At 38.1% G+C, this 223,636-nt stretch overlaps 29 protein-coding genes, 2 long non-coding RNA genes and 3 other non-coding genes across 48 annotated transcripts in view; 19 read left to right on the top strand and 15 right to left on the bottom strand.

Moving 5' to 3' along the window:
- Positions 1 to 37,793: 37,793 nt before the first annotated feature.
- LOC121787261 lies at positions 37,794 to 45,138 on the top strand. 2 transcript variants are annotated; one of them, XM_042185945.1, is made up of 20 exons: positions 37,794 to 38,068; positions 38,352 to 39,688; positions 39,795 to 39,860; positions 39,937 to 40,138; positions 40,490 to 40,565; positions 40,707 to 40,829; positions 40,908 to 40,970; positions 41,077 to 41,158; positions 41,236 to 41,295; positions 41,404 to 41,456; positions 41,536 to 41,702; positions 41,807 to 41,975; positions 42,428 to 42,485; positions 42,605 to 42,661; positions 42,742 to 42,987; positions 43,444 to 43,505; positions 43,603 to 43,659; positions 43,761 to 43,854; positions 44,324 to 44,464; positions 44,625 to 45,138. In XM_042185945.1, exons 2-20 carry the CDS (start codon positions 38,381 to 38,383, stop codon positions 44,700 to 44,702), a joined length of 3,162 nt encoding a protein of 1,053 aa, XP_042041879.1. In that variant the 5' UTR covers positions 37,794 to 38,068; positions 38,352 to 38,380; the 3' UTR covers positions 44,703 to 45,138. The 2 variants fall into 2 exon arrangements, with proteins under 2 accessions (XP_042041879.1, XP_042041878.1); XM_042185944.1 differs by having other exon boundaries at positions 39,792 to 39,860.
- A 201-nt stretch (positions 45,139 to 45,339) lies between these two features.
- Positions 45,340 to 47,807, bottom strand: LOC121787622. Its single transcript, XM_042186410.1, has 3 exons — positions 47,254 to 47,807; positions 46,408 to 46,659; positions 45,340 to 45,964 (listed from the first exon to the last, which is right to left on the bottom strand). The coding sequence occupies exons 2-3, from the start codon at positions 46,645 to 46,647 to the stop codon at positions 45,551 to 45,553; spliced, it is 654 nt and encodes a 217-aa protein (XP_042042344.1). The 5' UTR covers positions 46,648 to 46,659; positions 47,254 to 47,807; the 3' UTR covers positions 45,340 to 45,550.
- Positions 47,808 to 52,291: 4,484 nt separating this feature from the next.
- LOC121787637 (histone H2A) lies at positions 52,292 to 53,578 on the top strand. The gene is made up of 2 exons (XM_042186437.1): positions 52,292 to 52,578; positions 53,148 to 53,578. The coding sequence occupies exons 1-2, from the start codon at positions 52,369 to 52,371 to the stop codon at positions 53,388 to 53,390; spliced, it is 453 nt and encodes a 150-aa protein (XP_042042371.1). The 5' UTR covers positions 52,292 to 52,368; the 3' UTR covers positions 53,391 to 53,578.
- A 1,203-nt stretch (positions 53,579 to 54,781) lies between these two features.
- Positions 54,782 to 58,811, bottom strand: LOC121787651 (soluble inorganic pyrophosphatase 4-like). Its single transcript, XM_042186454.1, has 10 exons — positions 58,630 to 58,811; positions 58,466 to 58,514; positions 57,316 to 57,444; positions 57,203 to 57,231; positions 56,429 to 56,494; positions 56,252 to 56,359; positions 55,725 to 55,790; positions 55,529 to 55,649; positions 55,323 to 55,404; positions 54,782 to 55,072 (listed from the first exon to the last, which is right to left on the bottom strand). The coding sequence occupies exons 3-10, from the start codon at positions 57,440 to 57,442 to the stop codon at positions 55,030 to 55,032; spliced, it is 642 nt and encodes a 213-aa protein (XP_042042388.1). The 5' UTR covers positions 57,443 to 57,444; positions 58,466 to 58,514; positions 58,630 to 58,811; the 3' UTR covers positions 54,782 to 55,029.
- Positions 58,812 to 60,461: 1,650 nt separating this feature from the next.
- Positions 60,462 to 62,598, top strand: LOC121787389 (trihelix transcription factor ASIL1-like). Its single transcript, XM_042186099.1, has one exon. It carries the CDS (start codon positions 61,372 to 61,374, stop codon positions 62,479 to 62,481), a length of 1,110 nt encoding a protein of 369 aa, XP_042042033.1. The 5' UTR covers positions 60,462 to 61,371; the 3' UTR covers positions 62,482 to 62,598.
- A 13-nt stretch (positions 62,599 to 62,611) lies between these two features.
- LOC121787390 (diaminopimelate epimerase, chloroplastic-like) lies at positions 62,612 to 67,012 on the bottom strand. Of its 2 annotated transcripts, XR_006047483.1 has the most exons (10): positions 66,658 to 67,012; positions 66,109 to 66,276; positions 65,481 to 65,551; positions 65,339 to 65,396; positions 64,938 to 65,117; positions 64,762 to 64,846; positions 64,195 to 64,254; positions 64,034 to 64,107; positions 63,779 to 63,953; positions 62,612 to 62,784 (listed from the first exon to the last, which is right to left on the bottom strand). XR_006047483.1 is itself a non-coding variant. In XM_042186100.1 (9 exons), exons 1-9 carry the CDS (start codon positions 66,940 to 66,942, stop codon positions 63,837 to 63,839), a joined length of 1,098 nt encoding a protein of 365 aa, XP_042042034.1. In that variant the 5' UTR covers positions 66,943 to 67,012; the 3' UTR covers positions 63,576 to 63,836. The 2 variants fall into 2 exon arrangements, 1 of the variants encoding a protein (XP_042042034.1); XM_042186100.1 differs by lacking the exon at positions 62,612 to 62,784 and having other exon boundaries at positions 63,576 to 63,953.
- Positions 67,013 to 67,342: 330 nt separating this feature from the next.
- On the bottom strand, positions 67,343 to 72,930 carry LOC121787915 (60S ribosomal protein L23a-1-like). The gene is made up of 5 exons (XM_042186759.1): positions 72,706 to 72,930; positions 72,484 to 72,589; positions 69,217 to 69,345; positions 68,205 to 68,568; positions 67,343 to 67,577 (listed from the first exon to the last, which is right to left on the bottom strand). Exons 1-5 carry the CDS (start codon positions 72,742 to 72,744, stop codon positions 67,493 to 67,495), a joined length of 723 nt encoding a protein of 240 aa, XP_042042693.1. The 5' UTR covers positions 72,745 to 72,930; the 3' UTR covers positions 67,343 to 67,492.
- A 4,541-nt stretch (positions 72,931 to 77,471) lies between these two features.
- LOC121786963 lies at positions 77,472 to 79,008 on the top strand. Its single transcript, XM_042185555.1, has 4 exons — positions 77,472 to 77,505; positions 77,581 to 77,668; positions 77,755 to 78,201; positions 78,298 to 79,008. Exons 1-4 carry the CDS (start codon positions 77,474 to 77,476, stop codon positions 79,006 to 79,008), a joined length of 1,278 nt encoding a protein of 425 aa, XP_042041489.1. The 5' UTR covers positions 77,472 to 77,473.
- Positions 79,009 to 79,663: 655 nt separating this feature from the next.
- Positions 79,664 to 80,344, bottom strand: LOC121786962. The gene has a single exon (XM_042185554.1). It carries the CDS (start codon positions 80,342 to 80,344, stop codon positions 79,664 to 79,666), a length of 681 nt encoding a protein of 226 aa, XP_042041488.1.
- Positions 80,345 to 80,996: 652 nt separating this feature from the next.
- Positions 80,997 to 81,363, top strand: LOC121787247. Its single transcript, XR_006047304.1, has 3 exons — positions 80,997 to 81,031; positions 81,115 to 81,230; positions 81,325 to 81,363. It is a non-coding gene; the product is annotated as an uncharacterized LOC121787247 (long non-coding RNA).
- Positions 81,364 to 93,185: 11,822 nt separating this feature from the next.
- Positions 93,186 to 101,496, top strand: LOC121786961. The gene is made up of 6 exons (XM_042185553.1): positions 93,186 to 93,205; positions 93,311 to 93,393; positions 94,040 to 94,116; positions 94,222 to 96,171; positions 100,223 to 100,391; positions 100,751 to 101,496. The coding sequence occupies exons 1-6, from the start codon at positions 93,186 to 93,188 to the stop codon at positions 101,326 to 101,328; spliced, it is 2,877 nt and encodes a 958-aa protein (XP_042041487.1). The 3' UTR covers positions 101,329 to 101,496.
- An 865-nt stretch (positions 101,497 to 102,361) lies between these two features.
- Positions 102,362 to 105,447, bottom strand: LOC121787081 (UDP-glucuronic acid decarboxylase 1-like). The gene is made up of 7 exons (XM_042185699.1): positions 104,704 to 105,447; positions 104,128 to 104,275; positions 103,976 to 104,055; positions 103,597 to 103,680; positions 103,318 to 103,392; positions 102,742 to 102,834; positions 102,362 to 102,644 (listed from the first exon to the last, which is right to left on the bottom strand). Exons 1-7 carry the CDS (start codon positions 105,292 to 105,294, stop codon positions 102,435 to 102,437), a joined length of 1,281 nt encoding a protein of 426 aa, XP_042041633.1. The 5' UTR covers positions 105,295 to 105,447; the 3' UTR covers positions 102,362 to 102,434.
- Positions 105,448 to 106,440: 993 nt separating this feature from the next.
- Positions 106,441 to 106,514, bottom strand: TRNAR-UCG. Its single transcript has one exon. It is a non-coding gene; the product is annotated as a tRNA-Arg (tRNA).
- A 3,925-nt stretch (positions 106,515 to 110,439) lies between these two features.
- TRNAI-AAU lies at positions 110,440 to 110,513 on the bottom strand. Its single transcript has one exon. It is a non-coding gene; the product is annotated as a tRNA-Ile (tRNA).
- A 3,362-nt stretch (positions 110,514 to 113,875) lies between these two features.
- LOC121786037 (exocyst complex component EXO70H1-like) lies at positions 113,876 to 116,203 on the top strand. Its single transcript, XM_042184550.1, has one exon. It carries the CDS (start codon positions 114,107 to 114,109, stop codon positions 116,003 to 116,005), a length of 1,899 nt encoding a protein of 632 aa, XP_042040484.1. The 5' UTR covers positions 113,876 to 114,106; the 3' UTR covers positions 116,006 to 116,203.
- Positions 116,204 to 119,552: 3,349 nt separating this feature from the next.
- LOC121786234 (ankyrin repeat-containing protein ITN1-like) lies at positions 119,553 to 122,348 on the top strand. Its single transcript, XM_042184825.1, has 4 exons — positions 119,553 to 119,667; positions 119,800 to 120,294; positions 120,701 to 121,110; positions 121,273 to 122,348. The coding sequence occupies exons 1-4, from the start codon at positions 119,625 to 119,627 to the stop codon at positions 122,095 to 122,097; spliced, it is 1,773 nt and encodes a 590-aa protein (XP_042040759.1). The 5' UTR covers positions 119,553 to 119,624; the 3' UTR covers positions 122,098 to 122,348.
- Positions 122,349 to 122,549: 201 nt separating this feature from the next.
- On the bottom strand, positions 122,550 to 127,256 carry LOC121787437 (phosphatidate phosphatase PAH1-like). Of its 2 annotated transcripts, XM_042186155.1 has the most exons (10): positions 127,069 to 127,256; positions 125,237 to 126,791; positions 124,469 to 125,135; positions 124,196 to 124,280; positions 124,026 to 124,112; positions 123,671 to 123,743; positions 123,329 to 123,372; positions 123,112 to 123,240; positions 122,931 to 123,029; positions 122,550 to 122,846 (listed from the first exon to the last, which is right to left on the bottom strand). In XM_042186155.1, exons 2-10 carry the CDS (start codon positions 126,666 to 126,668, stop codon positions 122,787 to 122,789), a joined length of 2,676 nt encoding a protein of 891 aa, XP_042042089.1. In that variant the 5' UTR covers positions 126,669 to 126,791; positions 127,069 to 127,256; the 3' UTR covers positions 122,550 to 122,786. The 2 variants fall into 2 exon arrangements, 1 of the variants encoding a protein (XP_042042089.1); XR_006047496.1 differs by lacking the exon at positions 123,671 to 123,743 and having other exon boundaries at positions 122,804 to 122,846.
- A 3,517-nt stretch (positions 127,257 to 130,773) lies between these two features.
- LOC121788100 (50S ribosomal protein L15-like) lies at positions 130,774 to 133,255 on the bottom strand. The gene is made up of 4 exons (XM_042186975.1): positions 132,744 to 133,255; positions 131,423 to 131,506; positions 131,249 to 131,338; positions 130,774 to 131,165 (listed from the first exon to the last, which is right to left on the bottom strand). The coding sequence occupies exons 1-4, from the start codon at positions 133,137 to 133,139 to the stop codon at positions 130,905 to 130,907; spliced, it is 831 nt and encodes a 276-aa protein (XP_042042909.1). The 5' UTR covers positions 133,140 to 133,255; the 3' UTR covers positions 130,774 to 130,904.
- Positions 133,256 to 134,290: 1,035 nt separating this feature from the next.
- LOC121787974 lies at positions 134,291 to 136,854 on the bottom strand. Of its 4 annotated transcripts, none has more exons than XM_042186827.1 (5): positions 136,571 to 136,854; positions 135,849 to 136,024; positions 135,226 to 135,424; positions 134,837 to 134,886; positions 134,291 to 134,752 (listed from the first exon to the last, which is right to left on the bottom strand). In XM_042186827.1, exons 1-5 carry the CDS (start codon positions 136,647 to 136,649, stop codon positions 134,651 to 134,653), a joined length of 606 nt encoding a protein of 201 aa, XP_042042761.1. In that variant the 5' UTR covers positions 136,650 to 136,854; the 3' UTR covers positions 134,291 to 134,650. The 4 variants fall into 4 exon arrangements, with proteins under 4 accessions (XP_042042761.1, XP_042042762.1, XP_042042764.1 ...); XM_042186830.1 differs by having other exon boundaries at positions 134,614 to 134,764; XM_042186828.1 differs by lacking the exon at positions 134,837 to 134,886 and having other exon boundaries at positions 134,291 to 134,764.
- A 915-nt stretch (positions 136,855 to 137,769) lies between these two features.
- Positions 137,770 to 139,968, top strand: LOC121785927. Its single transcript, XM_042184411.1, has 6 exons — positions 137,770 to 138,025; positions 138,470 to 138,605; positions 139,068 to 139,152; positions 139,237 to 139,284; positions 139,387 to 139,487; positions 139,593 to 139,968. Exons 1-6 carry the CDS (start codon positions 137,866 to 137,868, stop codon positions 139,723 to 139,725), a joined length of 663 nt encoding a protein of 220 aa, XP_042040345.1. The 5' UTR covers positions 137,770 to 137,865; the 3' UTR covers positions 139,726 to 139,968.
- Positions 139,969 to 141,306: 1,338 nt separating this feature from the next.
- LOC121786960 (kinesin-like protein KIN-5D) lies at positions 141,307 to 146,604 on the top strand. Its single transcript, XM_042185552.1, has 21 exons — positions 141,307 to 141,687; positions 141,782 to 141,911; positions 142,425 to 142,583; positions 142,675 to 143,139; positions 143,218 to 143,315; positions 143,393 to 143,549; positions 143,624 to 143,693; positions 143,770 to 143,837; positions 143,908 to 143,988; positions 144,076 to 144,187; positions 144,256 to 144,342; positions 144,407 to 144,582; positions 144,682 to 144,819; positions 144,902 to 145,009; positions 145,076 to 145,234; positions 145,310 to 145,393; positions 145,460 to 145,665; positions 145,742 to 145,843; positions 145,913 to 146,022; positions 146,090 to 146,241; positions 146,336 to 146,604. Exons 1-21 carry the CDS (start codon positions 141,530 to 141,532, stop codon positions 146,447 to 146,449), a joined length of 2,934 nt encoding a protein of 977 aa, XP_042041486.1. The 5' UTR covers positions 141,307 to 141,529; the 3' UTR covers positions 146,450 to 146,604.
- Positions 146,605 to 147,436: 832 nt separating this feature from the next.
- Positions 147,437 to 154,591, top strand: LOC121785898 (TBC1 domain family member 8B-like). Its single transcript, XM_042184372.1, has 17 exons — positions 147,437 to 147,700; positions 147,839 to 147,908; positions 148,107 to 148,898; positions 148,994 to 149,161; positions 149,427 to 149,540; positions 150,154 to 150,212; positions 150,396 to 150,462; positions 150,538 to 150,589; positions 150,678 to 150,770; positions 150,864 to 150,947; positions 151,017 to 151,441; positions 151,587 to 151,648; positions 151,998 to 152,067; positions 152,228 to 152,308; positions 152,413 to 152,493; positions 152,845 to 153,166; positions 153,243 to 154,591. The coding sequence occupies exons 1-16, from the start codon at positions 147,654 to 147,656 to the stop codon at positions 152,968 to 152,970; spliced, it is 2,391 nt and encodes a 796-aa protein (XP_042040306.1). The 5' UTR covers positions 147,437 to 147,653; the 3' UTR covers positions 152,971 to 153,166; positions 153,243 to 154,591.
- A 1,172-nt stretch (positions 154,592 to 155,763) lies between these two features.
- On the top strand, positions 155,764 to 157,866 carry LOC121786959. Its single transcript, XM_042185550.1, has 2 exons — positions 155,764 to 157,111; positions 157,235 to 157,866. The coding sequence occupies exons 1-2, from the start codon at positions 155,764 to 155,766 to the stop codon at positions 157,864 to 157,866; spliced, it is 1,980 nt and encodes a 659-aa protein (XP_042041484.1).
- On the bottom strand, positions 156,151 to 156,257 carry LOC121788126. The gene has a single exon (XR_006047578.1). It is a non-coding gene; the product is annotated as a small nucleolar RNA R71 (small nucleolar RNA).
- A 6,980-nt stretch (positions 157,867 to 164,846) lies between the features above and the next one.
- On the bottom strand, positions 164,847 to 168,156 carry LOC121785792 (adenylate kinase-like). The gene is made up of 4 exons (XM_042184233.1): positions 167,727 to 168,156; positions 166,481 to 166,621; positions 165,922 to 166,194; positions 164,847 to 165,224 (listed from the first exon to the last, which is right to left on the bottom strand). The coding sequence occupies exons 1-4, from the start codon at positions 168,000 to 168,002 to the stop codon at positions 165,081 to 165,083; spliced, it is 834 nt and encodes a 277-aa protein (XP_042040167.1). The 5' UTR covers positions 168,003 to 168,156; the 3' UTR covers positions 164,847 to 165,080.
- An 841-nt stretch (positions 168,157 to 168,997) lies between these two features.
- LOC121786405 lies at positions 168,998 to 178,290 on the top strand. 2 transcript variants are annotated; one of them, XR_006047153.1, is made up of 7 exons: positions 168,998 to 169,172; positions 169,495 to 169,636; positions 169,732 to 169,778; positions 170,043 to 170,123; positions 170,358 to 170,394; positions 177,897 to 177,957; positions 178,114 to 178,290. It is a non-coding gene; the product is annotated as an uncharacterized LOC121786405 (long non-coding RNA). The 2 variants fall into 2 exon arrangements; XR_006047152.1 differs by lacking the exons at positions 177,897 to 177,957; positions 178,114 to 178,290 and having other exon boundaries at positions 169,000 to 169,172; positions 170,358 to 170,633.
- A 1,357-nt stretch (positions 178,291 to 179,647) lies between these two features.
- Positions 179,648 to 181,249, top strand: LOC121785837 (DNA topoisomerase 6 subunit A-like). The gene has a single exon (XM_042184299.1). It carries the CDS (start codon positions 179,746 to 179,748, stop codon positions 181,009 to 181,011), a length of 1,266 nt encoding a protein of 421 aa, XP_042040233.1. The 5' UTR covers positions 179,648 to 179,745; the 3' UTR covers positions 181,012 to 181,249.
- A 1,919-nt stretch (positions 181,250 to 183,168) lies between these two features.
- Positions 183,169 to 187,481, top strand: LOC121786307 (zinc finger CCCH domain-containing protein 11-like). Its single transcript, XM_042184915.1, has 8 exons — positions 183,169 to 183,530; positions 183,649 to 183,733; positions 183,930 to 184,070; positions 184,155 to 184,252; positions 185,432 to 185,620; positions 185,721 to 185,851; positions 185,941 to 186,040; positions 187,021 to 187,481. The coding sequence occupies exons 1-8, from the start codon at positions 183,360 to 183,362 to the stop codon at positions 187,213 to 187,215; spliced, it is 1,110 nt and encodes a 369-aa protein (XP_042040849.1). The 5' UTR covers positions 183,169 to 183,359; the 3' UTR covers positions 187,216 to 187,481.
- A 1,352-nt stretch (positions 187,482 to 188,833) lies between these two features.
- On the top strand, positions 188,834 to 191,376 carry LOC121786306 (60S ribosomal protein L4-like). The gene is made up of 2 exons (XM_042184914.1): positions 188,834 to 190,004; positions 191,111 to 191,376. Exons 1-2 carry the CDS (start codon positions 188,901 to 188,903, stop codon positions 191,222 to 191,224), a joined length of 1,218 nt encoding a protein of 405 aa, XP_042040848.1. The 5' UTR covers positions 188,834 to 188,900; the 3' UTR covers positions 191,225 to 191,376.
- Positions 191,377 to 199,106: 7,730 nt separating this feature from the next.
- Positions 199,107 to 202,098, top strand: LOC121786347 (APETALA2-like protein 3). Of its 2 annotated transcripts, none has more exons than XM_042184962.1 (10): positions 199,107 to 199,831; positions 200,157 to 200,182; positions 200,263 to 200,293; positions 200,389 to 200,476; positions 200,558 to 200,703; positions 200,822 to 200,866; positions 200,949 to 201,052; positions 201,141 to 201,277; positions 201,388 to 201,498; positions 201,650 to 202,098. In XM_042184962.1, the coding sequence occupies exons 1-10, from the start codon at positions 199,359 to 199,361 to the stop codon at positions 201,842 to 201,844; spliced, it is 1,356 nt and encodes a 451-aa protein (XP_042040896.1). In that variant the 5' UTR covers positions 199,107 to 199,358; the 3' UTR covers positions 201,845 to 202,098. The 2 variants fall into 2 exon arrangements, with proteins under 2 accessions (XP_042040896.1, XP_042040895.1); XM_042184961.1 differs by having other exon boundaries at positions 201,138 to 201,277.
- A 3,274-nt stretch (positions 202,099 to 205,372) lies between these two features.
- On the top strand, positions 205,373 to 205,984 carry LOC121786958. Its single transcript, XM_042185549.1, has one exon. The coding sequence runs from the start codon at positions 205,373 to 205,375 to the stop codon at positions 205,982 to 205,984; it is 612 nt and encodes a 203-aa protein (XP_042041483.1).
- Positions 205,985 to 213,485: 7,501 nt separating this feature from the next.
- LOC121787011 lies at positions 213,486 to 218,971 on the top strand. The gene is made up of 8 exons (XM_042185613.1): positions 213,486 to 213,706; positions 214,124 to 214,285; positions 214,375 to 214,644; positions 214,814 to 214,851; positions 214,935 to 215,060; positions 215,601 to 215,751; positions 215,832 to 216,499; positions 216,728 to 218,971. Exons 1-8 carry the CDS (start codon positions 213,631 to 213,633, stop codon positions 218,630 to 218,632), a joined length of 3,396 nt encoding a protein of 1,131 aa, XP_042041547.1. The 5' UTR covers positions 213,486 to 213,630; the 3' UTR covers positions 218,633 to 218,971.
- Positions 218,972 to 219,183: 212 nt separating this feature from the next.
- Positions 219,184 to 220,891, bottom strand: LOC121785832 (40S ribosomal protein S23). The gene is made up of 4 exons (XM_042184289.1): positions 220,815 to 220,891; positions 219,811 to 219,966; positions 219,581 to 219,707; positions 219,184 to 219,493 (listed from the first exon to the last, which is right to left on the bottom strand). The coding sequence occupies exons 1-4, from the start codon at positions 220,817 to 220,819 to the stop codon at positions 219,353 to 219,355; spliced, it is 429 nt and encodes a 142-aa protein (XP_042040223.1). The 5' UTR covers positions 220,820 to 220,891; the 3' UTR covers positions 219,184 to 219,352.
- Positions 220,892 to 223,630: 2,739 nt separating this feature from the next.
- LOC121785840 (interactor of constitutive active ROPs 2, chloroplastic-like) overlaps positions 223,631 to 223,636 on the bottom strand; it is a 3,338-nt gene continuing 3,332 nt past the window's right edge. For all 7 annotated transcript variants that reach the window (XM_042184304.1, XM_042184306.1, XM_042184302.1 and 4 more), the window contains one exon: positions 223,631 to 223,636. This exon is cut by the window's right edge and continues 1,476 nt beyond it. The gene's annotated coding sequence lies outside the window, so the exon portion shown is untranslated.

The raw sequence follows: 223,636 nt of genomic DNA, 5'->3' as shown, positions 1-223,636 counted from the left end.
TCGTGATCGGGAGGGAGCCCACGAAAGGCTCGTTGCCGACTACTTTGCCGACCAGCCGCGGTTTCCGGCAGATTACTTCAGGCGCCGTTTTCGCATGTCAAAGCGCTTGTTCATGCGAATTGTCAACACATTGTCCGCACGTGTTGAATACTTTCAAACAAGTGTAGATGCAGCCGGCCGGCAAAGTATCACGGCGTTGCAGAAGTGTACGTGTGCCATCCGACAACTCGCTACTGGGCAAACGGCCGACATGTTCGACGAGTATTTGCATATCGGTGAGTCCACTGGAATCCTATGTTTAAAGAATTTTTGCGAGGGCGTTCGTTCTGCTTTTGGGGATGAATTCCTTCGAGCACCCACCACTGATGATTGCCAACGGTTGCTTCGTCTTCACGAATCAGTCCATGGCTTTCCCGGAATGCTTGGCAGCATTGACTGCATGCATTGGAGGTGGAAGAATTGTCCGACTGCTTGGAGGGGGCAACACTTGAGCGGTCACAAAGGCGGCGGCCCAACGCTTATCCTTGAGGCGGTCGCCGACTACCGCCTATGGATTTGGCATGCATATTTCGGCGTTGCTGGATCCAACAACGACTTGAATGTGCTATATTCGTCACCACTCTTCAATGATGTGATGAATGGTGTAGCACCGGCGATCGACTTCACCATCAACGGAAATATATACCGCATGGGTTACTATCTCGCCGATGGTATCTACCCAAGGTGGTCGACGTTCGTGAAGACGCTCCACAACCCGCACGACCCGAGACGGGTTCTTTTTGCGCAGCGTCAAGAGTCAGCGCGGAAAGATGTCGAAAGAGCCTTCGGGGTCCTTCAAGCTCGATTCAACATTGTGAAGGCCCCGGCTCGGCTGTGGTACGTGAATAATATCGCCGACATCATGTTCACGTGTATTATATTACACAACATGATTATAGCCGACGAAGGGCCGAGGGCGGCTAGCTTCTACGACGAGGACGAAGCCGGAAGCTCAACAGCGAGGTCTCCCCTACGCCGAGGCGAGCATACGACGGTTGGCGAGAGGATCGAGACAAGACACACAATGCGCGATACTCGAATCCACAATCAACTACAAGAAGACCTAATCAACCACATGTGGGCGAAATTCGGCAACGAGTAGTGTCATTTTTAATTTTTAGGATTTTAATTATGTAATTTTTAATTTTTAGGATTTTAATTATGTAATTTTTAATTTTTAGGATTTTAATTATGCAATGTTTAATTTTATTTGTCATTTGTAATATTTATTGTGGGTTTTAAATGAATTTTAATATTATGGAAATGTTTTTGTGTAATTGAATTTTATATTAATTGTGCTCGTCCTTGCGGAAGAGCACAGTTGTGGGTGTTGTGCTCTTGCCAGAGAGCAGGCATGAATAGTACCGCCCGGGCCCACAACCGTGCCGCTGGCAAGAGCACGGTTGTGGATGCTCTAAAGTTGAAGATGATTTGACAAAATGAAAACTGACGTGCAATAAAACGACCTTGTTTCAATCAAAATGATGTTTTGTTCACCTAAAATGAAAAAAATGACAGGGTTTGTTTTTATTTTTCATTTGAGCTATTAATTAGTCAAAACGACATTGTTTTTGTTGGATGAGGTGGTTTTATTGCCATGTCATTTTCTATTTTGTCAAATTAACTTTGATTTTTGGGGTATATTGATTTTGTGAAAAAATAAGAAAAATAAAAAATTATGTATAGGAATTCAAATATCAAAAATTACGGAACAAACCAAAATCAACTCACTTTGTTTTCTTTGAGTTGGTTTTACACTGAAAATATCAATGCTATAGTTGTAGAGAAAAAAGTTTGATATATTAAAATATCTTTGTCCAAAAACATATTAATTGCCCGTATTATTTACCCAATTTTATACTACTATAATTTTTGTTGTCTATTGATGGCTTTTTGTTTATTTCTCTTTGTAAAATAAAATAATCACATAACTAATAATAACCCTTGGAACACGAAAAAAAATTAAATATATATACTCCATATCTTTATAAAATAATAGTAACATTTCTAATAATAGGCCTTGGATTATCATGGGATCGAAAAATATCTTCACTGACTAGTTAATATTATTCCTCTATTCATTGTCACATATTCTGATTAACATGTTATGAATATAATTTCATGTCGTCATATAATAGTATTAATACAATTAATTCGAATTAAACTTAAATTAATCAATATTTATCCCGACTTAAATATAGTCATAAAGTGGTGATAGTCGTCTACCCCACCAATCATCTTGATGAGCATATAGATTAAATAATACAGTATTCATGAGTAACATAATATTTGTTGTATAGTCTGTATACACTGAACTAACAATAAATTCAAATCGATCAATTTTTTTTAATCTCTACTTAAATACAGTCACAAATTTGTACACCGAACATATGGTGTTTATTTGGTAGGAACTAAGTGTAAATAATAGTACTACTATAACACAATGTGAAAATATATAATTTTTGTAGTTTATATGCATTGTACTATCATCAAATTCGCATTGATCTCTAGTTATTCCAACTTAAACACGGTTACAAAGTTGTCGATCCCTCCAACCATGACGAACATTTGACTTTTATTTGGTGGGAGTTATGTGTATATGACATAATACAACATAAAATATTTATTATTTCATACTCTATACGCATTGAACTCTCATTAAATTCGTACTGATCAATAGTTATCCCGACTTAAACACAGTCACAAAGTCGTCGACCCACCAACCATGAGTCATGACGCACATATGGTTTTAATTTGGTGGGAGCGAGGTGTATATAATACTACTATACAACATAAAAATTTATTTGTAGTCTATATTGATCAAACCGCATTAAACTTGAATCAATCAATATTTATCCCGACTCAAACATAGCCACAAAGTCGTCCATCACACCAACCATGACGAACTCATGCGTGAGAGGTACGCATAAATAATACTCCCTCCGGCCGCAAAATATTGTCTTTATTTTTAACTCGGAGTGAGTTTTAAGAAATGTAAAGAAAAGTAAGTGGAAAAAGTTGATAGAATGTGGAATATATTATTTTTATAATATAATGTAAGTGTAATGAGTTAGTATAAAATGAGCTTTTATTTATTAAATTTGGAAAAAAAAAGCAAAGTGGACAACATTTCACGAACGGATTGAAATGGCAAAAGTGAATAACATTTCACGGATGGAGGAAGTAAGTAAAATACAAATTAAAAACATTATTTTGCACTCTATATGCATTGAACTCGCATTAAACTATATCGACCAATATTTATTTCGACTTAAACATAGTCACAAAGTCGTCCACCCCACCAAACATGACGAATGTATGGTATTTAGTTGATATTTGTGACAGACACATAAATAATACTCGTACTATAAAACAACATAAAATATTTATTTTTGCAGTCTATACACAATGTACTCGCATTAAACGCAAATCTATCAATATTTATTTAGACTTAACAAGTTTTCTTTTTCTTTTTTAATTATTTTGAGAAACTAATATGGAAATTATTAAATCATTTATTTTTGCAATATGCAATGTACTCACGTTAAACTCGAATTGAACAATATTTATTTCGACTTAAGCACAATCACAAAATCATCCACCCGACCATTCATGACGAACGTAAGGTTTTTTTGACGGGAGTGATGCGTAAATAATATAATACTGTAACATAAAGTATTTTTTTATAGTCTATATGCATTGAACTCACATTAAATTCAAATTCAAATTGATCAATTTATCCTGACTTGAACATAGTCACGCCTACTCACAAGATCGTCCATCATACCAGCCATAGGTTCAGACAGAGTAATTTTTATTTAGCGATAGTTACTACTTGTAATACAATATTCAAAGACTTAAAAATTTTATATTTATTAAAAAATATTTTAATAGTTCTTCATTTATTTGAAGTATTGATGGGCGTTAAAACACTTTAATTGACCGACAAATAACGAGAAAAAAAGCAACCACATGAAAATTGTTGAATGTCGTTTCTTCATATCTTGTGTCGGTGTATTTTTTTCTTACAAATATTTGACACGAAATAGACTTTCATTACCTAATTTTTGATATGTTAAAGCAAACAACTACCTTTAGATTTTTTTTGCAACCAATTTTTTCTCAAGAAATCACCACCTCCACAGTCAAAGTCTTACACCAGTCCCCATCACCAATATCTTCATTTTCTTTTTCTTTTTTATTTATTTTGTGAAACTAATATAGAAATTACTCCAATTCGTCTAAGTCGGATTCCTTTTTTAGTTGCCCCAATACTGAGTCATTTCCTATTTAGATAAAAAAACACAAACTTTTCTTCTCTCTTACCTTATTATCTTTTCATCTTTCCACATTTTTCCTTTTGTACTTTATTCTCCATTCATTTAAATCAATTTTAACACAATTTCTTAAATTCCATGCGGAAAAGAAATGTCTTTAATACCGAGGGACGGAGTGAGTAATAATTGTTCATCCAATTGCACTATGCGACAAACAAGTTTTCATGAACAAACGTGAATTTTTTGCTTTTCTCGGCATTTTCTTTTCGAACTTTGTTTATGAAGAAAAATAATCGATTGAATTTCTCATTTTTGAAGTTTGATCATCGTTTGGAAGGAGAAAGCACGTACTAGATCAGAAGAAAACAAAAATCGTTGATTAATCTGCTTAAATTAAAGCTGAAATTAAGATCAAATCAGCTGAGATTCCCATCGTAGATCCAATTGTGAGATAACGCTGCGATTCTATCAGAAATTCAGAAACCGATTGGGGAATAAAACGAAAACGATTAATCAACAAAGGAACAAATCTACACTAGCAGCATTTCAGAAACTGAATCACGATAACTCTGCGCTATTACTGACATTAATCTGAAGCTCACATTTATCACTATCATCGAAGATCTAATTTCAAAACAGCAGAGAATCGGAGCAAAAACAGAGACGAAGAAGAACGGAAAAACTCTTAGAAGAAGAACTAACAACTAATTTATTTCATACTCGCGGGGAGTGAGATCGACGGATCATCCTCGGCTGGAGCGATCGGAGGCCTGCATTTCCTCCGCCGGCTTTGGAGGCGGATGCGGCGGCAGGTGAACTCCTCCACCGCCGCTCTTCTCAGGCGGCGGATGCGGAGGCTGAGCGGCTGGAGGCGGAGGAGCGATCTCGTCGGGGAGAGGAGCGGTGAGGTTGTCAGGAATGACGAAAACGCCCTGCGACGGCCGGCGCTGGTGGCGGTTTGCTCTCTGCGACATCTCTTTTTGTAGAAGGGCAAAATGTGGAGAGCAAAAAAGGAAGAAGAAGAGATTGATGCTTTGGAAGTTTGGGAAATGTGGTGGAGAGATGTGGTGAAGGTTGGGTTAATTTATAGGGGAGAGGTGAAGTCAAAGATTATGCATTCACATTGGGATTATGTTGCATTAATTTACTCATTTTTTGCTAATCCATATGAAAAAATTGGGATTTTGGGGATTAAGGTGATTAGGTGTTGTTAGGCTTTGAGTTAGTTGGATTTCAATTTTGATAGTTATTGGAAACTTTTATGTATCTTCTGTCATTGTTCTTTATCTTCTCATTTCTCTCTCCTATCATGTGTTTAACAAAAAAAAATAATTTTAAAGATCTCATTTAGGGATAATTTTTTTATAATCTCAAAAGTATCTTTTATAAAAATTTTATATAGTTCGAAATTTATAATGTCAGATGATAGAAATATATATACATATAGTACAAACTTATTAAAACAAAACTAATGTTTCGTATACAATACTACGTTGTTGTTCATTTGAAAACAAATACATACGTGTGTAAAATTATAAAAATAAAAGTAAATCACTTAAATGATTAAGTTCATATGTTCCCAAATGTTTATAAAATGAAGAACTGAATTTATTATTTTAAGCGTAAAATTAAACATAAAATATTGTTCCAATGGAAAAATATAACTTAACTTTTTAGCATAAAATAAAATTATTAATTAAAAGAGAATATGAGAAGATAAGACAGAAGTGCATTTTTGTTTTAAGCATAAAATTAAATATAAATTATTGTTCCAATGGATAAACATAAATTAATTTTTTAGCATAAAATAATATTATTAATTACGAGAAACTATGAGAAGATAAGATAAAGAGAGAGATATAAGAAAAAATAGATGAAAATAAATAAATAGTCAAATTTGCTCTTGAGTCTAAGAGCATCCCCATCTCCACTCTCTTGGGCGGACGGCGTTCGTGCCAGCGGCGCGACACAGCCCCGTCCGCTGTTGTGCTCGCGCCAACGGCATGGCCCTGCTCGATAATAAGAGCATGTTCGTGCCGCTAAGCAAGGCGACGTGGCATCGTGCGATTGGCCAACGACAATGTCGTTGTAATTTCTTTTTTTTAAAAAAAATTGAAAATAATACCAAAAAAACGGATTCCCAAAAAATATAGCCGTTTATTACCGCTTTTTTGAATTTTTTTTGAATTTTTTTAAAAAATTTTAAACCCAAAATCATCTATAAATACACACATTCATCATCCATTTTCTCATACAACACATTCATCATCCATCTTCCTCTCTTACTCAAACCCTCTCTAAAAATTCAAAAATGGATTTTACCGATATCATGGCGGAAGCGGAGCACGAAGAACAAGAATACTATGAATAATATCATGCCGCCTATGAAGCCTATGTCGCCGCCGCCACCCCGCCTCTCCTCCTCAACCAACTAGATCAAAACGCCGCTACATTCCTTGTGACCGGGAGGGAGCACATGAAAGGCTCGTTGCTGACTATTTTTCCGACACGCCGCGGTTTCCGAAAGATTACTTCCTGCGCCGTTTTCGCATGTCAAAACGGTTGTTTATGCGTATTGTCAACACATTGTCCGTCCGTGTTGAATACTTTCAATCACGTAGATACGCAACTGGTCGGCAAAGTCTCTCGGCGTTGTAGAAGTGTACTTGTGCCCTCCGACAACTTGCTACTGGGCAAACGGCTGACCTCTTCGACGAGTATTTGCATGTGGGTGAGTCAACTGGAATCCTATGCCTAAAAATTTTTTACGACGGCATTCGTTCTGCTTTCGGTGAGGAATTCCTTCGGGCTCCCACAACCGAAGATTGTCAACGGTTGCTTCATCTTCACGAAACAGTCCACAGTTTTTCCGGTATGCTTGGCAACATTAACTGCATGCATTGGAAGTGGAAGAATTGCCTGAATGCTTGGAGGGGGCAACACTTAAGCGGCCACAAAGGCGGCTGCCCAACGCTTATCCTTGAAGCGGTCGCCGAATACCGCCTATGGATTTGGCATGCATATTTCGGTGTTGTCGAATCCAACAACGACTTGAATGTGCTCTATTTTTCACCACTCTTCACTGATGTTTTGAATGGTGTGGCACCGATGGTCGACTTTACAGTCAACGGAAATCCATACCACATGGGTTACTATCTCGCCGATGGTATCTACCCATGGTGGTCGACTTTCGTGAAGACGCTCAGCAATCCGCAAGACCCGAGATGGGTTCTTTTTGCGAAGCGTCAAGAGTCTGCTCGGAAAGACGTCGAAAGAGCTTTTGGGGTCCTTCAAGGCCAATTCAACATTGTGAAGGCTCCGTCTCGGTTGTGGTACTCTAAGAATATTACTGACATCATGTACACGTGTATTACCTTGCGCAACATGATTACAGCTGACGAAGGATCGAGGGCGGCTAACTTTTACGACGAGGATGAAGCCGGAAGCTCAACCGCAAGGTCTCCCCTACGCCCAGGTGTGCATACGACGGTGCGAGAGAGGATCGAAACAAGACACACAATGCGCGATATCAAAGCCCACATTGAGCTACAAGAAGACCTAATCAAACATATTTGGGCGAAATTCGGCGACGAGTAGTGGATTTTTTTAATTTTATGAATTTAATTATGTAATTTTTAATTTTTAGGATTTGAATTATTTAATTTTAAATTTTTTAGTAATTTGTAATAGTGTTCCGGGTATTTTTAATGCATTCTAATGTTGTGGAAATGTTTTTATTTAAATTGAATAATAGAATGGTGGGACCCTTGAGCATGTTCTTGCGGAAGAGCATGGATGTGAGTGTTGTGCTATTGGGGAAGATCATGGAGTAAAAAATGAATAAAAGTGGGTCCAAGCCCACTTCCATGCCCCGGGGATGCTCTAAAAGAAGAGAAAATAGAAAGAAATGGTCTAAAAGAAGTACTTTGAATTTATTAAAATTCTAATTTAAAGACCTCTGGAGCAATTCATTTTCTTTAAGTATCACAACTATGCATCATACATTCACTAACTACATTTAAAATTCAAACGTAATTGATATTTTTAGAATTATATTTTAACCTTTGATTCTCGTTCTTAAAATTTACTCCATATCGACCCTGTTGTGGGTAATTTGGAAGTCACATTTTAAAATTTTATATAGAAAAAGATACTTAATTGCTTGTAAATAATGAAATTGCAAGCATTCGATTGAGAACTTCCACGTTGGATAAATAATTGAAAGAACTCTAGAAGGGGCCATATGGCATTTGGAAATTTAATTAAACTTAGAAAAGCTTTTTTTTAGGAAATTGAAAATAGGTACTAGTATATTATTACCCCCCTCACTTATGTTTATGTTTGCTCTTCTTTTTGGATCGTTATATACTATGGTAAACTTTTATTCTTTAATACTAGTATCATTCAAGGCCTATAACAGTCGAACCACAAATATATAAGATAGTATGTACTATATTCTAGTCCCCATCAACTTTTTTGGCCAGGCCCTAAATAATCACAATAGTTGGACCAAAAATTTGAAATGACCTATATTGTGTATAATTTCACCGCTCTTTTAAATTCACTATGTATTACTAATGTACCATTTTTAAAAATTTACATAAATGTAACAAACTATCAAAAATTTAAAAATTACATAACTAGAACTAAATATTAGTACATACTTATAATTTAATACATACCATAAAATTGTAAAAATCAGAAACAAATATAGAAAATTAAAATTCAATAACGACTGATATAATATGGCGCAACAAGATTTGCCTTTGTTATACGGTCCTGATGTCTCGATAGTGCACACAAGTGGCTTATACTTGGTCTGCAGTCACCTTGCTGGCTCACTCTCCTGAAACGGTCATCTCTTAATCGCGTATCATATTCAGTCTATTTTAATGATGTCGTCGTGAGTGTTCTCACATAGCTTATCCCTCACAATCACTTGCATCATTTTCAACTCTTTTATATAATCGTGTTCAAATTTTTTGAGCCAAAAATATGTGCACGAGTAGAGTACTGTATTTGTTTGTGTGGTTAACAAAAAATATTATATGGATATAAAATGCATTATTTATATTATGTCAGTTTTCCTAAAACTTTGGGAACACTTGCTGCCACGCACACTTTGAGGACAGTCAATGGCTAAGATAATCATTTTTATTTACAAGTAGCAAAATATCTTTATCTTTTTTATTTATTTTACTCTTGAGGTTGTGGATAAGACTACTAGTGGCTAATTTCACGTTTTAATTGAAGATCCATGGTTTCACAATTAATTTACTTTGTTGATTTAAATTGTTTCCAATAATTCGTTTGCATTTGTTTATTCTAAAATGTATTTCCATGGATATCGTTAACTTCTTATTGTTGTATTAATTAGCATTTAAATACAGTAAAAAAGATAAAAACTTCATTGCCCGCGCCTTTTTAAACACCCAAGTTCGAGATCACTAAAATGTAAAATTACACTTTACTTACATTATTCGTGGATTTCACCTCTTGTTTTAAGAAAATTAATATTTAATATGATTCACAATTATGCATGTACTATATATTAATTTAAAATCTCATCTCATGTTATTTATAATTATGTAAATTAATTTATACCGAGTATATAATACTACTTAATTGTGAACAATAAAAATAAAAATACATAATTCAGTTAAACAATATAAAGTAAGTATTTAATAAAAAATGAATAAATCCATGACCAAAAAAAGAAAAAATAATGAAAAAATAACCGAGGGTATTGAAACTCATACCCCGATGCCTTTGAGAGAAATTTTGCTTACAAGGGTCGCCCCCAATGCTTGATTTTTTGTCATGTCCCGTTGAGATGTGAAAAATAAATTGTGTTGTCAGTGGAGGATCCAGTGGAGCATGAGGGGGCGACCACCCCTCCCCGACGATTTGCTACCATGGATCCAAATGTGATTTTTCCATTGTCGCCTCCTCTGATAGCTTCCGATATCGTTCCTGCTCCTCCATTAGCTTCCGATAAATTTTATTCCGCCCATTTCATTTTAGGATCCTGGATCTGCCACTGCAGTTGCTAATACTCTTATACCACAAATCTATATAGCGCATTTGTTATCTCTTAAGAGACAAATAGTGCATTTCTCGAGTAGTACTATTACATATTTTATAAATAAAACATGATATACTAATTTGTCACATGATTATATATTTTGTAAAAGCCTTATAAGATAAAACTACCACAGGGAATTAAGGTGTTTGCATAAATTAGGTAGAGAATAGTAAAAGCCTAACATATTCATAATTCTAGTGGTAATATAAAACCAATTTCTACACGTTTGCTAATATATTCAAACACTCGCACCAAACTAAATTAACTAATCAATACTAATGAAAATCTAAACAAGACGATATATATTTTTAGGCACACTCGCTTGAGCGAACTCTACGTGCGTACAGCCCGTGGCCCCCACTCGACTGTTGTGGGTGGAGGATGCGGGGCGCGTAGTCAAGGGAGAAGGAGTCGAGGAATATTTTGACAGAGAGAGGATTATTGCGATGCGCGCACAAAAGTTTTCGTCTTTCTTCCATATTAACCTACTAATTGAATATATATGAGCGATGTTCATAAATGTAAATCCAAACTCCTATTAATTGGCATACCTTAGTAGTATAATTTTTACTATACGATGATTCTTGATCTATGGACCGTCATTAATTTTAAGTTAAAAATAACAATACTCTAAATTAATATCTTATAAATTAATAAAAATATCATCAATGTAGAGTCCGACCTATCGAAACAATACAACATTATCCACAGGTGCATTGATATAAATAGTGATGGGTTAGGTAAGGTAGATTTCCCAACATGTACCATGAATTTGTCGTTCAATTAATGTTCATACATGCCTCTCTAATAAATTAAATATATGATTTTTTTGTAAATTAGAAAAAGCTATTTAATGCGTGATTGAATCTAAAAATATATCTAAAAATTGGAGAATCGAGTGTCAATATTCTATCCAAATATGTTCATATTATTTTAAAAATATGTAGGGAGTTGACTTCTCATAATTAATATATATGGTATGATAGAGTAAAATGTCCCACAAGATACATAATAATTTATGAGAGATAAATTTTGAGATAGTGAGTGATAAGAGGGGCAGCATTTTTGAAGCATGCATGTAAATTAAAAAAATAAGATAGACATGTGATATGGTTGTAAATTGTCTAATTCTCAACTATGAATTATTGTAATCATGCATTAAATAATGCACTAACTCACATGCACTTGATGGATGTAGGCAAATTACTTATATGGATTTGTATCAGTTTTTATGGAGTATATAATTTGAATTTGACTCTGATTTAATTTCGAGTGCAATGTACTTCAATTTAGTTGACTTTTGATAGAATTTGATGTTAGTATTTTTATATTAATTTTAAAAAGAATAATGTACTAGTATGTTGGAGACTGATTAATTCTATACTTTTAAGTTTTAACCAACCTTTTAAAGAACAAACAATTGAGTCCTCATGGGCCATATTTGTCTGGTCCGATTTGACTAAATATATTCATACGTGTATGGTTTATTTTTAAGTTGTTTGTTTTATTATAAAGAAAAATGAAATTTTATGTAAAGATCCTCGAATAATAACGATGTGACACGAAAATAAATAGACAAATAATTAACCCGTTTAATATTATTGCCCTAAAATAATTCCTTCATATTGTATCGTATATATTTGATGTCTGCCTTTTGTAGCTCAACCGTATAGTATTATTTATTTACATGGCAAGATATTAGGAATTGCTACTTTGCATGGGCTTTTTATTTTATACCTATATCATATACTCCTATTGATTTACTCGTATACATATTTATATAATTATATTACTTAGTTGATAATATGGAATATGAATTCTAACTACCACTGGATTCAAAATTTAAATTCACATGCATACATTTGATAAACGTTACGTTATTCTGTACCCTGTATTTTATCCTATTAATAATTGTAAGAGTTCGCTCGAAAAGGCAAATTTATAATTAATGAATATTAAATGTGACCCTTCTAAGAGTAATATTATTGGACAAGTATCAAAACAATCATGTACATGTACCTAGCTAGACCCTATAATTGTATTTATAATAACATAACTTTACTTAATTATTCCTTCTTCTGTAGTAACAAAATAAAGACTCCAGTTTATTTACACAAACCTAAGGTGCAGCTTTAAAAATAATATGTATGTATAAACTACTAAGTATGTGCAAGATCTTTAGAAAATAACAGTATACACTAGACCTAAACAAGATTAGGAAAAAACAGAATAAATTCATTATTGATATATTGTTCTTATCCATATAGAAAGAAAAAAATTTTAAAAATACAAAGAATAATAAATTCACTATTGATTTGTTGATCTTATCCATATATAAGTAGTAGTAACAATTGTCTATTTTCTGTTTCAGATCAAACTTTGATAATTGAAAATTGAATAGGCCATTTTGGTCCAATACAATGGCCCAATAACCTAATTCTAACCAACTAGTACTACTAATATTCTTCTTTATTATCTTAGGGAACCTTTGCTAAAATAATTATTTATAAATGAAATTATTACTTGCATTATTAAAATTATCGTTATCATACTAGTATTTGACTGAACCAACCGCATTATTAGAAAATTAAAATATAGTACACAGTTTGCAATCAAACGTATAACAATATTTATGTTCTACTTAGTATGTGTAGACAAACAAATGATATGCTACGTATCTATATAAGCACTATCTGTGAATACTATGCTCATTTATGATATAAGTAGCGTTGTTTGTTTTGTTTTATATATTTACTTTAGTTCTATTACATTAAAAATATTATTAATATTTTTGTTTTATAGTTTTAATAAAAATTGAAGTTTGATTTGTCATTTTATTCTTATATTTGAAGTTATTAAAAAAAACAAATCAAACTTCGATTTTTATGAAATTAGAAAATAAAAATTTTCAATGATATTATTTAATGTATTAAATATAAATTAAATGATAAAATAAAATAAACAACGCTAATTGTGCCATAAATGAGTGTGGTGCTCACGGATGGTGATTACATAAGGTACGTAGCATATCATTTTTTCTATATATACATATAGGGGTGCACTATGGTGACAACATAATTAAAATGACTAAATAGGTAAGCAATCTGTGATATATAGGCAAGCAATTCGGCATATGGTTTCAGGCAATATGCGATACGAAATCATCACACTATGGTGACACCATAGTTAAAATGACTAGCCTAGGCAAGCAATCTGTGATATACAAGCAAACAACTCGGCATATTGTTCCAAGCAATTTGTGATACAATATCAAAGATAACCAAGCAATCTGAGATACCTAGGCAAGCAAACCTGCCACGTGACAAGCTAAGGTTGAATCTGCTCCTAAATCTAAGGACCTTATTGGTAGTAGGTTGTCATTTTAATTTGGGTTGACATTGTGTTGCTATTTTCTGTTGATGTTATTTTGTCATCTATTGACATTTTGTAACGGTCCATATCATAGTTCGGAGTTTGTACAATGTTTAGAGTTTGCATTTAATTACATTCTTTTATATATATATATATATATATATATATATATATGGTTTGGTTTATTGGTATTATATGATAAGATTCGGGGTTTGGAGATCAAAGTTGTAATTTAGCTTAATAACACTGGTAGGGTCTTGTGACAAACGAAATAGAAAAAATTCATTTGAAAAGACTACTATATGATATCACGGTTGTTCTTTTAGTCATGCCACCATTTTGAGTTGCTTGTTGATCATGGTTGGTTCCTTTATCTGAACACCATTTCATGGACCACTATGCCGAGTTTCATCTGCCACCACTTTGAATCAGCTAGCCCTGAGATGACTCGCATGGCCATGTTGGTTCTTTAGCACGGCACCACTTTGAGTTGCTCGTTGGTCATGGTGGGTTTCTTTAGTTCCTTTGTCCCATACTTTGAGTAGCTGCTAGATGCCTTGCAGTGCCATGTTGGTCACGACGGCCATTCATAGGCCACGACTAGTCGCGACAACCACTTTAAGTTGTTCTTTGGCCACAATTAGTTCCTTTGTTTGGTCATTCCCAAAATATTTTGGGCTAACATTTGAGTCTGCTCTTAAACACTTCGTTGGTCATGGCTATACTAGCCTAGTCACAATTGGTTCATTTAGGCTGATTATTGATGGGATACGAACTAAACAACTAAATAATAATTGCGAGCCCAATAGCAGTGACGGCCCATCAGCCCAAAACCCAAGAAAGAGTATCAGTTCGGCACAACCAAAGAGTTCGGTCACAGCCTATAGCTCGGTAAAAGCCGACCAATCGAGCTCAACTCTCAGATCGGCACAACCAAAGAGTTCGGTCACAGCCCATAGCTCGGTAAAAGCCGACCAATCGAGCTCAACTCTCAGATCGGCAAAAGCTGATCGGCAAAGTTCAGCAGTTCGGTCTCAGCAGTTCGGTCTCAGTATTCGACCGAACAAGGAGATGGTGGACCCATGCAGGATCTCCACGACCTCCACTACACCCACGATCTATTTAGTGGTATTAAGCAGTTATCAACCCCACTACCAGGGCTGCAAACCACGATCTTAGTTCGAATGTATAAATAGAACTTAGATCAGATAGACCAGGGTTAAGCTCTCTAGATCCTGAATCTTATAGCAAATCAGTATTGTAATCTGTAAGCGAGACCAAGCAATACAAATTTGCCCTCTTTTCTTCCCGTGGACGTAGATTTACCTCAGTAAATCGAACCACGTAATTTTCCGTGTTGTGATCATTTATTACTTGCATTTATTCCCATCAAAAATTCGCCACCTCATCACTGGCGCCGTCTGTGGGAAACAGAGAACCAAAACTGTGATAAAAGCGAGTTTTTGATCCTCTTCCACCAAAAAATGCATACCAGATCACATAATACCCATACTTCCGTCCGTGATGAACGTGAGGAAGCTAGTCCAGCCCGTAGGCCCGGAAAACAGCCTCGGGAGAAATCTGCCTCCAGTTCTCACGGTGAAAGAACAAACCACTCCAAAAGTCATCGCACCGAGCCTCCCCAGCAGCTCGCTTTGAATGAGGCTGTCAAGTCGTTCTTGGCTGAGAAGCAGGATGAGTTCTTAACATTCCTGCAAAAGAGCCAGAAGCCGGAGAAGAAAACGGCGGATTCTCCCTCCCCCTCCAGACATGAAAGTCACTACCGCAGTAGTGTCGTATCTTCCAGGAGAAAGAATCCTCACCACCGACATGTTCCTTCTCCTCCTCGGTACCGAAATCACAGGAGAACTCCATCTCCACCATACCGAAGAGATGTCGGATTCGCCATGTATGGAGCGCTGAAGACTCCATTTTCAGATGATATCACCCGAACTCCATTGCCACAGAATTACCGAACTCCGTCAATGACTTATGACGGGTTAGTGGATCCTCATGATTTCCTGGGACGCTATCAGTATAATATGGCGAACCAAGGTCTCAATGAGGTTCACATGTGTAAGCTGTTTCCCGAGCTGCTTATCGGGAACGCAAGAAGGTGGTTTGACAGCCTCCCTCAAGGGAGCATTAGATCTTACAGAGATCTAATGGATGCTTTTCACAGGAGATTCTTCCAGAAAGCGGAAGCCCGAATCACTTCGGCTCAGCTGCTTTCTATACGTCAAGGTCGCGATGAAAAAATTAGCGACTTCATGACGAGATTCCACAAGGAATGCCTACAAGTAGATGATCTCAATGATCTACTTGTCATTTCGGCATTCCAAAATGGAATTCTGCCCGGAGCTCTCTACAGAAAGCTCGTTGAGTGCAGTCCGCAAACAGCTCAAGAGATGTGGGACATTGCGGACCAGTTTTCTCGTGCCGATGAGGCAGACCGTCGAAAACGGTCTTTAGACAGCTCATCCAGAGGAGACAAAAAGAAGCCCGATCATAGCGATCAGGGGCTTCCTCGCCGGACTCCTTTTGAAAGAATTCAAAGGGCACCGGTACAAGGCAGATTGGGACCACGTCTCGATCTTGAGAAACCGCCCGCTCAGTTCGTACCATTGAACAAGTCGAGAGCGGAAATTTTCGAACTGCATTCTGATATGTTCGAAAAACCAAAGCGGATGACGAAATCAGCCACGCGCCGAAGTCATGATACGTACTGCTCCTACCATCAAGACCACGGTCACGATACCGAGGAGTGCCGAAATTTGGCAGCAGGTATTGATGTTCTTGTGAAAGCAGGGACGTTAAAAAAATACCAAAGCAAGCTGCCGAAGAAGAATAAGAAACAGAGAGGTGCGAACTGCGCTCCTCAGGATCCTAAAAGGCAACAGGATCCCGAAGACGATGACGAGCCGCAATATGACGGAGTAATCCAGACTAGGCATGCACAAGGGTCACGAACCGCCGGTTCCGGTTCATGAACCGGCGGTTCACGGTTCAGGAAATGCTTGAACCTGAACCGGCCCGCCTACCTCCCGGCGATTCCGGTTCTGGTTCAAAAAACCGCCGGTTCACCAGGCGGTTCAAAACCGCCGGTTTTTTACCTGAACCGCCGGTTCATGAACCGGAACCGGCGGTTCAACCGAAATTTAAAAAAAAATTATTTATAAAAATTGATTTTTATATTTAAAATCAATTTTTACAAACAAATGAATACAAGAAATTCGTAATAGCCCATATATATTTGATGGGCTTGCGAATTTAAGAAACCATTCTTGGTTGTTTCTCTTTTATAGAAACATCCTTGAAAGTTTTATGTTCCACTTTCGATGTGGGACGAAATCATTCTTGGTTGTTTCTCTTTTATAGAGACATCCTTGAATGTTTTATGTTCCACTTTTGATGTGGGACAAACTCATTCTTGGTTGTTTCTATTTTATAGAGACATCCTTGAATGTTTTATGTTCCACTTTCGATGTGGGACAAACTCATTCTTGGTTGTTTCTATTTTATAGAGACATCCTTGAATGTTTTATGTTCCACTTTCGATGTGGGACAAACTAATTCTTGGTTGTTTCTCTTTTATAGAGACATCCTTGAATGTTTTATGTTCCACTTTCGATGTGGGACAAAATCATTCTTGGTTGTTTCTCTTTTATAGAGACATCCTTGAATGTTTTATGTTCCACATTCGATGTGGGACAAAATCATTCTTGGATGTTTCTCTTTTGTTATTATTACATAATAGTTTATGTAATAATAACAAATATTCTTACATAAACTATTATTCATTAGTTATTTATCATTAATGATTTGCTTATGTTTATAAATTTATGTATATGTTAACTAATAAATAATATTATACACATTGAAAGAATAATTATTATACAAATTGTATAAACCTAACAATAATAATTATACAAATAAATATTTTCTATATACAAATCATATTTCTCAATAATTCTTTATTTTTATCAATCAAGAATATATTTGAATAATAATTTTGTTTATATATATCATACAAAACATGAAGAAAAGTAGAAGACAAAAGAAAGTTTTGTATCCCACATTGGAAAAAGATGAATGAATGCTCTAAACATGTAGTTATAAAAGAAAGTACTTCAACATATTTTGTCCCACATCGAAAGTGGAACATAAAACATTCAAGTATGTCTCTATAAAATAGAAACAATCAAGAATGAGTTTGTCCCTCATCGAAAGTGGAACATAAAACATTCAAGGATGTCTCTATAAAATAGAAACAACCAAGAATGAGTTTGTCCCACGTCGAAAGTGGAACATAAAACATTCAAGGATGTCTCTATAAAATAGAAACAACCAAGAATGAGTTTGTCCCACATTGAAAGTGGAACATAAAACATTCAAGGATGTCTCTATAAAAGAGAAACAACCAAGAATGATTTTGTCCCACATCGAAAGTCGAAAATAAAACATTCAAGGATGTTTCTATAAAAGAGAAACATCCAAGAATGGTTTCATAAATTCGCAAGCCAATCAAATATATATGGGCTATTACGAATTTCTTGTATTCATTTGTTTGTTAAAATTGATTTTAAATATAAAAATCAATTTTTATAAATATTTTTTTTTTAATTTGGTTGAACCGGCGGTTCAAACCGCCGAACCGCCGGTTTTGAACCGCCGGTTCACGGTTCACAATTTGCCAACCCTGAACCGGCCCGTGTTAACCGGCGACCCTCCGGACGGTTCAAACCGCCGGTTCCAGTTCCGGTTCCGGTTCATGAACCGGCGGGCCTGAACCGGCGGTTAACCGCCGGGCCGGTTCGGTTTGTGCATGTCTAATCCAGACTATTGACGCTCTCCTAGCCGGGAAGACTAAGTCGTCTCTAAAAGCAGAACGCAGAGGCGTCAATCGAGAGGAGCCTATGCATAAAAGGCTGAAGAAGGAGGAAGTAATCACGTTTTCAGATGCAGATCCCGTCCCGACCATTTCTCCTCATCAAGACGCGATTGTCATTCAAGCCGGAGTGGCAAACAAACTGATCCACAGAGTGTTTGTGGATACAGGAGCGTCGGTTAGCATTCTTTTTAAAGAATGTTTTGATAAACTGGAAGTGGATCCAGCTCGGCTCAGTCCGGCCTTACTTCCTCTGAAAAGTTTCGCCCAGGAAGACACCCGCCCTGAAGGTACTATCAGCCTTCCGATTACGGTGGGAAGAGCGCCTACTAGCTCCAGTACGATGATCGAGTTTTTTGTGGTAAAAGCTCGGTCCCCGTATAACATCATCCTGGGAAGAGACTGGCTCAACACAGTTCGGGCCATTTGCTCTACTTATCACCTCACAATCAAGATCCCCACTAAAGGAGGGATTGCAGTCATCCGAGGTGATCAAAAGAGAGCAAAAGAATGTTTGCAGATTGCGCTTAAAAGTGCCGAGCAATCAGATCGGCACCATCAAGCATAGCAATCACAGCAGCCGGAGTCAGAGGCAGGCGAAATGACCGAAGTCACACCGGAGCCGAACTCGATGACAGTTCAGTTATACGAAGATGATTGATAGGAGGGAAAAGATGAGACTATGACTCTGTGTGTGTGTGTCAGCTGGCCAGGAGGGTACCTAGATCTAGCTGTGTCGTTGGGTTTGTGTCTATCTTCCCTATCAACAAAAAATACCTCAACCCACTTCTACTGGCTAGTATAGTGGAGTAAGGGTCGAATCCCACAGAGATGGATGTAGGCGAGATACACTTGCGATGACATTCTGGGAGCGGTTGGTTAGCTACCACGCTTTTTGGGGTTGAGTTTTACCTAGTCGGAAAATGAAATGGAACCTATACCCCTCCTGACCAGTAGGTCAGGGTGGGCTCTAAATGCTGCGTGCTAAGAGAAATTAAAGTGCGTGTACGAGTGTGTATGTGAGAAGCTACTAGACAAAACTTACTAAAAATGACTAGACAAAAGGTAAACAGAATCAAAGGACATGCTGGCAGACTGCCTCCTGGGTGTGCAGAAAAGCTGAAAAAGTGCAAGTACAAAAGCAAAAAGCAACAAAAGCAACACAAGTGGTCCCACTCTTTGATTGTGACATTATCTTCTTCACCAAGCTAAACAACAAGATCTAAAAAACTCCATTGATGAATGATCAAGCTTGAAAATTCGAAAATGCAATATTTAACCTGAAATCGAGAACGAAAGCTAAGAAAACTGAGATCTACGCAAACTGGTCAGCGGGACAAGGTGACAGAAGCAAGCAGAAACGATTCTCATGCATTTTTGAGGACCTTAACCCGATTAAAACCTGTAAACACTCTAAGAAAACCTTGATCTAACTAAGCAAAGCAGATTCAAGCACTTAAACAACAAAAATCAACGTAAAACTACCAGATCTAGTTACTAGGCAGAAAGAAATAATAAGCAAGCTGAAACATAAAATAAAACCACAATAAACTTCATTGCATTCAAGATTATCACCCAAAAGATGTTTCAACTAAGTAGCTACTGGAATCCAAGTCAAAGGCAGGCAAAAACAAGTTCTTAAACTAAGAAATCTTAAAAACAAAGCAAGTAAAAGATTGTTTGGCTCATCGGAAACTGAAACTGGAGGAATCTCTGGAACTACGGCGGCTGGAATGAATCAGGCATGATGCTCCTCGCCGGCAGGTGGCCGGAATCTTCAAGTCAGGATGCTGGATTTAGATGGAACTAAGAGCTAGTGGAGCTATTCTCCTCAAAAGTGATGATAAGTCCTAAGTAAAGTGGTGTGTCTATTCCTCTTTTCTTTATGTTCAGCTCCTATTTATAGGGTGGCTTGCCCTAATTTCTAGGGCTTTCTCTTCATGTGGAATGACAATTTTGCCCTTCTTTAGATAGGTGATTATTCCAAGCAAGTCCTTCCTTCTCGTGTCCAGTTCTGTAGCATCCATCCTGACCAGTTTGCGTATTTTCTGCTCATACTGACCAGTTTGCACACTCTTCGCAGCTTTTTCACTCGAATTCCTTCTGAACCTTCCCTCCTGATTTAGTACTTCAACCTGCACACTTTAACAACTATTTTGCAGATATTATCCAATAAAGCACCTTATACTGACCAGTAACCAAGGCCTAGAATGCGACTTATCAAACTGCTCACACTTACCACATGCTTGTCCTCAAGCGTGAAGAACAAACATAAAGAAATAAGTCGAATTCTAGCCTGGTTACACCCCTGACCGACCTAAGACTCTAAAACTTGGACGCAAAGAAAAACACATAAACGACGGACAACACACATAAACAGACTCACAAGCACTTAAACACATTGAACGGGCTATATTTTCAACCATCCCTCCCCTTGGGATTAGGTGCAATCCGGCCTTAGACAGCCTTGAACTTCTGCCGCCCCCCTTTTCCTTCCCAGTCAGTATATCTGCTCGTCAAGATCACCCAAACTCTCGGCCAAACACCAGATTCGCTCAGTCGCTCATTCCTCACTAGGGATATTAGGACTGTTTTCTCTCAAAATGCTGAACCACAGAAGCTTCGGACTCAGATCTCACGTGTGGCTCCTGAAGGGCTTTAAGGTTTGTAACGGGGCTATTGGTTTGTAGTGTATGGGGTAGATGTTCCTAAGGCTCTAAGGTTCAAAAACTACTACTTTATTTCGATGTGGGGGAACTGTGTGCATTTGAGCTCTTGGCTGTTGCTTCTCTTTGGCTGGACGTTTTCTGATATTGGACTCCAACTGGTCAGTAGCTTCTTTGTGGCTTCGCCACCCTTATTCCTTCTTCTTTCTTTTTGTGGTCAAGTGTTTTTGACCATTTTCTTCAACATTTCTTTATGTGGCTTCGCCACCCTTATTCCTTCTTATATTTTTTGGACCTGGAATTTCTCCTGATCGATTTTCTCCTTCCTTCTCGATTTCTTTTTCTAGTTGTTTTTTTCTTGTATGTCCTCCTGGCCAGTCGCCTTCTTGCCTTATGTCTCGCACACACAGTCCCAGTGGCTTGTGGGTTATATATCTAGGTATAGATTTGGCTAGAAAGAGGGGTTCTAAAGGATGGTTTTTTTTTTTTTTTTAAGATGGGGGGTTTCCTACTGCCTTCAGGACTTGCTACACGCAGTCACCTTACCCTAGGCATCATGTGGCAGGCACTCTTTTCTTTTCTAAATTGGTGGAAAGTGGTTCCACTTAGGCTTATAACTCACAATTTAAGAGGGCTTTTGTATCTGGCTCTAAGGATGAGTTTTTCTCTCATACTTGCGTCATCTATACTGACTAGGAGATACTAAGGGGGATGGTTTCCATTGTCCAGCATGTCTTATCTCCCTCAATTCCCTTCACCGTCAGTTCGAAGCAGTTGAGTTTTAAGCCCGTGTTTTAACACATGTCCAAAAAAAACCAAAACTTAACCTAAACTGACTTACTAGGGACTGACTCGACACATGACAACACATATATACAATTATATTGGCCATTCTCTCCTCCTTCCACTTCATCCTTGTTTGCCTTCATGCAAGTTTAGTGAAGTGGAAAACAAGATGACCAGTATCCAACACATAGAAGCACAAAAGACCGGAAAACACATAACACATGGAAAACATATTATGTATGAAACTTCTCACACTTAGACTATGCAATAGGCTAAGTGGGAGAAGAATAACGAACATAGAGAACACATAAACAATGTGGAAAAAGAACTAATATGCAAAACATACTATGTCAACAAAAACTTCTCACACTTAGACTATGCAATAGGCTAAGTGGGAGAAGGTATAGGACTCACATAAAAAAAACACAAAACAAAGACAACTTCTAAACATCCTAAACACATATAATGTTGTAAACCCTCGTCTTCTCACACTTAGACTATGGAATAGACTAAGTGTTATGAATGAGGGTATACGCATGCTAAAACATGTACAAAAAAAATAACACAACTAGAAAAAAAAAAAAAAAAAAAACTCAAGTTTACTGAAAATAAAAAGAAAGCTAACTGGTCAGTTGGTAGGGTCGGTCATCTTCTCCTTTGGATCCTCTCTGGTTAGGAGCCTTGTGCAGTTTCCTTCTCGGGTTCCTTTGTTGGTACACATCAGGGTGTCACTCTTTTTCTTATGATTCTTGAAAGTCCCCTTGATTTTCCTCTTTTCCATGGGCCGCAGATGATGGTTGCTGGGGACCTTGCTCCCGATCAGTTTGGGCACTTGTCCCAGCTTCTTGATCGTAATGGCCGATAGGACCACCCTGGGCTTCTTGGTCTCCTTCTTTTGCTTTGCTGCCCCATTGTCTTTCCTCTTTCTTTCTTGGTTGCATTTTCCTTCTTTATCTTGATTTTCCTGTAAGTCAGTTTCTGGTACTGGTGTCTCTTTCTGGGTAGCAGGGATGGCAAGTGGATTGTCGATGTTGGCCTCCTGTACTGGCTGGGCGAAAGTAGCAGTCGGGTTCTCCCCAGGTTTTGTAGGAGAACCCCCTTCCTGGATAGTAAGGGTCGATGACGGATGTCCAGCAACAGCAGGGGTCTCTGACTTGGTTGTATTATGTTTTGGATCCTCCCCAGGTTTTGTAGGAGGTCCACTATCTTCCTGGTCAGTATCAGTGTCCTTTCTCTTCTTTTTGTTGCAAGGAGTCTTGTCCTCCTCACTTGAGATCTCTACAAGATCATGAACCTTGCTGGGCCCCTTCTTTTTCCCAATCCTACGCCCGATGATTCGCCTCGATGCGCGCTTCATCCCTTGTTTTCTCTCTGCATTCTTCTCGGCCAGTAGGTGAGCCCAAGTGGCTCTAGCGAATCTTGACTTCCGACAAATAGTCTCTTCAATATCCTCTTCATCAGGTTCTTTGGTGGCTTCCCTTGAACTCTCTTCCAGACCCTGGTTGATTTGAGGTTCAGCAACTGGTTCAGTTTTATCAGGACCACTCCTCTTGATCAGTATGTCCTCCATATCCTTCGTCTTGCTTGATTCCCCAAATGACTCATTCCCTTCAAGCTCCTTGTATGATGTTCTTGACCACAATGTCACCTTGCTAACATTAGGCTTGTCATGTATGTGCACCATAACTGGGAGCCTTTCCGCATTCCCACAAATCTCGTTCATCGAACTGGCCAGGTAGGACAGTTGCTTATTCAACATGTCCATATTTTCTTTATGCTCTTTCTGGGCGTTTTGCATGCCTTGCACCACTTCATTATTTGACTGAAATTCACTCCTCATGGTTTGTTGGTAAGCAAGCATCTCTCCCATCATCTCTTCCATAGATCTTTCTGACTTGTTTTGGTGTGGGAAATGGTTAGGGTTTTGCTGATGGTGGGGATTATACTGGGTGTTAGGGTATGGGTGGTAGGAATAGTTTGGCTGATTTTGATGAGAGGGGTACTGGCCGAATTGGTTAGAGTTGTGGGATTGACTGTGATTGGGATTCAGGTGGTGTTGGTAGGGATATTGCTGGTGATGGGAGTTATACTGGCCGTTGGGATACGACTGGTAGTATGGATGGTTTTGGTTGTAGGGGTAGTTTGGCTGATTTCGGTATGAAGGGTACTGACTGAACTGGTTGGGGTAGTGATGCTGGTTAGGGTTAGAGTTTTGGTTTTGTGGGTTTTGGTTTTGGGGTTGTTGGTTCCTTCCTGACCAGTTAAACTGGTGGTCAGGGTTTGCTAGGCCACGGTTTGGGTTTTGGTTCGGATGGGAGTTATATTGGTTCTGACCTTGACCTTGGTTTTGATTCTGGTTCCCATCTCCCCAACGAAAGTTCGGGTGATCCCTCCATGGTGCATCCCGTTGCCTACCCTGGATCCAATTCCCACTTGAATTAAAGTAGCCGGCAGCATTGACCTGCTCCATACTGGCCAAGTCGTTTGGCTGATCATAGGTCAACCCTTGATTCCCTTGCTTTGCACCCTTGTAGCTCCCAGTTGAGGAAGGTGGTGGAGTGTTTTTCTCAATTGCACTCAGAAGTGTCTTCTTCAACTCCTCCATCTTCAAATCCATCTTCTGTTCAAGCTTCTGCTCCTGATCAGTAAACGAGGCACTTGCAACCCTTTCTCGGCTGTATCCATCCCTTGAATTGTCGTACTCCTTCTTTGCACTCAGTAGCTTCCCTAGGACCCTCTTCGCTTCGCTGACCCGTAGTTGCGTGAAGCTTCCTCCGGACGATGAGTTTACAAGATCCTTGGTTGCCTTGTTCATCCCCTCATAGAAGGTATGGTGTATCTCAATATCCGTCATGCGATGGTTCGGACATGCATCCAACAGACCCATGTATCTTGACCAGTACTGAGTAAGGGTCTCATCATAACTTTGTGTAACTCCTAGAATTTTTTCTCTTAGTGCGCTTGTCCTGGCCGCTGGGAAGAACTGATCCAAGAACATCATCTTGAAGTCAGACCAGGTTCTGATACAATTTGGTGGCAGCCTCTTGAACCAAGTATTCGCCTCCCCTTTAAGGGCAAGGGGAAGGGCCTTCAGTCTGTAATCATTTTCGTTCGACCCCGCTGGCCGCTTTTGAGCCTTGCAGATTTTGCAAAATTCATGCAAGAACTCGTATGGGTTGTCACAACTCCTCCCTAAGAACATAGGCAGGACGGCCATAATACGAGGCTTCACGTAGACTGCTTCTTGTCCTAGGGTCATGACGATTGCTTGCGGTGGTTCACCATCCAAGTGGGCGTACAATGAGCTTATCTCGGGATCATCTTCCTGGTCGTCAGCCATGTTGGCTTTCTCATCTTCAGCTGCGGATATTGATTCCGGTTCACTCTTGATGGCTGTGCCGCGATCCTCCTCATCGCTCGCATCCAAGTCAACAGGCAAGGCAGTGGTTAATTCTGAATGAGTGGTGACTGGATTCACCCCTTCTTTCTTTGGCCAGTTGGACTCAGTTTCATTTAACTGCGGAACACAAAAAATAAAGAAAAGTTTATCTACAATATTTACACCAAAATTCTTAACAAAACTCCTCATAAACTAATAAACAAAAGAAAAGAAAAAATAATTAACTATATGTACACCAAAGTGTCATGCAACAAATGTATGCAAAAACGCCATCCATCCCCGGCAACGGCGCCATTTGATAGGAGGGAAAAGATGAGACTATGACTCTGTGTGTGTGTGTCAGCTGGCCAGGAGGGTACCTAGATCTAGCTGTGTCGTTGGGTCTGTGTCTATCTTCCCTATCAACAAAAAATACCTCAACCCACTTCTACTGGCTAGTATAGTGGAGTAAGGGTCGAATCCCACAGAGATGGATGTAGGCGAGATACACTTGCGATGACATTCTGGGAGCGGTTGGTTAGCTACCACGCTTTTTGGGGTTGAGTTTTACCTAGTCGGAAAATGAAATGGAACCTATACCCCTCCTGACCAGTAGGTCAGGGTGGGCTCTAAATGCTGCGTGCTAAGAGAAATTAAAGTGCGTGTACGAGTGTGTATGTGAGAAGCTACTAGACAAAACTTACTAAAAATGACTAGACAAAAGGTAAACAGAATCAAAGGACATGCTGGCAGACTGCCTCCTGGGTGTGCAGAAAAGCTGAAAAAGTGCAAGTACAAAAGCAAAAAGCAACAAAAGCAACACAAGTGGTCCCACTCTTTGATTGTGACATTATCTTCTTCACCAAGCTAAACAACAAGATCTAAAAAACTCCATTGATGAATGATCAAGCTTGAAAATTCGAAAATGCAATATTTAACCTGAAATCGAGAACGAAAGCTAAGAAAACTGAGATCTACGCAAACTGGTCAGCGGGACAAGGTGACAGAAGCAAGCAGAAACGATTCTCATGCATTTTTGAGGACCTTAACCCGATTAAAACCTGTAAACACTCTAAGAAAACCTTGATCTAACTAAGCAAAGCAGATTCAAGCACTTAAACAACAAAAATCAACGTAAAACTACCAGATCTAGTTACTAGGCAGAAAGAAATAATAAGCAAGCTGAAACATAAAATAAAACCACAATAAACTTCATTGCATTCAAGATTATCACCCAAAAGATGTTTCAACTAAGTAGCTACTGGAATCCAAGTCAAAGGCAGGCAAAAACAAGTTCTTAAACTAAGAAATCTTAAAAACAAAGCAAGTAAAAGATTGTTTGGCTCATCGGAAACTGAAACTGGAGGAATCTCTGGAACTACGGCGGCTGGAATGAATCAGGCATGATGCTCCTCGCCGGCAGGTGGCCGGAATCTTCAAGTCAGGATGCTGGATTTAGATGGAACTAAGAGCTAGTGGAGCTATTCTCCTCAAAAGTGATGATAAGTCCTAAGTAAAGTGGTGTGTCTATTCCTCTTTTCTTTATGTTCAGCTCCTATTTATAGGGTGGCTTGCCCTAATTTCTAGGGCTTTCTCTTCATGTGGAATGACAATTTTGCCCTTCTTTAGATAGGTGATTATTCCAAGCAAGTCCTTCCTTCTCGTGTCCAGTTCTGTAGCATCCATCCTGACCAGTTTGCGTATTTTCTGCTCATACTGACCAGTTTGCACACTCTTCGCAGCTTTTTCACTCGAATTCCTTCTGAACCTTCCCTCCTGATTTAGTACTTCAACCTGCACACTTTAACAACTATTTTGCAGATATTATCCAATAAAGCACCTTATACTGACCAGTAACCAAGGCCTAGAATGCGACTTATCAATGATCCATCCAGAACGGTCAAGATCGGTTTCGCGGGAACACCTCTGCTCCGGGAAAAGACCATCCAGCTCCTCAAAGAGTACAAAGATGTCTTTGCGTGGTCTCCGTTGGACATGACCGGAGTGTCTTCCGAGGTAATTACACATCGGTTAAATATTGATCCTTCAGTCCGGCCTATAAAACAGAAGCAAAGACTCTTTGCGGCAGAAAGAAATCAAGTCATCCATGACGAAGTCCGCCAATTACTGAAAGCGGATGTATTATTCGAAGTAAAATATCCTTCTTGGGTGGCCAATCCTGTGATGATCAAGAAAAAAGAAGGAGGATGGCGGATGTGCATAGATTTTACCGATCTAAATAAGCACTGTCCTAAAGATTGCTACCCCCTTCCGAACATAGATAAAAAAGTAGAAGCTTTGATAGGCTTCGAAATTTTCTGTTTTCTTGATTTGTATAAAGGATACCACCAAGTTTTAATGGATGAGAATGATGCTTCAAAAACGGCTTTCATTACTGACTTCGGCATTTTTGCTTATAAAAAGATGCCATTCGGTTTAAAGAATGCCGGAGCCACATATCAAAGGATGGTAGACAAGCTATTTCGGCACCTGATCGGAAAAGAGGTTGAAGTCTATGTTGACGACATAGTTGTTAAAAGTAGAAGCACTTCGGATTACGAAGACAATCTCAAATCAACTCTCGACGTGCTCAAAAAAGCCAACCTCAAACTCAATCCCCAAAAATGTACCTTTTTGGTAGATTCGGGAAAGTTTCTGGGTTGTTGGGTTTCAAAGGACGGACTCAAGGCAAATCCCCTAAAGGTTCAAGTTGTTCAGAACATGGCAATGCCGAAGTCCATACATGATGTGCAAAGGCTAACTGGATGTCTAGCCGCACTGAATAGATTCCTTTCCCAAGCAGCCGAAAAGCAACTGCCGTTCTTCAATGTTTTGAAGAAGGCACCAAAGTTTGAGTGGGGAGCCGAACAGAAAAAGGCTTTTGACGAACTCAAAAGTTATTTAGCCGAACTCCCTATTCTCTCTGCTCCAACAGATGCCGAAGTGATATTCTTATATTTAGCGGCATCAGATCAAACCATTAGCGCGGTACTTGTACGAGAAGAAGGCCTAAAGCAGCGTCCTATCTACTTTACAAGACGAGCATTAAGAGGTCCCGAAACAAGGTATCAACCTCTGGAAAAAATTGCTCTGGCATTAGTAAATGCAGCAAGGAGACTGCGGCCATATTTCTATGCTCACAAGGTATGCGTCTTAACCGATCTTCCACTTCGGCAAGTTTTGACTAAGCCTGAAGCATCAGGCAGAATTGCCAAGTGGGCCATAGAGTTGGGAGAACATGCAATAGAATATCTACCTCGGAAAGCCATCAAGGGACAAGCCTTGGCAGATTTTCTGGTAGAGGCAAAGTTCGATCAAGCAATCCCTATTATTGCCGAACCGAAAAGCCCTACCAATGATGAACCAACACAGCCCCAGGAACCCGAAGTAGAGCCGCCGGACTGTTGGATTGGATTCGTAGATGGAGCTTCGAATAAGACGGGAAGTGGAGCTGGTATTCTACTTATCGCTCCCGACGGACACGAGGTAACTTATTCACTTCGGTTCTTATTCCCAACCACTAATAACGAAGCCGAATACGAAGCCCTTCTTGCCGGACTTCGGTTAGCGCAAAGTCTATTTATCAAATCTCTCAAAATCCATTGTGATTCACAAGTCATAGTGAATCACATGTTGGGTACAAGTGAAGCCCGAGATGAAAGGATGAAAAAATACTTGGACAAAGCGCAAAGCATTAGCCGAAGTTTCTCTTATTTTCGGATAATCCGCATTCCCAGAGCGGAAAATGGCCGAGCAGATACTTTAAGCAAGTTGGCCTCATATCCGAGCTCAAAAGTGGAGGAATTACCGCACAGAAGCATTGATGATGCTGAGGTACTTTCAGTAACCAGCTCGCCGAACTGGATGACGCCAATATCAAAGTATCTAGATCAAGGACAACTGCCCGAGGATAAGAGAGAAGCTCGGAAAATCACATGCCGAGCACTTCGGTATGAACTTCATGAAGGAGTCCTATATAGAAAGTCCTACCTTCAACCGTTATTGCGATGTGTAGGACCAGAAGAGACGGACTACATCCTTAGAGAAGTTCATGAAGGATCGTGCGGCAGCCACATCGGAGCTAGAGCTTTAGCTAAAAAAGTTCTGAGATGGGGATATTATTGGCCAACTATGGTACAAGAAGCAGTACAGCTCGTTAAGAAATGTACGAAGTGCCAAATCCATGCAAATATCCCAAGGATGCCGCAGACCGATCTATGTGCTATGCAAAGCCCTTGGCCTTTTATGCAATGGGGCATAGACATAGTAGGACCACTACCACAAGCTCCTCGGCAAATGAAATTCTTGATCGTTGCCGTGGACTACTTCACAAAGTGGGTGGAGGCTGAACCATTAGCTACGATAACGAGCTCGAAGGCATTGGATTTTGTTTGGAAGAACATAGTTTGCCTATTTGGCATACCCCATATCCTCATTTCGGATAATGGGACTCAGTTCACCGACAAGACATTCAAGAATTGGTGCCAAGAGTTGAATATTCAACAGCGGTTCACTTCGGTCTCTCACCCACAAGCAAACGGACAAACGGAAGTAACAAACCGTATTTTGGTGAAAGGATTAAAAGCTCGGTTAGAACAAGCCAAAGGACAATGGGTAGAAAATCTTCCTCAAGTCCTATGGTCTTACCGAACTACACCAAAAACCTCCAATGGTGAAACTCCGTACAGTCTAGTGTACGGCACTGAAGCCGTAATTCCGGTTGAGATCGGCATACCCAGCCCCCGAACACTCAATTTCTCAACAGTACTGAATGATGACGGACTGAGAGCCGAACTAGATCTTGCCGAAGAAAGAAGAGAACTGGCCTGCATAAAAGCAGCCAAGTACAAGGAGCAAGTAACCCGGTATTATAACCAAAGGGTGAAAAAGCTGCAGTTTCAAGTGGGAGATCTCGTATTGAGAAACAATGAAGTAAGCCGAGCAGAAAAGCTGGGCAAACTTGAACCCACATGGGAAGGTCCGTATCGGGTGTCAGAAGTCCTGGGAAAAGGGTCTTATAAATTGACTCACATGTCAGGAGAACAAGTACCCCGAACATGGCATATTTCCAACCTCAAGAAGTTCCATTTGTAAGAGACAAGGTCCGGTCAGTCTTGTATCTAGTTCGGTCCTAGGGATATGTGCTTTCATGTTTCTATTTGTCCTTTATGCTGGTCGTTTTATAAAAGTTTAAAATCTTTTTCGTCTTTTTTATTTGTCTTTATGTGCGTTTAGTCTCTATGTGCGTTTTGTCTCTTATAAATATTACTGAGGTATATTGATCTTTAATGGCTGATCCCCTTTTTAGATCATGTATTAAAGACAATTGTGAGTCCAAGCTTCTAAGGAAGATACAAGACCACAATTCAGCTTAAGAAACAAGCAGTTCGTCTGAAACGGACTGCAATAAGCCGAAAACCACTTCGGTCAACCAGGGAAAGTCCAATCCAAGCGATAAAACTCGCCAAATTAGGACACAAAAGGAAAGTCCAATCCAAGCGATAAAACTCGCCAAATTAGGACACAAAGGGAAAGTCCAATCCAAGCGATAAAACTCGCCAAATTAGGACACAAAAGGAAAGTCCAATCCAAGCGATAAAACTCGCCAAATTAGGACACAAAGGGAAAGTCCAATCCAAGCGATAAAACTCGCCAAATAAGGACACAAACTAAGTCCGGTCAAAGAAGAGTTTACTTCATAAGACCAAGGACGAGTCCGGTCAAAGAAGAGTTTACTTCATAAGACCAAGGACGAGTCCGGTCAAAGAAGAATTTACTTCATAAGACCGAAGACGAGTCCGGTCAAAGAAGAGTTTTCTTCATAAGACTGAAGACGTATCCGGTCAAAGAAGAGTTTTCTTCATAAGACTGAGGACGAGTCCGGCCAAAGAAGAGTTTTCTTCATAAGACCGCGGACGAGTACAATAAATGAAATAAAAAATCGCTGAACTGTAAATACGCAGTGATAGAAGCGAAATGAAAAAATTTCATTTATTAAGTCTTGTTCGGCATACAATTTCGCTGCCCTACGAGAAGGCGTTACACCATTACAAAGGACTATTCTACTGTCCACGGTTGCTAAAGTTGAGCCACCTATCTAAAAAATCCTCATGATGCTGAGTTCGGGTGTTCCGAACAGTTGAAGAATAAGTAGGTCGACGAGATGCTCTGATCGACCTACCGCCCCTTCCCTGAGTCCGGGAAGTTCTAGCACCTCGGCGGCGAAGAGTCTCTTCACGAAGCATCCGCTGATCTTGCTCACTCATAATCACAACTCCTCTACGAACTTCAGGGCGTTCTCGTCTTGACATTTCCGGTTGCTCCGGAGTCCGTTGCTGACTTGGAGTACGTTCTCGTCTTGACGTTTCCGGTTCATCCTGAGTCCGTTGTTGGTTTGGAGTAGAATCTTGAGCAAGTGGATTAGAGGTTTGAGTTGGAGTGTGAGCATCTGTTGGCGGGAAACGCCTAAGGAATCTCTCGATTGAGGGACGCCGGGAAAGAATGATGTCGTACCGAGAAGCCAAGCGCCGCAATGACTTCACAACTTGTTGGCAAGCCGAGCTCTCCAGCGCATTGTTCTTCCGGAGTACATGAAGCTCCTCCCACAGTTCATCAACTTGATTCTGAACTTCAGATATGGTCATTCCCCCGCGCCCGCAGATGAAATCCTCATATGCAGTCCTCTCAGCGATGACAGTGTTCAGCTCGGCCTCCAGATCTTTCTTTATGGACTTTAAGTCCTTATTGTTGGACTCCAGCTCCACTAACCGAGCCAAGAGTTCGTCATACTTCACCTGGTCATCTATGGCTTTTTTCTCAGCTTCGTTTAAAGCCGAAGAGTATAGCCGCTTCCAGTGAAGTACCTCCAGCTCCTTAGAGTTAAGAATACAAAGCAGCTATGTCAGTTCGGCATTTCAGTTTACCGAGCAGGCAGTAAACCACAACAGGAGTAAAAGAGATTACGAAAAGCTATAAAGAAGACACGAGTGTAGAAAGAAGAATTTTTTCATTCACAAGAAAATTTTTTACACAAGGAGGGCTTCAAGGCCATTTTACAAGGAGAGAAAGAAACTAAACTAAGAGAAGGGAGACGAAATCATACTCCGCCAGTTTCGTCTCCGGCTCCTCTGTGGGTTTCAGCCTCCTTCTCCTTGTCTACTTCGGCTTCAGCCTCGGCCTCCCTACTCCCTCCAGCCTGCTCGGTGCCCCCATCGCCGATCTGCTGCACCTCCTGCTCGGCAAGCTCGTCGCCGGCCTGCTGATCCGTCTGCTCGGTCTCCTTGCCGGCCTCGTTTTCCTGCCCACCCTCTTCGTTAAAGATTGAAGCGGGTGAAACAGGTCCCAAGGAGGCAAAGATGGCCTCCATGTTCTCGTCCCGGTCAGCTCGGCAGTTACGGACTCTTTCAGCAGAGAGCAGGACCGAGGAAGAAGCAAGCTCCTCAAGGAGCGGCAGACTCTGGAGACGAGCTGAAATCTCTCGGCCATACAGCGGCAGGACGACTTCGGGTCCCTGCTCAGCGTTATCGGTCATCAATTTCAGCAGATCACCGATAAAGGCCGAAAATTGATTGCTCAAAAAGAGTTTCTCCGCGAAAACACGGAGAGCCTCCCCCTGAGCAACCACAGCGGCAGCCTCCCTCTGTTTAGATTGCTCTCTCTGGATGATGAGCTGGTTTTTGGCACGCTGAGCTTCATCCTGAGCCGAGATCCTAGCGGCCCTTGCCTTCTCAAAGTCTGCCCGAGCCTGTTCGGCCTGGTGACGAGCAGCATTCAACTTCCTCTGCATCTCAGCATAATCGTTGGACGCTTTGGAGAGTTCAACGGCGACGAGCTTGGAGAGCATATTGTTCCTCTGAAAATGGAAAAAGGAAAAAGTCAACAGAGGGGCCACAAAAAGTATAGGAAAAAAGCAAGGCCAGAAAATCAAGAAGAGAATTCACCTCTACAAAGTCCGTTGGCCATGCAAAAGGCTCACAGACATGTTCCGAAGGGGCCGCCAAGACAATGTCTTTCTCCGGCGCTCTTGGGGGTTTCTGAATCTTCCCCTTCCCTTTTGCCGAAGTCGACTCCGGCTTTTTTGGATCCGAAGAAGAGGTCTTCTGCCTTTTCGGATTCTTCTCGGCATCAGACGCCGAGCCGGTGGCTTTCTGTCTCTCCGGCTCATTAGATTCGGAGGATTTGCGACCGAGCTTGTTTAGCATGTTCACTGCCAAAAAGTAAGAAAACAAGGTTAGTCTTCGTCGTTAAAGCAGTAAAGCATAAAAAAGAAATCCTCACCCTCAGTCTCTTCGTCCGAAGACGAGCTATCGAACACGAAGTCACCCTTGACGAGCTCAGATTCCGAGTACTGTTTCCTAATCATAGGAATCTTATTGAGCTCGCCCTCGAGCTCGTTCAACGGTTCTAACCGAGGATGAGGAATTACGGACTTCGGCCCTCTCCAGGGAAAGCACGGAGCCGCTGTCCTATTGTAAAAAAAGAAACGATTTTGCCATTTCGGCCATTTGGTTTTACAAAAGGCTCTAAAGGGCTGTAAAGGGATCAAGTAAAACCAGGATCCCTTCCTCTTAAACTGAAAGAAATTAAGGATTGCCCTCAGAGACAGATCCTTTCCTAATCTACGCAGTTCGGCAGCAAAGGCCGATAAGTGCCTCCAAGAATTCGGAGTCACTTGACCTAAAGGGAGTTGAAAAAAATCAAGAAGCCCGCATTCCAAGCAGGCTTCGTAAACGGTGGCGTAACCCTCCGGCGGCGAATCAGCCCTATGAAGGTCGTAGGGAATTACCACTAAACCCCCAGGTAGAAAATATTTTCTGTGTAAGGATATCACAGTATCCTTACTCAAAATGCTCGGAAAATATTCTACCGTCTTCTCCCCGGACTTCTTCCGGCCAGAAGACCCCTTACCCCCCTTCCTACCGCTACCTGATTCAGAAACAGATTCAGAAGAAGAAGACATGATTCTTACTCTCTGATGGTCGAAAGTCTGAAGAAAGTCTTGAAGAAGCGGAAGAAATTTTTTCAATGATGAAGAAAGTCTTGAAGAAGCGGAAGAGAATACAGAAGAAATAATCGCAAAAGTGTTTCCAATGATGAAGAAAGGAAATATTTATCAGACTCGCAAAGGCATTTCAAATTCGTCGCACCGTTTCAAATCCCACTTTTTCTGGATTCTCTGGCCGGATTTGCTGTCACATTTAATGCAGACACGTGCGGAGCACGTCCCCTGACGTCAGCCTCCCCCTTACACTTATCCGAAATGCCGAAGTGATTCACTTCGCTTTTCGGGGGGGGGTGGTGATGGGATACGAACTAAACAACTAAACAATAATTGCGAGCCCAATAGCAGTGACGGCCCATCAGCCCAAAACCCAAGAAAGAGTATCAGTTCGGCACAACCAAAGAGTTCGGTCACAGCCTATAGCTCGGTAAAAGCCGACCAATCGAGCTCAACTCTCAGATCGGCACAACCAAAGAGTTCGGTCACAGCCCATAGCTCGGTAAAAGCCGACCAATCGAGCTCAACTCTCAGATCGGCAAAAGCTGATCGGCAAAGTTCAGCAGTTCGGTCTCAGCAGTTCGGTCTCAGTATTCGACCGAACAAGGAGATGGTGGACCCATGCAGGATCTCCACGACCTCCACTACACCCACGATCTATTTAGTGGTATTAAGCAGTTATCAACCCCACTACCAGGGCTGCAAACCACGATCTTAGTTCGAATGTATAAATAGAACTTAGATCAGATAGACCAGGGTTAAACTCTCTAGATCCTGAATCTTATAGCAAATCAGTATTGTAATCTGTAAGCGAGACCAAGCAATACAAATTTGCCCTCTTTTCTTCCCGTGGACGTAGATTTACCTCAGTAAATCGAACCACGTAATTTTCCGTGTTGTGATCATTTATTACTTGCATTTATTCCCATCAAAAATTCGCCACCTCATCAATTATCATTATTAGTTGTTAATTGATCTTGATTAATTCATTTGCATGTCACTATTTGATGGTACATCACTTTGAGTCGGCTTCCAAATATTTATTGGCCAAAGACCGTCTATAAATTTCAGTTATCATTTGGTGGTGCGTAAATAAGAAATATTTATTTACAATAAACATGCAAAGACATAAATTAAACCTATTTGCAAACCCAAGTCTATGTATGTGTTGAAGAATAAATTGATCACTAATTTCAAACATGGAAATGATTTGAACACACCTATATAAAAATATACTCCCTTTATCTCATGATAGAAGTTATATTTGATATGGGCACGAGTTCTAAAAATTGTAAAAAATAGTGGTTGAAAAAATTAATGGAATATAAGGTCCACTTTTTTATATTGGTTTTATAATAGAATGTGAATGACGTGTGTTAGTGGAATGTGAGACTTGTTTATCATTTATGATAAAAGAGAAATGTGACTTTTATTGTGGGACAAATAAAAATGGTAAAATGTGACTCTTATCGTGGAACGGAGGAATAGCATTGAACATATAATTGAATACTAGTAACATATTAACAGTGGAACATTGATGACTTGACACTTGGCGGATCCAGACCCCGAAAATGGCCGGAGCAGAATTTATATTTAAATATTAAATATTTAATTTAATATTATTTTTTATAATAAAATAAATAATATTATATTAATATTTAAGTAGCAATAGTTTCGCTAATAAAATATAAACATGCATTAGCTTGCAAAGTATGTATTATTAATTTAAAAATATAAAATAATTGTAAATGTTATATACATTCAAAATCATCGTAAATATTATTATATACAAAAGTGATATAAATAGAGCATTAAATATTTACATTTCAAAAATATTTAAAATGTTTATTTTGTTACATAGAAGGGGTGCGGTTTGCAAAATTGTATACCGAAATTAAATATATAGTGTATTTGGTTAATAAAATTCAATTTCACCACTCAATACTAGATGGATAATCATAAGATAATTAGTCATAGCTAACCTCCTATGATTAAAATAATCTCATAACTCAATCATAAATTATATCTTGGTATTATTTTATCTAGGAAACCGAACACCACCAGAGAATAATTAAGATGCATGGATCACAAATTATAAGTACTTTAGGACAAAAAAACTTTAACACTGGATTAAAAATAATTTTAACTAAAGAATAAATATAACAACATAATATATGCAAATTAGTAAAAATTTAGATTTCATAAAATATTTAAAAGTATTATTTTGATAATAAGAAGAAATATGAATTGATAAAATAAAAAAGTAAAAAATGGATAAAATATGTTCTTATTTAAAAACCCAACAACCAAACCATTGGACTACTACATTTCATATGACATTTATTGAAAACAAATACATTTCTACACTTTACGAATGGAGTGGATATGCTATTTTCAGCTCGATTCAAGAGAAAGTTTAGGCTCTCTGAATGGCCGGGAGGAGGCGACCACCCTCTCATGCCCCCTGATCCGCCAGTGTATTTTGAGTATTGAGAAGCAAAATAAATTTGGAAGCAATACACAATAACTTTTTTTAGCAAAATGAACTATTAATCGGGACGCAATACAACCTCAAAATTCAAATATCTTCTTATTATAGCTATATTAAATTTGAACATATTTATATCTGTTTTTAATTTAGAATATTAGTAATTTTTACTCAAGTTAAAACTTCAAACAACGGATCAAATCAAAACTGCAGTGAAAACCGGATACGGAACTCTAGATTGGATCACGCAAGCAACCACGTGGCGCGTGGAAAACACAAAGGTGGGCCCCATCAGATTTTTGGTTGTGGTCTGTATAATAAAATTTTATTTTAGTACTGTATTTCATTGAATAAATAGTGGAGTAACTATTAACTAATGCTGTTAAGAGAAAGGAGAAGACAAAATTAGTGATATACTCCCTCCACAACATGTTTAATTTTATCATTTCATTATGCCCGTAATTAAATTTTTTTTTTCATAATTGAAGTTCACAATCCATTATAATATACTATCTATATTTCAATATGAAATCAATATACAAACATCATAGTATTTTCTAAAAAAATTTCAATCATTTTTCTTTTAAGTTATACTAGACCCTCCTCCCGTCCCCGATTAATTGTCACTATTTTCCGTATAATATAACAAATTAAATCGTGCCCTCAAATTTCTCTTATCTCCCACTACTTTATCTCGCACCTTCCATCGACTTTTCCACTCTCATCAAACTTAAATGACAAGTAATTACTTATTTTCTATATATAAAAAATAAATAATAAATAATAAATATAAACTTCAACTGCTACTACTAAAATCTGTAAATCCATACCGCCAATCCAACTTTTCAGTTTTCTGAAAAATAACAGAAAATTTCACAACCAATACCCAAAACCCTAACATTTCTCCTCCTTCATTGCTGTTTCGTTCCATTGTAGATCTGTGATTTCTCAACTATTATGCTCATAGTGACGTTCAACAATTGGAGTTTCGGATTGAACAATTGACGCAGCTACCAGATCTGTCGGAGTTTCCTATATCTGATGACTGATTGAATTTCACTTTCATTTCCCGCTTTATTGGATTGAAAAGGTCCGTTTACATGCGTATATTGCTTTAAACTCACTTCACAATTTGCAATTTCGGAGATTATATGGATTGAGCTGGGTGTATGAATTTGACGGACGTTGGATTACGTAATGAATGCGTAGTTATTAATATTTGTGTTATTGAGTGAATTTGGAGCTGAATTTGATTTGGTATTTTTCGAATAACGTCAAATTTGATTGTTTGTCCTTCTAATTTCTTTTTTGTTCACACCGTTGCGGTCTGTCTTTTATTTTTTATTTTTCATAAATATGAATTGGTGGTGCAGACTGCGGTACTGAGTTTTTAGAGTTGTGGATGGGAGAGAGGGGAGTGGAGCTTAATGCGATTGAAATGAACGGTGGATTGAGGACTGATTCAAAGAGCGGGCAGCATCCGGCAGGGGATGATGCTAGGATGGAGGGAGAAGCAAATGAATCGTTCAGTGACACTAGGATGATGCCTTGTGTGGCTGCTGAGTTTATGGATGGTGAAAGTGAATCTGTGTTTTATGACGTTCAGGTAACTGAAGGGGTAATCGACGAGACTGAATTAGCGTGTTCTGTTGACGTGTTGTCAAATAACAGTGAATTAGTTTATGAAAGCCACGCGAAGAATGGTGCTCAGACAAGATCATGCTCTGAAATTCAGCTGAGAGAATCTGTGAATTATGCTGCATTTGGACCTTCTGCAGGGGTTCGTGCAAATGATGATTTAAGTAGTGCAGAGCTAGAACCCTCTGTGGAATATCATAATAGTGAAATATTGAAGGAGCATTGCACGAAAGACGTGGCAAAGGAAGAACAGAATGCTGGAGATACGGATACAAGGGGGGCACTGAATGACATCGGGATGGACCCTTGTGCAGTGAATCATGCAATGGAACAGTTATACGATGGTAAGGTTGAGCTGTATTCCAATAGCAATGAAGTGAAAGAAGAACAAAACAATCCTGGTTTGGGGATGTATCACAGCGATCGAGTGAAAGAACCAACCAATGATGATTTGCATTCTGAAGTTTCAGACCCCAATCCATCTCCAAAACAGGTTACCTCAAGCCTGACCATTAGCAGTCAACCGCACGATGTGCTTGGTGGGGAACATGGTGGCTGTGGAGAGATTACATCAGCCTGTTCCTGGAATTCCTTCACTGATGGAAAGTTTTGTGAAGAAGAACACAGTAAGGGTAAACTGGAATCAGTTTCTACAGCTCGTGTGGTTCTTGAAATTCCAAAGCATGTTAGACCCACTGGTATTAGAAAGATAACATTTAAATTCAGTAAACGGAAAGATGAATGTGATACTGACCTATCTTCTAAACCCTTGGCTGATGACAAATTTGATGAAGACCTTTATGATAATCAAATATCCGTGTCGACTGCTGATGGTTTATCTATGCATGGCTTTCGCAATGGCGACATGATTGCTTTAGAGAACTCAAAAGTGAAATCATGCATGGTTGATGGAGAGTGTCTTCACCCAAGAAGTCCTTCTTGTGCTCCCAACATGGAACTGATGATGTCTAAGAAAATCATTCCAGATAGTTACCCTTCGAATGTTAAGAAGCTTTTGTGCACTGGAATACTGGAAGGAGCTAGAGTTAAGTATATTTCTATGTCTGGTGAGGTATGTAGTTGGTGTAGTTGTGCTTTCTTAGTGATTTGATGCTAATCTTCAGTTGTTTTATAGTGTGGCGTTGCGTTGACTCTGGTTTCTATTTTATTGCTAGAAGGAGCTTCCTGGAATAATAAAAAGTGGTGGATTTTTGTGTGGTTGTTGCGTCTGCAACTTCTCGAAAGTAAGTCATATTTGCAAGTTAAGTCGTTCTCTTAATCAGTTGTTTTGTCTGTTCTAATTTTTCAAATTCGCCTCAGCATGTGGTGAGTGCCTACGAGTTTGAACTTCACTCTGGTAGCAAGACAAGCCATCCAAATAATCACATATATTTGGAGAATGGGAAGCCGATTTACAGCATAATTGAAGAACTGAAAACTGTTCCTCTCAGTGCAGTGGATACAGTGATAAGAGCTGTTGCAGGACCTTCTTTAAATGAGGAGTACTATCAGCTCTGGAAAGGTAAAATTCCAATGAAGTTTCCCTTTTCTATTTGAATTTCACTGAAACAGACTGTTCTTTACACGAGAAAGTTCATCTTATATTGCTTCTGAATGGTGCATACTTCAGAATCATAGGTCTTGAGTATTTCCAGGCAGGTTATTGCAAGTGCGCCTACATTTCTCTCTAATATTTGATGGTTGACTGAATATGTCATCTAGTCTGGCATCTTAGTCCGCAAACAGTACACCTCTCATGCTTGAGGAATAGATCTGGTTGGGGACCATTACTTTGGGTTTTGGATGAAAGATGATAATTTATTGCAATTCCTCCCTGTCAGTTTCTGATGTTTTGCTTTCTAAAATGTTGCAGCAAGTCTCATACGTGGACATGATGTAGCCTGTGGAGATAGCGCACACCTGTATTTTGGCATGTCACAATCCACCAGGTATGCGCACTGCATATTTTTCAATAAAAATTCATAGAATCCTTTTTTATGTGTATGAACCTCTTGAATATAGTTGTGCTTATCGGATCTTTTGATTTATCATGGATACTCTCACTCACTCTCTAACGGGAAATTTTCCAGCTCTGCAAGACCGTCTACTGAAGACTTTACTTATCCGGATGCATATCTTTATTCTCGTTCAACACCCTTTAATCAGCAAGGCTATGTAGAGGCACTAGTTGAGCAGAAACGTCCAGTCAAGAAGTTTGTTCTATTTTCGCTGCCTCTTGTTTCTCATATTAATGCAATTTTATCAGGCGCTCAGTATCATTTTTTATGCAGGCCAAGACATTCTGGCTCTTTTTGGGGACATAAGAAGACAACAGAAGGTGGCAACAAAAAAAGGCAAGTTTGTTATTATCATACATCTTTCTAATTTCCTGTACACAGCTCTTTGTAGGTCTTGTCTGATGTCAAGACCTTGGTCTAATGAGTGATTGATGTACAATAGGGACAATGATTTGCACAAATTGCTTTTTTTGCCGAATGGACTGCCAGATGGGACCAGTTTGGCTTATTACTCCAAAGGAAAGGTTGTATAGCACTTTCATGAAGACCTCCTCATTTTTTCTGATTTGACCATATAACCTGTGACAATGTCTGTTCACAGAGGATTCTCGGGGGTTACAAGCAGGGAAATGGCATAGTTTGTGGTTGTTGTAACATTGAGGTAAGTCCATTTATCTGTGTATTTGGAATTTCTATTTACTAGATGTGATCTGTTATAATATATCTAGCTCAAGAAACACATCTCATGTATTCTTTTATTTAAAAACAGATTAGTCCCTCCCAATTCGAGGCTCATGCTGGATGGGCAGCTAAACGTCAACCGTGAGTTGCTTTTGAAAAAATAGAATGTATATTACACGTGCCATCGGGTGTCAGAAATATGATTTCTATTCTTTCACAGCTACCGTAATATCTATACGTCCTCTGGATTAACACTTCACGACATAGCCTTGATGCTTGCAAGTGGCCAAAGTCTTCCATCTAGTGGAAGTGATGATATGTGTGCAGTATGCGGAGATGGAGGTGAACTTATTTTATGCAACGGATGTCCTCGAGCATTTCATGCTGGTTCGTTTCTCCTTTTTCCTTGTTTTCAATTTCTTCATGTACTCAATTTGTGCTTGTGGGCTAGTTTCTCGTTTTGTGATCCCTTTTTATCGAAATTGTTGCAGATTGTTTAGGTTTACAGTGTCCCCCGGAAAATGATTGGTATTGTCCGCATTGCAAGGATAGACTTGGTTCTGGTAGAAAAGCTACTGGGGAATCAAGACCAATTATCCTTAGACTAAAGAGAGTGGTAAAGGCACCAGAATTTGAGCCCGGTGGCTGTGTGATCTGCAGGTTTATTGCTTTGGTTATATTCTTTTTCAGTTTACTATATATATAGCAAGTTCTTTGTCAGAATAGCTGTTTTAAGGAAGTAGCTTTTCGTCGCGGATTATCTTCCACATTTAACCTAGCAATTGAATTTGTAGTTTATTTGCCGAGGACTCCCAACAAATAGGGGGAGATGTATAATTTTCTCAGCATCTTGTTAGTCATGGCAAAGACTAGTTGCTATTAGTATTCTTATCTATTCTAGATAAAAAGATGTTGACAGTTGACTATTAATCCAAGTACTAAAAAAAAGTTTATCTAGTCTGATATCTCTCTTTAGCTGCAATTCCTGTAACCAACCACTTCGTTCCACAACTTCATATCTTAGTACCTTCAATAGTTATTCTGAAGTGTGTGTGCCTATCTAGGCAAATTTCTATAGTTCTATAAACTGGTTCTTGTCTTCTGCTTTCTAGGTCACAGGACTTCAGTGCTGCAAAGTTTGATGACCGAACAGTGATAATATGTGATCAAGTATGACTTGATTCCTCATCTTACTTTTGGACATCTATTCTGCTATTGCTTGGTCATTTACTTTGTCTATGGCATATCCTTTTTTATGTTTTATGACTCCATTTTCTCTTTTTGTCTAGTGTGAGAGGGAATATCACGTTGGTTGTTTACGTGAATCTGAGATGTGTGATCTGAAAGTAAGTCTTTAAAGTACTTTTCATCAAGGAGCTGTTTTTGACAGTTCGTTGTTAATGGATGTTCAAATATATGGTGGCAGGAACTGCCTGAGGATAAGTGGTTTTGTTGTGATGACTGCCATAAGATCTTCGAAGCACTGCGAAGTTTGGCTTCTGGGGAACCCAAGTTAGTTCCAGGTGCAGTGTCATCTGCACTATATAAGAAGCATGCAACAATTGGTTTGAATGGTATGTATATGAATGAGATCCAATGGTGCATTCTAAGTGGAAAAAGTCGAGCTCCGGGGCATCTAATGTTGCTCTCTCGAGCTGCAGCAATTTTTCGCGTAAGCTTTCCCATCTAACATTACAAGATATTTTCCCTTATTTATCTGATACGTGCACTGTGTTTGAAGTCAAAACACTCATGACCTCATTTTAACCATCTTTGCAACTTAATTGGCTATTAAATATTTAATGCAAGGGTGCATGTGTGTGTTTTCCATAGTAACTTGAATATGTGAACATCACAAGAGTATCTTCCATGTGTAACGATTGAATGGTTGCGGACCAATTATACGTTTTAGGTTAATTGTTTCTAACAACAGTAGATATGTTTTGACCGGAAGAAGCCTCTTGTGTCAGTGTTTTTTAAAGCATTTAGCTAGCCAAAATATCGATGTCAGCCTAATCCATATGAGGATTGAATTGGCATACTGTAAAGTATAGCAGTACAAAATACATTGTGCCGTGGTACATATTGCAAACTGGTTTTATGCCTTAAACTGAATATATTGTTGTAGGAATGCTTTGACCCCATCGTTGCAAAATCTGGTCGGGATCTTATCCCGGTTATGGTGTATGGGTAAGTTAACCGCCCGCCCTCATTTGTTGTACTCAATTTTTCTTGGTTAATGATGATCAGTCAACCCACCAATAATACTGTTTGCACATGTGTGCAGGAGGAACATATCTGGGCAAGAGTTCAGTGGAATGTACTGTGTGGTTCTAATTGTAAAGTGAGTTGATGTTCTCAACTGCCTTGTAGTTTTCATCTTGCTATGTTATTATTCAAAGTAATACGAACCATGAATGTTAACATATTCTTTGGTGCTTGCAGCTCCATTGTTGTATCAGCTGCTCTCCTCAGGATATTTGGAAAAGATGTTGCTGAACTTCCATTGGTAGCTACCGATAGAGAAAATCAAGGAAAAGTAAGTCTTAGGCACACTCTTTTACTTGAAACGTGTGAAAGCATATGCCTTGTCTTTCTAATAGACAGGTCACTTGTCTTTTGCATTTTCTCGCATTTTGCTCAGAACTCATGTCCAGCATCAACTACATCCGTCATTCCATGTTTTGTTAATGAACGTATAATGGCCAGTCATTCCATGTTTTGTTAATGAACGTATAAGGGCCATTTTTCTTTTTTCTTTATTTTGGTCGGGGTGGGGGTGCGGACCTTGTTTGTGCACACTCAGGTAGCTTCTTGTATGTAGTGAAGGATTCGTTCTTGTCAGTGTTTTTGTTTCCTTGACTACTAAAAACAAAACAATAATTTGATTATCCAGGAATTCCAATTAAACTGCTGAAAGCTTCATTTTTTGTGACTAGGTTTTGTTTAATGTGATATTGTGATTGCTTCGACAGTGATATAACTATTATCATTAAAATGCCATACAGGGCTATTTTCAAGCGTTGTTCTCGTGCATCGAGATATTCCTATCATCTATGAACGTGAAACACCTGGTACTCCCTGCGGCCGAGGAAGCTGAACCTATGTGGCTGAATAAGCTAGGCTTCACGAAAACGAGCCATGAGAAAGTAAGCCTCTTATCCTTGGTGGCTACTTTAGTCACCATAGTTGCATCTGTATTCTGTGACCTCAAGGCTCCAAACAGTTCCATCCATCTTTTAATCTCGAGTCGAATCTTGTAAAAGCACTACTGATAAGGCTCTGATAAACTGAAATTTCCTTAAGCAGATGCTGAAGTACACAAGAGACTTTCAGCTAACAATTTTCAAGGGGACATCCTTACTAGAAAAGGAAGTACAGCCATAGTGAACACTCTTGAGAGATGTGTGGGGTGCAGCAGTTGCTGATAACGAGCGAGTCTCACATCCCACAGCGGAAATCTGGATGTGCCGCAGTCATCTGAAAGCACACGAATGCATGAGGCACTCCACCTACATACAGAAGTAAGTTTTCGACAGGAGTGAGCGTTCACACTATAGCACCGTGGTCAGGTTTCTCAGGAGTTGTATGTCTTTATCATATCGTGGGATGATACACCACACTGCATCGTGCTGCCGTAGAGATATACAGAATGTTGAAAGAATTTCCTCAAGCATGCTTCCCTTTTTTATCCGCATGCAGGAAAAGAATAGTTAGGTTTTGAAGACCAAATACTTTGTTTCACTACATTTGTGCATTTCACTTTGGCGAACGCTATACTTGTGTTGGATTATAGTGATGCAATGTACATTTCATACTACTATATATGTTTGTTCGATCGCTGAAGATTATTTTGTCCCAAGATTGAATTTCCCCAGAATTACTCGAAATTAATTGTTTAGAGAAAGGCGAAGACTGGTCTTACCTGATATTGGTTTGAGATTAAAAAGTGAGCTCCATCTACTCAAATGAATGACATTCACCAAGTTTAATCTTTATTTAATTCATTAAATCGAACGCAATATACCAGCTTACGAATGGATTGAAATAATGTCCATGAATTTACAATACTCGTATTACAAACAAAAGCCATGTAAATTCGTTGAAGGCCAAATGCCAATTCTCAAAATTCCAAAGTCTTGCAAGCATAACTAGTAGAAAGCTTCTAAGGCATAACGAGTAGTACTTATTTATTTACATTGGGGAGAGACGGAAAACATGCCCATCAATGCACATTATCGCGTAGCCTCCGGGACGGGGAAGTGCAAATTCTGGACCGATTCCTTGAGAAAGCTGCTTCCACAGAATGCATCTGTGCTGATAACATTGAACCCGGCGATACCTGCCTCGGGCTCGGAGAAGCTAGCCACGCTCTTGACTTTGGTGGTCCCGCCATTCTTCCGAGCTTGCTTCTTGTCTTTGTCTTTGCCTTTGGTCCCTCGCGAGGATTTCCCACCACCTCTCTGTTTGTTCTTCCCATATTTCTTGCTATAACTGCGGATGTATTGATTCCTGCTCGATGGCACGTGAGATACCGAAGTTGGAATTGGATCATAGACATCAGGTGCCCAAGTGACGGACAGCTTCTTAGGTGGTATACCCTGCTTTTCACGGCTACCTTTCATGGCAGATGCAAGCTTGGACAGAGTCTGAGAGCGATAACATAAGGAATAACAAAGAGAAAATTGCAACTGTTAACAATATCTTTATAAGAGTAAGCCTTTGTTGTTTATATATATACGCGCACAGGCCTTGGCATATTTATTTCAAATCCAGTGCTTTTCCACTGCCACCGGAGGAAATAACGCAGCAAGAATATTAAAATACTCGAAAAAGAAAGGCAAGAGCTAATATGCTTGCCTGCAGAATTCACAAAGGTAGCAAAGTAACAGAAAAACACGTTATCTGATGAACTGGGGAACTGGAAAAGGATCCTAAAATACTAGCAAAACTTCATAAATAAGCATTGCAAAATTCAGCATATGATATTGAGAAGTACTACACAAACTGATAAGCACTGCACAAACTGATATAGTTGAGAAGTACTACACAAACTGATAAGCACTGCAAAGACGCTGCACGAAAAACTTACAGCAGAAGATGTAGAGTCAGGAAGATTGTCACCGGATTCGTCTGAGTCCTTGGAATCACATTTGCTATTGCTTCCAGCCAAATCTTCAACACTTACAAATTCATTCAAGCACACTTTCAGATCATTCATAGAAAGATCCCCTGAACCGTATTGAGTTTGGATATTGGGAGTCGTAAAAGACTCAGTGTTGCTCCTTAATTGTTTGGAAGCCAGCGTATCACTAGGAACAGAACCTTCCATCCACAATTGAAGCTGAATAGAAGAGCAGCAAGAAAGGCAGAATTCAAAGTTGATTAATTGTAATCATGCCAAGCACAACAAAGAAATTATAAATTATACTCCATGTAGGAGGCAAATAAAAAGTTAAACTAACACACCCCAAAATTTGAAGATGTGCGAGTATTATAACTGTAAAATGTATATATGATGATAATCTTTCAATCCACATATTACCTCTACATACTAGCAGAGAAACACTGATTCAATCAACTCGTAATCCGCGAGTCACCACAAGGCTTGCTTTACTAGGTTACTACATTCAAAATTTATACAGATGCCATTATGCAATTAGCACTTTGAAACCAATCCTTCCATCGTTCACTCAACTTATTAGATCTAACTGATTCTTACTAATGAGGTTTTGGAACAACCTTCTGCTGATTAGTCATGAGTATTGCAAAAAGAAAAACTAACAGGATATCTCAGGCATCGATTTCACCAGATATTTCGATAGAAAATAGAATATGAAACATCTAATTCTCAGAAGAGTGCGTGTTATACTCGTTATTCCCTATGAACAAATAACACAAATGTAAAAGCTAAACAAAATCCTCATCTACAAATTACCTTATAACGAACCAAAAACCGTCGAGAATCCTTGATATCTCCAAAACGAGCTCGATCCACAGGAAAAATAGAAGATCGCCCAATCGAGACAGCTCGATTGCCAACAAAAATCAGATCCACCACTGGTTTACTGATAGTATCAACACACGCTAATAATACCGCGTCGGAACCGACAAAACAGCACCAAAGCGTTCTAAACTGAAACCTTCGCGAAAAATAAGCTAAGATCCGGCGAGTAAAACGTTAACTACTAAGATTACCGCGACGATCACTTTTCTGAAGATGTTTCCGGCGATGAAAAGACGATCCACCGTAGTACGACGTCATATGCGGGCGCGTGAGTGTTGGAGAGTAGATCGAAAGCACCGGATGCATAATCCGATGCTCTTAAGTTCAAGAAATCCAACTGTGTGAGGATCGATCAATCGAAGTAACACGAAGAACTTAAGGCATGCTTGTGATCGAGAGTAGGCGAATTTGGATCTGAATTTCTTTCGAGTAAATGGAATTGATATGAATTTGTTCGTCGGCAAATGGATAGAATTTCTGAGCTTAGTATATATAGTAAACTAGTGTACTATGATATGAACATGAGATATTTGGGGTTTATCTTTACGTCATTAATTACTATTATACCCCCAGAGTTTTCATTGACTAATTTTCACTCATCTACTTGTAGTAGACTTTAGTCTTGCCTTTTCATTTTCATTTACTCCTTATTAGATGATATAGTAGTGGGATTTAAAGTAGAAATGTTCCATTTAAAATTAAAAAATTGCCATTATTATTAGTTTAAAAAATAAAAATAATTTACATTGGGGCATATTACTTGAAAAATCATGGAGTTTGATCATATTTTTGTTCCATCCTATTGATTTGATTTTTTCTCATTAGGTTTAGTGCATTTTATCGTGTTTTTGGACTCATTATTGTTTTGAACTTTCTTTGAATGTCGAGATTGGAGGTAGAAATGGAGCTAGGACAAAGTTTGAAACTAGAAATGAGAGTATTTGGTGTGCGCTGGATTCCATGCGGTTGGGTAAAATTGTGACGATAATCCACGTGGCCTAGTGAAACGTGTAGATTTGTCCAGTGACTTTGTTATTCGGTCGGGTGATTTAATCACCGCATTCCATATGATCGGATGGCATAAAAAGCAGTTGTACAAAATCACATTTTAATGATAAATTTTTGCACAGTTGTTGGGAGAAAAAAAAACAAGAAATAGGAATGGAGAAAAAGATTCAACATCAAAATCTCCATCAATCCAGAAACAAACCACCATAAAAACTGGAATAAAGCAATGAAATCTTCAGTTTTAGCTTCATTTGGTGTTGTCTGACCTTAGTATGATTGGCTAGATTTATCCATTGCTCTTTATGGATTTACTTTGGCTTCAATTATGAGTATTTTTTTTATTATGATTGTATGTGTTACTATGGAAATGTCCTTTATGGCATTAGTATTTCAGTATCTACCTCTTTAGCTTAGGACATGGAGTGATTTATGAGATTGTGATTTTATGATTCTTGTTTGTTTAGAGTAGAAATAAAAAATGAATATTTATGGTTCTTGGATCGTTTGTTACTATGCTTCCAAGGGATCTTTGATCTATTAATTCTGAATAGATGCGGTTGGTCTCTTGAATGTAGATTGATCATTACTAGTACTTTATTAATTAGGATTTTTTTAGCTAAATGTTTAGCTATATATGATTATGCAATTCTAAGAATATGTTTACAACTTCTAGGGTTTGACTACCGAAAAGTTTTAAGAGCAATGTTATTAGGGTATCCACTATGGTTCGGCGTGGCTATAGCCGCGGGTTGGGGCGACGGCGGGGCGGATTATAGTATATGCGACGTCCGCCCCGAGGCGGACGGTCATCAGGCTTAATCGGGGCGAGGACGCGCCGGTCCGGGGCGGAAGCGGCAAATAGGCGCGCCGGTGGACGGTGATTTTTTTAATTCAATTTATCACCTATAGATACACCCCATCTCATTTATTATTTTCACACCATTCCAACTCTTCATCACTCAAACTTTCTCTCACTAGAATTTGTGGACTGAAAGGACAATTTGTGGAATGACGCGTGGAATTCTCTGATTCAAGAGGTGCAACACCAGGCCGCCCAGGAGGAAGCGGCGCGGGCGGCGGAGGCCGCGATCCCTCGTGCGATTACGCATTGGCGGACCATCCAACGAGACCACGCTGGTGCACACTAGCGTCTAATGGCTGATTACTTTGTGGATAACCCCCGTTATCCCCCCGAGATTTTCCGGCGGCGATTCAAAATGTCGCAACGACTCTTCAACCATATAGCGACGAATTTGGTGGAGCGTTACCGATGTTTCACCCTCCGGCGTGATGCCGCGGGCCAGATCAGGCTGTCTACGCAGCAGAAGTGCACATCAGCAATCCGACAGCTTGCCTATGCCGGACCAGCCGATATGTTCGATGAATACCTACAGATGGGTGAGATAATTAGCCTAACGGTCCTTAGTCAGTTTTGTAAAGGGATCCGGGAAATTTTCGGTGGGGAGTTCCTACGAAAGCCCACACCTGATGAGTGTCAGAGACTGTTGGATATGCACGGTTCGATCCACGGGTTCCCAGGAATGTTAGGAAGCATCGATTGCATGCATTGGGAGTGGAGGAACTGCCCGGTGGCCTGGAAAGGCCAGTTCACAACTGGATTCAAAAGCAAACATCCATCGATGATTCTGGAAGCCGTTGCTGACTACCGTTTGCGGATCTGGCATGCGTATTTCGGTGTGGCAGGTTCGAACAACGACATCAATGTTCTTCAGTCATCGCCGCTCTTCAACGATGAGTGCCAGGGGGAGGGTCCAGAAATCAGCTTCGTAGCCAACGACACGCAGTACAATAGGGGATATTATTTGGCAGATGGGATATATCCGCGGTGGCCCGTATTCGTCAAGACAATTCGCCAACCGGTTGGAGCGAAGAAACAATATTTTACGCGCAAACAAGAGGGTGCTAGGAAGGATGTTGAGCGGGCTTTTGGTGTCCTCCAATCGCGGTGGGCGATTATACGGTGCCCGGCCCGAGTGTGGCACGAAGATGAGGTCGCGAATATCATGTTAGCATGTATCATATTGCATAATATGATAATAGAAGATGAAGAATTTGCGGCAGAGAGCTGGGCACCGGAAGAGGGTGCAAGTACAAGTCATGGTGTTGCCTCCGCGCCGATCCAGATGGGCGTACCACGGAGCAATGAATATTTGATCCAACGTTTCGCTGATATGCGCAGAACCACAGCACATACCACACTCCAGACCGATTTGATTGAAGAAGTTTGGGCACGTAGGGGAGGCGGTGTAGTGTGAACACCTTTGTGATTTGCACTAGATTAAATTTCCGTTATATAATTTTTCCTGTACTTTAATACGACGAAAATTTAGTGTTTAATTTTAATTTCTTCACGTATAGCCGTTTTTTTCTAATTACGCATTGTCCGATAAATTTAGATATAATTGAATTAACATAAATGAAAAAAAGATTGGGGCTATTGGAAGTGTCCGCCATAGTGGCGGAAACAAAATTTTGGGGCTGTGGACAATAAATTTAGGGCTATGGACAAATTTTAGGGCGGGGCTATTGGAGTGTCCCCATTATAGTGGACACTCTTTAGTACCTTATTATTTCTTCAATTTTCATGTTTCATATGTTGCACTTGTTATATATGTTGCTTTTGTTTTGTGGTGTAGTTCATAGCAAAATAAAAAAATACTATAGTTTAAGTTGTGGACACATGAATTATACTTTTTCTGTCCACTAAAAATCGTCTCATTCATGAATGATATAAGTTTTAATGCAATATTAATAAATATGAAATAGAAAGAGAAAGAGAAAATATGAATGAAGTAAATAGAAGATAAAAAATGAATATTCCGTAATAAATTTGAAGTAATTTATACTAGTATATTACATCCGTCCATGATAAGAGTCACATTTTTATCATTTTAGTTCGTCCCACAATAAAGTCACATTTCAATTTATTATAAATAGTAAGTAGGCCTACATTCCATCAACTTATTCCGACTTATATTTTATTATAAAACTAATATATATAAGTGAGACACTAAGACCATAGTCCACTAACTTATTTAACCAAATTTATTAAAACTTGTACCAACACCAAATATGACATATATTGTGAAATGAAGATAGTATTTTATACAGTATGAAGCTAAGAGTGTCCACTATGGTGAGGACCCGGCGATAGCCGCGGGTTGGGGCGGCCGGCGGGGCGGACGAGGATTGGGGGCGGTAGGACGGCGGACGACGGATAGGCGGAGTTGGGGCGAGGACGCGACTGGTCGGAATTAGCCGCGCCTATAGGCGCGGCGACCATAGTGGACGGACATCCGGCGCGGCTATGTCAATTTCGATTTTTTTACCTCTATAAATACCACTCCCCACCACCTATTTTTCACAATTTTCACAAAATACATCCATTCCCTATCTACACAACTACTCACCGTGGAGACGACGAATCACCCGACTCTCAGGAGGTGTCCACCATAGTGACGGAAATAGAATTTTACCTGTTTGCAATACAACGAATGTTCGGCCCCAATTACCTCGTTTTCTAATTATTTACACTGCTATGATTTTAATTATACCTGATTAAAACTAAAAACATTTTAAAATGAAAATTGATTATAAAATTTGGGGGCTATTGGAGGTGTCCACCATAGTGGCGGAAATAGAATTTTAGGGCTATGGACAACAAAACTGGGGCTATGGACAAAATCTTGGGTGGGGCTATTGGGGGTGTCCGCCTTATAGTGGACAGCCTAATTTTGGTGGACAGACCCTTTTTGGTGGACCATGGAGTTTCTTTCCAACTTTTACAATTGTCCTCTTGCGATTGGCCAAATACCAAACCACACGGATCTCCAACACCTCCTCTTAGAACCGCCGATAAGCTCCAATCCAACGGCCTAAATGCCCATCTATATCACCTCAACATGCACCCCAATTATTTAACCAACACCAACAACCTTCCACCCTCACTATTTCAGCTCTACCTTCAATACAAATCCCACCCCATCAATCGATCCCCATTCGCACCAAAATTACGAAATGGACACCGGCGGAAAATTGAAGAAGGGAGCTGGCGGAAGGAAAGGCGGCGGCCCGAAGAAGAAGCCGGTCACCCGCTCCGTCAAGGCCGGATTGCAGTTTCCGGTCGGCAGAATCGGCCGGTATTTGAAGAAGGGCCGTTACTCGAAGCGCGTGGGGACCGGCGCGCCGGTTTACTTGGCCGCCGTGCTTGAGTATCTCGCAGCTGAGGTATTCTGCTTCTGTTTTCCTGCATTTCGAAATTCTCTCGGCATCTGATCGTGCGTTTTGGAGTGAAGTTAGATTTTGCCCTTTTCTGTTGGGGATTTGTGGTGTTGTGTGATGAATTAGAGCGGTGGATCTCGTGTTGGTCTAGTTTGATTGAGGTGGTTTTGTTGTTGATTGTGGTTAGGGCTTGGGATGTGGTAGTTAGGGTTTCTTAATTAGGGATTTTGCAGCTCAGGTGATTTAATTTGGGGCATTTTGAAATTAGATGGCATCCAAATCCATCAATGCTGCAAAGGTTTGATTTTATCCACACATCCAGCATAGACAGGAATTGGGGTATTTTAAATTAGATGGCAGCCAAATGTTTGATTTTTGGTTGTATGTATAACAGTGTGTGTTTGAGAGAGAGAGAGCGATAGAACTTATTAGTTCTGTTTGTGGACAGAAGTTGGGTGCGTGTGCAGCATCTCATGGATGAGATATTGGTACAAAACATCATAAATTTGTAGTGAATCTGTTGATTATGTAATCTCTTTGCAGTGCCATAGCTAAAACGATTGAATTGTGGTCAGGTGTTGGAGTTGGCAGGCAATGCTGCAAGAGACAACAAGAAAAACAGGATCATTCCGAGGCACGTGCTGCTAGCTGTGAGGAACGATGAGGAGCTTGGGAAGCTTCTTGCTGGAGTCACCATTGCTCACGGTGGAGTTCTACCAAACATCAACCCGGTTCTTCTACCTAAGAAGTCGGAGAAGGCAGCAGAGAAGTCACCGAAATCTCCATCAAAGGCGACAAAATCTCCCAAGAAGGCTTGATGATGTTTGTGGATGCTGTTCCCAGGAAGAAGGAAAGTCCTCGTGTTGTGGTTGAATGGCATATGTAATTTGAATTGTTGTTGGTTATGTAGTAAACTAGGCTGTTGATAAATGGATTAACAATCTGTGTACTATCTTGTTGTATTGTTTGTTGTTAGAATTGAATGGAAATGACGTTAGATTTTCAAGATGAGTGGGGTTGAACAAACCAAGGGTAAAAGGTTCAAAATATTGGAAGTATGGGACACCTTTTCTATGAAAGAGGAATTTTGTTAGGCTTTATTGATACCAAGTAGTAACATTTTAAAAGACAGAATGAAAACGTGATTGAATATCCGAACTCATTAGAGAATGAACTTCACTAAAGATGGCATGACTAATTTTTATGCATGCTAGATTGCCAGCCGTAATTTTCCAAGTCTGAAGTTAATTTTGCCCCAAGACATGTCGTCCATGCATGGTGTTTACTGACTTATTTCTATAGAATCCATACATAGTGTTCTGGATTTATAAATTTAATACTAGTAGAAAAACTTCGACAAATAGGTAAAATACGACATTATTGTTTACTAGTAGTAGTACTATATATTTTGGATCGTATTCAAATTTTAGATATACTTATGATAAACTTCGACATTAATTTAGAATATAGCTTAATTTAGGAAGTTAGGTAGAATACATTAAAGAAAATTAGTATTCTCACAGTTGAATCATTTCCCTATATATTAACTTTGTTCTCTCTCTTACTTTATTCTCTCTACTTTTTTTCCTCTCTTACTTTTTTTATCTATTTATTTAACACATTCAACATCTATTTCTTAAACTCCGTGACGAAAAGTTTTGCCCAAATTATGATGAAACGGAAGGAGTACTATGTAATGAAGAGAGTAAAAAATAGACAATAAAATACATAATTGAAGAGTAAATAAAAATAAAAAGATATACTAAGTTACTTTTTGGCAACAAAGATAACAGACTTACATTGAAATAACTTTTGTAGAACAGAGGGACTAAACTATTTATGACAAAAAATATACTCCCTCTATCCACAAAAATCTCTCATTTGTAAACTATTTATGACAAAAAATATACTCCCTCTATCCACAAAAATCTCTCATTTGTAAATAACATAGATTTTATTGTATAATTAATAAATAAAATAAAATAAAAGAAAGAGAATATTAACAAGAACAAGAAACGGAGCCTAGGAGGGAATACCACATAAAAATACATCTATTAACAAGAACAAGAAACGGAGCCTAGGAGGGAATACCACGTAAAAAATATTATTTTGGAGTGGAAATAGTAAATGAAGGGGCATCTACTATTTTGGAGTGGACAAATTAATCGAAGCCTTGACAAAGCAATTACCATCTCAACGCATACAGAAAGAAGGCAAAAACAGATAATCAAATTCACAGATGAAAAACTGCAAGTTAGTTATACAAACAGAGGGGTATAACTTTGGTTTTCACCATCACCTTTGATTTCAACATGCCTTTTTCCGTCGCTCTATTACAATGTTTTCTGTCTTCATCAAAGTATTATACTCGTACAATATAGTATTATATGGATCAGTTTACGGATATTACTTACGCATAGGTCCGGAAAATTATCTCCCCAGGACAGATGGGAAAAATCAGCGCCTCAGACTCTCCACGATATAGTCTGCATACAAGTCCCTGCACATGATATGGATTGAATATGAATGAGGACCATTGGATATAATGATCCAGGAAAACAAGTACAGGGATGTCTCGTATCAGAACGTCAACTGCACAACTATTATAGATATCGTAGCAATATAATTCTACACTCAAATTACGTAATGAAACACTAGCCCGAGTTCGTTTTGCACTGATAAGTTATGATATACAGTACTAGTTACAGTCGAAAAATGTTATTCATATAAAGGAAGGGGTGATGGCCTACATGGAGAGCTGTATAGCTCCATATGCATTAGTGGCTGGCAGAAAGTCATCAACAGCAACCTCCTTGTTCTCATTTTTCTTGTCTGTTTGATAATTAAGGTGAAATACAGTCATTGGTCGAATTCCGAAAGGGTGAAGATTATAAATTTTGGTCGATCGAAAAAAAATAAAGGGGCAGCATTCATTAAAATCTTCAACAAAGGATACACTCCTCAAAAAAACGACGGATTTCAGCCAAGCGATGGGGCGGGAGCTCTTTAATGTCAGTATAATCACGGTATTCAGGATCATCAGCACAGACAGCAATTATCTTGTCATCTTTCTCTCCCTGTTTCCGAAAAGATAAGTCAAGCTATTCTCTTCTCCGTTTAAGATCAAATGATGTGGATTTGATGACGGGTACCTGATCAATCATAGGCATGAGGCCGATAGCTTTAGCTCTGAGAAAGCATCCTGGAAGAACTGGCTCCTGACAATATCAGTGGAGATAGTATTATTGTCGTAAAAGTTTACAGAACTCTTAAAGATAATATTCCTAATAGATCACACTCAAGCAGACTTCACTGAGTTTCAAAAGACACCAATGGTTCCATGATTATCGACATTTGCCTCACATATAATGATGAACTTGGCAGAATACAGCGATTGAAAAATGAAAAATTCAGCATATCCTTAACGATGATGCATACTCGAAGCCTAGTATTTAGTGCGAGTAAGTTCAGTACAATAGAAAAAACACATGTATGTTCTCATTGCTAATAAAATGTCATAAAAGCGTACTTTCCTAAACAACATGCAGCTTAGTTCGATATACCAGAACACACATGTATGGTAAAGATATGGCACAGTTTAGCTATACAGATCACGCTAGAACTTTATAGTTTAGTCGTATTAGAAATGTTTGGTGAAATTTCAAGACCAGCATTTCACCTGCATAATGACCAATACATCCATTGGGTCACTGTCTTCACAGAGTGTGCGGGGTATGAAGCCATAGTTATGAGGGTACACAACCGATGAGTATAGAACTCGATCAACCTGCATGTGCATCATAATAATTAATTTTGTATCGATTTCTATTGTTCCGGATATCACTTGACTATTTACCTTGATTAGACCAGTTTTCTTGTCAAGTTCATATTTCACCTTACTTCCCTTACTTATTTCGACCACCTAAAGAAAATAAGATAGTTGGAGTTAGAAGCTCCAGAATAAATCAAAAGTGTTTTTATTATCATGAGCTAAACGGATAACCAATCATGCGGCAATAAAAACTGTTTAAAGCAAACAGGTGAGTCCCAATTGTATGTAAACTGAAACAAAGCTAAAAAGGAATAACACAATTAAACATGCAAGAGAACGAGGAACTTTGGAATATGCTACCTGTTAAATAATATAGGAAATAAGCACAAACTTGTAAATCTGGGAGTGACAGTTCAGGCAGAAAAGCCAGAAGTAGATCACAAGATAGGTATCACAAACAGATTAATCTAGATGACAAGGGGAAAGGGCAGATGGGAAAGTAGTGTTTGGGTTTTGAAGCAGCCACTAAAATGAACAATGGCTTTGCAATTTTCGAGCAAAGTTCGTCCTTCCAAATTTTTGCATGAATAATTGGTATATCAAAACATAGAAACACAAAATTGATAGGAACAAGTAAAAAGATTTCTATGATTCAGATTACCATGATACTTATGACAATAACAGCATTTTAAGTATGGTCATTACTCATTACAGATGTCTTTCTAAAATAAATAATAGTACTATGTTATGAACATGCCATTGCTTTGATGACAAATAGAAAGAGTGACACATTTTCAGTTTAGTTCAAGATTTTAATAGGACATGAAAGTGAAAAAGCCGTATACATATTATACATACACAGTTGAAGATCTTTGGAGCTCCAGGTCCTGCATTGACAAGTGTGCAACAACATTACATGCTTTTTGTGTCATTTGATATAATTTGAATAGGATTGAGGTAATAACACATACCTATCTCAAGATCATGCCAAGGATGAGCAGCAACATTTTTCCTAGTCATGGAAGAGAGTATCCTTTCATTAAGAGGCAGCTTCTTGAAAACAGGGATTTTTTCTGACTGCTCTGTAGGTGGTGCCATAACTGCAGGCAGATGCATTCGAGATATCAACAAACATAAGCTTAGCTAACCTAAATCCAATGCAAAAGAAGCTAAGAAGATTTGGCTGTATCAGGATAAAAACAAATGTTTATCATCATATAAATTTGTTAGGTCAAGAACACAATAATATTATGTAAATTTACACTGAGAATCCAAAGATTCCATGAATATAGAATTTTATAAATGAAATCACATGTGACCATTAGTGTTGTTGTTGAGTCCTATCAACCAGCGTAACACAGTTTTGTGACTTTAAACTTCTTTACTTCATTCAATAGCTAAATGTGCATAGTTTATGAGGTGCAATCTCCCAAACAGAACCGACCAGAACAACATGAACACAAACTAGCTTCATGCTGGTTTAGGGGATGGAGTGAATGGTCAAATGTTCGTGACATGTCGACAACTTTACCAAAAACAATGCAATATGCTCATATCTTAGCAATACTATCAATAAAAAAATAAATCTCAAACATAAAAAAATACTCCCTACACTTGCTTTAACACATGCAGCGAGACCATTCACAAACTAGTGAACACTGATATGATGACAAATAACAAAACAATACAGTATAACTACAAATTACAATCAGTTTACTGACAACTAAAAGCATATGAGCTTTCCACAGTCCACACCGTTACTTTTCCAGCCTTTTTATGATTAGAGTTGCATCACAAAGCATAAAAATCCATCAACAGAGCGATTTACAAAGAGTAAGTGCTGTTCCATCTAACGCACCACCGATCAAAATGCAACGGCGAGAACACACTCGTTCACATAAAAAATCATAAAACACAACACACAATGTTCGCGCCGCTAGCTAACTCAAGCAATCGACGATCTATACCGACCGATCTACAACATACACGGATTAAATCAATTGAACAAGCTCAAATGCGTACAATCAACACAATCGATTGCATAAAAAACCAAAAGGAATAAGAATAATCCGAAAACACAGTAAGAAACCAGGATCTGCATATGACGAAACGCATTTTCACCTGTAACGGCGACGAGAGGCGAGACAGAGCACGGGAGGGAGAAATGCGCCTGCAATGGAAGGACAAAATACTCAGATCTCCGCGGAAATGATACTGAAGCGTGAAAATGAAGGCAAGCGTTAGTTATTTATGCACGAGGTAAGAGTTTTAGAGAGATAAAAAACCCTAGAGAGAGAAGATGAGCTGAGTAAAGGCAAAGCTTCCTCGCTGAGCTGCTGTGGGATTCGTCACGCCTTCCCGCTCTGTTTTGTGCTTGGCTTGGTTTGCCTTTCAAACAATGGGTATAAATACGCGTAAATTTCAGACGTCTTTTACTGTGCACGTGTCGAGTTATGATTGATCTATTTCTGAGGATAGTTGACACAATTGGACACCTGTCTCTTGAGAGATTACAGTGCCACTGGCTACTTCAAATATGATAATGGTAATGGTAATGGTAATGGTAATGGTAATAAATATACATGAGATAATGAATTAGAACGTATGTGGCAGTTACAATTCCATGGCTGAATATAAGAAAAACTTCCACCACATTATTTAATCTAAATTTATTCAAAAAAATGTAAGCTCCAAATGCAATGTTATCAGATTGATCTCATATCTTATGAATATTTTAGGACAAAACTCATAAATATTTTAAAGAACGCCAAAACTCGTCCTTTATATATGGGTAGAAAACTCATAAATATTTCAAAGAACGTCAAAACTCGTTCCCTTTATTAATAGTAGACGTGTTCTTTCATTAATTGTATTTAAGATTTTAGAATTTGTCTCAGGTTTCAAGTGCAGAGCTAGTTCCTTTTTCTTTATTTATTATTTTTATATTATTTTTAAATTTAACAAACTAAATATTACTTTTTAAAAAATTATACGTATTAAATTTTTATAAGGTATTTTTAGACCTAAAAAGATATTGGTAGTACACATTTAAATAATGGCATTTTAGAAAACTAACAATTACTAATTTGTTCGAAGAATCTCATAATTCGAATGAAATCAAACTTAAATAAAGTACTACTACAAAATTGAACGAAATCCATCATATGCTATTAAAATTAATATATTTGAAAAATTAGAATAAAAAGTTTATGAACTCTGGAGTCGTCTCAGCTGAGATTCGCTTCCCTCTTCGTTTTTCTTCATTTCTCATTAATGATTAATCAGACCCTCGATCTGGTACAAATTTTTTTTTTTGGAAATTGTATGCCGCATTAAATTTTTTCAATTTTTTAAATTCCAAAGTTTTGATAATCTGATGAAAAATGATCATAATTGACAGCTTATGCTGTTGATAAGGTTTGATTATCCCTATACGCAACATAATAATTTTAATGTAACTCATACATGCCTTTTATTTGAATATGTAAAATAGGTGTTAAGTGTGTTATCGAAATGAAAAAGGTTTCTATATGCGAGATTCGAAATTTAAATTCAAATTTATATTATCACATTAAATATAAATACAAATTTATATTATCACATTAAATATAAATTCAAATTTACACATGTTAAAGCACGGGGGTGAAAATTATAAAGTGTTGAGCTTCATAGTTTTTTCATCAATTTTTAAATTATAAAAGAAATCAGATTTTGATTAAATTTCCTTATTTTTCTACAATTTGTTTAGGCACACCGCTGAAATAATGAGCACCGACAGCCAAGATACAAGTGCTAGTCGATTTCTGTGTAAATAGATCAAAATAAATAGAAATAATGCTACTCACTTCGTCAACATTAATTCTTACTTTCACTCAACTATTTTAAAAATTATTAAAAAAATTGATAAAAAAAATTAATAGGGCCCGATTTCTTTATTTACGTTTCACGTATCTTTTAAGAATAAAATTTTTAACACACTTGAGATCATGTATGTCATTTCCTACTATATACACACAAACATGATAAATGATGGTGAGGTTCATTACTCATGTTTGGGTGTATGTAATAGGAGATTGAGTAAGAAATACCATAGGTGATCCTCAAAATAACACAATTTAGACGAAATTAGTACATTAACAAAGAAAACAATAAAACAAAATAAAATAATACTATTAATAGATAATAGAGAGAAGTTGTAAAAAGTTTCTCAAAATCAACTAATTTTATGGGATAAAAAATGCTACTATTAGTTTTATAAAAATATGAGTAAAAACTTTTTATAAATAAAATGAGTTTATGTAAAAATGAATTCTACTTATTAAAAATACGAGATAATTATGCACGGAAGAATGGACTATAAATGAAATAGTATTCTCTTTGTCCGTATTAAAATTCTCGATCGAGTTCGACCCGAATTTTAAAATCTAAAAGAAATAGATAAAAAGAAAGTTGAATTTGAAACTCAACCCGAATTTTAAAATCTAAAAGAAATAGATAAAAAGAAAGTTGAATTTGAGACCAATTTTTATGCATTGTTTTTAAATATGTGACCTAATTAACTGTAGTATAATAGGGTGTGTGAGATATTATTAGGTGAAAGAGAAAAGGGATGGGAAAGAATAGTGACGATAGTAGGTTTAGGTAGATGGTGGAAAAAGGGTGGTAGGGTGGGTTGGGATAGGGTGGCGTCGCGTCCGGTGGTGATGGGTAGTGTGGGGTTCACTGCGCACACACCGCAGCAGCGCAAGCTAGCATCCATCACCCCTCGTCACCATCCAATCCATTCTCCCCCTCTCACATCATCATTTCAACCACCTCCCACCACCACCCTCACCCACCGCACCTTCTCACTATCGTGCGCCTCATGCTGTTCATTCCTATCCAGTACCCATCTCCTCTCCATTTATTCCCAATTCATCCATCTCTCCACTCAATTCTTCCTCCCAATCATCAATTAAGTGCAATACTTCTTCCCAATCATCAATTTCACTCATAATTAAGTTCGGAAATCGATACTAAACCACGAGATGTCGTCCGCCGGCGACGCGGTGACGGTGGCCGAACCAGCTGAGAAGCCTCCGCGGCGGTTTCCGCCGCCGTGCTGGACGCAGGAGGAGACCTTGGTCCTCATCGAGGAGTACCGGGAGCGGTGGTACGCCCTCCGCCGTGGATACCTCCGGACGGCGGACTGGGACGCGGTCGCCGCCGCTGTGGCGAGCCGCTGCGCCGCCGGCGTGTCCCCGGCGAAGACATCCGCGCAGTGCCGCCACAAGATCGAGAAGCTTCGCCAGCGCTACAGAGCGGAGAGGCAGCGCGCCGCCGCGCTCCCGCCGCACCACGGCGGGAGGTACTTCTCGTCGTGGTTCTTCTTCGAGAACATGGACGCGATGGAGAACGGCACCGCGCCGCCGCCGATCGCGCAGAAGCAGGAGGATTCTGGCGACGGATCAGCTCGGCTGAAATCTTTGCTGGATCAGAATATTGTTAAATTGAAGCTCAAATCGAAGAACAGCGCCGAATTAGGATTCGCCGACGGCGTCAAACCTAAGAGATTCAGCTCCGGAACTCAGATCCCGATCGATTACTCAGAAATTCCAGAGAAAAACATCTCTCACGTGCACGATCTCGCGAGCTACGGAAGCAGATCTCAACCGATAACCGCAATTCCAAAATCCTCATTCAAATCCAGATCGAAGAACACCGGCAACAATTTCAACATCAGCGACGGATTCAACCACCAAATGTTCCAATCGAAGCTAGAGAATTTCGACAGTATAAGAATCAGGCAGAGTCCAAACGAAGAATTCTGGATGAGAGTTCCAGCAAACCACAACTACAACAGTAGCAACAAATTCGCGGCGGTGATCGGCGGCGGTGCAAAGAGGGGGAGGAGCGCGGTGGAGGAGATCGTCGCGTCGATAAAAACGCTGGGCGAAGGATTCGTGAGATTGGAGAATGCGAAGATGGAGATGGCGCGTGAGATGGAGGCCGCGCGGATGGAGATGGAGATGAAGCGGAACGAGATGATGCTGGAATCGCAGAAGCAGATTGTGGATGCGTTTCTGAAGGGATTGTTTGAGCTCAAGAACAGCAAGAAGATGAAAACTGATCAACCCGCTACAGATTCACCGCACTAATGTACTGTATTTTCCTTTTTTCGAGCTTTTTTGATAAATGTTTATAATGTATGGAGTTCGATAGTAATTTATTCAGTTTTGTATGCATTTGAAATAAAAAAGCAAATTGAATATTAACAATGCCTTTGAATGATTAAAAATCAATTTTTTTATTGAAATAATCTTCTGCATATTTGGTCTTGGAAACAATCACTTTAACCAATATTTAAGGATTTGAGTTTATTGATGAAATACACCAGCGGAAATAGTAGTAGACTCATGCATCCTATCATGCGTCTGCAACTCGGGTTATCAAAATCACAGCTACAAGGAATACATACAAATTATTTGGTGTGAATGAGTGAGAAAAGATAAGTCCCATAAGACAAACTCAAAATAGAATATGATTCAAAACTAAGCTGCGAGGGTGTAAAACACAATGCAATTATTGCCCAAGTAAACTACTACTACTATATGAAAAACAAACTAATGGTATTTTACATTTCACTACAAATTAAAAAACTAGGTTTTCAAATGATACCCATCAAATGGGAACAGATCCCATCACGTAGATGCGATTGTTTCTCTCTCTCTCTCTCTCCATTTACGTTAACCTTTTATGAAATTAATCCAAGGTTTGACTAACAAAATAGGAGAATCGACATATAAAGCCAATCCAATCACTACAAAAATGGTGATGATTTTTACAAACCATATAGTAAAAGATGCAGATAATTACTTTTGTGCTTTTGTCATAATAAATTTAAAAGGTTTTGCTAAATCTTAATATTAATAAAATTTCAAGCACCATACAATTTGTTAGGTTTAACAAATCCAAATAATCTTTGATCTACTTTCCTTTTAGGTTTAGTTGAGGTTCATACCTAATAATAATAATTAACATAAAAGTACATCATCCCTGAACTTACTAAATAAGGTACTCTAGATACCCATCAACTAAAATTACTCACGACATCCCATCGCATATTACTTTGAATCGTTTATTTTGAAAGAGAAATAAAAAAAAGGTGTTTAGAAGGCTAAGTAAGAGAAAATAATATAATAAGTAATATGGGATTGTGGAATACGACTCAAGTGACGTGGGTTGGTGGAAGTTAAACACAATGCAAGTTTTCTCCAATGTATGACAAATTGACAAGCAAACTAATGGTATCTTCCATTTCAAGACAATTTTTTAAAAAAGGGACTAGGCGTTCAAATGATACAGAGGGGCTCTAACTCACATTTCTCGAATTCATCATCCACAAAGATGAAGGACAACAAATATGCAGAATCACAAAAAAGTTGGCACACATACCATTCATTCTCAAAGCATCGAGCACATGATACGTCGAACGCTAATGGAAACCGGCCCATCAAAGGGGAACAGATCCATAGAATACTAACTCCGCAGGACCCGTCATGTAGATGTGATTGTCGCTCTCTCTCCACTCAATGTCAAGTGGCCCTCCAGGCAAATCGACAGTGCATCTCTGCGAGGAAAGAAGAAATTTTAAGTTTGATGTTCGGATATCATGTAATGTGTGGTGGTGGATACGAGTTTTAGTCTCACCCTATCTGCACGACCCTCCAGAACTGCAGCAACAACGACTGCACACGCTCCTGTTCCACAGGCTAGCGTTGCGCCTGGAGCAGCAAATATATTAAGTCGAGTGTGAAAGTTTGGAAAGCTAACTAAATGTATTGATGCATGCATAGAAGAGAAAAACGAACCTGCCCCACGTTCCCAGACGCGCATTTTAAGGTGACTTGGAGAGAAGACCTGAACAAATTCTGCAATATGAGATGATCCATAAATTAGTAATATGAAGAAGATGATCGGCGTACTTTTCGTAACCTAGTTCACAAGTCAATTGTACAATTTCCTGAAAGTTGAAACCAGGTTAAGAAAAAGATTTGCAAATATCGGCTGAAAGGTATCATACGACTTCGATTCGTCAGGATGATATCTTCTAATACTTCATACTAGAACTGAATTTTAAAATGCCCAAATGATCGATGATTAACATTATAGTGTAGCAAAAAAAATCACACATTGGAGATCTCTTTGGAGTGACATTTCCTATTCATGAGATGGTTTATAATTAGTTCTTCTCGCGATTCTCATTTCGATCTCTTCGGAGTGACATTGACATAGACATGGTATTCTATCATCACATCCTATTATTACCTTAGGCTAGCATAAGTACGTTAAAAGACAGATTGCATAAACATGTAAAGCTCTAGAAGTAGCAGAGTCAATTATGTAATGCAATTATGCAAGTATGATTTGGTTAATACCTGTGTTTGTTCGGGCAGGGAACACCGCATGATGTTCAAATTTTGGACCGATTTCAGCCAAGTTTAGTTCATCGACTTGCAAATCCTGAGTCCACAAGGAACAACCAATGAAATAACCAGATTAATTCATTGATATTCTTCCATAGAAGGAGAGAAGAGTTATAAATCAGGCATACATTGCATGATTCTGTACCAAAAGTAACACAATGTGGATTTCCCATGCTAACACAAGTAACATTCCAGATCGACCCATCGACATCTAACTTTGCCTTAACAGCAGCCTGATCTTTGTTTGCGGTTAACTTTGTAGGAACATCTGAAGCCTTCAGAATTGGCTGGCCCATATCAACTCTAACCTGAAAATGATACCGAATGCTGAACAATATCACCTATACCAAAAAGGCAACCAAGTGCTGTACAATCTTGCATAAGAAAAATACACATCGAGATGAATGGATAGACTATATCCAGGTAAAAACTGAAAACAGATTATAAACACTCAACTGGATGAGAAACCTGCCAAACTCATACCCACAAAGACTATATTCATATCAATGTAGCGTGACTTTGGAAGTACCTTTCCGTCTTCCTGTATCTCAGGTACAATGAGACCAGCACCAGTATGCACATTGAAGCTGAAACACCAATTAAGACATGAGTAGACCCTTAAGGTTTCGTCTGCAATATCAACAAAGTGGGATACTAGAGTAATGATAAACCTTTTATTCCCATGGAAATTTTCAAGCTCGGCTATGAATCTGGCAAAGCATCGGACTCCATTACCACACATCTGTGACAACAAAAAAGAAATCAGCCTCAGGCATGCAAGAGCAATTTACTGAAACAAGTCTAATACTCTAATCATGATTTAACAATCTATCAATTTAGTACAATTGAAAAAAAAACAACACAATGGGAGTATGGGAAAAAAACAATCGAAAAACACAAATTACTACATTTTTACGCATGTCCGATTATCATAAGATGAGTTATGGAAACTATAAGACAGTCATTCAAGGTTGACTTTCAGATAAGCATAATTGGAAGGGATGAATACTAGTATCAATCAAATATCAAACTATTAAACATCCCTTTATTCCACCAGTAAGCAAGCACGAAAACACAGCATAAAGGGAAACTCTTTCCTTAGTTTACTCTTCCCATCTTGGAGTCCATAACATACTGTTCAAATCTTGAGAATTCTTTTATCATTAAACAGTTTTTGAGCAGTAACTAATGTGGAACAACTAATTGTTTTTTTCTCTGTACATGCATAACAATGCATCGCTTTAAGAGATAAAAGTCTAAACGCTATTAGAACAATGCAACTAACTGTGAACACATTACCTCAGGCTCACTACCATCGGAATTGAAGATCCTCATTGTATAATTTGTGCCATTAATGCCTGGCAATGCAAATATCACCCCATCAGCGCCAATGCCAAAGTTTCTATCACACAATTTCACAGCTTGCTCGGGCGTGATTTTTGGTTCCTCGGAATCTCGATTATCAACCTAGTCAAGTGCACTTAATCACAAAATAAGCATCAATCTAAACTAGTTACTCACATAATCAGTTATGCTATCGTGAACATGTGTAGCAAGCATAGGAGCAATGTTCCTTTTTAAAAAATTATGTTAATCAAACAGTACATATAAAGCAAATGTTAGCTGATACAGAAACGTTAAACACATAAAAAACTGCATCCGCGTCTAGGTTTCAGTAGCTTCATAGTAAATCCTGCCAGTTCCGAAGAAAAAAATTAAGCAGGATATGTACCAAAAAAAAGTATTCAACTTAGTACTTCAAGCTAATGATTGTTTTCAATAGAGAGAAAATTGTGCAACGAGCTCGGAAAAACAAGTATAATTGCAATTTGGAAGCTGGAACAGTACCAATATGAAGTCATTTCCGAGTCCGTGGTACTTGACGAAATGAAGGATTCCGCTCTCCTTGTGATCGAGAAACGACGCCGCGGAGGCCTTCGCCGGAGCCTGAGTGCTCATGGAAGAGAAGACACGGAGATTAGATTTGCGGCCAGCTGAGATGCCGACAGACGGCAGATTCTTAGGCAGATGAATTGACGAAGAGGAGAACCAAGGAGATGAAGACGCTGATGAACAATGGGAGCGGTGTTTGACGGCGATCAGCGGCAGCGATATGGCGGCGGCAATCGCCATTGTCGTCGGCGAATTTGGAGGAAGTGGAAAGGGAATAGCTGTTGACCGACTGCTGGGGAAAGAAACGGCGGTTTTGATCTATCTGGGCTTACATAAGTCTATATTGGGCCGTAAATCGGCCCATTATTTAATTAATTGAAATTTTCAAATGAACTACTTATTTTAGATAGGTTTTACAAATCACGTAGATAGGTTTTACATATCACGTCAGATATTCATTTTAGATAGGTCTTACAAATCACGTCAGATATTGTTATCGTGCTTAAACGTGTTAACAATGTCCGAAATAAATAGAATTCAATATTTCACCTTATGTATAATAGAGACCAAAATGACATTGGGCAAACCCAAAATGAAGGATGTGACTGAAAATTATGCATTTTCAAGGCAAGCATTCAAAGAGCACAATATTTGGACTTTGATAAAAAGGTCTAATAATATAACTAGAGTTGTAACAAAGGAAATGTAATTAGGCATCATTACAAAATTCTGGAATGACCAGTCTCAGAAACAAAGATCATGAATAGCAACGTAAAGGAGGCCAACTTCTTTATATGATTCCAATTTTGTTTGCAACATCCAAAGCATCGTAGTCTGGCGTCAACCTCACATACGCCTTCTTCGTACCATCAGGCCTGAAACGAATAAGCTTAGTAAGATTCAAATGCAGTAGAAATGGTATAAGACATGTTTACAAGATATCCAAACAAGGTCAGATATATTCATTTTGCAATCAAAATTATCTAGTTTTGACAGTTCCATATTGGAAGAGCAACATGTGGATAAAATCAAGAAAATTTACATGGCTGATGTAAATCATTAACACTAGCAGATTCAGAAACAAATTGCAAGTGAACTACATCTTAATAAATGATAACAATAGTCAATTCAAGTGCAGTAGAAATGGTATAAGACATGTACAAGATATCCAAACAAGGTCAGATATCATGCGAAACAATTTCATTTTGCAATCAAAATCATCAAGTTTTGACAGTTCCAATTGGAAGAGCAACATGTGGATAAAATCACGAAATTTTACAAGACTGGTGTAAATCATTAACACTAGCAGATTCAGAAACAAATTGCAGGCAGAACTACATCAAATAATAACAATAGTCATGTAAAGGTATGCATAAAATCATTTGACGTAGAGAAAAAAAAGTTACGGAAAGCCATATATCGGGATATATAAGGCAGTCCATATTTGCAAAATCAGTTCAGAATGTATAAAGCAGGCTGTAAAATAAAGGGAAATGGTGTACCTGATGAGTGTGTTGACCTTCTTGGTCTGAATGTCATACATCTTCTTGACAGCGTTCTTGATCTTCTTCTTGTCGGCACGGATGTCGACTATGAAAACAAGGGTATTGTTGTCCTCGATTTTTTTCATAGCCGATTCCGTGGTCAAGGGATACTTGAGGATCTGGTAGTCATCAAGCTTGTTGCGAGGGGCAGCACTGATCCGAGGATACTTCGGAGTTCTTTCCTTGGTCAAAGTTTTTGGTCGGTAGAAAGTGACCTTTGTGCGCATCTTCTTGACCTTCTTCTTGAAGGCACCAGGTGATTTTACTGCCTTGGCTGCCTTCAAGGCCTGGGCCTTTGCATCAGACTTCTTCGTAGCATAGCCTGCGTATCATTTAAGAACAAAACAGAAATGCAAAGGGGTGAGAACTTTTTTACATAATACTGTATATATATGCATAGAATGATACTAACAAATAAAAAGGAAGCTAACACATTCAATTCCACTCTATCTGCATAATATATGAAAGTGTGAGGAAATCAATTACCAAATCAAGTGGAAATTGATTTTAGACTCTATTTAAACTAATTCCCAAATCCCAAGTAAGTCGGTCACCACAGTCAATAGTTTAGACTTTTAACAAACACAGTTCTCGCAACATCATAAACTACTCTTGCATAAAAATCATAAAAATAAACCTCAAGCAGCAACTAATAATGGCTGTAGATCAGCTTGTTAAATTAATCAACATCTTAGGAAACAACATCGTTATTTGCTATCCTGATTCCAAATTTTGCATTTACAACTTTAAAACAGATTCCAGTGATGGTGCCATTCAAATCAACAAAAACTACGATCTACAAATAATAATAACGAATAACATTTCACATTCAAATAAAAAACATAAAAATATCCTACAATTCGTACTAAAATCAGCACAACATCAAGGCTGAATTCGAAGCGTAACAAACAAATAACCGAAAACATATTCCATGTCGCGTAATCTAGAGATTAAAAGACGAATTGCACACCTTTCGCTGGAGCCATTTCTAAACGAAGCAATCTGCTGCTGCTGCTGCCTGTAGAGCTAGGGTTTTGGAGGAGAATGGCGTCTAGTTTATAGGGCTTTTTAGTATGGAGTTCTTGGGTTGAAATCAGGCCTATTAAAAAATAGACGTCCGGCCCAAAATTGTTAACGGGCCCGACACGAGTGGAGATGTCAATCGGGTTCGCCGATTGGGTTTGGATTAATCCACTTGTATAGTAAAGAAAATATAAACTTTTTTTTGCATATTATGATAGGTTTCAAGGTAAAATAAGAAATAAAATAATGAACATAACTCTCTATTAATGAATCAAAATAGTAATAGAGACTTTATGTAAGTTTGTAAAAATGACTATATTTGTCCCATAAAAATAGTTCATTTTTTTTAATCTTTGGTGACTTCTTTCTCTTTAATGAGATGAACCTCATTCTCTAGTAATGTACTACAATAACTTTTTCTTTTTATCTATTACTCCCTCCGTCCCCTAAGAATATGCACTTTGGGGTTGCTACGGGTTTTAATATGAAATTAGTGAAGTAAGAGAGATGTAGAGAGAAAAAGTAAATAAAGTATTGTTAGTGGAGAATGAGTTCGACCTTATTATAGAAAAAAGACTTTCCAAAATTAAAAATTGCATATTCTTGTGAGACATACTAAAAAGGAAAGAGTGCATATTCTTGAGGAATGGACTAAGTCGTTCCAAACTCTCTATTTTTATAGAATATGAGGGAGTAAAATTTAGAAGTTTGAAAAAATAATACTTATTAAAACTGAAACAAAATAATGAGAATTACCACATTTCAAGCCAATCTTATTAGCTCTAGTTGATTTTAGGTCGATCCTATGGTGTGTTTAATCAATCACAATTGTAAAATAAGGGAAAAAAGAAAGAAGAAAAAAAAGAAAGAGAAGTAATATTTCACAATGTCCAAACCACTAATTTTTTACTCAACAAATAGAGGCACGACCAATTATATTTAGACTGACTTTTCTCTCAGCACCATTAAAAATATTATTGACTTCATTAGTTTTACACTTCATATAAGTTTAAGTACACTAATAAAACATGAAAATTTACTTTTATTTTTAGATAATTTATAAATTAATGATATCATAAACAACTTTTAAACTATTATTGTAAGTTAAATACATTCATCACATATCAAAAGTAACTTTTACTTTTAGATATTTTATAAATTAATAATATCATAAAAAACTTTTAAACTATTAAATTCAAACCAAACATATAAAATAAAGAGTTTAACACTAATACGGAGTATATCACTTATTCAGTTCAATTTACCTGACTATATACTATTCATAATATATAAACAAGAATAAGTATTATTGTGATAAAAATAATAATAACAGCAGCTATAGGCTTTTATCTTCAAAACAAAAATATAATCCATCCGTCTGAAATCTAACGATAAAGCCTTCCCACTAACTTATTTACAAACAATTCTTTTATATAACTTGTTACATACTGTACTTAAAATTACACATAAATAAATAACATACTCACAGTACTTAAAAGATACAAAGAAATACAAATATAATTATATAGAGTTAAATGATACTCATAGTTCTTGAATTTTTTTTACCGTCGACGAAATCCTACTACATGTCATTTGCCATCACATCCCATCTTACATGGTTACCACTGAGAAAATAATAGTGATGTGATTACGAAATCCCTAGAAGGTTGATATGGTTATTCATCTCATTTAATGTAGCCAGATTATGTCGTCGATGGACTTTTTAAGTTCTTGATATCATTTGTCAAACTTAAAGTTTGTAGGAAAAATTAATGTTTAGAAAGTTTCTTGATATAGGTGTCAATAATCCCTTTTTAAATTGGTCCGGTTACAAAAATTATGAATGTGCCTGATGAGCTAGTAAATATGAGTAAAAATTTTTGTGATTCGGATATTTTTTCGATGTATTCATAGCAAGGATATTTCTTGGATATGTAGTGTCGCAGTGTCGCACAATACTTTAACCACTAAATTTTTTATTTAACAAACAAAGGCAATGCTAGTTGTATTCGGAATGAGTTCTCTCTTGGTACCATAAAATTTTTTATTGGCATCCTTAGTTTTAGGCATTATACAAAATCAAATCTCAATTTATTTATTTTTATTACTTCATCTAAATTAATAAAATAACATAATCAAACTTTTCTTTTTATATAAAGTATTCGATTAAATCAAATATGTAAAATACAACATACGTGTGCTGTCATGGACAATATCAACAATTCTATCTGTTTACTTCGAGAATATATTCCTCGTAATATATATTTTCTTATATCGATTCAACCTCTTATTTAAATGTTACACTTTGTTTATATTTCATCCCAACGCTTCAAGTACAAAATACCATCACTACCCACATTTGGCAAAGTGGGTGAAATTAATCGTGAAGAAAATAATTTTAATACTATAAAATAGTAGTACTAGATTTTACACATTACACGTGAAGCAACAAAACAGATGTTGAAATGATTTTAGTATAAAAAACATATTACAGAAACATGTGATGCAACAAAACAAATGCTTCAGACAGACATCGTTGTCGAAATCATAAAATTTTAGTACCAATCATTCATGACTTATCATCGTCATTGCTTTTTTTCATCGTAGACTCCGATACTATATTGTGTATTCTTTGGCTTTGGCTTGATTCGCTATCCGAGTCGAATCTTCCCTCTTCTCTCTTTTTCGCATAAGCCTCGAAGAACTCCTTGTTCTCTTTCTCTAGCTCCTTCCACACTATCCTCACTCGCCACACATTAATATAGCAACTCAATTTTTATATTTTTTTTAAACATCAATTTTATAATTAATAGCTTAAAACATTTTTTGTTGGTGATATACACTAGTTTCGCATTTATACAATATATAGGGACTAGTTTTATTTTTCTTTGAACAATATTAGATCATTCATTTTAATGCGTTAGGTCACACTTCCACACGTCGTTCTTGAATTGAAATAAGAAAATAATAGGAGTAGTAATTTATTCTTTAAAATGGTGTATGAAAAGAATAATACTAGTAATTTATTCTTTGAACAATATTTAGTTCTCTTTAAAAAGAGTTAGGTCACACTTCCATAAGTTGTGTGTGCGTATGAGTATACATATATATTGAATATTGATTGTATTGGTTGAATTTATTACAGTTTCATTTTGTGATTATTTATTGTAAATATATACTCCATATAAAAGCAGGTACAATTAAAATAAAATACCTGTGGAAGTAATGACTGGCTTGATATTTGCATGCTTTTCTAGAGCTTCCATGCATTCCTCTTTACTCATTTTGAATACTATGCACTCTTCTATTAGGTGTTGTACCTATATTCATACCATTAGAGAGAGATGAATATATATTCCCTTCATCCCACCATAAGCGATACACTAAACCCAAAACCCTAAACCCTAAAACAGATATGTAAGAGCTATACACTCACCATGTGGATGTAATGAGCAGAAGGAGACTCCGAGCCCATGCGCTAACCGTTGAGACGAGGGATTAATCCTCTAGCTGTCGGCAAAATGGATGTTTCGAGAAACCCAATAAATTAATGAGAGATTGATCGATGAAGATAACTAAAAACTATATATATATATATTGCTAGTTATGAAGAACAAGATCAAGGAAGGAGTAGCAAGGACAAAAATGAGAGAGGGGTAGATTGAGTAGGGACGATGGAGAATTTATTCTAAAAGAGAATGGGAAAGGGGTAGTGATCAGGTGAGGACAAGGGCGGCGAGGGTGAGTAGTCCCACGTGGGAGATGACGCCTGATTGGCTAGGAAGAGATTAGGCGAGATTTTGTTTTGTTCTAATCGCCGACTTCACGTGGCGCCCCGGGCCCACCTCAGAGCCTTGCCATTGGGCCCATTTTAGGCCCAATTGGAACTTTATATAGGCTGCGGAATTTCTCTGCTTATTTATTGATTATAATATTTACTGAGATTGCCGAATACAAAACCATTTTGACTTTATGTATTATGTTGGAAATTTAATATCTGATGCAAGACATTCGTACTACGGTTGCATTTATTTTTTACTATTAAATTAATATAATAAAATCAGTAAATCACTCCTTCCCCAATTCGCACTTTTTTTATGTTGTAAATTAATTATTATTAATCAGTGTAATTAAATTAGTATTTTAAGTATAATAGAATTAATACAAGTAGTCTGAGATGGATCGAAAAAGAAAATTGTAAATAGCATGAGATAGAGGATAGTATGATATTTACTGATAATTTAAATTTAATTTATTATGGTCACAAAACTTATAAATATGTTAATAGTCCTATTAACTAAAACGTAGAAAATGATATTTAACTCACTTTCTCTCTATAGTTGGTATGCAAAACTTGAAAGCGAACAATCCTTATTCGAATGCATCAACCCTTTAAATTGGAAAGAATCAAAATCTCTCCTAGTAGGATTCGAACATATAATTAATCGGTTCAATTAATGAACATGCAATGGGAAATTAATATAAAAATTGCACTCAATAATCATCAGAACCAAATCATCTAAATAAAGTTTTTAAGTATTGGTTATTCAAGCGGGTAGAAATGCTTGAAAATCATATTTACCGAAATAAATACGGAGCATAACTATTTCGGTATTCCCTTCATTTTTTATATATGTGTTGTGTATACAAAATCTAGTTTTTTGAGATATATGATTAGATACGCTTTGGATTTTGTTATCGATTATATTCAATACACGATATGATATGTGAATTATTAATTTTTGTTCCAATATGTTGACCTTCTTTTTCGTGAGTCAAAATTTGAGCAAAAGTTTATATATTTAATGATAATTAATCTTACTTTCTGTAAGTAAATATCTAAAAAACTGAAAAATATTTTAGTTTACATCTCAACTTTATCGAATCAAAAAGATTTTGTAACTTAAAGTTTTCAAGAGGACACTTTATGAACATAGTTATCAATTTACTTGTTAGTCAACTGATTAAAACGCTTGTAATGTTAATTCTTAAACAATTGGATGGTATATTCATTTTCTCATTCATTAACATTCTAACAAGACAAAATATAACTATAAATTATTCTCATGGGTCCACTTTCAATAGCATTTGGGGGTGTGCTTTTTTAGAGTATCCACCGTGGTTATAGCCCAGCCATAGCCTAACCACAAACTCCTCCTGCCACATCATCAATACTAAAAATCCTCCTGGCACATCAGAAATAGCTCAGCCATAGCCTAGTCATATCATAAATAGCCCAGCCACATCAATAGCCACATCACTAATAACACATTATACGGAATTTAATTTACAAGATATATAGGGGAAACATTAATAATACTATTTTAATTTTGTAAAAAGAGTACAATAAATTTTAAAAAAAGTACATTAATAAAAAAAATTACATTCAAAATCGCAAAAAGTACATTACTTAAAAAATCACTCAAAAATGAAGTGCAAATCGCGTATATATAGTGTTTCGAAAATTAAAAATAAAAAATCCGCTGGGCTATGCGCTGGGCGATCCGGGCGCTGCAATGGAGCCGAACGGATCGCCCAGCGGATTTTGACCGCCTAGCACTAGGCGAAATTGATTTCCGGAAAACCGCTCGGCGGTTTTCGGCTCCTCCAATGGTTAGCCTAGCGACCGCCTAGTGCCGGCGCTCGGCAAGGCGCCATTGTGGATGCTCTTATGAAAAGGAAATATCTCGACAGTAGGAATAATGCCATTTGAATAGTTATTTCAGGAGAGTTCTATTTACCAAAATATCCAACACTAATTTAACTCCGTAAATAAATCAAACCACTAATATTATCAATCCTTAATTATTTATTTAGCTAGGACTTAGTTAGAATATGATATGTAACGTAGCTAAAGTCGCTGAATTCAGGCCACCAGCGTGAACGCCGTCACTAAGGGACGGGACATCGGCGTGACGCGTTGCAGCGCCCCGTCTCTTCTCCAGCCCGTTTTCGTTCCGTCCCGCCATGACGAATGGCGAGACGTCTCGCCACGCGCCGAGGCGACGTGGCGCGCTCCGACGCCATGCGTGACGCCCACTCGCCGGCCCCCGAGTGGGCATCGTCACGCTGATGCAATAAATCATTTTTTAAAAAAATATTGAATTAAATAAAAAAATTAAAAACGGTAATATTACCATTTTTTCCTTTTTTTTTTTACTATATAAATACTCCTAATTCATCCTCATTTCACTATAAAATTGTATTTTAAATTATGTTATTTTTATTTTTTTAGGATTTTAATTATGTGTTTTTTTTTTTGAATTTTAAGTTATATTTTTATTTTATGTTGTAATTTTATTTTATTTTAATGAAGTGTGTTTTTTGTAATTGAATTTGGTTGGAAATAAAAATAAAAAATTAAATTGAATGAATAGTAATTTAAGGGACGGTTAAGGGACGGAGGGTTGCAGGTTCCGTCCCTTAGTTAAGAGATGTAGTAAAAAAGTAGGATCAATTCTTTTTTTGGTAAAGGATTTTAATGGAATTCCATTTTAATGAAGAGCATTAGTCGTATTCCGCTTCAGGGAGTGACGCATAACTCTTATGCGTCACTAACAAAAAGACGCATAATCCTTATGCGTCGCTATTAAACGACGCATAATCATTGTGCGTCGTTAGTTAATGACGCATAACCATTGTGCGTCGTTTATTAGAGACGCATAACACTTATGCGTCGTTTATTAGAGACGCATAATACTAATGCGTCGTTTAATAGCGACGCATAACTCTTATGCGTCTTTAGTTATCGACGCATAATACTTATGCGTCGTTAGTTGAGTTTTAAAACGGGCAGAAGGCAGAATCAGGCAGAAACGCGACGAAAGAGGCGAAGCAGGCGAGGCAGGCGATTTCCGACGAATCCGAGCAAAATCCGGCGAATTACCACCATTTTGCAACCATTTTCCGGTAATTGTTCTTCAATTTGGCTAAATACATCCTTTAATGTTTAATTTGGGCAGGTTTTCCGTTATTTAGTAAAAGTAGGGTTTTTGATTAAATTGATGGATTTTTGGTATTTTTGTGTTGTTTTGTTGCATATAAGTAGCGATTATGATGAAATTATGGGTTATGATGAAATTGATGGAATTTTTGGACGACTTTCCGTAATTTGTGTATTTCATATGGATTTAATTTAGCAAAATTAGCGTTTATGATGAAATTGTTGGATTTGTTGGTCGATTTTCCGTAATTTGGGTATTTCATATGCATATAATTGAATGGGTAGTAGCAATTGATTAAGTTTTTGTAATTGTGCCCCTTTTGGTGGGCGATTTTATGCATATATTGTGCCCCTAAGTTGCAATTTAGTTAGCTTGTTGATTGTTGAGTTGTTATGAAAAAAATTTGAAGCATGGGTGAATGTTTTGAAGTAGATGGCATCTGCAAGTTCCGAACAACAGTTATGCTATGGACCTGAGGATCCATCACTACTGTTTCATCAGAGCGAACACATTTCAAGCTCGTTGTTGGCGAATGGCACAACAAATGTGTTGAGAAGTCGTAGGACGGAGAGTAAGGTGTGGGCATTGCCTATACATGAAAATGTGATGTATTGGCTAGGTGTATGGGGGTTCAGAGGCGTGGTTGAATGTGGAAGACCGATGAGGATGGACAATGAGCTAATAACTGCCTTGATCGAGCGCTGGAGGCCTGAGACACACTGTTTCCACCTTCCAGTTGGGGAAGTTACTGTTACCTTACAGGATGTGCAAAGCCTGTGGGGTTTGAGAGCAGACGGTCGTGCTTTCACTGGCCGTGACTACCCTGTTGGATTTGAAGATTGGTCCAGCAAGTGTAGAGATTTGTTGGGATGGATACCTGACTCAGAAACCGAAACGAAGCACGGTGGTTTGTTGATGACGTCTCTGATCCACCAAGCGACGATGCCGTTGGGTGATGGGCTGCCTGTGTATGCATACATTCAAAGAGCACGCATACATGCTCTGATCCTGTTAGGGGGGCTTATTTTACCGGACACCACAGGGTGCAAGGTCCCCTTTATGTGGTTAAATGCCTTAGACGATCCGGAAGATGTGGCTAATATCAGTTGGGGTAGTGCTGCGTTAGCATACCTGTATCATTATTTGTGCGAGGCTTCTGTAGGCAGACAGAGAAGAGATGTCGGTGGACCTATGGTTCTCTTGCAGCTGTGGGCCTGGGAAAGAATGCCTACATTGAGGCCAGCCTTCTTGATATCGCCTATGCACACGCCGTATACCCCGTGCGGAGCCAAGTAATGTTTTTGTTTAAATTAACTCACATAATTATGTGTTTTGTTGATAACTTTTGACATTAATATTATGTATAGGTGGCACGGAGTTACTGAAATTGGAAATGCGCCCCGACATTCAGTAGCTCATTATCGTGATCAGTTATCACTGATCCGTCCTGGCCAGGTGAAATTTATTTGTGTTGTCTTAATTAATGAATTTACTTACTATAGTATGAAATTAATTGTGTTTTTTATTTTATTTGTTTGTAGTTTCTGTGGACACCCTATGCAGACTGTATCCTCCCTGAGTACTGCATTGATTCGACTGCATCCTACTTGTGCGATACTTATTTGGTGTGCTGGTCATTTGTCGAGGCACACGAGGCTGGACGCGTTTGTCGACAATTTAACCGCTACCAGCGTATTCCTCAGTACTGTGATAGGATGCTACATAGCTCCGGCCATTTGAGTAAAAGTCATCGCCGTGGGAGGAAGGGCGCTGATTGGGCTAAGGTACATAAGTTCTTCATTGATGAATGGGACTTGCGCCACGACAGGTTCCAAGCAACTTTTGACCACGCAACGGCGACACTAGGTGGTCGCATTAATCCGGGTTATATGGCGTGGTACAATAGGATCACCGTGTCGTACCTAGTTCAACCTGGGACACAGTCAACTGACGGGATGAACGAGGCAGCCTCTTCTAATTTATTGGCGGTATGTGATGTTTTTGTATATAAAAACGTCTTTAGTTTAGTTTAAAGTTTGTATTGCTCCAAGTGGTATGATGTCATTTGTATTTTTGTTATCTAGGTTGAGACCCTTCAGGGGATATGGCATTTGACCTCTGAGCATGACACAGACCCTCGGTTCATTCAGATTCGAGACATGGCTGCTTCGGCACTTCGTGCGATGAACCATGCTGATGCGATGGAGTATCCATCTTCTCAACGGCAAAATGTGGTCGTGCCGCCACGCCCACCAACTTCTCTTCGTCATGGACTGCCGGGTGTCCGGACGGGTGGGCACGGGATTACACGACACCATAGGTTGGCGCAGCAGCAGCAACCGCAACCTGAGTATGCGGTACCAGAGCCCTTGAGTCCGGAGTACGATCCCCCAGGATGGTCTCAGTTGAGTGGTGCAAGCATTGAGCCCTCGCAATGGGGAGCACGCGCGTCATGTGATTCATTCTTTGGAGGTGTGTCTGATTGGGATGCATCTCAACAAGGACGTGACACGTACTTTCAGAATTATCAATTTATGGATCGTGTGGGGGAAGAAGAGGGTCAGGAAGAAGAGGGTCCGGAAGAAGAGGGAGGGGAAGAAGAGGGTCAGGAAGAAGAGGGTCCGGAAGAAGAGGGCGGGGAGGAACATGACGAAGTAATATTCCGACCACCGACCGCGGGATCCTCACGATCATCAAGTACGATTGGCCGGGCTATGCAGAATGTATTCAGGGGCTTCTCAACAAGGAAGAACAAAGGGAAGGCTCCGACAAAGTTCACGCCTCCATCTAGATAGATTTCGGGCATATGTCAGTATTTGTGTCTATTGAAACAGGTTGTGGTTGATTATTTTTGCTATGGTTGAATGAACAGTATTATGATTTTGATAAACAAATATAAACGAATATCAACATATGACCGAGCGAAGTATTATGATTTTGATAAATCAGTATTATGATTTTGATATAAAATTCGGTTACAAATATAAACGAATACCAAATATAAACCGTATTATGAAACAAATAACAAATTTTGAATCATAAAATCGCCCGATCGGGCATTTTAGGCACGTAAATCGCCCGACCGGGCGAAGTTTCTGGACTAAACAGTGCTGAACGAAATTGCTTTTGTGACGCATAACTATTATGCGTCTCTATTTGGTGACGCATAACTCTTATGCGTCGTTACTTGGTAACGCATAAGTGTTATGCGTCGTTTATTGGTGACGCATAATGCTTATGCGTCACCAAGTAAATTTCGTTTCTACACTGAATTCACATTTTTGAACATTTTTTCCGGGTTGTGTGTGGCTTTTTGAAACACATAATGTTACAAAATTTTTAGTCTAGACATAATAAAACACATCATAAATGTCGACAACATCTCACAAATGTTGATACATACATAACATCTCAAATACACAAGTTCAGATGCAAATGGCTACCATGACTTTACTGAACGGCACCGGCTGAGCAATTTCTTCGGTCATGCCCCTCTATCCCGCAATTTCTGCAACGACGGGGAGCTCTCGGTTCATCCTCCTCCTGGACATCCATTTGATTAAGTATCCTCCTTCTTCTAACTCGGCCACGCGTTCTAGGAATCAACTGCTGAGGGGTGATGCACAATTTCCATGAAGGTGCAACCCAATACTCTTCATGTCTTGGTGCATCAAATGAAACTTCACTATAGTACTGTGATCTCCATGTACCTAGGTAGTACTTCTCATCTATCAGGTCAATCATAACATGACCTCTGTCTCTAGCAACCGCACAAGCATGCGAACAAGGGATTCTCCACATCTGCCACTTACCACAACTGCAACTCGATTCCAAATACCTGACTATTTGAACATTGTTGCCCTTTGACACTCCTTGTACGATTCTTCCTCGAGTTCGGACATGGTACTTCCCTAGATCTCGGTCAATGACAGTGATGTAATGTTTTCGCCCCTTTGAGTCATTCTTAGCAAGTCTGTCCCTCGCCCATGGGGTTAATTCACCTTCGGTGTGTTCTATTGTTGTCTTCTTCTCCGCCCACCATTTTACCGTCCTCCAAAATGTCAAATCAACCAACGCTCTAATCGGCAACTCTCTCACACCCCTCAAGACGTTATTGTAGCACTCCGACATGTTTGTGGTGGCCACCCCCCACCTAAGTCCACCATCGTAGCACAGTGACCAACATTCTTTTGTAATCCTATTCAGCATTCGAACCGCACCACTGTTGACATCATATAGTGCTCGACGTCTTCTGGCAAATTTACGTTCCTGAGAACTGACCCCCAACTTCCATATAATGGCCTTCACATTGGGGCCCTTGTGCTTCTTCAACACATTTGCCCTCACATGAAGCAAACAAAATTTGTGGTGTATCTGCGGGGCCCTAGTCATGATTTCAGACTCCATTGCATTCAAGAGTCCTTTATGCCTATCTGATATAATGCACACCTCCCTCTCGTATTTCACTACATGAGTTCTGACATGATCCAAAAACCACGACCAACTGTCATTGGTTTCTTCATCCACCACAGCATATGCAATAGGCAAGCATGTCTTGTTAGCATCAAAACCACAAGCAACAAGCAACTTACCTTTAAATCTTCCTCGAAGGTGAGTCCCGTCCACTGTTAACACCGGTGCGGCCTTCTGGAACGCATGTATTGCAGGCCCAAATGCCCAGAAAACATAGTTGAACACCATTGTACGCCTCTGACTCAACAGATCGTTATGCTTCCACTCAACAATTGTGCCCATATTCTGTGACTGGAGTTCAAACATGTAGCTTGGCAACTGCCTAAACGACTCCTCCCATCCACCGTATACAAACTCTATAGCCTTTCTCTTTGCATACCACGCCTTCTTATAACTGATTAACACACCAAATCTGTCTTGAATATCAGCTATTATTGAGAAGACCTTGAAATCGGCACATTGTCGCACATGATGTCGAATCAACAGAGCTATCATTGGGGCTGAAAAGTTAGCATGATCTCTATTAGCACGATGGCCTATACAGGTATGTCGATTCTTCCACTTCCTAACTTCCCACATATCGTCATGCGACCTTTGTGTAACTGAAACCTCCCACTTACATTCCCTCGCCTTTTCAGCATCGGTGGTGCTGATGATGCCTGCCCCTGTGACTGTCGTTCCTGCTGGAAATTTACATACAGCATGCCACCTTCTTAATTTGCTCTCGACAACCTTAAACTGTTTTTCATTCCATAAACTCCACATAGTTATAGCAGTTTTCACGTGTAGCTTGGAATCAAATTTTGTTCCCAACACAATCCGATGCGGCTCATTCTCATTCCAATACAAAAGGCTGTGTTCATTACCTCCCACATCATCCGATACTCCAGAAGGACGACTTGGTAATTCACGAAAGAATCTAAACCCATTAGGATTGTATTCCGGAAGTGGTTGTTCACCTTGCATAACAGGTTTACATGGTACTATCTCATCATCAGAACTAGCACCGACATCATCAGCACCATCACCATCACTGAGATCGGGGTCTGGCTCTGTCTCGGATAGTGGCCTTGGCTCATCAAGATCATCTGCATCATCTACCTCATCATTCAATCCAACACCAACATCAGCAACATCTACAACATCTACAACATCTACAACATCTCTCTGCTCATTCATTTGGTCCACCCTCGCAGATGATCCAATACCACACTCAAAACTCATTTGTTCAAACCTCGCAGATGCTCCAATACCATAATCAACAACTGGTGGGATTTCTTCACTCCTCACAGGTGAATACTCAACAAATAATTCAATACACCCACTTGAATTTTGAGCATTGTTGAACATAAACATTACACTATCATCATTGCGAATCACAGAACATGTATAACTCATACCGGAACCATAGACTATACATTGTCTCCATAATAATTCAATTGTGTGTTGGTTCATATCTATTCCCATCGCATCACAAATCATTGCTACCAACTCATAATAGGAAACACATGAATTTAATATAATGGAGCTCCTCGCACGAGGTGGGTCATAACCAATACCCATATGTGGTAGTTGAACTACTCTACCACCCCAATACAAACTCACAAATACTTGCATGATTTCTGCATCAAAAACATATAAACCAACGACAATTATGGACATTTTCCTACAAGCCCTAATTTGTATAAATTGGGTAAAACTAACAAATGAAAGCACAATAAACATGAATAATGATGAATGTAGCTAAATTGATGAACAAATTACCGGATCTTATGGAGAAATCGCCGGAAATTGCCAGAAAACGCCGGAAATCGCCGAGATAGAGGAATTGAAAGTGTATGAAGGTGCGTTCTGTGATCTGCGTGTGACTGGAGGCAGATAAAAGCCGCCTTAACGACGCATAACCAATGTGCGTCGTTCATGAGCGACGCACAACCCTTATGCGTCGTTAAGCGACGCATAATCCTTATGCGTCATTACTTAACGACGCATAATGGTTATGCGTTTCATTAAGAACGACGCACAATCATTATGCGTCACTCCCTCAATTAGAATGAATCTATTCTCCTTCATTAAATTGGAATTCCATTACTCTCTTAGCACAAAAGAAGAAAGACCTCTAAAAAAGTACAGTGGGACTCATGAATAGTAATTTAAGGGACGGTTAAGGGACGGATAAGTGACATCGTTGCGGATGGCCTTATGGTTAAAGTTTGTCACTTTAAGCATATACAATCGTTTCAGATGAAATATTTCTTTTATTTACACAATTTCGCTGTTTTTATTGTTCATTACGTCCACGCGTACTAAACCTTCCAAAAATGATAATAATGATAATAAGTAGTTATATTGGAGAGAAAGTAAAGTGTCTTTTAGTTTACTTTCCCTCATATTTATTATCATTTTTACTAAATACATGCCAAAAAGAAATGTGTTACTTAGGATGGATAAAATTGTCTCCACCGACTTCTCGGAAAATCATTAGCTGATTTAGTAAATGAAGTAAAAATATATTGCATAATAATGTTACTTAGAATACTCTTGAAAACTAATAAGCTAGAATTCTCTAACTTGTTTGGTCGGTTCTTAACCAACTTGAACTATATACAAATAAACATAATGCTCATTTTATAGAAAATCAACTAGAGTGAACCTAAGTAGAAGACGTACGATGATAGAGTATTAGGAGTGATTTGAGGTATGTTTTCAAACAATTTATTGGTTGTTAGGTTGTCTTCCAAGAGTCGTACTATTGTGTTGGTTTTATATATACTATTATGTCATGTATTTGATGTTTCGTCCACCCTTATCACTAATACCTTACAAATCCAACAATGCTTTCATATATCAAACTACAAAAATTGTTTACTTTCCAATTATCAAAATTTTGCTACTTTATTGCAATTATTAATCCAACAATCATTTCAAATATCAAACTATAAATAACCCGGTCGGGCCTGGATTTACATGGCCCAATTGGAGCCCACTTTAACCAATGAGCCCAACTCTGTTTCATTTCACTGATGGTCAGGTCGGAGCTTAGCTTGGCCGGGGATTGTCGGCCCATTTTGAGAAGTCTAGCTCACAAAAGTAATCATATATTGAATAAAATCTCTCACCTTACTTATAGGGAAATCATTAGCTAACTTAGTTAATGAAGTAAAAAGATATTAGCAATATAATACTCCCCCGTCCCTGGGAAGACGATACCTTCTTAAGGCGACACAAGATTTCATACACTCTTATTTTAAGGAGTTTAAGTAGAGAGAAAAAGTTGCTGAGTATTTTAAAATAAAAAAATTGAATATAGCAATAGAGAAAAATTTATTGGGTGTTTTAAAATAAGAGAAATGAATAAAGTAAGAGAGTGAAAATGTAATTAAATATTTTAATTATTTCCTAAATAAGTAAGAAGTCATCTTTGTTGGGACAGACGAAAAAGAAAGTGTTTTCATCTCAGGTGGATTGAGGATAAAAATTAAGAAAAATTTATTCAAAACTCTACCCCAACAATTCCAATAATATCAGGATAAAAACTAAGTACATACACATACATGGGACAGTCAAACTACAAACAATAGATTAACTTGTCCACTCCAATTTCCGAATATCGCTGCCACGACATTACGTACATATACATGACGCAACACTTCTTCTCACCACGACGGCCTGCATACGATCAACATTTCCCCATCTTGCCACGGCTTATCTTCTATTTTGTAATTCCATTCTGATTGAGTATTGATGACACTACCTTCCACAATTTCAAACGTGGCTGATCCTTCACCAACAAGTATTACTTCAAAATCTTTACCAACACGTCCACTTTAGGATCATTCTCTTGCGGCAAAACACAAATAACGTGGTTGCGGGCGTGTGGATTTACTCCAAAAAGCTTGTTTGCAGTTCGATCCATAAACAAGATCTCATCACTCTCAAATCTAAGAACTTTAAAAAATCCATTCATCCCATCGATCCCACCACCGGCGCTGTCGTCACTGTAGCCACCACCATTGTTATCGTCACTGCCACCACCATCGCTATCGTCATAGTTGTCATCGCTACTATCGTCAGAGCTTCTGTTATCGTTGGGTATGGTGGTCTAGCCTGAGTGTCTAGTTTACAGTCCACGTCAAAGACGAAATGAAGGAATAAAAAAGGCTGGTAGGTTTTGCATATTGTATCAAATAGTATCTTGTTGAAAATTCACATATTCATTACCTATGTTCGTGCTCAAGAGCTTTTACAAAAGCAAAATGTTGTTAGGTGTGTAAAAGGCTCAAAGTTTATCACAAAATACTTTTATTTCATCCCAAATCACCATAATGGCAACCATGCTTACCCTAAAAAACAAAATATAGTGTAAGGGTATTCGAATTAAATAACTCTTAGGAACACGGGCTACATACACTACCCCATCCAAAGTTCGCAAGACCTGGGATGACATCAAAACAACCAAAAACGTATCCTATGGGACTATTCGGTTTGTAAGATTATATCTAGGGATTAAATGTAACTTGTGTTTGGTTCATAAGATTAAATCTCACAACTTAATCTTAAATGAACAGTTATGTACTCCCTCCATCCCAACTAAGTTGTCGTATTCCTTTTTCGGATGTCCCAACTAAGTTGAGTCATTACATTTTTTTGACAAAAAAAAATTATCTAATTACCCTTACTTTATCACTTCACCTATTTTATTCCCTCTTTATCTTTCTTACTTTATTCATCTCTCCTACTATTCAACACAATTTCTTAATCTTCGTGCCCAAAAGTTTTGACTCAACTTAGCTGGGACGGAGAGAGTAATAATTAGTCATAGTCACCCATCCAATAAAAATAATCCCACAACTTATTCCTAGATATATTATAATAAGATAATAGATTATGACAACCAAACAACACCTATTGGTAATATCTAGAGGTGGGTAAGTACGATATATCATACTGAAACCACCATACTGTATATACCTTACAGAAAATTCAGTATGATAAAAATTCATATTTTTACCTTACCAAAATTTTCAGTATACCGAAATTTGGTATACCTTATTTTCGATATGACGAATTTCAATATCAATAATGTACCTCATTTTCGGTAGATTATACCGAAATTTGGTATATTGTACTTTTGCGGTATACTGGACATTCAACATCAACGAAAATGGATTATTTGGGGTTTTAGAATAAGTATTATTTATATTTTATAATTTAAAAATATAAAAAATATATTTTATACATAATTATATTCCCTTCATCCCACAAGAATATGCACTATTTCTTTTTTAGTCCGTCCCACATGAACATGCACTTTTCAATTTTGGAAACTCTTTTATCTCTAATGAGGTGCGACTCATTTCCCACTAACAATACTTTAATTACTTTTTCTCTACATCTCTATTTTACTTTACCAATTTTGCATTAAATCTATGCTGAACCCAAAGTGCATATTCTTTTGGGACAAAGGGAGTATTTATATTTTACAATATATTTTATAATTTTAAAAATATATTCCCTCTGTCCACTAATACAAGGGCACATTTGACTGGGCACCGGAGTATTAGTTTTATAATGAAATTTGAGTGAGATAAGATTAGTGGAATATGTGGTCTATTATCAAAAGCAGTGAAACAGTAAATGGAAAGGTTATTTGGTAAAATCTAATACGTCTATCTTTTAAATTTTAAATAGTAAATTATTAAATCTAAAAAATTTACAATAAATATATTTTCAATATAGTCCTACAAAAAAATTTTCCAGTGAAATGCAATATTGAACTAGTGCATACATATAATTTTTTGGTATTTGTGGAAGAATAGTGATGATACAAATATATACTATAAATGTAACATAGGGGCTACTAAATAAAGTCATTTTGGGGCTAAGACAATAAAAAAAGTTGGTCAAATGGACAATTGAATTTTGAAAAATAATATTACGAACTCTGATCGATGTGTCAATTTTCCACTCGTTGGTTGATGTGGCTAAATTTTGTGTAGGTAACTTGTCGAGGCCAGTTGGAAAGTTGACGAATGACGTGGATTATTGACAACTACTACGTTGTTGAGAGAGAAAGAGAATAAAGAATATAGACGTGGAGATGGAGATGGAGATGAAAGATAATGGGAAGGAAAAGTCCTAGTAATTATTAATGACATGTTATTTACTTTTTTAAAACAAATAAGTATTAAATGATGTTCCATGTCACCAGTTAAATGTTGGCACGTTTTCCATGTCCTTTAAGAGCATCCTTAATCCTGGCCCGGATTCAGGCCCCAAGTCCCCTCCACGTCATCATTCCCCTAAATTTGAGTCTCAGGCCACAACTGCTCTAACCCTGCAGGCCCCAACCCGGGCCACAACTAATAAATTATACTATTCACAACTTCAACCTATTTTACTCGTAAATACAATACGTTGAACAATTCAAATCGGGAAAATACATTGTTCAGTAGAAATTAAAATTACAAATCCTAGACAAAGCAAATTAAAAATCATAGAAAATAAAAATACAAGTCATACATTTTTTTTAAAAAAAGGATAAAACTACTATTTCTTCATTTGTGCTCTAAGGTTGGCGATCATCTCATGGTGCAACTCGAGATCGAACTCCGAGATTGTCGAGGTATCCCTCGATGTCAACTCCGTCAGCTGGCTCATCCGCCAACTCATCTCCGACATAGAGTCGGAGATCTTATCCAGAGACTGATTGGGCGGCGGTGGCGGCATAGCAGAGTAGCTCGCAGTTGCCTTCCCCTTCGCTTTCTTCTTTGTTGTCTTTGTTCCCATCGGACGGCTTTGAGTGCTAGGGAATGAGAAGAAGATGTCGTCGTCCGTCACGTTGAGATCGATCGCCGAACCTCCTTCGCTCGAAGAGTAGTTTCCGGCGGTGGAAACTTTGGTTCTATTCGGCGCCCCACTTGCCGTCGGTTCGGCCCCACCGGTGTACTTCGAGCTCTTCTCGACAATCTTCCAAACGTCGAAGTACTTGAAGTGCTTCTTCCCGTCAGCGAAGAACTCCGCCTTGGCCTTCTCCACGAGGTCCATCGCGTTGGTCCACTTGCCATTCCACTTGTTCATCTCCTTCTGGACCCGACTCCAATGTTTGCGCAGCTTCACGTAGATACGCTCGAACGACGTAGGGCTGGCAATTTTCGACACGACACGATAATCTGACACGAATCTGCACGAAATTATTGGGTTGGGCCCTTGGGGTCAAGTCTTATTGGATCTGTGTCCTTATCGGGTTGACCCATTAAGAACCCGATAATTTCGGGTTGGGCTCGGGTCGGATACGGGTAACCCATTAAGAAATAATATTATTATTTTTATTATTATTTAAAAAATATATATTACTTTAATTTTTTAATTTCTTATAAATTAGGTTTAAATAGTATAAAACGAATTTTAATTGTGTAAATTAGGTTAAAAATTAAGGTTTAATAGTGTAATATTAGGTTTTAATCGTGTAATATCAGGTTCGGGTTGTTATCGTGTCGTGTCAACCCATATTATATCGTGTCAATAACGGGTTCGTGTCGGATGCGGGTCGTGTTCGGATTTGAAGGTAGCAGGTCGGGTTCATGTTCTGATTTACAGTTTCCTTAACAGGTCGGGTTCAGGTTAGGCCTTATTGGGTTGGGTCATTATCAGGTTGACCCGATAACGACCCAATCCGCACGATTTGCCAGCCCTACCTCTAGGACGACCAGCGTTGTACTTCTCCCCAATCCGCTGCCAGAACACCTTGCCGCTCTGCTGGTTGCCGATGATAGGATCCTCGGAGACGTCGACGAAGTTCTTGGCCAGCCACAATGTCTCGTTCGGACTATACTTCTTCGACCCCTCATCATCCGCAACCTTGCCCTTGCCCCTCCCTTCAGCGGGCTCCATATCATTGATCTCGTACTCATCAGTGCTAACTGACGATGTTATGTCGATGTTGCTAGCCACCCCCGGACTAGGCATCGTATGCGATGGGGGTTGACAAACTCGTTCATCTGACGTTCATCGCTGTTAAACCACTCCATAGAACCCGAAAATATGGGAATACAAGAGGATTGAAATGGGTAAAGTGCAGAAGAATGGTGGCCAAATGTTCAGTATTTATAGACAAAAATTCAAAAAAAAATTAAAATTTTGGGACTTGCGGCCCGGCCCGGAGAGCATCTAACGCTGGGCCGGGACGCGTTCGTTGCAGCCCGGGCACACTTAACGGCGGCCAGGCCGGACCCCGGGACCGGCTTGGGCCGGAACTTTCTCCCCTCCAACGCCACGCACGGGCCGGGACTCGCTCATTGCGGCCTGGCCCCGCGCGTTAAGGATGCTCTAATAAGTCGGAACCTATCGTTGGTTGGAAATTGACACATCGGTCAAAGTTCGTGTTAGTCTTATTTATCAGTTTGAAGTTCGTAAACATAAATTTTTTTTAATAGCATGATATTACATGCCAATAGTCTTTAATAAATTTTTTGAAAATTTAGAATTTCTTATTTAAATTTAAAAGGTGTGAAATAACTCAAAATGATCTCTTTGTAATTTTACTATTTTAGACAATTAACCAATCATTGTTTCTTCTGGCACCTCCTGGTCCTCCTCACCAAGACACCAAGCAATGTCACGAAGTTCATATATACATACTCATTATACATACATTTTAAAATTTCAAGTATACGACTTTATATCATTAAAGATATTTGGTATATCCTAATTGGAGGCTTGCTTATAAGGCATAAAGTTTACAGAGGTGACAACTTTGAAATTATCTGTGATATTCGTCTTCAACCTTTTTGCATTTATTAAATTTAGTAAACGCATATGTCTTATTTCGAAAATTATTATATGATAGTACTATATATCATGTAATTGTGTGATAAAAATGCGTAGGATAATTAAATTATTTCTGAATTTTGATTTGCTATTTATACAAGTGTAACCACATTCTATAAATTAAGTTATTTAGAATGATTTGATTAGGTTTCTTTCCAGGAAACCAATTGACATAACCAAACCCGATTTATAAAAGATGGAAAATGAATGTTCAAACCCCATCATTACCTCATCATCGAATCGGAAAAAATCATCTAAAATAACTTAATTAGTAGTGATTCAAGCAGAAAAGTCATCGAATTGAAAAAAATCCTCTACAATAATGTACTAGTAGTGACTTCAAGCTTAAAAAAATCCACATAATATATAAATACAATAAGATTGTATCATGATCATCCTTAGAATAAATCTTCTAATGCAAATATAAGCATATAGTATCTCTTCTTCCTATAATATAAGTGAGATATAATTAGACAACTTAATCTTATGGTTGCGTATGAATAGTATAGACTTATAGAACTACATAATATATTTATCAGTATAGACTGATAATATATTTATTATAATACTACATTCATTGCAAAAAAATGACAAAGAAATCCTATTATACAATAACGAAATTAGAATTTTAAATAATTACTAAAAAATAATTCAAATAAATCACTTACACTTTCTATTTGTTGTGATGCTGTTACATACTTTAATACTCCTACTTACATTATATTCTCTCTCTCTCTCTCTCACACACACACACACACACACACACACCAAACATTTTGTATGTATTCTTTGCAGCTGTGATTTAACTCTCCTTTTCTACTATACTGCTTTCTAAAAGAGCAAATATATTTTTTCCCCTCTCTCTGTATCTCTCTAATATTTCGAGAATACAAGAGATCAATATTTGCAGTGGTTAGTTTCTCTCTTTTCATTTGGTAATATTCTTTCATCATTTTTTATTCTTTACTGATAAATTACTATATTTTTTGTTTGTGTTACGAATCATATATAATCAGATTAAATTGAAAAATTCATCATCTATTCAAGAAAATGGAGGGAGCTCGCCTCACAAGGTCGAAAAGCTTTTCATCCTTTGAAGGTATATTTATATTATACTCCACTTTTTTACAAATTAAATTTACAGTGCTTTTGATCTATACGTATATATAAATGTGTGTTATATTACATGAATATGATGCATGCTGTTTTCAATTTGTAATTTCTACTTTTTTTTAAAGAAAAAAATTTGGGGGAAATGAGGAGTGCTGTTAATTCTTACGAATGATTTTTATCTTCTTTGTTTTTCTTGTTCGAAAATTATTTTTTATCTTGTTTGTTAGAAATGCTTAAGATTGCAAGAGAAATTGATATGGTTTTTTATTAGTAATAAAAAAAAAAGTGTAATAGACGTCAAAATGCAATCAATGTGTTTTCCCTATCAATTTCAGCGATATAATATGTTCCATGATATTCAATCTTATATTTTGCTGCATGTTATGTAATTAATGTCCATTAAAATAACTAGCAAATAGGCTTTATGAAATTAAAATACACGTACCAATATATTTGTGCTTTAAGTCACAATATATCAAAAAACTGTTATATATCTATATGTTTATTTGAGTTGAACCAAACTTATGAAAATAACTAAAATATTTTTTTTTCGATAATTATACTTTAATCTGCCCCAGATAATAATCCTTAAACTGATTATAGGTTTTGTGCTTAGGTGGCAATTGTTGAGCTATATATTCATTTTATGAGATATTTTTTTTTGGTTCACTTGAACTTTTTTATATTTTTGGTTTTACAAAAAACCCAATGAATCTAAAATATATAAAAACTAACCCAACTCGAACAAAATTCAACGTTTGTTTGAAATTTTTATTTCGATTCAAATTTGTTCCAACCTATTTAAATATTTTTTTTTAGATCATGTATATAATCCCAAACCGAATTCCATCATAATCCAACAGGAACTTTTCTATAACTATCCCAACAAATTTAATTACACGATGATCCTGAGTTATCCACAGTAGATCACTTTTCCAATTGAATTACATTCTCTATTAATTAATTACATATTTATAAGTAGATAAATTTAGTATTATCTATGTTGTCTAATGGGATTGCTCTATGGACTATTATTTATAACTACTAACTAACTAAATTCACATTCAAATGGACATGTTTCTAATTAATTCAAGTACTAATTTCCAAACTTAATTACTATTATGTACTAGCATAATATCAACACTTCAGAGTGTTTTCATGTGCATAATATTTGCTGGCTTACATATAGAGATCAGGTCGATCCATGCATATGTTGTCACTATATAATTATTTGATAATTGGAGTTCTAGGTTTTAACTAGATTTCAATTAATAAACAGTAGATACTACTGAAGAAATAATTAAGCCTAAGAGCATCATTAACCCCATCCCTATTTCAGGCCCCAAGTCCACTCCACGTCATCATTCCCCTACAGTTGCGGCCCAAGCTCCAACTGCTCTAACCGTGTAGGCCCCAACCCAGACCGCAACTAATAAATGACATTATTCACAACTTCAACCTATTTTACTCGTAAATGTAATACGTTGAATAATTCAAACCGGGAAAATTTATTGTTCAGTCGAAAAAAGAAAATTACAAATCCTAGAAAAAAAAAATTTATTAAGCCCTAAAAAATAAAAATTACAAGTCCTAGAAAAAATATTGAAATAATTTAGAGGATAGAAATTGAGAATTTGGTGGAAAAATGTTGAAGAAATGGGTATAAATAGGCAAAAAAATAAAAAAAATAATAAAAAAATAAATTTTGGGGGTTTGCGGCCCGTCCCGAACCCTCCAACGCTAGCCCGGGCCGGACCCCGGGACCGTCCCCAGGCCGCAACTGCCTGTGGTCCGAACCTAAGTATTTATGTTCAAATAATATTATTTTCGCAGTGTGTAAATTATGGTATGATACTCATTAATGAAATTCACCTTGCTTATACAAATATATTAATTAGACAGTCACTTATGTACTCATTGGTAAAATATTTACTAAACCCTCAGTTTGTTGAGAATTAAATTATGATGATTGTTTTGGCATGACTGTATGTGGCAGTAACGCAACATGATTATTATGATAATTGTGATATTGATTGATTTAAGTGTTTATTTTCAGCTTAATATTTTGTAATTATATTATATACTATTATATTCTCTTTGTACTAATAGTTATTGATAAAATACAACACTCTTGAGTTCGTTTTTTGATTGACAACTACGTATTTCATGCTATATCCATTCCACTGTACAATTGTTTCATGTATTAATATCCAGTTCAGTCACATTGTTTTACCATTTTATACAAAACATCCAAATTGTACACAGTATAATTTGTTTGGGGGACATTTTTACTAAAAATTACTTTTATAAAATTATTTGAATGTCGTGCTATTTTCGCTAAAACGCTAAAACAGTAAGACAAAATTGAATATTTACCCTAATTTTATCATACCCGACCGCAACAATTTTGTAGACAAACCTATTTTTGTTTGATTAGCTTTTCCTAAAAACACGAGGACCTAATATTAATAATAATAAAATAACTTATTAAATCACATTCAAAGAATTAAATAGTTCAAAAAAGGAAATAATAGTTCTCGGACTCAATACTTAAAACATGGCAAACATTAAGAATTTGTAAAACAAAACTTAAATTTTCTTCTCATTGAGAAAATATTTGATTTTTTAAATTATTAATGGGCTTGGGTCCATTTTTGTAAGTTAGTTCTTATTTTCCAAAAGCCCAATTCTTCAAAATTCGAAGTTCATAAAAAATCAGTCTACGCTTCATAGTAGTACAAAAAATTCGCATTTGAAGCACAGTGGTACATCTCTCTCTCTCTCTCTCGTTTTCGTTTATTGCAGTAGTGTAATGCGATAATTGATTACCTCAATTGTCCTGCTTTTGTTAAAAGTTCTGTTGACGTACTGAAACAAGTACTCTTTAGTATAATTGCATCTCAATTATATGATTTCGCTTTGGATTTCTGCATGCCTATCTGTATGTTTTGACGGTAGCATTGATTGTTTTCATACCCGCAGATTTAGCCTATTGGTTGAGATTCTATCGCAATTTGCTAGTACATTACTGTATTTATATTTTTAAAGCTGTTTGGTTGAGCTTCATTGCTCGGTTTAATCGATGGTGAACTGTACTAGCTGAATCAGACACTATCTATGTTTACGCACATAATCACATACACACACAATGCCCGCTCGCGTAAATTTATGATAGGTTCAGGTAGATGAAGCATTTATGAGGGAGGATTTTAGTTGGAGGAGCTTTTGTGTTTGATTATTTATTGTTTACATTTTTCAATTTTCAGTTTTCCAGGAATTTTTCGATGGTTTGATGATTGTTTTAGATAGGATTTTGTGATGTACTTGAACTTTGAACTTTTTGTGATGGTTTGATGATTGTTTTAGATAGGATTTTTAGTGATGTTGTTTTAATTTGAACTTTTTATGCAGGACTTCATCAGTTTCAGAAGCATAGAGTGTCCCCTGATTCTGGCTCGCATAACAATGCAAGCATTAGGACTGATGTGGTTAGTTCTGCAGCTATTTATTTGTAATTATGTAAAATTTGATTGTTAAATGATATGTATTGATTTGTTTGGTTATGGTTTGATAATTTTTATGTTACCTATCAGTCGTTGGAGATCAGGGAGAGCTCCTTTGTGCGAGCTGCCGACAGGCCATCATCGAATTTACTGGCAGAAAGACAATGCAAAGAAACTGAACCAAAGACACGATCTCTGCGTGGCATTGCTAGGTTAATACGTCTTGAAGGGTTGTCTTCCCTGTGGAGCATACATAAACAGAAAAAAAGGTTGTTTGAAAGCTATATGCTGAATAATACCGCAATTAACATTGAACCAACAAGACGGCTGTATGATTCCCAATCTAGTAGGGGAAGCCCGAAGAAGCAGCAAGAATTCAAGGACGTCTATGAGGATCTGGAAGCATCATCCTTTGTAAATGGATACTGTTCACCAAGACGGAGCTCAAGCTCAATGCTTTCTAAAGACGTTATGGCACTCATTCAGCAGAATCTTAATTCCAAACGTCTTACCTATGACGACACCATCAGTGAGAAGTTTTATGTCTCAGAACATCTGGATGGCTCCTTAGACATGCTAGACTCAACAATGCAAGTTGGTAGAAAAAAGAATTCCTCTGGAAATCTTGTCCATGATGAATTGGGCACTTCTAGCAGTTCTCTTGGTAGCTCTACAACACTTTTGAACCCTCCAAATTCTGTGAAGTATAGAAATGGAAAATCAAGGAGAGCAGATAGGGATATAACAGGTAAACACGGCACCAATTATTATCCAAACGGAGATGATGATCTGCTACTTGATCCTCACTATCAGCACAGAGCTCGTAGTACTGGCAAAAGGTCAGATATTAAATCGAAGGAGAAGAATAAGAAAAGAACCCCCCCAACACCAATTGTGCTCCTAAAGCCTAACCCCGGAGATATGGAGGATGATAATGGCTCATCACCTTATCATTCACAAAATTATTTCCCCAACACTGCAGAAGTGACAGGACACCCTAGTGTTGTAAGTGTCAAAGAATTGTCATGGAGAAAGACAAAAGCATTTTATGAAGCAGAATTTTCAGATCATGTTTCTGAAAAGGCCAGTACTAAAGAATCTAGGAAAATAGCTAAAAAAGTTACAAGGCGACTGAGAGATGTTTTTGACAAGAATGAGGCTGCAATAAAGTCTGGGTTCAGAGGATATTCATTACACGAGTGTATATTTGGTGCTAAAGAAAGTGATACTGACAGTGGGTTGGAGATGTTTAAATGGTCGTCCAAAAGTTCCTTAGTTGATGACAGTAAAAAGGAGAACCATGCATCTTCTAGGTCTTTAAATAAGGAGGCCAAAGTGAGACTTGCAGAGAGGTGGAAGATAACTCATAAATATCGAGATTTAGAAATAGTTGGTGAGGGTAGCACACTAGGTGAAATGCTTTCCGCACCTGATGGAGAAAGAAGGTCCAGCAAAACTGCTTATGGGCATAATGACAGATCAAGCAAAACATTGATCGGTGACAATGGAAGTTCCATACAAAATGGTATTTCAGGTCCTATAAGTGGCGGTGGTTCAAAGAATAAAACTGAAAGATCTAGATCGAGATCACTTCCACCAATAGGTGGGAGCATTCGTGGAAGTTGTACATGGCATAATATTCTGGATAATGAGAAATGTTTATCGCACAGAAATCCCATAAACTATGGTACAAGTAATGTGATTAAGCAGTATCCAAGTCACAAAGACGACTTCTCATCTCAATCATCAAAATTCAGTGGCGAGGAGCCTCTGCCCTGCCTGCCCATCTCCATTGAGGAGAGAGACTCTTCAATAGAAGCTAGGTTAGAGATCCAAATGGAAGCAAATGTAAAGGACTTACCTTACCAACAACTAACGTTTCAGATCGAAGAAAAAGATAAGTGCAGTGCTGGTGATGTACCTGAGATAATGGCTGCTGAACATGGAATCACAACCCTAGTTTCCAAAACTTCTCTTTTGCATCCAAGTGAAACTTCAGTGGAGAATGAAAGCTCAAACCCTACTGCTCATGGTCAAAAGGTATTCTGCCTTCAGGTCTAGATCTTCACTTTTTTCCTTTGAGGGCTTGGGCTTGACTATCGCATAAGAATGTTGCTTTGCCTCTTATACTTTTGTTTTTAGTTCTTTCATCAGAGTTTTTAAGCCATGTGATCCCTCCTATTCAATACCACTGCTGTCCTATTTTCTCTGCTTTTCCTTGATTGCAATATTTTGCTTTCTCTATGTCTGTGGTTCATCTATGATCTATCTACAAACTTTATTTTATAAAATCATGTGCATGCTGTTTATGTTAAAAAAACTTGCCAAATATGTATTTTGTTGTACTTGGTTTTTCTTGTTAACCATCCTGCTCCTATGAATGTTATGATCTATAATTATAGCTGATTTTATTGGTCGTAAATCTCTTTCCATTCGTTGGGACGAGTCCAATATTTTATGAAATATGCAACACCTATCCACATCTATCAATATGCTCTATGCTGCTCAGTGCTCCTGGAATAGGTCAAAATATAGCTACTGTATTGGAGTAAATGTGTGGGAAAACTGATGCCTTTTGCTGCTTCTGTTTGTGCTTGTGGAGGCCCTTAATGCTGTAAAATTTTTAGGTTCACAAATAGTTATGTTCGCCATTGATGGTTTACCTTTTTCCAATTATAAACTGGTAGTTATAACTAGTTGTACAAGTTGGATCCTTCTTACATGTATATGCCAAATAACCATAGATTTTGACCTTTATTTGCCTGCATTGAAAAAGGCGCATAAATCTGTGAGCTTGAGTCATGTCTGTAGCCAAGCATGATGTATAAGAAACGCAACAACTTCATAAGCTATTTACATTTGGTATGATTACTAACTAGGTATAAAAGAATTCTTCGTAACCTAACTGGAATGGCTAATTCCAAAGAAACAAGGTTGGCCGCTGTGCAACTTCATTTTCTTGATTGATGCCACTTCTTGGGGTGGTTTAGTTCATGAGGGACACATTCAAGAAGTAGGCTTTAACAGTTATATATCAATATATGCTATAGTACACAATATTGTGGAAGGATGATGATAAAAGAGCCACTTGATGATATATACTCTTAAAATGAATGCACACATTGGAAATCCTTAAACACGTGAGCAAATGTTGTGCCCTCACTCCAACTTAGATATCCAGTGGAAGAGGAAAGTTTCCAAATGCTTTTGGGGGAGGGACACAACCCCCTCACGGCTTCACCACATAAAGAGAGACACACTTCCTTTTGGGCCTCTGCAATCATGTTTTTTATAACTCTTTTACAACTGGTTTCATAGATCTATCTTATAGTTACCTATTATCTTGTAAGTTGTTCTGGCTTCTTCGCCTTAGGTATCTCATTTTTTTTTATCAAACACAAGAAAAACCTCCACATCTGTATTTCACTTGTTTTTACTTGAATTCTAGCATCATCAAAATAAGACCTGCTTGATCCCAAGTTTTTTACATATCGATAACGTAAAATGAAATAAAATGATTTTTTGGGAGATCTTGAAATTTTATAGATGGACCAAACTGAATTAGGAAATAATCGTAAACTTTCTCCCGTTATATCACAAGCTCTGACTAGCGTAAAGCAGGATTATCCACTATAATTTCCCGATGAAGTGTGCATCCACGATATACTCTATTTATATTTAATAAAAGTGTGCTTTATTCCTAAAATACCAATCAAATCATAACTACAAATCATTTTTAATCAATCATTTGATTCGATTGATTTCCTTTCTTCTTTGGTATTGATCCAAAAGGGGAAAAATGCTACTAATGTTTGAAAATCTTACTCCAATTCTAATTCTCAACAATCTTGCTCGTAAGGTTCTAATGTTGTAATGACACTTTGTGGTCAATCATGATCCCATATCTTTGCCCCATGAAGAGGTTGAGAATTGGAAGGACCGGGGTTGATTTGGGATTCTAGTGGTGATTGAAGTTCACATTGTGCCAATTCAACTAAAGTCCACATGGGTTGACTTTAGAGCTGATGTGCAAAAGTGAACCCACACAATGTGCATCGGAAGTACTGTGGACTTGGGCATTGCGTGATACAAGTGTGTCAACATATTCATCCATCGCGCCAAGTTGTTCGGTGTTCACAAGGGACTTATATGGGTTAGTATAAGGTTGTAGGACTTTAGAGATCGTGTTCATGTTGTATTGGGAAAATGACCCAACATCCATCGAAGGGCTTCACCTCCACAATGGCAATGGACAAGATAAACTACTTTACCCGATATATTCATTGAATGGGGTTCAACATATGTGGAACACCTTGATAAAAAGAAAGAATCATTTGACCCAACATAGACGATTGAAGTTGAATGTGTCAGGGTAGTATGTGGCAACACTATTCTAGTTGGTTGTAGTGGGCAAGAACACAATGTTGGTTAGACCATCATGTCGGGTCCCTAATAGTCGCTTGAAGTAGTTAAGCAGCATCTTGTTGATGCAATCTAACTCATCCCAAAGAATAGTTAGGGATAGATTATATTCCTAATTATAATCCTCCAAATATAACTGATAAATCAATTAATCAACAGGTTCTGTGATCTTCTTTTCCTTTATTATACATCCAAAAACAATGATTTTTTATTTCTATCATTAAAAGATACTTCTTCTACATGACCATATATTGCTTTTGCTCCTTGAAAGCTCATTTTTGAATGGTTGAACCAACCATATACACATAAAATTACTTTCATATATATATTGATTTTGACATAAAACACTACATGAGATAAGAATTTTCTCCAAAACTGTTGATATGGTACAACTTTTCTTGTTCGCATATTTATGCAGTTTGTATTAGATATCTAAGAACATTGGTTTGAGTATAAATACAATTATGTGCCTATACTGACTAACACGTGGTGGTGCGTCGTTGCCCTTGTTGTAGTCTTGTATCTGATTTTGCTTAACACGTGTAATAGGTCTATTGTGGCTTACATGATACTGTACAATGATTCAGGGGGTTTGTCGGAAGCAGTTTTATTGCTGTTGTTCCTAGTAGGATTTTGCAGCAAGAATTTATCCTTTAGTAAGAAGAATTCAGAAGTAGTTAATATTTTTGTGATTATCTTTTCTTCGCTTTAGGGGAGGTTGTCAGAAGATGTATCATTGCTGTTCGTCTTGCAAGTTTAGTACCTTTAAAATAATCTTCTTGTATGCTTTCATAAATACGTACATATATATATTGCATTAATGGAATAGCAATTGCGTTAGTTATGTTGTAGGAACAAGTAACTCATACGTGGTTATTATTTTTTGTTCTTTTTAATTTTTTTTTCTCCAATACAAAGTCTGACAGTGAAATTTTTAATGTCGTCATAACTGGTTTTCAAGTTTGTGAGATATGTATGCCATTTTTTCGCCACACTTCTATAGATGGCATTTTTTTGCCACATTTGTATATGTGCCATTTTTTGCCACATTTCTTAAAGTGGAAATAACTGCTGATGCTGAAATATTAAAATCACAAAGATGCTAGTACTTCTTTTGAGAAATATTATCATTAACTGTATTGCTTTTTTATTCTGAGAAAAGTCACTAACTATATTATTGCTACTTTTGCAAATTTGCGATGCAGTAAATGGTATAGTAGTTTAATTCACCTACAAAGAAACTTGATGGCATGCAATCTCTGAGATTAATTTTTTATACTTTAAATAAATGATAAATTATCTGTTATTTTCACTTGCCATTTTTACTTTGTTTCTAGCCACCTCATTTTTATGCATATGATACTCATCAAAGTGTAAGCGATTTGGTCACATCCGCCATCTTTAAAATTAAATGATATTGCTAATGATCAGATGTAACTATAGAAGTCGTATGGCTTTTGTGCATGTATAGTTGCTACGGAGTATGAAATAACACTTGCACATCAACCTTACATTCTATATCATTATTCTTACATTCTTAGCAAACGGTTCTCTTCAATTTTCTCATGATGCATTTTCTTTGGGTACGTGCTGATGGGAATGCCTATTCTTAAGCTCTGTCAAGGTTCTGGTAATTGAAGTTCACTCGTTTTGTTTGGTGCTGTTTTAGGAAATGCACCAAGAAGTTACTGATGACCATCTTGGAATTGAGGCAGTTTCTTTGAAAAGCTCCAAAAATGCTGATTATGCTAGTCCAGTTTCAATCCTCAAGACTCCATTTGTTTGGCATGCATCATCTAGTTCAGAAAATTCTGAGAGAGTCAGTGCTGAAGTCAACGGTATGAACTTTGTCATTCTTTGCTTATGTTATTTAACAGGAAGAAGTGAAGTTTGCTTTCTGTGTGTCCTTGCAAGTTGCAATAGGTAATCAATTAGCAAAAGATAACGTTTTCTAGCCATATATAACTATGCTTGAGATCTTAACAGCGAATGACTAATGTTAAATCTGTTTCTTCCCTTGACGCATTGAACATGTATGCACGACCTCTTTTCTATATCATTTGCTTTTCAAGAAGTTGTTTTGACACACTATTCAATTCGGCATTAATTGTGCTCTTAATATGTTGCAATATACTGTAGCAGTTTTTCATGGGACACGCGCTCATGATGATCCTGTGATTTCCTTTTTTTAACATAGAGCTCCGGATGCAACTACACCTCCTGAAGATGGAATATGATGCTTATGATAATACATCGACTCATACTCCCATCGGGAAATACTTTATGAGAACTGAAGGCTGGGAGGCCTATTATACTCTCGATGTGCTAACCCAAGCGGGCCTTCAAGAATTTGGCTTTGATTTGTTTAGGATAATATGGCATATCCCAGATTGCCCTCTGGACACCGGGTTGTTTGACATCCTTGAGGAGAAATACCACTACGAGGTGGCTGTGTCGAGACCAGAGAGGATGTTGCTATTCGACAGAATCAACTCAGCACTCTCACAGATTTTCCTGAAACACGTTGATGTACATCCCTGGGTGATGTCAAAATTAGCAGGATCACTGCTGCTAACAAGGCGGAAGGAACGAGCCAGAAGCACTGTTGAGAAGCTGATTAGCCAAGAAGAATCTGCAAACGGGCTGCAGGGAGCCGAGAGAAAACTTGATTGGGAGACGCACTGGCAAGATCCCGTGGAAGAAATTTCCTTAACAGGTAATGAGATTGGGGATCTATTGATCGATGACTTGTTAAGCGAGTTTCTATTCGACTAATATGATGGTTTAGTGCAGAATGAATTGGTCTGTCTGTTACAGTTTCTATATTTCAACTCTTGATGACTAATGTCTAGTGAGTGAATGAAACTATATTTTTGGAACTAATTAAGACTTCTATGTTGTTTGCGGCTTCATTGGATGTGAAAGAAAGCATTGTCCTCTTAACTGTTTTGGTTTGTATATAGGTAAATTAGACAGGTGCTTTCATCACTAGTATTTTGATTTGGTCAAATTGTAAAATAGCATGATTTATAGTTAAATTCTAGTCTATTTTGCAACAATAAAAACCAATTGAAACAATCATGAAGTTTTGATTTGTTTACAATTATTACACAGCGATAAATTTGGTCATCTGCGTGTAGTATATTGTTATTGTTTTTAACTAAACGACATTTTTTGTATAAATAAGCGATATCGTTTAACTTGTCACTAGTGATGTCTACATATGATTTTTCTTGACTACCATTAGATACAATTTTCATTAAAAAAAGTTACACATTGCAAACAAATAAAAATTTCATAGTTTTTCCAGCTGATTTTTAAATCATTTTATATTCCAATATTTGAATATCTTTTACAATTAATTGCTGTCATAGAATTGAGAAAACAGAAACAAAACCAGGTTAAAGCATCTTCAACACGACAATTGCAAAAGAATATATAACCTATATAAATCGGTGTATTGAATTCAAAATTCCAGTATATATTACCAGAAAATTTTCAAAATTTAGAAATAATGGGAACTACAAACGTGACATATTGCTGCTAAATACTCCCTCCGTCCCATGTTACTTGAGGCGTTTCTTTTCGGCACGGGATTTAAGAAAGTTGTGTTTAATGAGTTAAATAAAGTAAAATAAAGTAGAAAAGAGAATAAAGTAAGAGAGATGAGAGAAAGTAAAGTAAAGTAAGAGAAAGAATAAAATAGGTGTGATTAAATGTTTTGTTTTTAGCCAGAAAGGGAAATGACTCAAGTAACTTGGGACAACCCAAAAAGGAATACGACTCAAGTAACTTGGGACGGAGGGAGTATGAAGTTTCTCAGTGTAAAATTGATGAATTTATAATCGCAATGCGGGTTCGTTCTATACATTATACCGTTCTCATTTGTTTCCCTTCCCTTCATCCTCATTCAAGATGCGGTTTCTGAAATCATTAACCATACGAGGCAATCCATCTCGTAGCGAAACCTTGGGCTCCCAGTTGAGAAGATCCTTTGCTTTGCTTATATCTGGCTTCCTCTTGTGAGGATCATCAGCAGTGTTCGGTCTGAACTCAATCGAGGCACTCGGATCAATGGTTTCTTTCACCACCTATTGTTTCAGAAACAAAAAAAAACAACTAAATTATGCAGAAATCTAAACCTTTGACAGAAAATATAGAAAAATGTCATTGAAGACCAGGACAAACCTCAGCAAGCTCTAACATGGTGAACTCTCCTGGATTACCCAAATTAAACGGGCCTACAAGCTCGCTTTCCATCAAAGCCACCAATCCATCGACCTGACATCCATAAATGGATACACACATCATATAATACATACATGGATCTGATTTTCTAAGCACATTGAGCAAATGCAAGGTTACTTCATCTCCATAATCTTCCTCGGTGTAATATGTAAACCATCTCGATTATAGTTCTTTTTGGGGACTTTAAAACAAAATTGAACATATAAGGGGGTCGCTTATAGTACGGATATAAGATGGAGAGATGAAGGTTTGGTATATTGCTCGGTATGGGTTGGGGATTGAGAGATATGCAAATACATATACTACAGGTTTCGTCTCGTCATAGAACATAGTATGTGTTTATAATCGACAGAAGAATAAACAAATCAGTACTTTAAGATCTCTAGCTTTACCTTATGTCAAAACTTAATATGATTTGAAATTTTGTAGCAACCACTATATTTTCCAGATGAGGCTGAACCGATCTAATCTAATGTATCAATTAAGGTGGTGCCAAATAAAGAAGCCATTACATACCAAGTCTGACACGTATTGGAAGCTTCGTGTTTGCTTCCCGTCCCCATAGACTGTCATGGGTTGTTTCCGTATAGCCTGCATAAGACAGCAAAGGCCATAAGAATCTGCCATCAACATTAAAGGGATAAAGACATACTCTCCAAACTATGATTCTTGTATGTGTTTCCGCAAAATACTAGCTTTCAATGCATGATGTCCAAACTAAAGATTTCCAAACTAATGATTTTTAGCTTTATACTTATTCCACAATCACCCAAAACAGTGTTTCTCAAGACACACCTGTGAAACAAAGTTGCTGACAACACGCCCATCATCCAGACACATCCGAGGTCCATATGTATTAAAAATCCGTGCAATGCGCACCTGTTAACAACATAAAGATTAGTAGACAAAATTGCAAAAGCCAAACCAGGAAAATCTTTACTAAGGGATACTAACTAAAGCAAGATGCCAAGACATCTCTCTCCTTAGAGAACACATAAAAAGACGAAAGAGTTGGGGAAAAAGAATGCCCTTCGGGATTAAGCTCATTTTCAATTTCTAAACTCACATCAAAACTAACGATGAGTAATATGATCACAATAGCATTATAAAAACCAAAATATTAGTGTCGAAAATCTGAACATTTTAGGATTCAGAATGTTATCAAGCATACTACCTCAACACCAGCACCTCTGTGATAGTCCATAGCTAAGGTTTCAGCTGTCCGTTTGCCTTCGTCGTAGCAACTCCTCACACCTGATCAATCATCATATCAGATCAATGCAACCAAAAACCCACAATTGGCAGTATACAATGATTTTCACTAACCAATTGGGTTCACATGTCCCCAATATGTCTCCTTCTGTGGATGCTCAAGAGGATCACCATAAACCTCACTGGTACTAGTGAGAAGAAACCTCGCACCTATCCTCTTCGCAAGACCCAACATATTAAGGGTCCCCATCACATTTGTCTTGTAATTACACGTCAAGGATCTCAACCAATTCCAAACACAAAAAATCGAGGTAAAAGAAACACATCATCTATTCAACCAAAAGCAAAAGCATAGCAAACCCAAAACAAATTGAACAAACAAACGCACTAACACACATAATTTTCACAGTACTCTATTCAATTAAAAGCAAAAACATAGCAACCTCAAAAACAAATTGAACAAACAAATACAAGAAAAAAAAATACAAGGCACGCATAATTTTCACAGTAATCGTTGATCTAAGCTGGAATTAAACTCATAATTTTCACAGTAGTCTATTCAATCAAAAGCAAAAACATAGCAACCAAAAACACAAATTGAACACACAAACACACATAATTTTCAAGTAATCGTTGATCTAAGCTGAAAGATCCAAGATTTAGAATCCCCAAAGCACAGTGATAGGATATGATAGTCTTGACAGGGTTATACTTATAATGCACCGGCGAAGCAGGGCACGCCAAATGGTAGATCTGATCCACCTCAAGCAGAATCGGCTCAACAACATCATGCCTAATCAGCTCAAACCTGGAATTCCCAAACAAATGCACCACATTCTCCTTCCTACCAGTGAAGAAATTATCAATGACGATGACATCATCCCCTCTAGCAACGAGCTTATCCACCAAATGGCTCCCGACGAAGCCCGCGCCGCCGGTGACGACGATCCTCTTCCTCTGCCGCCCAATCCCGACGGGCACCCTGCCCACCCCCTTGGCGAACTTGTTGTAATTGTAATAGGTGGAGAAATCGGTGAGGGAGTCGGCAGAAATGCGATCGGGAGGGGAGGAGAGGGCGGAGGGGCGGAAGAGGAAGAAGGTGGAGCCAATGAGGATGCCGAGGAGGATGAAGAGGAGGCGCTGCTCCCGGAGGAGGTAGGAGAGGGAACGGGGGAGGGATCGGGGGTGCTTGAGGGATTTGGGGGAGTAGGGAGGGGTTTCGGAGAAGGGGGACTCTTCGTCTTTGCGGGAGGTGGTGGATTGCTTGTGCAATTGCTTCATTGTGGGTGGGATTATGGGGTTAGGTTGAGATTGTTGAGGTGGAGGAGTCTCATTTCATGTGTTTGATGTTGCCATTCAAGGAAGATGGAAGTGTTGTGTTGTGTTGTGTTGTTGTTGGAGTGATTCAGATTTGATTACGACTGTTTAGAAAGAGAGAGGCAGCATTGCCATTTTCCCATGTTTTTTTTTCCTATTTGGGCCGACGTTTTATGGATACGGGTCCGGATATTTGATCCGGATCTTTTGTTTCTATGTTTCTCAAGATTATTAATTATGCACATGTGTTGGCTATGGGTAGATACGGAATACCATAATTTACACTAGTACAAAATCAATTTGATATTTTCGATATCATCAGTTTTATTTCGATATATTTCCTGACCCATCGTGTTCACACTTGAAATTTCAATTTTGAATCTATTATATTTAGTATCATAAAAAATTTAGCTTTGGAATTAAATTTCAACCTCAAAACACATACTCCCTCCATCCTATAAAAATTTGGGCATTAGATATGACATGCAAATTAAGACCGAATTAATTTTCAACCTCAAAACACATACTCCCTCCGTCCTATAAAAATTTGGGCAATAGATATGACATGGAAATTAAGACAGAATTAAATTTCAACCTCAAAACACATACTCCCTCCGTACCATAAAAATTCGGGCATTGGATATTACATGGAAATTAAGACAAAATTAGTAAAGTAAGAGAGAAGAGAATAATGATATGGTAAAGTAAGAGAGAGGAGTAGAATGGTAGTTAAAGTAGAGTAAGTGAATAGTTGAACCTATATTATTTAAATGATACAACTTTTTGAAAATGAAATGCACATATTTTTATGGGACGGATGAAAATGAAAAGTGCACATATTTTTTTAGGACGGAAGGAGTAGTACCATTTCATACACCCACACCGCAGGCGGACGCAACACTATAGATATTTTGAACACTGGAATTTATTTGTTGGGTAATGGCCATTATTAAGGTATGAAAAAAGAAAAAAGAAAAAAGAAAAAAGAAAAAAGAAAAAAGAAAAAAGAACACTTAATTTACTTGTTGGGCTAGGGCCCATTAGTTTAAGAAATAAAAAAAGCCCAAAAGGCGAAGGCCCATTACTTTAAGTAAATTAGAAAGTTTAAAACGACCACAGTGGGAGTCGAACCCACGACCTTCTGATCCGAAGTCAGACGCGCTAATCCACTGCGCTATGCGGTCTTTTGTTTATTGTTTCAGTAGAATATGTATTTACAGTATAGAATAGTGATAAATATACTTATCTATCTCATTTTATTGTAGCCGGATTCCGTCGTTGGTGGGGAATACAACAATTATTTAAATTCATGAGTATCAAGTTTGAAGTTTGTGGGAGAAAACAAATTTTTAGAAAATTCTGTGATATTAGGCGTCAATACTCAATATTTAATAGTATTATTATAATAATTATACAAAATCTCTAACTAATTTTAATAGTAGTAATAAAAATAAGATTTATATTGTGAGCTATATTGTCAAAATACAACCAGAAAGCTTATTTGAGCTCGTGTCGATAAATAAATTAAATCTTCAGACTAGACTCTCGAGTACTCCACTCTAATGAATTTGAATACACATCACACGTATTTATTTTCTACATAACTGTATCATGAATTAATTAGTGAGTATTCCGTATATTTTATGTGGCGTATACAAAAAACTAGTATAAATATATATATTACTCCATTTGACACCTCATAGATGTGACTGTAGATATGTACTTATTTATATATATAGATGGTGGGTTTTGATCCATGCAAAACCATTCTTAATACAAAAATGCAGAACCAAGCATACAAAAGTCATTTTTAGGTCATTGTAAGCTTATTTTTACGTCATTATAGTAATGATGACATGAAATGATCTTAACATGACCTCAAACCCAAAGTTTATAATATGACCTAAAACTGCTTTACAATGACCCTCCGTATTTTTGTTTAATTATTGACCATTGGATTGCCAAATCTAATGGTCATGATTTGGTCTGGATTTTGTATTGAGATCAAGTTTTGTATTGATCATTTTCCTAGGGGGTATTTCAAAATTTACATTGTCATTATATAGATTTTACTTGGGAAATTATATATACTGTCAAATAAGATCTTATGACATCAAAATATAAAATAAACTAAAATGAGATCCTCTACTTGACCTCTTGTTGTATAACTATATATGTATTCATTTTTCAAAATTTGATCTTTTTTTCAAACCTTGTGTTAGTTTTTTAATCTTACTATATACGGTTGATTTACTTCGTTTAGGATAAATTTGTCTGGTCATTTATGTATAGCTGTGATATTAGTTGAATTCCTTGATTCATAACATATTTAAATATTAATGAGTTGATAAAAGAACGTATAAGAAATCCAGTTAATCTGATACGGACTCACATATTTCCACCGTAATTACCCTCCTTAATTTAATTCACGTCATTAGAGACTAAAATTGCTAGTTGATTGAACAATTTAAAACAATAATAATATTGTCAATTGCGACTTGTATGTGAAACTTCAAGTCTTAGTTGTATGGGATATGTAAGACCCTCCAATGTTGAATGCATGGTGTAAGCTTTATCCAACATATTTAACTTGCATTGTGATATCAAGATTAGATCAACAAATCCTTAGTTAATTAGGTTTATAAATATTAAATAATCCTGTTAGGTTGGGTTTTCTTTGATTTTAAGGAATATCGAGGGATAAGAAATTTCTCACTTTTAAAATCTTTTATTTTTTCATCCTTATTCATTAAAAATAATTTCACACTTTCTTATCCCTCCTTTTATTCCAAGAGTAATACTGTCACGGCAATAATGAGAGATAATATTATCCCTTATTCAAGTTAATATAAAGAATGAAAAATAAATAAAAAATTTAAAGGGTGATGATATACATATTTTTTAAAATCTTTCTTTGTCATCGAAGTGACTCAATGTTAACAATATCGTGTGTGTGGGTGGGGGGGGGGGGGGGGGGGGGGGGAATTTCATTTAAAAGGAAAGTATTGACCTATGTATACATGATTTTGTCTTTATATCCCATCTCCCTTCCACAAATGAAATATTATGTATTCATTCCACCCTTATTTATTGTATACACATACATTTTCTTTGTTCATATAGTAGTAAGATATGTTCCATAATATCTCATTCATATCATTTGATACTACCTCCGTCTCCAAAAATTTGTCTCACTTTGACTCGGCACGAGTTTTAAAAAAGGTAATGGAAAGTGAGTTGAAAAAGTTAATGGATTGTGAGTCATATTTTTATATATTAGTTTTATAATAAAATGTGAGTAGGAATGAGTTAGTGGAATATGAAGTCCACTACCAAAAATGGTAAAAAGTGAAATGAGACAAATTTTTGGGGACATACGAAAATGGAAAAATGGGATAAATTTTCAGGGACGGGGTAGTATAACATGAAAATTTATGTGAAAATTTAGATTCAAATCTCATCTACGTACAGTGTATGGCATCGTGGTCTCGCGCATAACGTTATACCATTAAATTTGGAAGGAAGATTATAATTTATAAAAAACTCCCATCAAATAAGTCTAATTTTGACAAACGTGCTAGTAATAACAAACAATTCACAATCATATATATTTTGAAGTAAATTAAATTTATTCGACATTATTCACCAGTGACGAGGAACAAAAATAGAAGCAACATCAATTAGTCAATCTAAATTAAATGAAAGTTGAAATCCAAAGATTTCATTTCTGAAGGGACCATAAACCAACGAAATAATATCTCATCAAATAAGAGGTTAGAAATATGGAGTAGAATCTATGTATGTATGCCAATTGCCAAGTGTGTGTTTAGTGTTGAAATCCCATATTATTAAGTTTCTTTCGAATAATCACGCACATTCCATGATACTATTATTAAAACCTACCACATTAAATAACTTAATTGGGTTTGTGGTATTCACCTCAATGATTGATTTTCAATTTCAACAATATGTACCACATATTCAAAATTAAATACCACATATTCAAAAAAAATTATTCAAGAAAATTAAAATTGATTAAGATGCAAAGAATTAGATGGGGGGAGTCGTTGAGACGTTGCAATCGATTGATACTACTTCGAATATGCGAGGCTCTTATATATTTATTTTGATTCAGACGCATATTTTAAGAAATTATTTTGTTTATAAAGAAAACTGAGTAAAAAATATATATTGATTTTATAGTAAAACGTGAGTTTAATAATTTTATAGGGTGAGAAAGTCCACTTACTAAACATTTAAAATTAAAATAAATAAAACTATAAATCATGGACATATCGAAATAACAAAATAATATGTATTTCCTAAAAAAGAGCATAATTTTGGAAATATATAATTATTGGTTTGTTGTCAAATAGTAATACCAAAAAACTTATATTTACAGATTTATGGTGTCTCGATCGGATTGTGAAATAAACACTACATGCACGGGAGATTGAACTCAACGATCCCATATAAATATATATGAGGACACAAATTTTCTCATTCTTATTTTCTAATAATCTAAATAAGTTTTCTGAATATTAAACTATTAAAGTCTTATAAAAATATCTAACTATATTAAATCCACGAAGACTTATAAAACTAACAAAAATAAATTGGTGGTCACATTTTACGGCGTTGTGAACTGACGTGGAAATGACAACGTTAGGTTTCATAAATCATTGAAAAAATTATTTTTAATAATTTAAATCTTGAAGTTAATTATAAAACACACATATGTATGTGATGTTAGTACATAATTATAGCATGTTTACAAAGTTTTAAGCATTTCATTTAGACTTAGCCCAACAATTATGCAAGGATCATGGTAGAAACTCTAAAATAATGGAACTCCTAAATAATGCATGTGGGTATATATATTTATTTATAATAAATATTTACTAGCTAATCAGACAAAAATATTGACCGCGCATTGGATAATAAGTTTCACAGTCACTATAGTCGTTTTAAGATTTTTTTTCACGTGTACACATGATCGAAATATCGAAAAAAATATCGAATTCATTATCAAGCAGTCCATTTTTTTTTAAAATAATAACAATATGAAAATTAGAGCATTGAATATAATAATATTATAAATATTAATAATGGCCCATGCAGGTTTCGAACCTGCGACCTTCGCGTTATTAGCACGACGCTCTAACCAACTGAGCTAATAGGCCAATTTATGTTATGGAGTATTTAAGGTAAATATATTAATGTTTTATAGTGAATGTACATATGGAGTATTTGATGATATCGACATTACATTTCGAATCACTACCTATCGATACCCAAAAATTTATGTGTGTGAGTGAGTATCTATTACAAGAATAAGAAATGGAGTATGAGTCTGAACAATAAAAATTTATCATCTTTGAGTTAGATTATATAAAAATAAAAAACATGGCAATATAGTTTTGCAACTACTATCAATTTACATCTTATATTCATAGCCTCATAGGTTCAAACAAAAATTTCCCCATCTTTTAATATTAATATTATTATGGCTGATTATGTAAAATATATAGTATATATAATAGTAATGAATATTTTTGTGAAATTTTAGTCAAAAATGTTGTACGGTCTAAAAAATATTGTACGGAACAACTAAACTGCTTATGCGATTTTTCCCCGAATATGTTTATTATTTTTATCCTCACAATTAAAGTATTTTATAAATCACGATGTCAACAAAAAGAAACTAAAAATCAAGTAGCCCAGATACGATTAAAAAAATCTAAAATTCCTAATTACGTGGAAAAGTCTTCATATAAATGCCTTAATATTCAGTTAAAGCCTCCTTATCTCTCTCTATACAGTTCAATATATTGACAAAATTTATTAAGACTATTAATAATTTTAAGAAGAACATTTGTTAGTGAATAAAGAGGTTATACATACTAGTAATGGAATAATTATTCTTCTATACGACCAATTAAATGAAAAATATTTAAACTTTGTTGATTTAATAGTCCTAGTGCTAATTGCTGGAGGATCTTTTTTTCAAGAGCTTGACTTTAACAAAGGGGATTTTAAAATGTTTAATAACTATTTTGGGATATTTGAAGGCTGCATGAAGAGTTTTTAGGTGCATTTTAACTTGATTTGATTTGATGAGGAAAATCAATATTCAAATCTTATTAGATTGAGTTGGTGAAGTGTTGTAGTTGAATACATAAGCCAAACCATAATCCATTAGTTAATTTGCAGTTGATTGGTCCCAATTAAATTGAATTATATTCTTTTTTGGGATGTTCCATAAAGTTGAATCATTTTTTTATAGAAAACAAAACATCTAAACTAAGTTGAATAATTTTTTTTATAGAAAACAAAACATCTAAACTCATTCAATACAATTTCTTAATTTCTGCGTACAAAAGAAGTGATCTAACTTAGTTGGGGTAGAAAAAGTACCATTTTTAATTAAGTATATTAGATTTTATTAAATCTAACAACTTAATTTTTACAATAATGAAAAATTAATTCAATAAACAACTAGCTATTTACTTTATAAGTAAAAGGTTGGAAAATTAGCAACAATAATAGTTTCATTACTAACAATGATTACGGACATCATTTTCACACTGTTTTATAAATGTGGAAAATAAATAGTAGTCCTATCCTAGTTAACAATCCAAATTATATGGAGTATTACGTAATGGCAGACATATGATTTGGTTGCCGCACTAATGGATTTTTTCTGTTCGCGTTGAAATTCAAATTAAATTTTGTTTATGATTAATATGTTTAAATTATAGTTTTAAAATTTTCAATAGTAGCTTATAAATCCTACTAATCATGAGTTAAATTCTAATAATAGATATCTGATTAGCATTATGATTAATAATTAGTGATCATTACATGACCTAATTTTCTTTAAGATCGACTGAAATCGATTGTTATTTTTGTACTAAGGCGTCGTTTTGAGATTTTTAAAATTTGCATTTTCGAATTTCATTTTTACCTTTTATTAAAGTAAAACAAATTATCCCTTTCTCTTATTCGTTCATTTCAAGTTGAAAATCATTTTCGCTTATTGAACCCAGTCCCAAAAATTATATTATGAATCTGTCCCTACATAAACCAAAGTTTTTAGATAACTTTAAATAAACCAGTGAACTTATAAAATTCAACTTTTTAATAATGATAAAAATGGGTCATATTTGGAGGGTGAGATTGGAGACGAAAAGCTATCGTCACAGCTGATCAGATCACATTTGTTAAAGAAACATATATGCTTACGTAATACTACTACTAATCTTAATAATAGTATATATAATAGTCTATATATTATCACTATTTGTTGATTTCTTCCAACTTCTAATTGAAGAAGTTTTTAGTTATTTGACTAAACCAGAATTTAAAATTTTAAATGCCACAAACTAGTCATTCATAGCTTATCGACCAAGCATATTTTTTTGAAAAGTAGTACAATTAATTGATAACTAATTAATTATACTTTTCATCGTTTACTTATTTATAACAGTAGTATATATATATATATATATATTCTGTTTTTCACTCGTAGGAGAAGTATTCTGTGTTCATATATGCATTTTCTTGACTCGAAAGAAACTTTTACTATTTGCATCCAAGCACAATTTATTTTATTTTTCAACACGTTTATTAAATACACGCACAACTTCAATCATTTTTATGTTTTCCAATTCCGTATAGCAAAATCACGTTACTTTCCAACCAACTAATACGCTAAGAGCATCCACAAAGCCGCGGATGTGCGGTGTCCGCAGCCGACGACCGCATCCTCCCCTCCCTCGCCTAATGGCGGACATCCCGCGCGGATGTCCGGCACACCGGTCTGACGTCCGGCGGGACATCCTCCATTATGGATGCTCTAAAGTTTTTCAAAAAAATAAAAAAAAAAGTTGTGAGATTAAAAACATACTTTGGCATTTATGTGTTGTAAATACTAAAGTTAAAAGATATATGAGCAGCAAAAGAAGAAATGAGGATTTGTAAATGAGGCAAATCATGACATTATCCATCATCCTCTTTCACCGAAAATGATGATTTCACACCAATGTTGCATAAAAAAATATCGACATACTTCACTTATTTATATTTTCCTTGCATGCAAATTAAATTACAAGTCCTTATTCTTTAACTTTAGATGATCAGATTAATTAGTAAGTTCCAAAGATAAATTTTATGATTTGTAATAATTTAAAAAGATAAAAATAAATAAAAATACTTGTTAAACCCATTCGCTTTCTTATTGTATCTGTCCATATTTACAACGACTTTAAGACGAAGCTAAAACAACAAAACATTCAACTAAAACACACGGAAGGCACACAGAGATTAAGGTAGCAACACCAACGTTTATATGCAACATCGTGTTTTTCAATTAAGTTCAATAACAGTTCTTCATTTATTCTATTGATTGCACATTTGTTTATAAGCAAATAGACATTTTACTTATAAGCACATACACAATAATTTAAAAGCCGTATCGGAGTAGCTCAAACCCGACTACGCAAAATTCCGTTATCATCAGAGCCCTTATCTTTCCAACACGTGTCTCCCTTCAACGTCAACACAAAACCTGTATCTATTGTTTGTTTGTTAACTCACTCTTCTCCAAAAGTCCATACATTTTTCAACCCTCACCACCCATATTTCGCTTATATATATGCTACATGCGATGCTTCATTTTTTCACTTCCAAATTTTAGTTCAACACATCTGTAGCAAGCAAAATCCAAACCCCCCTCCAAAATCTCTTAACTTTAAAAAAAACCAAAGAATCGAAGATGCCTAGAAAAGGAATGAGAAGCTTGTGCTTTTCCCCAAAACACTCATCCTCCTCCACATTCTCTCCGCCTTCCTCTACTCCGTCGCGGCTCGGCTTTTCGCCCTCGCGGCCTAGCTTCTACGACTCCGTGATGGACCGGACGCTCGAGCTGGCCGAGCCGATCATCACGAAATGGAGCCCTGACACCACCGCACTCGCCCGAGTCACCTCTCTCTTCTACGAGAACCGCCGCGAGGCAAAGGAATTCATCAAAACCGTCAACAATCTGCAGAAGGCGATGCACTTCCTCGCCGCGGAGAATTCGAGCTCCGAGAAGCTGATCCGCGCGCAGAATCTGATGCAGATCGCGATGAAGCGGCTGCAGAAAGAGTTCTACCAGATTCTATCGATGAATCGCGCTCAACTCGACCCCGAATCGGTGTCAACTCGATCATCGCGCACCTCTGTTGCTTCGAGTTATTCTTCCTACGATGATGAAGATGAAGACGTTGCTGCGGCGGATGAGTCGATTTCTGAGGTGGAGGATGCTTCCATGGCGGCGATGGCGGATTTGAGATTGATTTCCGAATGTATGATTTCGTCTGGCTACGCGAAGGAGTGCTTGAAGATCTACAAAATTATCCGGAAATCGATCGTCGACGAAGGAATCTACAAGCTCGGAGTGGAGAAATTGACCTCCTCTCAGATTCATAAAATGGATTGGAATGTTCTAGATCTTAAAATTAAGAGCTGGCTGAGCGCGATTCGCACAGCCGTGGCGACGCTCTTCCACGGCGAGAGGATCCTCTGCGATCAGGTCTTCGCCGCCGCGGATTCCATCAGAGAATCGTGCTTCACCGAAATCGTGAAGGAAGGCGCAATGATTCTGTTTCAATTTCCGGAAATCGTAGCAAAGCACAGCAAAAAATCGCCGGAGAAAATCTTCCGAGCACTCGATATGTACACCGGAATCGCCAACCACTGGCCGGAAATCGAATCGATCTTCTCTTCCGAATCGACGGCAATCATCAAATCGCAGGCGGTGACGTCGCTCGTGAAGCTCGGCGAGTTCACCCGCGCCGCGATGAACGAGTTCGAGGCGGCGATCCAGAAGGATTCGTCGAAATCTCCTGTCGCCGGCTCCGGAACTCACTTCCTCACGGTCGAGGCGATGGACTACTTATCTAATCTAGCCGATTACAGCAACGTCCTCGCCGACATCCTAGCCGATTCACCGCCGTCGGCGAAGAAAAAACTGCCGGAAACCTACTTCGGCTTCTCCGATTCAGAGGAATCGCCGGCGCCGGCGATCTCTCTGAAAATGGCGTGGCTGATTCTTGTCCTCCTCTGCAAGCTCGACACCAAAGCTAAATACTACAAAGACGTTTCCTTAGCGTATTTATTCCTCGCTAACAATCTTCAATACGTCGTCGTAAAGGTGCAAACCTCGAATCTGAAATATCTCCTCGGCGACGAATGGCTGACGAAGCACGAAGGAATCGTGAAGCAGTTCGCGGCAAACTACGAGCGGCTGGGATGGGGCCGCGTCATCGACGCGCTCCCGGCGGATCCAATGGCCTTGGTGGCTCCGGCGAGGGCCGCCGAGATCTTTAGAAATTTCAATTCGGCGTTCGACCAGGCGCACAGGAAGCAGGCGCACTGCATCGTAGACGATCGGAATCTACGCGACCATATTAAGGTTTCGATCGCGAGGAAGATTTTTAGACTGTATCGAGAGTTTTACAACGCGAACAGTGAGAAAATGGCGGGGGAGAGGAATTTGGCGGTTGTGGTCAGATATGCCTCTGAGGATGTTGGGCATCGTCTTTCGGATTTATTTTTTGGTCACCTCGAGTCAGGGGCTTCGTCATTGTCTGAGTCGCCGGCTTCGAATTCTCGGCGCCCAAGATCTCATTAAATGATGATAAATTAGATTTTCGAGAGACAGTTGTCACGTGATGTGTTGATATAATCACTATTATTAAAAGAGGAAAAATGGGGACGATGAAATATTTTCTACAATCGTGATTGTCTGGACACGTTATATCCAAGACAGCATGAGTATATAAAATTGATAAATATGTTGATAAATGAAGCCTAAATATTTATCAAGTAATAGTAAGTATATTTAGATTTGATGTTGATATTTACATTGCCATTTTAAGTAAGTTATATATGATGCATGCGTCTTTCTTTGAACAAAGATTTGTGTGAAAGTAGCAAATTTATTGATTCTTGATTTGGTTAATTTATTGTAAGATCACTCAATAGAACGAATATAAGTGCATAAGAATAAATATAAATCAAAATTTTACAATAATACGTGCATGCCATTTTCAAACCTAACGAATTTAAATAAAATTATTTACTAGTATAAAATAATAGTCGAAATATTTCTCATTTTCAACAAGGGAAGCTCACAAAATAGCTGCTTCTCGAAAGGCATATTTTGTCACGAGGGAAAAATTGAAAAAATAAAAGTTGCTTTCCCACGTGATAATTGAATGGATAATAATTAAAATTAGTTTTGTGTTATAATATTTGTAAGTTTGATATTTATATTGCAGCAGAGATTTGGAATCATGGTCAAAATATTGAAATGTGGTTTAACGAATGTTGGAAAAATTCACGTGAAGTTTGTTCTCCTTCACACATATGGTTGCCAGTCCAACTAAAACTACGGTTTTTAATAGTGTGTCACAATAGTTAGCCAAGTCCAAGGTCTAAGTCATAAATTCTTGTCCATAGCAAAAAAAAACTTGTCCAGCCTAATAGTGGATAAGCCACGGCCATAAATCATATTATTTTTTCAATTGTTGCCACAAATCACATTATTTTATCAGAAAAAACCGAAAATTAAAAAAAATAAAGATAGGCGGCGCCGCGGCTCCCCCCATGCGCCGTGTCCGCGCTAACTCGGTGGCACGCCCAATGAAAGAAGGTTGTTGACAATGGAGGATGATCGAATGACCAAGATTCATTAGAATGGTAGTTAAAGTAGTATTAGTAGATAGTGAGACGACCTACATTATTAAATTGATATAATTTTTAAAAAATGGAATGCATATATTTTTGTGGAACGAACGAAAATAGAAAGAGCATGTATTTTTATGGGACGGAGGGAGTGATGTTTTCCAATTCTTATGAACGGGTGTTGCAGTGTGTATTATAATTTGATATTTCAAAGGGATAGAAACATCCAACCACACTCCAAAAGTAAATTCAAGACACAAAGAGAAGGTTGATAAGTTATAAATATACTTATCCACGGTTAGAATAGTTGTTTTCCCACTATATTGCTAGTATTAAATTTAGAAACAAATTATAAAAAAGATTGCAAAAAGAAGGTAATGAGGTAGTCATATTTGAACGAATTTCAAAAGAGTGACAAAGTCCAAAACAATGTAAAGAAGTTTCTATTGATTAGTAAATTCATCTTACGATATGAAATGTCTATACTCAATTTGTAATCTCATTTTGACCTTTAGAAAGAGTACTTTTAAATTTATAATATAATGTTGGCTTTAAAAAAATTATTTTAATCAACTTGCAATTGGAAATCAGAAAGTAATAAATCATCAACTTGTAAATCATAAATATTCCCGCGTTTGTGACAGAAATTGACATAACTAAATAACTCCAAAGGAAGTCATATCTAAAATATCTTGAAAAGTCCATCCAAATTTAATTTATGGTTGAGATTTATGTAGAGACCCACATTTAAATATCTTAAAAAACCTAAATAATTGCCTCATTTAATTTACTATCTTGAGAAGTCACATTTCAGTGAGAATACTTTATTTATGGTTGGGATAGATGTGTGTATGCATCGTACAAATCAAACTACTCAGTTTTTACTTCACAAGTCAATAACAAAACAAGACTTCCAAAATTCTATGACAAAATGAGATAGTGAGATTAGTGTTCATATTAGCATTGCATTAATGAGAAGAGATACTTCGAGATAAATGAGATAGTGAGATCAGTGTTCATATTAGCATTGCATTAATGAGAACGAGATACTTTGAGATATGGGTCGGTTAAAATTTCAGTACGTAGTCTGATTTATAACTGAATTTTGTCCAATTTGGCGAAACTTATTTTGTCGATTTTATAATTGTAACACATTTTTTGGAAGTTTTATATAAACCATAAGTAAAGTTTATATGTTTCTCAAAAAGATTGAATTCACATAAATTTCCATAATGTGCAATTGTAAACCAAAATACTCCCTTTACCTCTTCTTCGATACATAAATTTTCACTCTCCATTTATAATTAAGGTCTTTCAAGAAAATTAGGATTGAATTATAATATGAAACGATATCACATGTTTATTATACTCTGAAAAATAGTACTATCTGATAACATAGATAATACTAAAATAAGAACCTTATCCGTATTCAACTATTAAAAACATCATTTTGCCAGACTTGTAATCACATCAGTATGTCTCAGACAATAAATTTCAGCACTTGAATACGCCTAATAAAATATAATTGAACAAAATTGCAAATTTAATACTACCCCCTCCGTCCCGCATTCACTGTCATATTTACTTTTCTGCACTCGTTTTGTAAAAAAATGATAATAAATAGTTAAAGTCGAGAAATAGTAAAATAAGAGAGAATAATGTAGAGAAGAGTCTTCTTTATATTATTCTCTCACTTACTTTACTATTTCTCCACTTTAACTATTTATTATCATTTTTACAAAACGAGTGCAGAAAAGTAAACGTGACAGTTAATGCGGGACGAAGGTAGTACTAAAAGCTAGTAGTGCATAAACGAAAGTAAAACTCCATATACCTTATCGAGCTAAATCGAAAACAGGCATTTACAGTTCAGATGCCAAAGCTTCTCCTAGCTAATAAAATATTCAAATAAACAAGAGCAGAGATAAACCAGACAAGAAAACGAAGACACTTATACTTTCGTGTTAATAAACGAGCATCGCAGACATTATTACACACTCTGTCTCTCTCTCATTCTCTTCATGTTTTTTTTTTATCAATGTTTTAATTGTTTTTCTCTTTTCAGGACTCTTCTTCATCTGCAAACCAGCTCCGTGATGACTCTACAACCATTCCAGCTGATTGGACAATCACGAAGACGTTGCAAGCAAGTAAAAACAGCAGCAACAGATAAAATTTTGTCAAATTTAATAGAACAAATGTATATTTTTTTATCAATTTATTTAGAAAAATGAGATGTATTTTGCATTGAAAAAAATAGACACTATTTGATAAACATAAAAAATAGAGGTAAACTAACTAACTTACTTGAAATGTCGTTAAGAAAAGGCGCAATTGGGAAACGTTAATACGGTGGGCCCAGCGGCGTAAACATTGCTCAATTTCCTCCGCCGCCACCACCGCCTCCGCCGCTGCACCACCGCCGGCCGATCTCTCTTCTGCCTCCGCACGCTAACACCCCATCGAATCCACACCTACTTTCCGATCAAACTCATCCACAGTAACGAGAGCATGTTTGATTAGCGGAAACACACACAAAATAAGCTACATTTTCCTCGATCGCCATGGATTCCCCCAATGAAAGAGGCGCTCCTCCCCAAATATCAGGTGAATCAATTTCGCAGTTGGAATTTTGTATATTAGAGCATTAATTGTGTGAAATTGAAAAAAAAATTATAGAGAAATCGAGGATAGTGTCATTTTCACCTCAATGTTCGTTGATTCTGAATGTGTAAACAGGCGAGAGAGATCTCGAGAAAGGATTCAGAGCGGAGCACTTCTGGCCGTCGCCGTCGCCATCGCCGCGAGCGCCGGCGCTGGTGGTCTCCAACTCCAGCAAAGCCCTAATCGTGTCGAATTCAGGCAAACGGTTCGATCAATCGGGGAAGAAGAAGTACGTGAGGCAGGTGACTGGCCGCCACAACGATACGGAGCTCCATTTGGCTGCGCAGAAGGGTGATGTGGCGGCGGTGATTGAGATTTTGGGAGAAATCGACGAGCAGATGCTTAAGACGCTGCGGGGGGCTGAGTTTGACGCCGGGGTGGCGGAGATCAGGGAGGCTGTAGTGAATGAGGTGAATGAATTGGGGGAAACTGCTCTCTTCATTGCAGCTGAGAAGGGGTTCATTGATGTGATGATGGAGTTGTTGCCTTATTCGACTAGGGAGGGGATTAGGACGAAGAATAGGTCGGGATTTGATCCTTTGCACATCGCTGCCAGTCGAGGCCATCATGGTAATCCGACGTGTTTTTCAATACTTTGATGTGAATAGGCATCTTTGAATGATGGTTGTGTGCTAAGACCTCTGATTTTGGGTGACAAAATGTCTTACAATGCGAGTTTTTTAGTGCACAATTGATTTATGTCTGTCGAATACCAAATTAACTACTATGTAGTTTGATCATCTGAATTGTGTTATCTTGTCAAGATAGAGAGTGATTTTCCAAATTTTTATGGCTCAATGATTGCATGAAGTAATGGCATTGTCTTTAGCTAGCAGAGCAAATGAGAATTTGGAGAATTTAATCTTGTGTTTTGAATGCTTTAGTTGTATTTGTGAGTGTCATTATCTGGATCTTTGCGAGGATATATGTTATTTCGCGTTGTAAAGCCGACTTATAAGAACTGCATCTTCGACAGATATTGTTCAGATGCTGTTAGATCATGATCCAGACCTGAGTAACACAGTCGGCCAGTCAAATGCAACTCCTCTCATATCTGCAGCAACGAAAGGGCACCTAGCTGTTGTAAAGGAGTTGCTTGCCAACGATCCTGAGTCGCTAGAGGCGCAGAAATCCAATGGCAAAAACGTGTTACACTTTGCAGGGCGCCAAGGCCATGCAGATATTGTGAAAGCTTTGCTGGAGATGGACCGACAGTTGGCCCGAAAAACCGATAAGAAAGGGCAGACTGCTCTGCACATGGCTGTGAAAGGCGTAAGCTCTGCAGTGGTGAGGTTACTTCTGCAGGCAGATCCAGCCATAGTGATGCTTCCTGACAAATTCGGTAATATTGCGTTACATATAGCTACGAGGAAGAAGCGTGCTGAGGTAAGGAAAGGCGTTGATGCTTTGATGAGTCAAAAAATCTGCATTTGTGGCTTCTGATTTATACATATATAGAAGCTTAAGTTATATGGCCTTTTGCTTCTGCATTTCCGATTTTACTGTTTCTTACAGTTTTTTGCATCTAAAGCTTATGACTTATTGCAGATTGTAATGGAGCTCTTACGGCTTCGTGACACGAATGTAAATGCGCTGACTAGAGATCAGAAAACAGCGCTCGACATAGCTGAAGGGCTCCCTCTATCGGAAGAGATCTGTGAAATTAAAGACTGCTTGATGCGCTATGGTGGAATGAAGGCCAACGAGCTAAACCAACCCCGTGATGAACTCCGGGAAACTGTCTCAGAGATAAAGAAAGAAGTGCGGACGCAGCTTGAACAGGCGCGTAAAACAAACAAGAATGTGAGTGGCATTGCAAAGGAGCTCAGGAAGCTTCACAGAGAAGGAATCAACAATGCTACTAATTCAGTAACAGTGGTGGCTGTTCTGTTTGCAACAGTTGCTTTTGCAGCCATCTTCACCGTCCCCGGAGGCGACAACGACAAAGGGATGGCTGTGATGGTGAGCAGCCGGTGTTTCAAAGTCTTCTTCATCTCCAATGCCATCGCACTCTTCACGTCCTTGGTTGTCGTGGTGGTGCAAATTACAGTGGTCCGAGGCGAGGTGAAATCCGAGAGACGGGTTGTGGAGGTGATCAATAAGCTAATGTGGTTGGCCGCAGCTTGCACCACAGTGGCGTTCCTCTCCTCATCTTACATCATTGTCGGCAAGCACCATAGATGGGCTGCCATCCTTGTCTCTGTCACGGGGGCGGTCACCATGGCCGGAGTTCTAGGTGGCATGACGTACTATGTGCTGAAGACGAGGAGGATACGGAGGGTGAGGAAGAGAGAGAAGTACTCGAGAAGTGGAGGAAGCTCATTCAGACACTCTGACACTGATTCTGAAGTTAATCCTATTTACGTCATTTGATTCTACCATCATCGGTTCTGGGCTCTTCCAGAACGATCTCAACACGAAGACAAGCCTGCCCGTGTGAGTTTCGGACACAAATCATATGTTACATCAATGGCTCCTGCAATGAATCTCAGTAGAGGTTCTTGAATCTGACTGGTTTTTGTTGGGATTAAGGTTGAGCATTGTGACAAGAGAGAAACGTAGGCAAATGGTCATGTTCTTGTGTTAGGTTCAATGAGGATTTTGTCTCGGCAAAGTGTAACACATTATGAAGGCTTTGAAGAAGTTCAAGATTAGCAAATATAAATGGATGAATATCAATTTATGTCACAACATTTGAGCAATTTTTAAATATTTCTCAGTGTTCAATAAATTACAATTATGATAATATTACCATAAAATACAAGCTAAAGCTTCACATATTCAGAAAAAGAAAAGAAATGACTGGGATGCAGAAACAAAGAAAATAAAAGTAAAATGGGAAGAATATATTTATTGATTAAAGATGAATATGTGCATCAACTTAGTACAAAATGAATGGTCTATCTATGGATACATATATTTATAAATGGAGTTTTTAACTAAATCATACTAAAAAAAAGTGATGAACACAAGAATACTGGTTACCAAAAAAATTATGTCCCAGCATCTCCAGCCACTGATACAGCTCTGCATTCGGGCCGAGCCGGGCTCGAACTGGGCTTCTACAAGTTATCGACATCGGGCAAAGGCACTTTCCAGTAATTCCATGAGTTATAATCCTCCTGCGAAGATGCAAAGTTACACACTGCAAATTCAGCATCAGGAAACATGAAAAACGTGATTTCTGGTATGGCTTGGGGGGTTACCTGTTCAATCAATGACGTTGGCGGGAACATGTCATGCACCAGCGTGTGCAACGACCTGTATGATTTCACATCAATACGACGATTAATGGCCACCTCCCCCTGCAAGAAAATAAGCATGCAAAGGAAACTTGAGTGTTTCTTTTCTTGCTTTCTTTTGTGACTAAATCCTCAAAGACTTTACCTTGGGGTTAATTATGAAGATTTTTCCCTTAGGAATCCCAATTTTCCGGTAGCTAAGCTCGTCGGTGTCTCTGTTTCCAAAACCCGCGTAAAATGGATTGTAATCGGGTGGAAAGAGCGCCTTAATATCCTGTAACACAAAGTTTGCATAACGATGTAAAAGGTTTTTGGCTGACAAATCTAACATGGCCAAATGGATTTTGAAATTTGACATTTACCTCCAAACAGGCAATCTTGAATTCGTGTGGAGCTCGTCGTATAACTGGAACAACGCAACATTTCTGTCAGATACAATTGGAATAGATGGATGCGTCTACAAATCTATTATGGTAGTGAAAAGATAGGAGAAAACAAGAACGGGTTTATCATAATTCACAACCATATATGAAGAGAAATAAAGTTCAACCGAATCAAACTAATCAAGAATGGAACAACCATATATGAAACTCTTGTAATGCCACTAAAGTTTGAGCAACAGAATTTTGCAATTAGATTTCAAAATTCGAAAACCAGGTTTCATCTGTATGTAGACACTTAATCTCTGGTGACGGCTATGTCACCTTCTCGGTACAGCGAGGGAAATAATCCATCAGGGGAAATGACAACAGGTCCAGTCGGCAAGCTTTTACCATCCTGCCCGTATTGAAACAAAACAATAACCACAAAAGTCTCAAATTAATACAAAAAATAAAGTTTCCAGCTCAAGAAACACAACAACATATGCAAAAGTTAACAGTTATAGCACGGAGTTATGTGGACCGAACATTACAACAAATTCAGGCCACCTTATCAGCTAAGAAAATTTATTGGCTGCCTATATGTGCTACAGACATATCGTGATCAAAAACACCAAACAACGAATTCCCTTGAGCTTGTTTAAGAAATAGTTTAGATTCACGGTCTTCTGAATTATACCTGCTTGAGATTGGATAGGAAGCTTTTCGTTAAATATGCCTGAACAATAGCTCGTGCACTTAGAAATAAGAGCTGGTATCCATTCTCCTATATCAAATTCATGAATCAAATGAGTTTTGGTTTGAAGTATGAATCGGCTTGACCAAAAACAAGGCATTTAAAGATACTACCTTTATTGCACAAAAAAGATGAGCGATCCCTGAATGAGTCCAGTCTTTTCCTACCAACGGCATGAACTGGCCAAGAACATCAGACCTAGAAACAAGCAGACACGATTTCTTAGGCAAGACCAAAGCTGTGTGGGATTGGTTATCCGGTCTCTATCTTTGTTTAATTATCATTAACCCGCTAAAAGCAAGGAGTGAGAAATGAAAAACACTAAGTGTTCAGCCAATTACAGTCGGCAATAACACATTAGGAATGGAAATGTGAAACAGACTTACTTGGTAATAGTCCCATCCACGTCTGATATCACGATTCGTGTGTTCCACTTCCACAAGTACATATGAGCTTCAACCTTCTGGGATCCAAGAACTCTCGTAGAGAATTTGAAACTCACCATGTTTTGCCCCTCTTTGAGATTCAAAGATGCTATTTGTTCGGTGGTGGGTGCATTGGTTCTTATAAACTGCTTGCGAGGAGACTCACTGGCTGCACGTGCCGTGGGGGTTGAAACTGCCTGTTGACTCTGTGAGCCGGATTCGGAACCAACATAGACGTCTTCATTAGAAGAGTCACTAGTGGCATGTTCGAGTGGCTTGGACCTCCTAAACGGATTTGGCCAGAGTCTCCATCTGCGAGATGGAGTAGACACCAGCTGTGGATCGTCTTCTTTTTTTTCTGGCTTCTCCTGTTCCACCGGGATTGCGTCTTCTGCCTCGACCGGTAGATCCTCACCAAAAGCAGCCATGCTGAGAACAATGTGTGCAGCTTTATCCCATGGTAAGTACTTCCCCTGAATTCTAACAATCAGGTCTTCACTCTTCACAACTGATGCAGGTGAAAGTTTAAATTCCTCCAATGATATGCGCTTCTCGTCGAAGGCATCTTGTGCTGCACTCGAACCCATTCCAGCATGAAGCAACTTTGCGCAAAGAGATATTTCCAGCCCTGCAATAAAAAAATTACTATGATAATATCAGATTTAGAAAATAAAGGAAACTAGGAATGAAGTAGTGGTAATCTTGCTGTTACTAAGTGAAATTTCTTACCGAACGGTTCAGTTGGAGCAGCTGTATGAGGTTCAACGTGGTCCCTTTCTCGACATACATCAGAAGGAGACTCCCTGCCATCATTCATTGTTCCAACAGTTCGATCATCTTCCACTTTTTTCCCTGAATCCTGATCAACGGTATCAAACCGAACAGCCATGCGATCAGAACCATCATGATCTGTATTGGAAGTAGATCTTTCCTGAGCTGCAGCTTCAACCTGTGACTCAAGCAACGAGACATGGCCAGGAAATTCAGACTCATTGCAATCTGATTCTCCATTGTCTCTTGATATTTCAAGATTCTGTTCTACATGTTCGTCATTCATCAAAGGACTCAAAGGCGATTTCTGGTCTCCTGAACAACTGATATCCTCCTGATCCTCGTTTGCAGACTGCTGCGACAATTCCATGAACTCATGGCAACTCTTGAAAACATCGCATGTAATAAAACGGCCTGATGCACTTTCAGAGCCACTTTCTACACTGAACTCCTTGTCGTGAATAGATGAATCCAGACTTTCTTGGACATGGTACAGACGATCTTTTTCACTTTGTCTAGGCTCTAAGTGTTCAGAAGATTGAGGATTCTCGTCTCCGTTGCAATTTTTTCCAGGGGTGCTTTCATGTGCAGGAGAATCAAGCTCGGCCATACAATTAGTCGTCCACAAATCATCACCCCTGTTAAACTGTTGAGTTCTTTCGCCCGGTCCGAGGTGAAACTGAGGCGTGCTCAGTTGAACACTCGCAGCATCCGTCACGGATGATGATATAGGTGCCATTAGTATATGCCCGTCCACACTCACCAAAACCACCTCCGAATTCGAATTTTGTGATTCCTCCAATGCATGTTCCACACTATCTAAATTATCGTACTCAGAGAACTCAACTGAACCATCCAAAGAAGATTGTTCATCTTGAAACTCATAGAAAATCCGCTCATTGTCCGACTCGGCTCTCTCTAACCTCTTCATACCAAGAGCCATTCGTAAATCTTGCATCTCTGAGTCACCACCATTAAACTCATCGATCTCTTGTCCCAAAAAATCGTTCTCTTTAGAACCGCTCTCTGCATTACTATAAACACTGCTAATGTCGTCCCTCCCGCCTTCAAGACTCTCCGAGTCCTTAACACCCTCCCGATCGTCCTTCTCCGCGTCAACCTCCCTGACAAAATAAGCCTCACCCGAGTTATCAAGATGCATATGAAAATCGGCTTCGACACCATTGACTTCTATTCGGACAAGCTTCTCCGCCCCTTTGAGAACACCTTGAAATTTCCCAAACCGAACATACCAAGGCGTGCTCCTAAACGTCCCATCGTGCTGTTTAACAACGATTATGTCCACCGCCCCACCAAACGGATGAAACGGTGTGGCAACCGAGTACACTCCTTGTGTTATGATGCTGCCAACTCTACCCACCACATTCATTTGGCTCACTCACAAATATTCACCCCCAAAAAATGTCAAATTAACAATCCTCTAACCCTAAATCAACATAAATCCATACAACAAAATCCTCAAAATTGTTCCAATCCTCGGAATTTCCGACATCTGCATGCAACAAAATGAACCACACTAAGATCAAATGATCATGCAATAATTCTATCTCTTTTAGCTCTACTGCAAAACTAAATCACATCCAAAATCCCAATTCAAAATCAACCCCAATTCAATTGCTAGTCAAACATAGCCCTAACAATATAATTTCACATAATTTTTTTTACTAAGTCAACAACAGTGCGATAGCAAATGCAAGAGCTGAAGCCTGAATCAAATGCTTTGAAATCGGAAGCAGTGATTGAAGAGAAAGAGCATAAACGATACTTACACAAATTCAAGAGTTTGCTGATTTTCCTGAAACGAATCCAAGCTGGGAAGATTGAAGATTGAAGTTTGAAGTGTTAAGCCACGAGATGAAGTGAAATCGGTTGAATTTTTTTTTTTTTTGCAGAGAGAAGATTCGAAGAATATATTTTTAAGAGTCGTCCGTTTTTTTTCTCACCGAATGGTAGGTGATTGTGTACAAAACATTGCTTTGATTTTTCTTGCTTCTAAAAATGTCAATTAATGCACATTTATGTTATTTTCTTGGAAATGAGGATAGAAAGGATGAAATTAATTTTATAAATTGTTATTAAATTATGAATAATGTTATGCGGCCACGTTATGGTCAGTCACAAATTAATTAAATAATAAAAAAAATTGATTTGTTTTCAAATTTTTGGTTTAATACTACTTGATTTTACTTTTATATCATCTTCATTATATGTTGCTCAACATGTTAATTTTGCTCTTTCGTAGTTTTTACTCAACTTATTACTACTGTCATTTCTTGATTGTTGCTCAACGTATACAGTAATTCGTGATATTAATGTGTTTTACGTAATGGAATTCAAAGATAAGTATCAACTCACAAGTCCATTCACACACATATAAGTTTATATCGGTAATTCTAATTTTTTTATACATGTAAATGGACTAAATTAACTCTTTATGGCCGACACATTATGGTCATTTAGCATCACTCTTAAATTATAGACTAAAGTCCATTTTAGGTCCCTTACATTTGGCCGAAAAAACTTTTTTGTCCTTATTAAGTCTGTGACTTTTTGGTCTCAAACAATATGTTTTGGTCCAAACTTAACTTTTTTTCGTTAAAACTAATGGTTAAATGTGTTTGACCAAATTAATGGCTTAGTTATAATATAATTAATCTAATTAACTTAATTAATTTAATAGTATTAAAATTTATAAAATGAGTATTTTAACTTAAAATAAAAATTAATTAAATAATTTATTTTCACTTAAGAATAAAATTAAAGATAATTTGCTTTCCACTATATTTTATTTCGTCTCCCTGCGGCTGACGGCTCTCTGGTCGGGCAGCTGCTCCGCTTCAGCCGTCTCTCTCTGCACATCACCTCAATTCAGTCGCCTCCGATCGCGCGGCCTGGTGGAGCTCTGCCGCTGCCGTCTCATCATCAAACTACCACTATCTCTGTCACTCGCCATCCTTCGGTCGCGTTCCTCTTTTCTCTCTCGCATTGCAAGCCCGTTGTGGGTCGCTACTGCCTGCACAGAGACACCGCCTTTAATCGATCGCCACCGTCGCGGCCAAGGATCAGTTACTGTCATGCTGATACGAGCATTATTTAGTTAGTTAAATTAGAGATTTGCGTATCTTTTCCATATCTTTGTTTTCTTGTTAAGTAAGTTAGTTATTAGTATTATAAATAGGAGTTATTGTAATCATTTGAAAAATCAATCAAGAATATCAATATTATCGTTCATTCTCTTCTCCAAAGTGAGAAACCCGTCTTGCTCGACGGGCACTTGCCCGCGACAGACATTTATCGATCGCCGATCTACGGACGCCGATCAACCCGATAGGGGGTTTATCCTATCACATGCCCTCTGCTTGCTGTCAGCCTTTGCCTCTCCACCGCGCAGCTGTCGCCGCTGTCGGGATCGCCACCGCTGTCTCACCCCCTTCACTCTCGGTCTCTATCTCTCACTCCCTCTTTCGATTTCTCACCAGACACTCTCTCGGCCATTCGAACAAACTATGAGGAGTTGGAGTTTTTTCCAATTTAATAGACAAGGGTTGGACAATTTTTGTCGATTATGGTTTCTCCAAGATTTTATGAGTTTGATTGTACAACCTTAGAGCATCGGATCTCCGTGCTCTTCCGCAAGGACATGCTTAAGGATCTCACTATTCTATTATTCAATTTAAGTAAAAATATTTCCGCAATATTAAAATGCATTAAAAATATCCAATATACTATTACAAATTACAAAAAAATTAAAAATTACATAATTAAAATACTAATAATTAAAAATTACATAATTCAAATACAAAAAATTTAAAATTACATAATTAAAATCCTAACCGCGGGAGTCGGAGGGGTGATCGCCGGAGCCGGACTTTTTTTTGTAAGTAAGAGTGAAAGATTGAGAATTGATAAGAGAAGATGATAGAATTTAGATGAGAATTGTGTAGTGTGGTGTGAAATTTTTGGTGTGGAAATGGAGGTATTTATAGATGAAAATGTGAATTTTGGGTAAAAAAAATAGAAAAATAAAAAAGAAAACGGATATAATTTATTGGGAAGTGGGAAAATATTTTTTTTATTTAATTCGGAATTTTTAAATTAAATCCGATTTTTTTAAAAAAAGAAAAAAACGAAATTGCCAACGGCATTACCGTTGGCCAATCAGGCGCCGTCATGTCAGCTGCTCAGCGGCACGGACGTGCTCAATGCATCGAGCAGCGTCGTGCCAGCGGTAAGAGCACAACGGCGAGCAGGGGTCAGCCGCGCCAGCGGCACGGACGTCATCCTTGCCAGCGAGCACCGCTGCGGATGCTCTTAGGGAATTAGTGAGCGATTGGGAGAAGAAGGAGAAGGAAACCTTTGGGAAAACGATTTGGGGAAGAAGAAGGATGAGGAGGAGAGGAGAGGAGAGAGAAAGTGTTATTTTGGATTTTTTTAATTTAATTTTAATTATGCTTAATTATTTATTAATATCTAAATTGGTTAAAATATCACTAATTGGTTAATTAGATTATAATTAAGTTATTAATTTGGTTGACCTTTAATTTTAACGGAGAAGGTTAAATATGAACCAAAACATATTGTTTGGGACCAAAAGGTCACAAATTTAATGTAAAGGACTAAAAAGTTTTTTTGGTCAGGGACCAAAAATGGACTTTAGTCAAAATTATATTTGTATCAAATAGATTATAGAAGTATGAGATATATATAGATAAAAAGATAACTGGGGTTATATTATTATATAGAAAAACTTATTAACAATAGAAGATAATAATATTTGTGGATGACTAAAAATGAAAAAAAGGAATATTGGTTGTTTTTGTAGAGTGATCTAGTTTTAATTTGTTTTAAACGTTATAATTTATCTCAGTAAAAATTTAAATGAAAAATTACAATGAAGCAAAAGTATTATTTCAATACCGACCAAAGTATTGCTCCAAAATAAATTTAAGAATAAATTAAAACACCGACCTAAGTAATTGGTAGTAACGTGGTTAATATAATAAGTAAATATAAAAGGTAAGAATATGTGAATCACGTGTGAGAAAGTTTTTGTATTTATAATAGTGGTTATTTTTATGTTGAATTATTTAACTATTAAGGCGGAGACGGAAAAAAATGGTTGTGATTAGTATTTTATTTTACTAAATAAAGTAAATTTTGGTGTTATGGGGGATTTCTAGCAAAGACAATTTGCTAAACTTTTATTTTAGATATCAAAAGCAGATAAAAAAACAATTATTCTGCCAGTTAAACAATTTTAATAAACGACATTAGAATTAATTTATATGGCCCATTTAAAATAATTGAACCCCAACTACGACCCTCTTTCCACATGCCTTGCCAAGTCGCACTAATTATTGTCCCAAAATGAACAAACATTTGTTATAAAATAAATCATGTCTTATTACAGTGTGTGTGTGTGTGTGTGTGAGAGAGAGAGAGCGAGAGAGATGTTAACAACATAGAAAATCATCTCATGAAACAACAAAAATTTTATTTTTCTTGGAGCAAGAACATCATCTCAACTAACAACAAAACAAAACAAAAGCAAATTCTATAATAAATTCAGCATTTTGGCTTGCCTCCAAAGTAGTCATTAAGCAGTTTAGGCAGTAGCAGGCATAGCCTCTTTTTCTTCAGCAGTGAAAGGTATCGGCTTCCTTGGGGCAGGCAATCGGCCGATGCTATCTACTTTCTCTTTCAATTTCGGAGGCGGCTTTGCTGCTTTTGGAAGTAGCCTGCCCTTCTTTTCGAACCACTCCGGTTTCAGCAGGGCCCGGAGCCCCAGTTTGTTGTAATACACACGTCTCACCGTCCCCCCAGCAGCCTCTACTGCTGCTTTCGCCCTTACTGTCACCCTTGAAACCTGTGTGGCTCGAGGTTATTGAAATTGCAAAAACGGATGCCAAACATATTTCGAGAATGCGAAAAATGTCAAGGAAAGGTTACCTCTAGATGGATGGGCCATTCAATGTGTTCAGCTCCGCGTCCCATTAGTCTAACACCGTCTTCTATTTGCTTGCCTATAGCTCCACAGTCCTTTAGTTGGGAAAAACATAGTGCAAGTTTTCAGATAAGGCTTGAGAGAGAGTATCACAAGAAGCTCATATACACATTACATACCTTGAGAGTTTTCATCGTTATCAACTCTGAAGAATCAATTTTCCCAGCATTTATCAGCTTTGCGATTTTTCCTAAACCAACAGGCTGCAGGTGACCAACAGTTGAGCAAATTTATCAGAAAGCTAGTCAAAAGCATCTTTTAAACCTTATTATGTATGCCAACACACAAGAGAGTAAGAGAGTAAGAGAGAAAGAGACATGACTAATATGCAAAAAACAGACAGAGAGGAGGAGGATGTTTTAGGCCATGTCCTAATTGGAATCCCTATCGAGATGAATCAGCAGTGGTTTAACTCAAATCCAGTCACACAAAAACGTAAGAGATCCGCACTGATTTTCTACTTTTACCAAGTAAATAAAACTCTCAGAAATTATTTCTCCATTCACGATCATTTTCAGGACCAAAGAACAAGTGGCTGTTGCAGATATCAGCAAATTAAAAGGTAAAAGTTACCACCGGCACCTCTGGTCTGTACAACGCCTCAAAGATTCATTTTACCTTGTACACAATATATTTGTAGTTCTTTAATGATACAAAGAAAAATAGAGTTAAGACTTAAGAGTTAAGAAGCACTCATGTAATATCAAATCCAAAATGGTGTATGTCGAGAAGTCCAATCCATCAGGGGCATTTACTTTTGAAGATTGACCCAGATAGATAAAAATAGTACTACTATGAGCTATAATCCCTTCTTGTTTACTTAGATGGGTTGAAAATTCGAATTTTGGATATCCCAAGGTGCTTGATAACTCCTATCATTGAGCTAAGTTTACCTTGTACACGAACATTACATTTGTAGTTCTTTAGTGATACGAAGAAATACAGGGTTAAGAAACACTCATGTAATATCAAATCTAAAATGGCATACTTCGAGAAGCCAAAACAATCCGGAGCACTTACTTTTAAAGATTGACCTAGATAGATAAAAAAAATTATAATCCCATGTTTACTTAGATCGGAATTTCGGGATATCTCAAGGCACTTCAATGATTCAATCTTGATAACTCCTATCGTTGAGCCAATTTTGCTTGATTCACAACTTCACTGTATGTTCAATAATCGCCATAAGCTCTATAGATCATTTGATTCATCTTTAAACTCTTTCTATGTAATGAAATTTATAAGCTAAATCAATCGGTGGAAAACCTATGCAAACACTAGAATTAACACCACATAATCCCTACAAGTAGAAACTCCTCTAGGTTTTTCCAAATGAGCAATTGCAGTAAAATTCAAGCTCAGAAAGATGAATTTAACCTAACCTAACCTAACATAACATCAGCAATCGAATTAAAATGAGCTGAATCAAAATGAGGATACCTGAAATGTGAGACTGAAGGGGTTCTTAAAGCCTCGTTTTGGAAGGCGGCGGCGGAGCGGCGTCTGTCCACCTTCAAATCCGAATTTATAGGTGCCACGAGCCTTCTGGCCCTTGTGTCCCCGCCCGGCCGTCTTCCCCTTACCCGACCCGATACCACGCCCCTTCCTCGTCTTCTGCTGCCGCGACCCTGGATTATCCCTCAGATCGTTCAGCGCCAAAAGGCTGCTGTAAGCCCTCACGCTCGCTGAATTGCACCGGTGATTGAAGCTAGCAGCATACGGCGATGCATAGTGTAGCTGAGGAGGAAACCTTGGTGTTGGTGTAGGGTTTGGACACTGAACTAGGGCAGCTCGGATCAAGCTGGGGAATACTGAAGTGAATCTTCTTCTCAGCATTTTCTCAACATAACAATGGCGCTGCAACACGTAAAAATTCAGTGTGGCGAAGAATCGTGGAGGAGAAATCTGGTGATGAAGAAAGCGGCGGTTCTGTTCCGAATTTAGGGATTTTTTCTGATTTTAATTTAAAGTATTGTATATTTTTTAGGGATATTGGAGCCTAATATCATGGAACTTTAAAAAAGTTAGTTTTTTTCACGAACTTTTAATTTGGCAAATAATATCACCTTTTGTCCGAGTTTATTATTTCCCACTGGCTAAATAATATCATGATATAGATTTTTTTCGTAATTTCTTGGCAACAACTTCGAAAGCTTTAAGTTCTTCAATCTTTGGAGATAGTAGTTTTTGTTGAAGCACATCCTCCAAAATTGTTCTTCAATCCATTAATATAGCCGAAATTTTTTGACTAGTGTGAAATAACAAACTCGGATAAAAGTTCGTGATATTATTTGTCAATTTGAAAGTTCTTAGGGAAAAATCCAACTTTTTGAAAGTTTCGTGATATTGAGGGTCAATATCCCTATTTTTTACTACTAAATTTTTAATTTTTTTGTTCATCTTACTTGGTTGGGATAATTACTAAGTAGGAGTACTTTAAAACCCTTAAAATAAATTCATAGACTTTACTTTGGAATAGTCTTTATAAGTTATTTTTTTCGACAATTAGATGACGATGGTTAAAACTCATATCACTTAGTGCATTGATCGTCACGACAAGGGTTAGCCCTCTAGCTGTCGGCACGAGGGATATCTTGGGAAACAAAAAAAAGTGTTTACCGAAAAGGGTTATCGTATTCCTCTTGCTTGGTTTGTATTATTCGAACTTGTTTTCGAACACCACTCGAGTCTCTCAACTCTAGAAGTGGAGGTTTCCGATTTTGACGAAAATCAGTTTCGTAGGACATGCGTCGTTTCGTAATGTTTTCTTTTGACAATTTGCTTATGAGACTGCGTATCCATGCTAGTCGGAAATCTGATCAACTACGAGCTGATGAACACTTGCATCAATTCGTATTCTCGTGTTCTTCAAACGAGTAAAAGAGACGCAAATGTTGCTCGTTCCTACCATAAAGCGAGCAAAAGAGACGCGAAGTCACGCAAGTGTTGCGCAATGTGTAATGAGAGGAGGAATTGAAGGCAGAATATGATGCAATAAAAAGGGACCATTTTTCTTGCTGGGTTTTTGTTTCTTGATCTTTACATAGACAGTTCACTATTTCCTGGTAAATGATAACTCATCTTCTGTTTTATTTATGGTACATGTCACGTGCATATTGGTGATGCCGTCTTTGTCAGGTCCTAAAAGAAAAGAAATGCACACAGCAAAGGCCTGAACTACCCCAAAACCTCAAATGCGGGCATGATTGTGCAATGTTTTGTTTGTGTATGAACATCGAGTATACACACCTATACAATAGAGCTCGTCCCGTTGCAGCTATCCGTAGTGTACAGACAAAGAGTGAGAAGATCAGGATGTGTGATTCAAACTGTATGGCTGAGAGGGCCTATACCCAATTCATCTTCGATATCATCAGCATCTTCAAAAAGTTCGAGGAACTGAGCCTGCTGTTGCATTCTCTTTCGTCTCTGCCACCACTTGCAACCAGCTACAAGGCCACCTGTAAACAAGATCAGGGAAGCACAACTGATAACTACGATCAAAGGCCAAGGTAGCATTTTGCTTGAATGACCTTAGTGGAATTAGCTTTATCCTTATCCGAAAGTGAGGATGAAGATGAAGCTGAAAAAACAATCATAAAATTCATCAGTTAGCTAAAATGAGTGTATGCCTCACTAGAATATTACCAAATGCATATTTCAAAGGTATCTGAGCATCATCTGAGAGAAAAATAGCACGCACGAACATTCAGAGTGTATACAAATCACATTCACTGGTTCTACATAGAAACTAGAAATGCAATGACAGAGTGACTCTTTCATATGCTCGCCAAGAAAAGAGGGTGTACGAACTATGCAACTTTTTAACACGACAATTTATGCAACCTGAGATGCTCTGAGAGTTCTGCATCACATAAATACAATTAGAAGATGAAAGGAAAGATTATATGAGGGCTCTCACCTTTTTCCTGAGCAACACATTCTTTACATAAAAATGTGGCATTGAACTCTTTCTCCCTAACATGAATATACTTGCCATCGGACCGTGTGAAATCAGATGGACAAAGTTCCCATTCATCAAATACGTAATTTGGTCTAACGGCATCCTTCTCATAAAGTCCACAGCGTTTGCATTTCGTATCAGAAAGTTCTGTTAGGGGCTGCGACAAACAAGAGGTAATTCAGAATCACCTCTAAGGTTTCAAGGGGAAAATAATCTAATTGACAGGAATAACCAATAATCAGACAACAACGGGCCGTAACAACTAAGCATGTTAAGGATAACAGGAATCGTCGACAGCCAAGTAACTACACCAACTTTCAACAGTTTTTGAGTACAGGCAACAGTAGACAAATAGAACAAGTGGGACACAGTTATTGTGATTTTTGAATTTAGAAGGAATTTTTTATAAAGATTAAAGAATATCGTAGTACTGATATTCTACTTCAACAACAAAACATAGAAAATAATATATGAATATATGCTTCAATTTTCACAAAATTGAAATCATAAGAGCCATACACAGAAACAACTAAGAAGTTTAAGAATATGTTAAAGTCACTCGAAAATTATGAGGAAATTACCTGCCACGATTCTTCACCCCTGAAGGAATACAATACATGCTTGTGTTTAACATCTGGTAGAATTATCTCACTCTCTCCTTTACAGTGAAAGTATACTTTGGGTTTAGTCGGAATCCATTCATGAGTTTTGAAGATCTCGATGGAATCAAGTGTGACAACTGCTGCTGATATCAATGCTGGAGGCAGGAGAGATACATCACAATATAAACAATACCATCAATTCAGCAGCAAAAACTCAAATGCATCCAAAACATCACTATATACCTCGTCCACACTCATTATAAATACAGTTAAGTATAATGAAAGAAAACCTTCTCATTAATTTCAAAAACCCCACAAAATCATTCTCTCTCAAAGTAAAGCTTATACAATAACTGCCTTTTTTTTACTTTGATCTGCAAATATTACCTTATGCTTAACAACAAGAGGTCCTCAAAGCATATTCACTTGTTTTCTATTCCAATTAAATTTTTAGCTCATCGGAAAAAAACCCCAAACTCAACTTAAAAAATTCTCCATAACTCCATTTCTGTCATCAATGACGTCAGTTCAGCTCATGAAGGCGCCAATTTCAATAACATAACGAAGATATCTAATCATGCAGATAGATATAACAATCGATAATCCCCAAACCGAATTCTCATAGTATAACAAAACATATTTATTCATCAAAATTACAAACTCAATCAAACGAAGATCATCACAAGGAAACCGATTTTTACCTGGGGAATAGATGATTAGAATCGTGCTTGCATAAATCAACAAAAGGGGAACCCTCGAAATAAATCGACGGCGATTCATCGAGCCGCCAATCCTCGCCGCCTCGGTTATTCAAATCAATAGATGTATCGAAAATAACAATCCCCGGAGTATTGCTCGATCGAATTTAGGGCTTGAGCAGAACTTTTCTTTATTATTATTATTTTCTTTTCTTTTTTTTTTTCTTTTGAAGAGAAAAAACCTTGGCGTGTGAAGGAGACGAACTGAAGGGGAAGAAAAACGAGCTCGCGCCTTAAACGGTGATGGCTATTTAAGGTCGTTAATGTTGTACGCTGTGCATACGAGGTTGTACCTCGTTAGGTTCGGTTGGAGGCGGTTTTTTTTCTCTAGAATTTTCGAGAACGTATATTGCAAGAAAATTTAATTTGGAGATAAAATCGCATTCTTCATCAAATAAAATAAAATAAAATAAAATAAAATTGCATTATTGAATTAGAGTAGTTTGTACTTTGCATTTTACGAAAAAATTGAATAACAGTTTATTAAAATACTACTTTTGGTGTAGTCTCATTTATAGATGACATAATTTATTAGTAAAGTAAGAAATTAAAAAAATGACCATAAAAAATATTTTAGTATACTTATAAAATAAAATTCAGAAACAATTTCAAAACATACACGTCATTGAGCACTATTAAATTGAACACCTATATCATTCACATGTTTTTAAGCACCACTCATAACTTTGGAGTAGTAACAAGTTGAATAATTATATAACTAAAATAATATGATTAACTTTACCAAAAATAAAAATAAAGTATAAATCAAATTACATTATTAAAAAACTCCTCACGAGCTCGCTTACTAGAACTGTTTCATGAGTGAATGATATTGAGGACTACAACGACGATATCATTTAACATGTCTAGAGTTCTATTAATTGAAAATGAATGTAATTAAAATAAAAAATTAGGGAGAAAGCCCAAAACAATAATAGTACGAAATTAAAAAGAAACCGATGCTATTGGGCCGACATCGATCGGAAGCCCAATTATAAAAGGCCCAAATAGTCTTCGTCTCCATAGATCCTTTCCCGAATATTTTAAACAAAATGTAATGGGTCTAAATGCAATTCACCAAATGTTAGGGGTGCCACTGTAATTTGCGCTTTCTAAAACGACGACGCATCAGCTGTAAACACATTCCCACAATTCTAGAATCTAGCAAAACCTCAGTACTCACTGCTTCAAGCCTTCAACAAATTCACCCTACGAAGATCTCGAAATCAGCGACAACTATGAATCAACTGAGTCGAGCTTCGATGAAATGGAGCCGCCTAGTTGGCGGTATCCGGCTGCCTTCCGCCGCCGCCGTCGCGCCGAGGCGTTTCTCCACTGAAGCATCTGAGCCGAGCCGAGCCGACTCCGGGGATCAGTTTTTGCGAACTCCGTCAGCTGGTTCTCTTTTACCTTTTCTCGAATTTCAGCTTTTATTTGAATGTCTTTATCCTAGATTATTTTCCTACAGTTAGGAGCTAGGGTTTAGGGTTTTGGGATTAATTGCGTTTATTGTTGATTTTTGGATACTGTTCTTAGGATTTTTTTTGTTGAAAACGATTCAGTTAATTTAAATTATTCTATGTTAACGTTATTCGTAATGCTCGAAACTGATCGCTGATAAAAATGATTCTGTAATATTTTGACTTCTATGATAAGCAGATATTGGCATTTAACTGATTGTGAAAGAGAAACTATCGTCTGTAAAAATAAAATCTGGTTTCTTGAAAGTAGTTCGTCTTTTTTGGTAATTATTGCTTACCGTTGATCTTAAGATTGATTGTCTGATCCTGAACATGTATGGTGGCTCAATGTTGATTAGTTATTTTTCTCTATCCATTTTAGGTGTAGTTTATGGGAGACTTCTTGATATCACAAAGCATACATCCAAGGCTGATGTAATCAATCTACTGGATGCCAGTAATTTGAGTCCGGAGAAGATCAAAGTTGAGTACAATCGAGGATTTCTTCCTTTGTCAATGTAAGGCTCTCTGCATAATTCATTGTGTCGAGCTTGTGAAAAGGAAAAAAGTAGTGATGAGATCAATATCTATGCTTTCTTGCTTCTTTGACCGTAAATGGTTAAGTATTTTGACATTGGTTTTATCATTCAAATGATGAAACTCAACTATGCCGGTGAATGGTCTATTGAGTTTTTTTGTGATCGTCTGAATGTTTTTTTTGTCATTTGTTACAATCAGTCATTCAGTCCTCAACCCCACCAGCCATCCACCCACACACACACAACAAAAAATGGATGAAAATAAATGAATAAATGTAGACGGAAAAGAAAAAAAAATGTAGACGGATAAGAAAGATTTCAAGGTGTGGTTGTAGATATAGTGAATGACCATGTCATCATTTATTAAACAGGATTGATTAGTTACATTGTCTCTTGACTGTTTCACCGAAAACTTGTGTACCATTTGTCTAAATTTTGTAGGCTGGTGGAATTCCCCTCTGCATCATCTTATGATGCTGCCTTGAGGTCAATTGGTAGGAAGGGCCGCATCTATAATATTAGAAGGGTACTTTCTTCTTTGCTTATGTAATTTTCATACGATTTTTCATTTTTCTCTAAACTTTTTCATTCATTTTTTACCTCATTGCAGGCTGATAAATCTGATTGGGATGCTGGCGCACCTTATGATGGAAAAGCTGTGAGTACTTAGTCGTGATTTCGCACGTACTATCTCATTGGCTGTAATGTTATGCTTCGGAAAAGTTTGATTATTCATTGAATTTTCATCTGTTTATATCAGATCATACTACTTGGGCTCCCCCGAAATGCAAATTTTGATGATGTTGAGCGTTTCCTTTCTGGTTGCCAGTACAATTCGTCTTCAATTCAAATATCTGTCAGGTTAAATGATATCCTCATACTCACTATTAACATATGAAGGCGGATAGCGCTCTTCTGTGTTTTGTACTTCACTGAAATGTAGTTCATATTTGGTTAACGATACAGATTTACAAACGAAGGCCCCATCAGAATGGCACTTGTTCATTTCCCATCCCAAGCTCTGGCTATGCACGCTTATATCACGAAAAACAGAGGCTTCTGTCTCAATAATCAGATCACGGTGCAAGTTCTCCATTAGCTCTTTCTTTCTTGGCAATGGTTTCGGTTTTGTAGTTTTGTCCTGATGCACAAGGAAGTGTGCTCGACTCGGCTAAGTTATTTCTGCCATTTATGAAACTGTTATGCTATCTTGTTCAGCAAAACAATGTATTTCTTGTTTGAGCATAATGTTAGTAGAGATTCTTGGAAACTACTAATCTTTTTCGAACCATAAATATTCTTGTCAGTAAATGAATAAAAGTAGTACTATATAGTTTCCCAATCTCTACTGTGATGTTTCCATAATCTTTTGTATTGGATTTAGCTGCAATATTCATATGATGTTGCCAATTATTTTGTGGGTTGATGCTGTCTTGCCAGCACGTCTCATTCAATGTTTAGTCAATAATTCTTGGGTGATGGGTGATTAAAAAAAATAAAATGCTCTTTAGACTTGTTTCATGCAATGTTTTATCTTTATATGTAGATAGTGGGAAAGTAGTGAAGGATTTGTATAGTATATTAAGGTGGTGTTCGGTTTCTAAGATAAAATAATACCAAGATATAATTAAGGATTGAGTTATGAGATTATTTTACCCATAGGGGGTTAGCTATGACTAATTATTATCCTATGATTATCCATCTAGGATTGAGTTGTGGGATTAAATCTCATGAACCAAACATATTACATATTTAATCTCGGATACAATCTTGCAAACCGAACACCTCCTAAATACATTTTTAGTAGGGTGGTGTTTGATTTGATGGATTATATACGATTGAGTTTTATGGACGTTGTTCATGAATATGTATTATACAATTATCTCTATTTCGAGATGATGCAACTAGTCTTGGCTTACAAGTCTTGACCGTCCTCATGTGGCAATTAATCTCGGGTAATCTCGATTTAATTCATTAATAATTTTGTGCAAACTGAAGTATTAATCCGGCCTATATGAATTGAAAATGTATAAAGCTACATTCGATGCTTTTGTGTTATTTCTTTTCTTTTAAAGATGGCGACTGAATAAGTATATCTTGTATGTTTGGCAAAATTGTGCTTATTAATTATGGATTCAAATTGTATTAGTAATTTGTTAACAAATAAAGCTTCCGATTTTTACAATAAGATTGAGATATAATTTTTCGGCCTGCATTTTGATAATCTTAATCCAATTTTCAAATCAACGAATAAATTTTTTTTCCAAGAATTTCACAAACACAACAAATGGAAAAGGAATATTGAATTAACAAGTTTCATTATTTCTTTTTGCCTTCTAACCTTTAAAATTGAAATAATAACGTCAGGCAACTGAAAGCAAACGCTTCATTTGATTTAAGACAACAAATTGTAACCGAAATAATTTAGTAACAATCTAAACTCAATGCAATTCTTTATTTTTCTGTGTGTGTCAATGTGTGTAAAGGTTAGAAAAGATTAATCCAATTCTCGTGTCTTTACTTTTTCTTGGAAATGTCAAAGTGTTAGTGGTCAAATTGCATATTTACAAGATTGGATTATCAAAGATTTTACAGTAAAAATAGCAAATTCACTGTTCTTGATCCTCCAAATAAAAAATATATCCAAAATCTCTAATAATTGGTGATGCCAAAAGTCACACTGTTATGATATTCAACTCAATAATATTCTCAAAATGTCAAAGGGATTTCTGTATGTGCCATGTTCACTTCATTGGATGTCCTAAATCCATGATTCATGTTTCATTTTTCTTGTCTGATTTTCCAAGTGTCTGAAAAAGTTTTCACATTCCTCCATGTTCATTCTTCCCCCCTCTCTCATCTCCCCTCTTCTTGAAAACACAGGTTCTTGATTTTAGAACACCATGGAAAATTCAAGAGCAAACAATCAGAGAAGGAGGAGTTGGACTCCTTCATCCATGAGTAGAACACTGTGGAGTAGCAATGAAAGCCCCACCAAGGATTTTTTTCGATCCAACGACGAACAAAAAGGGGTGAATGTGCAAGTTGTTGCGAGATGCAGGTGATCTTTTGTCTTCTTCATCTTCAAAAATGGTGTTTTGTTTTGGACATGTGTTTTATTAGGCAGTCTTTATGTTGTGTTGTGTTCATATTAGGCCTCTGTCTGAAGAGGAGAGCAGAGGAAGAGCATCATCAATGATTTCTTGTGATGAGATCAAACAACAAGTGATTGCTACTCAAAATACAGGCAACAAGCAAACAGATAAAGTGTTTGTGTTTGATAAGGTTTGAGTTTTTTTGTTGCAATCACATGGAAATGTAGTTTTGAACTGATTGATTCTAGGGGTGGAAAAATATACCGTACTTATTGAATCGCAAAAATGTCGTAAATATCAAATTTTTGATATACAGTGATTTGCAATATGGTATGTTACCGCATTGGAATATTTCGGTACGGTAAGTGTATGCCTTTATGTATACGGCGGTATGCAACGGTAGCAATATACCTATAATACGGCATATACCTGATTTGCATAGCTTACTAAATATATATAACGGTATGAAACATGACTGGTGCACAGTACTAGTTTTTCATAATGGTACCAATACTGAAATTGGTCACACCAAATTTAATATACCGAAAAGTTCGATAAGGTAACGATTGATATTTTCTCATATTAGTACGGTGAAGTATATAGTATGACAATTTCGGTGGTGTATAACGTACTGACCCACCCTAGTTGTTTCAGACTTGATTGTTGATGATTTTTGAGCAATTTTTGTTTTGTGTTTGTTTAGGTGTTTGGTCCGAATTCGAAGCAGATAGAGGTTTACGATGATGTCATTGCTCCGGCCATTGCGGAAGTTCTCGAAGGCTATAGCTGGACCATCTTCGCCTATGGCCAGACGGGGACAGGCAAGACCTACACCATGGAAGGCGAAGGGCGAAAATACAAGGTTTCTTGCTTTCTATTATCTGAAAAAGATGTGTTTCAATCATAAAAAGAATGCTACTATATCTTATGTTTGATATTGGTTTCTGTTGTAGAATGGCGAGTTTCACGAAAATGCCGGTGTGATCCCAAGAGCCGTGCAGCAGATATTCGACGTGTTGGAGAGGGAGAGGGCCGACTACAGCATGAAGGCGACATTTCTTGAGCTCTACAACGAGGAGATAACGGATCTCTTGGCACCCGACGAGGGCAAGAGGCCGTTAGTACTAATGGAGGATGGGAAGGGTGCTGTCTTTGTCCGAGGGCTGGAGGAAGAGGTCGTGTGCAGCGTGGATGAGATTTGCGCGATTTTGGAAAAAGGCTCGTCTGGGAAGCGCATGGCTGAGACGCTCGTGAACAAGCAAAGCAACCGGTCTCACTCGATTTTCACCATCACAGTCCAGATCAAGGAGCCAGATACTAGCACCACTGATCATGGATCAGAGATGATCAGATGTGGCAGGTTGAACCTCGTGGACCTTGCTGGCTCGGAGAACGTGCTGCGCTCTGGTGCACGAGAGGTCTCTGGAAACGAAATGCGCTTGCTATGTCGGTTCTTGAAGTTTGCTCGGGTTTAACTTCTCGTTTTGGTGATGCAGGGGAGAGCAAGGGAGGCTGGTGAGACCAACAAGAGTTTTCTTACGCTCGGGCGTGTTATCAACGCGTTGGCTGACAACTCTATGCACGTTCCATATAGGTACGCCGTTTCTGTCTAATGCTGCAGTTGTGTTGTTTGAAAGAGTTTTAGTAAGATTAGCCCTTTTTGAATGTTAGGGATAGCAAGTTAACAAGGTTGTTGAGGGATTCATTGGGAGGAAAGACGAAAACGTGTATTATCGCAACGATCTCACCATCCGATTTCTGTCAGGAAGAAACTCTCAGCACTCTTGACTATGCGTTTCGTGCAAAATGTATCAAGAACAGACCCGAGGTTGGTGGATTCTTGTTTATTTCGTCTTGAATAGGTTTGGATGAGAAATGAGACGAGTTCGGTTTGATTCTCAGGTGAACCAGAAGTTGATGAAATCTACAGTGATCAAAGATCTCTACTCTCTGATAGATAGTCTGAAGCAAGGTAGATCTGTGTCATGTATCCGTAAAATAGATTCACACGTTAGCTGAGTTCGTTACGTTTTGATTTTCTCACTCAGAACTTCGTGTTTCAAGGCAAGTGAATGGTGGTTATGGTGATCGACACAGTTCAGACGCGTTGAGGAAGGTGTGTAGCCCTTGTATTACTTTGTTTTACGCGTTTTTTGTTGAGACGTCTCGTTTTTTGTTGTGAGCAGCAACTGATGGAGCTGCAAGAACTGTATCTTTATCAGCAACAGCTAACAGTAGATTTGAAAGATAAACTACTGAGCACTGAGGTATATATAACACTGCCTGCTGTTACTTGTTCTGCTTTTTCTAGCCCGAAACAAGTAAAAGTCGTGCAACGTTGTTTTTTAATCCAGAGAGAACTGACGATGGCTCGACAGTCTTTGTTTAATCTCAAAAATCAATGTCAACAAGCCGAAGACATGTGTAGAGATAAGGAGGCAGTGATATTCAATCTCATATCCTCTGGTACGAGGATGTCGCGTTTTTGTACTATTTTCGCCTCGAATGCAGTCTCATTCTGCATCAATGTACAGGAAAAGAACTGACAAAGAAAACTTCCGAGCTTCAATCAGACCTTGAGGGCGCTGTGCTGGACGTGTCTACCTTGTTCGCCAAAATTGGTTCGTGTATCTTATTCAAATGTATCATCGCGTTTTTTCTAAAATTGGTTTTCGTGTCCAACAGAACACAAGACAGATTTAGAAGAAACAAACAGGCAAAATGTAGAGAGTTTTTACTCTCAGTTAGTTCAGCAGCTTCAGGAGCTAGACGAAGGGGTCTCGGCCTCAGCAACGAGCCAAGAACAGAACTGGAAGGCGACTCAAGACGATACACGATTATTCCTAACTTCAAAAGCTAAGGTAGCTCAGAATCTCTCTGAGTAAAGCCTATTCCCTCATGTGGGGTATAAATCATGTACTTTTTTCACAATGTAGGCGATAGACTAGCTTTTCAAACAGATCGAAAATCTCAAGGAGCTAAACACGTCTGGTGTCAATAAAATAGACGGTTCAGTTGAAGAACTGTATCAAAACTCTCTACTGGCCTTAAGTAGATTGAGCTCCGTGCTATCAGATCATTCTTCGTGCATTATGGATGTGAGAATCGATCTTTGTAGTTAGATATGCGCGCTTTTTTGCTTCCCCTACATTACTATAACTAACCACTAATCCAATGCAGCTCGTGTCTAAAAACGCATCAGCTGCTGATGCCATTAACAATGGTCTGAAAAGCAACATGAAAAATCTTGGACTGAAATTAGACGAATTCGTGAAGCAGCAGAAGGAGGTAAGAACAGAAACTTCTTAATTGTTTTACGCGATACTTTGTGAGAATCGGCCTTTTTTCCATCAGAATCACGCGCGCTCCCATCATACGTCCAAGTTCATTTCCAGTAGCCTTGTTAGTTTTTTCAAGACTTTGAAGATTTATACTTCCAAATTGACACTCATCGAAGAGGATTCCCAAACTATCGCCAAACAGAAGCTGCACGCCTTCACGACAAAGTTTGAGGTAGTCTTCGATCATTTTCCTTTACACAAATTTATTTTCCTATAGTCACTAATTCTGTTACTTACTCTTTGGTAGGAGTATTCTGCTGCTGAAGAAAAGCTTCTGTTGGAGCAAATGTCTGAACTTTTGGCGAATTCGAGTTCTAGAAAGAAAAAAATGGTAAGTGTTTATTATAATGAAACCTCATCTCCAAATCTGAATGTTATGTGTGATTCTGTTTTTCAGATACAAGCAGCAGTAGACGACGTGCTAGAGAGCGCCTCAAGCAACGGGCTGAAGCTGAATCAAGAAATAGCGGAGATGCAAAGCCTAACCGTTGACACTGAGGAAAAGTGGAATGTTTTCACTCAGACAACAGAAAGCAACTATGTCGAAGATTCTGGTGCTGTGGAAGCCGGCAAATGCACCCTTGAAGATGGCCTTCAATGCTGGTAACGCGACAAAATCACACTCTTTCGCTTTCTATACAAGTGTTGTAGTTTTATTGCAATCTTCGATGATATGCAGCATGAGAGAGTTGGCAGAGGTTTCGAAACAGCAGAGATTGTCCGAAGAATCTCTGTTGGATGAGATCGAGGAGAATTCAGACTCTCAAGATTCTCTCACCAAGTAAGCCCTCTCACTTTCTGTCATTTGTTTTGAGGGACAACACACAAGTTCTTTCATTTTTGTTTGCAGGAATGAAACAGCAGCGAATGAGAAGTTCCACGACCGATTTTCGTCCATTGCTGAGTCGTTTCTTGAGGATACGGACGATGCTACGAGGAATCTAACGTTGTCTGCAGAAAGTAAGAAGCCACCAACTGTCATAAGTCATAACTTGCTTACTATCTCATATCACATTGTCTTATGCAGAGGATCTCAGGCTAGACCGCGAAGCGTCAGAGAAGGCCGAGCTGCTGAGTGCTCGTTGCATCGTCTCCACAAAGCAAGCCAGCGACGGCCACTCAGGACAAGTGACTGAGATTTCAATAAGTGCAAGAAAATGCCTTGTTGATGACTACTTAGTAAGAATCTCTTCATTTTTTTATAATTGAATAAACATAAATTTTAAAGGCCGTGTCACGGAGTTTAAATATGCCTCTCTCTCTCTGTGAGCAGGTGGATTCAAGTTCAAGTCCGAGGAAGAGAAATATGGTTTTACAAAGTAGAGAAGAGATTGAGAGTTTGATCAGTTTAGAAACACCCAAAGCAGATAATGCAGTTGCAACTTAAGTGAATATAACCATTTTATGATATATATACATATTTTATAGGAAATTTGGGATCTTATATATACCACCAAAAAAAGGCTCATGTAACTCATTTCTCACAATAGTATTTTAGACTTGGCTCTTCAATTTCAAGAAATTTATGAAAAAAGCATTTCATTTTTTAAGTAAATAGTGCAGTATAAGATTTCAAATACAATTTCTAAAGACATATTCTAGCTTATTTATAGTTTTAGACTTGATGTTCAATGACTAGCTATTTTTGTACACCTTTTAGCATGAATTCAATTTTTGTAGGTACGGAGTATTAATTTATTATATAGGGGAGTCCAACAAGTTTTGGCATCCCTATTTAAATTGTGGGCTAGTTGGATTGCAATTTTATTGGGTTAGAGATTTCTAATCTACAAAATAAGTTTTCTACAAAAACATTTATATTGATACAAATTGAAAAAAAACTCTTCAAAAGGCTGAAATAAAATTAATCCAACGAATAAAATCGAGGATAATACAAATTTTAAAGTTTAACTAATAAAATCATTAAAGATGAGCTTATAATGATATGTTTTGCATCACGGCCCAATTAATTTTCTGAAGCCCAAAACCTCGGGATTTCCCTTAAATTATAGCCCATCTGAATAAACTCAATTTCATTTTCCAGCAAATGATATGACACGTGGCGAAGTAGCAAAAAGCGCGCTAAAGCAGCCATTGTTTTTCAAAGCTCCGCAATATTCAAGCGGTCGTCTCCAGAGAGAGAGAGAGCGGAAGAGAGGGAAATTCAGTTAACTGTTGGAAGAGACCGATCACTACGGAAACTGCACTATGCGCTGTCACGTATACGATCGCAAGCAATATGCTCGAGCTGTATATACGTATGAATTTTTCAGTAATATTCCCGAAGCTTTGAGCTCGACACGTGTGGCTATGGCCTGCATTTCCGGAATCGAAATTTGAGGAAATTCTTAAGTTTTCCTGAGAGAGGTGAGATAGTCGTTGATGTTGAATCGTTGATCGCGACGGATTTTGGAGCCTGTGAAATAATTGTCATCATCGGATTTGAATTTCTAGGGTTGGATTTTGTGAAATAATTAGTGATTTATTATGTAGATATATATCCGGAGTCGGATTAGGGAATGGTGGACAGTATTTGAGGGTGGATTGAACAGAGAGCGATATGGGCGGTGGTATTAGAATTATTGTGAAGTATGTTGTTGTCTTTGTTGAGCAAGCGTACATTATATGATGATTCTAGGTAAATTTATGATTGGCGTATTCTAGTGCGTGCTGATTAATTTAATTTCTGCTATAGCTTTACAAATACAATAAATGAGGATGTATCTATGATATGCAAACATACGCATGGGAGATGAAACAATTGAAATGTTGGCAGGGATTCATATGGATTTACTGTGAGACCTCAACATGCCCATAGGTATCGAGAGTACTCCAATATCTACAAGGTGACCTTCTTGGTGAAATGGCAATATGATTCAGTTTCCGTTTTGTTTTTGGTGGCTTGTAGTTAAGTTATACTAAATTTTCTTATTAGAGAACCTGTGTGGATTTGATTTGTTATTGATGAACTTAACAAAATTCTGTCAAGAAAAGTAGAGTGCGGTCACTTGTGTTCCACTAAAAGTCTACATGTGAAATTCCAGGAGGAAGAAGGGGAGAGATTGGCAAAATGGAGGGGATTTCTTGTGCAGCAAGAAGAGTCTACAAGGGCTAGTCGTGCTAAGGAAGATGACACTGAACCTGTGGTTTCCGAGGTTACAGAGGAGTCACATGATCTCAGGCAAACAGCTAGTGAACCTGTGGTTTCCGAGGTTACAGAGGAGCCACATGATCTCAGTCCAACAGCAAGTGAACCTGTGGTTTCCGAGGATACAGAGGAGCCACATGATCTCAGTCCAACAGCAAGTGAACCTGTGGTTTCCGAGGTTACAGAGGAGCCACGGGATCTCATTCAAACAGCAAGTGAGGAAAGGGAAGATTCGGCTGAACAGTCCGATGCCATTTCTGAAGGCACTGCTGTTGAAAAGGTGAGCAGAGAAGATGGAAATTCAAGTGAAAAGAGGTCTGAGGGAAGTATACGTCCCAAGGAAGCTCCAAGTAACCAACATAGTATGCCCCGTGAGGTGAAGACATGGGCTGATATTAGTTCATCACTAAATTCCATAGATCATTTGATGAGTTTACGAATAAAGAAGAATGCGAACACGAAGCATGAAAAGATAAGGTGCGAAAATAATGACCTTCCATCAATAGATGAGGGAAGAGCAGATAGTGGAGGGTCTGAAGACGATAGTGAGAGAACAGATAGTGCAGAAGCTCCTACAGTAGAAACTAGTTCCTGTGATATACTACTACCCACAGAATCCAGTTTTCCTTGGAAACAAGAACTAGCATCCCTTGTTCAATTAGGAGTACCCAGGGAACTTAGGGGGGAGGTACAGTTACACCGTTGCATCAAACGTGAGATTATTGACATCACTTTTCCAGCTCTAAAGCTTCTTCATATTTTTGCACTTACTTAATTGGGCAGGTGTGGCAAGCATTCGTTGGTGTTAGAACCCGCCGAGTGGATAGATATTACCAAGATTTGCTGTCTGTAGAATGTGATGCTGGTAGTGATGACAAAGAGCATGATAAATCAGCATCTGAAGAGAAGAAAGGAAATCTGTCAGAAAAGTTGAAGAAGCAGATTGAGAAGGTCGTTAGCTGCATGGCTCCTGGACTTTATCGTTCAATCTTTTTGATTCGTAGGTGCTGCTTCTTTTAGGGCTCATCTAGGATGGTCTTCAATAGCAATACCCCGCCGGATGGATGCTTGAACTTTATTAACTTTGGAATAGAATTTTGTCCATTGTTGAACATCTTAGTTCTCTCTTCAAATTCTAGTCAACATCTATTGCTAAAATTTATTCTATCATGCCTTGTTATGTGTAAAGACTGATTTTCTTGTTCGCTTGCTGCAGGATCTGCCGCGAACATTTCCAGGCCATCCGGCATTAAATGAAACTGGCAGGAACTCATTACGGCGTGTGCTCTCAGCATATGCTCTGCATAACCCCTCAGTCGGGTATTGCCAGGTGACTGCCTGGTTTAGGTGTTATCGTATTCGGCGTCAAATGACTAAGAAAAAAAGATGAAAAGTAATCTTGACAGAGATATGATATGAGGTGAAGCTTGAACACTGAGGAAATTAGAAGCAAGATTGTAATTTATTTATTTAGCCATATGATTTACAAAATGTGCATATTAGAAGATAAGTTTATGAACTGAAGAGAGTGGAAAATATTATGTTTATTATAATAAAAAAAATATGACTATTATAAGCACATACAATCAAGAGGATGCTATCTATATATATTTAAGATGGTTAAGTCACAAATTAGGAAACTGGGAGTCAAATGTTATTTACAATGAATACTTCAGATGATTTCTGTTATCTGGATACTGTCAGAAATGTTACATAGAGAAATTTAAGTGCTACGAAAGCATAGATGAAAAAGAATACAAGACCTGTAAAAATATGGGAGAATGCAAGTTGTAGTAAGATTCTTCAGTTTGCATGAATAATAAGATGAAAATCTTACTCTTGTGTCTGCATCATTTAAGTCGAACTTCACTAAGAAATTTTTCTTGTTTTTACTTAAAAAATTAATATCCATTCCTTGCTCTTTGTTACTGTTACATTTCCAGGCAATGAATTTCTTTGCTGGCTTATTACTTCTGATGATGCCCGAGGAAAATGCTTTCTGGTAACTTTCAAGCTTTTACACCATCCTGTTTTGGAACTGTATGAACTTTTATAACTGGAGGAAGGGAAAAATATTAGAGCATCATCATGTAGAGATCTTTTTATTTAAAAAAACATATGATCATGCAGAAAATAATACTGACTGAGCTAGTTTTTACCTAATAGTCTATCACAAACCTTTCAGGACACTGGTGGGTATAATCGATGATTATTTTGAAGGTTATTTCTCACAAGAAATGACAGAATCCCAGGTTTGTGTCTTAACAATTATTATTTCAGGAATGTGCTCATGTTAACTGAAGCCTTAAATTTTTGTTTCTTCATAGGTTGACCAACTTGTTTTTGAGGACTTGATGCGTGAAAGGTTTCCTAAACTAGGTTTGTCCTCTATAAAAAGCTTTTATCATATGGCTTCGTCAGTCATATTAGATATACAAAGTCCGTCATCAAATCCAGTTCGCTGCAGTAAACCATCTTGATTACTTGGGAGTTGAAGTGGCATGGATGTCCGGGCCTTGGTTCCTCTCAATCTTTGTAAACACGCTTCCATGGGAAAGTGGTGTGTGCTTTTGATTGTTTTGCATAACAGGCTGAAATGCATTATTACTTTCCAACATAGCTCAAACTCTACACCATCTTGCCCTAATTTCAGTTCTTCGAGTGTGGGATGTGATCCTGTTTGAAGGAAACCGCGTCATGCTCTTTCGAACTGCGCTTGCTTTGATGGATTTATATGGTACATGTTGCATGTTTCCTGAATAACTTAAGTGAGACATATTTAATTATATTAGCTTTTGATCTACAGGACCTGCTCTAGTTACAACGAAGGATGCTGGGGATGTTATAACTTTATTACAAACACTTACTGGTTCCACATTTGATAGCAGCCAACTTGTCTTGACTGCTTGTATGGGTTTCTTGACCATTACTGAAGATCGACTGCAGGAACTGAGACAGAAGCATAGGCCATCTGTAGTTTCGACATTCAACGAAAGAGCCAAAGGGTGCAAAAGCTTCAAAGATCCTAAAGGTCTCGCAACTAAGTTATACAGCTTCAAGCATGATCGTGGACCAATAGCAAAAGAAAATGAGATAGAAGCAGGCTTGAATGATAATATGGATTTAGGTGAAATTCCATGTTTGGAATCTCATTCTTCCAGCCTGGATGATTATCTTAAAGGCATGACCATTGATTCCGAAGTAGATTCACTTCCAGATCTTCAGGAACAGGTAGCTTGTTTTCTATTTGAGTAGCACCTACTTTTATTCTGTTTTAGAGAACTCAAATGCTTGTGTTTGTGTTTGTGTTTACTGGGATTTACCATTAATATCACCTCTCAGTAAGAAATTCACCTTTTCAGTATATTTTCTTCAGGTGATTTGGTTAAAGGTTGAGCTCTGCAGGTTGCTAGAGGAAAAGAGATCGGCTATGCTCAGGTTTGTTGAAGAGAGAGAGAGTTTGGAATTCAGTTTTACTATTCCTGTGTAATATATTCTATTTTACTCGTTTATACTATTCGATCAGAGCTGAAGCTTGGATGCTAAAGCGTTCAATTGGAAAAATTATTTTGTTGTTAACTGGCCACAGTCGTTGCATGTTGGCCCCACATTTTTCCAGCAAGCGTTGGTGCTTTTTTTTATACTTAAAGAGTTCTATTGATCTTCCAAGAATCAATGATCAATCACTTATATTTCAAAAATTTGATGGTCATTTTCAATGACAATAAAAAATGTTGATTGTTCCCCTACTTAGAAATTACAGAAAAATGTGCTTCGTCTTTTGTAGGTCTGAAGAATTAGAATCTGCGTTTATAGAAATGGTTCAAGAAGATAATCGAATGGAACTAGCTGCAAAGGTATTTTACAATTATTCGTCTGATGTTAAATAATAGTACTTCAAAGAAATCAAGAGGCATTCAATCAATCACACTGTATATCTAGTTCAATTCGATTATTACCATTTAACATAGAAGCGTTTTTTTAAGTACATGTATGATTCCTCATAATTTTCTGCAGGTTGAGAAATTGGAGAAGGAGGTTGCTGAACTACAGCAGGTTCTGTCTGATAAGAAAGAAGGGGAGAAAGCAATGCTTGAGGTCATTTTCCCACTTCTCTTTCAAACATTTAGCTACAGAGACTGATACTCATCTTGTTTGAGTTCATAGTTATGAGGGATCTTCCTTTTATATGGTTTTTTTAGGTTCTCATGAATGTTGAGCAAGAACAAAGGATAGCCGATGAAGCTCGACGCTCTGCAGAACAACAGCTGCGCGCACTTCAGGTTCTATACAACGTTCAAGTCCTCTGTTTTAACAGTAGGCTTACTTTGAGGATTTGTTATCTGGTGGATAGATAGTTTACTTTGACGCGTTAACAAGAAAGGGATGCACAAATCATATCACATCTCTTTAACTGGGATATATATTAATATATCATCCATTTAGTCACTTAAAATCAATATAATCAAGGGACTTGGTTATCCCACGTGATATGAAGAAAAGTTAATGTTAGGACAAAAACGAAAGACCTTCCGTGATCTACTTTCATTTACCAAAGTGAACAAGGCCTTACGATTGTTTATTTTGCTTTGTGCTTTAAGACAAAATTAAATAATATATTTATGTATGCACAGGAAAAGTATGACAATGCCATGGGTGCCCTGGATGATAAGGAGAAGCGGGTTGTTATGGCAGAGACGATGCTAGAAGCAACATTGCAATATGAATCCGGGCAAAGTAAAGCCTCTTCACCTAAGTGAATAAGCACCCTGCTCCACAGTGCATAAAATCTTTTACCGTCTAAGAAAAGGGTCGTCTTCCTTGGGACGGAGAAGTATATCCTCGTTATCTAATCCCATTTTCTTCAATCATAATTTAAATATGTATCCCATGTACCATTCTGCCAGTTCTACAAAAAAGACTGGTCTACTCTCGTTCGGCCTTGGTTGGAGGAAGGTAAGTCTTAAATCTTCTTTGTCAAATACATAATTGTGTGTGGGTGTAGGTGTAAACGATCAAACTATGCTGACAGGGGAAAGACGACACTGGCAATAACGTCCCCGACGATGCTGATGGCCACCAGCAAGATAGATGACAAGAAAGTTACAGAAACAATATACTATGCTCATTCACTGCAGTAGTTTTTTAACATCATCGTTTTTAAGTTTGTATGTGTACGATGAGGTAATAAACAATAGTTTGTACTTTTTCGGCAACAATGTTCTCTTTCAACTTTAATTTGATCGAAATAGGCCAACACAAAACTAGTCTTGTTACAAATTTAGTATCAACAGAAGGGTAAAAAAACGAACAAACTGGGTGTTTTCTTGCAAAACATCTCGAGCACAGATCCAGCATGTAATAGCATCTGATGCGAAGCATATTTTCTATATTTTTTCCCCTTAGACTACATATTTTTATGTAAATTATAACTCATGAACTGTCTATTGACAAGCTTAGGATTGCATCCGAGTGAAATTTCACACCAGTCACCGACAAGGAAGGATTTCTCAAATCCCCTAACACCATTGATCCATCCTCAAATCCAGCAACAACATGTGCATAAACCTGTGATTCAGATGGCAAAAAGGCTCCAACAGCCATGCACATTCCTCTCGACTTTGCAGAACGATCCAATGAGCTCCTAGGCTGCTTCACAAGCTTTTCAGCAATATTAACATCCCAAATCTCAACTGCAGACAAGTCTTCCCCAGCTGTGGCAACATAATTACCCCCTCCAGCCTCGAATCAACCTCAGCTTCAAGGCGATTCTTGGATACTTTTTCAGTTGGAGTAATTTAAGCATGGGGTTCGTTCAATACAGAAAGTTTGCCCGATCGGGCGATTTTTAGAACGGGAAACGCCCGGTCGGGCGAAATGTGCACGGCGTGAACAAGAAGCAGGCGCCCGGTCGGGCGATTTAGTCTCTTAAAGACGCCCGGTCGGGCATTTGATGTCGCAACTGCACTATGGCAGTTTTCTCGGCGGTTGCTTTGGTGGGGAGAAAAGACACGGTTCTTGGATAAGAGGGGGACGTTTTTGAGGGGAAAAATACCAGAGGAGAAAAAGAGGAGAGACGGATCTGGAGAAAAGTCCATTCATCAAAATTGAGGGCTTGATTTGGTGTAATTGGTAGGAACGATTCGTGGAGTAATTGTGGAGACTTGGAGAAGATAGTGAAAGGGAAAGTGACGTGTGATGCTATTGAATACAAATTGAGAGAATTTTCCAAGTCAAAGTTTCATTCTCTGCAAAGCTCCATGGTTTTCTATCCATTTGTAATTGATCCTAGTTTAATTATGATTGGCTAAAAATCTCAGTGTTGCTCCAAACATGTAGATGGATAAATTGTTCGTGTGATTTATTCAATGTTCTTCTTATCTTATGATCGTCTTTATCACAATTTTATTGTTTAAATCTATTACTTTTGGTGCATCATTAGTAGTAGTTCCATAATCCTAATCAAATGTCTCTTTAACTTTGAATAGGATAGATCCTTGTGGTGATGAATTATCAATTAGATTTGTTCAAATGATAATTTGATAATGGATTTCTTGTGCTTATAGTAATTGATCTTTGAGTCTCGCGCTTCCGTAGGATCCATAGATTAATGAAAATTAGTTTATAGAATATGTGTTCAACTATTCTTAAACTATTGTTTGTCGAGCATGTTCAGTGCTAGCATCGAGAATTGATTTCATAGTCCCATAATTCATAAGATAGAGTTGGATATTAGAATAAATCAATGTTTTATCCGTGGATGTTTGGAGTAACAATTTCTTCTCTTCATTCGTCTAGCTTATTTAATTTCTTGTAATTGTTGTTGCTAGATCTTTAACCAAAAATCTTCAAATCAAAATATCTCTTAGTATGAGTTTTCCAAGTTTTAGAATTAAATAATCTTTCCTTCCCTGTGGATCGACACCTTAATTTACTACACACGACCCTGTAATCTTGCAGCGAAGTAGTAATATTTGGGTTAATTAATTGAACTTGAGTGCAAAATTATATTGTTGTGAAGGACCTAAAATTACACATCAAGTTTTGGCGCCGTTGCCGGGGAAGGCAATAGATTGTTTAACTTCTAGTTTGTGCTTTGTTTTATTTTTATTTGATCTTTCTCTTATTTTTGTAGGTACTCATTTCGTGTTCTTGGAGGTGATAGCCATCTACCACGTCTGGACTTGAAGACGAAGGAGTATATTTTCTAGGTGACTTCTTTTAACTCTTAGTTAGGTAGTTTAGTTTTCACTTAAGCACACACGTTTTATAGGACTTACCCCGAAGTTGTCGAGAGGTCTCGCTTTCGGTTATAGGAATATATTGTGCTTGGTGTATTTTCTGTTGTGTAGGTAAAATTTAAAAAAAAAAAGAAAGAAAAGTGAATGCACACACGATCACAGGGTACACCACCGTTTGGATTACTATGTTATCAAAGAAGAAGGGTTAGAGGTACTTCAGTTGAGATCTTTCCGGACTATCCGAGTCCAATCAGAAATAACCGGCTTTTTGGTGAAGAAAGGGAGGATAGACAAGAGTCAGACGGTGAATCAATGGCTGAGAACAATGAGATTCCACCACCTGTGGTGAGGTTTGGCGACACTCTGAGATCGGGAATTGAGTACCCAGGGGAGTGTGCCTACGCAAATGACAACGTCAACATTCCACCTCACTACATCAGTTTGGTGAATGGAGGAAATCTTTTTCATGGACGGGATGATGAAGATTCGGTGAGCCATTTGAATGCCTTCTACGAGCTGACAAACTCTCATAGACCTCCAAATGTGGAGCATCATCGAATTAAGAGGGCCCTATTTCCGTTCTCATTGAGGGAGAAGGCAAGAGCGTGGTATGACTCATTACCGGGCTACAACATAGCAACTTTCCAAGAGTTGAAGTCATTGTTTCTTGTGGAATACAACTCTCCAATGAAGATTGAGAAGTTGAGAGAGGAGATCACCTCATTCCGACAGAAGTATGATGAGTCCTTCGCGGAAGCTTGGAAGAGATTCACGGAGTTGATAAGGAAATGCCCAAGTCACGGACTAGCTCCGGGGCATGACCTTTTGAAATTCTACAAGGGACTCAACAGTGAAGGCACGGGATTGGTGACTGCAGGTTCGAATGAGAATCTAGATGATCTAACTCACGATGAGGTGAGGGCTTTGTTTCAAAGGCTGGCCAACAATCAACGGAATTGGCACAATCCAAGGCGAGGGGCTGATAGAGCAGGAGATACATTTGGTGCTACAAAGGATGCGGAAAGAGTGACCGCAATTGAGGCTCAACTGGCGGACATTAGCACTCAAATGTCGTCGATGACAAAGGCAGTTAAATCTCTTCAATTGACTCCTCAACCCCAAGCTGTGACTGTGATGAGGTGTGGGTTGTGCCAAGGCGGGCATCATACTGATCAATGCCCAAGTCTTCAAGGATCACCCGTGGAGGATGTGAACTATATTGGCAACAATCGCCAAGGGTTCAATCAAGGCAACCAATACAACAATCAGCAAAATTGGAGGCCTCAACAAACGGGATGGAATCAAGCTGGTCCTAGCAACAACTCGGGTAATCAATGGAGGAACAATACTCAACCCCCGGGTTATGAGAAGAAGCCATCAGTCGAAGATCAGTTGGGACAGATTCTCTCTTTTATGAATAAGAGTCAAAAGGAGAATGAGAATTTCAAGGAAAAAACAGTGGAAAAGTTTGGACAGATGGAGGCTACAATGAGGAATCTCGAGACTCAGATTGGACAGCTTGCCACGGCATCACACACGAGGATTCCTAACACCATCCCGAGCAATACCATTCCTAATCCGAGAGGCAATGAACAGTGCAAGGCAGTGGTCTTGAGAAGTGGTCGTGAGTTGGATTCGACACCATCAATGGACGGCCAAGGTACTTCCGGCATCTCACACGCAAGGGCGGATGAGATGTTAGGCTTGCATTCCTCGCACGCAGGGGCGGACGAGGCATGTAAGGGAAGTCCCGCGTTGGTGCAGGGGGCCCAACATGGTCAAGAACAGGCTGCATCCGGCAGCAAGGAACATGGTGAAGAATCCGATGCAAGTGGAAAGTGTTCAGCAGAAGAGAAGGGTAAGAAGATAGTGGAAATGGAGTCAAAGAAAAAGATATTGACAAGTCCAGCACTAGATCCGAAAAGCAAGTTCAACTTCCCCGATCATATTCCTCCTCCACCATATCCAACCAAGAGGAAGAAGAGGGTCCCCAAAGAAAAAAGCTTTGAGTGGATGATGAACGTGATCCGGAAAGTTAATGTGGATGTATCATTGGTGGACCTCTTCACTAATTTCCCCAAGTTCTCCAAGTTTTTCAAGGATATGATGGCAAACAAGGAGAAATTGCAAGATGAGGGGATAGTGGCATTGAGCATGAATTGCTCACAACTGATTTCGGGAATGATGCCAATGAAGAAGAGGGATCCGGGAAGTTGTGTGATTCCTTGTGAGATTGGCAACACAATCTTCACAAAATGTCTGTTGGATCAAGGATCGGGGATCTCATTGATGGCGTTGAAAACAGCACGTGCCATTGGACTGGAGAACAGAATGGAACCGATTGATATCGCTCTACAATTGGCCGATCATTCAATAGTGAAGCCCACAGGAATAGTAGAGGATGTCTTGGTCTAAGTCGACAAATTTGTCATCCCCGTGGATTTCATAGTCTTGGACATGCCCGAGGACAAAGAGGTACCAATTCTATTTGGTAGACCATTTCTCGCCACGGGAGATGTGTTGCTTGGAGCAAAGGACAACTCAGTCACATTCAGAATTAATGGTGAGCAAGTGACCATTAATGTTGAGAAGGCGATGAAGCATCCTAGTGATGCAAAAGCGTGCTTTAGAGTCGACGTACTCGATAAGTGCATTTTTGACAAGATGTGTTGCTCGGCAAGAATAGAAGGAAGCGTGTATGATAAAGGAAGTTTGGAGAGAGACTATGGTTCGACACTTAAAGTAGATTTTGATGAAATAGAAGATTCTCAAGTTGATCAACCAAGTCTCGAGAATGAATGTGTGGTGGATACTTTCACGGCAGATGTGAAACCTTCAATCGAAGTACCACCAAAGCTAGAATTGAAGCCACTCCCGGCAAATCTGAAATACGCATTCCTTGGTGAGGGTGAATCTTTACCGGTTGTGATATCGGCGATGTTGAATAATGAAGAAGAATTGAAGTTGATAGAGCTACTGAAGTCACACAAGAAAGCTCTAGGATGGTCCATTGCTGACATCAAAGGGATTAGCCCCGCAATTTGTATGCATAAAATTTTGATGGAAGATGGAGCTAAACCGGTAAGAGAAAGACAAAGAAGATTGAACCCACTCATGCAAGAAGTGGTTGAAAAAGAGGTGAAGAAACTGTTGAAATTTGGGATGATCTATCCCATTTCCGATAGCGCGTGGGTTAGCCCGGTGCAATGTGTACCGAAGAAAGGGGGAATAACCGTGACCGTTAATGAGAAGAATGAAGTTTTAGCAACTCGATTGGTGAACTCATGGAGAGTTTGCATGGATTATAGAAAGTTGAACACGGCGACGAGAAAAGATCACTTTCCGTTGCCATTTCTGGATCAGTTGCTCGATAGGATTGCGGGTTATTCCCATTATTGCTTTCTAGATGGATATTCGGGGTACAATCAGATTGCAATTGCCCCGGAAGATCAAGAAAAGACGACATTCACATGTCCTATTGGTACTTATGCCTTCCGCCGGATGCCTTTTGGTTTGTGTAATGCACCGGCTACATTTCAACGTTGCATGATGGCAATATTTTCGGACATGAATGAAGACATCATGGAGATCTTTATGGATGATTTCTCCGTCTTTGGATCCTCATTTGACCTTTGCTTGGAAAATTTGAGACGGGTCCTACAAAGATGTGAAGAGTCAAATCTCGTGCTAAATTGGGAAAAATGTCAATTCATGGTCAAAGAAGGCATAGTGTTGGGACACAAGGTGTCGGAGTTGGGATTGGAGATGGACAAGGCTAAGATTGATGTGATCTCGAAGTTACCTCCCCCAACAAATGTGAAGGGCATCCGTAGTTTCCTTGGACATGCGGGATTCTACCGACGGTTTATCAAAGATTTTTCAAAGATTGCAAAGCCACTTTGCAACTTACTTGAGAAGGATGCCAAATTCGTCTTTGATGAGAAATGCCTTGAGGCATTTGAGTTGTTGAAGAAGAAGCTAGTCGAAGCTCCTATTATTATCACACCCGATTGGTCAAAGCCGTTTGAATTGATGTGTGATGCTTCGGACTATGCTGTGGGGGCCGTTTTAGGCCAAAGGAGAGATAAGGTCCTACATGCCGTCTACTATGCTAGTAAAGTACTCAATGAAGCTCAATTGAATTACACCACGACGGAGAAGGAAATGCTAGCAGTAGTGTATGCCTTTGAGAAGTTTCGTGCATACTTACTTGGCACGAAGGTGGTAGTGTTCACGGACCATTCAGCTATCAAATATTTGATGAATAAGAAAGATGCAAAGCCTCGGTTGGTGAGATGGATTCTCTTACTACAAGAGTTTGACGTGGAGATTAAAGACAAAAAGGGGACCGAGAATTTGGTAGCTGATCATTTGTCTAGGCTAGAGGGATTGGAAGAAACGGAAGATGAGAGAAAGAAAAGGATCAACGAAAAATTTCCCGACGAGCAAGTGTTGCAAGTGGAAGCTCGGGAAACATATGTGCCGTGGCTTGCTAATCTGGCGAACTACCTTGTCACGGGTATTATACCAGAAGGGTTGTCTTCTAACCAAAAGAAGAAGTTTTTGAGTGACACCCGCACATATGTTTGGGAAGATCCATTTCTCTTCTGTATTTGTAGTGATGGAGTGATTCGAAGGTGTGTTGGAGAGCATGAGCACCTTCAGATTTTGTCTGCTTGTCATGATTCTGTATATGGCGGCCACTTTGGAGCACGTCGAACCGCATTTAAGGTGCTTCAGTCCGGATTCTATTGGCCATCGATCTTCAAGGATGCAAAAGCCTATGTAGAGAGATGTGACAGTTGCCAAAGAACCGGCAATATCTCGTGGAGAAATGAAATGCCAATGAATAACATTCACGAGGTGGAACTTTTTGATGTTTGGGGAATAGACTTCATGGGACCGTTTCCCAAGTCTAATGGACAACAATACATTCTCGTAGCTGTCGATTATGTCTCCAAGTGGGTGGAGGTAGTGGCCTCGGCAACCAATGATGCCAAAGTGGTGTTGAAGTTCATCAAGAATCACATCTTTAACCGCTTTGGGACACCTCGAGCTATTATCAGTGATGGAGGAACTCATTTTTGCAACAAGTTGTTTGAAAACCTCCTAGGAAAATATGGTGTCCAACACAAGGTTGCTACCCCCTATCATCCCCAAACTAGTGGTCAAGTTGAAGTCTCCAATCGTGAGATAAAACGGGTGCTTGAGAAAGTGGTGAAGCCGTCTCGAAAGGATTGGGCTCAAAAGTTAAATGATGCTTTGTGGGCATATCGAACGGCTTATAAGACCCCGATTGGAACTTCGCCATACAAGTTGATCTTTGGAAAAGCTTGTCATTTGCCGGTAGAACTGGAGCATAAAGCGTATTGGGCCTTGCAAAAGCTAAACTTGGATTATGATGCTGCAGCCGAGAAGAGGATGTTTGATATGAACGAAATGGATGAGTTTAGGCTTCATGCTTATGAGAGCGTTGATCTCTACAAGGAGCGTGCTAAGAAGATACATGATGCAGCCATTAAGCCTCGTCGTTTTGATGAAGGACAACTGGTCCTTTTATACAATTCTCGGCTCAAACTATTTCCGGGCAAGCTCAAGTCAAGATGGTGGGGGCCTTATGTTGTGCACAAGGTGTACCCCTATGGTGCTGTGGATATTCGAGATGAGAAGAATGACAACATTTGGAAGGTGAATGGCCAACGCTTGAAGGCCTATGTTGGAATTGAGAGTGGCATGGAGGCAAGAGAAGTGACTACACTAGTGGATCCTAGAGTGTAGAGCAAGAGAAGAAGAAGGTCGAGCCAACGACTATAAACAAAGGCGCTGATTGGGAGGCAACCCAAGTTTTTATTTTTTTTATTTTTTTTTTTTTTGATTTCATATGTGGAGGTTTTGTTTGCTCAGTCCTTTCCTCTAACATTTATTTTGAATTGAGTGTTTCCTTGTTGTAGGTTTTGTTTCTTTTTTGTAGGAGCAACATGGAGATAGGAATGATTTGGAGCTTAGGAGGATGCACACCTGCAAAGGATTTTTACACCCACCCTCCCACCCGAATGCATTATGGATTTCACGCCAAGTTTGGGGGAGTTTTCTTTCCCTTTACTTTATTTGTCTTCTTTGCATGCATTGAGGACAATGAAGCATTCAAGTTTGGGGGGGGGGTTGTGAATTATTTGTGATGCACGCTGCATGTTTTTGGGTGTATTATATGATAAAGATGTTTTGAATCTATGTAATTGACGGATGCATGTTTTATCTTCGGCTTTCTGGTTGGGAAATCTTGCTTGATTTTACTTGAACTTTGAAGCTTAGGATGAATGGAATGGGTGCATGAATTTACTTGAAAGAGCATGTTGTGATTACAATCGATTTCTTGAGTTGAGGAGAGTGTGAAAATCGCATGTCTTGTGGAAATTATTTTGGATTGATTTGCTTTATCGAGTGAAGTGCTTGCGTCCGTTTGTGTTAATGATTTGGGAGGATAAGGCACTAGGACGAACTCCATGGCCAAATGATCACATGCCTAGTCCAACAAATGATCCCCTAGAAGCCACCTTGAGCTTACTTCCTTATTCTTTGTGTAACACTTAGCCAAACACTTAGCCACTGAAAAAAGCCTAATTTTAGCCTCATCAATAGACCTTGCTACTATTTGGGTGCTAAATACAAGTTGAGCTTGGTGTTTTGAGTTGTGAGTGTGGGGGTGGTGGACTGTAAAGAGTAGACTTCTCTAGACTTGATGTAACGTGAAAAGAATGAAGTTCTTAGAAAAAAAAAAAAAAAAAAAAAGACGACCTCCAAATTCGCAAAAGTCGAGGTCTTTACAAAAACAGAAAAAGAAAAAGAAATAATAAGTTGATGAAATAAAGATAGAGCTTCGACAATTGTTTGATGTAATCTTGTCTAGAATAGATCTCAAGTTTGGGGGAGTGTGAGTTGGGTTGTAAAATTTTGGTTGTTCGATCTTTGGAAGGATGTTGTAGGAGGGAAGATTTTGGCACTCAAATGTGTAGCCTTTGAGCTCACTATCCATACTTATCCTACCTCGTCCCTAGCCCCATTACAACCTTGAAATAAGACCTTGGACCTAATCGTTGATGTTTGTGGATGTGTGTAAATAGCTTGGTAGAGTTAAAGAAGTTCGGTTTGAAATCTGCGAGTCTATGTGATTAGTAGTGCTTGATGAGTCAATGATGACGGTTTGAGTTGTTTGATCGTATGCTCGGACTTGCTTTGAAGTGCACTTTGACTTGAAGTTCTAGGGAGACGAGTGATTGTTCTTGAGAGTGGAAAATCTCGATTGGAAATGTTGGGGGTTTAGATTTTGTCACTCACGTCCCTACATGATTCTTGTTGATGAAAATCTCTTTGCGGGTTAGACTTTTGTTGAGTTATTGTGCTTAAAATCGACCTTGCTCGAGGGCGAGCAAGAGCTCAAGTTTGGGGGTATTTGATGCGAAGCATATTTTCTATATTTTTTCCCCTTAGACTACATATTTTTATGTAAATTATAACTCATGAACTGTCTATTGACAAGCTTAGGATTGCATCCGAGTGAAATTTCACACCAGTCACCGACAAGGAAGGATTTCTCAAATCCCCTAACACCATTGATCCATCCTCAAATCCAGCAACAACATGTGCATAAACCTGTGATTCAGATGGCAAAAAGGCTCCAACAGCCATGCACATTCCTCTCGACTTTGCAGAACGATCCAATGAGCTCCTAGGCTGCTTCACAAGCTTTTCAGCAATATTAACATCCCAAATCTCAACTGCAGACAAGTCTTCCCCAGCTGTGGCAACATAATTACCCCCTCCAGCCTCGAATCAACCTCAGCTTCAAGGCGATTCTTGGATACTTTTTCAGTTGGAGTAATTTAAGCATGGGGTTCGTTCAATACAGAAAGTTTGCCCGATCGGGCGATTTTTAGAACGGGAAACGCCCGGTCGGGCGAAATGTGCACGGCGTGAACAAGAAGCAGGCGCCCGGTCGGGCGATTTAGTCTCTTAAAGACGCCCGGTCGGGCATTTGATGTCGCAACTGCACTATGGCAGTTTTCTCGGCGGTTGCTTTGGTGGGGAGAAAAGACACGGTTCTTGGATAAGAGGGGGACGTTTTTGAGGGGAAAAATACCAGAGGAGAAAAAGAGGAGAGACGGATCTGGAGAAAAGTCCATTCATCAAAATTGAGGGCTTGATTTGGTGTAATTGGTAGGAACGATTCGTGGAGTAATTGTGGAGACTTGGAGAAGATAGTGAAAGGGAAAGTGACGTGTGATGCTATTGAATACAAATTGAGAGAATTTTCCAAGTCAAAGTTTCATTCTCTGCAAAGCTCCATGGTTTTCTATCCATTTGTAATTGATCCTAGTTTAATTATGATTGGCTAAAAATCTCAGTGTTGCTCCAAACATGTAGATGGATAAATTGTTCGTGTGATTTATTCAATGTTCTTCTTATCTTATGATCGTCTTTATCACAATTTTATTGTTTAAATCTATTACTTTTGGTGCATCATTAGTAGTAGTTCCATAATCCTAATCAAATGTCTCTTTAACTTTGAATAGGATAGATCCTTGTGGTGATGAATTATCAATTAGATTTGTTCAAATGATAATTTGATAATGGATTTCTTGTGCTTATAGTAATTGATCTTTGAGTCTCGCGCTTCCGTAGGATCCATAGATTAATGAAAATTAGTTTATAGAATATGTGTTCAACTATTCTTAAACTATTGTTTGTCGAGCATGTTCAGTGCTAGCATCGAGAATTGATTTCATAGTCCCATAATTCATAAGATAGAGTTGGATATTAGAATAAATCAATGTTTTATCCGTGGATGTTTGGAGTAACAATTTCTTCTCTTCATTCGTCTAGCTTATTTAATTTCTTGTAATTGTTGTTGCTAGATCTTTAACCAAAAATCTTCAAATCAAAATATCTCTTAGTATGAGTTTTCCAAGTTTTAGAATTAAATAATCTTTCCTTCCCTGTGAATCGACACCTTAATTTACTACACACGACCCTGTAATCTTGCAGCGAAGTAGTAATATTTGGGTTAATTAATTGAACTTGAGTGCAAAATTATATTGTTGTGAAGGACCTAAAATTACACATCAGCATCTGACTCCAAAGATATCCCCAACTCGGGCGCTGATATTTTGTAGTACTGAGATCAACCACCACAACAACAACAACAATACGACATGTTTGAATAATCTTTTTTCCGATGATGATGAACAAACCAACCTTCTCTGGGCTCGGCCTGCCCGGAGCAATAATCTTTTAACCATATTACTTGGATTAATTTTACATACTAATATAGTAATATATGCAACATGAATACATACATCCGGAAATAAAAAAATACCCAAGCATGTTACACACTATGATGAAAGAATGGACATCCAATAGTATATCATAATTTTATTATTACACTTGAACAAGTGGGAAAAAAATGAACAAACTTGTTAAATAATCTTACAACAAAGTTGGAAATCTAAAAAGGGATTGTTCAGCATCACTACACTAGTTTTCTTATTTTCCCCATGAAATAATAAGGTATTATCCTGTAAAAATATCAAAAGTTATGCTGCCTGCAAAATAACTCCACATCCTAAGGAAACCTACACTGCTGCCGACTGTTTCTCCTCGTTTTCGTTGAGGTTCAGAGCTTCGAGCAGCTTTGGCAACGACTCCGGGATCCCACCAGGTATAACAAACTCGACCAGTTTCCCTTGGTGACGGTAGAAGTCCTCCACCGGCTGGCTCTGCATTTGTCCAGAGGGAAATCAATTGAGTAAAAGATGAAGTAGAATGAAATTCACAATTCTAAGAATCACAATGAGCAAGATCACAAGGTAAGACCGGACATCGGTTCCATATGAAAGTGTGGAATGACGTATAAGTGGGAGTCAACCTTTTACTATCGACCATGGCTTTTTGAGATAAGTTAGTGCTCCCTATTTTATATGTTTGTCAATTTGGTGCGGTGAATGTGGATCCGAACGGCCTACGGAAAGGCACTACCCGAACGTGCGACCAAAGGGGTGCCACTGAAGAAGTTGGTCCAAAGGGAAACAATTGGATGTTGGGCGAAACAATTGGATGTTGGGCCTACAGCTTTGGGTTTGCCACCGGGCGTGTGCACCGTCTGGTTCAAAAGGGGATAGATTGATACGAATCCCATATCCAAACAGCCTATGAAAAGGGCTACCCGAAGGTGTGACCAAAGGGGTGCCACTGAAGATGTGGGCCCAAGGCAACAAATGGATGGTGTGCCATCCGTGCATATGGAATAACACATGTTTCACATGAAAGTATGGAATAACATATAAGTGCGAGTCAACCATTCACCTTTGATCATGGTTTTGGTTTAAATTATGGCTCCTAACTTATATGTTTATTGGATATTCTCAGCTTTTGACCCACACAGTTACTTGCAAATTTAAAAGGGGAAACAAGTACCTTTTCAGTGTAGACGGTTAGCCTTTGCTTCACCACAGTTTCGGTATCATCAGAACGAGTTACGAGCTTTGAAGCACAGTGTGAAGGCGGGAGAAGGGGGTCCATATATATGTCCGGATTCCCATTCTCTCCCTTGACATCGATTGTGGCCACGTTGAAGTTCTTCCCACATTCACTGCAAATCCTTCGTCCGAGGCATTTATCTATTAGTACTTGTTCGGGGAGCTTCAGATTTATGACCAGATCAATGTCGGTTACATCATTTAGTATTTCCTGCATGTTAGGGAAGGATCAAGTTACTCAGCATTTCAAGAGACAACTGATTAATTTCCTACTTTCTCCTATTTGATCACAGTTAAGAAATCACTCGAAGAAACGTGTGAATCGCACAAGAAACATGCGCTGAAGCAATTTCTGAACTAAACTTCGAGTGTTGAAGGACAATGCTTCGGGTTGTTAGTACCACTATCGTTTATTCATTCAGCACAAACCCTTTCTCTATTTAGCACATCTCTGACATAATATACATCATAAAACTGTGAAAAGAAGAATCACTCACCGCTTGTCTCACTGTTCGAGGAAAACCATCGAGTATGAATCCTGATTCTCCCTTTGATTCTCCTGACTCAAGCCTCTTCGACAATAAATTGATGATGATCTCATCAGACACCAGTTTGCCCTGGTTCACAATCTCCTCGAGCTGCAACAATACATCCAATAGTTCAGCTACGAACCAAAACACAGCACAAACTCATCTCACTAAAGAAACATACACAGAAACAACACAGCATGGGAGATTCGGTTTTGCAGCAAGCTGTAAACTTTAAGACTCAAATATCATACATAACTCAAATAACCAGACACGAGCATCCGAATTCTACAATCTCCTCAATCCAATCATATGAATCCTGATTCTCCCTTCGACTCAAGCCTTTTCGACAACATACCAATAATGAACTCACTGATACCAATTTTCACTGGCTCACAATCTCCTTGGGCTTCAACAATACATCTGATAGTTCAGACACGCAACTACGAACCAAAACACAGCACAATTCTCATCTCACTAACAAAACATAAACCGAAAAAACACAGCAAGAAAGATTCTATTTTGCAGCAAGTTTTGAACTTTATCATTGAGCATCACACACTTACCACAAAAAATTAATGAATCCACAACCCAGCCATTACTACTCATCAAAATGCAATTTTTCAACTATTTTTAACACATCTCAAACTTCACATATTCACAATATATTCAAATATCCTAACCAAAACACAAAACACAAAGCAATTTCTCACATCTCACTAAAATAACATAAACAAAAACAACACAGTGTGTGAGATTCGATTCTGCAGCAACTTTATCATTGAGCTTTACGCATTAACCACAAAAAAAAAAAAATAATTCCACATTTCAGTTATATTACTATTCACTAATTTTTCCAACTACATTTTCAACACATCTCTAATTCCACATATACACAATAAAATTCAAACATCCCGATTTTCATTTTTAGTAATATTTCGAAGGAGTATACCAAATATCATAGTACACACTACACAATTCAAATCACAACATATTTACCATAAAATATCAATGAATCCACAATTTATTCACTACTATTCACTGAAATGTCACCTCTTCAACTGCATTTGAAGACATCTAAATTCCACAAATTCACAATAAATTAAAATATCCCAATTTACAATTTCTGTAATTCAAAACGCATTTGAATTCCACGATCTCACTCAATCCAATCACGCACAGATCAAAACCTAACGACATCAAAAACACAACAGACCTGCTTGGACATAGGGCCGGAGGAATTGAGCTCTTGGCGGACGAGATCGCCGGTGGCGATGTGCGGGACGCCGAGGAGAAGCGAGAGGCGGCTGGCGTAGGTGCCTTTTCCGACGCCGGGGCACCCGAGGAACACCCACTGGACGTTCCTGCCCTTGGGATCCACGCGGGGAGGGAGCGGCTGGGGTTTGAATTCGGTCGCGGCGGCCGAGGAGAGGGACCTCCGGATCGAAAATGCGGCGGAGGAGGATCGGAAGAGGCGGGTCATGGCCGCCATTTAGCGGTGGTGGAGACGGCGGCGCGCTCCGAGCAGAATCGAGAAGGATAAATGATAAATCGAAAGCGAAGCGTTGGAGAAGAAAAAGAAAGAAATGTGAAGTTTGCGTTTTACAAAGTGGGTAATGCGGCGGAGAATCTTTTCGTGATTCCCATTAGATTCGGATAAATTTTATATCATGTATTGCTTTTCTAACATTATTTAATCAGTACTACCATTTTATAATGTAAATTATGATGAGTTGGATATAAGTCATGATGAAGTGAGTCAGTCATTGATCATTGAGAAAAATCTATATTGTGTGTCGTTTCATGCACCCTTGTCTGATAACCTGAAATAATTTTTGCTTTTAGAGTTAGTTATTTTTCCGTTTTATAATTCGAATGGAAGATTTTCATATAATTATCAAGTTGGAAGTTGATATTTGAGTTATGTCTGGTTGTTAATTCTATTACCTCTCTCTCATGTCTAATATTATACTCCTACTTAGTTCATCTTTCCATTTTCGGATGTTAGCATTGGTATCCCCTTTGATTGAGAAGTTCAAGGTCTCCTCAAAAATTAGAAGAAACAAAACGCAATATACTAATAATAATAATAACAACAAATTTTAAATATATATGCGAAAATGAAGTTGTCCAAGTATCCGCAACCGCAACGGCAGCAATATAAAAAATTAAAAATCATATATCCTGATTCTTTATAAATATCATTACAAAAATGTCACGTGTCAGCTGAGGTTATTTACCCATGGCTGCTTCTCTTGGCACAACCACCGCGCGCACGACGTCGCCGCCGCATCTTGTAAACATGGGCGCGGATCCAAATAGAGGTGACTAGGGGCTAAAGCCCGTAATGAATTTATTTTTTAAATATTCTTTTATTATTTATTTTAAAATTTATTGAAATTTAATATAAATTATTGTATAACCTCCCTTACAAATGATGCAAATTTTCCAAAAGTTTACATTGAAATAAAAATTAGAAATCTCATCTCATATCAATGTTTATTTCTGCGTCCGTCCTTACTTCTAAAGCCTTTACGCCACAGTAACAACGTTCTCACGAATCCGTCGCGCCGTGAATTCCCTCTCCTTCGCGCCAAATTAGCCTCCCACTGCTCGCACCAACGGTGCTGTATCAGTCCCTCCGCCGTCTCCAATTCTACAGGTAAGCTTCAACCCCAAATCATAGCTCGACGCTTCCATTTTGTTATCAATTGGCCCGTGCAGTATTCGATTTTAGGAATTTGGAGCTTGGTTAGAATTTCGCTATAGCAGACGTCGAATATTCACTACGTTGAATAGGAAGTAGGAATCAATCGATTGAATGTGTGCTTTATCATCAATCATAGAAGTATTTACCTAAATTAGGTCTATCTCTGTAGAAAGTATGTCACCGAGAGCGGTTCAGTTGAGGAATAAGGATTTGAGCCAATTTATCTCAAAGTTGAACTGAAATTGTGGTGGTTGTGAATGATAATGAAAAGCAGGTTCTGAGACTTCGGCTGTGAGTGATGGTACCACCGACTTGCTGGAAAGCGTGATAGTCTACGACTTGAATGGAAATGGAATCCCCATTTCTGACTTGTGGAAAGATAGGAAGGCTGTGGTAGCATTTGCTCGTCATTTCGGGTGATTATTGTGAATCTTTGTGCTCCGATGTTCTGCTATTAAGCCTATATATATCTTGCATACACGAGTTAATTTTTATTATTTGGCTGTTGCAGATGTGGTTCTCTGTCGAACAAGGGCAGCCTACCTTGCTTCTGGAAAGGTGAATTGCGTCATGACTGACTTGTTGATTCCCTGCTTGCTTGTATTGTAGTATTCTTTAGTACCTCAAGCCCTTTTCAGAAACTATCATGGAACTATTTGTAGGAGTCACTGTTTAATATACTTACTTTCTTCATCATCAATTTATTTCCCCTAATCCTTCATTTCAAGTTGTCGTGATTCATTCAGTTAGACTGAGAGCATTCTGAATCTCTGATATAGTTGAGACATTTAGGACTGAGTGTCACCTTCTTCATTTTGGCAGAATTTTGTGCTTGTTTGACAGGATACCATGGATGCTGCTGGTGTGGCGCTTGTTATAATTGGGCCTGGCAGTGTTGATCAGGTATGTATCCTTTCTTGGATCTCTCCTTACATGCATATACGAAAAAAGGCTGCTAGCGTTCCCACTTCAGATCCTATTCAGCAAGCCCATTTCGAAATTTTTTATGAATTCTCTTTGAACACTATTTTGCCTCCCGGTGTCTTTTGACGTCTTGTTTTCCTAGGAGAGTTTGTTGGTTGGCTTAAATAGTGAAAATACTACTGTTGGATTACTGATTAGTACCATTGGTGGCAGGCAAAAGTTTTCTCAGAGCAAACAAAGTTCAAAGGAGGTGTGTTTCTTAATTTATCTTACATTGGAACTGTGCTATAGGAAAAAGAAGTTAAATACACAAATTAGTATGATTGCTATTTTGGGGAAGTCCCTATGTTTATTAACAGAGTTAATTTGCTATCAATGTATTATACTGGTAGGTATTTGCACTTGTGGCAAACCTCCTGCATTGGCTCTTATAACCTTAACCATATAAATAAACGGTATGAAAATACACCATACACTTGTTTAGTATTAGTATTTTCTATCAATATATTATAAACTTGAGTGAACTACAAAAATGGTCCCCGGACTATGAGTTTATCTCGCCCATAGTCTCTGGACTTTAAAAATATCGCCAGACATCCTGGGTTTATCTCGAAATTGGTCCTTTTGCCATTTTTTGATACCAAAATACCCTTTTGAGGGTTTGGGCAGTTTGGTCTTTTTACACTTTTAACATTTTAAATCTGAGTGATGTATTAAATCTGATATTATTTCAAAATTATCATTCTTCTTCCATTTTGTCATCCTTCACTTTGTTTCTTTATTTCAATATTATATTTAATTTTATAAAATTAAATTTTAAATTTAGATTTTTAAATATCAATAACTTTTTATTAATTAAAATTATCAATTCATGGACCCTATAAATATTGATTAAAACTATTAATTTTTGTTATTTAATATAATATTCAGTTGAATCGAAGAAGTACAGAAAAATAATCATGATGGAAAGTAAGACGTATTCTACTTAGCCTTCGTTCGGTTGTTATAATTGCTTGTGATTATATATTATGAAGTTGACTAAAAATTTGATACTACAAAAAATTTTATATAGGAGTATTTTGTTTAAATTTTCTAGTTAACTTTGGTTGTTTTCAATAAATAAACAAAAATTATATTAGTCTTACATTACATGCATATTTATTTCAGAATAATCGTGTTATATGATCTATTTATGATTAAAACTATTAAATATTGATTAAAACTAAGTTGGCGTCGGCATACCTTATTGATTAAATATTAGACACTATCAAATATTGATTAAAACTATTAATTTTTGTTATTTAATAATTTTAATAATTAATAAAAATTTATTAATATTTAAAAATCTAAATTTAATTTTATAAAATTAAATTTAATATTGAAATAAAGAAACAAAGTGAAGAATGACAAAAGGGAAGAAGAATGATAATTTTGAAATAATACCAGATTTAATACATCTTTGAAATAATATCAGATTTAAAATGTTAAAGTGTAAAAGGACGAAATTGCCCAAACCCTCAAAAGGGTATTTTGGTATCAAAAAAGGCAAAAGGACCAATTTCGAGATAAACCCTTAGTCCCGGGATGTCTGACGATATTTTTAAAGTCCAGAGACTATGGGCGAGATAAACCCATAGTCCAGGGACCATTTTTGTAGTTCACTCTATAAACTTAGGAGCATTTTAAAATACTGTCCAGCATATTAAAGATAAATGATGATTGCACTGTCTTGCGAATTCCTTGTTTAGTATATGCTTCGATTTAATTATGTTGGAGTATAATCTCACAATCACCGTTGGATGCAGCAAGCTAAAATCAATGTCATTCTCAACAGCTGCAGATTTGTTAGAGGTTGAGCTCGTTCAAGATTTTATTGAGCTCGGCATTTTATTGAGCTCGGCGTTTTATTGAGCTCGGCGTTTTATTGAGCTCGACATTTTATTGAGCTCGGCATTTTATTGAGCTCGGCGTTTTATTGAGCTCGGCATTTTACTGAGCTCGGCATCATGCAGCACTTCGGCATGTTGATGCAAACCAAGAAACGGGAAGTAGCCGTTGGAACAGTTATAACTGGTTTAACTAACATCTCAAGAGAGCCGTTGGAGGATGAAGGGACTGATATAAAGCAGACGAAGGCTGCATCTGAAAAAGTTAATCAGCTACTTCGATATTCAAGAAAAGAGTCTCCAAACTATCACTTGATTAGTTCTTGGTTTAGAATTAGATTAGAGGTGTTGAGTTCTTGGAGAGAGTTCTTGAGTAATTGTAAATCTCTGCATATTTCTCAATATACTGAATCATATTGCCTTTGGCCGTGGACGTAGATCTTACGATCGAACCACGTAAAACTCTAGTGTTCTTTCTTTTTCGCATGGTTGTTGTCATCATCGATCTTTTGCATACTTTCATAACAAGTGGCGCCGTCTGTGGGAAACGCAATCGGAGTTGATATCGATGGCGACGACGAGGTTCGAAGCGGAGAAATTCTCGGGGAAGAATGACTTTGGTCTGTGGCAGATCAAGATGAAGGCTCTGTTGATCCAGCAAGGGCTCGATGAAGCAATCGAGCCAATTGATCCGAAGGGGAAAGAAAAAGAAGATCTCGATGAGAAGAGCGTGAGGAAGAAGGCTGAGATTGCCAAGAAAGCCCATAGCGCCATTATTCTCAATCTCACGGACAAGGTGTTACGCGAGGTTGCGAAGGAAACCACAGCGCATGGGGTATGGACGAAGCTCGAAGCGCTGTACATGACCAAGTCGCTTGCTAATCGCCTATACATGAAGCAGCGCCTCTTTTCATACAAGATTCTTGAAGACCGACCCTTCGCAGAGCAGATTGATGATTTCAGCAAGAATCTGGATGATTTGGAGAATGTAGATGGCCCCATGAAGAATGAAGACAAGGCCATCTTGCTCTTGAATGCTCTTCCCAAAACATTCCAGCATCTTAAAGATGCAATGCTGTTTGGCCGGAATGCAGAATCTGGCATCACATATGAAGAAGTTCAGTGTGCTCTTCGATCAAAGGAGCTGGAAAAGAACTCTTCGACGACAAATGAAGGAAGTGGCAGTCAAGCCTTGAATGTAAAGGCTTTCAAAGGCAAGAAAAAGAAATTCAATCAGAATCAAAAGCCTAAGTATCAGAAGCAAAATGAGGAGAAGCGAAGCTGTCATTACTGCAAGAAACCTGGGCATCTCAAAAGGGATTGCTACTCGTGGAAAAGGAAGCAAAACGAAGAGAAGGCTACCCAAAATCAGGCTGATCTTGCAGAAGACACAAATCCACCCCAGATCATGAATGTGGTGAGTGGTGGGATAGAGAGTTCTTGGATAATGGACTCCGGGTGCAGCTTCCATATTTGTTCCAACAAAGCTTGGTTTGAAAACCTTTCTGAGGCAACCGGGTCAGTAATGTTGGGGAATGATCAGATGTGCTACATCAAAGGCATTGGAGATATCAGATTGAGAGCTCATGATGGATCAACAAAACTGCTTACTCAAGTCAGGTACATTCCTGAGATTAAGAGGAATTTGATTTCACTTGACATGCTTGAATCTAGAGGTTTCAGGTTTTCTTCTGAGAAAGGCTATATGAATGTCTCACTTAATGGAAAAATCTTGCTGATTGCTGAGAGAAGAAACAGTTTATACTATCTAGTAGCAGAAACTGTTGTTGCTTCAGTGAATCTTGCAGAGGACTCTGATATGAGTCTGTGGCACAAGAGGCTCGGCCATCTTGGAGAAAGTGGGATGAGAGAACTGATCCAGAAAGGGGTCATTCCGGCTGGAAGTGATCAGAGGTTCAAGGAATGTGAACACTGTGCTCTGGGAAAGAGCAAGAAGCTACCATACAAGGCTGGTAAACACACCTCCAAATTACCTCTTGACTATGCGCATTGTGATTTATGGGGTCCAGCTCAGCCTGCTTCTATGGGAGGAGGCAGGTATTTCATGTCGATAATAGATGATTATAGCAGAAAAGTCTGGATATACATCCTAAAGCAGAAGTCACAAGCATTTGAAAAATTCAGAGAATGGTGCACAGAGATGAAGCTGAAGAAATCCACCACTCTCAAGTGCTTGAGGACTGATAACGGGCTGGAGTTCTTATCTGAAGATTTTGAGTCTTTCTGCAAATCAAATGGGATACAAAGGCATAGGACAGTCCCGGCTAATCCGCAACAAAACGGAGTTGCTGAAAGAATGAACCGAACACTCCTCGATAGAGTCAGATGCATGCTTTTATCATCAGGCTTGCCAAAGATGTTCTGGGGGGAGGCAGTGTGTACTGCTGCAGTGCTAATTAACAGTTCTCCATCATCAGCTATAGGAAATGAAATCCCAGATGTCAGATGGTATGGTGGAGATAGAGAGTGCAATCAGTTCAAGGTGTTCGGTTGTAGAGCATATGCCCACTGCAAGCAGGGAAAGCTTGATGCAAGGGCTCAGAAATGTGTGATGGTTGGGTACCAACATGGAGTAAAAGGGTACAGGTTGTGGTGCACTGAAGAGGGGAACAAGAAGATAATTGTGAGCCGAGATGTGGTCTTCCATGAGCATCATATGCCATTCTTGAAGACTGAGGATCAGATGGGTGAAAGAGTATCTATTGATCAAGAAGTTCAGCATGGCCAGCCACCACCTAGTGATCCAGATGATCAGAATGGAGGTGGAGCTTCAAGTTCCCATAAAGCTTCAAGTCCACAGCAACCCCAGCAACGAGATCAGATTGATGATGATCAGAGATCACATATTATAGCCAGGGACAGAAACAGAAGAGAGATCAGAAAGCCAGCCAGGTTCAGTGATTATGAGATGAGTTTTTTTGCTCTCTGTGTTGCTGAGGTATTGGAGTGCTTAGAGCCATCCACCTATGCTGAAGCTATGTCGAGTAAGGAAAAGGAGAAATGGCTTGCAGCTATGAGAGAAGAGATCCAGTCACTACTCAAAAACCATACTTGGATTTTGGTGAAGAATCCAGGGACCCAAAAGCTTATTAGCTGCAAATGGATCTTCAAGATGAAGATTGAAGTTGGTGAAGTTGAGAGTGTCAGATTTAAGGCACGGCTTGTTGCTAGAGGATTCACTCAAGAAGAGGGGATTGATTATAATGATGTGTTCTCTCCGGTTGTAAAACACAGTTCCATCAGGATATTGCTTGCTCTTGTTGCAAAGTATGATTGGGAGTTACACCAACTCGATGTCAAGACAGCCTTCTTGCATGGTGAACTTGAAGAAACAATATATATGCATCAACCCGAGGGGTTCATGGAGGCTGGGAATGAAGACAAAGTGTGTTTGCTCAAGAGAAGTTTGTATGGATTGAAGCAAAGTAGTAGGCAGTGGTATCTCAAGTTTGATGAGCATATGATGAGTATTGGTTTCAGAAAATCGCAGTATGATAGCTGTGTTTACATCAGAGAAAGGAATGGTGTACCAATTGCTTTTCTACTTTTGTATGTTGATGATATGCTTGTGGCAGGAGCAGATCTGGGAGTGATTGAGAGAATCAAGGCTGAACTGGAATCCAAGTTTGAAATGAAGGATCTTGGAAATGCAAGGAGAATCCTTGGCATGGATATACTGAGGGATAGGCCAAAGAGAGAGCTCAGGTTGTTGCAGAGGAATTACATCCAGAGAGCTTTGAAGAAATTTCAGGCTGATGACTTCAAACCTGTCTCTACACCATTGGCTGCTCACTTTAAGTTGAGCATGGATCAGAAACCAAAGAATGACTCAGAGAGGAAAGAGCTGAGCAAGATACCTTATGCAAACATCATAGGAAGCATAATGTACACAATGCTATGCACAAGACCAGATTTGGCTCAGGCTATAAGTGTTACTAGCCGATTTATGTCAGACCATGGGAGAGAGCATTGGATAGCATTGAAGTGGTTGCTCAGATACTTGAAGGGTGCTTCAGATTATGGTCTGTTGTACAAGGCAGATTGTAAGGATCAAGGTGGAGCACTGGTGGGGTTTTGCGATTCTGATTATGCATCAAATAGAGATAATAGGAGATCTCAAACTGGATATGTGTTCACCCTAAATGGCACTGCTATAAGCTGGAAATCTGGATTACAACATGTGGTTGCTTTATCTACTACGGAAGCTGAGTACATGGCAATGACAGAGGCTGTGAAAGAAGCAATATGGCTGAAGGGAATCCTAGAAGATTTTGGGGAGAAGCAAGACACAGTGGAGATAAACTGTGACAGCAGCAGCGCCTTATGCCTTGCCAAACACCAAGTGTTTCACGAAAGAAGTAAGCACATAGATGTGCGGATGCACTTCATAAGGGATGAAATACAGAGAGGTGAAGTCAAGATGGTGAAAATATCTACTGAGCATAATGCGGCTGATATGTTGACAAAGCCGTTGCCAGCCATGAAGTTTAAATACTGCTTGGGGCTGGTGGGACTTGTGGAGTGATGAGTTTGAGGTTTTGTCAGAGGATTATGATTCATTGTTGATTCTGAGATTAAGGTGGAGTTTGTTGGAGTATAATCTCACAATCACCGTTGGATGCAGCAAGCTAAAATCAATGTCATTCTCAACAGCTGCAGATTTGTTAGAGGTTGAGCTCGTTCAAGATTTTATTGAGCTCGGCATTTTATTGAGCTCGGCGTTTTATTGAGCTCGGCGTTTTATTGAGCTCGACATTTTATTGAGCTCGGCATTTTATTGAGCTCGGCGTTTTATTGAGCTCGGCATTTTACTGAGCTCGGCATCATGCAGCACTTCGGCATGTTGATGCAAACCAAGAAACGGGAAGTAGCCGTTGGAACAGTTATAACTGGTTTGTTAACTAACATCTCAAGAGAGCCGTTGGAGGATGAAGGGACTGATATAAAGCAGACGAAGGCTGCATCTGAAAAAGTTAATCAGCTACTTCGATATTCAAGAAAAGAGTCTCCAAACTATCACTTGATTAGTTCTTGGTTTAGAATTAGATTAGAGGTGTTGAGTTCTTGGAGAGAGTTCTTGAGTAATTGTAAATCTCTGCATATTTCTCAATATACTGAATCATATTGCCTTTGGCCGTGGACGTAGATCTTACGATCGAACCACGTAAAACTCTAGTGTTCTTTCTTTTTCGCATGGTTGTTGTCATCATCGATCTTTTGCATACTTTCATAACAAATTATTCTAGGAATACACCATACTCTTGTTTATTATAGATTGTACTTTGTAATGTAAAAAATCAGATTCACATTTAATATCTTTGATCTGTTTAGTCCACCAATAAGATTTCAGAATGTAGATTACTATTTTGCAAAACATGTCATTCTATTTTCCTTGACTCTATTAGAATATTTGTGCGTAAAATATGTTTGTCTTTTCGTTACAGAGGTATATGCAGACCCTAGCCAAGCATCATATGATGCACTGAAATAATGCATGAATTGTACTCTAGAACTTTGACAGTGTCTCTTAATTGTAAAGTTTTACCAAAACAAAAGGGCGACAAGTTTAGCAAGAAAGTGATTGCTCTGATCACTTTGTCCGATAAACTGTAGATGTATTGAGGCTGTGTATTTTCTTGGTGGGAAGTTATACAAGTGACTGCCATTAATTCTTCTTTTGATTTGTATTTTTAATTTCTGTTTCTTAAACAATCCCTCTATGTGATTGTGAAATGATTTCTGAGTGGAAGTTAGTCTAAAAACTATTTTCATTATTAATCTTATAGAAATTTCATTTGAGGTTCTGTTCTTGGAAATTTTGAATTATTTGTTGTTTATTTTGTAGGAGGCAAGGTGGAATCATCGTTGCAGGCCCCGGCAAACATAACATCTCATATATCCACAAGGTTAACCCCTATCTACGAAATTTGTAACTGAAAATGAAACTTTCCATGACTCGGAATTTGATTTTAAAGCATTTGAATCTTCGCTATCGACTGTTTCTACGCAAACTACACCCTCGACCAGTCACTTATGCTATGCAGAATGTTGGGTTTACGCAGGACAAAGAAGCAGGCGATGACCCGGAGATACAAGAGATCTTGAAGGCCTGCTGTGTTCAAGACAACTGAGAAGCATGGTACTTCTGTAGTAAAAAGTATATCTGTATATACACACATCTGAAGTTAAAATACAAATACATCTATTGTTGTCTCACTTGTCTATATTATGTTGTTGAAGCCTGTTCTTTTATTAATAGAAGATCAATGTGGTTCCTCATTCAATTAATCCGACTGACTCTGGCTCTGCCTCTGGCTCTGGCTCTGGCTCGTGGTTAGAGCATCCACAATGGCTTTCGCCCAGCCATAGCTCAGTCACAAACTCCTCCTGCCACATCATCAGCACTAAAAATCCTCCTGCCACATCATCAGGACAAACAAATAGCTCAGCAATAGCTTAGCCACATCACTCCTAATTATATAAAACAAATAATTGACAATCACACAAAATACGGAATTAAATTTATAGCACAGATACGGGAAAATTCAATAATAATATTAAAATTTAAAAAAATTACATTAATTTTTAAAAAAAACTCCTCTTCCACATACGAATTACGGAATTACATAATTAAAAATTACAATCACGCAAATACGGAATTAAATTTACGACACAGATACGAGAAAATACAATAATTTTATTTAAATTAAAAAAGTAAATTATATAAAAAAAATTACATAATTAAAAAAAATCGGCTAGCCGATTCCGAGCCCGCAATGGCGGCTAGCGGATTGCCTAGCGCCCGCGAATCGGCTAGCCTAAATTGTCGCAATGGAGGCTAGCGGATCGGCTAGCGCCCGCGATCGGCTAGCCTATCCGCTAGTCTCCATTGTGGATGCTCTTAGCACGATCCAATGGGTCATCTTTACTAGGCCTGGAAAACAGTATGGTTGGACTATATATTTCGTAGACTCAAGAAAATTTGAATTAGTTCGATTAGTTCATTCTGATTGTGAAATGGTCTTTTTAAAATTGGAATGAACTTTTTTTCCTTTTGAAATGATCTGCATAGCTAAAATATGTAAATCGTTTGAATTTATTTTAAATGGCTACGGAATGACTTGATTATACCCCTGTAATTACCTAAAACGGCTACGAAATAACCTTAATTCTCTCAAATTGCATAACGGTGTATTAATAGAATGATTTTATTACCCCAAATTAACTAAAACGATCTAAAATGATTTTAAAGTTTTTAAAATTAGAAAATTCTAAAATAAAATATGATCCATCTATTTTTAATCCAATGATTGAGCTTTATTATCTAGTTATGTAGTATTATGATTTAATCATTCGTAAATCACTACCAAAATGATATTCAGTGAGAATAATAGAAAGAAAATAGTATGGTAAATAACTAAATAAAGAATAAAGCAAAAAGAGAAATACAGTAAAAGAGATTAAAGCAATTAATTTTATAGAAATGTATCACTTGATATTATATAAACTGACTAAGCACTTATAAAGATAGTAGTACAGGTGAGTATTTATTTGTATTGAGATTGAGATGTAAATATGAGATTCGAGATTGAAGAAAGCAATTGAAAAATTGAAGATAGTAATTGAAAAATTGAACCCTAACCCCCAAATCCCAAACCTCACTCCCCTCTCCTCTTTCCCGCCTCACTCTCACAATGGCCGACAAGAAGAAGCGCCGCCGCGCCGCCTCCTCCTCCGACTCCGAATCCGACCCCCTCCACTTCAAATCCAAGCTCAAACCCGACTCCTCCATCCTCCAAACCCTCACCGCCCTCAAATCCGCCTCCGCCTCCTCCTCCTCCTCCCGCCCCGCCTCCCTCTCCTCCCTCAACCTCCCCACCGCCTTCCGCGAGGTCTCCGACCTCCCCCTCTCCTCCGTCCAGTCCACCATCGAGTCCCTCGCCCTCTCCCTCGCCCACTCCATCCTCGCCGGCCACGGCTTCTCCTTCTCCGTCCCCTCCCGCGCCTCCGCCAACCAGCTCTACGTCCCCGAGCTCGACCGCATCGTCCTCAAGGACAAATCCTCCTCCCGACCCTTCGCCTCCGTCGCCTCCGTCCGCAAAACCACCATCACCGCCCGCATCCTCCAGCTCATCCACCAATTGAGCCTCAAAAACATCCACGTCACCAAGCGCGACCTGTTCTACACCGACGTCAAGCTCTTCCAGGACCAATCGCAGTCCGATTCGATCCTCGACGACGTCTCATGCATCCTCGGCTGCACCAGATCTAGCCTCAACGTCGTCGCATCGGAGAAAGGCGTCGTTGTAGGCCGATTAATCTTCAGCGACAACGGCGATATGATCGATTGCACCAAAATGGGGATGGGAGGTAAAGCCATTCCCCCAAACATAGATCGCGTCGCCGATATGCAGAGCGATGCTCTCTTCATCCTCCTTGTAGAAAAAGACGCCGCATACATGCGATTAGCTGAAGATCGATTCTACAATCGATTCCCCTGCATAATCGTCACGGCGAAAGGGCAGCCCGATGTCGCAACTCGCCTCTTCTTAAGAAAGATGAAGAATGAGCTGAAGCTGCCGGTTCTCGCCCTAGTCGACAGCGATCCATACGGATTGAAGATCTTATCGGTTTACGGCTGCGGATCGAAGAATATGTCGTATGATAGTGCGAATTTGACGACGCCGGATATCAAGTGGCTGGGGGTGAGGCCTAGCGATTTGGATAAGTACAAGATTCCGGAGCAGTGCAGGCTGCCGATGACGGAGACGGATATCAAGACGGGGAAGGATTTGCTGGAGGAGGATTTCGTGAAGAAGAATCCGGGGTGGGTGGAGGAGCTGAATTTGATGGTGAAGTCGAAGCAGAAGGCCGAGATTCAGGCGCTGAGCTCGTTCGGGTTTCAGTATCTTACGGAGGTGTATCTGCCGTTGAAGCTGCAGCAGAAGGATTGGCTCTGAGCTCTTCCTCTCTTGAGGTGCAGGTGAGTTTTTTATGGTGCTTGTAGTGGAAAGGGAATGTGTTGTGTGTTTGTGTTATTGGAAATGGAATGCAAATCTTGAATTGGGTGGAAATTCTAGTTTTTGAAGTGTTGGTATGCAAATTCTTGGGGAATTCAAGAGATGAGGAGTTGGTTGTTGCTGTGTACATTTGTGATGGATACACAGATTCAGTTATTGGATTTTACTGCCAAAGTTATTTCGATGTAAACACATGAATTGACTATCCAGTTCAATACCCAGTTTAATGGAGTAAGATAAGATGTTTATCTACGTAGCCGAGCTTGAGAATTTCACTATAATTTCCGGATACAAGATACAAAGGTGAACCTATATAAATAGACAAAAATAATGAACCTTTTTTATGTTCTAAAATCACCCCTACATTGGGCACAAATGGCCATTGCATGGGTTATCCCCGGTCGGTCATTGGGCACAAATGGCCATTGCATGGGTTATCCTCGGTCGGTCATTTAGTAACAAATTCATGTCGGTCATCATTTCACTCAGTGTTTTGTCAAACACCACTAGCCCAGGTTGCATATTCACATCCAAATTTGCCGTAAATTCTGCAACTCAAATTCTTTCCTTAGAGCATTCGCAAATGCAGATGTCCAGCGTGGACACCTGACGAACTTTCCAAAAACACCTCTTGCCACGTCATAAGGACATCCCACTGCACAATGGCGGACATCCCACTGCACAATGGCGGACATCCCGACGGACATCCACAATAATAAAAATTCACAAATTCACCAAATTAAACAATTTACGGAATTAAATAATTTACGGAATTAAAATTTCAACACGAATACGGATAAATGCAACCACTTTATTTAAAACAAAAAACAAGTGGTGCGAATGAAATGAAGTTCAACTAGCCGTATTTATATAGTTTTTTTATTAAAAAATAAAAAAAACGGGACGTCCGCTCGGGGCATTTTTCGTGGCACCGCAATAGCGGACGTCCCGCGCGGACGTCGCCGGAAGGCGGCGGATATGCGGTGTACATCCGCGCCTCTCACGTTTAATGGCGGACGTCTGCCAGGAAATCCGCCGTTGCGGATGCTCTTAAACACATGAATTTTCACATTCTAATTTTTATACTTGTAGCAAGTGATAAAATGCTATAATTTGATTCCATGTAATTATGTAAGTGAACAACGGTCATATTATCGCTAGTCTGGACAGGATTTGCATTGGGATGCGATGAAGGGGGAAAATTTTTTCCAGAAACCCAGAAACATTAATATGGAGTAAGTAGTATATATTATCAATTTAATGTTTCCTCCATTTTCTCTCTAATGAATGATTCTTTCTCACGCTAATAAATTTAATTGTCAAAGCCCATGAAATTGATAATATATACTACTTACTCCAATATTATCAATTTAATGTTTCCTCCATTTTCATGGGCTTTGAATATGTCCAATAGAGCCCAAATCTCCAAAATCCGGCCCAACAACAAAATTAAGAAAGTCTAGATTGATACAAAACCGTTAAACTGTAGAACGGTAATAATGTAATTCAGAACATTCCGTAGCTTCGAGAAATCCTAAGGGTATCCAGGCGGCGCGCCGGCCGCCCCGGAGTCGACTAAGCCGCGGCGACCCATAGTGAAGGATACGGGCGCTGCGGCGTGGACAGATGGGAGGGGGCGGAGGGTCCTTCACCGACTACTCGGCGAGGACACGGCGACGGTGGCGTAGCCACGGCGATCGGCGCGGCTGATTATTGCACAGCCCGCCGGCGCGCCTATAGCCATTTTTTTTTATTAATTTGGAAATTTTAATAATTTTTATTACAAATACCCCTCCTCCACCCACATCTTCAAACCCATTTCACTCTCTATAGCAGTAGAGAAGAGGCGGCGGATTCCGACTCCGCCACCGAGTAGACGGTGGCGGTGTTTTCATTTGTTTTTTTTAAATGTTCGTTGTATAATTTTCTCGTATCCATAAATACAACGAATATTTGGTCTCACTACTTTTTTAAAATTTTAGTATTATCTCGTTTTCTAATTATTTACAGTCCGATAATTTTAATTATAATTGAATTAAAATATAAAATAAAATAAAGTTAAATGTGGAAAAAAAAAAAACCCGGTTACTGTGGAACCAAAAAAAAAGTTTTGTCCAGAGGAAGTGGTGGATAGTCTAACTCTCTAACAGAGAAATCCTCATAGTCACACCCTCATCCTCTCAGCGCCACGCGTCCCCCGCCATTTTCTCCAGATTCCGCCGCCGGCACTGATCGGAATCGCCTCAATTTCATCGGTTATCGTCGACATAATTCTCAATTGATCGGAGATGCCGCCGAAGCAGAAATCGAAAGCGGATTTGGCGAAGAAGCAGAAGATAATCGAGGACAAGACGTTTGGATTGAAGAATAAGAACAAGTCGAAGAACGTCCAGAAATACGTGCAGTCTCTCAAACAATCGGTTGAGCCCAAACCCGACGCCAGCAAACTCAACGCACAGGTCGAGCTGCGATTCGGTTTGATTATTGATCTTCTTCACTCTTGTTTGTTTCCTTTAGCTTTAGATGGTTGACGATCGCTGATTGTGTTATTTCGTTGGCGATCTTGTGATCTGACAGAAGAAGAAGGATGAGGAGAAAGCTAGAGAGAAGGAGCTGCAGGAGCTGTTCAAAGTTGCCATCAAACAACCTAAAGTTCCTGTTGGTAAGTTTACCTAATTTGTAGAATCATTCTGATCATGTTATATCTCTGAAGCTCATAAAAATTTCACAAAAAATTATTTATTAACTAATATTGAAGAATGAAGACGTTTTGCTTGATTTATAAATCTAAATTCATCTGAGAAGCTGGAGAATACTGTTTATGTTTTTTTTAAATCTCGTATGATTGTTGTTTGCAGGCGTTGATCCAAAGTCTATTGTGTGTGAGCATTTTAAGGTGGGGCAGTGTGCCAAAGGGTTTAAATGCAAGTTCTCTCATGACCTGAATGTGCAGAGAAAAGGGGAGAAGATAGATATATACAGTGACAAGCGTGATGAAGGTCTGTAATTGTACAAAAAGGTTTTAGCTTTTAAATAATTTTGATATTTTCTGTTCGGTTTTGATCTCTAACTTCTGTTAGCAGATGAAAATGGCACAATGGAGGATTGGGATCAAGAGACTCTGGAGAAGGTTGTTGCCTCCAAGAGCAACGAGTACAACAAGAATAAGCCTACTGATATAGTAAGCTCTCTTCCATTATGGTCCCTATTAAATCCCTGATGTTTATCATAAGAATATTACTTTCTGAGTATAGCTAGGTTGCATTATATATGCATATCGTATATATAGACTATGCGGCACGGATACGGATACGCGTATCAGTATCCGAAGGATACGGATACGCGGATACGGCTCTTTCCCAAACAACCCGATACGCGGATACGTTTTAACTATTTTTTTAATAAATAATAATAGTGCATAATAAATTACAAAATAGATATTCTAATGTTATTATACAAATAAAAATAATAAAATTACAAAATATTAAAAGCTAAAGTCAATTTCTTTTATGGTCGATTACACCACATCGATTTTTTGGTTATACTTATCCATATTACCAATAATATTGATCAAAATATTTATTTCTAGTTACAAAATTAGACAAAGTTAATGGAGTAATAAATTGGCCCAAAAAATGAGCCCCAAATATACTCCTTTTCCATCGTGACTACTTCTTGCCCAATTTCATTCTCCCATTTCCAATTTTCTTCAATCCCTAGTTGAGGCAATAGCGGCGCCTCCCCTTTCTTCTTCTTCTTCTTCTTCATATCCGATTAACTGTCGATTTTGTTCCCAAATCGGATTGAAGTTCGTAAATTGAAAGTTGCGAAGTTCTTCGACAGAGATGGACGTTGATTTCGAAGAGGAGAACCTCAGATCTTTGCAGATAGAGGAGGATGAAGGCCCAATACGGCCCAGCTCGCGGATACGCCGAAGGATACGTATCGAATCTGAGGTTTCCCGGCCCAATACGGCCCAGCTCGCGGATACGCCCAGGATACGTATCGACGGTGTATCCGTCGCGTATCGGTATCGGATACGTATCCGATACGCGATACGGCAACAGGGTGGCGTATCGGTGTTATATAGTATATAGATATGCATATCAAGTGCTGAGGTTAGGATATTATTTTCTTGTTCTATTTGGAAGCACTTAAGAATGTTTTGGTTTGTATTGAGTATCTGATTAATCGCGGATAGCCTCTTTTTTAAGTGAAAAAGAGGAAGTTTATCTCTTTTTGAGAAAATTTCGAGCTTGCTTTTATTCAAGAGAGACTCGGAAGCTCTATCTGCCGTGCATAAATAAGGAGCATTGGAAATACCCAGTTCTAATCACCTTCTTTCTCGTTTTCATTGCAGGTATGTAAATACTTTCTGGAAGCCGTGGAGAAGAAGCAGTATGGTTGGTTTTGGGCTTGCCCAAATGGTGGTAAAGAATGCCACTACAGACACGCCCTCCCTCCCGGATATATTTTAAAATCTCAAATGAAGGCTCTTTTGGAGGAGGAAAGTAAAAAAGTATCCATAGAGGAGGAGATAGAAAATGAGGTATTTCTACAAATGCTGATAAAATATTGGGTTTTCAATCAATTTATGTCAATTTCCAAGATGTAGTAGCGATTTTTAGAGTTTTTTATTCTCTTTTCAGCGTGCAAAAATAGCCACTACGACTCCAATGACTCCGGAGTTATTCATGCAATGGAAGATGAAAAAGATAGAGGCTAGAGACGCAAGCCTGGCTGCAGAGAGGGCAGACCGAGCAAAGAATGATCGCATGAGGCATGTCTTTCTAAGTGAATATTTGTTTACTATTCTCTAATAACATTGGATGCTGGGTATTAATTTAAATGAGCTGCCTTGTTTACCAGTGGCCGTGAGCTCTTCCTCCTAGATGCCAGCATATTTGTTGATGATGCTGAAGCATATGACAAGTACCAAAGGGAGGATGAATCAGATGTAGATCAAAAGGTAACCGTTCCTTGTTTCACCTTTTATGTTTAACTTTATTGCACCTCAATGTTGGTGAATTTAGTAAATGTTTGACTAGAACTACAAAGATAAAGATTAATATTTTTAGGGTCAGTTGCTGCAAAAGACACAGCCTTTACCTGTCTTTGCAATATTTGCATAAGTTTTAAACGTTGCAATTACAACACCACCTTTTAATTTTCGCAACCAGAATCTCCTCACTTTTTAGGTGACGAAAACTATGCCTTCAGTCCATTGTGTTACACGTGAAACAAACTTTGCTGCAAAAAGTGGGGATGTTGAAAATCCAAAATATTTGAAAGTGAAGTTGTAATTGCTACATTTAAGGCATGCGAAAAGAAAAGGTTTGGGTAAAGATTATTTCTGTGGCATTTATAGCCCATAATATCACCTCATATTTTCTTAATTCTAGTTATTGTTTCCTTTGAGATGGGGATTCCAATCAGTAGAATCAAGGAAAGTGAATTAAGAAAAGGTGAGCCAATATCAGTTCGCTGTAAATACCGATCCATTTCCTTGATGCAAAAGAACTAATTGTTAAACAGTATTTATGTCATCCTATAGTACTAAAGGTGAAATGGTGTAGCATCTTGCTGCTATCTAGTTACAAATTTATAGATTTATAATTTCGGTTGCATTCTTTGAGGAAACTATAGAGATAATAAACCATCATTAAACGGATGGACTTAATCTATATAGCAGAACTTGTGAAAAAGCTAATTTCTCAACGAATTTTAGAGGTTGAGAAACCTTATCATATCTAATCCTTGCCGAAGAGCATCATACTATGATGATCTCTCAAGATTATTTCTCCTATGTTCCTCGTCTTGCTATGATTGAGCAATGAGCATCATATTAAAATTGAGTTGACTTTTCAACTTCTAATATTTATTCAAATCCAAATTCCTGCTCGGTGTTAATAATATTGCAATATGCTTAGCATTGCTCACTCATTTCAGGTCAATAAGGATGCACCCACGGACAGGCCTAGTTCATCCACATCGACCATGCGGAGTGCAACTGATCATGATGACGACAACAACGGTGATGTTGATGGCGACGATGATGATCTGGACATGGATGAATTAAATGAACTGGAAGCTAGCCTTTCGAAAACATCGTTAGAAATCAAAGAACCAGCTGACAACATGTGATTCCGGGCAAGACTGTAAAGTCTACGCCCATCTTTAACTCAGCTCCTCAGCGGTCGAAGAATGCTGCTCATTTGCAGCGACCTCCACTGCTGAAAGCTGCATTGCGTGTGAGAGAGAGAGAGAAGAGAGAGATGGGAGAGATGATTTTCTTGTGCCTCACTTTGTTATAGTCTATATGTTGCTAAAAATCTCGTGTATTTTAATCTTATTGGAGGTGTTTGGTTATATACAATAAGCTGATTCCAATATAGGAGTTAATGTTAATACTCCCTCCGTCCCGTACTACTCGCACTTATTTCCTTTTTGGGCGTCCCAAGTTACTTGCACTTTTTCCATTTTTAGTAAAAATTTTCACCTACAGCCGTAATTTTTGACTTTCTTATACACTCATTCCTTAATCTCCGTGTCGAAAAAGAAAGGAGCGAGTAGCCCGGGACGGAGGGAGTATTATTGAAAGATGCTTAGGAGTTTATTGGGTGCGTTTATATTTGATGATTAAGCTTAAACAAATATAAGTAGCATAAGTTGATTCTTTTTATATATTTTGAATGAATGACGTTTTAAGCTATTTTAAGGGTCCATTTCCCCTGCCCAAGAAGGAGCATGTGCCCAAGTATGCTAGGAACATGAAACCGAGTGTTGGTGAAAAGATGACAAGTGTTCATTTGAAGGAATGTGTTAATAGGAAAGAAATAATTTCTGATATAGCTGATTCTATATCAATTATTGAATAAATATAAATGTAATAATGCAATTATCTACTCCCAATGAATGATCTAGAACCAACTAACCAACAAGATTAACAAACCAAATAAGAGATTATTTTTTTGTATAATATTCATTACTTAGTTATGTTGCCTTAATTTTGTTGATATCATGTTGTATTGTTTGAATCAAAGCTATATGATCTGTTTGCTACAATCTATCCTGTTATATTTTTTTCTATAATATTCACATTACTATTGGTTTGGTATTGTTTTGAGTTGGTTTTTGTTGGTATTAGTTTTAGCATATTGTGGAGATGTGTTTCATCTCAGGCTTGTTATCAGTTTGACATCACCTCTAGTAGGAGAGCCCCCTTTTCAAATTCTTGCATCCATCGTCTGAATTTGGTTTTGCCTGTGGTTTTGGACTCTGATTTTTTTAACTAATCATCCTCCACATGATTCCTTTTGTGTGGGATAAGGATTACTGCAATAACTTTTGTAGCTCAACTTTACTGCTTTATTCCGTAGTTAGTAAAAATGAAATGAGAGTTTTATTATTAAGAGACAACTAAAACGGAAAAATAATAGTACTCCGTCTATTTTTTATTTATAGACTATTTTTTATGCGGTGCCATTTTTATTGAATTTATCTATGTATATTGAATCATTCATGTTGATTTATAGTCTGATTTTTATTCGATGCGATTTATAGTTTTGTTTGAGTTGATGAATGAAAATAGTGAGATTTGTAGTCTATTTTGTGTTATTAGATGAATGAAATATTATACCGGAAGAGGGATGTACGTAATGAATAGACTCAATTTGCTTCAAACAATTATGAATAAGAAGGCCCAGTTAAATGGGCCAACTCAGAAAGGGCCGAAACCCTAAATAAATATAGAGATATTTTGCCATCGCTCCATTCCCAAACCTGATTTTTCACTCCACCCAAAACCCTAGACCTCAAAGCTCGACGGAATGTCAGCTGCCGCCGCCCGCCCCCTCGTCACCGTCCAGTCGCTGGAGAGCGACATGGCCACCGACGCCAACTCCGTCCCCCTCCCCGATGTCATGAGAGCAGCGATCCGACCGGATATCGTCACATTCGTCCACGGCCAGATCTCGAAGAACGCTCGCCAGCCCTACGCCGTCTCCAAGCGCGCCGGCCACCAGACCTCCGCCGAGTCGTGGGGAACTGGTCGTGCCGTCTCGCGTATCCCCCGTGTCGCCGGCGGCGGAACGCACCGAGCCGGACAGGGAGCCTTCGGGAACATGTGCCGCGGAGGGCGCATGTTCGCACCGACCAAAATCTGGCGCCGGTGGCACAGGCAGGTCAATGTGACGCAGAAGCGCCACGCTGTTGTTTCCGCGATTGCTGCCTCCGCCGTTCCGTCGCTGGTGCTCGCTCGCGGTCATAAAATTGAGGAAGTTCCGGAGTTGCCGCTGGTTGTTTCCGACGCAGCTGAGGCTGTGGAGAAAACCAGCGCTGCGCTGAAGGTTTTGAAGCAGATCGGAGCTCATCCTGATGCGATTAAGGCCAAGGACAGCCAGGCGATTAGGGCGGGAAAAGGTAAAGCACGTAACCGCAGATACGTGTCAAGGAAAGGACCGCTCGTTGTGTACGGAAATGAAGGGGCGAAGCTTGTGAAAGCTTTCAGGAACATTCCTGGAGTTGAGATTGCTCACGTTTCCCGCCTTAATCTGCTGAAGCTGGCCCCGGGAGGCCACCTCGGAAGATTTGTTATCTGGACGAAATCTGCGTTCGAGAAGCTCGATGCGATTTACGGCACATTTGACAAGGTTTCTGAGAAGAAGAATGGATATGTGTTGCCGAGGGCAAAGATGATCAACGCTGATATCGCTAGGATTATCAACTCTGATGAAGTGCAGTCGGTTGTGAAGCCGATTAAGAAGGAGGTGAAGAGGGCGCCTCTGAAGAAGAACCCTCTGAAGAATCTCCAAGTCATGCTCAAGCTGAACCCTTACGCTAAGGCTGCTAAAAGGATGGCGCTCTTGGCTGAGGCCCAAAGGGTTAAGGCCAAGCAAGATAAGCTTGATAAGAAGAGGAAGCCAATCTCTAAGGTAATTCAAATGTTCTGTTTCCATTTGTTCATTTATGTTTATCATAATATTTCATTTTACGCATGTGCTCTTGGGTTTGTTGATTTTATCAATAAATTTGGTAGCTATTTTGGAATTGTTTTGGTTTAGCATGTTTCTGTTCCTGTGTTTGACTCAATTTGGTATATGTAATGTTGATTACTAATTTCTGTTGCTTTAGGTTTCATATTTGGTGTAAGGTGTGCTGATTGTTTTTACTCTTGGTGTCTATTTGTCTTGGTTGAATAACTGCTATATTATCTGTATGCTACAATCTTTTTTGTTATATGTAGTTGGAAGAATCACCTTGAATGTAACATAACTATCTGTTTGGTATTGTTTTGGGTCTGCCTGTATTCTTTTTAGTTTTCGGCTTAGGCTTGTTATGCATTGAGTTGGAAGAATCACCTTGAATGTAACATTACAATTGGTTTGGTATTATTTCTATTTACTATATTTGTTTTAGTTATAGCAAATTATATCTGGGATCGTTAATAATGATCAGCCATTTGGAGATGTGTCTCACCTTAATCTTGCTATCAGTTTGATATCACATTGTAGGATCACTTTGAAGGAAACATTACTATTTGTTTGGTATTATTTCTGTTTACTTAATTTGTTTGTGACTTTTAGTTGTAGCAAGTTGTATCTGGATCATTATAGCAGTTGGAGTTGTGTTTCTGCTTTGGCTTCTTGTCAGTTTGGTATCACCTGCTCTATAATAGACTGGCTATGGAATATGTAATAATAACATACGGTTCCCTTTTAATAGTAAGTTGCACTCGTGTGTTTTTATTTCACCTCTCCCGTCATCTGAATTTGGTTGCTTCTGGTTTTAGATTTTGATTTCTTTGCTAAATCATCCTCCATACGGTTCCCTTTCAGTAATTTGCATAGACTTTTTTGTTTCTAATAAATGTTTATTTTGTACTTGCTTTGTTCTTGTTTGTGAGTGTATACATCTGTGATTCTGGATCTATTTGCATTTCATTGGTTCATTCTTGCTTGTATCTCAAAGCTGCGCATCCTTGATGCAATCTGCTGGAAACTTACTTGCCCGAGCTCATTTGGTTATTTGTCTCTTGCAGGAGGAAGCTTTGGCAATCAACTCAGCTAGCAAGTCATGGTATAAGACCATGATTTCAGACAGTGACTACACCGAATTTGAGAACTTCACAAAGTGGTTGGGTGCGTCTCAGTGATCGAAATCTTGATTTTCGTCTGTTATAGTCTTTATTTTAATCTTGAACTCAGTAACTGTTGTTTTTTTGGAGCTCTTGTTAGACATGGTTTTGATTGTGTGGGATAAAGATGACTACTGGAATAACTTTTCTATCTCAAGTTCATTTCTTTATTCCCTTGTTAGAAAAATTTTGGTTTAGACACTATCAAGTATTTTTACCTTATTATTGCTGTGTGATTACTATTATTGCATCCTTTCATCTTGAATTTTACTCCCTCCATCTTCCATTATCTTCCATTAAATGTTCCAATTTTTTCTTTTTTGGTATGTCTACTAATAAATGTCTCATTTTACTTTTAATATATTTTGGTAAATGGATCTTATATTTCTACTGCTGTTGAAATGAATTTTATGATTCTGTAGCTGTTTAAATATTTCAAGATGCTGTTTTATGAGAGCCTTATAATGTCTCTATTTATATTATAACGTTTCAACATAATTGTTAAGAGTAGTGATTTAGGAAAATCACTACTTAAATGCATAATTAGATTATACGAATTTAGTTCACTATAAGAGCAATTTAGTTCATTATATAATTCATTTTAATCTTCCAAATTCTATACTGATATAATAATATTCTTTAATTTTTACTCTTGGGTAAATCTTTTATATTAATTTGATATCATAATATTTCAAACTCCCTAAACTAAATCACTATTCTACCTTATTTTGGTCCCAAAACTAATACTTCAATATCTTTGAATATATTCAATAATTCGCTTTGGTGTATACAAAAAATACTACTACTACTACTTCAATCCTTACTACTACTTCAATCCTTGTCATTTTTGGATGTCCAATACTAATTAAAGACTCAATAGTGATTTTTTTTTGGCAAATAGATTTCACACCACATTAATTATTGACTAACATGTCTTTATAAAATTAATATAAAAATCAAATTCACTACATTTTCACCACTTCTCTATTTACTCTTTAGGTAAAACTGTTATGTTCATTGGAAAAAATTACTACTCCTATATTTCAAGCTCCCACCTCTCCTACACAAATTGATATGCACTTTGTCAATGTTAATTCAATTCAATTTGAGACAACAAAGTTGATTCTAAGATACATAAGGAGTACTTAAAAATAATAGTACTAACAATGTTGAATATTCTATGTGTTTCACTCTTAAGGTAATATTGTTATATTAAGAAAAAATAATAATAGTAGTCGCCCCCTCCCCTACATAAATTGATCTGCACTTTATCAATGACAATTCAATATGAGACAACAAAGTTACTTCAATCATTTCAATTTGTCCTTTATAATATCAAATTTAAATGGTAAAAATGAAAGAATAATTAAGTTAGGGGTGTTTGAAAAAAGATTAGGAATGCTGCTTTTGTTAAGGTTATTCCTCGGTATTTATATTTTATTCCACTTTACATGTGTCACCTGCTCAACCCCTCAAACCTTGGAGCCTATCTCTTCCAATCACGAATTTAATTTAAACAAAAAAATTCAATAGATAAAAATCATTATTACTCCTTTGTTCATAAAAAGAGTATGTGAAAATCGAAATTAAGATCTTTTAACCGTTTTATTTATTAGGTGACCACGAACTTTTATGTGTGAATGTGATAGGAGTATATATTTACTAGGTGACCACAAACTTTTGTGATAATCTTTCTCATAATATGTGATATATTGTACTGAAAATCCTTAATTATATAAAAATTCAATATCATGTAATATGCACTACACCATTTGGGAATTGGGATGATGTATTAAAATCAAATATGCACGATACATGTTGGTATAATTATGATTTGTATAGTATGAAGAATTTAATAAATCAATGTAATATCTGTGAGCTTTTAATTTATAGAGGACTCGATATTTTTGTAGTATCAAATATAAAGACTTATTATGTTGTTATCTTAACATAGACATATATGCATTCTAATTACTCGTACCTAACTGGGCATTTGTACTAGTATGATTTTTTATAAGAATAGTGTACTAGCTAATTAATGTCATTATTATTTTTTTGTAAAATTTGTCGAGTTTAATGAAACCTTATTCATGCATGAAATAAATACTATGTACTAAGATCCATTAAGTAGTCAAATAATTCTCCTCTACTTTTCATATGACTAGAATATTTAAACATCATTGTCAAGGAAATAAATTATGATAGAGTAACTTTATTTTATCGAAAATCAAATCAAAATACATTTAAAATCAAAAATCAAATTCTCAATTTCTTGGCCAATTTTTGTTTTGTTACCTGTCGAACTGAGCTGGAAAACTGACGTATTGATTTCATAAGCTTTGTTTTTTATTTTTCACTTTTTAAAATTAAAAAATATATAGAAAAATCAAAATAATCGGTTCAAATTATATTTCGAGTTCCAATTCTACCGTAAAATTTCGATTTAGTTTTCTAGACCAAAATCAGCCGATTGAATAATCACACACATTTATATTGACTAATTAATTAATAATTTAATTTATAGTAGTAATCATTTTTTTTTCTAATTTTACTGTTTACTTGATTTGTAGTTATTTTTATTGGTATGATTTGATTGGTCTTCACAATTTAATGATTATCAGTGCCGGGCCCACGTGTCACTCATAGCATTCACCCCAACTCTTCCCGTAAATCTAACGCGCCACCTCATAGCATCAATCTTCACCCCAAAACCGTGATCACCACGCGCCACTGTCTTGCTAATGCTCCCCCACTCTGTTTTTAAGAACGTAATTATGTAAAGCAACACGGCGGGCCGGGTCGCAAGTCGCGAGCCCCCGCCCGTCCCATGCGTTACACGGAGGAGAGTCACGGCCCAGGCCGGTCCCGGGGCCGCATTCCCGGCCTGGCGAGCGTTCCACGTCCCGGCCTGGGACGGCGTTGCACGGTGACGGGCCGCAACTGGCGAGTCCTTGCCCAGCGTTACACGCTCCTCGGGCCAGGCCGCAACCGATTTTTATGTATTTTATTTTGTGGAGCGACGATCCGCTCGCCAGCACCGGGAGTAACTACGTTGTCACCAATCCGCCCGTGCAGGGCCTTCCTCCCGACATCCGCAATTTCATGACTCGTTCAGCTGCGATGCGCCAAGAGGAACAACACACTTGCCTCCAAGCCGATCTAATCGAAGAAATTTGGACTCGCACCAACGTTTTCCAGCATTGAAGTTATGTTTTTATGTATTTTATTTTCAGTTTTAAAATTTATATGTTGTAATTTTGCAGTATTCAGTGAAATTAAATTTTCCGTGTTATAAATTTCCAGCGTTTTTTATTTTACGTTCAAAATAGGTTGGAGTTGTGAATAGTGTCATTTATTAGTTGCGGCCTGCACGGTTACAGCAGTTGGTGCCTGGGCAGCAACTGCAGAGGAATGATGACGTGGAGGAGACTTGGGGCCGAAAATGGGGACGGGGTTATTGATGCCCTTAACGCTCCGGGCCGGGCCGCAAATCGCGAGTCCTAGCCCCTCCTACGCGTTGGAGATGAGGGAGTTCCTGCCCAGGCCGGTCCCGGGGCAGCAGTTGCGGCCCGATGACGGTCCCGCGGTCTGGCTTGATTGGCGTTAATCGGGCACGAGCTTCAAATCGCGAGTCCCGGCCCGGCGCTGCATGCTCTCCGGGCCGGGCCGCAAGTCTCCAAAATTGTTTTTTATTTTTTTATTTTGTGTCTATAAATATGGAACTATTGTGCACCATTCTTACGTACATTATCCATTTCAATCCTCTTTTATTCCCTTTCTTTCGGCATCAATGGATTGGTTTAACAGCGATGAACGTCAGATGGACGAGTTCGTCAACGCGAACAATTGGTACATGCCGGCATCACCACCATCGCAGTCGACGCCTAGTCCGGGAGTCGGTAGCAACATCGACGTAACATCACCGGTCAACACCGAGAGTGAGATCAGTGAGATGGAGCCCGCTCAAGGGCGGGGCAAGGGCAAGGTCGGCGAGGATGAGGGGCCGAAAAAGTACAGTCCGCAAGAGACAATGTGGCTTGCCAGGAACTACGTCGATGTCGCCGAGGATCCTATCATCGGCAACCAGCAGTCCGCCAAGGTGTTCTGGGAGCGGATTGCTGAGAAGTATAACGCTGGGCGTCCGAAAGCATTGGGGGCGGGTCCAAGCGGATATGAGAAAGTGGAATGGAAAGTGGGTCAACGTAGTTCGGATATGGTCGAGCGGGCACAGCGAGGCGGACCTCGTCGAGAAGGCGAAGGAGGTGTTCTTCGCTGACGGGAAGAAGCACTTCAAGTACTTCGACGTTTGGAAGCTCGTCGAGAAGAATCCGAAGTACACCAGTGGTGCCGAACCGGCGGCAACAGGGGCGGTGAAGAGAACCAAAGTTTCCGCCTCCGGAAACTACTCTTCGAGAGAAGGAGGTCCGACGATCGACCTCAATGTGACGGACGACGACGTCTTCGTCTCCTCTCCTAGCATTCCAAGCCGCCCGATTGGAACAAAGGCGGCAAAGAGGAAAGCAAAGGGGAAGGCAACTGCGAGCAACTCCGCTATGGCGCCACCGCCGCCCAATCAGTCTCTGGATAAGATCTCCGACTCTATGTCGGAGATGAGTATTACCTGGCGGATGAGCCAGTTGACGGAGTTGACAGCGAGGGATACCTCGACCATGTCGAAGTTCGATCTCGAGTTGCGCCGTGAGATGATCGCCTACCTTCGCGCACAAATGAAGAAGTAGTAGTTGTGGCCCGGGTTTCTATGACTTGTATTTTTAATTTGCTTTGTCTATGATTTGTAATGTTAATTTTTACTGAACAATGAATTTTACCGGTTTCAATTGTTCAACGTATTGCATTTACGTTTAAAATAGGTTGAAGTTGTGAATAGTGCCATTTATTAGTTGCGGCCCGGGTTGTGTCCTACAGGGTTAGAGCAGTTGGGGCCTGGGCCGCAACTGTAGAGGAATGATGATGTGGAGGGGGCTTGGAGCCTGAAACTGAGCCGGGGTTAATGATGCCCTGAGTACTACGGTCTATATAATCTTCATTTAGAGCATCCACAGTGGTGCGGATGTCTCGGCGGATATTCCGACGGACTTCCTAAAATCACCTCCTTCCAAGTCATAAGGACCTCCCACTGCACAATGACGGACATCCCCAAGGACATCCCGGCCGACATCCACAAAAAAAAATAAAAAAAAATCGGTACATCTGCCGGGACGTCTGTCGTGGTACCGCAATGGCGGACGTCCCGGAAAGCCGCGGATGTACGTTGTCCGCAGCCGACGTCCGCGTCCGCCCCTCGTTCGCCTAATGGCGGACATCCCGCGCGGATGTCCGGCACCCCGGTCCGACGTCCGACGGGACATCCTCCGTTGTGGATACTCTTAGGTGAGTATATACCAATTTTTCATTGTTAAGATATTATCACAATGTATTAATATGAAACATTTGTTTTTTTACACTTGATTTTATGTAGTGTTGTTTTATGAGTTAGAGCATCTGCCTTAGCTAAGAGTTGTGCTCGTGCCGTCGGCATAACATTGCACCTGCTCACCATTGCGCACGTGCCGTCGGCACGAACGTGCTATCTGCCAAGAGCTGCAGCCCATGTGGCGGGCCGTGGGCTGGGCATGAGAGCATCCACAGCGGAGAGCACACCGCTGTCCGTCCGTCCGTGCCAGCGGCACGACACCGCTGTCCGCCACTGCGCTTTTGCCGCTGGCACGGCGCTGCTCTTAGATAAGAGCACATCCATGCCAGCGAGCAGGGCGACGTGACGAGTTTCTATTGGCAGTTGGTATTTTTTTTAAATCGAAAATAATACCAAAAATTAAAAAATATATATATTTTTGGATTCCCAAAAATATACAGATTTTATTGCCATTTTTTTTAAATTTGTTTTGAAATTTTTTTAAAAATATTTAATCCCAAAATCATCTATAAATACACACATTCATCATCCATTTGGGCGAAATTCGGCCACGAGTAGTGGGTTTTATGAATTTAATTATGTAATTTTTAATTTTTAGGATTTAAATTATGTAATTTTTAATTTTTAAGACTTTAATGAAGAAAATTTTAATTTTTAGGGTTTTAATTATGTAATTTTTAAATTTTTTTGTAATTTGTAATATTATTCCGGTTATTTTTAATGCATTTTAATATTGTGGAAATATTTTTATTTAAATTGAATAATAGAATGGTGAGACCCTTGAGCATGTCCTTGCGGAAGAGCACAGATGTGGGTGTTGTGCTCTTGCCTAAGAGCAGGGAGTAAAAGTGGGTCCGGCCACATCCGTGCTCGTTGGCAAGAGCACGGATGTGGATGCTCTGACGCTCACTCGCCCACCCACAAGTGGGGGCCGATTTAATGCATTTTTATTATAAATTTTATTAAAAAATCTGAAAAAAATTCTATTTCCTCCGTCCCACAATAAGAGTCTTATTTTGTCATTTTGGTACGTCCCACAATAAGAGTCATATTTCACTTATTTCACTCATATTTTATTATAAGACTAATATATACAAGTGAGACTCATATTCCACTAACTTTTTCGATCCACTTTTCTTTACATTTCTTAAAACCCGTGCCATAACTAAATATGACTCCTATTGCGGGACGGATGGAGTAAATTTTTTCCCCACTTCCCCATATAGAGCCGTTAATGACCGTTTTTTCACATTTTTTTTTATTTTATCCCTAATTCATCAAAATCATCTATAAATACTTTCATTCATCATCCATTTTTTTACTTCAAATTAAACTATCTTTCAAGGGAAATTGGTCCCTAAGCCATAAACTTTGCCTAAAATTTGGTATTTCCCATAAACATTGAAATTGATATATAATATCAAAAATTTTGCACTTTGTTTGGTATATCCCACGACTTGTCTATTACTATATTTGACTAACTTACGAGACATTTTTATCATACTAAATCAACGTGGTTTTCTACGTGACTTTTTATCCTACATGTTATGAACTTAAAAAGTGATTTAAAATATCATAAAACATATCACAATTGCCTACGTAATTGAATCTCTAATTACGAGAGGTCAGCGAATTTAACCCCTTTTTCTAAAATTTCTCGATAAGATATAAACACACTACATAATTTACAGCGACCAATGATTGAGTGTTTTAGTCAAATAGTTTGCTATAATTATTCTTTATTAACTCGTATTTCAACTTATAACCGAAAAAAAAAGTTTTACCAATATCTCAGAAGCCAATTGAATTACCCTTCACTTCTTTAACATCCAAAGTATTGCACATTATACAGTAATCATTTTTTAGCATATAGTCCCATTAAAAAAGAAAATTTTGTTTTTCAGCACACGAGATTCTATATAGTGTTTTCTATAACTTAATAAAAAGATAATAAATTAAGAGAAATGAGAAAGTAAGATGATTTTGTATGTATTTAACAAAAATTATATTTTATATTTTTAACGCAAGAATCTAAAAAGAAATACAAATTCATTTTTAATAGAATAAATGGAATATATTAATATAAAAAATATTTTATCCATTCTTATCTTGCTTTCTATATAAAATTTAAGAAAATTGTAATTAATGAATTAAATGGATATAGATTAAAGCAATAGAAGATGAGAATGTAACATTAGAGATAGAAAGTATATTAAAAAGTAATATTCCTATAAATAACTCAAATAATATGCGACAATTCACAACGAAATACGACTAAATTAAACCTAAAAGAGTGAGTAAATTGATTAGTTAAGCAAAATGCTAATAATTGTCATTATTATCCGTCTACTTAAATAAACACATTTATCTTAATTACGATTATTTTCTAGTAATTTTTCTCCAAATATCTCCCTGACGAGACTTTCTCTCTCTAGACTGAAATTTATTTAGCCGGACTTGGCTCTTTCGTTCATTTCTCCACTCTTCTCTACCTCCCTAGAGAGAGAAGGCAGAAAAAGAAGAGAGAGAAGCACCGCACAAAATTCTCTGTTCACTGCTTTCCTATTCAATCACCAATCGATACAGTGTTTACTGTATCTCTACGCCTCTAGAAATACCATATTCATTCCTTCTCCACCATTCATCCGCTCTCATTCGCTCCGCGCATGCATTTTTCGCCGCCAAAACACCTGCGCATCGGTGGATTGAAATACAGCGATGTTCAACCTCAATCTGGCCATTGATCCTCCGGCGCCGACCGCCGATCGAGCCGAAACGGCGTCGGATAATCACTTCGCTCTGTCCGGCGATCACGTGGAGTATTCCGGCAGCTCGAGCTCCTCCGTTGTTAATGTGGAGACGTCGAGCACCGCCGGCGATGACAACTCGCTCTCGGTAGGTTTCGATATATGGAAGAGCAGCGGCGAGTGTGAAGAGAGCGAGAAATCGAGCTGCGGTTACGTGACGAAGGAGTTTTTTCCGGTTAAATTCGGCGAGGGACGGATACAGTGCTTGGATCTCCCCGAGAAGAGCTGTGAGCTGACGGAGCAGAGGATTCTCGCTCAGGAGCAGCAGCAGCAGCAGAAGCGGCAGCTGGTGAAGAAGAGCCGGCGAGGACCGAGGTCGCGCAGCTCTCAGTATCGCGGCGTCACGTTCTACCGCCGCACCGGAAGTTGGGAATCGCACATTTGGTATCGTTTCGATACACTTGTTTTGGCAGTTTTAAAATTATGAAAATGAAAATTGCAATTTCGATAAACATTATTCAGATGATCAGTTACAATTTGTTATGAGTATACATGTCGACGGATCTGAAATGAAATCTGAGAGCATGACTGATTAGGTAACTGATTGTATGCGCCAACGCTACAATTTATGATTTTCCGAATCTGAATCGATGCTTCTGTTGTTGATCGGTTTCACTTGCTTGATGATCATGTATCCTTTTCGTGACTTAGAATTGTTTTCTGTGTAGTAATAGTTTCACTTGTTTGATGAACTGTGTGATTGGTGCAGGGACTGTGGCAAACAAGTTTATCTAGGTAAGAAGAAGGTTTAATTTACTTAATTTTTCCTCGTTGTGCTGAACAATTGTTTAACGTGTACTGATATTTTGGAATAGGGGGATTTGACACTGCACATGCTGCGGCTCGGTAAGAGAGTTCATTCTGAGTTTGAGGTCAAAAAATCTGAGGTGTAAGGAGTTGTAGTTGATTGAATTTTGTGAACCCTCGGGTTCTAACTGTAGGGCATACGACCGAGCTGCAATTAAGTTTCGTGGATTGGATGCAGACATCAATTTTAATGTCAGTGATTATGATGAAGATCTTAAGCAGGTTTGTTGTGATGTCTCAGTGTATCTTTTGCTAACTGGAGGGCTTCTGATGGTTGGTCCCTTTTGTTTCTGTAATCAACAGATGAGGAACCTAACTAAGGAGGAATTCGTGCACATACTCCGCCGCCAGAGCACTGGATTTGCAAGGGGGAGTTCAAAGTATAGGGGAGTGACTCTGCACAAATGTGGACGATGGGAAGCTCGGATGGGGCAGTTTCTTGGCAAGAAGTCAGATGCCTCTAAAACCACTCGCATTTCGTTATTTCAAGGATCTTTCATTGATCATTATGTGGTCATTTTCAGAAAATCTCGTATTTAGCAATAATGAGCAATGTTTTGTGTGCAGGTATATCTATCTTGGATTGTTTGACAGTGAGATAGACGCTGCAAGGTCGGCATTAGCTTCATTAGTATTCGCTTTCGACAATTTATCTGGTGTAATTCTCTTAAGCTATTATGCTAATGTGTTTCAGGGCATACGACAAGGCTGCTATCAAGTGCAATGGAAGAGAAGCAGTCACCAACTTTGACCCGAGCACATATGAAGAGGAGTTGAGCTCTGAGGCACCCGTTGGAGGTAAATACATTTGATGCAACGCCTACCATTTCCTTGTGATATGACCTATGTCGTTGATTTACTCGCTTTCTTCTACCTTGTCCAGCAGGCGATATGCACAATCTGGATCTAAATTTGGGCATTGCTCCCCCCACTGAAAGGGCCCACTGGGATATTCATCATATGCAGACGGAAAACTTTCAGATCAACTATGGCTCAAACAATCTACCGGAAAACAGGCTAAAGGTAGTCGTTCAGCAGTATTTTTGAATTATCTGCTGGTTAGGATATTTCGGAAATGTTTCTTATTACACATGCACAGCGCTTGCTGGTTTAATCTTTCATTGTACTTGCAGGGTTCTGCTTCAGCCTCTGTTGCAGCTCAAATACCCCATGAATATGGAAATGTATGCCAATACCCTCTCATGTGGAGGGGAGCTGATCCCTGTTTTCGTCCCGTTTATACGGTACTAGTTCTTCAAACAATGACTCCATTTAGACATCAATGATTTTAAACTGTTTCATTTGTGATGCTAGCTAGTAAAACAGCAGTTCCATCATGATAAGTTGATCCTGATGATTTTAAACTGTTTCATTTTTCTATTTTGGTATCTGCAGGGAACAACAATAGGGAAGCTTGTTGAAGTTGATCCTTCAGCGAATTGGACAAGGGATCATCATCCCTCACCGCTCTTCTCTACTGCAGCATCATCAGGATTCGCTACTTCGTCGGCTGCCATCCATCATCATCAGTTGCCTACGCCCCCACCCGTCACCACTCTGAACGATGGATCTCGTCTCTACTGGAGGTGATCCGTATGTGACAGGGCATCACCAAATCCCGGAGGATGATCAGTAAGCACGAACGATCTAGGTTCTTATAAACTGAGACTACTACTTCTTTCCACTGTTTGCCATTACACTGCTTCGATATTTGATGATCTTGATTGTTCATTTGTGCCACTTTACTTGCTTTTGATTTCGAACTCAATTGAGCTCTGCTGATATGTCTATGAAACTGTGATTAGCATGAAATCTAGATGGCCTATTTCTTGATGATACTCGTACATAATCGCTTTGACAAATTCGTCGGTAATTTCGTCATGAAGTTTATTAGGGCATCCGCATCCGCTTGCTTAGACATTAAGTGCGCTGCTGCAGCAGCACAGGGTAAAATTTTAAATTTAAAGTATGTTTGAAATAAACTACTACTACTACTATATTTATGGTATGAGTTTAATCAGGACATACAAAATACTGTTTTTTTTCCCAAAATGTGCTGTTTTTTAACCTGAAACATTAAAAATGAGTGAGTCATAGTACTAGTGTTTATGTTTGCTGTGCTCCAACGTGGTAGCATCAGTATGGACCTGTCCATTCATCAAGAATTTAATGGATTCTTGGTAAGTTCCTCCATTTACTCATGTACTATGTTGTTGTTCACTATTTTTTTTTCTTGAATAATTGTTTTTAAGGTAATTCTCAGTAAATTTATAAAGTTTTGGTAAATTCTGATTTTGAACACCCGCTATTGATTTATTCTGATTTTGCAATTAATCAAGATTTTGACACTGATATGATTTAATGACTTATTTATATGTCACTATTGGATGTCAATCAAAATGACGTAGCATCGTACACGGTGAAGCGTCTTATTATTACTAAACTAAAATATTGTATTGTTGTCTAACTACATTTCGTGTCTCCTTTTTAGTTTCTCATTTGATTCCTTCCGTTTAATTTTGTCTTAACATAAAAACTAATTCAACAAATGAATTTATTTTATTTAATAGCGTTGTTTCGCAGTCTGCAATGTGACACGTTCTGTTTGACGTGAGATAGTGCCACATAAGTCATCAAGCTATGTCTATGTCTAAATCTTGATTTGTTGCAAAGTCAAACAAATTAATTGTTTAGTTGTAAAATCGGAATAGATTTATAATTGGATAATTTATAGGGAATTAGTCTAAAAAACCGTTTTCATAAAAATTTAGTATTTCTCGTAAACTTTAAAAGTGATCTTAAATATCAAAACTATTTCACGTTTTCCATAAATGGCAAGTAGGTCTAACATTCCACTTCACTCGCATGTTATTATAAAATCAATCTAAAAAGTGGACCTTATATTCCACTAACTTTTCCAATATGCTATATATTCTTTATATTTCGTGTGCACACCAAATATAACTCTTATTACGAGACAGATAATAGTACGACATCTCGAATTATTTAGATTTTCCGTACTAAAGTTTACTCTATAAATTTTTTGTATATCGAATTTGATAAAACTTTAGAAATTTACAGTCAAAGTAACCGTTTTTATCCACAATGTCAGTGCCTACCATCAATGTGGACAAGTGAGAGCATTATTGTAGTAGTCAGTAAAAATGAAGGTGAAAATTGTGGATACTGTATATGTGGTGAGATGTCATTCTCCCTCCTCATGTAAGAGGGACCTAGCTTTAGCCTTAGCCACTATGCTTGATTTAATTTGATGTTGACAATGCTCTTTAACTTGCTTGTCCCTTTCACTTTTTCACTACTCTTCAAAAATCTTGAGAATTACTCCAACGGATGACATCAATTTTTTTTATTCATCCCAATTAACTGATATTCTTACTTTTTATTATTATTTTTAGTAATAAATTTCATATTTTACTACCTGTCTCCATCCCCCAAATATTGTCTCATTTTGACTCGACACGGGTTTTAAGAAATGTAATGGAAAGTGAGTTGAAAAAGTTAGTAGATTGTGGGTTCTACTTTTATATATTAATTTTATAATAAAATGTGAATAGGAATGAGTTGGTGGAATATGAGGTCCACTACCAAGAATGGTAAAAAGTGAAATGAGACAAACTTTGGGGACAGACGGAAATGGAAAAATGAGATAAACTTTTAGGGACGGAGATAGTAACTTATTTCCTTCACATTTTATTATAAAATTACTATATAAAAATATGACTCATATTTCACTAATTTTTTCCACCTAATTACCATTATATTTTTTAAAATCCATGTCAAGTCAATCGGGGTCGGAGGACAGAGTTATCTATCATGTTTTCTTTTAAGTTGTTTTAATGATGGAGCTATCTATCATGTTTAATGATGGAGCCATGACGATGGTAATGTAATAATACTGCATGTCCAATGTTGTTTTAGTGCTTAATATTGCAATAGTAGGGTCCAATTTTCTTATAAAAACAAAAAAGGTTAAAGTGGTGAACGTGTGGAGTATTAAGTGATATGATTCAATTTTATGAAATAGTATCTTGGTTGACATTTAAAATGAAGTACTCTTATTTCATATTCAACATGAGATTTTATGATACACATAGAAAACATGTCATTTTAGTAAAAAGTCTCAAAAAGAAAATTGAATTCAGCTCATCTAGGTGTTATTCAATTATTAGGATTTAACCTTAAACCTATAGTATCTTAAGAATTTCATGTCACCGTGAGTTTTAAGCTATTCTTCCACGGACGCAGTGCGAATTAAATACTGTACATGTCAATTATTCAATTATTAGAATTTAACCTTATATTTATGTTAGTATATCAGAATAACTTCTTAGTTCGATATACAAGCACAGTGCAAATTTTAAATTATCACAAACTGGTATATCTATACACTAAAATCTAAGATTCGAGAGAATAAAAAAACTGATTGTTGATATCATATTCATCATTTATGTTATTTTGAGATGTGCAAACATTATAAAGTATTATAATTAAAAATTTTATAATATTATTATTAATTTATTTTTACAAGCATCGATTTACTTTAGCTTCTAATTCCGTCTCTATTGGTATTTTATATAAGAGTGAACTGCAGTAAATGACCCTAACTTTTGCACTTGTTGCACCAGTGACCCCTAATAAAAAAAATAGCGCCAGACGGGCCTAACAAAATATACAATCACAAACGAGGTATTTTTAGCCATTTTTCGGACGAAAATGCCCAAATGAGTTGAAGGGCATTTTTGTCTGATCATCATGAAACCTGCAAACCTACTTGCATATTTGTAGAGTGTTAGAATAATATCCCTTAGAATCAGACATGATTGTGTAATTGTTTTAGAGAATATCTTGCCAAGAATAGAGGAACATTTATGTGTAATTAGGTTTACCTTGTATAGGATGAAATTAGCCTATAAAGGCATGTCTCTGTAATGCTATTCAGTGAACATAATAGAATGAGATTACCCATCACTAATTTCTACATGGTCTCAGAGCAGGAAGAACGATCCTAGGCTCAGAAAAATTTCATCATCGCCATTACCAAATTCTCGACCTTTTCGACCAGAAATCAAGCCCAGAAACCAGAACCTACATCGAAACATGTCAGACACGGAGGAGGAGAAACCCAATCCAGATCAGACAAAGAGTCTACGAAACTGCAAAAGTATTACCGTGGCATTCAAATTGAATGGAAAGAATTACCCTCTATGGTCTCGACTAATGAAAGTCAAGATTGGGGGAAGAGGAGCATACTCCTACATTAGGAACGAACCTCCGGAAGCGGTCAGCAAGGGGTTTGATGAGTGGGAGGAGAACGACCTTGTGGTGTTCTCGTGGATCGTCGACAATATTGAGAACGAAATTGTCGCCGATTTCGCGCACCATCTGACATCGAAGGCTTTGTGGGATAGCCTCGCGGTCACGTTCGAAAACAAGGCGGACCGTTATCTCATCTATGACCTAGAGGAAAAAGCAATCAATATCAAACAGGGCGATCTCGATCTGGAAACATACTATCGAAGGATTCATGGGCTATGGATTAATATAGATCGCTGTCAGAAACAACCTATCAACTGCTGTGACAAGGGGATCGATCAATTTCGAACCCATTCGAACTCAAAGCGACTGATCAAGTTCTTGACCGGATTGAATCAAGAGTATGACTCGATCCGGAGGGACATCCTCAAAAGAAGACCCAGCCCCATCAGTTGAAGCGGCATATGGATGGGTGAAGACGGAGGCGGCTCGACGTCGCATCATGCCACCGACGTCGTCCACACCCACCGACGCCAACGGTGGAAACACCGATTCATCACTTGGGGGAGAAATTGGCCACGGTTTCGCCGCACAGAGCAACCGCCCATCACACCGCAACAGCCAGCCACCACCACGCTTCGCAGCCACCAGCCGACCGACGGGAAATCGCCCAGATACCTCGAAGCTGTGGTGCTCCCACTGTGGGAGGCAAAAACATACATGGGAGACCTGCTTTAAGCGATTAGGCTACCCGGAATGGTGGGAGGATAGGCAGAAGGCTAGAGCTACCCAAGCTCAGGCAAAAATGGCCGTCGGGGTGAACGGTGACGGAGCACCGCGACGAATTGAAACCGACAACCATGGGGAAACGACTGGACCGGGGTCTGGGAAGCATCAGGCGAGTCCGCCGGCCGGCGGCAACATACGGGGCACCGGCAATTTCGCGGAATGGACAGAACCGACTGGCGGCGGGAGAGGAGGTAACGGGTTTGGTGTTATGCCAAACCCTACACACTATTATCATTTTAAGAATACAGCCTCCAATTACTTGAAATTAAAAAAGATACCCCACCCTTCTCAATTAAAGCCCCCCAACTTCCTGAAATTCGAAAATAGACCCCCAGATACCCAGAAATTACATAACTGCCCTAATTTTGTGCATGTTAATCAGTTTGCACCCCTACGAAATATTTCCGTTGCGTTTCATGTTTCTAGTAATACAAATGCTACTGGTTGGATATTTGATTGCGGGGCAACGGACACTATGACCCCCTATCGAAGTGATTTTGTTGAACTACATGATGTTACTAAATCCTATATTAAGACTGCAAGTGGGGAATTTATCACCGTTATGGGGGCGGGTACTATTGAAATATCACCTACTCTCCGGCTCACAAATTGCTTATATGTTCCCACATTATCCCAGAGATTGATGTCTATTAGTCATGTGACTAAAGAACTGAATTGCACACTTCTAATGCAACCCAATTTTTGCATCTTACAGGATATTCTGACGAGGAGGATTCTTGGGCGTGGCACTGAGAAACATGGACTCTATTATGTAGACGAGATAGCTCAAACTGGCAGTGCAATGTTGGCTCACGGATCCACGAAACAGGAAACTTGGCTCTGGCACCGAAGACTAGGACATCCTTCTCCTGGTTACTTTAAATTACTTTATCCGAATTTTTCAATTCCTTCTGATTTTTCTTGCGAAACTTGTGTTTTGGCCAAGAGCCACCGACAGTCCTTTAAACCTACAAACACCGACAGTCCTTTAAACCTACAAACACTCGTATGAAATCCATGTTTTCTTTAGTACATTCTGATGTTTGGGGTCCCGCACCAATTATTGGTGGGAATGGTTTTCGGTACTTTGTGATTTTTATTGACGACTGTACTAGAATGACATGGATATATTTCTTGAAACACAAATCTGATGTGTTTGATAGATTTAACTCTTTTTTCAACTTAATCCATACACAATTCCAAACCACTATTAAAACCCTTAGGTCAGATAATGGGAGGGAATTCGTTAACAATGATATGACCCGTTTTTGCAAAGAAAAAGGCATAATTCACCAGACCTCTTGTGCCTATACACCGGAACAAAATGGGGTGGCCGAACGGAAAAATAGGACAATCCTAGAAATGACCCGAGCTATAATGATTGACTCTAAAGTCCCCAAATATTTCTGGCCTGAAACAATTGCTACATCCGTCTACCTCATTAACCGTCTCCCTACCAAGATCCTGAACATGAAAACCCCTCTTGATACACTATCCACACAAGCCAAGATACCCGAACACTTGAACCTCCAGCCCAGAGTCTTTGGTTGTTCCGTCTATACCCATATCCCTAAACATGAGTGAACCAAATTGTCTCCCTGTGCAACCAAATGTGTCTTTGTATGGTATGGGGTAAACCAAAAAGGGTACCGATGCTTCGACCCTCACACTCGAAAAATCACTACCACTATGAACTGTAACTTTCTTGAAACCGAATTTTTCTATGACACCCACCTTAGTAGTCAGGGGGAGAATGGTCTTGGTCTTGAAACCGAGGACTATCTAAGTTGGGTTGTGCCATTGCCAAGCTCCTCTATTGGGGATCCACCCGATCCAGTGACAGTCGCTGCTACCGAGCAAGTCTCACCACAAGAGCCATCTCATCCGCCCCCTAGTAATCCTTCTCCGACGATATCTGAGGTAATTTCTGAGCCTTGTGCTATTGAAAGTCCAGTTATTACTAATCCAGTGGAAACAGATCAAGGAGAGGAAAATAACACTGTGGATGGAGATACCGGGAGGTATGTGCTCCCTCATAGAAGTACAAGGGGAATTCCGCCGAAGAAGTATTCCCCTGAAAAGATAGGGAAGAAGAGCCGTTATGGGGTGGCAAACTTTGTTCAGGGAAACTTAACAAAAATGGCGCGGGCATTTGAAGCTGCACTATACGAAGAAGAGGAAATCCCACAGACAGCAGAAGAAGCAATGAAGCATAAGAAGTGGAGGGAAGCAATGCTCGTTGAAATGAAAGCTTTGATGAGGAACAGTACATGGGTTAAGGAGAAATTACCCGAAGGAGCTAGACCCGTCGGATGCAGATGGGTGTTCACGATCAAACGAAGACCAGATGGGACTATTGAGAGGTATAAGGCACGACTAGTGGCGAAGGGATACACCCAGACATACGGCGTGGACTATGCTGAAACATTCTCACCGGTTGCCAAGATTAATACCGTGAGAGTATTGTTCTCCATTGCAGCCAACAAGGACTGGCCTCTTCACCAGTTCGACGTGACAAATGCGTTCCTACACGGTGAGTTGACAAAACCCGTACACATGGAACCACCGCCGGGGTTCACAGGAGAGTTTTCTGATGGGGAAGTCTGCCAGCTTAAGAAGACGTTGTACGGACTGAAACAGTCTCCACGAGCATGGTTTGGGAGATTTACAGAAGTGATGAAGAAGTATGGGTATAGACAGAGTAACTCAGATCATACTCTGTTTCTCAAGAAAAGGGAAGGGAAGATCACGTGCTTAATCATATATGTAGACGACATGATCATTACTGGAGATGACGAGGAGGAGATAGCCGAACTAAGGAAGAATTTGTTTCGTGAGTTCGAAATGAAAGACCTAGGTCCCCTTAAGTACTTCTTGGGAATAGAGGTATTGAGGTCAAAAAGGGGAATCTTTATAAATCAGAGGAAGTACATACTAGATCTACTAGCAGAAGTAGGGATGATTGACTGCAAGCCCGCAGATACTCCAATGGTACAGAACCATGGATTGCAGATAAGGGAAGGAACAAACTTGGCCGATAGGGGGAGATATCAGAGGTTAGTTGGGAAACTCATTTATTTATCCCATACTAGACCAGACATTGCATATGCAGTTGGAGTAGTCAGCCAGTTTATGCACGCACCACAAGAGGAACTTTGGGAGGTAGTTTTGAGAATTGTTCGGTATCTGAAGGGAACAACTGAGCATGGACTTCTATTTGGAAAACACGGACATTTGGAGATACATGGTTTCACTGATGCAGATTGGGCAGGAAATCCGAATGATCGGAAGTCGACTGCAGGGTATTTTACCTTTGTGGGAGGTAACCTTGTCACATGGAGAAGCAAGAAGCAAAAGGTTGTAGCACTCTCAAGTGCAGAGGCAGAATTCAGAGGAATCAAGAGTGGATTAACAGAGGTCCTATGGTTACGACGACTCATGACAGAATTGGACCTTCGGTCGGTCCATCCTTGCAAATTGTTCTGTGATAACAAGGCAGCGATAAGTATCTCTGAAAACCCAGTTCAACATGATCGAACGAAACATGTGGAGGTAGATCGACACTTCATAAAGGAGAATCTTGAAGCAAAAATTGTGGAGATGCCGTATGTGAAATCCAAAGATCAGCTGGCCGACATATTAACGAAAGCCGTGGACTCGAAGTCCTTTCGAGAAGTACTGTACAAGCTAAGTATCGGAAACTCCGTTACTTAGCTTGAGGGGGAGTGTTAGAATAATATCCCTTAGAATCAGGCATGATTGTGTAATTGTTTTAGAGAATATCTTGCCAAGAATAGAGGAACATTTATGTGTAATTAGGTTTACCTTGTATAGGATGAAATTAGCCTATAAAGGCATGTCTCTGTAATGTTATTCAGTGAACATAATAGAATGAGATTACCCATCACTAATTTCTACATAGAGTTTTGTCAAATCATTATATTTGGTGCAGATTTCTCATGATGAGTTTTTGTAAATATTTATCTCTTTCTATTCATTTGATTTCACTCAAATCAAACAAAGGTTCATCCATATTGATCAAACCAAGAAATTATGAACAGTGTTATTAAATGAAATCAGACAAAAATAATGAACATTTATCCGGTTTCGTATTTTCTCAGATGCCAAACACAACAGTTGAATATGGAGCATTTGAACCACGAAGTTTGGTTAATTTTAATTAATTCTATACTAGTATTTGAAAATGGAATATTAAATTATAGTACTAAAATTCATTTTTTTCTGAATTGCCTCATGTATTTAAAAAGGATGCCTTTTGTAATGGTTGAATTGCGTTGGTTAATTCCACATTGTTTTGTTTATATTGAATTCAATTTTTGTAAAAAAAATAATAATTACATTCTACAAGAGTAGCATTATTTAATCATACATATCACACTCAATATCAAGAAAGAATATAAGAACATATCATTAGTTGAATATCGCAATATTTGAAAATATATACTATGATTTTGATTTTTGAAAAATGTATTTCACGATAAAGGAACATGGAAAAAAGGCAAGTAAATCCACACATAATATCAAAGTATACAAAGTAAATATTGAATGCAATAATAACAATACGCAAATGCAATATCTTTCTAATATCAAATAAATAATAGATTATCAGTAATAAGATTCGGCACGTCCAACAATATATCTTGGACATTTTCATAATTGTTCAACAAACTCGTTATTATAATTTATACTAATAACTAAATATAGATATATATATTTTTTCTAAATTTCGATTACAATATTGAATGATACATCTAAAAAAATAATAATATTAAAAATAAAGTAAATGGATTGGGTGAAAAAGGTAGAGCTCACGTTGAGGATGTCGATCCCCGTAAGAGCATCTCCAATGGCGGCGTCAGCGTAGGCACTCCGATTTTTCGCGGACGTCGAACCATTGCAGCCGGCGTCAGCGAAACCGGCGCGCCTACGCCGATTCTTGGACTGACGCCGATTCTGACGCCGACTCTCACGGCGCCATTGTAGGCCACGAATCGGCGTCAGACCGGCGTCAGAATTTTTTTAAAAAAAAAAAAATTTCGAAACACTATATATACGCGCTTTGGACACCGGCGAGGAGTGATTTTTTATTTATTTTTTTATACTTTTTAATTTTTGTATTTTTAAAAAATTAATGTATTTTTTATAAATTATTGCACTTTTTTATAAATTTTAATATTATTATTCAATTTTCCTGTATTTGTCTCGTAAATTAAATTCTGTATGCTGCTACGATTGTAAATTAAATTATATAATTGTTATTAGTGATGTGGATAAGCTATGTGAGGGTTATTGCATGTCCAGTTGCATGTTCAGATGATGTGGCAGGAGGATTTTAGTGCAGATGATGTGGCAGTGGGAAGGATATGAGAGGGCTATTGCATGTCCAGAACCATTTGAGATGCTCTAAGCCACGTGGCAGATTTATGGACATTGATGAGAGCTGCCTACATGGAATATCGAGAGTTTTAAAGGGAGGGACGCGGGTTTATGTTTAAACCTTGAATTGAAAAAATAAAGGGAAAATAAAGGGGTATTATATTATTTATATGAATAAATTTTAGAGAGAGAAAGAAACATGTCAGAGATATAGAGAATCAAGCAGGCTGTATGGCAGGGCGGTGTCAGCATGGAGTGTTAATTTGACGAGAATACCATTTAAGGGCCTGGGGGTGTTATCGTCCAAAAAAACCTCGTTTGTGATTTTATATTTTGTTAGGACCATCTGGTGCTATTTTTTTGTTAGGGGTTACTGGTGCAACAAGTACAAAAATTAGGGTTATTTGGTGCAGTTCACTCTTTATATAATTAAGTTATTGATTAGTAATCTTGAGAAACAATAAATAAATCGAATTATAACTTGCATTTTCCTTATTTCCACTCAATTATTGGCAGACTATATTGTGCTAATAACCGACCCATTAGTTGAAAGAAACGACCTCTTGTTCTTATTACTTATCCGCACAAAGATTTGTGCAAAAAATTGAATTCAAATTATGTTAACATTGAGAAATGTTTTTGGATCATATTATCATTAAGAAACGGTAATAGGAGTTATTGGATAAGTATTGCAAAAATAAGCTTACAATAGAATATTGACTCAAAGTTCGACATTTTTGCTCCTCGCAATATTGAATATGATAATGTGAGATGGATATAGAAATAAGTCAACCATCTCTTTAAAGTAGAATTATTCACTCAAATATAGAAGAGATAAGATCTAAGATTCTAAGTAAAGTAGGATTATTCACTCAAACATAGAAGATATAATAAGATCTAAGTTGACGTGAGGTGGATTGTGGATTTTCATACTACTTGAGATAAGAAGTATCCAGACCCTAAATATAGCAAAACTCTATCACAGCCCAATTTTATTTATTAAGCCCAATAGATAACAATTACTACTAGTATAATTTATTGTTTGGCAAGATATATACACAAATTAAATATACTTTAATAATTGGGATATATTAGGATCCTCAAACCTCTTTAATGTTAAGCTTCAAATAAATCATAGTATTGAAATTCTTGGATTAGATGGTTGTGACATTATTAGACTAAGATGTTATATTATTAGTCAAACTACATTATTAGTCATAAATATAAGTATGAGTGATTGATAAATAATTTAGTGCTAATTAATTTATTTTTACTCGTGGTTTCCAAGAAGAAATAAACATGAAAAGGAAAAGAGTGCAAATATAGAAGATTTAGGAATAAAATTTAAAAATAAAAGAAATGTATAAAAGTAAAGAGTATTTCAATCTTATAAAAGCAAAATAAAAACATTTCTTTGTTATATAAACATCTCTTTGTAGTAGTAGTAGTAATTTTTTGTGTGAAATTTCACTATATGACTATTTCTTCTGTTATTAAATAGTTATAACTATTTAGAGTTATTGATCCATACAAAATAGACATAATGAAATAATACGAGTCACAACGACTATGTTAATTTTTTAATTCTATATTAATTTTAATGAACATAAATTGTGTTTTAACATGCGTAAAAAGAGTTTGGACTTCGAATTTGGATGTGAATAGGGGGCATAAATCAATTTACGGAAATATAAAGGACTATTACGTAAACAAAGCGCTTTTCTATAAAAAATAAAAAAATATTCCATTTTCAGAAAACCGCCTTCTCAACAATTCAAAAAACTAGCTCGTTTTGCGCTCTTCTCTCTCCAAATTCTCCCACTCAATCATTGTTGATAGTTCAAATCCAAGATCTAGATCGAAACAAGGAACTCGCGGAGCACATAGGAGTCCGTTTCTTCGATTCATTGTAAAAAATGGAGATCGGTGGGTGTCAGGACATTGATCTCGAACTTGAAGCCGACGATCTCATTGGGGATTTTCAGCTCCCAGGTTTTTGTCTTTAACTTTATGGCTTCTAATTATTATTGTATTAGAATCTTTTCATGCGTAGAGAAATTCTAGTTTTGAGATGCTGGAGCTGCGATGGGGTTAATTTCCTCATTCAGTTTTGGTTTGGGGATTAATAGACTCACTTTCCGGTCATATTAAGAGATTGAATAGTATTTAATTCAAATGAAATACCCTAACTTATGCCAATGAATTTTGAAATTTTTCTACATTAACAGGCAAAGATCATGAACTGTGAGTTAAATCAGGGTATTTTACAGTAGCAGTGCTCATTTCATAGTCTGCTATATTGTTTTCATTTTCACTTGGTGCATGTGTCTTTTTTGTCAGTGTTTTTTTGTTTGTAACTATTTTTGATTGAATTTGTTTGCTATAAGTATTGACTTTGAAACATAGCAGAAACTGTGGATGCTATAAAAGTAGATGATAGTGGTGGCTTTGATGTGAATAATCGCTTGCCCGAACTGCATGAGTCCTCAGAACCTGAAAGAAAGCAAAGAAATGGAAGGTATAACTTGCGAAAAAGCCTAGCCTGGGACAGTGCCTTCTTTACAAGTGCAGGTAATCTGTCGAATTCCTGTCCTGTAAATTGAAGTCAGTAGAATTCAATTTTTGGAACTCGATTGATAGTATATTATCTGAACTTTCAGGAGTGCTAGACGCAGAAGAATTGTCGAGCATGATTACCAAACCAGATAAAAAGGAAAAGCATATGTTACCAGGGATTCAAGAAGACCTTACAGGGTCAACTGAGTCTATCTCCACTCTTCAAAGTGATTGTTTGACTCTAGAAAGCAATGAGGATGATTTGTTTATGGACATTAGAGCTTCCATCCAAAGATCCAGTAAGAAAGCATCCAACTTCACTAATTCAAGCCGTAAGATACCAGTTACGGTGCTAGATGGCACTTCCCTTTCATGTAAGCAAGATGTTTCTATTTATGATTTTCCAGTCTTTATTAACCTCTTATACAACTAAGATGATTCTGTTCAGCTTGGTTTGTGATCATTCTTTTGAATTTTGATTAACTTGTTCATGTATTGGGCTCCAAATTTTGCATATAATACTAATATTATATTCAAATGCAGCCCCCAAAAAGGAAGATTGTGTATCTCCTCAAAATAAGGTGAGCTTGGTAACCAAGAAGTTACTGATTGAAATTGAGTTTCTTGATTGTTTTAAACTTGTTCCTCTACTTCAAATGTGCAGTGCCCAAAACCATGTGTCAAGAAAACTAGTGGCCTGCAGACTGTCCGAATGTCAAAACCTCAGCTAAAACCAATTGGGAAGCTAGCACCAGGAAGACCAATCAAGCCAAATCTTGCTCAATCACAGGTGATGTTGCCATGTTATTGCATATTTGTGGAAAATATTACTGCTTTGAAGCCACTTCTAACTATTATATTTGCAAAAGGGAAATTTTACTTACCTTGCTTACGTTCACATCCTGACAAACTTAAATGCTTAACATTGTGAACATAAACTCGCTGTCTATATGCTATATTTCTGTTGTTTCTTTGGAGATCAGTAGCCATTTCACTATTCTAGTCTATCACTAATATTGTAAAAACATTTTGCTATTTGTAGGTTTTATTTATTTGATACTCCATAAGATATATCCTTTCGTATCAGTTTTTAAAAGAAATGTAACAAAATTAATTTAGATTACTTTTTTTTTAAAACTCATAACTTTTACATGCACTACACATACTGTTTTGGTAGTCATATCAAATGTTTGGTAAGGGCACAGGTTCTAGTTATGCAAATTGAATTAAAGGGAGCTCTACATGATCTTTACACTAGATAGATTTGTGCCTTTGCATGCTCCGAATTGTAATGTAACTTAAATAATTGACACGAACCATATCAATTTAGGCTGGATCTACTGGTAAATCTGGGGAGATGAATTCAGTGGTTCCCAAACGACTCAAAACCATTAGCAGTTCTGTTCCCTCCTCAATTGCAGCAAAGAGAGAGTCTGTTGGGACTAGTCGTCTCAAACCTGAATTTGGAAGCTCTAGACAAGGTGACAAAAGGGTTAACTGTTAAGAGCATTATCTTTTGATCATGAAGCATTTCCTGATTCTTCCATTGTTCACTTTACAGGATCTGTCCCTGGCAAAGTCACTCAGCCACCCAAAGTATCAGCATTAGGTGGTTCTAGAAAGGTGCAGCCAAAGCCTGCTGTATCATCAAAGTGTTCTTCAGTAGGCTCTTCAACTACAAGTAATGTGCCTTCGACAAGGTCCTCTACTTCAAGTGACAGCTCTATTAACACATCCTCTGGCAAAGCTACTAAACCTACAGTTATGGTTGCAAGACGAAATCTTGGCAAAAGCACCACCAGTGGTCATGACCTCTCTGGTTCCATCCCTAATACTCCATCAAGAGCTCTACCAAAGAACAAACTGCCAGCTTCCAATCTTTCGGCTTATCTAAAGTCGACTAAGATTTCCTCAAGTGTCTCACCAGCCAGTTCAATTAGTGACTGGTCTTCAGTGTCATCAACAACATCTTCTGTGGTCAACCTACGATCTTGTAACTCAAGGAGCAGTATAGATACCAGTTCTTGTAGGTCAGTGGATGGTGACAACCTGCGTTCGGATCCAAGGCATATGGTAGCAGGTCAAAAGGCTGAAAGACAAGGAATCCAGGGAGCTATCTCAACATGCAACACTTCAAAAAAATCCACAGCAACATCTGGTACCCTTCAGGCTCCTACCATACCATCAGGATTACGATTGCCATCAACGAAATTTGGCTATTTTGACGGGGTTAGTCCTCACTCTTTAACATCTCTTAACATTATTGGACATAGTTATTTATGAAATTGTGAGTTAGTTTTCATTTGATCAGTGCTATCCACTTATCCTTTACCTGTAGTTGATGCTTATGTCATGTAATTTGCTCACAACTGTCTGCAACTGGAATACTTTTAGCTTTTCTTTTCATGGATCACTTCCTTAGCTATATTGCTAAAATGTTATGACTTTCATCTGCAGTCGTCGTCTCGCACTCCTGATGGAAATCAGCGCTCTCAATCTACATTGCACCCTGTGATTCCCAAGAATGGTGCTGCTGCATCCACTCCAACTCGAAGCTCAAATGGAAAATGGAAAAGTGCGAAGGTTCCAACGGCTAGAATGCCAACTTCTTTGGCAAACTTAAAGTCTCCAAAGGCTGCATCTCCTGCTCCATCTCATGAAAAGTCACATGCTTTGATAAAAGCATCTAGTGTTCCAATGGATGTGACTAATTCTTCTAGCTTATCTGCTGGAGTTAAAACTAGTGGAATTGGAGAAACTTATCAACAAGCAGTGGAAGTTCAGGCTTATATCGAAGTTGTCACAGATGCAGGTGCTGATGACACAGGCAACTTAGGCAAATTGAGGTTGACTAAAAACATGACCATTGAGGATATCACAACTGCTACTGCTGATGGTAACAATGCTTTAGCCTCAGAATCTATCAGTCAAATTGGGGATGGTCTGGTTATGATGGATGAGCTTAAGATGAACTCAGTTTCAACTTATGAAGCAGCAAAGAAAGATGAAGATCCTGCTAATTATCCAGAGGAAGGGGGCACTGGAGACAAGACAGGCATATTTGAAAAAATTCCCGAGCCCAACTGTCAGCTTCTTACTGATACATCAGAATGTGCACTCTCTTCTACAGCAGCTGCCTCCGAGGCTGCAGCCTGCAGATCACCTATTTCCGTCAACAATTTCTCCTGTGATAGCCCAACAGAACTGGTTATCCCGGTTGCAGTTGCAGAAGATACAAGTGTTGTATTGACTTCTTCAGGTTCAGAATGTATTGTACAAATTGACAGTGATCTAATCAAGGACGAGCCTGAGAAGAATTTGATTCCAACCTCAGGAGCAAAGGAAAATGATACTAGTAAATGTGAAAGGGAAGGAGGATTAACAGAAGGGAACAAAGGCATACATCAGGAGCTGAACTGTCAACTTGTTAGTGATATGTCAGAATGTGCACTCTATTCTACTGCAGCTGAGTCCGAGGCTGCAGCCTGCAGATCACCTACTTCTCTCAACAATTTCTCCTGTGGTAGTGAATGTGTTGATAACCCAACAGATCTGGTTATCCCGGTAGCAGTTGCAGAAAATAAAAGCTTTGCATTGCCTTCAGGTTCAGAAGATATTGTACAAACTGACGATGGTGTAATCATTGACGAGCCTGAGAAGAATTTGACTCCAACCTCTGGAGCAACAGAGAAGGAATATAATCCTTCTAAATGTGAAGGGGAAGGAGGATTAACAGAAGAGAACAAAGGCATACATCAAAAAGATCAGGAGCCTAACTGTCAACTTGTTAGTGATACAACAGAATGTGCACTTTATTCTACTGCAGCTGCCCCCGAGGCTGCAGTAAACAGAACCCCGCTCTCTTCTACTGCAGCTGCCTCCGAGGCTGCAGCCTGCAGTTCACCCATTTCTCTTAAGAATGTCTCCTGTGGTAGCGAATGTGTTGATACCCCAACAGAGCTGGCTATCCAAGTTGCAGTTGAAGAAAACATAAGCATTACATTGCCTTCTTCAGGTTCAGGAAATATCGTTCAAATTGATGAAGGTCTAATCAAGGATGGAGCAACAGAGAAGGAAAATTATTCTCCTACTAAATGTGAAGGGGAAGGAGGATCAACAGAGGAGAACGAAGGTGTATATCAAAAATATCAGGAACCGAATTGTCAACTTGTTAATGATACGTCAGAATGTGCTCTCTATTTAACTGCAGCTGCGTCCGAGGCTGTAGTATACAGAACTCCGTTTGCTTTAAAGAATTTCTCCTGCAGTAACGAAAGTGTTGATAAGCTTACAGAGGTAGTTATCCAGGTTTCAGTAGCAGAGAATGCATTGCCTTCTTCTGAGGAGAAAGAGAACAGCTGATCTAGACCTAGTTCTCAGTTCATGTAGTTCAATCAGAATCAGTGAAGGTTGCTCATGATGCAAAATGAAGCCATTTTCGCTCGACGTCTCCTTAAGAAGAACAGGCACAAAGAGAAGGATTTATTTGTATTTATGAGTTGCCAATACACGTTCTCTTACTTTTTCTTCTTCTCTGTGCTCAAAAGTCTTAGATTTGATCATACTGCTGTTGATTGATTTGCGTATAAGATTTCCAACACAAACCAATTGGATTTACAGAACAGATACAGTATTTGGGAGATTTGGTTGTGAATGTTTTTGTAGACTATGTTTCTAATACACTTCGATCCATGTACATAAGATTTAGCTGTGTTTATACTTTTGCATGAAATTATAGTTTATCAAATTGCTACACTTGCTAGAAATTGATTTTTTCACTTTAATATTTATGGAGATTGAATAAAATACAAGGAGCGCCTAACTTTATCTGTGCTTAAATAATAGAAAAGAATGTAAAAAACGCAAAATAACTAGAGAATATATCTAAATTACTTAAAATACTGATCACCGAATTTTCCAATCGAACCTGAAACTAAAAATAGCCAATAAATTCACTGAATGCTTGTTCACGAACTCTTACATATAACGAAATAGAAGTTTGACATAAACTGAAGAAAGACAAAAAAAGAAGAGCAAAACAAAGATTCAGCATTTCATCAAAAACATTAGCAGCAAAATCACTTAAGACCTAGGCTTCTCCTTCTTCTCCTTGAAAAGGGCAAGGAGGGAAACGCCTGATACTTTCACCACCTTAAATCTAACCCCGGGAATATCTCCCACAGCATGACCCTTCCGTCCGAATCCGGCAATCAATACTTCATCCTGTACATATAAAATAAAGTTTAGCCAGAGACGATGAAGAACAATGATATCCCAAAAGATAAGAGTAACCTAGTTATGGGAACCCACATTTTCTTCAATGTAGTTTAAGCAACCATCGTTAGGTACGAAGGCAGCAATCTTCTTTCCGTTCTTAATAAGCTGAACTCTAGCACATTTACGAATGGCAGAGTTAGGCTGCTTAGCTTCAATGCCTCTGCAAACAAAGAAAAAGATTTTATGTCAGTTTCAATTATTCACATACAGAACATGTGTAGGTAGAATAAAATCATTTGACTTCATATAGTATGAAATCTCACATCTTCTCAAGCACGATGCCCTTAGCATGAGACGAACCAGCGAAGGGTTTTTTCCACTCATTTCCAAGGTGAGACTTCTTGTATGACTTGTCAGCCCACCTCTGCGTTCTGCGGTGGGACTTGAGCTTGCGCCCGGCTCCCATTCCACGTGTCTTTCTATAAAATGGTTGGTAAGAATGAGAACCCCAGTTACAAAAACCAAAATTGTATGGTAACCAAAGTTGAATGAATTCAGTTGCATTTTCCATGGAATATATACAACAGCAAGAGACAGGAACTACAACGAAGCCAACAAGTGAATCACAGCCATCAATCAAAACCTTCTTTAATCTTTAGAAAGGTACGACATGAAAAAAATTCACATTCCTAACGAGCTAATCTTTGGTAACCTTTTTCAGTGTATCGAGCTATGATCCATGTACATACCAGTCGATTCCATGTACTTGTCTTGAAACCATATATAATTATCTAACAATTTTGTACCAAAATCTCCAATTTAAAGAGTTAATTTAAAGAGTTAATTATCAAACGAGAAACCAATGATAACTTTCCAATTTAAAGAGTTAATTTATGACAAAAAAGGGCCTCGGAAATCCACTGATTATATACTCTTTTTCACAACCAGCTATGAATCAGATTACAAATCTAAAACTAACAGGTTGGCGCAAACGAAATTAAACAGAAGCACATAAATTTGCAGATAAACATTACACGATCTATACATCGACAGATCCGAATTAACACCAACATCAACCAAAATCTTCCCCAAATCACTTTTCCATCTATACATTTCATGCGATTAGAAATCTCAGAGCCTTCTCTCATCCAAAAAACACTAACTGAATCATTGCACACAAACATAAAATATTCAAAACTGAGAAAAAAAGCTTCTTCAAAGAGCGAAAGCCTCAACCGACAAAGATGTCAGAAGAGAAAACGAGACACAGCACGACAACATAAGGATAATTCAGGTAGAATTCGATAAAGAAGATGAATCAACATACCCCATTGTTGCTGATTTGTGAAAACTCAGGAACGGAGAGTAGCGCCTTAAAGTATGAGCTTGAGCGAATGGCGTAAAACCCTAATTTGACGACATAATAAATAGGAGCTCAATTTTCATATTGGGCTTTAAAGCCCATAAAGAGGGGACTTTGTTGGGCTTACTAATATTGGGCTTTGTGGAGTGCTTAGGTTCTTTTTTTGAAATATTATGTCGCTTACTGGTATTTTAATTAATTTTTATTTGATGAAAGAGTGCATCATATTCATATAGTACTATATTCATATACTAGGCGTATCCCTTCTACCAATAAATCAAAGGTTCAATATAATTGCCATATAAATGGAAAACAATTATTGATCAGTTTTAATTTACGGAAAAAAGTTAAAAGATTCTTGATTGATATTCCTTTGTCTCATTATATCGATTCGTAATCTTTTTTTTTTACAGTCTCACCTAAATTGAGTCATTTCATTTTGTTAGTAAAATACATAACATAATTACTAATAATAGTACCGTATAATATTTTCACTTCTCTATTTTATTCTCTCTCCCATTTTTTTCTCTCTTCACTTAAGACGTCATTTTCTTAAATCTCTACCCGATAGAAACGTCTCGCTTATGGTGTGACAAATTGAGTATTTCATAGGAGAATTTTAGTTATATAATACCCTCATTGTCCTATAATGTAATGCACTTAAATATGACACATGTCATAATAAAAAGAGGCAAATTGCGAGAATATTAGATATTCACCAATTTCAGATCAATCTCAAAATTTAAAAATATCTAATTATAAAATAATTTTAACATTTTTATCAATGGTCTGACCAATCCTGGATTTGGAAAAAATTATATATGATGTGAGACTATAAATTATTCTTGTTTAATAAATCTAGTTAATCACGTCTTTAATTCTTTACACATAAATATCAAATCAATAAATCCAGACATAAGGCCATCCGCAACGCTGTCTTTTATCCGTCTCTTAACCGTCTCATCTCTTCACTATTTATGAGCCTCACTGTACTTTTCATCCTATCTCTTAACTAAGAGACAGCACTTGCAACCCTCCATCTCTTAATCATATCATCCGTTAACTATTCATTCAATTTCATTTTTTATTTTTATTTCCATCAAATTCAATTAATAAAAACACACCTTATTAAATAAAATAAAATTACAATTTAAAATCCTAAAAAAACAAAAAAAATATACATAATTAAAATCTAAAAAAATAAATAAAAAAGACATAATTTAAAATACTAGAAATTAAAAATTACACACTTAAAAACTACTCTGCCGGCGAATTATCCCCCGAAGGCGGTGGCGGTGCACTCAAGCTACCTAGAGGCGGAATACCAATTTATCTTGCCAGATACTCAATTCCGGCAAGATGGGCTTGATATTGGGGAGGCGTCATGCGGGAAGTGTCAGCCATCGTGGCGACCAAGTACATGGACATTAGGTTGTTCGAGCCCGAGCCCGCCTGGCTTGATTCGCCTCGGCCCCTCCTCCCTCTAGCCACCTTCACCGCCTTGGTCCCTTGCGGCCGACGGCACCCACGGGAGGACCCCCCTGCATCGGTGGTCGTGCCCTCAACCTCCTGTGAGACAAACTCTTATGCGGCGCTGCCTGAACCGCCCTCATTAGACGAGTATTGACCACCCGCCGTGTGCTTCATGCGTTTCGAGGTCGAACCTGTGCTGGATTGTGCACCGCTAGCCCACCTTTCCTCGTCTCTGACCACCTCCCAAAGATCGACATGTTTGAATTCTTTGCCGTTGTCGTAAAAAAAGACTCACAAAGCCGCTCAGAATGTCGGCTCCACTGGCTCCGCTTTGGTAATTCGCCGCTTCATTCTTGTAGATCCCGCAAAATTTTTTGACTTCTCTGTCGACTCGGTCAAAATGACTGCGGAGCATCTTCAATGTGCGGCGGCGGGACCCCTTTTGCTTATTCTCGTTGTAGGCGTCGGTGACCTTTTCCCAAAAACACTTCTGAGTTTGTTGATTCCCGACGATGGGATCGTACGAGACGTTGACCCGGGCGTTGTACAGAGCCGCCGTGTCCTTGCGGCTGTATAGAGCTTCCACCGCCTCGTCCTCCTTCCGGATTGGGTTCATCAGGGTAATCTTCCCTAATTTGGGATAATCCCTGCGAATACCTCGGAGTGGAGAGACGAGCGTATGCATCCACATCAAAATGGGGTGGTTGGTACGCCGTCAGCGTCGACGAGCCTTGGGTGCCCGGCGTCGACGAACCGGAACCACCCAAGACATTGTACATGCCCCCTAGTCGCCAAACGCGTTTATGTCAAAGCCGCCGGAGCTGCCAGAGTTTTTGTCGCCGGACATTTTGTGATGAAAATTGGAAAGGTGAGATGAAAATTGGAGAGGAAATAAAGATGATTTGAGAAGAATAGATGTATGTTTGTATGTATAATGAGGATGAAGGAAGAGTATTTATAGAATTTAAAAAATAAAAAAAAAAATAACCGTTGAACAGTTATATGACCGTTTTTTAATTTTTTTTTATTAAAATTGAATTTTAAAAAAATGATTTATTGCGTCAGCGCGACGACGCCCACTCGCAGGCCGGCGAGTGGGCGTCACGCCTAGCGCCAACGCGCGCCACATGGCGCTGGCGCGCCAACCGTCTCGCTGGGACGAGACGCGCCGAGACCGGGACGAGACGCGGGGCTGCAACGCCGTCTCGATGCCGTCTCGTCTCGCCGAGACGAGATAGAGATGGCAACGAGACGCGTTGCGGATGACCTAACACACCAGAATTTTTCTCCAGGTGGGAGCGAGAGAGTTCATA

The sequence above is a fragment of the Salvia splendens genome, chromosome 22 (genome assembly GCF_004379255.2).
Source record: "Salvia splendens isolate huo1 chromosome 22, SspV2, whole genome shotgun sequence".
Classification (NCBI taxonomy): domain Eukaryota; kingdom Viridiplantae; phylum Streptophyta; class Magnoliopsida; order Lamiales; family Lamiaceae; genus Salvia; species Salvia splendens.
Note: the sequence above shows the minus strand (reverse complement) of the source record. Positions and strands in the feature narration are given on the sequence as shown.

Coding starts and splice junctions, on each gene's coding strand:
- LOC121786960 (XM_042185552.1), top strand. CDS start 141,530: ATGGAAAATTCAAGAGCAAACAATCAGAGAAGGAGGAGTTGGACTCCT. Junction 141,688..141,781: donor CAAGTTGTTGCGAGATGCAG/GTGATCTTTTGT, acceptor TGTTCATATTAG/GCCTCTGTCTGAAGAGGAGA. Junction 145,010..145,075: donor TCGTGAAGCAGCAGAAGGAG/GTAAGAACAGAA, acceptor TTTTTCCATCAG/AATCACGCGCGCTCCCATCA.
- LOC121786037 (XM_042184550.1), top strand. CDS start 114,107: ATGCCTAGAAAAGGAATGAGAAGCTTGTGCTTTTCCCCAAAACACTCA.
- LOC121787622 (XM_042186410.1), bottom strand. CDS start 46,647: ATGGAAGGTTCTGTTCCTAGTGATACGCTGGCTTCCAAACAATTAAGG. Junction 45,965..46,407: donor CTGACTCTACATCTTCTGCT/GTAAGTTTTTCG, acceptor TATCGCTCTCAG/ACTCTGTCCAAGCTTGCATC.
- LOC121785837 (XM_042184299.1), top strand. CDS start 179,746: ATGGCCGACAAGAAGAAGCGCCGCCGCGCCGCCTCCTCCTCCGACTCC.
- LOC121787915 (XM_042186759.1), bottom strand. CDS start 72,744: ATGGGCTCGGAGTCTCCTTCTGCTCATTACATCCACATG. Junction 72,590..72,705: donor CTGCTCATTACATCCACATG/GTGAGTGTATAG, acceptor GTATGAATATAG/GTACAACACCTAATAGAAGA. Junction 69,346..72,483: donor GCCAGTCATTACTTCCACAG/GTATTTTATTTT, acceptor ATTTTTTAATAG/GCCTGATTTCAACCCAAGAA.
- LOC121786347 (XM_042184961.1), top strand. CDS start 199,359: ATGTTCAACCTCAATCTGGCCATTGATCCTCCGGCGCCGACCGCCGAT. Junction 200,294..200,388: donor ACTGCACATGCTGCGGCTCG/GTAAGAGAGTTC, acceptor TTCTAACTGTAG/GGCATACGACCGAGCTGCAA. Junction 200,477..200,557: donor ATGATGAAGATCTTAAGCAG/GTTTGTTGTGAT, acceptor TGTAATCAACAG/ATGAGGAACCTAACTAAGGA.
- LOC121786963 (XM_042185555.1), top strand. CDS start 77,474: ATGCACACGCCGTATACCCCGTGCGGAGCCAA. Junction 77,506..77,580: donor TATACCCCGTGCGGAGCCAA/GTAATGTTTTTG, acceptor TATTATGTATAG/GTGGCACGGAGTTACTGAAA. Junction 78,202..78,297: donor CCTCTTCTAATTTATTGGCG/GTATGTGATGTT, acceptor TTTGTTATCTAG/GTTGAGACCCTTCAGGGGAT.
- LOC121787261 (XM_042185944.1), top strand. CDS start 38,381: ATGGGAGAGAGGGGAGTGGAGCTTAATGCGATTGAAATGAACGGTGGA. Junction 39,689..39,791: donor ATATTTCTATGTCTGGTGAG/GTATGTAGTTGG, acceptor TTTTATTGCTAG/AAGGAGCTTCCTGGAATAAT. Junction 40,566..40,706: donor GGCATGTCACAATCCACCAG/GTATGCGCACTG, acceptor GAAATTTTCCAG/CTCTGCAAGACCGTCTACTG.
- LOC121787651 (XM_042186454.1), bottom strand. CDS start 57,442: ATGGCACCACCTACAGAGCAGTCAGAAAAAATCCCTGTTTTCAAGAAG. Junction 55,791..56,251: donor ATGTATTGGTCATTATGCAG/GTGAAATGCTGG, acceptor TGATATTGTCAG/GAGCCAGTTCTTCCAGGATG. Junction 55,405..55,528: donor CCGTCGTTTTTTTGAGGAGT/GTATCCTTTGTT, acceptor ATTATCAAACAG/ACAAGAAAAATGAGAACAAG.
- LOC121787637 (XM_042186437.1), top strand. CDS start 52,369: ATGGACACCGGCGGAAAATTGAAGAAGGGAGCTGGCGGAAGGAAAGGC. Junction 52,579..53,147: donor TTGAGTATCTCGCAGCTGAG/GTATTCTGCTTC, acceptor AATTGTGGTCAG/GTGTTGGAGTTGGCAGGCAA.
- LOC121786307 (XM_042184915.1), top strand. CDS start 183,360: ATGCCGCCGAAGCAGAAATCGAAAGCGGATTTGGCGAAGAAGCAGAAG. Junction 185,852..185,940: donor GCAAAGAATGATCGCATGAG/GCATGTCTTTCT, acceptor CTTGTTTACCAG/TGGCCGTGAGCTCTTCCTCC. Junction 186,041..187,020: donor AATCAGATGTAGATCAAAAG/GTAACCGTTCCT, acceptor CACTCATTTCAG/GTCAATAAGGATGCACCCAC.
- LOC121786306 (XM_042184914.1), top strand. CDS start 188,901: ATGTCAGCTGCCGCCGCCCGCCCCCTCGTCACCGTCCAGTCGCTGGAG. Junction 190,005..191,110: donor AGAGGAAGCCAATCTCTAAG/GTAATTCAAATG, acceptor TGTCTCTTGCAG/GAGGAAGCTTTGGCAATCAA.
- LOC121788100 (XM_042186975.1), bottom strand. CDS start 133,139: ATGCTGAGAAGAAGATTCACTTCAGTATTCCCCAGCTTGATCCGAGCT. Junction 131,339..131,422: donor TAACGATGAAAACTCTCAAG/GTATGTAATGTG, acceptor TCCCAACTAAAG/GACTGTGGAGCTATAGGCAA. Junction 131,166..131,248: donor AATGGCCCATCCATCTAGAG/GTAACCTTTCCT, acceptor CGAGCCACACAG/GTTTCAAGGGTGACAGTAAG.
- LOC121786962 (XM_042185554.1), bottom strand. CDS start 80,344: ATGTCGGAGTGCTACAATAACGTCTTGAGGGGTGTGAGAGAGTTGCCG.
- LOC121786234 (XM_042184825.1), top strand. CDS start 119,625: ATGGATTCCCCCAATGAAAGAGGCGCTCCTCCCCAAATATCAG. Junction 119,668..119,799: donor CGCTCCTCCCCAAATATCAG/GTGAATCAATTT, acceptor ATGTGTAAACAG/GCGAGAGAGATCTCGAGAAA. Junction 120,295..120,700: donor TGCCAGTCGAGGCCATCATG/GTAATCCGACGT, acceptor CATCTTCGACAG/ATATTGTTCAGATGCTGTTA.
- LOC121785832 (XM_042184289.1), bottom strand. Junction 219,708..219,810: donor GGCATCGTGCTTGAGAAGAT/GTGAGATTTCAT, acceptor CTTTGTTTGCAG/AGGCATTGAAGCTAAGCAGC. Junction 219,494..219,580: donor TAAACTACATTGAAGAAAAT/GTGGGTTCCCAT, acceptor TTATATGTACAG/GATGAAGTATTGATTGCCGG.
- LOC121787389 (XM_042186099.1), top strand. CDS start 61,372: ATGTCGTCCGCCGGCGACGCGGTGACGGTGGCCGAACCAGCTGAGAAG.
- LOC121786961 (XM_042185553.1), top strand. CDS start 93,186: ATGGCAAACATTAAGAATTT. Junction 94,117..94,221: donor CAAGCATTAGGACTGATGTG/GTTAGTTCTGCA, acceptor GTTACCTATCAG/TCGTTGGAGATCAGGGAGAG. Junction 96,172..100,222: donor CTACTGCTCATGGTCAAAAG/GTATTCTGCCTT, acceptor GTGCTGTTTTAG/GAAATGCACCAAGAAGTTAC.
- LOC121786959 (XM_042185550.1), top strand. CDS start 155,764: ATGGCTGAGAACAATGAGATTCCACCACCTGTGGTGAGGTTTGGCGAC. Junction 157,112..157,234: donor ACCATCAATGGACGGCCAAG/GTACTTCCGGCA, acceptor AACATGGTCAAG/AACAGGCTGCATCCGGCAGC.
- LOC121787974 (XM_042186827.1), bottom strand. CDS start 136,649: ATGAATCGCCGTCGATTTATTTCGAGGGTTCCCCTTTTGTTGATTTAT. Junction 134,887..135,225: donor ATGTGTTGCTCAGGAAAAAG/GTGAGAGCCCTC, acceptor TTGTTTTTTCAG/CTTCATCTTCATCCTCACTT. Junction 134,753..134,836: donor ATAAAGCTAATTCCACTAAG/GTCATTCAAGCA, acceptor GTGGCCTTGTAG/CTGGTTGCAAGTGGTGGCAG.
- LOC121785792 (XM_042184233.1), bottom strand. CDS start 168,002: ATGGCGGCCATGACCCGCCTCTTCCGATCCTCCTCCGCCGCATTTTCG. Junction 166,195..166,480: donor CTCGAACAGTGAGACAAGCG/GTGAGTGATTCT, acceptor CCTAACATGCAG/GAAATACTAAATGATGTAAC. Junction 165,225..165,921: donor TAACCGTCTACACTGAAAAG/GTACTTGTTTCC, acceptor GGACAAATGCAG/AGCCAGCCGGTGGAGGACTT.
- LOC121786958 (XM_042185549.1), top strand. CDS start 205,373: ATGTCAGACACGGAGGAGGAGAAACCCAATCCAGATCAGACAAAGAGT.
- LOC121785898 (XM_042184372.1), top strand. CDS start 147,654: ATGTTGTTGTCTTTGTTGAGCAAGCGTACATTATATGATGATTCTAG. Junction 150,771..150,863: donor CACGCTTCCATGGGAAAGTG/GTGTGTGCTTTT, acceptor CCCTAATTTCAG/TTCTTCGAGTGTGGGATGTG. Junction 150,948..151,016: donor TGCTTTGATGGATTTATATG/GTACATGTTGCA, acceptor TTTGATCTACAG/GACCTGCTCTAGTTACAACG.
- LOC121787390 (XM_042186100.1), bottom strand. CDS start 66,942: ATGGCGATTGCCGCCGCCATATCGCTGCCGCTGATCGCCGTCAAACAC. Junction 65,552..66,108: donor CCGATGGTAGTGAGCCTGAG/GTAATGTGTTCA, acceptor TTGTTGTCACAG/ATGTGTGGTAATGGAGTCCG. Junction 63,954..64,033: donor TGGAGGGTCGTGCAGATAGG/GTGAGACTAAAA, acceptor CTTTCCTCGCAG/AGATGCACTGTCGATTTGCC.
- LOC121785927 (XM_042184411.1), top strand. CDS start 137,866: ATGAATCAACTGAGTCGAGCTTCGATGAAATGGAGCCGCCTAGTTGGC. Junction 138,606..139,067: donor GGATTTCTTCCTTTGTCAAT/GTAAGGCTCTCT, acceptor TAAATTTTGTAG/GCTGGTGGAATTCCCCTCTG. Junction 139,488..139,592: donor TCAATTCAAATATCTGTCAG/GTTAAATGATAT, acceptor TTAACGATACAG/ATTTACAAACGAAGGCCCCA.
- LOC121787437 (XM_042186155.1), bottom strand. CDS start 126,668: ATGAATGTGGTGGGTAGAGTTGGCAGCATCATAACACAAGGAGTGTAC. Junction 124,281..124,468: donor GTGGATGGGACTATTACCAA/GTAAGTCTGTTT, acceptor GCTTGTTTCTAG/GTCTGATGTTCTTGGCCAGT. Junction 122,847..122,930: donor CAACGTCATTGATTGAACAG/GTAACCCCCCAA, acceptor GCATCTTCGCAG/GAGGATTATAACTCATGGAA.
- LOC121787081 (XM_042185699.1), bottom strand. CDS start 105,294: ATGAAGCAATTGCACAAGCAATCCACCACCTCCCGCAAAGACGAAGAG. Junction 104,276..104,703: donor ATAACCCTGTCAAGACTATC/ATATCCTATCAC, acceptor ACGTGTAATTAC/AAGACAAATGTGATGGGGAC. Junction 104,056..104,127: donor GGGACATGTGAACCCAATTG/GTTAGTGAAAAT, acceptor ATGATTGATCAG/GTGTGAGGAGTTGCTACGAC.
- LOC121787011 (XM_042185613.1), top strand. CDS start 213,631: ATGGAGATCGGTGGGTGTCAGGACATTGATCTCGAACTTGAAGCCGAC. Junction 214,286..214,374: donor TGCCTTCTTTACAAGTGCAG/GTAATCTGTCGA, acceptor CTGAACTTTCAG/GAGTGCTAGACGCAGAAGAA. Junction 214,852..214,934: donor GTGTATCTCCTCAAAATAAG/GTGAGCTTGGTA, acceptor TCAAATGTGCAG/TGCCCAAAACCATGTGTCAA.